This window comes from Vidua chalybeata, chromosome 20, assembly GCF_026979565.1.
Source record: "Vidua chalybeata isolate OUT-0048 chromosome 20, bVidCha1 merged haplotype, whole genome shotgun sequence".
Classification (NCBI taxonomy): Eukaryota; Metazoa; Chordata; class Aves; order Passeriformes; family Viduidae; genus Vidua; species Vidua chalybeata.
The window spans coordinates 10,795,018-11,043,296 of record NC_071549.1 but is presented as its reverse complement, the minus strand read 5'-3'; the positions used below and the strand labels follow the sequence as shown (position 1 = coordinate 11,043,296).

General features: G+C 48.2%; 11 protein-coding genes and 2 long non-coding RNA genes across 28 annotated transcripts; 7 read left to right on the top strand and 6 right to left on the bottom strand.

Moving 5' to 3' along the window:
* The first annotated feature begins 739 nt into the window (after positions 1–739).
* On the top strand, positions 740–33,735 carry CLUH (clustered mitochondria homolog). Of its 2 annotated transcripts, none has more exons than XM_053961168.1 (26): positions 740–854; positions 12,147–12,343; positions 13,877–14,048; positions 14,210–14,353; positions 14,565–14,692; positions 15,326–15,480; positions 16,287–16,412; positions 17,280–17,427; positions 18,169–18,261; positions 18,426–19,120; positions 19,661–19,878; positions 20,421–20,525; positions 21,303–21,403; positions 22,805–22,957; positions 23,563–23,625; positions 24,307–24,551; positions 25,333–25,417; positions 25,907–26,060; positions 26,342–26,481; positions 26,592–26,672; positions 27,259–27,384; positions 27,884–28,005; positions 29,250–29,343; positions 30,122–30,256; positions 31,246–31,319; positions 31,878–33,735. In XM_053961168.1, the coding sequence occupies exons 1-26, from the start codon at positions 740–742 to the stop codon at positions 32,044–32,046; spliced, it is 4,038 nt and encodes a 1,345-aa protein (XP_053817143.1). In that variant the 3' UTR covers positions 32,047–33,735. The 2 variants fall into 2 exon arrangements, with proteins under 2 accessions (XP_053817143.1, XP_053817144.1); XM_053961169.1 differs by lacking the exon at positions 740–854 and adding an exon at positions 6,552–7,460.
* Positions 33,736–35,369: 1,634 nt separating this feature from the next.
* On the bottom strand, positions 35,370–61,499 carry PAFAH1B1 (platelet activating factor acetylhydrolase 1b regulatory subunit 1). 2 transcript variants are annotated; one of them, XM_053961196.1, is made up of 11 exons: positions 61,349–61,499; positions 47,133–47,341; positions 46,625–46,709; positions 45,063–45,137; positions 43,996–44,202; positions 43,509–43,677; positions 42,505–42,607; positions 41,570–41,798; positions 40,205–40,306; positions 39,412–39,568; positions 35,370–38,873 (listed from the first exon to the last, which is right to left on the bottom strand). In XM_053961196.1, exons 2-11 carry the CDS (start codon positions 47,162–47,164, stop codon positions 38,800–38,802), a joined length of 1,233 nt encoding a protein of 410 aa, XP_053817171.1. In that variant the 5' UTR covers positions 47,165–47,341; positions 61,349–61,499; the 3' UTR covers positions 35,370–38,799. The 2 variants fall into 2 exon arrangements, with proteins under 2 accessions (XP_053817171.1, XP_053817172.1); XM_053961197.1 differs by lacking the exon at positions 61,349–61,499 and adding an exon at positions 61,281–61,299.
* A 215-nt stretch (positions 61,500–61,714) lies between these two features.
* On the top strand, positions 61,715–65,129 carry LOC128798308 (uncharacterized). The gene is made up of 3 exons (XM_053961653.1): positions 61,715–61,759; positions 62,318–63,338; positions 64,810–65,129. Exons 1-2 carry the CDS (start codon positions 61,715–61,717, stop codon positions 63,323–63,325), a joined length of 1,053 nt encoding a protein of 350 aa, XP_053817628.1. The 3' UTR covers positions 63,326–63,338; positions 64,810–65,129.
* Positions 65,130–75,024: 9,895 nt separating this feature from the next.
* On the top strand, positions 75,025–78,705 carry LOC128798155 (uncharacterized). The gene is made up of 3 exons (XR_008434338.1): positions 75,025–75,105; positions 75,226–75,395; positions 78,303–78,705. It is a non-coding gene; the product is annotated as an uncharacterized LOC128798155 (long non-coding RNA).
* A 10,807-nt stretch (positions 78,706–89,512) lies between these two features.
* LOC128798307 (MAP7 domain-containing protein 1-like) lies at positions 89,513–97,476 on the bottom strand. Its single transcript, XM_053961652.1, has 2 exons — positions 96,644–97,476; positions 89,513–91,886 (listed from the first exon to the last, which is right to left on the bottom strand). Exons 1-2 carry the CDS (start codon positions 97,474–97,476, stop codon positions 90,881–90,883), a joined length of 1,839 nt encoding a protein of 612 aa, XP_053817627.1. The 3' UTR covers positions 89,513–90,880.
* Positions 97,477–97,535: 59 nt separating this feature from the next.
* On the top strand, positions 97,536–131,904 carry MNT (MAX network transcriptional repressor). Its single transcript, XM_053960823.1, has 6 exons — positions 97,536–97,653; positions 106,687–107,248; positions 109,357–109,398; positions 110,060–110,171; positions 123,537–123,729; positions 125,236–131,904. The coding sequence occupies exons 1-6, from the start codon at positions 97,581–97,583 to the stop codon at positions 125,940–125,942; spliced, it is 1,689 nt and encodes a 562-aa protein (XP_053816798.1). The 5' UTR covers positions 97,536–97,580; the 3' UTR covers positions 125,943–131,904.
* Positions 131,905–133,434: 1,530 nt separating this feature from the next.
* SGSM2 (small G protein signaling modulator 2) lies at positions 133,435–168,519 on the bottom strand. Of its 7 annotated transcripts, XM_053960818.1 has the most exons (25): positions 168,427–168,494; positions 163,820–163,916; positions 161,956–162,031; positions 154,979–155,141; positions 153,040–153,201; positions 151,071–151,138; positions 150,425–150,570; positions 149,906–150,040; positions 149,365–149,489; positions 149,019–149,086; positions 148,504–148,667; positions 147,868–147,997; positions 146,379–146,513; positions 143,690–143,837; positions 143,071–143,135; positions 142,534–142,679; positions 141,999–142,127; positions 139,328–139,510; positions 138,602–138,976; positions 137,800–137,924; positions 137,277–137,359; positions 136,699–136,808; positions 136,154–136,250; positions 135,219–135,386; positions 133,435–134,946 (listed from the first exon to the last, which is right to left on the bottom strand). In XM_053960818.1, exons 3-25 carry the CDS (start codon positions 162,017–162,019, stop codon positions 134,858–134,860), a joined length of 3,078 nt encoding a protein of 1,025 aa, XP_053816793.1. In that variant the 5' UTR covers positions 162,020–162,031; positions 163,820–163,916; positions 168,427–168,494; the 3' UTR covers positions 133,435–134,857. The 7 variants fall into 7 exon arrangements, with proteins under 7 accessions (XP_053816793.1, XP_053816791.1, XP_053816794.1 ...); XM_053960816.1 differs by lacking the exon at positions 163,820–163,916 and having other exon boundaries at positions 168,427–168,519; XM_053960819.1 differs by lacking the exon at positions 163,820–163,916 and having other exon boundaries at positions 135,219–135,293; positions 168,427–168,519.
* A 943-nt stretch (positions 168,520–169,462) lies between these two features.
* On the bottom strand, positions 169,463–177,934 carry TNFAIP1 (TNF alpha induced protein 1). Its single transcript, XM_053961397.1, has 6 exons — positions 177,523–177,934; positions 175,900–176,069; positions 175,170–175,259; positions 175,031–175,083; positions 174,248–174,443; positions 169,463–173,903 (listed from the first exon to the last, which is right to left on the bottom strand). Exons 1-6 carry the CDS (start codon positions 177,737–177,739, stop codon positions 173,685–173,687), a joined length of 945 nt encoding a protein of 314 aa, XP_053817372.1. The 5' UTR covers positions 177,740–177,934; the 3' UTR covers positions 169,463–173,684.
* Positions 177,935–179,443: 1,509 nt separating this feature from the next.
* Positions 179,444–181,789, top strand: IFT20 (intraflagellar transport 20). Its single transcript, XM_053961451.1, has 4 exons — positions 179,444–179,945; positions 180,156–180,241; positions 180,830–180,933; positions 181,362–181,789. The coding sequence occupies exons 1-4, from the start codon at positions 179,819–179,821 to the stop codon at positions 181,441–181,443; spliced, it is 399 nt and encodes a 132-aa protein (XP_053817426.1). The 5' UTR covers positions 179,444–179,818; the 3' UTR covers positions 181,444–181,789.
* Positions 181,790–182,446: 657 nt separating this feature from the next.
* Positions 182,447–185,407, bottom strand: TMEM97 (transmembrane protein 97). The gene is made up of 3 exons (XM_053961450.1): positions 185,270–185,407; positions 183,931–184,075; positions 182,447–183,399 (listed from the first exon to the last, which is right to left on the bottom strand). Exons 1-3 carry the CDS (start codon positions 185,387–185,389, stop codon positions 183,149–183,151), a joined length of 516 nt encoding a protein of 171 aa, XP_053817425.1. The 5' UTR covers positions 185,390–185,407; the 3' UTR covers positions 182,447–183,148.
* Positions 185,408–186,312: 905 nt separating this feature from the next.
* NLK (nemo like kinase) lies at positions 186,313–224,165 on the bottom strand. Of its 4 annotated transcripts, none has more exons than XM_053961680.1 (12): positions 224,024–224,165; positions 222,251–223,278; positions 200,724–200,853; positions 199,611–199,666; positions 195,175–195,281; positions 194,418–194,503; positions 193,342–193,551; positions 192,898–192,999; positions 190,393–190,479; positions 189,151–189,349; positions 188,497–188,590; positions 186,313–188,026 (listed from the first exon to the last, which is right to left on the bottom strand). In XM_053961680.1, the coding sequence occupies exons 2-12, from the start codon at positions 222,706–222,708 to the stop codon at positions 187,972–187,974; spliced, it is 1,584 nt and encodes a 527-aa protein (XP_053817655.1). In that variant the 5' UTR covers positions 222,709–223,278; positions 224,024–224,165; the 3' UTR covers positions 186,313–187,971. The 4 variants fall into 4 exon arrangements, with proteins under 4 accessions (XP_053817655.1, XP_053817654.1, XP_053817656.1 ...); XM_053961679.1 differs by lacking the exon at positions 224,024–224,165 and adding an exon at positions 223,690–223,726; XM_053961681.1 differs by lacking the exon at positions 224,024–224,165 and having other exon boundaries at positions 222,251–222,686; positions 222,822–223,335.
* LOC128798328 (uncharacterized) lies at positions 205,615–209,866 on the top strand. 2 transcript variants are annotated; one of them, XR_008434383.1, is made up of 3 exons: positions 205,615–205,781; positions 209,465–209,565; positions 209,788–209,866. It is a non-coding gene; the product is annotated as an uncharacterized LOC128798328 (long non-coding RNA). The 2 variants fall into 2 exon arrangements; XR_008434384.1 differs by lacking the exon at positions 205,615–205,781 and adding an exon at positions 206,782–206,828.
* A 97-nt stretch (positions 224,166–224,262) lies between the features above and the next one.
* On the top strand, positions 224,263–247,184 carry LYRM9 (LYR motif containing 9). Of its 4 annotated transcripts, none has more exons than XM_053961683.1 (5): positions 224,263–224,427; positions 235,118–235,190; positions 245,774–245,918; positions 246,606–246,698; positions 246,946–247,184. In XM_053961683.1, exons 2-5 carry the CDS (start codon positions 235,186–235,188, stop codon positions 246,961–246,963), a joined length of 261 nt encoding a protein of 86 aa, XP_053817658.1. In that variant the 5' UTR covers positions 224,263–224,427; positions 235,118–235,185; the 3' UTR covers positions 246,964–247,184. The 4 variants fall into 4 exon arrangements, with proteins under 4 accessions (XP_053817658.1, XP_053817661.1, XP_053817657.1 ...); XM_053961685.1 differs by lacking the exon at positions 224,263–224,427 and adding an exon at positions 224,905–224,986; XM_053961686.1 differs by lacking the exon at positions 235,118–235,190.
* Positions 247,185–248,279: the final 1,095 nt, after the last annotated feature.

Genomic DNA, 248,279 nt, shown 5'->3' with positions numbered 1-248,279 from the left:
CGCGGGGAACGGGACACGGGGAACGGGACACGGGGACAGGAGCGCGGGGAACGGGACACGGGGAACGGGACACGGGAACCGGCACACACAGGGACCGGCACACGGGGACAGGAGCGCGGGGAACGGGACACGGGGAACGGGACACGGGAACAGGAGCGCGGGGAACGGGACACGGGGAACGGGACACGGGGAACGGGACACGGGAACCAGCACACGGGGACAGGAGCACGGGGAACGGGACACGGGGACAGGAACAGAGGGAACGGCACACGGGAACCGGCACACGGGGACAGGAACACGGGGACCGGCACACACAGGGACCGGCACACGGGGAACGGGACACGGGGAACCGGCACACACAGGGACCGGCACACGGGGACCGGCACACACAGGGACCGGCACACGGGGACCGGCACACGGGGACCGGCACACGCCGCTCCCCGGCCGCGGGGTCACCCCGGAGGCCCCCGGTGCCGCACGGTGACCTTGCGGCCTCCGGGAAGGACGCAGGCGGCCGGTGACGTTCCCCGGGGTTTGGGGGGGGGGGTCTCCCCGGCCGTACCCCGCGGGGCCGAGCGGGGCCGAGAGGGGCCGAACGGGCCGGGCCCGGCGCGGCGGCCGCGGGCGCGGCCCCTTTAAGGCGCTGCCGGCGCGCGGGGGTTGGGCCCTGGCGGGCGCCGTAGCGGCGGCGGGGCCGCACCACGTGGGCGGGCGGACGGCGCTGTCCTTCGGCGGGCCCATGGTCATCCGAGCGGGCGAGATGCCGCCGGCCGCCGTGCCGGCCGCGCAGGGCGCCGAGCAGCAGCACCCGGCACCCCGCGCCAGCCGGCCCGCCGACACGCAGCAGCGCCCCGGTAAGGAACCGGGCCGGGGCCAGCGGCGGGGGCGCGGGCCGGGCTGCGGCGCCGGGGATGCCCGTCCCGAGGATGCCCGAACGAGCGGTGCGAACGCACCGCTCCCTCTGCGCCGCCGGGGCTCTTGGAGCCCGCCGGAAAGGTCGCGGGAGGCTGCGGGAGCGGGGCCGGAGCCGCGCTGGGCACCCGGGCCGGTTCCGGCCGCTCGGGCGGCTCGTCCTACCGGGGACAGCCCGGCGGAGCGGCCCGGGCGCGGCCCGAGCGGGGCCGTGCTCCCGCGGCCCGGGGGAGCTCCGTTCCTGCGGCGGAGTCGTGCTGGGGCCCGGCGGCCCCGCCGCGCCCCGGGAAGGCTCCCCGCAGCCCCGAGGCTGCGCCGGCTGCCGGGGCCGGAGGCCGCAGCGGGGCCGGGCCGCGCGGGTCCGGGTGCCCTCCCGTGCCGCAGCGGGGCCGGGCCGGGGCCGGGGCCCGGGGGAGCCGCGGGGTCAGGCGGCGCCCCGGGGCCGGGCGGGCCCGTCCCGGCGGAGCGGGAGCCCCGGGCCCGGTGAAGGTCACCTTCACGGGGCCGCTCCACCGCGCGGCCGCGGGGGGGCCCGGGCCGGGAGCGCCCGTGCCCGGCCCGCGGGGAGCGGCCCCGGCCCTCCGCGGGCCCCGTGCGCCGCTCCCGGGAGCCCGTGGGCGGCGGCGGGCGCTCCCGGCCCGGGCTGCGGGAGCCGAGCTCGTTCCGGGCACCGCGTGGCGCTGCCCGCGGAAGGACGTGCGTGCCCCGGGGGCGGTGGGCAGCGAGGGCTGCGACCTCCTCGGAGTTCGGGCTGCGGACGCCACTGACATGTTAGAAAATACTCATGAGCAAGAGCTTTCCTGGCAAGGGCAGAGGCTTGTTCGACATCTCAGCTGGAAATTGCAGGCTTAACTAGTTATTTGCTGGCTGTTCTTGCTCTGTGTTGGAGCCCGAGTGGCTCAGGGACAGCGTGCAGCTCCATGTCCTCACTGTTCTCAGCGCCAGCTCCCGGGCTGGCAGCGACCCTGAGATGCCTCCAGCTTCCCTGGGTTTGCTCAGTTTAGTGTTTGTCTCTTCAAGAACTTGGGAGCCTGAGCACCTATCTCAGGCTCAGCTCTTTTCTCTGGTCTCTGAAGCAAAAGGCACAGAAGCAGCACGGCTTGTGGCTGGCCTTCGTCCTGAGGCACGTGAATCCCCTGAGTGACCCACACATTGCTTCCATCCCCCGCTGGTTTTATGGTATCGAGGTGGATTTTTGAAGTTTGTCACCTAAAGCAAAGTTCACTGGCATTTGGTAGTGGAGCAGGTTGGATGCAGTTCAGGAGTGGGAAGCTCAGTGCTGGTAGCCTCCCCCTCTCACCCCCGTGCTGGATTTTGCAGCAAGCATCATGCCTGTAGTGCCAGCAACCGGGTTAAAAAGTTATGCAGTGTAATCTCTGCCTCTCCAACCACACTGGATTGCTGAGGGAGGATGGAAGGTGGAAAAATCCTTTGTGTGTTTCAGCACTGCACGTGCACTCTGGGGAGGAGCAGAGGAAGGTCACGCCTGGGAGCAGGGTCAGCCTGGCCACCTTGGCATCAGCCTCACAAGCTCTGGTGTTCCCAGTGCTGTGTGTGCCCTGCAGAGCACCTGTGTAGGAAGGCACTGGCTGTGTCTGGGCAGCTCTCAGTGCCTGGAGCCGTGGGCAGGCTGCGAGTGGGCTCCTTGGTGCAGAACCCCCCGAGCCGTGCCAGGCACCCAGGCTCGGGTGCTGGGCTCTGTGCCAGGCGAGAGCGCTGATGGCTGCTGCTCTCTTCCCCCAGCCTAGAAACTGTTGAGACTGCTCTGACCTTCTGAGTGCAGAAACACAAAAGCATGGACAGCTGGGGTTCCTGTAATGATTTCTGATGGGCACAGTTTTGGGTTGTTACCTTTCCTATCAGCTGGTGTGAGATCAGCCAGCCATTGTGTGCAGAGTTTCTTGGATTATTTTTATTCCTACAGTCTTCTATCCATAGAACAAGTTTCTCACGTGCTTCTAGCAGTGCTTCTAGCTACTGTAAAATGCCTTTCAACCTTGTCTTACCCAAATTTGTTTTGTCCTAGCTCAGTCCCTCTGTCCCCGAGCTCCCAGACAGCCCTGCTTTCAGACACGTCTTCCGTTAGAGCAGCGGAGAATGCAGGTGTTAATGGAAAACTGCTGTGGAGGCAAGTGTAGCTGTGCATTGGCAACAAGGTCAGAAGGCTGATTCTTAATCTGGGGATCTGCTATCGCTGTCTGTTGCCCAACCTTGGAGGTTCACTGGTGTTTTGGAAAGGACTGAATTGCTGGCAGTCAGGGTTTTTAATACGCAGCTCTTACAGGCTTGGGGGGGACAGTCGGAGGAAAGTTGTGCAAGAGAAATCCGATCACTAGTACAAGGTTAAGAAGAGGAAAGGAGTGTGATAACACAGCATCTGTATGGAAGGATGAGGGATGGGAACCCGAGGGGATCGTGTTCAGGGCGGTTCTGTCAGTGAGATAAGAGCTGAGCTCCCCCTGGAAGCTCTCTGCTCTGCCTGAGCAGCCTTGCTCCTGGGTTTCCCAGCTGAAAAGTGGAAGTAAGTAGGTCAGGAACATGCACTGAGATAAATCCACCTGCAGACTCAGAGCTGCCTCGTGCACAGTAAAACCAGCACCGTGTTGCAGAGTCCTGTGTTTACCTTCATTGTCTGTACATGACTAAACTTGGCAGCACACCCTTTTTCTGGCACAGCTTCCCAGCACTTGCTTTACTTTCCTGCATTGTGCTCCATTGGTTGTGCTGGAAAGTTGTTATTTCTAGAAGTTTTACAGGTCTGAAGTTCATGCATTTTTTAATTTGCATTTGAGAAGCAATGCCAGTCCTTGGGGCAGTGCTTGGACAGTGTGTCAAAGATGAAAACCAGCACGTGGTTCCTCCTGTGGTGGCAGTGGCTGTCACTTTTGGCAGTAGGTCAGGTTTTTGCCATAGTAGCAAGGCTCTCTCAGGATTAGCTTTTGGTTGGCATGTTTTTCTAAAAAATCATTTCCTTAGTTTGTCTTTCACGTTAAAGAGAAAGTCTCTACCACAAGCTGTTGAAGAGGCTGCAGGCTCAGAGAAGTTGTACGTAGTTATGTCCAATGACATAAAACTGCGGGATCATGAATCTTGCCAGAGCTCCAGCGGGTCAGATTAGCATGAGAGTAGCCCTGCTTCCCAGGCTCCCCACTAGCCAGCCTCCTGCCCTTGGGGCTGGATGAGACTGGGAATGGTAATGTGGATCCTGGCTGTTATCAAGCTGTGCCGTGCCGAGTACCCTGTGTGCTCTGTGTCTTTGCTGTTGGTGTCCCTGGAGCCTGCAAGGTCTCCACAGCCCAGAGGCTCAGCTGCAGGCTGGGCAGTGGTGCCAGCTGGGCTCAGGGCACTGTGTGAGCTATGGTGGGTCACTCGGTGTGCCTGGCAGAGGGGTTCCTCTGGGGCAGGCACTTTCCCGGGCTGCTGCTTGCAGCACTCTTGCAGCGCTGCGGGCGCAGCCTCCCAGTCCCATCCCCTGAGCCGTGCGTGGCCCGGGCGGCTCGGGGCAGCCACGGCTGTGGGCAAATGGACACAGCTGTGCCACGGGGCAGCTGGAGCTGCTGGGGCCATCACAGCTATCAGACCTCCCCTGCAAAACCTGCCCAGAGAGCAACAGGTTGGTTCCCTGCTCTGCTGTCCCAGAAGCTTTCTGAAACTAAGGTATGCGCAAGAGTAAAGCACAGAGACTTGGAGGATTATGGGCTGGTTCTTGGTTTCTGTCTGAAATACAATTCCTTCCTTCGGCTCTCTTGAAATTTGAGAAACATGCTCTTCCTGACACAGTTAATGTTTTTGTTGGTGCTGGTCTTTGCACTTTGCATTAGTGCTACTCTTTGTGCCTGATTTCTGTGATGTTTGAATTGTGTGTTATGGTAGCAGGGTCACCCAGACAGCCAGTTTCAAGGCTAGGTTAATGAAAATTTCGGCCAGATGGAAAGTTTACCAATTAGTTTAAATGTAGTTCCCAGATGTGGAGAGTGCAGGGTGGGTAACTCAGGGTGCCAGATGCAAAGCACAAGGCATTTCAGCAGCTCTGAGTGCCTGAGCCAACAGCTGTGGGACCCTGTGGATGTCCTGGGGCTTGGCCCTGCCCAGAGCACTGCAGGCTGCAGCCTCACCATGCTCTGCTCTCTCTCTGGGCCAATCTCAGTGGTGTGGAGCTGCTGAGAAATAAATGCAGAGCTTGTACCTCTGCCCACAGATGTCTTAGAACCAATTTGAGTTTAATGATGGCAGTAGAGCAGCTCTAATGTTTCACTGTGGGCTCTTATTAAAAAAAGTCCTTGTTGAACCTAAAGTGGGAAGTTCCTGGGAAGCTGTGGTTTCCGCAGGGGAGGCAGAGGGAGGCATCTCCACGTCTCCCACCTTCCCTGACGGGATGTCCTGCAGAAATATTTTCATTGGGGCCATCTCTGGAGCTAATGCCTATTCATTTAGTCAATTTATTTCGATTCATTAAACTATTTAGTTTCATTTGTTATTCAGCTAAAATTTAATTTGCATTTGCTGTACATTGTGAGCTCACATACACGTGTGAGCTTGCTTTGGCTGTAGTTGAAGAAATGCAGCTCAGCTTCATGAGACCTGACCAGGTGCTTCTAGGAGATTCCTCCTCTTCCCAGAGGTCTGTTTGTAAGGAGGAAGAGTTGAAGCTATCAGTACATATGAAGTCCTTCACAAAGCACAAGAAAAACACAATGCCCATGTGATCTGAAAGTTGGTGCTGGCTCTTGGGACTGAGGGGTACCCAGTGGTGAGGCCTGTCCTGTGCCAAGGGAGTTGATACCTGGATGATGCCAGCGATGGAGGGTGAGGAGCCCGTGGCTGTGGCACGGCCTCGCTGGAGGCGAGCAGTGGCCTGCTTGGCCACAAGCTCACCAGGCCCACCCAGTGCTTGGAGAGCGCTCCAGCTCCACAGTCCCTGCTTCAGTTGCCATGGTTTTCTTTAAGTAGCATGGAGACAGGAGAGGTGTTAGGGGATTGTGTGTGGTTTTGTGGTTTGTTTGTGTTTTATATGGCAGAGCAGCGTGAGAGGAGAGAAAATTCGTCTGGAAACTACTTACTGGTTCACAGCCTGAATGCTTTGTGCTCGCCTGCTTAGTATGGATGGCTGTGCCGGGCCCGGGCGTGCCATAGTAACTGCCCTCGCCTTGTAATTCAATGCATCTCACTTGCTCAGGTTTGGCACAGCGCTCGTCCCAGGCTGCACTGGTGTGGCACTCGAGATCGGGCTATTTATAACGGGCGCGGCCCGGCCGGCATCCCCCGAGTGCCTGGGAAGCCGCGTGAGCCCGGCTGCGCTGCGGGGCAGGAGAGCAGAGCCGCAGCTGCGGGAGCTGCTCCGCGCCTGGCGAGGCAGCTGGGACAGGGCCGAAGGCTGCAGTGGATGAAGATCCCCAGGCAGCACCTTGGGGAAGCTGCTGCAAGCCCACCATCCACTTCTGGTGAGCACAGGGGACGTGGGATCCTGCGTGGAGTCAGCTGCTGGTGCCCCTGTGTCCTGCCACGCTGGGGCCGAGTGGGCATTCTCTTTGGAGAAAGCGCCTGACTGCGAGAAGGCAGCGGAGGGCACGGGCTGTGCGCGGGAGTGTGCCTTGTGGGGACCTCAGTGTATGTGTGAAACACAGCTGACTCTTCTGATCCGGTGCTGCGCCAGCCAGACATGGGAAACAGCCTTTTTGCAAACTGCTGCAGGCAAGTCACCGATCTCCTCTTCCAGCCACGCAGCTCTGGCTCACCTGATGAGAGGTCGCCCCTCTTGCCAAAGTCTCCCACAAGCTGCGCTGTCTTCCCAGAGATGCCAGAAGCTGCCCAATGTGCTGGGCTGTATCCAGACATCATCCCCAGTGAGGCGGTGACTGGAAGCCTGCAGAAGGGCACTGAATACATCCAAGACCTATCTGAGACCAAGGACAAAGAAGGAATGATGACAGTTTGTGATAAGAGCAGTTTGAGACCTGGCGTCAGCACGGTTGGCCTGCTCCAGCGGACAGAGGCATCCCGTGCAGTGGCTGTCCTTCCAGCCGACCTTGGGGACAGGCCGGCAGGGCTGGCTGATCATGCTCAGTCACTTGAGGCCTGCCAGAGCTGTGTGAAACTTGAGGACAGCGGCTTAGCCCACAGATCCTGCCGCCGGGAGGAGCACGTGGCAGCAGCTGACGGCAGAGCGGGCCCCGGAGCACATTCCGCTGGCCAGGGCCACGGCGAGGGGCGAGCGGCCGTGCACCTGCACACAGCCTCAGCGGCTCCAGACAGCGTGCTGAAGTGCAGAGGTCCTGCTCCCTCCCCAGGGAGCCCCGGGACAGCGTCCTCTGCTCTGCCATCAAGTGCAGGGAGAACCCTGCCAGGACAAAGTGCAGTTGTGCTGCCTGTTCCCCCTGGTGAGGTGTCACCCAAGGCTCAGAACACAAGTGCTGGTTTTGTGACAGAGCCTAATGCCTGCCCCAGCAGAAGGTCAAGCTGCGATGCTGATTCCCAGGCCCAGGTTCTGTCCTCAAAGCAGCAGCAGCAGCAGAAGAAGAAGAGGAAGAAAAAGAAGCTTCCTCTCCCAGGTGCTCTGTCCTGCTACATGGAGCCGCCACACCATATGCCCCTCACAGGGGTGGGTGGCTGTGTGTGGGATGGGGCAGCACAAAGGAGAGGGGAGGGGTGCAGAGGTGATGTTTTAACTTCACAGGTGAAGGAGGAAGGTGGCGAATTATCCCACCTGGGTGTGTACCACGGAGGGACCTGTCTGTGCCTTGTTCATGTCAGCAAAGCAAACTTAAGGGTGTTTTGCTTGTCTTTTTCTCAGTTCATAAGGTAAATCCCTCTTTTGTTTGTAACTGCAAACGTGGTCCTTGTAAAGGATGGGAGTGGATCTGCCCAGCCCAGCCTGCAGCAGGTTGTGTGGAAGTGTGCAGCTGTGAGGGACCATCACAGGGAGCCTTTGGCTTCCTTCAGCTGTGTGCAGGTTGAGGACAGGCCTGAGCTGCGGGGGTGCAGCAGCTCCATCAGCTGTGCTGAGGATGGGATGTTCCCTCCCTTCCTTCACCTGGTACATTATTGCAGCGCAGTGCGGACAGTGGGCCCCAGCCAGCTGGCCTCTCAAAATGGCACTGGAGCTGATAATAGGAAATGCATTCCAAAAGTTGGTGCTGGTAAAGGTAGGGGCTTTAATTTTTAGTTTTGTCCCTCTAACAATTTCTCCAGTTACTAAATGTAGGGAAGGAAACTCCCCACTGACAGAGCAGTCCCTGCAGACCAGGCTAACTCCCAGCAACATAGTGTCGCTGACTTCTGGATCCGATAATCTTTGAAAAGGATTTGTGTCTGACTTTGGTTTAGAAGATTTGTTTGAACATAAATCAGTTATTAACCAGCTCTTCCCAGGATCTGTGCTGTCTATCGCTGTGTGCAGCCAGCAGGTTTTGGGTTCAGGTGTGGCCCTCCCTCACGCCAGGATCTGCGCACAGGGGTTTGCCAGGTGCCACTGCCGCAGCCTGGCTGTAAATAGGAAGCGTGATTAAAGCAGGCCCTGTCGCCCTGGCGTGTGACCTCCTTGTCCAGGCGCAGAGATGAAACCTAATCCTCCGTCTGATCCTTTGTGCCAGGTGTGCCCGCAGACGGGCGGGTGCGGGTCGCTGCCCCGGAGCGGCGGTGCCCGGCCGCGCTCTGCTCCGGTGCCCGGCCGCGCTCTGCTCCGGTGCCCGGCCGTGCTCTGCTCCGCTCTGCTCCGGTGCCCGGCCGTGCTCCGCTCTGCTCCGGTGCCCGGCCGCGCTCCGCTCTGCTCCGCTCTGCTCCGGTGCCCGGCCGTGCTCCGCTCTGCTCCGGTGCCCGGCCGCGCTCCGCTCTGCTCCGCTCTGCTCCGGTGCCCGGCCGTGCTCCGCTCTGCTCCGGTGCCCGGCCGTGCTCCGCTCTGCTCCGGTGCCCGGCCGCGCTCCGCTCTGCTCCGCTCTGCTCCGGTGCCCGGCCGCGCTCCGCTCCGCTCCACGTGTGCGCAGGGATTGCTCGCTGTGCTCAGGGCAGCAGTGAGAACACCGCGTTACAGCACGGGCCGGAGCTCGGCAGCCTCCGCCACACCTCGGCTACAAGCTGCAGGTCGAGTGCAGGAGGAGGGTCCTTGCTGGGGCACAGGCACATCCCTTGGAATGACAGGGGAGACCAGCGGTCACAGCCTTTGGTTGAGACCACGAGCCTGCGTGTCGAGGCCGAGGTGACCCGGCAGGGATCTCCATCTGCAGCAGCGAGCAGGAGCAGGGTGGTAAGCCGGAGGAGCGGCCGGGTTTGCCCCCAGAGCGGGTGGAACCGCTTCCCTGTGACTCAGGCACCTCCCGTGAGCCATCTGGGCTGCAGCGCATGGCAGCGAGAGCCGGCAGCCAGACACGGCTGCCCGCCTGTTTGGGGCTTGAAGTGAGAGCAAGGAACAGGAGAGAGGTCTCTGCAGGTGTCTTTAAGGTGTTCCTATGCCTCCTCCTGCTGTGTCAAGTAGGCTGACATCCTGTGAAATCCACGATGCACCTCCCTGTGCGCTGGCACTGCTGAGGCCGCGGCACGGTCGGGCTGCAGCGGGTGGGAGGAACTGGTGACCCACTTTAAGGCAGGTGGGTGCAGCTCTGCTTCCCTCAGGGACCACATCAGCTAAGTCAGCACCCAGCAGGCAGCACGGCCTGCAGGCCAGCTCGCACTTCCTTGAAACATACCCATTCTGTACAGAGCCCCTCTGGAAAGCCTTGCCTGGCTCACTTCTGAGGGTTAACTGGCTGCGCAGCAGATCTTTCCCAGTCCAGACTTAACTTTCGTTTCTAAACTTAAGACTTTGCTGGCTGCAGCTAGATCCTCTAGCATAAGGAGTCATGAAGGTGTTGCCTCTACATGTCTCTTGTCACAAAGTGCAGAGCTGTGGTGGCCTGGCCTGCACTCAGGTAAGGAAAAGAGGGGTGGAAGGTGTGAACATGTTGTATTTATGCAGACTAGGAGGAGTATTCCTATTTCTGAAACACTAGGTAGTTTGAGGCTCTTACACCACTGAGCAGTGAAAAGCAGAAGTGTGGTCCTGGCTGGTAACTTTCCCTTGCTGTGTTCAGATTTTCCTGTCTCACTTGGCTTTGCTGCTGAAGGTGTTTGCTGTTCTCCAACTGACGTGTGCATGGGTTGCAGTGCCAGTCTTCCTTTCAGCCAAATTCTGTCTCCTTTCTGGCTACCACAGCAGGAACAGAAGTGATCCTGCCCTGCTTGGGTGGGCAGGGGCTGGGCCAAGCCTGGCTCGGGCACCTGGCAGGTCATCCTGTCTGCAGTGCTGGTAGCCCCAGGTGTAGCATTTCCCTGGTGGCTTGTCTGCACTCCCTCCAGATCCCCACGTGTTCAGGCAGCCCAGGAGTATGGCTGTGCTGGCTGTAGGGTGTGACGAGGGGCTCTCCCCAGCCCTTTGGGCATGGTGTGGTTTTTCTGAAACCACATCTCTTGAGGCACTCTTGCATGGAGCTTTTCTTCCTCCTTTCTAGCATGACAGCAGCTTGCTGAAGCCAGAGCCAGTCTCGTCTGACTTGCCCATGGCTTCATCTGTCAAAGAAATGAGCAGCAAGTGCTGGGGACATATGCACAGTGACAGGGAACATGAGCAGCAGCTGCTGAGCTGCTGAAGGCAGCCGAGGCTGCGTGAGGTAGCTCTGCTACCTGCTGCCTTTTGGAATGGCTGTGCTCTCATTGCGTTTTTGCCCTTTCACCATGTCCTCAGTCAGCCCTGACAGTCGTCTCTGAGGGTTTGCTGTTGGCAGTCATCATCTGGGGCAGGGACATGACCCTCCAGGGATGCTTTTGCAGGGCTTGTTGCTGCAGCCTCATGTTGTGCTCCAGAGGTGTGCAGGGGGATGTGGTGTTGCCATCCCTTCTCTGGGTTATTGTGAAGACTGGATGACTTGTCTGGGCTGCAGGAGCAGTTAGGGCTGATGGAGAAGAACTGGCTGTGACAGCTGTAGGTCCTCAAGCCACAGCACCAGTCTAGGAGGTGAGGGAGGCTGAGCTGCCATTTCCCCTGGAGTGGGGACTGGTGCCTTGCTGGGAGGTGAGGATGAGGAGAGACACCTGCCAGATGGAGCTGGCTGCAGGGCTGCAGCCTCGAGGCATTAGCCTGGCTTGCAGCTGTCCTGACCCTGTGCAGCCTTTCAGAAGGGCTGTTTCTGCTGCCTGGGAAAGCGCCCCACCTGCTCCATCTGTGCTGCCTGCAAGTGGGTGCCTGAGAGCACCGAGCTGGAACTGCTGCTGCGTGTGACCTTGGGGTGCAGCTGAGTGTGCTGGGCCAGCCCTGCTGGGAGCACAGGCTGAGGGACACGATGCCTGCTGTTCTCCAGCACCACTGCCCGGGCGTGCAGGGTGGGGTGGGGTGGTGCCCCTGGGGCACCGGCCTGGCATGCTGGGGGCAAGGGGTACTCTGCCATCTCCCAGAGTTGCTATCAGCAGCTCTTTCCACTCTTCCAACTTCTCCTGGCAGCCCCTTAGTCCTCTTTAGTGTGGTCCCCAGCCTGGTTCAGAGGATGTAGGCTCCTCTAGGAGACTGGCAGCTTGCTAGATCTTATCAGCTCTCTGACGCTATCCAGCTCATTGGAAAAGAAAACAAACCATTGCAGAGCTGTGAGGTGGGTGCAGAGAGCTCCCCAGCCCTGTGACACATCTGTCTAAAGGAGCACTTAAAATGTCGTCACCATTTTCTTGAATAAAAGTGCTTAGGCAAAGCCTCACCCTGGCACCATGGGATCTCTGCAAAGTATTTTGGAAATGCCGAGGGTGGCCAAATGTGGGCAGGGCCGTGGGAGCTGTGTGCCTGTGGAGTAACCGGGCTGCCACGTGAGCGCAGCGCTGCCCGCTGGCCTCCCTCTCCCTCTGCTCTGTAACGTGTTGGTGCAGAGGTTACAGCTGCCTCCAGGCCGCAAAGCACCACACACCCTTTTTTTTTTTTTAATTAAGAGGCTTCTTAAGACAGCTCAGTGTGATGTACACTGACCCATCCTTCCTGCTCTCCTTCCCTCCCCTCTCTGCACATGGTTTGTGGAAGATGCAAACACCGCTGGCAAGTGAGAGCACCTTAATTATGTTGTGAGGAAAGGGAGGGAAGGGCCTGGCACACCTCTGCCTAGTGAACAGCAAGTGCAGAATAAAACCCTGCCTTTTAGCCCCTGATTAGCTCAGGCTTTGCAGTGTCCGAGCCAGTCTCTGCAGCCCAGTGGAGAGGACCTTGTCTGAACCCCTCTCTTCTTGCCCAGAGCACCCGTCTGGCGTGGCACTGATGAATGGCAGCGGCCCGCATGACAGCCTCAAGGGCGAGAAGGATGCCAAGCAGAATGGCCATGAGGAGGCTGACCCGGGAGAAGACGGGAACGACCAGGAGGTCATCGTCATACAGGATACGGGATTTACTGTCAAGATCTGTGCACCAGGGATAGAGCCCTTTTCCCTGCAGGTACCTGCCCTCACCAGCTGGGGAAGGGAACAGAGGTGGTGGGGAGTATTTGAGCTGGACCCTTTCAGCCAGGCAGGCAGGGAAGGAGACGGTGCCTGGGAAAGGCCCCTGTTAACCCTCACAGTCTGGACAGGACCTTCAGGCTGCTCGCAGCTCCCTGACCTGTCTTGTCTTCTGACCAGGACTCAGTGGGGAAGGAGGCAGCAAAGGATGGAGGGTGCAGGAGACTGCCTGGCCAGTGCCTTGGGAGAAATGAAGGAAGAAGGGACGTGAGCAAGAGGCTGCCTAGCCCAGGCCTGCCTGGGCATTGCAAGGACAGGGAGAGTGTTTCGTTCTGGATCCCAGGTGTGGAGCAAGGGGAAGGAGAACTCACTGCGGTGTAGCTCTTTGTCCATCACAGAGGGGCTTGGCTATGGAGCTGAGCACAGGGAAAATGGCCTTCCCACTTCTGGGCTGTTTTAAAGAAGTGTTGTGAAAACGTGATTTCTGGGCCTGAATGAGGAAAGGAAAATCCCTTACTTGCTCAGCAGTTATGACATGATGCTGCTTCAGGCCAGCCTGGGTTTGGTACAGTGACAGGTGCTAACACAGCTCAGGGAGCTCAAGCACCGGCCTGAAGAGCAAGGGAACGATGCAGTCTCCACTTCCCTCTGCATGGAGAGCTCTGCCTCATGTCATGAGGACAGTGATGTACTGCCAGGTCAGGATGGGCTCTGATGGGCCTGGTTCATAGTCCCATTTAGCTTGATAAGTCACCAAAAACTATCTGAATGAAGTATCTCTTAGTATTGGGGAGAGGCATCTGGAATCTAAACCCAGTGGGAAGTTCTTATCTCCCCAAGACTGGCAGAGAGTGCGGCAAAATCCCATCCCCTGTGGAAATAGCTGCATCTCAGACTGGCTTTTTGTCTCCTTTAAATCCCCCTGGCTGTTAGTTTTAATAGGCTAATAATAGCAGGCCGTGTTGTTTACAGCAGCTTATGTAAACTACCTGAGTCCTCTGGGTTTTCCAGCAGTGTCAGTGGTGCTGGAGCAGAGCAGGGAGGTGGGGGAGCAGCCCCGGTGCTCAGGGCAGCTCTGGCCTCCCCTGAGCCGTGTGGAGGTGTGGCACTGGCACAGACACACCACGCATGGGGAGGAAGAACTGGGCTGTTTTCCATGTGCAGCATTCAAGGTCTCACCACTAGTGTGGTGTGAGTGGATAAGGGAAGAACCCCGCTTCCCTCCCACCTTCTGTTCCTTGCTGCCCTCTGTCACCTCTGTCCCACGCCAAGTGCTTGGTGCAGTGCCTGGCTGTTACATCTCTGGGTGCCAAGCCCGTGGGGTGGAACTGAGGTGGCTGACCCTGCCAGAGGTGACAGTGCCCTCCCAGCAGGAGCAGAAATGATCTTCCTGGGAAGGGAGGTACAGTCTACCTTTCCAAGCCTGGAGAGAGAGGTCGGAGAGGTTTTTGTTATTGCAGCTGAGGGGCAAAGTTTGGCAAGAGCATGTGGGAGGGTAAACAATAATTGTCTGGGTTCTTACCTTCTAAAGGTTTCTCCTCAAGAGATGGTGCAAGAAATCCATCAAGTTTTGATGGACCGGGAGGATACCTGCCATCGGACCTGCTTCTCCCTGCAGCTGGATGGCAACGTCCTGGATAACTTTGCTGAGCTGAAGACGATTGAAGGACTGCAGGAGGGCTCGCTGCTGAAAGTGGTGGAAGGCAAGTTCCTTCAGACTGGGGAGGGAATGAGTGAGGGTGTTCTTAGGGAGCGATTTTGGCCACCTGTCAGCTCTTTCCTGTGGTTCCATTTTGAGACCTGTGTGCCAAAGGAGTCAGCAACTGTCTAATTCCAGTTTCTTCCCTCACTTTTTGGTCGTCAGAGCCATACACAGTGCGAGAAGCCAGGATACACGTGCGCCACATCCGGGACCTTCTGAAGAGTCTTGACCCATCAGATGCTTTCAATGGTGTGGACTGTAACTCATTGTCCTTCCTGAGTGTCTTCACTGAAGGAGACCTGGGAGGTATGGGTCAAAAAGACTTCTCTGGTGTGATCAGTTGTTCCCTTCCCTGACTCCTTGCTTAGTTAAACACACAGTAACAATCAGCTGTCCTGTGTCAGAGTGCAGGAGTGCAGAGAATACTTGGAGTACTTCTGCATCCCTCTTTGAACGATGACTGGGGGAAGGAATGCTGCACTTCTCAGAACTGACTTTGTGTCTCTCTCCGTTCTAGACAGTGGAAAACGGAAGAAGAAAGGTACTGAAATGGAACAAATTGACTGCACCCCTCCTGAACATATCCTGCCAGGTAGCAAAGAGAGGCCCCTGTGTGCCCTTCAGCCCCAGAACAGAGACTGGAAGGTAGAGTTCTCCTGTGTCATTGAAACAGCTGCTGGCACATTCTTCACAGCAAACTGGTGGTCAGGGATTGAAAGCTGAGCTGAAGTGGACTTTGGGATTTGCTCTGCTTGGTGCTTAACAAGTGCTGGGATAGCACTGCTTAGCCAAAAGAATAAAGTCCAGGAGCTGGTGTGCAAAACACTGGACATGGAGTCTGGACATCTGCAGAGTGTGGAAGGGTCAGGCTTGCTGGGCTGGGTGGAAGAGAAGGGAAAGCAGCATTCCTCTGCAAAGTCCTGGAGACAGGATCTGCAGGTCACTACAGATTGCCCTTAGCTTTCCCATGCCCTCCCACTCAGATTCTGTTTAGAAGCTGCCATTTGAAAACAAGTACAGCAAGAAATCCATACCCTGTGCAGCCCAAAGGCCCAGGGTGTCTGTTTTCACCCATGTCTCACGGTGTGAAAGGCAAACTGGTGGACTGCAGAGGGCTCAGGAAGCTGTGCTCTGGAGACCAGGTGCGTTTGTAAGCTCTGTTTCTGGAACCGAGCAAGGGCAGCAGGTAAAAGGGATCTGGCATGTACATTGAGTGACTCTAACTCAAAGAAATTAGTTCCTGCTGACAGGAGTTGCTTCTGTTGTGCTCTCCTGTAGCCTTTGCAGTGCCTAAAGGTTTTGACGATGAGTGGCTGGAACCCTCCACCCGGTAACCGCAAGATGCACGGGGATCTCATGTATTTGTACGTCATCACGGTGGAGGATCGGCACGTCAGCATCACTGCCTCCACTCGGGGATTCTACTTGAATCAGTGAGTAACTGAGATTCTGCCTGTCCTGCCCTGCAGCAGCCAACTGGAAAACAACTCGAAAACAAACAGTTGCAGCTCTTTTTGTTTTTTCCTGTGGCAGAAACAGCCTATTTTAATTCGCCGCTCACATGGGTTTGTGGGAGTTGCTATACTGGATTGGGCTGTTCAGTTATGCCTGGTACCACTTCTCCACAGTGGCTAAATGCCTGGTGCTTTAGGGAAAGTTTAAACATCCCATAATGTCATCAGCTATTTAGAGCATTTTGAGTTGGGAGGAAATTCCTTCCTGACTATTGCAACTATCACATTTTGCCCTGAAGCAAAAGCACAGCCTGTCAGAACTGCCTGAGCTGGGTGCAGATTTGACTACAAATAATTTCTTTTTTTGCTTTTTTAATGGTAACTGTGAGAGGCTGTTGTGTCTATGCCTGTTGGAGCAGCTATGCTGAGGGGGTTCTCTGTTAAGCAAAGGCACCTTTGGTGTGTTTGGGAAGTTCTGTGAAATCAGTCATTCCCAGCTATAAAAATAGAAGGCTCTCTAGATCCTGGGGATGGCTGAAAAAGTTCTAAATTAAAAAGCCATCAGGGCCAGGTACAGGGTCACACTGGCTGTTTCATGCGGGGAGACTGGGTAAGGTCCTTGCTGCCCATCTGCCTCTTGGCCCCATGGTCTCTCTCCCACAGGCAAGGGCACATGTGTGCGTGTATGAAGAGCTCTCAGTCATGTTCCATGTTCCTGGGGTGTGGAAAGTCTCAGGTATGACAATGGCTTTTGACTGTTTCTTTTTTTTTTTTTTCTCTTGCAGGTCTACTGCATACAACTTCAATCCCAAACCTGCGAACCCCAGTTTTCTCAGTCATTCCTTGGTGGAACTACTCAACCAGATCAGCCCTACCTTCAAAAAAAACTTCTCTGCTCTGCAGAAGAAACGGTAGCAGTGCTTCTTCCTCTCTAGTTCCTTGGGCAGCCCAGTGTAAAGTTGGGGAGGCTGAGCTCATTCTGGGAGCTGGATGCCACTGGTGCAGCAGGGATTGCAATGTCTGCTTCTCTGAGCTCGTGTAGTGCTGGGTGGTTGGGACACGTGAGTGGAAGCTGCAAGGACCACAGAGCACCCGAGTGAACGACGGGGCAGCACCCTGAGGATCTCCCTGATCCACAAAAGAGACTGAAGCATAAATATCATTGAAAGTAACACAAGAGGGCTTTGTGTAGGCTTACAGTGGCAAGAGGTTGGTTATTTTAAACATGTCTGTGCATGTTAATATTCTGTAATTTCCTCTAGCTCCTATAATAATAACACAACAATGAGGCATTGTTTGATTCTCCCGTCCTTGCTGCAGGAACCATTTGTTCTGCTCCAGGACAGTGGATCCTGTGCAAAAGCCTGTCATTCTTCAGAGTCACTTAATGAACTGCCTCGGCTCAGCAGGGAGTGGACTGATAGGCACATTGTGTGGCTTTTGGGAGCTCTGCTCCTGCTTCATTAAGGAGATGAAAGTGACATTAGACGAGGGCTGAAATTAGCAGCAGCCTCCAGCCACCACTGTGACTATCTGGCCATTTAAAAATTGCTGTACTGTGTTGCTTCTTGGGCCAGAAGTAGCTACAGATGAGCCCCCAGCCCCTGCAGAGAGCAGACAGATTACACGAGAACCCTTCAGCAGTGCCTGGGTTTCCACTGTGCGCCGCTCTTACATCGTGACCTGTAGGGACCAGTGTGAAAGCACAGGGAAAATTCTCTTGGAATAGAAAGGATTCTTCCTTTATAAGTGTCTAATTGTTATTTCTCCCAAACTAGGGTTCAGAGACACCCCTTTGAGAGGATAGCCACTCCTTTCCAAGTGTACAGCTGGACGGCTCCGCAAGCAGAGCACGCCATGGACTGTGTCCGGGCAGAGGATGCCTACACCTCCAGACTGGGCTATGAGGAGCACATACCTGGACAGGTACTGGGCTTGCTCTGCCCGATGACACGGGCAAGAGTTTTGCTGCCGGCTGTGCCGAGAACAAGTTAACTTCCAAAAAGTAACCTCTGTTATTTGTGGGAGTGTTTTGGTCATCAAAGGAAAGCTTGCAGGAGTCCTTGTTCTTCACAGGGCTCTTGACTGCGGGGGCTGTGCTGCTCAGGCTGCAGCTCCATGAGCACAGAAGTGACTGAGAGGAGCAGCTTCTGTGTTTATAAATTCCATGTGTTTATAAATTCTGTGTTTATAAAATTCCATGTCCCTTCTCTGAAGGGTGCCACTGCACAGGAGGCAGAACACTCCCTCGTGCCAGTCAGGCCTGGAATGGCTCTTGTGTCTCTGAGCAGACTGCTCCAAATGCTTCAGCTGCAGCTTTCTAGCACAAAGTGGTGCAGGGCAGCAATGGCCAGCCGTGGGCAGCACATGCCTGCAGTGTGCCCACAGCACTGGCTAATGACACCTGCCCCGTGCTGCCCCTTTAGTGCCCCTGCACGGGCTGGGCTGATGCAAGATCTGTCCCAAACTGCTGTTGAATGAAGTCCACTCTTGAGGTGTGTTCATTCCTGCTGCTAAGTCACTTCCTCTGAGCTCTTCAGCAGTCTGAATTCTTGCCCCTTCCTCTCCCTTCTCTCCCAAAATGCCTTGTGAAGCAGGAATGCTGCCTTGCCAGCCCCTTCCCACACAATGCATTGCATCCCACAAGGGTTTCCCTCCCTCTTTCAGACCAGAGACTGGAATGAAGAGCTGCAGACCACACGGGAGCTGCCACGCAAGAACCTGCCTGAGAGGCTGCTGAGAGAACGAGCCATTTTCAAGGTAACTTTGGGATATGCAGGCAGCTCCGCTCACAGCAGTGCAAGCCAGCGACCTGCCTGCCTGCTGAAAGGCTATTGGGAGGAGGGGAGCAAAGGAGAAATTTGCAGGGAGCTTTGAGAGCGTGGGGGCCCGTCCTGACCCCGCTTTCTCTCATGTGCCTCCAGGTTCACAGTGACTTCACTGCAGCAGCAACACGAGGTGCTATGGCTGTCATTGATGGCAATGTCATGGCCATCAACCCCAGCGAGGAGACCAAGATGCAGATGTTCATCTGGAACAACATTTTCTTCAGCCTGGGCTTTGACGTCCGTGACCACTACAAGGACTTTGGTGGAGACGTTGCTGCTTATGTGGCTCCTACCAATGATCTCAATGGCGTGAGGACCTACAACGCTGTGGATGTGGAAGGGCTGTACACGCTGGGGACTGTCGTGGTGGATTACAGAGGTTACAGGGTGACAGCCCAGTCTATTATTCCTGGCATCTTGGAGCGGGAGCAGGAACAGAGTGTCATCTATGGGTCAATAGACTTTGGCAAGACAGTTGTGTCACACCCCAAGTACCTGGAGCTGCTGGAGAAGACCAGCAGGCCGCTGAAGATCCAGAAGCACAAAGTTCTCAACGACAAGAATGAGGAGGTGGAGCTGTGCTCCTCAGTAGAGTGCAAAGGCATTATTGGCAATGATGGGCGTCACTACATCCTGGACCTGCTACGCACTTTCCCTCCAGATCTAAACTTCCTGCCTGTTGAAGGGGAGGAGATGCCAGAGGAATGTAAGAAAATGGGGTTCCCCAAGCAGCACAGACACAAGCTTTGCTGTCTCCGTCAAGAGCTTGTTGATGCCTTTGTAGAACACAGGTGAGCAGCGCTCCCCTCTTCCTCCACCTGCAGCTGGTCAGGTCATGGTTCAAGTCAGGACCTTGCTGCACTGTCCTGGGAACATCCCAGCAGAGCTCCCAGGAGTGAGCAGCTAATTGCCCTATTGCTTGGCAGTGTAAATGCAGTTACAGGAACTTAATTAACAAGAGGGGAGAACAGTAGGGATTTGGACAGGGAGCCAGGGAAAGAGATGGTTTGTGTTTTAGTCTCCAGATCTACTGTTGTTGATTCCTGCCCAAACATTTAGAAGTTCTTCTTTCCCTGCAGGTGTCCTTTCCACTTGATGGCTAGGGAATGGGAAGGATTTATGCTTCTTTTTAAGGCTTTCCCAATGTCCTGAAACGTTTGTTTCTAGAGGCTGGAAAAAATCCTGTGGGCACTGCTGTAGGCGTGTTTGTGGTGGGATGTGTGGCTCACTTGGTGCTGGCGAGGTAGGGGAGCTCAGGGAGCGGGACAGGTTCCAGACGTGTGGTGCTCTGGGATTCTGCTGTGCTGAATTGCCCTTTCCCTTTGCTGCAGGTATCTCTTATTCATGAAGCTGGCTGCGCTGCAGCTGATGCAGCAGAAAGCCAACAAGCAGGAGAGCTCAGCTGCGCTGGAAAATGGTGCCTGTGCAGAGAATGGCGCTGCAGACAGCGAGAGGCCTGAGTCAGAGGATGGGAAAATAGACGACAGCGTGACTGGGCTTGATCAGGTGAAGGAGCTCGCTGAGACCATCGCGTCTGATGATGGAACAGGTATTTCATCCTCAGCACCAGCTCCCCGGTGGGCTGGCACTGGTGGGAGCTGTGCCAGGCTGGGGGTGGTTGGGCTGATTGATGGTGGTTAAACAGGACAAGCACTGGCTGCCTGTCAGTGTTGCCTGGCCTCTTTGTTAGAGCTGATGAACGTCTCGCCCCTGGGGGCAGGTGTCTGAACCCAGCAAGGCCACCAGCCCCTCAAGTCTTCCCTGGGAGCAAGAGCCCAGCCAGGCTGGCCTGGGGAGGGCTGGGGCCAGGCAGGAGGCCAGCAGTGCATGGGCACCTTTGGGAACCCCAGGCTTGGATTTCTGAGAGCACGTGCTTGGAAGTGGGGACATCCATGGGGTTTTTGGGTCATCTTACGTGCTCTTATTCAGACTTTGCAGCCATTCTCCTTTACAATTGACTGTTTTTATAATGGATTTCTTCAGAATGTGCCATCATTGCTCTTTTTAGTAACAAAACTTAATTTAATAGCTAGGTCTGTCATTTCCTGAACTCCACATTCATTTTTTATTCTGTTTTTCTTCCTGCTCCAGTGGATCCCAAAAGCAGAGAAGTGATTCGGAATGCTTGCAAGGCTGTAGGCTCCATTAGTGACACATCATTTGATATTCGGTTTAACCCAGATATTTTCTCACCAGGTATGTGTACCAGAGCTGGGACCAGCCCTTCAGAGGGTGGCTGTGTCCAGCCAGCTGCACACAAACACTGCTGTAGCCAAGACTGTTGCTGGCTTTTGTTTGGCTGGGCAGGGTGCAGGGCTCTGTGTGAAGCACGCAGATGCAGAGGAGGGGAAGCAGCAATGGATTGCAGTGCTGGAGCTGCCAAGTGCAGGCAGGGAGCATCTCCCACCCCTGGGGGAGGGCTGTGCTGCCAAGAATCCTCCTGTGATTCTCCAGCACCCCAGCCATGAGACCACGTGAAAAGAAGCAGAGGGAGGAAAAAAATCAAATTTGGTCCTCACGTAGTAGTTTACACAAAAAATAACACTTGTAGTTGAACAACTGATGTTGGGACCTCAGTGAGGGGCTGGGTTTGTTTTAGTAGCATTTCAGTGAGTAGTCACAGTGCCCTTTCACATGCACACATCGGGCACAGGCATCACACATGAATTTCCATTACTTGGAGCCATATTTTTTATTGGGAAATTGAGACGCTCCCAGAGTTTCTAGGGGTGAATACTGGGGCAGCGTGCAGGAGAATGGCCAAACCATTGAGTTTGAACAGCCCAGCCACTGCCTGAACACAGCAGCCAATGCTCTTCCCATCAAAACATTTATAGTTTGAGAAGTTTTGAAGCATCTTTAATTCCAGGGAGACAATTACTCTTCACTTTTTACCTGCTCTATGTACTTTGTGGGGAGGGCTTGTTGCTGTGAGTTGCTGTGGTTGATGTGTTTTCTCTTTTCCTCTCCCAGGTGTTCGCTTCCCGGAGTCCAGCAAAGAGGAGGTGCAGGACCAGAAGCAGCTGCTGAAGGATGCTGCTGCCTTCCTGCTGTCGTGCCAGATCCCAGGCTTGGTAAGGAGCCCAGAGCCAGCAGTGATGCTGCCCTCAGAGCTTGGCTGCTCTCAGCAAGCCGTGGCCCTGGTGACCTCTGGGACAGCAGCTTTGCCTGAGCAGCTGCAGGCTCTGGCACCGTGGGGGAGCACAGGGAACAGCATGAGCATTGCGTGCAAGGCACGAGGGGTTTTCCTTTTCCCATCTTACATCATGGCACAATTTTCTCACCTCAGTCCAACAAAAAATTTTTGGCACTGGTAATTAAAGCTATTGCTAAGAGTTTGGGACAATAGAGACCACATAAGCCATCCTCCCTAGCCCTGGGCATCCTTCACAGCTTATTGTTTTAGCTGACCCTGGCTGTGACTCAGTCGGTGACTAATAATTTGAAGTGAACTGGGAAATTGTTTTTACTAATAGCAGTCATTAAAAACTCCTTCAGTAAGTCTTAAGCATTTTGGATGTTACCCATGCACCTGGCCACATAAGAAATCCCAGTTTCTCCTTTCCTGGGATGCTTGCTGAGTTGATGGCTAATGCAGCTGTCAGAGCAGGCACTGGGACTGGCAGAGGAGAACTCATGAGCTCCACTCCAGGAGGTCCAGGAGTTTGTTGGTCTTGTGTGAGGAGAGGGTTTTCCTTGTTGGAAAGTTTCTTCTGAACTCTAAATCCACAAATTCTGTAGTCAGCACAGCCTTCAGAACCAGCTATTCAGTCTTTAAACAAAAAATGAGGTGAGTGAGCCAGAAAAGGGCTCGGTGATTGTTGATTACAAGGTAGTTGATACTCCAGTGTATAAACCCAAAACACTGCACAGGCCTGTGTGAGGGCAGGTTGCAGACCAGCTGCTGTAGCAGGTAGTCCTGTGCATATCAGAGAGGAGCTGGTGTTACTCCATGACACGAATTAAACAACTGTTTATCAGCACAGCTGCAGCAGAACTTAACATGCGAGTGCCATCTGTCCTTATCAGCTATGTGTGCACAGCTCCACGTACTCTTTTAATTGGAAATGGCAATTAGTTAGTGACTGTGAGGCCCTTAAAGAAGGTAGGCCCTTGCACAGGTAGGAGTTGTTTTGCCTCTGAGAGAGTTTAGTGCTGCTCTTTCCCTGCTGAGACACAGGAGTGAAACTGGCCCCAGTGGCAAGGACCTGGCCCAGACTGGGCTGGCTACTGCAGGTGTCCCCCCTGCCAGTGTTACCATGGTGGTCCCTGGTGTTACAGCAGGTGTTACCCACCAAAAGAGTCTTTTGTGGGGCCAGTGCCTGCTTTCAGGGCAACCCTCAGCCCAGGTAACAAAGTGTCTGCAGTGGCATTGGGGAACACCTGTCCTGCCTCCTGGTGTGGGAGTTTTTTAAAATGGAAGTTCTTTCCTTCATGGGTGTCCTCGGTGACCAAAGTCTGCACATACCCTGCAGGTCAAGGACTGCCTGGATCACACGGTGCTCCCGATGGATGGGGCGACCTTGGCTGAGGCCATGCACCAGAGGGGCATCAACATGCGTTACCTGGGCAAAGTGATCAACTTCATCACCAAGACCCCCGGCCATGCACAGCTGGATCACATCTTTGTAAGCATCAGGCTTAACATCAGACAGTTCAAACCACTCTGGCATCATTTGTCCCAAGGAGATTCCCACTTGGCCAGTTGTTCTCTCTGTGTAAAAATAAACAGCTTCAAAAACGGGAGGAGGGAGGAGGACCTGTAAGTGGTGGCTGGAGAGGTTTTTTTTCCAAATCCTTAATGGGTTTCATAATGTTAGGAACTGTATCTTTTGGGGTAGAGAATTGCTTCGGGGATTCCCAAATCTAATAGTGAGTAACACAGTTGGATTTTCAGCCATGCATTTTCTAAGCGTCTAAGACACATCTGGGCTTTGGATCAAACTCTGAAGTGTTGTGAGTGTGGCTGCCCAGGAGCAGGCAGGGGCTGGGCTGTGGCAGCCCCTGAAGCACTGCTGGAGCTGTGCTGAGCTGCACCCATGGCTTGTGGGCACAGAGGTGCCAGGGGCTCCTCACTGGCTCCTGGGGGGCTGTCAGATGCTCTTGCAGTTCTGTGCTGCAGGGAGAATAGTGTATCTTCTGCAGATCTTGCTAAAAGACCACTTCAAAAGCCCAGTGTATTTTTCCATATTCTTGCCAATGCACTCAGTCTGTTCTTTGTTCCTTTGGGTAGAAAATTGGAATCAGTGAATTGATCACTCGATCAGCCAAACACATCTTCAAGACGTACCTCCAGGTATGACCTGCAATCTGACCTCTTGCCTCGTATGTCCTCCCTAATGACTTTTTTCCACAAACAGAGCTGTTTGGGGTTCTCCTCTCATTAGGCAGTTCCTGGGGGTTGCATGGCAACGAGAAGTACAAGCTCATTAGCACTGAAATAGGTACAGGCCTGTATGTAAGGGAAAACAAGTTCCCACTTGAAGAAAGCTTTCTCAGAGAGCAATCATTCATGCTTTTCCTCCCCAGATCCTCACTCATTATGTTGGAGGCTTTTAAAAGTGAAATCACAGCTTATTTTCCTTGTAATACTTTTTCCTCTTAAACAGTGTTGCTTTTGCCCTTCTAAGAAGCCTTTTTAATTGGCTCAACACTACACATCCTTGTATGTGTTCACACACAGCCTTAGCAATACACTGGCTTGGTTCCAGTGCCAAAATCTTCTTTGCACTGTCTGCTTTCTCTGTCCCAGGTAGCAGCCCAAAATGTGTAGGCCTACATTACATTTCTGTGTGTAGGCATAGACTTAATCCTGCATCAACGTAACTGTGCTAGTGCCACTTGCACCCTGCCTTCCTGTCCCTCCCGTGGAAGATGCCCCTGTTTGTGTAGGCCTGGGTGTGTGTGAGGCTCGGGCTTGGAGCAGTGCTGTGGGATGGCAGGTGTCTCTCCTGACTGACTCTGTGTCTCACTGTAGGGTGTGGAGCTGTCAGGTTTATCCGCTGCCATCAGCCACTTCCTCAATTGTTTCCTGAGCTCCTTCCCAAATCCCATTGCCCATCTTCCAGCTGATGAGCTGGTCTCCAAGAAGAAGAATAAGAAAAGGAAAAACAGGAACCTTGGCAATGCTGATAACACTGCATGGGCAAGCATGACCCCTCAGGAGCTATGGAAGAATATTTGTTCAGAAGCAAAGAACTATTTTGATTTCAGTCTTGAATGGTAAGTGGAGCAGGTGACCCTTGCTTGTCCCTGGATTCACCAAACTTCTGTAGCTCTTGGTCATTAACAGGACCTCCCTTTCTTATTTGTTTTCTGTTTGAATAAAATTTGTACTGTTGAGGGACTTACACAGATCTTTAATGGAAAGAAATTGGGCAAAGAGTAGGAAGGGGGAAGTGAAATTTTGAATCAGATGAAACCTATGATGCAAAGGCAGCCATGAAAAGCAGAGGAGGAAGGGAAACCTTTCCTAAGGGAACAGAAGGGATCAGAAGGTGAGAAGCAGAAGTAGTATAGTCAGAAGATTGTTGTCTGTATCAACAGTGATTCAGGCTGAAGGGAGCTTCTGTTCCAGAAAAAGGACAACTGCTCCTGTACGTGAGCAGAGATGGGGAATAAGGAAAGAGCACATTGTGAATGCCAAACTGGAAGCACCAATGAAGTGGCCCAAGAGAAAAGCCATGGCTAGTTGGATAAACCAACTTTTGGCAGGTGGACAGTGATCATCCCCTCGTGTCAGGGACTGCTCGCTCCTCACCAGGAGCTGAAGGTACTCAGCCCAAACGCTGCAGTGGGCTTTGAGAACACACGTAGGATTTCTGCAAAAGCACTGCTGTGCTCTGTAGGCTTTCACAGACCATGGGCAAAGTCTGCAGTGTTAGTCCTTGGTTTGGGTTAGCACCTGGCTGTACAGGGACCCGTGCCTCAGGTACCCACAATAGAGCAATGGCCTTGAGCAGAAACTCCCCTGAGAGCTGAAGCTTCTGTGTACTTTCTGCAGTGAGAATGCTGACCAAGCAGCTGAAGTGTATAATCTACAGAAAATCACCCTGCTCCGTGAAATCTCCCTCAAAACTGGAGTCCAGGTAAGATCCACATCCTCCCTCCCTTGCCATCATGTTCTTACTGAGGAACATGAAGAGTAGGTGCAGTGTGTTTTGCAGGCACAGCACAAGCCCCGAAAGGTCTTTGTGGTGTTCATGTTGGAATACAGGTCCCAGCTCTGAGAAGGAGATTTCTAAGCCAGTTCTCACTTAGGGTAAACTTGCTGGCATGTCCCTTGGAAGAACAGCTAGCCTCAGTACAATTGCACTGCCTTCTTGCTCCTCTGTGGGCTGTAGGACAACAACTGGATGAGCTCTCCTGTCATGGGTTCAGTGTTGCCACCACGGTGCCATTTTGCCATGTACAGGTGGTGGTGCACACCTACATCTGACCACCTTGGAGAGTTCTGTCCTAGGTCGTGGTACAGGAGATGTTTTGACTGTGAATCCACATTCAGAATTTTGCCCCTTTTCTTGCCAAGTGCCTATGGAAATGGTAACTGTGCCCTCCACTCTCTTTGGTCCCTCCAGATCCTGCTGAAGGAGTACAACTTCGACAACAGGCACAAGCCCACTTTCACAGAAGAGGATATTCTTAACATCTTCCCTGTAGTGAAGCATGTAAACCCCAAAGCCTCCGATGCTTTCCACTTCTTCCAGAGCGGGCAAGCAAAAGTTCAGCAAGGTACAGACCCCACGTGCCTCTGCCTCTCAGAATGACCACTGATAATGGGAAGAGCAGGGTATGTGGGGCATGGCCACCAGGACACCCCTGCCAGCCGCGGTTTGGTGGAGAATCCTGGTGTCCAAGGCCATCTGGAACACTCCTGCTATAACCAGCAATGAGCAAGGATGGGTCAGGGCAGTGACCTGTGTCTGTGTATCCCACTGTTGGTCTCACTTCCTGTCTCCAGCAGTGTTAGAGGTTATTTTATATATATCTATATGGATATACCTTCTTTTCAGGTTTCTTGAAGGAGGGCTGTGAGCTCATCAATGAAGCCTTAAACCTGTTCAACAATGTGTATGGTGCTATGCATGTAGAAATCTGTGCCTGCCTGAGGCTGCTAGCTCGGCTCAACTATATCATGGGAGATTACTCAGAGGTAAGCAGGGGCTCTGAGGGGATCTCCTCAGTGCTCTCATTCCTTCCCCATGCTTGCTCAAGCTCCCAGCGTGGTGTGACTTGCCCTGGGTTCTGTTCTGTTCTGTTCAGGCCTTAAGCAATCAGCAGAAAGCGGTGCTAATGAGCGAGAGGGTCCTGGGCATCGAACACCCCAACACCATCCAAGAATATGTGAGTATGGGGAGCTGGGGGAGCAGCAGCACCTCAGGGGTCTGGCTGCAGCCTGAGAGCCTTAGTTCATGGCCGCAGCTGGAAAACAATTGCATTTTCCTCTCTTCTGCAGCTTTCTTTCCAGAATTCTCTACTTCATCATGTTTTAAGATGCTGTAAAGTGAAAAGCTGAGTGTGTCCTGCATGCTCACTATTTGTCCTGCTTAACCTAGGTTTCCAGTGTTTGTCTGCTGCATCTTTATTTAGATATATTCTCCCTGCTTTGGCCCTGGGCTTCTGTCAAAAACAAAAAGAGGAAAGAATCCCCCCCCAAACATAGACGAGATATGACATGCATATGCAAGTCAGGTTGGAAATATTCTGTGAGGCGTATTAAGAGAAACTGAAATGAAACAGCTTCCTCAGTGCTGTGTCCTCAGGGACACCTCAGTGGGACTGTGCATCACCCAGCAGACTGGACATTTCAAAGTGACTGAAGTCCTTCAACCAGTGAGGAAGACTTCTTATTCATGTGCAGCTAAGGAAAGGAGTGGAAAGGTGAGATTAGTTTCCTTACATTAATGCTGGGTCCCTTCTCTTGTCCTAGATGCACCTGGCTCTGTACTGCTTTGCAAACAGCCAACTCTCGACAGCACTGAACCTGCTGTACCGTGCACGCTACCTCATGCTGTTGGTATTTGGGGAGGATCACCCAGAAATGGCACTCTTAGATGTAAGTCATTTGTTTAAGAGTCTTCAAGTTCCTAATCTCTGAGAAACCTCTTGGCCTTTAAGATGCCCACATGTGGCTGTTAAAAACAAATGTTTAGGCAGTGCTTTTCCTCCCTGGGTTGTTACTGGTTGTTCCCATCAGACAAAGGGAAAAAGGAGTTTGTCCCTTTAGCTGGGAGGGTCAGCCTCTGTGCTGAGCTCTGCATTGGGATACTGTAGACGGTTTTGAGCACCTGTAATCCTTAGGAAAAATCCTTTGTTTATTATGTTCTTGTTGCACTGGCATAAACTGGAGAGTTTGTTGCCTCCCTTGTGCCTGGATTGTTTGGGCCAAGCTCCCATGGGGGACGATGGTCCCTGTCACGTGTTACTGCTGCAGGGACTGGCCAGGGGTTGCAGCCTTCCTGGCAGTGACCCACCTGTGGGGCCCTGCTGTTCACAGAGCAGGAGCTGTAGTGTCAATGTGTCCTTCCCAATGCCTGCTTGGCTTCTCTGTACAGAACAACATTGGCCTGGTGCTCCATGGGGTCATGGAGTATGACCTGTCCCTGCGGTTCCTGGAGAACGCCTTGGCCATCAGCTCCAAGTATCACGGCTCCAAGTCTTTGAAGGTTGCACTGAGGTGAGGCAGGGTGGGGTGCTGGGCTGGGTCACTGCTGTCAGAGCGAGCACAGTCACCGAGCACTCACATGGGAGGGTCTGGGCTTGAGAACTGATACTCAGTCTTGTCCCAGAGCCGAGGTCATGCTGCAGTATCCAAGTTCGTTATTTCAAAAGATAAGGATCCATTGTTCTTAAGGTTAATTGGGGGATCTGCTGTGATGCTGCTTGCTCAAAAAATCTGTCAAGATAAACCTGGTCCCTGTGGACTCTCAATAGAAAAATGTATGTGGGAAGTAAAGGTCGGAGAGCCTGTAAGGGAATTACACTGGGAGACAGGGACAGTATGTTGAATGCTCATGTTTAATTGTTCCAGCCCTCAGGGAGAGATCTTTGAGAATCATTTAATATGCTTTTGTCTTTTCCCATAAAGTTTTGTATTTGAATAAAAACCCTGAGTGGCTTCTGTGTTTTCCCAAGGGAGCTGGGACTGGTGACACCTGTAGGATCTGCTCCCAGTGCCCACTGCTGCAGTGCTGGGTGCCTTCTGTCCTTCAGTGCAGAACTGGTTCTGTCAGCCAGGCATGGCCCACTCCCAGTTCTTGCTGCCACACTGCAGCCATCTGTTCTCCATCAGGCTGCAAATCAACCTGATTAAACACCTGCAAGAGCCTCCCTTGTTTTCCAGTGGCTGACGAATGTGCAGGCTCCAGAGAGTCTTCAGCTGTCCCTCAGTGGCACTGGGATGCTTGGAGAGGCCCATCTCCTCCCACAGAGAAACACTGCCAAACCCAGCAATTTATTTTTCATTCCAGAAGCACCAAGGCCAACAGTCCAAGCCAAGTCAGCTCTCCCAGCTGGTGAGAGCCCAAGGGACTCAGGCCTGGCTCTGCCTGAGGGCTGAGGGCTGCAGCCTTCCTCTCCAGTTAATAAATCCAGCCCCAAGGCATTCCCATGGATGTGCCTCTCCCTTCGGTTCACTGTTGTGGCCTTCAGCTTTCCTGGATGCAGGACAAAAGATGCCCAGCTCAGTCTTTACCTCTGCAGGTCACTTCTCAGCATTCCAGCTAAAATCCAGCCTAATTAGTGTAGTATTTGAACCCTCAGCTGGGCCGAGGAGAAGGAACTCCCAGGGAGCTGCATTCAGTCTCCTTTGACACTCGTGTTAAGACTTTCAGCCCCGACACTGATGGCACAGTCACGCTCGCTGCAGCACAGAAATGTTTCTTCTTCAGAGAAGTGACGCAGCCCTTTTCCTTCCCTCAGCCACCACTTGGTTGCCCGAGTGTACGAGAGCAAAGCAGAGTTCCGGTCGGCTCTGCAGCATGAGAAGGAAGGCTACACCATCTACAAGAATCAGGTGATGAGTGGCCCCACTGTGCACTTGTGAGCCGTTACTGCAGGGCCAGAATTGAGCAGTTCCACTGCAAACCAGTGCCCAGCCTGGGCCCTGGGGAGGCCTTTCCTACAAACAGCTCTGAGCAGATGCCAGGGAGTCCTTGTAGGGCCAGGGCAAAACTGCTGCCCTGTGCAGTAACTGCCCATTGCTATGCCAGGAGTCTTTGCTCAGCTTCCTGCAAATGTGTCCATGGCTGGACAAGCACTTGTGTTGTGGCATAGCCCCACGTTCTGGTGGGGCTTGGAAAAAACTGGTCTCTTCTTCCCATGTTTTGTGTCACTAGTCTTTAAATACCAGCTCCAAACTGGTTTGGTAGTGAGCTCTCAGCCTGGCTGCTGCTCAGTGAAACTCCTGCCCAGCCCGGGGCTGTCTGAGCACGTCTGCGGCTGCACAGGGTGACTCAGCTGAGCTGGCTGAGGGCACAGCCCAGTGTGGGGAATGCTGGAATACTGGTCCAGGTGGGGGGAATGCTGGGATGCTGCTCCTGGAAGAAGAGCCCAGTGCAGGGAATGCTGCTCACCCAGCAAATATGCTCCCACTTGATGAAAATGTGAAATGTTGATAAGAAGGTTCCCAGAGGAACTGTTTTACTGGTTTTTGAATGCCAAGGCAGGTAGAATCCACTTTGCTGAGTTCCTGTAGGGATGCTGAGCTGGCAGCACCCAGGTGTGTTCCCCTGGGTTGGGTCCTGCTCTCACTTGTGATGCTGAACCTTTTCTTTTTTCCCGTTTCCCATCAGCTTGGTGAACACCATGAAAAGACCAAAGAGAGCTCCGAGTACTTGAAATACCTGACGCAGCAAGCGGTCGCTCTGCAGCGCACAATGAACGAGATCTACAAGAACGGCTCCAATGCCAACATCATGCCACTGAAGGTAACCCGGGGCACTGGGGAGCGTGCTGTGCCCAGCAGCAAGTTGTGTCCAGCTGCTCCTGAGGGACACGGACTGTCAGGAGCGGGTAGAGGTTGTCCCTTCCCAGGCCAAAGCCCTTGCTAGGGCAGTGGCTCAGACACAGAGTGCTGTCACCCGTGTGGATGGAGCCTGGGGAACCAGCGGGGTACAGAGACAGCTCCTGGGGTGAGAGCCTGGCACACCTGCACACAACCCTGCCCTGCTGCTGACTCACTGCCAGGCAGCAGGTTGCTCAACCCAGAAATACTTCAGTTTCCTCATCCTCAAAAATGCTGTCATCTCTTACCAGATGCTTTGTTCTCCTTCGAGGGATGTTGTGGTTGGGGAGGCTGGGCAGGGAGCGCAGAGGGGCTGTCTTACCTTACATGGAGCAGCAATGACTGGCCCTCCTGGGCCAAACCCAGCTGCTCCTGCCTGCCTCCACACCTGGCAGAGTACCCGGCCTGAGCCATGGGCACTCTCCCTGCCAGGCTGTACTCCAGCAGATTGGGAAAGAAGGTTCCAGCTGCAGGGAGGACAGAGTGGGACAGTGCTCTGTGTGTGGGTGTTCTTCTCCTGTGGAGAACTGGCAACAGAGGAGTTCATGGCAATGAAGGGAGAACAAGGACCTTGAATCAAATAAAAGTCCAGGGAAATGTGGCCAGTGAAGAGGCTCAAACCCATAAAAACAGCACTAAAGGGTTTACCCTTGTTAAAATACTTAAGGGAGGGTAGAAAACCCAACACATTTTGGAACTGGCACCGTGATGTATTTAACTGAAGTCCTGCAGGGTTCAGCAGGAGCTCCCTGCAGGAACTGGTGGGAAGCTCTAGATGGTGCTTTACAGCTTAGCATATACAGAGGTAGATAATGTAAATGATGCCATTTTCTCAACTGTTGGTAAAGGGACGTGCTTAGCACTTCAGAGTCCTCTCTAGGTTGCTAAAACTTCTTTTCCCTTGTGATGTAGTTCACAGCTCCCAGTATGGCCAGTGTCCTGGAGCAGCTGAACATTATCAATGGAATTCTCTTCATTCCACTAAGGTACAGTAATTCTTCTGGGTTATGCCTTTAGAAACCAAGTCTGTATTGTCTTAGTTCACAAGAGAGCAGAAACCAGCTCCCCAGGATTTGTTTGTTTTAGCCAAGATCCCAATTCAGGCCTTGATTAGCATCATCAAGACCTGCAAGCAGCAGGACTATTAGATTTATTTTTTTTTTTTAATTATTATGAACTGTCCTTTATACTTCTAGTTGAAAATATGATGGGGATGGTGGTGGAAATAGATGGCCTGAGCCAAGACTGTTGTTCTAAGGCTGCAAATAATCATTGGTGGTAAAAATGCAGCATCAGCAACTGGAGGCTGCCTGGCCATCAGAGAGATGAACCCCTTGCTCTGCCCCAGTCCCACTGAGGGAGCAGATCCTGGTGCCTCTTTGCTCAAACCCAGCCAGCTGGGTCCTGGCTGTGCTCAGGCATGGCTGAGCTGTGGGGGAGGGAGGTGCAAGCAGTGTTCCCCCATTGAACATGACCTTGTCCTGGTGCTTCACCATTCCCACAGCCAGTCTAATGTCTGCTCCCCTTCCTGCTTTCCCCTTCAGCCAAAAAGACTTGGAGAACCTTAAAGCTGAGGTGCAGCGACGCCAGCAGCTCCAGGAAAGCATGAAAAGTGGGGAACAGCTGGAAGCAGAGGACAAAGCTGTGGAGGAGAAAGAGGCTGAGCCGAGCATGCCTTCCGCTGCCATCCCCTTAACACAGAGCTCTGCTTAACGTGTACCTCGCTTTAAAAAAAAAAAAAAAAGTTTAAACCACCCTTTTCTGAATCTGGCCCAGGGCCTTAGCTGCCCTCGGAGCAGCTCCTCCTTTTTGACAATGTTATTGCACTGGTACAATTAATACACAATGCAAAGAACTAATCTGAGCAATGTAATCTGTCTGCCCAAGCTTGTGTCTGCCACGCGAGGGAAGTGGCCGGAGGCAGCACAGACCCGTCCTGGCCGTGTGTGTGTCCGTGTCGTGTGTGTGCGCAGCAGTTATTTCTACTTTGTACATATGAATTCCAAATGAACTGTCTGGAGGAATGTAACATTTCTCAGGTCATTTTTATGTTGACTAAGGACACTGCTTTGCTAAACCAGTAAAGAACCAGCCCCATCACTGCTCCACGTTCTTGTAAAATGTGGATTCCAAGCCAAAAGATTGATTTCCCCCCAGTCACTATTCAAGCTTGGGCTGAGAACAGCCATATTTGTCACTGAGATGACTGTGACATGTGGAAGTGGGGGATGTACAGCATTTTCTACATCAGGATATAGCCATGGGATCCCTTAAAACATTTTTTTTCTATGTTTGGTTGGCAGTTTGGCAATTCAGTGGGGTTTTGTAACATTCACATTCTAATTTTCAAGGTAAAGAGATAGATATATATATATATAGATATATATATATATAGATATATTATATTCACTGTTCCACCTCTGCCTCTGCTTGCAGTTGAGTAACTTGGGATACTGTATCCAAAGAGTGAGGGCTTGATCTTTAAAAAAGCGCACAAACTTCCATTGCAGTGGAAACCCCAGTGCCTCAGTAAGGTGGGAATGCAGCAAATGAGGGCTGAGCTAAGGGGAGTGAGGAGGGAATCACAGCCCTATTTAAGGGCAGGGGAGAGGGGAGGAAAACTCAGAAATAGAGGCCTGGTGTCATTTGCAACAGGAGCTGTTGACACAGAGCTGAGGGCCCTGAACCTGATGGAATCACAACCAGAAAGTACCAGGTTTTGGGGAAGGGGTTTAAATAAAAACTGAAGTTCCTCCAGTACTGAAACCTCTGGCAAATACCTTTGTCTCTGGCATTCTTGCACACTGGTTTTGGGACTGGAGCTGGGAGCTGCCATTGCTGGCAATGGACGGTACTGAATGGCGAGTGCCACTAAAGAAATCCTCCTGTCCCCTCCCCTCCCACACACAGCCCGGGGGGTTGTCACTGTCCTCCAGCAGGTAAGATGTGGCTGCTGCAGGCCCTGGGATGCCGACAGAGTTGAATGTCCTGTTTCCCAAGCAGATCAAGCTGTAGAAGGGTGGGCTGGCTGCAGCCCCGCGCTGCCGGCGCCCAGCCTCTCCCTCCCTCGCGTTGTCTGTCCTGGATCGTGCCCCGTGCTAATCCGCGCTGCTTCTTTTACTGACCCTTGGAGCCAAGTGCTGTCCCTGTTCTCTGTACCCTCGGTTTCCTGTCTGACCCTACAGGTATTTGTAACTCGGGGCTGGGCAGGGGGGAAGGAGGGAGCAGCCTCTGAGGTGTTGGAGGCAACAAAGCAGAGTCTTCACTGCAAATGAACTTGCTCCTATTAGAAAAATTCTGAATTTCCTGGAAAGCAATCAATAAATGACTACAGTGCATCTTTCCTACAAGATTTTTCTTTTACTAGTGTCTTACAGTCAATTAAAAGCTTTTTAAACTCTTGCAGGTATTTTTTTGGTTTCTTTACTGTTTGGTGCAAAGTGTTGGTACCAGCACTGGAGCCACCACTCCTGTTCCTTTGAGCAGGAGGAGAGAACAGGACCAGCTGACCCAGAGGCTTTAAAAGCTGTAAATCAGTACCAGAGTCACAAACCCAGCCCAGAGGGGAGAGGACCCACAACCTCTGCTGTCAGAATCCATTTGTGCTCAGGGAGAGGAGTCACTTTGCCTTCTCATCCCAGGGGAGATGTGGGAGCAGGGACACAGCTTTGGGGATGTTGTACCCATGTGAAGTGAAGCTGAAGGAGACAAGTCCTGGCTACTGAGGCTCCACAGCTAAGCAGCTCCAAAGGCAATGCAGGCTGGTAAATAACTGCATTTACCAACATCTGTCTGTACCTCACTACCTCTTTTGGATTCTCGGGGTTCTCATTACTCTGTTCACAAGTTCTTAAAACATGAGTGCAAAAACTAATTGAAATGGGCCCTGGGACCCAGCTGGGCTGCAGGCAGGCAGGTACTCAACCCATTCACTGAAAAATGTTGCAGTGACCACCTGTGCTGTAGTGGGACTGGAAACACCTACAGAGCTGCTGTCAGCGCAACACTTGCTGCACGAGCAACAACTCACCCAGCTAAGGGGGAAAATTAAATTTAACTGCCCATACTGTTCTTGGCAACTCACACCTGAACCTGCCTTGGGCTCCCCGTGAGAAACGCACTGCATGTGGACATACGAGGCTTTCCTGTCAACCCTCACTCCAAAAACCACTTCTGTGCCACCCTGTCACCCCATCTGGGATAGCCCATGCACGCATTGGCTCTGGCAGAGCCCAGGCTCAGATTTTTTCCCAAATGCAAGGGGGTCTCATCCAAATGTCCAGCCCGTGTCTGTTCCCACTGCAAAGTACCACCCTACCAGCTGCTTGCACAGACCTCAGCTGGTGGGAGTGCCCTTTCATTCTCTCCCCATATCAAGCTCATAAGCACATCCACACTCTTCCATTATGAAGATGTGCCCGTTGCAGTTCCAGCCACTGACCCATCTCTAAACAGTACTTGCAATTAGGGCCAAATCACAGGGAAAAATTAAACCACAGCACACACAGGCACACGAGCCTAACAGCAGAACAGATGTTGCCAGAAGCACCCAGTGCCTTCAGCTTTCCAGGCAGCTCCCCCGTGCTGCCCCAAAGCCGAGAGCGATCGCTCCGAGGGTCGGGGGCCACGCTCAGCCACCACCCTCAGCTCCAACACCGAGCGAGGAGCGGTGCAGCTCGGGTCTGCAGCACAGAGAGAGGGGCAAGATAAGGGCAAATCCCACCAAACCAAACCCATCCAGGGCTGGCCTGTGCCAGGCGCAGTGACAAGGCTCTCCTCCCCACCTGTGAGTCCAGCTTAGCCCTCCAGAACATTTCCTGCAGCACCCCATAGCATCAGATCAAACAACAAAACCTCTCACTACTCCAGCTGCCATGAACCAGCTCAAAACCACTTCCTGCAGCCTCAGGTGAGCACAAGTTAAATTAAAATCAGAGCAAGGGCAAAGCAGGTGGGAGCAAAATCTGAGGGTGAAACACCAATAGCTTTTTTCAAAATAGTTTTAATTCTTGCATCCAAGGAAACAAAACCACATCTAGTTTTATATGCATTTAATAGTTTACCAATTGGTACAATAAGATTTTTTTAATATGCAGAAAACATGAATAAATTTTGTTTTACACAGTCTGAGAGCAACAAATCTTACTGTAAAACACAGAGCAGTATTATATACATTCCTTTACCGATTTTGCTTTAATTGTGTCAATAGCTTCAGTTAACTCCTACAGCCTGGGAACTGTTCTCTCCAATTGCAACCTCTAACAGCGCTCAAACAAACATCTGACATTTGCCTTCACGTCGATGTCGGGATCGACTCTAAAGCGTGAGGATTTTGCTAACTTCTCTTCAGAATGAACTCGGGGAAGCCTGAGGGACAGGCAGGACAGGAAAGCAGCTACTTACATGACACAGTGGAAAGATAAAAAGGCCAGTTAACGCCAGTTGTGACTTGCAAATCCAACGCGACCCCCCCACTCCCCCCCGTCCATCCCACCCCTCTATGCACGTGCTCTTGCTACAGGACTCTCGGTATTGATTTAATACACGGACGTTATATACAGCTGGACACAACAGCTCACTCCAAGGGCGCTTTTCCTTCACTCAACTCAGCATTTGCAATATTCAAATCATTAAAGGATTACCAAGCCACCACTGTCTACAAAAACAAAGTATTTTTTCCTTTTAAACAGCTCTCAGGGGAGTCAGGAGCTGTCTAAGAGTGATTTCTCAGGCAGTTCACATGGACAGGAAGCGGCAGAGGAGAGGCAGGGACCCCATGCCCACAGTCCCCACTCACTACCAACCAGGGGTTGTTTTCCTTTCCTCAGTGTCCCGGACACACATTGGTCACACCACACACAAAAGCAGGATGGGTTTGTTTCACCTTCTAAAGTGCAAGATGGTATAAAACATCAACCTCCAGCTTCTATCTAAACCACAAAAAATGTTGCACTTTCTGGCCCGTGTGGCTAAGCCCAGGGATCCGCAGTGGCTCTGGTGGCAGGCCAGAGCTGGGCCTGGCACGTGCTGCCAGGTTTAGTCAGGAAGTGCCAAAGCACCAGTGAACCTCTGGCCCCCTCCAATGCATTTAGTTCATTAATGACCCAGTAACCTCACTGTTGCAGATCTGATCACAGCAAAGGCACAGCACAAGCTGACAGTAACAGTGGGGACGGTTCCACAGCATGTCCCAGAGTGTCCCCCTCACTCCCATGCCTGTGGTGTGGCTCCCTTCCAACCAGGGCTTCAGCTTTGGTCTGGTCGGGACCATCCCTGAGATCATTCCCTGCTGCCCCAGAAGGCTCGCTCTGCACAGGAGCAGTGCTGAGTCTCACCCAGCAGTGGCACACACTGGGGCCGGGAGTCCTGCTAAATGCTTCTTTGCTACAGGGAAAAAATGCAGTAGACAACTTCCACATCACAGGTACCTTTAATTTCTCATTCAGGTTTTGAGTTATGTACAGGAGGGTGGCTTACTTTAGACTTAAATAAAGTTTCTAGGTCCTACCAGGAATTAAACAGATGTTATTACTTTACAGTTGCAGATGCATGGAGGGATTTAAGATGCACTATTTGTGTATCTGGAATTCTCCAATAGGACAAAAAGCAGCAAATTTTTCCAGTCCAAGCAGCTAATGAACAAAACAGACTTTATTCGTGCATGCTTATGCAGCAACACACACTGAGAATGACAGAAACCACTGGATTTAAGAGATTAGCCTGGATCTTAAACTGGCTCTGGAAACCCCCACATCAGAACCCCGCTTTCTCCACCGCTTCCCAGAGGATCCTACACCCCAATCCAGCTCTTCCCACAGAACAAAGGGTCCTTCTGGGCTCACTGTGGAAGTTTCCCCCTCACCAGTGCAGTGTGCTCACCCTCCAGCCCACCCTATGCTGGTCAGGGACTCTCAGCTTTAAAAGGGACATTTTAAAAGCCATGGATTAAACCAAAGGAATAAAATAAAGCACAAATTGAAACATCAGCCTGGTACTTCATTGTATTGTCAATTTTAAAGTTGATTTTAAAAACACCTGGTTAGTTTGATAAGTATTGTAATTCTTGGTTATCTACAATGGAATCTGTCACAAAAATGCTGATTAAAATATTAATTTATAATATTTCCATTAATTTCAGGTCAAAATATGTAACTTTAGGGATATGCAAATTAAAAATTGTGTACACCAAACAACATAAATACTAATAACTGAGCTGGGCTGGTTTTGCTGATAGGATTTGGGTCTGGTTTTAATGTTTATCATCATTCCCACAGAAGGGTGTGGGCTTTGTTCATGGCATCTTTCTTTTAGAAGCCTGCATGGATGTGACCTGCCATTGTCAACTGATTCTCAAGATACTCAGTGCCTCCTTTAAAGCATTTCAATGCTGCAGCCCAAGGTTTTTCTCCACTTGCAAACCCCAGGATGTTTTTACTGGAGCCACATTGCCAAGGTGAGGATCACCTCATTGTCCAAGGAGGCACTAAGGAAACCAAAAAACTTTTGCATACCCCAATTTCCTGCCAGTGAATGAGGGAAGTGTCCTTTGATCCTGCTGTGTAAATAGGTATTTAGGAATTGCACATCTCTAACAAACATGGAAAGCAAACAGCAAGTTGGACCATGGCAGTCATTTGGGAGAGGAAGCTCTACTGGAAACTGGATCACTAAACTCTAGTGGGATGGACAACTCCTCCTGGAAGTTTGTCTAGCATTAAAAAAAAAACAAACAAAAAACCATTGAAACTTAGTTTAACAGCACAGCTTAACCATTGAATGACCAAATAAAAAATAAATACATTTATCACATCAGCTGCGACTAAGATTTGTTGTCTTATTTCAGGTTTACAGTCAGTTCTATAAATATACCAACCCTTGCGTGATAGGAGGCCAAAACAAATGTTTTCTGTTGATTTGGCAAATGTTTCATGACAAATATTCCAGAGTTTAATTAATTTCCATTAATTACATATAAGGTTCAGAAGATTCTGAATTGCAGCCTTATTATCTAGTATTCTTAGAGAAGATTTATTAAGCACACTTAAGTGATGTTACATAGATACACATTTCTGAAAGAGCCCTACAAAACTTTTCCCAAATGAGGTCACCAATTCAGGCACCAACAGACAGCAGAAAGAAAAACAGGTATAATTATCCGACATAACGACACTGTCAACTATTCAGTTAAGTGCCCTATTCCAATCATCCCACTTCTGCCTTCTCAGGTCTGATGTGACCAATGCCAGCCCATGTTCTTAAACCTATGGTACTTCTAGACAACGTATGTAAATTTACAGTATACAATTTGGATTCACCATGCATGAATACTTTGTGTGTAACATTTAATAAGCTCAATCTACATCCAGAATAATTTACATGAAAGGACAATATTTATTTAAACAGAGCTCAATGGGTAACCATGGTATCTGAGTGCATCCAGAGGAAAGGGGGTCACTGTGAACTCCATCAGCGGCACTCCCACACTTTTACTGTTTGATCTACACTCCCAGTCACCACGTACGGGGCTGTCTTGTGGAAATCTGCCAGGAGACAAAAGCTCACGTTACCAGTGAACCCAGAACTTCAGCATTTCCTACTCTCACTGAATGGCACTGCTTTTTCAAAAGAATTCTACCAGCTCAAAGGCTAAATTCCAAAGCTCTCAGCCGTACTTCTGTAGCCAAATTTTCTCATGCTGTTACCAAGACCTGGTAACACGAATCAGGAATGTCCAGGAATTCAAAGAACTCTTTTCTGACTGTTGTGAACACCCTTCTTTTCCTTTTGCTGGGCAAGCACTGACATTAGAGCCCTCCCCACATGCCTGCACGTGTTGGTGACAGGCTCCAGAACTCCCTGTCAGTTAACATTCTTATCCATGTGCAGCAGAAGTGGAAAAATCCAGTACACTCCAACTCTACAACTCACATGGGTGGGGGGTTTGACTAGAAACTGGAGTTAATTTCTAGTTCATTTCTTCTACACAGAGTGCCACTAGGGCCCAAAGGTGCATGCCAGCCTGGTGCCAGCTGCAGCCAGTGGGGAAGCAGCAGCTCTGGCACAGGGAGCAATACGTACCCAAAGAGGTAACAAAGTGTTCGTGCGCGTTGAGGGTTTTCATGCATCGCTTGTTCTTGAAGTCCCAGACACGGAGAGTCTTGTCATCAGCACAGCTCAAAATAAACTTTCCCCCAGAATGGAACAGGACGCCACGTACCCAGTTATCATGGCCCACCTTGTGCACAAGGAGAGATCAGTGAGCAGGCTGAGAGCTGAGCATCCCACACCTCGCACTACGGCACGCTGAGGGACCCCTGCCTGGCCCCGCAAGGACAGCGCTGAGCTCCTGAGACCTCTCAGAACTCACAGCTTATCTCCAGTTTCTATTATTACACCTCTATCAGTCCTCCCAACAATGCAAGTTCCTGTACTTGAAGGCAAACAAACAGCAGTCCTCATGTGATCTGCACAAGTTCTGCTCTCCACCCCCAGCACCACCACCCAGTCCAGCCAGAATCAGAGCTGGGAACAGCAGGCTATGGCCCGCGGGAAGTCCCGCACGTGGCAACAACATGATATTTCTCAGAAGACACAATTCAGATAATAACCAGCATTTCTGTAAACAAACCAAGCTACTCATCACAGAACCTACACCACAGTACTGCATTCACACAATGATTTTGGAGACTGTCAGTATTTCTTAGCAACAACAAGATCTGAACCATAGAAGCCATTAAAACTGTATTTCCAGCATCTGCATCATTATAACTATGGCTTCTCTTGAATACATGACATGCAGGATAATACATTTCATTAAAACTGGTTGTACATATACATCTACAACTGCCAGAAAAAACACCAATGGACTTACAAGTGTCATAAGGCACATGCCAGTGCTAATGTCCCACATCTTAATGGTCTTGTCTCTGGATCCAGACAGCAGAAAAGGCCCAGGCTTGCCACTCTTCTTAGTCTACAGAAAATTATGGTACACATAGGATGAAAGTGGCAAGAAGAGGAATGAAGCAGATCCCTTCCCAGTGATATTGTTTAGTACCAAGATCAGATCATACAACAGCTTACAGCAAGTAAACCCACACCGACAAAGCTGGGTCACAGGCACTGGTACTAATGCTAGGAGAATTACACAATCTGTTAAAAGAAATGGTTGTCTGTCCTGCTGATTCCAAGCCAAATAACACTTTGAATACACACTTGCCTACTGCAAGACAGCCTCTGTTAACAGCAGACACATCTCAAGTGCCACATCTCGGGATGAGGATGCAGCTCACACATACCTTTGTGTTCACATTCTTCATAAAATGCAGCGAAGCAGGGTTAGGAATTTCTGAAAACTTCCTACTGTGAAGTGATTTCTGTGTGTGTCCCTGCACGGTGACCACCGGCCGAGCTCTCACCTGCCCCAGGTGTGCAGGGAAGGCGTTCCCCTGCGGGCTGTGCCCGATCCCACCAGCAGGGGGCAGGGGAGGCACCACTGCAGAGCCCACGCGGCCACAGGAAGGACGCACGGACTTTGGTTTTAATTACTTATAATTAAAAGATTATAATGGCCTTTGGAGGCAGAGGGCAAAACAGCAATGCCGGGTGGGGGGGCTTGACTAGAAACTGGAGCTTAATTCTATTTCCTTTTCTCTACACTTTAACATCCTTAGAACGAAAATTTCTTCTGGCCTTTAGCCTTTCTTGAGGCTCACTAGAAGAGGTATGGGTGATCACACAAACTGAGATTCATTTTAGTTAAGGAATGCTTTCTCCATCAGTAGCTGTACAGTAAATCACAGCAATTGGTGCTTGACTCCAGCACAGTGCACACTGCACTCAAGGCAGCTTTATTCTGCATTCCTGACTGGCTCCTTCCCCCCTCTACCTTCCAATTGCTAAGCATCCTTATAATCTTCACATTCTGCCAGAGAAGCTGCTTTACACATTTCTTTGCTGCAATACAAGACAGTGGGCCCACTCTCACCCCTCCCTGAACAGATATCTCCCCAAAGTTCACTTTCACTAGTGCAAGGATAGGTCCTAAACACAAAAGCTGGATCCTGGGAAGCCGAGACGGGGCTTAGCTGCACACCCAGATACTCGGACAGAAGTACTCATACAGCTGCTGTACCTGCCAGGCCTTTGAGCCCAAAGCTCAGCGGCTGTCAGTGCTACACAGAGCAGGGACAGAGATCTCCCTGCGCGTGCTTGTGTAACAGCCCGGGAATGTTACCTCTGATCCCGTAGCTTCTGATATGGTGGAGTAGGAGCTCTCGGGAGCCCAGGAAATGCACTCTACCACATGCTCGTGCTCCCGGAGCTCAGCTTTGCATTCCTTTGTCGCTACCACCCACACGCGCACCGTCTGGTCGTTGGAGCAGCTGGCAATCAAGGTGCCGTCCTGGTTGGGCCGCACCATGCGCACCCATTCTCTGTGCCCCGTGAAAGTCTTCACGCAGTAACTGTGCAGAAAACACAGCGTCACTCAGCCCCCGGCGCAATAACCCCCTGTGCCTGCCTCGGAAATTCCAGGACACGTCACCTACTCAGTGGTTAAGATAAAATACTTTAGTGCACACATGTTCATCCCGGCAGGTGATGGAGCACGCCATGAAGAGTTTGTGGAAAGGACGTGGACAGGAGAAAGCAGTGGCAGCTAGGAGCTAGCAAAAACTTGTTAAGGCAAAAAGCAGGAAACTTGGGGGGAAATTAAGTTGACATGACTACTTGCATTAAACAGTTATTTTAAGAACAAGTAGAGATTTACAGGTCATTTCAGTTATTAGAGAGACAACTGATAAACGAAACAAGCAAGAAGACAAAAAAATCAGGAGACACCTTGATCTGTGTCAAAAAAGGTAACAGATACTCCCTTTAAACTCATGGTTAACCAGTGAATTTATTTTCCTAATTCTTCATGAGCTAGAGATGTACCCTCATAGCTTCCAAAAAGATAAAACCAGTTAGCTCTAATTAGTCAGTATTAAATCTAAACCCCTCTGCCTAATGACTGAGGCAGAATCTTTCAGTGAATTACTCAAAATGGCAGAACATCGTTTCTCAATTCAAAGAGTGCCTGCTGACATTCAGATTCCTGTGTCCCATTTCTACACACAGTGGTTTCTCCTCGCTTTTGTTCTGGTGCTGTTTGCTCACAAGTGCACTTACCCTGTCTGGACTTCCCACATTTTGATAGTTTTATCCCTTGAGGCAGAAACTATATGATCTCCGTTGGGCATGATGGCTACCGAAGAAACGTTATGATCATGACCTAAAAACAAAATAAAGCCTTTATTAAGTGGCACTGGCAGAATTTTCAGAGCACACAGGACTTGCCTTTTTTTTTTATCTTGGTCAAGTAGCTACAGTGGCAGAGCATGTTTTATTGAATCATCTTTACATGTAAACTTGAGGTTTTATGAAACAATCATCCATATTTTTAGAACCTACACAGTCCAGGCACTGAGCATCCTTAAAGGTGCTTTTTGTTTACTTGCATATACCTATGGGTGGGTGTTTATTTTTTTAAGTCTCAAACATTCTCTATTTCTACTCACCACTTCTAAAAGATGATCCTAAAAGCAAGAAAAAAGCTCTTACATAAGACTATAAAAAACATTTGCTGTCAATATTAGAATCTTATAGCTGTGGGTGTTGTACTTTCTCATTTTTCCTATGGCTTTCAAACCCAGTGCAAAGGGAACGTTCCCGTGTGATCAAACACACGCAGCCAAACCCTGCATGGAGCAGCTACAGCCACCCTGCACTGATTCCTCCCTTCCTGTAGCCCTGCATCAGGAACACAGAGGGCTGAAGGAAGGAATCTTTCACCCATTTGAAGGCACTTTTAGTGTCTAGCAAGCATTTAATATTTAAAGCTAAAATCCCTCTGTCATTTTATTTCAGTATCATTATGAGATGCTTCCTACACCATCATGCATAGTAGATTTAAGATGCTATTTCATTCCATAAACACTGCATGCATTCCCTATTTACAGGGCATTCAAATTATATCCCCCCTTTTTCTTTTGGAAAATACTCTGGTGTATAACCCCTTTCCACATCAGCAGTTTTCCTGGATAAAAAAAAAAAAAAAAAAAAAAAAAAAAAAAAAAAACCAAAAAAAAACTCTTCACTTTACAGACTGCTAAATCAATCCCTTTATACCTTACCATGCATAGTTCTGATGCACTCAAAGCCCTGGAAATCCCATAGCTTAATGGTCATATCAGCAGAACAAGAGGCCAAGAGTTTGCCAGTGTGGTCAAAGGAAATATCTTGCACAGAGTCTGTGTGCCCCTTCAGGGTTCTCTCAAAGTCTCCTGTCTCATAATCCCACACCTGACAAGGGAACAGACAACCTGTTAGCAGCAGCCCATTACTCTTTTTATTCTCCAGCCTCACATCTGCACTCTGCAGGCCAGTCTGGCACTGATTCAATAATTAATCAAGCAAGAGACAGACAGCCCTAAAAAGCTTAACAGTAGAGGAAAATAAATTTCTTTTTATGTGATTTTGTTACTTATAAATTAACTGAATTCATGCATTTTGAAAACTGCTTCTCAGCTAACGTTAAGCATGATAAGCCCAAGAGGAGAACAAGTTTCACTGTATTGATGTCACCTAGTCCACAGCCAGTTCTGTGGAGCACACACGTACCTTTATTGTGGCATCCTCTGAAGCAGAGACCATAACACTGAAAACTGGATGGAAAATGACTCGAGTGACAGGACTCCTGTGCCCACTCAACGCATACTTCTCTGGAGGACGAGGAATCCACTCTTTAGGGTCTCGTTTCTGACCAAGAGGTCCACCTGATGTAAATTCTTCCTTAGCTTCATTCAGCTTCGATTCTAATTCCATTACCTAAGTGTAAGAATTTTAAAGAGACCTTTCATTTCCAGTTTTATACAAGATCTAATTCACCTTCTTCACTAGTAATCCAAATAACAACTGACTCCAAAACTCACAGTAAAGCAAAGACTGCATGGATCAAAACTGATTATCAACATCCAGTAGCACTGGTTTTAAAAATCAAACCTAAATTAATAAGTTATAGCTTATTCTTTAATAATTTGTAGTTAATTCTTAATAATTTATTCATTAATAATTTATTCTTTTCAAATTCCCAAATATTTTCACAGGAAAAAATAAGTTCTACAAAATCCCCTCTACTCACACACTGTACAAATACATCTGAATTACTATTGTGCCAAACTACCAAAGAAGGTTGTGCTAACAAAAAGGAATGCTACTGCTGCAGGAATTCTGTGTCCTGTTGGAGCTAGCACACACATTAACCAACAACAGAAACACCGGAGGGCTAATAAACCCTCGCTGTATTAGCCTGCACATGGGATAGGACTTTATTGTTAACACACTGATTTTAGGGTTTTTTTTTTGTTTTTAATACACTCTTGAGCCACTGAAGCATGACTAAAAAGAGTTTTGTACTCTCCACTTGCAGCACAATCCCTCACTGGAATGCACTGGAGCTAATGGCCCCTTCCCTCTAGGGCCATGGCCACAGACAACAGGCAGCACAGATTTTTCCTCCCTCCTAGCCCAGCCTGACCCCCTGCACACAGCAATTCCATCTCCCTGCTCACCAACTGCCTCAAGGCACCTCTTGCCTCTCCAGCTTCAGGACTGCACATGCATGTTCAGTGCTGAATGCTTTCTGGGCCAGCTTGTTATATGTGTACATCCAGCAGATCTCTACTTACCTTCTTTTGTAATCTTATAACAGATGTCCATTTTTTTTCCAGAAGTCCAGCATATTTCTTATCTAACTCTTCATTCTGAGAAGAAGCATTTAAAGAAAGAGGAAGAAAAGCAACACAGAAAAACAAACATCAGAGATGCAGAAGTAACTAAGTGTTGCACTTGCTCTCCATTGCAAAATTACAGTCTCATGCTACAGTAAACCTAAATGAGATGAAGATAACAGACATAGAAAATAACCATGCCAAGGCTTACTCCACAGCAGATAAAAGCTCTGAGGACTCGCTACCTTGGTTAGGGACAGATGTTAATCTACTACTATAGGGGGGCACTTGTGAAAGCTGGAATTATTTGCATGAATAATCTATACGAAAATTAAATCTCTCTTTGTAGAGCTACACATCAATCATTCCAATTTACTCAAATAATTTCAGCCTTTACCTTTTCTTTCCACTTTAATATAGCCCACTCCAATTCAGATTTTCTTGCAAAAAAGTCGTGAAACTTTTAGCAACTGTGCTTTCTCTTTCCCTCAGGACCATCTAACCTATTTAGATTGCTTTCCTAAGCTTTGGGAAGAGGAGACTAAATTAGGTTGATAGATAAGGCAGATAGGGAAATGATATTAGGATTTTCAATTGTAAGTATGGTATTTCAATTTGTCACCTCTACTTATTTATTCAATACTAGGCAAATTGGAAAAATTAAGTCAAACTTCAAGCGTTTCGGAAAAAGAACAATGCAAGATATGTAATAAAGAAAAGGCAAGGATTTATCCAGCACACAGAAGTTTACTACTCAATCCAGCTGTAGCCATATAAAATGCACACCTCCTATGCTAATAGATGGCCAAGTTAAAAATTATACCAAATTATCTGTGACAAAAGCAAATCAACAGAATGAAGTTGCAAGAAATGACTGGTCTGAGTCACTGGCATCTGTATAGTCTAAGCAAACAGAGCTTACCAGAGCTGGGCACACAATCACAGACTGGTATGGGTTGGAAGGGACCTAGAATCTCATTTTGTTCCACCACCCCTGCTGCAGGGGAACACCTTCCACTAGCCCAGGCTGCTCCAAGCCCTGTCCAACCTGGCCTTACTGGATGATGAATCTCTATGAACTGTTTCAGCCTGCCCTCCTACTACATGGCTACCCAAGAGGTATGCAACAGACTCAGGCAATGACTTAACTCCTGACCTAACTTACACCTCAAAAGAATTTTCCAACATTGGCTCTGTATGACAAAGCAGAGGACAAAACTAATCCAGTTTTGTCTTCCTGTTTCTCAAAGATCCCCAGTGAAGTCTGTCTCCAAAGTTGCACAGTCTCAGACCATTTCAAATCTGGTTATAGAACCATTTGCTCAGAAATGGCCAACTCACCCAGTGATTATTTTTCCCTTTTCTGGTAAGGCAATAAGCTGTGTGAGCTCATCACCTCCTCTTCTGAAACTGTCTGAGTTAACAGGTAGGTAACAGACACACAGGTTCAGAACAGATGCAAATGCTGTAAAACTGACTTCTGAACTAAAATATAGGTGAAGAATCTAGTTTGAACTCACCACATCTAATTCAGCTTCCTTTTTAAAAACTGAATATGCCTCCTCGTAGCCATTGGAACGGAGGTAATCTGCTATCGCTCGATTTCTACAAAAGAACATTTTAAATACAGTTTAAGGACTCAGAGAAATATTGTCATTACAACATAGTACATTCTGATCAGATCCTTGTCTACGTTATGAAGTAAAACAGCAAAAAATTTCCAGAATTTACTCAAGATAAATGTAGAATTCACACATTGCAGCTTATATTGCAATGTGCTTACTGCAAATTGAAGAACCCTTTTTTTATGCCATCAGTAACTTTGAAATTATATTTTCATCATTTCCCAATTCTAGTTTCAAATACCAGCAGTTCTATCAAAAATAAAGAATAGAGGGATCCAAACCACAATACACAGTACTTAAAGGGCATGTGAACAGAGACACTCTAAAATCTATTTTGGAACAAATGCTAATAATTGAAGTTTAGTGAAAATGCAACACAAACTTAAAAAGAATGATCCCTTACAGTTCATCTCGTTGCCTTTGTGACAGCACCATCGTGGCTGAGATGTCAGGTTAACGTGATCGAGCAGTGGCTTCTCCTCAAGAGCTAAAGTCTTGGGAACCCAGGATCCACAATTCAGTCTGCCACAGTGGCTTAAATCACAAGTATTTCCCCAGACGTGAAATCAAATAGGAAATCCAGAGGCATTCAACACAGAAGATTCAATCCATCTACAAGGAGGAGAAAGAGACATTGTTTGTTTCTTTGAAACAAGCATTCCTCAGGCAGCTTTCTTATATTTACCCAAACAGCATCTTTAAAGGCTCTGGCTCTACCCCAGCATGGGGCCCTTGCAGCTACAGTGCTACACAACTGCAGCACACAAATGACTTTTCCCACTCCAGTACCACCACCTGAGGGGGTTTCGAAGAACCTTTGACTAAGAGACAATACTTGTTTTCTTTTCAATCATGTGTTAATGTAGTTTACTTAGAGTTAATACTTCATCTCACCCATGTTTAGGGCATGGCAAATTTTTAGACAGTCCTCCAATCTGATCAGAGTGGCACCATTACCATGGGAAGAGCTGCCACAGGCCCATGACTGCAGTTGGGCTCAGGCAGTGATCACAACACCTCTGGCAACGCCAGCCAATTCAGGATACAGCTGAAACCCGACACGCTCGAGGTAGTTCAAGTCAGTGGAGCTGTGCTTTTCCAAAACACAGGCTCATTAGTATGCTTTGATTCAGAAACACGAACTGCAGCATTCTCAGTGCACAATCTGCTTCAACTGGGCAGCTTCAACCTCTGCCACAGTGACATCACCAAACCCACACTGCCTTTGCTTTCTGCACTGCAGGGACCTTGCGAGCACCACGACCATGGGAAGTGCTGAAATGGCACTTCTTGCACACCTGGCAGGTTCTGTACGGAACTCATCATTCACTCAGGCTGCTCAGCAAGTCCGACTGACCAACCAGCCCTCAGCACCGAGATAAACCGAGGCAATGCACAGAGACAGCTCAGAGACAGCAGGTGGGTTTGTAAACTTTCTACCGACTGCTTGAGGACTGCACGCTCCCGCTGCCTCTCCTCTGCCCCTCCGAGGCACACACGTACACTGACTTCAGGATCACAGCTCAATAACAATTTCAGTAAGGAGCCTTCTTTAAACAATAGCCTGCTATGAAAAAAGTAAGGAAAATACTAAGCTTATATCATGAATGGCTACTTATTCATCACAGGGGATCAGAGGCTTCTTTCTAAACCTATCTAGGCCCTGCTGTCTGCTTCAAAATGAGCTTAAGCTGCAAGTTGCTTGTTTCGACCCTACTGGTGGACCTTCCACGTTAAATGCTGCACACCGTAATACTGCCTGCAAGCCAGTTACAATACGAACACTCTGAACAGGAAATGCCTCATTTAATTAGTCTAACCTCTTCCCCAATAGCTATTTCAGAAACAATTCAGCTGAAAACTAACAGCACAGGCTTCATCCTTTCAGAAAACAGAAGCAAACATTTCACCTCCTCTTGTCCCATAGCCTAATTCATATTTACCCATAACCAGGTAAAGAGGCAGCTGGGTTTCAAGAGATGTCCGGTGCTCAGTACAGAGTAGACTACCACATGCAAATTAACAGAAATTTGGTTAACATCCAAAATACGGTCCCGCAGTGCTGAGAGGCGCCCGCAGAGGGCGCGCCGCGGGACACGCGGTGCAGAACCGGGCTGGGCACGGCAGGAGCAGCGCAACGGGCCCGGGCACTGCCGAGCACACGGCAGCGCCGCCGGGAGCGCCCAGCAGCGCAACGCAAACACACAAACGTCCAAAATCTGCCTCTAGGCCCGCCACAGGAAAAACCTAAAGGTGGGATTTGTATTATGAACCGCCACTATGCAGTGAATGCCTAGCAAATCCATCTTTTACATGTCATCTATTTAGAAATGCATGTTCCCTGTCAAATGTAAAGTAACCTCAAACTTCTCCATATCCTATACCCACTTCCCAACACCTGGGCTGCTCCACAATCTAACTCTGAATTGTTAGTGAGAAACAGATCCTAGTACTGGAATGGCAAATAGACTCTTGCTATTAGCAAATTACAGTTGAGCCAAAGCCACCAACCAGCTGATCTACAGCATCTTGCTCCTCCACAAAGGGTCTGTTCCAAGCGCCCTGCACAGTATTCTGAACTTTTAACTACAAAGCCACCTGAATAGAAGGTAAAGTATTTTTAGGACTGCCTCCTTCATAGACAAAACCAGAAAAAACAAAACAAAACCAACCAAAGCCCACTGTAAACAAAGAAAAACCAAAACTAACAAAAAAAACCACAAAGAAAGAACCCACTCAAGCAGAAGTGTCCAAACCGAAAAAACCCAAAAGGACCACCATTAATTACACACCTGTGCCACTATGTGAACTACCTATTTTTTCAGCTGGAGCAGACTTTGTGACATACAGGCTTCAGCAAAGCAAGACTAACTAGTCCTCCTCCATCACCTATCAGCCATCACCTCCAACAGCTCAGCCATGAGAGGCAGCTGGAGCTCTGGGGGAACCTGGGGAACAAAAACAACCCACAAAGAACTGCCACCTGGTCATTACATCTTGCCTCAAACTGGTCACTTTGTATCAGCATATTAAGGCAGCATCAAGACAGAGTTAGATATTCTTCTGAAAGAGAAGGTGTCTTTGCATGAGAATTTTACTCTGTCCACTATTAAATACAAGAAAAAGCACACTGAACCTAGCCATGCATAGAGTAACAGCTACTAATTAAGTGTGAACCATGATGTGCCTGTTATTAATATCCACTTACACTCCTCCAAGTTGTAGTTTCTAACTTAAAACCTATCTGATTCCCTATCAATAGTCTGCATACACAAAAGCACCAAGTGACAAACCTCTGCATAAGGACAGTAAGAGAGGGCTACAGGTGTTCTCAGCAAGATCAGGTGGAGCTGGCAGAACACCTGTCGCTGGCACAGGTACGACACATGCAATGGGCACCTCTCACTCCTCCTGGCAGCACAGGACCCGCACGGTTTTCTAGAATAACACAACACAAACCATTCCTTACCTATACAAAACATACTCCTCAGCTCCACTAACAGCAGCAGATCCTCAGCAGGCAGCTGCACCTCATCCCAACTGCCCACCTTTCCACTCAGCTACAGATCAGCTTTTATACTCAGGACTGGCAGAAACATCAGAGCAGTAAGAATAGCAGACTTACTTCAATCCTTTGGTGCTGCAGGACTAGAGAGTGGCATACTAAAGCATAATCTTTAAAAATAAATTAATTTAAAAAGAGCTAAGAATCATCACAGACCAGAATTTTTCCCTGCACAAGTTTCTAAAGCACAGAGAATTATTGATGAAGAGCAACAAACTGAGCAGGAATACCTGAAAAGCAGAAGAATCCTCATCTGAAAAGGAAGGTAAAAACAGCACAGTGCAGGTTCTTCTGACTTCCTCATTTGAAAAAAAAAATAAAAATAGGTGGGACCCTCTGTCTCTTCATGTCTGACCATTGCCCCCCTTCTTCCTAAACTGGGGTTCAAAGATTCCTGAGCGTCACACTGAGGTCACGCTCACGGCCACCGCAGGGGCTCCGAGGCCCTGCTCTGCCCAGCCGGTGCCACCTGGGGAGCACAGGCCCCTTGGGCCAGCGGCTGCCAGCCGGGCACCCAGCCAGCCCCACGCCACGCTGGCAGTGGGCACCGAGCTGGCACGGACAGGAACGCCCTCTTCCCCAGGGCGACGAAGGATTCCACAGACCGCTGCCGCTTCCTGGCTTCAAACACTGGGCTCTTCCACTGATGGCTATCAGTGTGGCTCGAGTGCTTCCTAGATTACTGGAAAACTTCACAATAACTTAATGAGAGACCTGCAAATGATTCATAAATGCACCAACAGCAAAATGAAACAAGTTCAGCTCCATTCGTTAGCTGAGAGCTCTACAGGAGGTATCCAAGCACAATAGCTACGCGCTCAGTCACAGAAATGAGGTAGGGAAAAAATAATCACTTTCAGGCATGAGATTCCCTTCGGCTCATGGTATGTTATGCCAATAAATGATATGTCTTGGCTTGTAGGTATTTCTATGACTGTGTTCATACTTGCTTCAGGAGACACTTAAATATTTTCTACACGTATTCTCCAAATGAAACTGAGAAACAGATTATGAATCAAATTAATTCATCAGCATTTTAGTCTCAACTTGACAAAAATACTTGTTCATTTACCAGAACCAGCATCAAGCAAGAGCAAAATTACCAGAATTAAAATTCCTAAAAGTGCCCATTCCGTACACACAAAAAAGTAAATCAAATCTAGTCTGTAAATTTCTTCAGAGTTCATTATGATTTTGTTTAGCAGAGTATACTGGATGCTAAACAGTACTACAGTTTGGGTTATATACCGAAGCCCTTTCAAATCCCCATTTTCAGAAGTGTATCCTTAGGTACCAAATTCCACCATCACAACAAACCTCAGCATCTTCCACAGGATTTTGTCAGTAAGTTTGGTTCAAAGTTCTCCACTGCCTTTGTTTGCTCCTATCAAGTGTGTCAAAAACACTTTTAAGGACCAACACCATAAACACACCCCTAAAATGGCTCAACTGACTAACAGTGCCCATTTCTGCTGTTCAGAAAAAGTCACAGTAGAAGTCACCCCCAACTGAGCTGTGATCCATCTCACCCAGAGCGAGCCCCAGGACTGAGGTACAGCAAACCCAGCTGTGCCAGTGCCTTTGTCACTGGCAGTGCTCTGCTACCACAGTGAGGTGTAAGAAGACCAAAAATCAGCTTCAGCTTCATTCCTTGGTTCGTGACACGGGCAGCAGCAGTGAACTGTTCCATACACCAGCACCACCACCCCAGGTTCACTCTGCTGCTGCTGTCCAGCAACCTCATGGTAGTGCATATCCCAAATATATGTCCATGGCTCCTCCAGGAACTTAACAGTAAATTAATTCAATTTCTGCAGTTTTTATGACCGTTGCTTAGGCTCCATAAACAGTCTTCACCACAAAAAGACAAGCTATGTACACTAAACATGTAACTGTAGCTCATTATATTAAAAATTAGAAGAGATACATGGCATCAATTACAGAGCTAAAGCATCAGCAGATACAGAACAGACCAGCAGAGTATAGCTCTGAAAGCTCAACAAAGCTTTAGCGCAGCACTGCTGTGCTTTAGGAATTGTATTTTTGCAGAATTCTAACACTTTAGTTAACTCAGCTTCAAGACCATTTTTTCCGTATTATTATGACAACATTTTAAATTATATTCTCCAAGAACGTTTATTGAAGGAAACAAAACTGGGTATCACTTTTGCAGACTGCTAGCTCAGGCACACCTAATACAAAGCATTTGGTGTTAAAAAGGCACATTAGCCACCACCAGCATCAGGAACACAAAACTGGGTTCACACTATGAAATCAATTAAGAGTTTTTCATTACTCACATTTAGGTTCAAATTTAAATCTTATCATTTAAAATGTCAATAACACATATAAAACTTAAAACATTTTGGAGTGTCCAGCTACATGCTAGCAACTTTCAAGGGTTTCTCTAACACAGTCTATCATTCTTAAAAGGTTTTTTTTACCTCAAAGAAAACTCCTGGAGTTTACTTCTGAGTTGTTAGTATATGCAAAATCCTGCTTCAGTTAGCTCCCTCTCTTCAGCTAATTTTACAATCCCAGTGAAAGGCCAGTCACTTATGAAAACCAAAGGCCACCAAAAAGAGTAACTGAATTGATATAATCAGAATTAAATTCCACAATTCTTTAAAGCTGAAAGGATCCATTTGTGCATTACTAAAGAAGAAACTCTTGTTGCATTGTCTCTTGCTACATGGCTGGCACAGGAGGTCCTTGCAAGGTTCTTGGACAGTGTATCCTGTTTCATAACATTAAAATGAGAACTTAAAGGGGTTATTTGGGAGTAATTCCCAGGCAATTAGAGCTACAGTACTTATGGAAGAACTAAACCACATGAATTGTTCTCTTACACTTCTGGATTGTGTTGCTAAATTCTACCAAGTATATAAGAAAACTTCCTTTTAATTCAAACTAATTTTTAATGGGTCTGATTTTGTTTTAAAGCCCATAAGCAAAAAGCTGCTCTATCACACTCAAGCCACAGAATAGGACAACTCCTTCTACAAGTGTACTCAAAGCCAGATTCCATAGAAGTGAAGTAATATCCATGATTCCTAGGCATAACTATTAGGACCTGAAAAGGGTTCCTAGATATGTCTCTATCTGTTGATAGGAAAGAAAAACAGTAACAAGTAAAATAATCCAGTTCCTCTCCTGCTTCCATCTTGACCCTCATTACTGCAGGAAGCTCATCCACAGTAGAATCACCCAGGCACAGCCATGCAGCTGCTCTTAGTGCAGCAAACAGACCTTATCCTAGAAAATGTTGGAATCCATCACCTGCTAAGCCAGCAGGGATGAGTAGGAGAATATGAGAAAGCTACTCATTTATGAGCTGGGTTAATCTTTTTTCCACTTTTCAGCCTACATCAGTAAAGCTGGCTGAGGGATTACGACAAAGTGAGCTCCAACAGCTATTTGATTTGGGAAAAACAAAACAAGAAGCAAATCTGATCTGAATTACAACTCTGAGCCTTATTTTTAATTCATATGTTTAGTAAGCCTGTTATTCTGCAATTAAGGGGAAGTCTCAAAATGCCCGTAGGTCAACACTTTGCTTGATACATCAATGTAGTATCCACAGAATACAGCATTCTGTGCAGTGCTTATAATAATTCACAAAAAACATTTTCCGTTTCAGTTACAAGTTTATCAAAGGAAATATATTTTTAACATGAAAAAAGTGAAAAATTTTATGTCTGTTTTCTTCCTCGTTTCACCTACTTTTACAGCTTTTGCTAAGAACCTGATACAGTTGTTTAGTTCTGAAAATAATTCAGCACCAAATCCATGGGGAACCAGAAAGCAATCTGCAGCAGATCAGATATAGTGCCTATGTTCCAAAGACTTGGAATGCAGGTTGCAATTACATCTGAAAAATAAAGCTAAGGAATGTCATCAAGATGCTATAAACCAGGAGCAAGTTGGGTGCTCCACGCAGCATGCTGCCGAAAGAAACGCCTGTGCATTTTGAAATCGACTCCTATGCCCGTCTGCTTTCCCATATTATTTCAAGCTAAGTTTTTAACACATCACAGGCAGTCACTACCCACCTTTAGGACTGTAAAACAACAAAACACATTTCTGGCCTCGTTACCTTCCCAGGCACCAACACTAAATGACGTTGAGGAATCTGGGCCAAATTTGCTTGGAAAGTATTTTTTTTTTAAAGAAGACTTTAAATTAATTCAAGCTTGACATTTTTTCACCATGTATCACTTCAGTTTTGCAATTCTGATAGAAGCATGATACAATTAATTTTCAGGAGAAACATCTTGAGTGAGCACTGTCACACCATCTCGTTTTAGAGCCTTTGAACTTCCTCCAGGTCAGAGCTCCAGCCTGAGGTCTGTATGTAGGCTTTGGTGGAAAACAAGGGAAAACATCTTTCTTCTAACCTGCCTGTTCAATTCTGTGTGAAAATGCAGGTAAATTCAGCTACCAATAACAGGAAGAATGCAGGCTGCAGTAGGAAATAAAGGTCTAAGGTGTGAGAAGGTTCTGACAAGGCAGTCCCCACCCTGCTGCTCAGGGTGTTGTGACAGCGGCAGGACAGCAGGTAGGGGTAGTGTTACGGGCTCGATGTTACACGCTGCTACTCAACACTTGCTCAGAGCAAAGCACATCAGGGTCAGCTGGATGACTCCAGCAGGGTGTCATCCAGCACAACACATACACATTTTGGGATAGCAATTCTAGACCACCAGGAGAAGAGTGCTGCACTTAGATATGTCTATCAGCAGGCATGCACAGGGTTTGAACTTTGTTGTTCTCAGTTCTTCCTCACATTCTTCTCTGGCTTGAAAAATTAAGGAACAGATTTATAACTGTAAAAGAGGTCACAGGACTACATCCAAATTTAAATAATTCAATCATTAAACTGCCTGTTATACTGGAAATGTGGTATTAACAAAAACGACCACAAATTGATTAAATTTATAAAGAAAAATACCCAGAAGTAAACTTAAAGGAACACCTATGTTAATAATTTAGAAATGAGGGAAGGTATAAACCACAAAGAAATCCAAACAAGAACTCAGACAGAACTTCCACTCTTCAGTCATGAGAACACTGTTGGCCCTTTATCCATTTTCAAATTTTGTTGACCAAAAATTGTTTCACTCGCCCAGAGGGGGGGTAAAAAACCAGAACCAAAAAGCTCATTGTTAATTGCGATCTATAACATCTTATTCTATTACAGGGAACAGTGTTCAACCTTTCATGACACTAGTACCAAAAATAACAAAATCAGGGTCCTGGTAGAAGGTGTCTCATCCTTCTTATCACCCACCTTCACCTAGTCCTGCCTCTAAAAACCTTCACCTAGTCCTGCCTCTAAAACAGAGCTGAAGGTGAGAGAACCAGAAACTTCTACCATTAGTGATTTAACAGACACCATCTGTTTAAAATACATACAGACACTCATTAATGACATCATCCTCTTAATAGACTGCAAAGACATGAGCATTTAAACAAACCAAATTGTTTATCCAATCTCGTTCTTCACCCCAAAAAGCAGGTGAATCCAGCACAAGACAAGCTGTGAATGTTGTTTCGTTATGGAAGAAATAGTCATTTATCTGCAGCAAACAGCCTAGATGCTTCTAGCTGATTTTCCTCTAGTCTTAAAGAAGGATAAACGTAACACCTTTGCTTTAGCATTAAGCAGAAAAACAAGGCAGAGGCAATCTCGGGGGGGGGGTGAGGAGGGGAACACTTGTCTGTCTAATTAAACCAAAGGAACTTAAGGTTTGCAGAGCACAAGGGGAACAATTAACATGGATACAAGAGGCAAGGTATAAATAATCTCAGTCATGAATGGCCCTGCGCTATCCCAGATGCAAACCAGTACAGCACCACGCCGCAGAGCCTGTCACCTACCTCACAAGAGGTGTGACAGCTGAGTCACCAACCAGCCCCAGAACAAGAGGTGCCTGGAACAGCCTTCGACCAACTCCCTCAGCAGGGACCTACTTAACAACGGATCCAAGGCAATTACAGGACAGACACTGCTGCTGCACCACCTACAAACCTCAACCATGGATGGTCCCATCTCTGGAAACACCTTCTCAAGGCTGCAGGAAGAAGTTACTAGTAAAAAATACCAGGTAAGTGTTCCAGAATCAACAAAATCACAACCACAACGATGTATTTATTACATTCATTTAATCACAATCCTTATCCAAAGTCCACAAGCAGCCAAGCCAAACTGCAGAGCTCACTCAGAAGCAGTACCATTGAGAAGGAAATGGCAAAAATAATTCCAAATGTATTAACTAGCAAGTGCTTTGAATTAATAATGTTGATTTTTTTACATAGTTATACACGCATCAGTGCTCTCGGAATTGGTCACTGTGACAATGCTGTGCACAACATTAGTTTTGAAAGGACTGTATGTTTATAGTCCCAAGGAAATGGAGTTCAGCATATACTTACTTCGTACATAAGCTTTTTCTTTGAAATTTCCTGACAGTGGATGCTAGCAGGAAGTGAAATGATAGATGGCTTCCAAGACAGTGAACTAAAAGCAAAAGAGCCTAAGTCACACCTATCTAATCCCTTAAGGAGAGAGCAGGAGGTTAAAAAAAAGAAAACAGAATAAGCTTTTAAACATTATGAATGAGACAAACATTGCCTCATCCAAGTCCTGCCTCAACTGAAAGGAAAAGGCCCTTTTTAAAGCAACTGATATAAGATACAGGTTAGCAATACACATCTGTTGGGCTAACCCGCAGCAGCTGGCATCTCCAGGGTAAAACTGGAATTCTGTTCCTCATCAGACAAAATCATGGCTCTCGCCAAGGCTTTTAATACGTACTGCTCATCAGCTACTTAGAACATGGTAGGGATGAAGAAAAGTTCTGTTCTAAAATAACTGTAATACACGAAAACCAGACATTTAACTCAACCTAGGCTCAGGACCCCACCGTTAAGCTGATGTGACAGAGCTACAGCTCTCACCACACCTCTGCACCCCAGTGGTGGCACCATCCTGCCCACAGAGCACAGCCATTCACACTTCCCAGCATGGACAGCATTCAGAGCAAGAATTCTGAGGAAACAGCTTTATGTACTTGAAAACTGATTTTAAACAGGTCAGGATTGTATCTTAGTGTAAATGTCTACTTCTAAAATCTTAAAGTGTAGCCTACTCTGTCAGGCAGATCAAAAGATAAAGCAACATCACCCATGAATAAAACCCTCAAAAGCCACATTAGGAGCCCCATTCCTTTGTGCCATATAATAAAGTAGCCCCTGAGAAAGCCCCTGAACCCAGGCAAGGCTTCACCAGTGCAATACATTTTTAGTAGTCATGTTGTCCTGCCAATGATACATAAGCTCTTATAGAAGGGAGAAAGAAGAGCCAGCTGTAACGTCACTGACAGATCTGCAAGTACGGACAGTGCATAACTTAACGACTTCTCTGTAACAAACCTCACAGGAGAGTCCCAGCACCATTCTATCAACACACATGCCTCTGATCCTTGGGAAAGATCTTCAGTTGCCATCACAAATTACATGTTAGAGGCTGGAAACTCCCCCGCTCCCCATAGGAAATCTGAAATTATTATCTATTAATAATAATTACAGATTTCTATTGTCCTCTTGATTTCCTGAATTTAGGCCCACACAGTTCTTATTTTCAGCCTAACAAGTATTTCAGTGCCCATTTCATGGATGCTTCAGCTGCTCTCCCAGTCTTTGCCTTTAGTTTAGAAAACTGACCTGAAATTCACCAAAGCAGAAGAGACCTGCCCTAAACTGAACTATTCCAATGTCACTCTCCTTCCTACTAGGTAATTCCAACCCCTCTAGTTCAGGAATACAGCGCAGCTACAGAGGGTTGTAAAAAAGCTTACAAACACATGCAGTCTATACCTGAGCTACCCTGAGCCAGAGGGGTCCAGCTATTGTTTGCCCAGAATACTCCACAAGAAGTGTAAATACATTATAATTAATGATGCACATGGGCTATGGAGTTCTTCATGGAAGACAAGGTTGCAATGCTGTCAGCAGATGTTGATTCTGGAGCTGTCCCGTCCATAGCAAGTTGAGAGCAAAGACACAACCTGATCTCCCAGGCTGGGAGGAGCACAGGAGCCAGGACAGGCACAGGAGTCAGCAGGACGGGCAAGACAGAGCCTGTGTGCAGCCAGAAAGGAACCGTTGATGACTTTTGCTTCTGTAGAACCCAAATGAACAAGTTACTCCTGTAGAAAAAGTGACTGCCATCATTTCAAGGACAAAAATCAAGCAAAGCTGTTAGGATGGAAAGAGTTTTGCTAGGTTCTTCATTGGCCTTAGCCTGGATATGCATTAGACTCAGGTATTTGGTTCGTGCAGCCATTGAATCCTGGAACATCTACTCCAAGTGAATGAACTAGAAATAATGCAGAAACCACAGCCCCTTAATTTAATTTTGGGCATACTAAGAGAAGCACAGTCTCTTTCTTGTGTGCCCATCTCCTGTCACAAACTGCACTCCAGAACTGAGACCCCCATGAAAATGCAAAGCCTGCTTAAGAACCATCCATGTTCAACGCTGTACTTGCTCCAATCAGCACTAAAATCAGATGGGAATGCCATGAGGCACATGTGGAACACGGGAGCACTTCCATAGGCAGCCCTTCCTAGGTGCTTCCTCCAATCCCTATTGTATTCCCCAAATCCTTTGTTCAAATGCTTTTCCTACACAACTTTAAGCAGTAGTACCCAAGGGGGACAGCAATGCTTCTACAGTGCTCAAAAGGGCTTCCAAAATCCTGAGACGTTATTTTACAAGAACTTGGCACATGACGAAGGGCAGTGCAGTCCAGTCTTACACTGACAGCAGTCACTCCACTGTGGTCACCAGAGAAACCAGGGATTGTCTTTTTCTGTGTGCCCACCCATAATCCGCTCTAACCAAGAAGTTCCATGAACAAATAACAGCGTGAAGCCACAATACAGAGGCTTCTCTAGATTCCAGAAAATCTTGTGTGTAAAGCACTGGCACAAAAATCGCAATTCTTATCTAAAATGTAAATAAAATCAATTCAACAAGTGCATATCTAAGTGGATAAATCGAAGCGGTTATCAGACAAAAAAAATCCGGCTTTGCAACAGTGACTGGTCACTTCTCACTGCCAGACAAATCAAAATCCACCCTGCAGAAAAATCAGTCTCAGAACAGAATGTGAGATTTGTTTCATTTCCGAAGCTTCCTGCACCATTAGATTCTTCCCTAAAGAAGAGACTTCATTGTTACGGCAATTAGTATTCCTCCACCCCGGCAAAGGGAGGAAAAAAAAGCTCTGAAAGGGTAATCGAGCCATTTCGCAGCTTTGCCTCCTTACTCCACCCAGTCTCTTCCCAGCTCAATGGCTGCTCACAGCATCCACAAACACGGGAACAGCAACAGAAACACACAAAAACGAGATGCCGGAGAACAAGCCGGATATTTGCAATGCATCTTACAGTTTTAAAATATTTTCTTTGTTTAGTTCCCCAACGTAATTTTCCTATTTAACAAAATGACTCTAAGGGCAAATAACATTCTGACAGCAGACCCTCCCTCTCCCCAAAACCAGCAAATGCTGCACAATCATTTACAAAATGATCATCACTGAACGGAGGTTCTTTAACCACCAACTCCTAATGCCATGAACAATACTGTCACAGGAACATATACTTAGAACAATCACCACAAAAATACATAATTTAGCCAGGTCAATATGCCCAAACATTTAATTATATTAAAACGGTGTTTATTAAAATTTTTTTAATATAGCTTAGATTAACCTTCCCCCATCCCTAGTAGGCAATTCATTATGAAAGGACTTGACCTGCACCAACCAAGCCCACTGCTGCAGCACTATTGAAATGGTTCGAGTGATACCATGGCAAAGAAAGGGAAGGTGTCACATTATTATTGGTATTAAAGGTCAAGTTTAATTGCATCCACCTTAAACAAAAAAAAAAAAAAAAAAAAAACAAAAAAAAAATAAAAAATTTCACGCCCACAGAACTGAACAAACCCCAAACTTTTCAAGGGAGGCACCACTCCCACCCCCCAACTTCCATCAAAAGCCCTGCCTGCGTATAACCTCCTGCCGAAACAAAACCTCGCGAGCAGTAATTAATACAGGATTAAAGCAATATTATAAGGTTTTCACGGGAAGCCTATGCACCTGCAGCCATCCAGGCAGTGATATGACCCCCAGAAGGAGAGATTAGACCTCCCTCCCCCGTTTTGCTGCAGCTGGTTCTGAAGGTCTGAGCCACCTCCTATCGCTGCTGCCCTGCTGAGCACTGCAGGAAAACTGGGGATGCGAGACAAATTCTGAAACAACACCTACTCCTTTCCCTGGATTATTAATTCTCGTCTTGTTTTCGGTGCCTCGGCCGCGCTGGCGATTTGGGCCATCGCCCGACGGCCGGCCCTGCCCGGGGAGGGTGACAGGGGGGAACCCCCGGCAGGAACCGGGGAGGGATGCTCGGGGTCCCCTCCGCGCTCACACCAGGCCCATCGTCCCGGAAGACTATTTTATCGCTATTTACTCTCGCCCATCGCCTCCTCCCGGTATTTGCTAAGTCACGGACGGAGCGGCGCGGCCCGCGGGGGGGGGGGGGGACGACGACACGGGCCCGGCGGCGGCTCCGCACCCGCCCCGCCGCTCCCACCGGGCCCTGTTTTCCTGCAGAGTCACCGCGGGAGCGGGGCCGGGGTCCGCAGGGAGCGGGGGAGCCGCGCCCCGGCCCCCAGAGCCCCCCAACACCGACCCGGGGGGAGGACACCGGGCCGGCCCCCCCGCCGCCCCCCGCCCCGCCCGGTCCCTCCTCACCAACGGGCGCGGCCGCCATTTTGAGAGCGAGGAGAGGGGGGGGGGAGCGGGGCGAGGGCGGGGAGCGGGAGAGGAGGGGGAGAGCGGAGAGGAAAGCGGCGGCCGCTCGTGCCCCGGGCCGGGACAACCCGCGGGCCAGGGGGGCGGCGGGCCCCGGCCTTACCGAGCCCCGCCAGCGCCGCCGCCTCGCTGCGCTGCGCGGCTCCGGCGCCACCCGCCCGTCCCACTCACCGGCGCGGCGTCCCGGTGCGGGGTCAGGGTCCCGGTGCGCGGTCGCGGTGCCGGTGCGGGGGTTCCGGTGCGCGGTCCCGGCGCTCGGGGACGCTCCGCTCGCTCCGCGCTGTCAGAGGCGCCGCGGCCGCCGGGAGGGAGGGCGGGAGCGGCGCGGCCGCCGGGGCGCTGCGCATGCGCGGCCGGGGGCGGGGACGGCCGCCCGCCGCCATCTTGGGCGGCCGAGGCGCCGGGTGCGTGTCCCGGCGTGCCGCGCGCGCCCCTCCCGGCGTGCACTGCGGGACTGCCCGCCTGAGGGGGCGGCCCGGGCACACCGGGAGAACCGGGAATGGCGGGTGCTTTCCGGGCACACCGGGAGAACCGGGAATGGCGGGTGCTTTCCGGGCACACCGGGAGAACCGGGAATGGCGGGTGCTTTCCGGGCACACCGGGAGAACCGGGAATCGCGGGTGCTTTCCGGGCACACACCGGGAGAACCGGGAATCGCGGGTGCTTTCCGGGCACACCGGGAGAACCGGGCACGGGCCACTGGCCGCGAAGGGTCAGGCCCACCGGGAAAATACCGGGCACGCCAACACCGGGCGCGCCGGGTGTCACCGAGCACGGGGAAGACGAGGCACCGCGGGTACACCACATCGCCCCTGGCCTCCCACAGGCACCGGGCGCTGTAGTGCTTTCCGAGTGTCCCTTCCCAGGAATCCCTTCCCGGGACAGCGCTTAGTGACCTCGTCCCGCAGATCCGGAGAAGCGTTCGGATCTTTTGTGTCCACCAGCTCCGTGTGACGGGAGCTCTGGGGGCTCCCCTGTGCAGCTCACAGTGCCCCTTCGCAGGATCAGTATAGAAACACTCGCACTTTACACTGGGAGCTGAATGTTCCCATTATCTACAAACCCCATTTAGTTAAATCTCAAAATGTCCTTTGTTTAGTATCTCAAAATGGTAGTTCCTGGTGGTAAACTGAGGCACAGACCACTGCTGCTTTAAGCCGTACGCTCACAAGAGGTGTCACAGCAGGGTCTTGGCACTGCCTGTCCTGGCTCCTGTGTGGCCAGCTCAGCCAAGCAGCTGTGTCCAGCAGAGCTCTCCCCTCCGTGTGTAGTTCGAGTCCCCGTGCTCCGCAGCGCTCCGCTCTCAGGTGCTGTATTGCACGAAGCAGTTTGTTGGGCAGTTGTTCTGCAGAGTCCCCGTGCTCCGCTCTCAGGTGCTGTATTGCACTAAGCAGTTTGTTGGGCAGTTGTTCTGCAGCGCTCCGCTCTCAGGTGCTGTATTGCACGAAGCAGTTTGTTGGGCAGTTGTTCTGCAGAGTCCCCGTGCTCCGCTCTCAGGTGCTGTATTGCACTAAGCAGTTGGGCAGTTGTTCTGCAGCGCTCCGCTCTCAGGTGCTGTATTGCACGAAGCAGTTTGTTGGGCAGTTGCTCTGCAGAGTCCCCGTGCTCCGCTCTCAGGTGCTGTATTGCACGAAGCAGTTTGTTGGGCAGTTGTTCTGCAGCGCTCCGCTCTCAGGTGCTGTATTGCACGAAGCAGTTTGTTGGGTAGCTGTTCTGCAGAGTCCCCGTGCTCCGCTCTCAGGTGCTGTATTGCACGAAGCAGTTTGTTGGGTAGCTGTTCTGCAGAGTCCCCGTGCTCCGCTCTCAGGTGCTGTATTGCACGAAGCAGTTTGTTGGGTAGCTGTTCTGCAGAGTCCCCGTGCTCCACTCTCAGGTGCTGTATTGCACGAAGCAGTTTGTTGGGCAGTTGCTCTGCAGAGTCCCCGTGCTCCGCAGCGCTCCGCGGTCGGGGCAGCAGTGCTTGCCCAGGAGCTCTGCACAGCCCGGGCGCTGAGCCCTGCCGCTGGTGAGGCCCAGGCAGGGAACCTGCTGCTGGCCCGGAGTGCCAGAGCCCTGCAGGCCCAGGACGGCGACCACGGCCACCTCCAGCGCTGGCAGCACGGCAGCAATGCAGTGAGAGCCGGGCCACGCAGTTCTCTGAAATGCTGATCCGAGGGAAGAGGTAAATCCATGTGGAAAATTATCTAGATAGCAAAAACTGAAAGAAACCTCAAGGGACACTGAAAACTTTGTAATCAAAAGCTGTACAGTCCTATGTGTTACTCCTGTGAGTAGCAGTGGAGATTACTAATATAACAGTTCTGTGTTTGTACCCAGAGCACCTGAGGGTGCTGGTGTCAGCCTTGCCTGTGCTGGGCCTTGGCCCCTCGTTTGCTCTTGTTTATTTTATACAGCAGTAGACAAGACAGGGCTGTGCAAACCCCCTACACCACACAGGCACTCGTCAGGGTTATTTCATAGACAACATAAGAAACGGGACTGAAATTTAGGGGAAGGCTCTCAAATGGTTGCCCAAATTACCTTGGCTTTACTTCCATCTACTTGCAAAGCAGACAAAATTGTTTTGACAACCTCAAAATTCTAATATTTCAAGTATTTTGGGGTGCGTATTCAAGTGATAATTAGCATCTACCCAAAAAATTAAGTCTGGTTCGCAGGGATTAATGAATTTTCCAGAGATTGTTAGGACACTGGTATTTTATTCTCCTTTTGCAGCTGGCCTTCCTTGTAATATCATTGCTTGATACTAGAGTGTAAAAGAAGTCCCAGCTGCCAGCACAGCTGAACAGTGAGGAGTCTCAGAGACCATTTTTCTTGATCATTTCCTTGATTGCCACCATGTACCTTGATAATAGCAAACACGGACCCTGCGCCTCAGTGGGGACAGGCAGGTCCAAATTGCACAGCTCCTTCTGATCTCCACTTCAGTTTTTCCCTCAGAATACTCCTAAAGGTAGTGTTTGCAGCTTGCACAGCTCTGCTGCAGTGTGAGCCAGGCTTCTTCAGGGCAGTTTTTGCCATCTGGGGTGGCACACACAGCAATAGCTACTACAGCTGAGATTATGATTCCAAACGTTCCATCAGCCCTTGCCACACGCTTCCTGCTAAACACGGAAACTGGATTCATTGATAATTCATATGTTGCCTCTGAATGAAAGTTGTCATTAATATTCTACGCATGTATATATTTGTGTAGCAAAGCACCTGCAGTGACTGTACCACTGCAGCCAACTCATGTACACGTTTCACGTCCGTCGCGGTGCCTGACCTACAAAAGATGTGAGCTGTTACAGCCACAGAGCTCTGGAAGAGAAAGAGTTGCATGAAAATGCCTCCACAGATTTGAACTGAAAGATCAGTGCAGTTTTAGGTCGGGACTGAATTCCAGTGACACAAATACTGTCATTACAAGGTGCCTAAGCACATACCAAAGGAAATTGACATGTAGCTATGTCTTGCAATTCAATTTAATGAGTCAATGGGCATGTCTACCTGTGTCATTAACCCTGTCACTGGGATAAATCACAAGAAATGAGCATTTTTTTCTTCTTTTTGTTCACTAGTGAATAGTGACTTCCCTGTCACTAAACAAGACTCTAGAACTGCATTTTTCCACTTTATTGTTCTTTTAGATGCAAAAGTTTTTGAAATCCCACTCCCAGTACTCCTGTGGGTTTCCCTCTACATTATAAACATAAGCAAGAGAACAATCTGTAAGTATGTCCCGCTCTACGTGACATTCTCAACAGCATTAAAAAGAAGAAAAATCCTGCCTCTGAGGTTCCTGTGCGGGGAACTTTGGCCCTGTGCAAAGTCTTCCCTTGTTGCAGTAACATTTTTCACTGAAGTGAGCCCCTTTTCTAATTTAGTATGAAGGAAATGAAAATTAAATTTGGAGCAAGTGTTCCTGTTTTCCTGCTAAAAGTGGCCATGCCTGTTTTCATTCCATTTTGTGTCTCGCCTGGACTGCCGATCACATAGAGCTTATAAAGAGTTTATACTACTTTTGATGATTATGTGTTTCTGTCTCTCAATTCAATAGTCTTTGATAGTCCAATACTATTCTGATGATACTGCTGTCACATGGTTCCTTCTTTAAACTCACATATTAGTTCTTTTCCTAGAGCCAAAGGATGAAAGTCCGGGTACAAGCAGCATTTCAGCCACTTATCAGTTCTGTTTCCACTGGTGTCCCCTGCCAGGCCCTTATCCAAACCTGACTGCTCACCCTGGAGGTGCAGCCTTCCCCGGCAGCCGTGGGCCTGGCTCCCGTGCTAGGCCTGGCTCCCGTGCTAGGCCTGGCTTATCTGCTGGTTCCTCCGTGTTTTTGTGAGGTTGTACTTGGTGTCTGCTCGGCCTCACATTCACCTTCTCTGTCCCCATACAGTGAGTGGGATGTTAAAAATGCCCTTTTTCTGGGAGGCTGTGAAAGCAAGTGTTGCCTATAATAAACTTGTTAAAGTTTTTAACGTAGGAGTTTTAATTGCAGGTATTTATTGTCAAGCAATAAGATGTTTTCTGCTCCCAGAATTTTAAAATTTATGGGAATTATGTTATTCAAGGATAAATATGCTTACTTAAAAACTTTTATTCAATAGTTTTAGTGAATTATTTCTTTTATCTTCAACATGTTTTTCAGGGTTATAGTGAAGGCCAGTAACAAGCACATTCCATTTAAATGGATGGTAGAGTAGTTCAGAGATAAAAAAGCATCCACCTTTTAATCTAATTGGAACATGCACTTTTGCCTGCAAAAGTTGCACATAGTTCTCATACTAATGCTGCAGATCAGGTCATCATGAACATGCAGATCAGGTCATCATAGGCTCTTCTAGCTAACCAGGATAATTTATGCATTAGTACTTGATTTGTGTAGAAAATTGCTGCAAAGGTTCGTGCAGGTATTTAGGATTGGTTGCATTGCTCCAGATGTGCTGCACAGCTGCAGTTCAGCTGCAATTAGCAGTTTGATGGACTCTAGCACAAGCCTTGCTGTACCTCAGCATCCCTCGTCCACTCAAGCTTGCGGGGCGATGGCCTTTGCTGCTGAAGTTACGCAGGTGCTGCACCGGAGACTTGCAACTACAGGCTGAGGTATGCAGGGAGCCTGGTCAGTACCTACGGGGAAGATGACTTTTAATCTTCCATGTCTTCTAAACAACAATATAATCCTGAGCAGAAATACTTCCTTGTACAGCAAAATGAATGCTCTTTTCCTAATGCACAATCTGTTTAGCTGACAAGCCTGCACCAGCTTTAATAAACTGACAGTATATCCCCCCATTAAAAACAGCAACATTTTACAACACATAGAGCTATTCAGAAATGTAAATGCCATACCAGTGCTTTATTTTTTACATTTTAGAGTATTTGTTATTACCAGAAAATGAAAATTGACTATTAGATTACAAGCTCATGTTTCTCAGCAGCATCATGAATATTACTGCACTAACTAGAGGGCTGAGATGTTGAAACAGATGTGTGCTGAGAGCCCCATCAACTTCTAGAGAGCTAGTCCACATTTCTTTCCAACAGGACAGAATATTGCAGCTTCCCTACAAGGTGGAGGTAGGTGGCTCAAGTGCTGTGTGATTCACAGCCATAAGAATGCACCACCACCAACCCATGTGTGGATACTCACACACCCTGATCAAATTATATGTTTGACACATTCTTAAACTGAACCTTTCTGCAAGCAATTACACACGTTAGTGATGCTGTGATTCAGTGTGGTGCTGGCTGATGATGAAACGCTGCAGGGCTGCTCCTCATGGCACATGGCACCAGGAAACAGGAACCTTAGCTTGCCTTTTTACCACTGGCTTCCCTCTGGAGAACAGCTGTAATTAATATTATCTTAAATGGTTGTGAAAGGACAACTTAGAGACATCGCCTGTTGCTGTAGGTGTTTTCTAGTAAATGTACTGAAAATTGTAAGTGGATTTAAAACTTTTGTCAGACAGCAAAGACAAAGGCACAGTGTGGGACAGAGCTCGCTGTGGCTCTGGGGGGCTGCAGCCACTGCCCAGGGAAGTGCAGCTTTAGGAGCTCTAAAGGACAGAGGCAGTGAAAGGATTTGTTCAGTGGTACATGAACAGGAACACTGCTGCAGTCAATCCCTTCTGGGTGCAACTGTAAGTACCAAGAGGGAGGGGAAGGGAAGGAAGAAGGAATATCTGTCCATTTTTGGAAAAGTTACAAATTCTTAACACTGATACACTGTGATATCCTGTGCTTTGTCCTTTCAGGAACTCCTCTTCTTTGGGGCAAATAATTTCATGTCTCTTGAATACTCGTTAAAACATTTCCAATGCCAGCATCATTCATTCATGTTTATGAAGTCTGTTTATATTCGTGTTTCAGTAAATGTCACCATAAACGTAATATTATCAAGTATTGGAAAAAAATCTTTTCCCAAACCAGTGGTAAAGCTCTTGGTGACTGTGATGGAATTAATCATCCAACTGGTCTGCAATGTTTGTAGAGAGCAGTGGATATATCTCCACACTCTGCCGTCTGAAAAGCTCTCTCAGACATTTGGTGTACTTTTGTTATTTGTTCTAAGCATCATTTAGTGCCCTCTGTGACCTTATTATGTGTATATATATATATATATATATATATATATATATATATATATAATTAGAGAAAGATTCATTTTAGGATGTGGCATTTTTGGCCAGGTTAAAAAATGCACTTAATTAAAATTGCTTCAGAAAGGATCAATTGTCCCTGACTCTCCACTGGATTTTCTGTATTCATTCCAAATAGGAAATTCTAAACAAATTTCATTAAACTAATGTGTATTACCTAAAAAATTGGTAAAAGACTGAGTTCTGTGATTTTAAGAGCTCTCTATGAAAAAGGGAATAGAACTTTACCTCAAGGTAAAAAATCAGCATCCAACCGTGACATGAGTTTACAGGCAATACTTCCACTGGTGCCAGTTAGAACTGCACTGTAGGGAAATTATAGTTATGTAATAGAATGTTTTAGTGAATAGTTTCATAGTTCAATAAATTTTCTATGACTGGGAGAGACGTGGGGCAGAGTGGGCTCTGAACATGACAGGACATGATTTTCACAGTGTTTACCCTTTATTTTACATCAGTACTTCCTCTGACTTAGCCAGAAGTGATCCACAACTCTGACTAGGAACAAGATGTCAGACTTGCATTATAAAGATTACAGTTGTGAGGTTCAGTTTGTTCTCATTTTAATCCATGGTGATATCCTTGGTTAGAAATGGTATTAATAAATAATGACAATCTGTATTTGGAATTGAGAAGGATTTCTAATCAAGAATGATTTACTAATTCTTAAAAACATAGGAATGAACTCCTCTTTGCTTCATTTAGAGTCCCAGTAGATTTCCATTTGGCCTGGAGAGTTTTCTCTGTCCCCATTTTCAGGCTTCATTGCGTTATCTGTATTCACTGCTTTATCTTCTATGGCATCTTCTTCATTATTAAGCAGGGTCTGAGAAGGAGAGATTGGATTAGAGCAATTTTGTCATCTTATGGCACAAGACAATACAAAGTATCTCATAACATTTTTGACATACTGATAAAGCAGATTTTTTGATATGAACTCTATCTAACACATCTGATCTGTACAGTCTTCTGATACGTTGTATTTGCAGAGCTACTCTGTGATTTTTCAAAAACCTACCAACCAACCAATTTTCCTCTTTTAAGGACTTGTGGAGGGGGATGTAACGCAGCCAGGGATGCTGACCTGTCCATAAAAACTGAGAACTGCGTAAATAAGGAGCTTGAGTTTGCAAAGTTGTTTTTTCCCTTAGCAACATTTCCTAGGATGCTTTTTTCTCTTAATTCTTTTTTAGAATTAATTGGCCTGATGGCACATAACATAGCTGAAAGAAATACCCTTTGTTTTCTTTTAAGTTGCCAATGTAACCATAATTAAAAAAAAAACAAAACCACACAACAAAAACCAAACCAAACAGTGTTGGGGAGGGCAACTGATTGACAATGTGCCAGAATAATGGAGTTAGGTAAGGCTGTTAGAAAGCAATTGAATTATGGTGAGACAGTAATAACTACAATGCGAGTCTGGACTGTAAAATTTTCAGCTGTAATACCCCAACAGACAGTTCTGAAAAATTTGCCTTTGTGCCACCTGCACATCTGTAGGAACAGGCATGTCCACTGCTGGTGAATGCCAGGGTAGGAGCTTGGTTCTGGAGCACTTGTGTGTGCAGATCACAGAGCTTCTGTTACAGAAGCAGGACGAATTTAGGCTAAGAGTTACTGTAGTGAGTTGAAAAGAAAAAGTAAATTATGAGGAATAAAAATGGACTTGTTTGGGAAAAACTCCATCTCCTACCTTGTCTGTCTGCTCAGGAGACCTTCACCTTTTATTTTCAGGGGAGCAGAGCTGGGCTCTGTTTGTCAGCAGAGCTTTCAGAAGCATTCTTTGAATGCAGAGAGATACCTATAGGCAATTTCAGCCTGAGAGATCAGCCTTCAGAGTGTGTAACCTGCCAGGTTCTGGGTTCACCATTAGGTACTTTGTACAAACCACCTTTTTTAATTCAGGGTGGTTTTCCCACAAGGGAATCTTTCCATGCTCCGAGTTAATTATGTTTCTCTCCTCTTGAGTTTCTTTACTACCTAGAATTTTAAGCTAATATAGTCTATTTTAGGTTTTTAAAGTGCTCAATGCTATGATATCTATGTAGTCATCTAAAAAAAAAAAAACATTTCTTAAAATCTGAATGCAGGGAAGTAAAGGACAGCTAGGGATCATTCTCATTTTCACAGAACATAGTATCTTTGGGCTGGCTAGGATAGTTGTTCTCAAGTACTCCTGCTATGCAAAATGTGTACATTTCAATGAGGTGAGTTAGTGCCTATGTTCTAGGAACAGCCTTTGATAATATTATCTGTCATTGCTTACAAAACTGTATGAATTAGAGTGCACAGACCTATTCTGGGGCTGCCAGACCAGTTAAGGAAAAAGTGTTTTACAGGACACTGAAATTGAGTTGCTTACAAGCACTCAGCTCCAGCTGGGGTCAATATCAGCAGGGACTGCTGTACAGAGAGAGAGCACATACTCTTCTAAGATAATGCCAAATGCTGAGGTTTTGCAATAAATCCCTTGCCCCACAACTTCCACCTGCCGTGTTTCTAGCTGGAAGTCTTCGAAACCTGTTAGCAAACAGCAACAAGTGCTCTACTGACACCTAAGATGGGGAAAATAAAACACCAGCAGTGCTAAATGTCACACTTGGAAATGGCAATCGTACATGTTCAGCAGCCCATTACCCCCTGAATATTAAAAAATAATGTCGGCCCTTGCTGGGGCGATGCATCACCAGTCAGAAAATGGAAAGCACTGAGCTCAGAGAGAGCAGAGCCCACCAAACATGTGAGCAGGAGCCTGTGCCAGTGAGCTCTTACCTAATAACGTGGTAATTCAAGCTCAGATACAGAGTCAGGGAGCACGTGGTATGTTGGAAATGGAGAAGAAAATGTGAGGACTTGTAGTAAGTCCTTTAAGATCTTGTAGTAAAATTGATTTTCATGGAATTTGGGTTGTTTCACTGAGTGACACAAACAGCACTCTACATTTATACTGATTTATTTTTGTGCACTTTATTCTTAATTTTCAATTGTCTTGCTTCTTGTGAAGTAATTTACATATATGCAAAATGAATGTAAAAAAAATTAAATCAAAATTGTGTCCTTTCTCACTATGATTTTGCTAGTGCTAATAATAGAACAGGATGCAAGGCAAGTGGAGAATCTTGCCTTCAGGCATCAGTCTGATTTCACCGCATTTTTGTCCAGTTCATTGTTTTGATGTTATTCTTAATTTATCAGTATTTTTAATAATTAGAAAAATACTCAACAAACTGCATCGTTCAGAAAATTGTTGTGCAACTCAACAGCTAATACACATTTTAATCTGGAGTGTTGAGAATGATGGTGAGAAGCAAGACAGGGTGGAGTGGGGGTAGGGAACTTGAAATAATTCAAAGAAATTGGAGAGAAGGCAAGTAGTTAATTTTATTCCCATTTATCAATTAAGGCAGGATTCTGTGTTTATCCATCATGGCAGACAGAGGGAAGGAAAGAGAGGAGTGTCATGAGTTGGGTGTTTGGCTGTGAGCACACCAGTCGTGGTGGGAGGGGTGAACACAGCAAAAGAGAGACGTTGCTGTTGGTTTTCACAGTCAGAGAATGTCTGAGCAGGGCAGTGATCGGCTCGGCAGATAGTCTTTAGCCCCCATAGTAGCCAGGTGGCCAGTTCCCCACTCAGTCTGCCAAGTGAGTGGATCGTGAGCTCGGAGCCAGACAGGGTGCCAGGTGGCCAGATCCGTCAGTCAGCATCCAATTAACAATGACACTGCTTGGGAGCCAAGCGAGAAGGCAGCTCTGCAACGGGGACAGGGAGCATCACCACACCACCAGTCCGGCCCCTATGGCAGCTCCTGCTCCTTTCCATTCCTCTAGAAAGCTTGGGCTTCTCAAGACTTTGCTTTGAGTGGTTTTGGTTGGTTGGTTTTGGGGTGGCTTTTAAGCAGTAAAGCTGTCTAAATATTTTGGATGTCTTAGTGTTATTCTTTTCTAGCACTTTCTCCATGGCTCAGAGCAGAGCTGTGCCGTGCCGTCCACACAAGAGACGAGCTACCCAGGTCATTTGACTTCCAAACTGCATTGGAGTACTGCATTTAGGGAATGTTAGCCCGTGTCTGGTACTGGGATTGTGGCACAGGTGGAACACACCTGATTATACCTGAATTGCTTGGCAAGAAATAACGAATCCACTTAGTTCTCATCAAGAATTTTAGAAATAAAGACAGTTTTCAAATTCTGTTTTTCATACTGGTTCAACATTCAGTAAAGGCCATTGCCCTTTAAAGGTTTTTTTCACCTCAGTGGATTATGCAAGATGCTCTTCATTATTTACACATCATTTGATGAGTCTGCTTTTCCCACTCTTTAAATCTGTCACAGATTTTCCATAGCTTTAAATAGAAGTATAAAATTCAAAGTTTATTGTGATTATATGGGCATAATAATGGATTTTCTGAGAAAGCTTTGAAAGACAGTCAGGATTTGGGAGATGGAATGGCCCGGTGAGGTTGTTGTTCAAATTATGCTGTTTGTCCACACTGGTGGCTTTCTGGAGGCAGTGCATGTGGTCTCTTCTCAAGCCTTACTGGTCTGCCATAGGAGCAAAGCCAAAAATTTTTGAAGTCTTTTCCACTCCCTAGAAACCACGTTGAGACATGTAAGTAAAGACAATCTGTCAGTTTTAGTTGTATGTTGTGAATACATAGAGGTCTTCCATTTGAGCATCTTGCATAAGTACTAGGATATTAAAAAAATAAAGGTAAGGGGAGTATTTTAAAATTTATCTCTCCTTAGGCTTCTCATAGGCTGAAAATAGCATTCCACCTTTAGGTTGGCAGTTAGAGCAAGATAAACATTTCAGAATCAGGCAAATGGACTGGCTGAAAGTGAGATAATAGTTTATAGGAATGGAGCTATTTATAGGCTGCAGGATGCAGAGGTTCAGCGACAGCCCCGTGACTCACGGCCAGCACAGGGAAGGTGCTCTCAGGGGAGAGGCCTGGCCAACATCTCAGAGCTGTCGCTGCAGTTGCACACGTGACAAACTGACAGAACCATGGCGGGGGCTTGTGCTTCTACCTGGGCAGCTACAAATAGTGACATTTAAAACTCACTGGCCACGTGTCAGAGTGGGCACATCTCACTGATTTGCTACATATCACTACGAGGATATGCATATGGGGCAATCAGCTACATCAAGGAAAGTGTTTAAAAGAAAGGATGGAGTCTCCTTTGGCAGATGGAATACAAAATACCAGTGCTTGTTTCAAAATTTCTCAAATACTCTATTTTTTAAATCATGTAATACTTCTCTGTGTTAGACTTCTCAGTGATGAGACAGGAATAGCAGTTTTGATCCATAACTCCTTAAAGCCAATGAAATATCCCAGCATTTTTGGATGAAGGGGACAGTAACTGATGTACTGTGATCCTGAATTGACTCAGAGTGGCCCTGTGACCTTGCGTTAGCCCCTCTCACCAGTTTCCATGGCAAAAGGGAGCTAACAGTGCTCAATTATCCACTTTATCTACTAAACAGGGTTAAGGCTGGGGACGTTAGGACCATTTAATTACTCTTTGTAATGAGCTCTGAAGAGAAGTGACTAAGAGTCGGCGGTGGTGGGGTAAATCTCACAGCTGCTGGATAAACTGTGGGTAGGGTGGGAGGCCCGGGCAGCGGCAGATGCCGATGCTGCCGGTGCCCGCGGGCTCCGCGGTGCCAGCCCGCCCGGCGGGGCCCGCGGTGCCGGTCCCGGCGCAGCCGGCGGAGCGGGGCTGCCGGGCGGCTCCCGGCGCCGCCTCCCGCGCCGCGCCGCGCTCTGGCCGCCACCGGCGCGATGCCGAGCGCCTTGCATCATCCGCCGCCTCCCCCTTTCTCCGCCGCAGCTGCGATAGTCACAATTATGCTGGGAGGAGTGTGGCCGTGGCATTTCTGCCCGTTGGATCCCTCGCGGGCCGTCCCACGGAGGTGGGGTTTCTGCCGTGCTTACGTGTCTGTGTTTTAAATCAGGCTCTCCTTGTGTAGCTGCCCTGCAGCCAGCGTGCCCCTCCGTGCCCTGCCCGCACGGGGCTGCAGAGCGAGGCAATTTGCGGCTCCTGAGCCGTCCGACCCCAGAGCGCCCCTGCTCGCCCCCGGTGCTCGTCTGCCCCTCCTCGGCTACCGGCCCTTGGCGCGGGAGGGACGGAGAGGCTCTCAAGGGAACTTGAGAGAGAAGAGGAGCTTGGAGAGAGAAAAGGCTATACGAGACCAGGTTTTTGGTTGTCAGTGGCGGGACAGGTGCGCAGTAGCGGGCACGGTAATCCCCGAGTGACCTGCTCGCCGCCGTCCCCTGCGCACAGAGGAGCCCCACGGTGTGCAGCAGCTCCGCCTTTACCGGGGCTGCTCACACAGCTACACCAGCGACCCAAGCGTGTCTGTTATCTCTGGCCAGTACACAATGAGCTCGCCGAGCGATTTTAGTCCCTGAAAAATATTTATTTTGAAAAACAACTTAAAACAAGAAGCTTTTGATTGGTGGCTAGGTTCAGAAATGCTTTGTTGTCTTGTTTTGACTTTAAATGTTTGTGAAATGTAAGGAAATTATTACTCTGTGCCTCTGTTTTGTATTCTAACATGATTTCTTTTAGAATACCTCCATCATTTTGGACCAGCAGAAGGGTGTTTTCATGTCAATTTCTAAGGGCAGGAACTAATGTTGTCATATTGATGAAGGCGGTGCCCAGTCAGAGAGAAAAGACAGAAATTAATGGTCAGCTCCAAGTATTTCAAACTTGAAAGTTCTAGGTAGGGCCTTCCCCAGATAATGTTTCTGCATTTTAATTAATTCTTCAATCTCTATTGGCATTTTTTTACCAGCATCATCAGGTTTTACAGTATTTACATTTGGGGTTTTTTTTTGTTTTTTGTTTTTTTTTTTTCCCCAGAATGTTGAAGAACAGCATATGAAAGAATGAAACCCAAATTATATTCTCTTCAAAGATATTATCACTTTGTCATTAGTGTAATATGGGGCTTGTTTATCAATGACCTCACATTTTTAGATGCCAGTTGAGAACCTGCTGAAGGACCAGACAATTGGAATGACTGTCTATAATTGAGCTGTCATCAAGTCAGCTGCCATCCCAGGGATCATGGAATCCTGTTCCTAAATGTCTATGACACCACAGAGTTTTGTGGAGAGTTTTACCACAAGAGGATGAGTCTTCTCCAGGTGCAAATAACCTCTCTCTTCTGGCCCTCCCTTCTCCAGTGATCCCAAATTGTGCTGTGGGCAGGCCCTTGGATAGGCAATAGTGAGGATTTTGCAAGACATATGAAGGGTAAAACTCTGCTTTGATTGCAGGTGGCTTTCACTACAGCACTGCTAGATTCATGCTAATTTCAGTGTACACTAGATGTTAACCTCAGTGTATTTCTAATTTCAACTTTCCTTGCTCCAGTCCCTCTGTTGCCCCACTACCTGACATCCACGCCTGGCAGCGTGCTCAGAAAGAGCTGATGAAACACAGAGAGCCCCTGCCAGACACCATGAATAGTGTTGCCCCAAGGAAACAAAAATTGCCTGTCTATTTTACACCCATGTGCTGTGCAGATTAGGATATGGCTTCAGGTATTTGAGTGCTTTAAGCCTAACTGTAAGATTTTTTTTTACTCCCGTAATAATGAAGTGGAACTAAATGCTCTGTTTTCCAATATGCCACAAGGCTGATTAAATAGGAGGCTGGGAAAGGGGATGAAGAGTCAACATTTAGCTTTGGGTATTCTTTTGTTTGTTATTTTGGAACAGTAGGTTAGAGCAGATTACAAAGCTTGAAATGAATATAAATAGTTTCCTGATTTAAAAAAAGAAAGAGAAAAGCAGAAGAGTACTTAATTTAAACCTTGCCCTGAGGAGCTGGCAGCTCAAAGCCAACACGTTGACTTGTGTAGTGGCACTGTAAAGAGTAATTCCAAATCAAAAGGAAATTAAACTCGTCTAGTTGGGTTTGCTTCAGTGTTCCCCCAGCCCAGCTGTCTGTAGAGCTGTTACCAACATATTTGCACTGGGAATTAGGATGCTATTATTTGTAACAGCAGTTATTTGTAACAGCTCTCCTCCACTGCAGAATGCCTTCTTGGCACCAAATGATTTCTGCAGCAATCCTGGAATGGCAACAATCCTCATAATTTTAATAGTTCTTATCATCTGGGAAATACCAATCCATTTTTGGGGTCCTGGATTTACTTATAGCATTAAGATTAGTCAATAAATACAGTCACAGTGAAATCACTGTTACCTGTAAGACTTGCTTGGGCAGGAAGCTTCACTGACAGCTGGGTAGAACAAGGAAGGAAGGGCCAGGTAGGGCATTAGGGCAAGTGAGGAGTGGAACAGCAGCCTCCTCCTTCCCGGCTCCCACAGTGTGACCTCCAGACAAGCTCTTCCCATTCATCCTAGCACTTGGTTTTCCTGAAGAAATCTGGCAAAGGATCAGGCAATGCATAATGGAAAGGCTGCTGCATGCTGCAAGTGACAAACCCCACAGCGTTTGGCATTCATTTCTGTTGCATTTGCAGACGTGGACTGGGTAATCCAATATGTCTTTTGTGTCTTATCTGGTGTTGTTTGCAGCAGGCCTGTTTAGTGAGCGTGTCACCTTTAGGCATTAGTGATGAACAGCATCTGAAAATGGAGCCCTAACAGGCTGAGCACAGCCCTAACACAAGAGCACAGCTCGTGCTCCAGGCTCCCTGGCCAGCACTGCCCACCAAGCTGTGCTGACCCAGGGGCCGTCCACTAACTATCCTTAAGCCAAAAATATGAACTTATGGTAGCACACAATGAAGCAGTTTGGAAGTGTCAGTGGAAAATAACACACCTTTATTTGTCCCAATCTTCTCATTTACTTCTTATTTACAGGTCTGTGCAGGCATAAATAACATATCAATGCATTTGTTTACTTCATGTTGCACCTGCTAATTACTAGGTACAAAATATCACTGTCTTTGCCTAGTGCATTAGGAATTGTAGAGGGGTTTTGGACTCACTAATAAATACAGATTTTATTATCTATTGAGAACAGGGCTGAAAGAGAACTTAGCAAAAAAGGCCTTGTGGATGGTGTTTTTATTGCTGTCCTTTAGTGAATATCATCCAAAGGATTTCAGCATTATACTTTGCCATCTCTTCTGAGCAGAATACAAAATTATATATAAATATATATACACTTAAATGTACTTTTAAAGCACTTTGGGGAAGATGGGGCTAACTCTGACCCAATTTTTCACTGAAGTGATTAGTGGTTTGATGTGCCTCAAACTGAAATCCATTAAAAGGTGCTGCTGTGCTAAAGCTTCATCTCTGGTGATCAAGTTTCTTTGAGGAGTCTGCAGTTACCCACTCAAAAATAGACTCACTAACAGTCACTAAGTAATTTTTGAATATTTAGGTCACTTTTCATTTCTAGTTTTCAGCTTTGGAGGCAGAACCTGGTACAGGTAGTTATTGCTCTGAACTCTATGCTGTTCCCACTTAAGGGGGAATTTCACCATTAACTTCAGTAGCCAGGACTTCTAGATCTGTTCAGATTTAAATGTACAAAAATTTCAGCATTGCTGCCATCACAGTTCCATGTTTCAGGATGGTGTATCACTTGCTTCTGTTCCAATTCAATCCTTTTGGTTAGTTAGGGGTTCTTTTGGCTGAAAAGGTCATGCCAATGTAAGCCCAAAAAGGTTGAGGGGTTTAGTATACTTCTTTCCCTTCCTTCTATGTGATTTCAGCCATACCTGGATTTGGGGATTTGCTGAGCTTCAACAATCCCATTATAACCAGAGCAATGCAATTTGTCTGTAGACAAGCTCTTAATGTCATTTACAGTGATTATATCTGTGTTAAAATTACTGTATTGGTTCAGAGCAATGCCATTATTTTAAATAATTATTTAAAATAATTGTAAAACAAATCAGTCATCCTTTTTTGTAAAATTGCTTCAAATGACTTTTCTTCAAATGCTTCTCTTGGAAGGAGGCCTGTTCTTGTTCTCTGTCAGTGACTGTCAGGTGCAGCCAGCCGTGGCTCCTGCAGTGTCATGACAATACTGAGCACGTCGGGCTTAGCAGAGGTGGCATCGACTGCTCAGAGCTGCTGTGAGGGGATTCCTGGCTGTGAGCCTTTCCTGCAGCACAAGGAGCATTGAGCGTAGAGTTGGATTGTTTACTATCAGTATTGCTCTTATTACTATTATTTTCTGGATTTTCCATGTTCATTTTACACTCTTTGCCTTCTCCAGGGATGGATTCTCCATTACCTTGTAGTTGTTCCCTGATGTTATGCTCATTCTGGCAGGTTGTGCTCATACCCTACAGTCACTTGGCCAGAGCATCTTTTCTAACCCTTTGGAGAAATGGCTCTTCTGCTTAAACCCTACAAAGAAGAACATGAGATTATCTTAATTTGGTACTTCATTATTTGATACTTGAAGATTTTAGGAGAAAAATAATAAAAGTTTCCCTTTCTCCTCTCCTAACTCAACAGGGTATCATGACAGCTCCTGTGTTGAATGTTTTGTGTCACTGGGACTCTGGACATTTTAAACAGAGAGAACCAGACTTGGAAATGAAGCTCTCAAGGTGTCTGTGTGTGCTGGAGGCAGCTGACTCTGGAACGCTTTGCCGGGCTGTCCATGGGAGGGAGACCGGGAGCCGGGCCAGGGTGGGCTCTTCGTCCCGGGAAGCCGCGGCCAGGGCTGGCCCGGGAGCGCCAGGCAGGAGCCGGGCTCTGCGCGCCGCTTCTGCCTGGAGTCACCGAATGGCTCAGGACACGAGCGTACTGCCAGGAGACGAGTGGAACTGAGAACGCACATGCTGCTATCAGCTCCATAAATGAGTCACCAAAAGAGAGAAAAGAACCCTTATTAAATCAGGCACTTCTTACACTATCAACTTGTCACAAGTGTGAGACCTGAGCAAATGCTTTCAGCATCTACAGAGATGATCCCTTTGCAGTGCACTCGGTTTCACCCTGATGATATTTAAAGACATCGTTTCATGTCTCTAAACATTTTCTAATGCCAAACAAATGCCGTTTGCGTTTATGTGCTCAGACTAACAGTGACATCCAGTGGCTGAGCGACCCAACCACGGGAACAATCGCTGCGAATGGAGCGGCCGAAGGGGTCAGTCATGGTGACTTAGATCACACGGACTGCAGAGCGAATATGTAATATGCCATTCTCAAGACTTGTGTGACAGCCAAACCCATTCCACCTTCCCACTTGTTCTCTTGGGAAGAGCTGCAGTGTCTACAAGAGGGATTGTTGTGAGTTCTCCTGTGGTGGTGGTGGTTTTAGGCATAGATTGACTCCTCATTGAAAAACCTCCTTTTATCTCGAAACAATTCTCGCTGAGTCTGTAAGCACTTCGGGCATGAGCAAAGCTGATGGCTGTTCTGAGAGCTGCCGGGGCACTGGGGAACAAGCAGGGCTGCTGCAGCAGCAGCACTCATCTAAGATGTAGAATATTGTTTCATGTGTTCCTGAGTCCTCCAAAGCCTTTAGAAGGAAAAACAAAACAAAACAAAACAAAAACAAAAAGAAAAAACAAACAAAAAAAAAAAAACAAAACACCCCACCAACCAGAAAAGGTGACTAGAACTGGTAATGTGGTAATGCAGTGTCATAAACAGGGCTGGGGTTTCTCTGTGCCCCTAAAGCATCTGATCAGAGTATGTGAATGCAGATCAGAACGTTTGTTTGTTCCTGAGACATTAATGTTACTGGCCTTGGTCCCAAAGGCAGCTCCTGGAGCCACCACTGTGCAGTCAGACCCCGGGGCCGTGGGCATGCCCCAGGTGGAGAATCATCCCCTGCTCCTTGGGATGGCTGCTGCACCCCTCCCGATGGCAAGCTGCAGCCCTCTTCCTCTCTTACTGCTCAGCTTCCAGAGAGACATTTGTGTTTTGTTTGTGGTCTGACAGTTAACAGAGATCTCAATGACATACAATTCATAGAGCTTTAGGATGGTAATTACAACAGCAATGTCACATTCCAGGAACAAACTCGGGTATTTCAGAGAAAACTCATACAAAACCAGGAACAGCTCCCAGAAGTCTTCTGACATTAAGTGTACAAATAGCTTGATAGAATAAATGGTTGCTTCCAGCATGAACAGAACTAATTTTAGACAGGAATCCCTAATGTGCCTGTCGGTGCTTCCAAATGAATGATTAAAGATAAAAATAGATTTATCGTGGTTTTGCTTCCATAGGGCCTCAGATCTGTGAGCAATACGGAATCACCTGCTGCAAACACCCGTGTGAGCCTGCCCTAATGTACTGTGGAAATAATTCCACAGTGTCCATTGAGCACAGCTAATTTCATTGTCACAACTGGAGATGTCCAGGTTGCAGTAACAAGAAGTGCTTGGTAAATTTGTTTTGACTTTGCTGTTTCCCGATTAACGTAAAAGTGCCACTGCTATGAGGCCTGTTCTGCACTGTGCTTCATTTTCTTCTAAGAGCCTGCCAGTGAACTACACACACAATCAGAAATATGCTTCATAAGGCTGACCTGAATGTAGATGGTGTCTTTTTTGTTGGTTTCCCCTCAAAGTTTTGGTTTTATCTATTTGTTTCTCTTTACTGTATAATTGAATTTGCATAACAGACTCCATTTAGCAAACATTTTTCTTTTAAAATAATTCCACTTGCCTCTGTCTTGTGGCCGAATTTCTAACAAATATATCAGAAATATATATTAAAATATTCATAGTACCAGTAATACAGAAATATTGCCACAATGTCACTGGATGCCTTAAACACATGCACTTGAAAATACTGTGTGTCACAGGGGTGCAGTGTGGCTGTGGCAGCTCCTTCCCAAGCACCCACAAGCATTGACAAAGCATCCATTCCCAAAATATCTGATGAGAAGATGCCTTCATCACACCTGCTCAAAGGCCAAAGGATTTCACTCTTTTTGTAGGCACATAATTTATCAAAAGAATTAATAGATCTTGTATTTAAGTGCTTAATTCACAACTAAAGAGTAAAGCCAGAAAAAAATGAGTTCATTATTTGTCATGGATACAAAGTACATTTGCTTTTACTATGTAGAGTAATACATTTATAGTAAGTCTTTATTCTTCAAGGTTCACAGGTCAAGATTAATCAGTTGTGACCTTGGCACACAGCTTATCTCTTCATGAAGCAAAAGCTGAGCAAGGGAATCTGAAACAAGGATCCATACGTTTATATAGAGCTGAGTCTGACTGAATGGTTGAAATGTAATTGAACAGCAAAAATAACATTCCTTTGCAGAGGGAGAGTTAAAGACCTTTGGAAAAAGAGAAGTGAAATACTAGTCATTTTTCAGTGAAGTGACATTATGAATTAATCTCTAACATGGCTGAGGCTGATGGTTATAGTTCCTTCCCTAGTATAATCCTTTCTCCAGAGCAGTTCTCCATGCTTAAAATATTCAGAGAGAAAGATACAAACGTCAACATTTTAAATGCCAGGTGCTTTATTGACAGAGTGTTTGCTGTTTGCTGCCAAACAAAATTCATGTTTGTTTCTGCTTGGCATCTTTACTCACAGGAACTTTTAATTTTTTTATCTATTTCATCCATTCTGTAGTAGCAAACCAGATTATAACTGTGTAATAGGCTGCTGCAGTCACCCTGGCAGTTCCATCCACAAGCAATGCTGCCTACACAGCCAGGACCAGATTCCCTGTATCTGAACTCTGCTGGGACACTGGGAGAGCAAAGCTCCTACCTCAGCTGAGTTCACAGATCTCAGTGTGTGCATGACAAGGAACACCTTTGGTTTATATGCTGACAGAAACTTTTCAGTGATTTTTTTATCTAAATAAACTCTCCTTTTTCACGTTTTCTTTCTTTTTTATACCCGTCAGAGCATCCTAGACCTCTGCCCCACTTCACCCATATGGTTTCCCTTGATAAGGGGAATTCCTTACACGCTGTTTTTGGCTGGTTTAAGATAATTTGTGTTTCTTGTCAGGCTTAGCACATGAGACAGTCTTGACTTGTGTGTTTGTATGATTTTTATTTGTTCCTCTGAAAGCAAAAGGCTTTTGTATTTCCATGCATAATGCTGGCCTGAAAGCCCCTGTGCTGCTCAGGATCTGGCTGCACTGCTCTGTTCGCACTGTGGTACTCAGCTCTCTTCACAATCCTTTTCAAATTGTCCACTCTGCAGTTTAGCAGATCTTTACCTCTTTCCACAGGTGTAGAAGCAATTCCTAAAAGGAGTATTTTTGCTTAGTTATGTAGTTTTCTCTGGCCTGCTCTAGTGTACACATTATCCACTAAGTTTACACATGTTTACTTAGAAAATCCACAACTGCCACCATCAAGAGGAATTATTTTGAGCCACAACTTTCCTCCTATTTCCTTCTGGTTTTATGAGCTTCCCTGCCAAGACTAATCAATATGTAAATCTCTTCATGTTTGTAGCTGGTCTCATCTTTGTATATTAAAAGTTGTATTTCATAGCTTCCAGGTCTCACAATTTCATCACAGCTTCCATGATACTCACCTTTTAGTTCACTCCTGCAGGCATGAGTTTTGTTACTTTAAATATTCTATTCATTTTTGCAGTTGTTGACAGAAACTTGCAAATCTGACCCTGCAGGCTTGAAGATTATTAGGGACATTGCAAAGCACAGAAGCTTAAAATGAGGCACTACTTTAAAGCTTAGCTCAAGAGAGTCCTCATCCTGATTCATGGCTTTGGAATTGCAGAACTCTATCTAAGCTCCTGTTCATCCTCTCTAATATTTTGGATTGATGTTCCAGCCAGAGGAAGGACTTGGGAGCCAGCCTGTTGGTGTTGTGGCTCTGGGGCAGCCCAGGAGCAGCACCTGCACCCTGGCCACCAACCTGGGGCAGCTGTGGCATGGGACAGCACCAGCAGAGGAGTCAGAAACGTGGTCACACCTGCTTCAGCTGCCACTCCCTGTGCCCAGCACTGGGCTCCACAGCACGGGCTCTGTCCTTACACTGCTAAGTATGGTTTGAGCCTGACCTAGGACCTCTACTGCCTTTTCATAAATCCACTGAATCATTTATGTTTGTATTAATGTTTATAATCTTGTTTTTGAAAAAAGAGCACTGACCTTTGGCCGATGTCATTTGCCAGACTTCCTCCAAGCGATGCCATCAGGAATTACAGGGATAAGGAGGTGGAACAATTTATTAATCTGTCATCCCTGAGCAAATGGGCTACATTTGTTTTGGAGTCTTAATGTAGTGGTCATGGGTTTACCAGCTTGTAAAATACCTTAGGCATTTCTTTCCAGATCGGAATAAACTGGGATCCCATTGACTTACCATATAGCAGAGAAAATAATGGGTGAAATCTATAATTAGCATCAAAACTTCTTGGATTTTCACTGGGTTGGGAATTCACTGATGGCTTCACTGCTGCAATTCTTTGCACCCAGAGAGCTCTGGAGAGGCTTTAGCAGAACTCCCTCTAGCACCACAACCTGCAAGAGCTCAATTGACAGATTTGCTCACGGAAATCCTCAGTGGTTGATCTGCATTCTCTTCCCCGTGCGAGGGCAGAGCTGAGAGCCCTGCCTGGTCCCTGGCCTTTCCCAGGCTTCTCCCGAGAGCGGCTCCGGTGCCGGTGTGCGTTCGGCAGGACTGTTCTTCCCTGCTCTGCACCTGAGCAGGCGCCGGGGCAGCAGCTCCTCTGCCACGGCCCAGGCCCAGCCCATGGCACAGCCGGGGCTGTGTGATGTCATGTTGCTGGAGCCTGTGGGGTTTGGCCAGGTATAGCATAGGCTGTTCTCCAAGTTTTGGGAACAATGAAGCTGCAGTTCCGCAGTTAACCCCTTCCTAGACACCTGAGCACAGGTGGACTTCCATAGACATTGGTCAGTTTTATCATGGCTGGGGTAGGCAAAGGATTTTAGTCCGTAAAACAAATAATTGGATACTCAAGTTAAAATTTAATTCATCACATTGTTTTCCTCTCTTGTTCTAATTTGAATCATATCAAAAGTGACTGATGTAACGGACTTTCAGGTTCAGCCTTTAGGTAAAAAATGTCTGATTACATTGTTCAGGGCAAGCAGATTGATCAAATCCTGTAGGCAAGGGCTGGAATATGAGATTACAGAATCCTTGGATGCATTTAAACATCCAATTCAAATAAATGCAGCTTACAGGAACAGTTCTACCTATCATGTTTAGGGAAAAGAGAAGGTCTAAGTTGGGATACTGCTGACACCACTGCTGCACTACGATTAAAATATGGCTCTTGATTAGTAAACAGATGGATTTTGATCTGCATCATGAGCCTGAATGAATTTGTTGCCAGTTCTTGAAGCGATTTGTGTTCTTGGAATCAAAGTACCAAACAGTAACAGATGTGAGTACACTGAGCTGTCAAGAGCTTAATGAAGTAAAACTGAGATCACTACCCAGTTTCAGAGAAGGGTTAAGGGGATCCCTTTTTGAAAGCTAATTATTTAGGACAGCACACCTGTCATTAGGCAGCAGAAGATACCAAAAATTAACCATTATCTTGCATGAGTTCTCACTCTGCCACATGTGGTTGAAATGATAGACAGAGTTGTAGCTCAAAATTAATTGAGCTTTCAAATTGGGAGAAAGCGGGAGAAAAAAATTATCAAGGGTTATTAAAACCAGTTGAAATCACTAGCTCAGCACACTTTCCAGTAGTATAAACCATTTCCTTTCAATTCTTAATAGCATAAAGACAATTTGGTACACAGAACATGGACAGTTAAATCCAGCAGACGTGCAGCAGACAAGACATCTGCTTTCAGCATGGTGTGGGAAGGGGGAGCAGAGCCTGGCCGTGCAGGGGGGCGGTGTAGGAAGACCCAGGTTTGGGATGCTCTCCCTGACGTACAGGTGCACGTGCAGAGCCACAGTTAGAGCTGTGAAGATGCCATCTATCACTTTTTGTCCCAAGTGGAATGGGAAAAAGCTCACCCTTGGGGTCAGGCCTGCAGAATTGCCCCCTGAATCCCACAGCTCACCAGCTGGCAGCAGCCTCCCCTCCTCTCCCTCCATTCGATGTGGGAGCCCCAGCCAGCCTGGCGGGGGGAAATCACCTTCCAGCAAGGGACACTGCTATCTGCACTGCTTATCTGATCTTTCAAGTGTGAAGAATTTTGGTTAATCACCAGTCTTCATTAGTTTTGTTGCTGTTGTAAAAGTAACTGTGGTGAGTAATGCGCATCTGCAGCATTAAAATCACTGAGTATTTTCCAAGGAGCAGTGTCTCCATCCTTGTGGAGGCTGGTGACCAAGGCAGTATGTGTCTAGGGATGGGAGAGCTCTGATGGCAGTGGTGGTTCTTTGCAGGTTGCTATATGCAAATAGTTTCACTCATGCAACTCATGCTATTAAAATCACTCACCTGGTACTGGCGAGCAGAGGGGCTCAAAACCCCAGGCATGGAAAGGAGACATGATGGCTAGCATTGGAAGTGCAGAAAGGAGGGAGAAGTCTTTGTTACTCTCCATTTTTGTGGTACAGAGGATGTACAGTGCTGACCCTAGGGCTCTTCTGCAGAAAACCAAATTTATAATTCTTTATAAATTAGGAGATTGCTGCATTTTTACAGGAGATTTGGATGAATATATAACTGCCTCCATAGGAGTCTTTCATCATTTAGCATCCTACTGATGCCTGCTTTTCCTCTCCACAGGAATCCTGCCCTGGAATGATTGTAAATTACCAGGCAGAAATCTTTGATCACTCACCAATTAACTCCCTTCCTTTCAACTTGTAAAGCTCTGTACAAGGGAGCTCCGGTAACTTCAGTGTGGAGAGAACCATTTAAATTCAACCTACTGGGAAGTTGGTTACCTGCTACTTATTCCTGAACAGAAAATTTCTTCTGTGGTTCTTTAGACTGTTCCTTTCAAGTAGGCACAAATCCAGTGTGTGAATACTGACGCTTTCTACATCTTCTCTTACAGAAACTGAAATCCTCTAATCAAACATAAATCTTTGACCTTCATAGATTATTTCAGTGAGAAGTAATGCACTGTTGTAAGCAGAGAGATTGAGATGGAGAGAGGATGCTCACTTCTTACCTTAAATTCCTTTTTTCTTGGGCCATAGTGGGAAGAACTGAAATAATCAAGGTCTGCCTCAGCTTCGGGAGTGGGCACAGCCTTGGCTTTAGCACTGCCCCTGCACTCAAGGTCACAGTCCTGGCTCTGCTCAGCTGGAGCTGATGCTCTCAGGGATCACCTTCCGCCTGCATTTTAGACCTGCGAAGAGAAGGATTTGCTTTCCTTCTAAATGAAGGATTTTTCAGTTGTAATTCTGCATGATTTACATATTTGTAAAGATTTTTTGATACTTTCCAAAGGGCAAACTTCGTTTCTAAGGCTGAGTGTCAGCATGGCTTCAGCCAGCACACAAGGGACTGAAGGCAGTTGGGAGTTGCCGCTTGACGTGAGCGGCGGCAGCAGCTCGCCAAGTGATCCTGTTCACAGGGTCAGGTCTGGTGTTTGCCAGTTTTTGACCCTCTAGAAATTATTGTTGAGTTTTAGCACAGTCTCAAGTTCTCATTTTCTAGTAAGTTTGGGACTTTTATTTTTTTTAACTCTACACTATCGTACCCATTCCTTCCCAGCGGGAAGTGCCCCACATACTGAATCCAGCAGTGGCAGCCACAGAATTAGACTTTCACTTCCCCTGTGAAAACATCAGAAAGTTTCTCTTGACTTTTGTTCTACTTTCATTAAACTCATGAAGTGATTTTTAGCTGTAAAATAAGTTTTACTGACTCTTGCTCTCCCAAAGCAGGTATCTAAAATAAACCCAGTGATTATTAGCTAGCTATGTTACAGTAGCTATTAAAAAATAGGGAGGACATTAGTGTCACCACTGAAACAGGCAGATCTTGTCACAGAGAACAAGCTTTCAAGGTAGAAAAAAACAAACAGCCTCAAACAAGTGGTGTGAGGGTAAACAGAGAAGGGTGTGGCCTTGAGGGCACAGCAGATCCAGGAATAAAGCCGGGTGTCACTCTGGAAGCAGGTTCCTCATCCCTCTGGAGCTCTGCAGAAGCCCTGGCAGCACTGAGGGGCTGCCTAGGCATGACGGGCTGCTGGGCATGGGGGGCTGCTGGAGTCCAGCAGCTTGGGAGAAGTATGGCTGGACCACCCTCTTTAGCCATTTTTTAAAGAGTAAAAAACAGTTCCATTTGTCCTTCATTTTTCTTTCACTCAGTATTTTACAGTGAAAAGGAACCTTTTCCTGCTAAGATGTTTTAAAGTAAATGTATTGTAGGAATGTGGGTGTTATGGGTATATCTTCATTCGCAATCAGTAGATAATTGCATTAAAATCTCTTTACCTGGAGAGACCTGAAATTATATTAAACCCAACAGTCACATCACTGCCCAAACGACATAGATCACTTACAAACTGAGATGCTCCCTTCTGCCCTCAAACCAAAAGCCCTTTCAGAAGAGAGGTGTTACCACCCACCACCTGTCTCTCCAGCTGTCAAGATCCGGAGCCCGTTCATTAACCACGAGCAGTTCTTTAAATTATTAAATTATTAAATGTACCTGATTGTACATTTTCTTGAGCTGAACTGACAAATATCCTCTCCATGATGGTGTCTGGGTTATGGGCTCTATTTCTCCATCATTTTGGTCACATTCCTTTAACTTCCCCGATGGAACCAAGGCTTGGCACAGGGCATAGGGTTGGCATGGGCCCAGCTGTCTCTTGTCTCATGGCTGTGTTATCCTGGGCTCCAAGAACCTGGTGGAGAATTCTCTCCAGTGTGCAAAGCTGGCTACTGGGTTTACACCAGCCTGTGCCCAAACACAGTTTCAAAGGTCTATTGTGTTATGGGTTTTTTTTCCTTAGAAGTGAGTCACAAAAAATTACAGCAAAAATAGGGTGAAAGGTCTTTCTTCCTCTTGTTAGATTGGTTTTATTTATGGTCCAGTTACTGCATAACAGCCTGCTGAATATCCAGGAGGCCACTGGGCAATCTACAAAAAAATGTAATCCAAAAGCAAAGAAGCAAAGGAAGAAGGAAAGCAACTTGCCCTGTGGTACAATTAAAAGTGAAGCCCAAGAATAGCATGTGATCAGGGAACACAATAAAGCAAAGGCTGGTTCAGTAGAGATTGCAGATGTCACATAACCACTGCTCTTCGAGCATCCCAGAGGGCTCTGCACACATGGATGACCCGCATGCCTTTGCACCCCACTGAGGGCTCACCCTTTTACAGATGAGAAACAGGAGTTTACTTAAATCAAAGGTGGCTGGAATAATCCAGCACAAACATTCCATTTCAAAGCCACTCTTCCTCCAGCCCTCCCTGCCAGGCTCCCAGCAGAAGGCTGGGGAAGATGCTGCTTGGGGTAGGCCTGGGCTGTGGTGCCAGGGCTCTTCCCATCGCTGCTGTGGTCAGTGGCTCCTCATGTGGGGTCTGCCAGCCACAGCCTGGTGCTGGCTCAGTGGCTGTGGTGTCCCTGTCCCTGTGTGGGCCCACGTGGCCGTGTGTGCGTTCCCAAGGTGGGAAAAGGTCTGGTGCAGTTGGGGGCAAAATAACTGCAGGTTGCTGATGGAGCCCTGGGCCGCAGCGGGCAGGAGCAGCCAGAGCAGGAGCCAGCTAAGCAGAAATATTGGCCTACATTTGTTTCTCCGCCTGGTGGAAGGCATGCGAGTTTCTATGGCAACTTGTGTTTTCTGTTCGTCAGGCCTACTGACTCACTTCTGAGGGAGCCGTGAAGAAAAAAGATTGTTTTCTTTCTGTGCCAAGTCAAGTGGCTCCTTTCCTGCAGCCCAAAGCTCTTGTCTGAGGGCTGCTGGTCAGGGTTTGTGACTGGTGTGACTTCGCAGCATCAATTTAGGGCCACAAGAAAAGACAGTCGAATGTGACAACACCCTCATCCCCTCGAGAATACATTGGCAATGAGTTAAGTTTATCTTCATTACAAGAGGATGACAGCCCAGCTGGAAGCCTGGAACAGTCAGGCTGATGCTGGTGGCAGCACAGAGCCGTGCAGGAGGGCAGCACGGTGGCTCCCAGCACGTGTCTGTGCCATGGGGTAGCCCGGAGCACACACCCTCCGTGATCTTGTGAGTGCTGATGGGATAAAATTACCAGAGAGGCCCAAAAGAGATATTGCTGAAGTTAGCTCTTGCAGGGGGAATCAGAGCTGGCGAAAGCACAGCTCAGTGGGAGGAGTGGACGCGTGTGCAGAGCATGGAGCCAGGCAGAGCAGAACGTGTTGGTTCCTGAGCACCTTGTCACTTTAGCTTTTCTAATTGAGAAACTTTCCTGCATAACCAAGCTCCAGCAGAGCCCAAGGATGCTGAGTAACCATTTTTTCCTTGAAATGGAGGGGAGCTTTGCATCCACTTCTCTCAGGCTCCACTGAAATTCCTAGCTATTATACCCTAGAGAACACTGCGAACACTCGCACGACCAGCAATTCTTCTGATGCTGTTTCTTTTGCCAAATCACAAACATATGGTACACTTTAGGGGAGATTATCCTGACATTGTTAGCTTTAAAATGCAGTTTTCTTCCAGCTTTCCAAGGTCACAGCAGCTATCCAGTTAAAGGCTAGAGCAGAAATAAAACATTAACGCAGCATGACCTTGGTCAATCGGTTAATCTTTCTCTACCCTATTTATTCCAGCAAAATAAAAATCCATCCCCACACACTGCAGAGTGCTTTGAGATCCTGGGGTGAAAGGTACATCAGAAGCTAGAGTATTAATTATTGAAGGCCTGATAGGGTGTGTGGTGCTGGAGGGAATATAAATGAATTTACTGTTGCTGTCTGTTTGTTTGTGTTTGTACATCGGTTGTGGAGGAGCAGCCCCCGGGCCTCTGAACGACTGCGAGGTGTGTGAGGGCTCCAGCTGCAGCACTACTGCTACTCCAGGGAGTAAGAACAGTGTAAAAGACTTTGTCACCGTTTGACGTAGAGCTCTTTGTTCACCACCCTGCGAGGGGAGCTGAGGATGCAGGCAGCTCTCGGCTGTCAGCTGCAGAACGGCACGTGAGTACCTGTGCGTAACGTGCAGGGGCAGAGCCTCCCGCCTCTTGTTCCCTGTGCCTATTGCAACCTTGAGGTTTTGTGGGAAAACCTATTCTGAAAGTGCTCATAAATGGGTTTTCTGACTGTTACATTAAGCTGGATTACACAGCACAGAGCATTGATTTTTAGATTTGAGAGTGCTGAATAATTTACGTGCGCATTGCCTCCTAAACCAGACTGTGGCTGTGATGGCCCTGGCCCTTCCCAGAGCAGACACAGACAACTGTGGTAGGATACAGCCAAACAGTCAACTCTCTTACTTTCTAGTATCTGCTTTTAAAAAGGCAGCTCATTCCTAACATCATTTTGTTACTGAGGTTTTATTTTAAAGTGTCCAGAAGTGTTATCCTGTGCAAGCACAAAGCATGATTTTTAGAGCTAACTGTTTAGAGCTACTGTTCCTTAAAACGTGCTTTTGCTATCATTCAATTTTAACATGGCCATATTTTATGATATCCAATTGTTTGATACAAGCATGAGTACACAGAAACAGCAAAAGGAAAATTGTCTTTTTATGAACCGTGAAGCTGTTTATCATAAATCTAAATAAAACCCCTTTTCAGACCTTTTATCAAATTGAATTGGCTTGTGCCATTCAAGCACTTCTATTTTTCACATGTATATTGTAGAATACATTTAAAAATAAAGTGGATGTTGGCACAGAATTAAGCTGGTGTTTGCACTGTCCTTGTGCAGAAAATGTCTCTGAAGAGCTTAATACACTCCTGTGTGGGTTTAAGTCATGTTCAGATATTCATGATAGGTTTGTGATTTTTCTAATAACTTCATTTTATTTTGAATATTCTGCATCTCTACTGACTGTAGCAAACAGAGCGGAACATGTCCATTTTTCCCTTGCACTGGGTCAGCTTTGGTTAAGTCATCAAAGGCAAGAAACGTCTATTAAGTGTTCTTTTGCTGAGTCCTCAATTTAAATGAACTTGCAGGGAGCAGCAAATATTTTCCCCCCTATTTTCTGTAGCCCAGCTCCTGCGTCCCCCGGAGGTCACACTCGAGGTCACAGCCTCCAGGAGAGCAGCCCGGGGCTGGGGAGCGCTGCTCCGGACGGGCCGAGCGCCGCAGCAGCAGCGCTGCAATCGCCTGCCTTACGTACAGCAGCTCCCATGCAGCACATGGCTGACCCTCGGGATCTCTGCGGGATGGATCTCTGCGGGATCTTTGTGGGAGGGATCTCTGCGGGATCGCTGCAGGATCTCTGCAGGATCTCGGTGGGATCTCTGCGGGATCTCTCCTGGGATCTCTGCGGGATCTCTCCTGGGGTCTCTCCTGGGATCTCTCCTGGGATCTCTGCGGGATCTCTGCGGGATCTCTCCTGGGATCTCTGCGGGATCTCTGCAGGATCTCTCCTGGGGTCTCTCCTGGGATCTCTCCTGGGATCTCGGCGGGACCTCTGCGGGATCTCTGCGGGATCTCTGCGGGATCTCTCCTGGGATCTCTCCTGGGATCTCTCCTGGGATCTCTGCGGGATCTCTGCGGGATCTCTCCTGGGATCTCTCCTGGGATCGCTGCGGGATCTCTGCGGGATGGATCTCTCCTGGGATCTCTGCAGGATCTCTGCGGGATCTCTCCTGGGATCTCTGCGGGATCTCTCCTGGGATCTCTCCTGGGATCTCTCCTGGGATCTCTCCTGGGATCTCTCCTGGGATCTCTGCGGGATCTCTGCGGGATGGATCTCTCCTGGGATCTCTGCGGGATCTCTCCTGGGATCTCTCCTGGGATCTCTGCGGGATCTCTCCTGGGATCGCTGCCGGGACGCGGCTGCGCGGGCTCCCTCTGCCGGCGGCTGCCGGTAGTGCCAGGCGGCCCCGGGCTCGGTCCCGGAGCGGGAGAGCGGCAGCCCCGGGCCCGGCCCGGGAGCGGGGCCCAGCGCTGCCCCGGGGCTGTCAGCGCTGCCCCGGGGCTCTCGGCGCTGCCCCGGGGCTCTCGGCGCTGCCCTGGATTCTCCCAGCCCTGTCCCGAGCGCACCCAGCGCCGCCCCGGGGCTCTCAGCGCACCCAGCGCTGCTGCGCGTTCATTTACGCAGAGCACGGTCAGGTCAAAATCGCTCGGTAGCTGTCGTCTCCAGGGTGCATCACTTGGCAGGGCTTTTAATGCAGTCAAAAGTGACTCCAAGCCACGCAGAGCCCATTCCAGTTCTCAGGGGAGAAGAATTGTTTCTCTGTGTATCCTGTCGGTTAAATTCTATCATTTCAAGCAGGTATTTTAGTCACAGACCATATTTGCAGCAGACTGCGGTGATGTGTTCAGTGTTTGTGACTCCGTCAGCCATTGCCCCAGACCTGGGAGACCTCAGCATGCAGCCTCTGGACTTTGGATGGGCCTTTCCCTCCCCCTGTTCCTCAGCAGCTCAGCAGCAGGTTCTGCAGCTGAGTGCAGCCCATGCCTGCTGCAGTTTCCCTGCGCTGTTGCAAACCACACAAGGTCAGGCTCTTACCTGCTGAGACACCTGCACAGCTGGTACTGCCCCGCGTCTCCACACCGGCCCCATCTGGAGCTCAGACCTGGACCTGCTCAGACTGCACAAGTGAAGACCACGGGATGCAGCAGAACGCCAGGAAAAGCCACCCCAGGTGTGAGCCCCAGGAGCCCAACAAGGGTTTGGGTCTTCCCGAGCTCATCTGTAGCAGCATGTGCTGTTATAGTAGAAATATTATGAATTACATATTATTGGCATAATATAAACTGTCCTTGTGTCGTGCTGAAGTTCCTGGTCCAGTGCAGGAATCAGTGGGTAAAACCAGGAGGAACCTGGGGAGTGCCTGAGACCCCGTGAGTCCGGTGCCAGCGCTGCCCCAGGGTGGATGTCAGGTGCTGCTGTGGGAGGAATGGGCGAGTTTTCAGCCATATCAGCAGATCTGTGTGAGACCTGTTCATCACACACATCCTGCTTAACCACTCTCCATGATTAAATATTTACAATAAGAATTTATTCATCATTAAAACCCTAAATAAAAGGATTACAAAGAAAGTCAGAATGGTTCAGTAAGAAACAGCACTAATTATTTTCACCCTTGTGGGTTTTTCTGTGTTTGGTGCTTGAATTTCAAAATGAAAATATTGAGATAAACTCCAACTTTCATGTGAGCACAGTTGGGGGGATTTCTTATTTGGTGTGAAGCCTAAAAATGGAGAATTAACACTCATTTAATCATTTGTGTTCAGTCATAATTTAGGCCCTGAGCAACAAAGTATTTATGCAGGAGAGAAAACTTTAGGCAGTCACATATTCCAGTGACTCCAGAAAGATTATTCAGATGCCTGAACTGACAAGTTGCTTATTCAGAGTGAGGGAAGAGCAGAATTCCCATGTTCTGGAAGCTGAGTTGTGGAGCCCAGCTGCAGCAGATGGATGCTGAGAGTTTTCAACCCAGGGTGCAAACACAGAGCTCAGTCCCTGCACAGCCACCAGCACTGGGGGTGATGCCCTGGCTCCCAGGGGTTCTGTGACCTCAGAAAATTCAGGAAATTAATGAGAGTCATTTCTGAGCTGGGGGAAAAGTCACAGAGGTGAACACTGCCAGAAAGCTAAACTCACTGCTGGTCACGGGATGCAGAAATCCTGAGGATGGTTTGAGCACACAGAAGCTGTTTGCTGCACAGCCAGAAGGGAAACAAGCAGAAGAGCAGGAAGGACATTGTCAGATCTCCTGCACTACTGCAGTTATTCTTCCAGGGCTGCACAGCTGAAGCATTTTTTTTAACATCCATCACATCCCTAGTATAGGATATGACAGTAAGGTATTAGGTGAGCCTTGTGCCATTGTAAGACAGTGTCATCCTCAAATGGAAATTTTTCATCTCCTTTCAAACCTCATCTCTTTTGTTGGGGGGAGAAGGGTTAGGGTTAGGATATAAGGAAAGATGATGAGCCTCATAAACACTGTTGCTTTTTCCTGCACTGTCTATATATTAATATCATCATCATTTTATCTAAATAAATCTAAGCCCACTCAAAGTTTATATAATGCCCCAAATAACTCTCAAAACAAAGAAAGGCATTTACAACAGCCCAGCCTCATGATTAAGGTATTATCCAAAGTCACCACTCAGAATGTTTCAGAGTGATTTCCTTCAGGCTCAACTACAGCCACAACATAGTAGAGATCAATATCTGTGCCATCTGAGTATCATCCCATGCAATCTAAAGGACTGACTAAACAGGAAATAATACACAGATAAAAGATAAAATGCCCTGGGCATTCCCTCAAAACAGGTAAAAAGGCTCACCTTGGAAACTATATATGCTTATAAGGAGACCAAAGGTCTGAATTCTCGTAAGATACATCTAATATTTAGAGAAGATTAAAAAAACATCAGCCAAAGGATTCAACTGAAAGTTTTTAAACCACAGATGGAAACTGAAGAGATCCCTGTCCCCCTAGTGCAGGGCTGGATGTGGCAGCTCCAGCAGTGCCTCCTGCCCAGGAGCCTTCTCTTCCTGGGAAGAGATTCCTGCCCATGGGTCACTGTCGGGAGCAGCCCAGGTGAGGAGGACCAGCACAGCCCTGAGCAGAGTCCCTGAGGCCGGGCAGCCTGACGGGAAGGACAGCTCTGACCCCAGAGCAAGCCACTCTGCCCCTTGGTGCCCTGAGCCCCTGAGGTCTGTGTCTGGCAGGGTGGTGGAGGTAGCCCAGGGCCTGCTCTTCCCAAGTGTGGAGTATGGAGTAGAAATTGGACCTCTTGGTACTTCTAACACACATGCAAAGTTTTAAACACTGTCCCTAAAGTGTTCACAAAGTCAACCCAGGTAATGTAAGCGCTCTGGTTCATCCCTGTCCCCAGTAACAGTGTCAAATGATTCAGCGAAAACCCTTCCATAAAGCCTTCCAGGGGTAGATGAATATATACAGTTGATGGATTCTAGATGTGTACGCAAGCTGCTCCATCAGCCAGGTCCAAAAACTTGCAATAAGTAAATTTAATCAGGAAACATCACTCAGATATGAATGTTTAACGACGCTGATTTCTACTGTGAGCTGCCAAAGCTAGGAGCCAGCTTAGCAGTCAAGAGCCCACAGAGCTCAAGGTTTCAAAACAAACAACTCTCCTTGGAGATTAGTGTTGCAAGAGATGTGAGCAGGCAGAAGAAGGAATGTTTTGCCTCCTGCTAAAGCATTAACCCAGCACAGGACTGAACTATTGTATGGCACCTGAAAATGTTTCTTTCAAAACTGTGTTCAATCAAGCACCCTCAGTCAGTCAGAGCACTGCCTCTTGTATGCTCCATAACCTCCTCTAATGACTCGTTTTTGTTGTGTTGTTTGGGATTTTTTGTCTTGCCCACTAAACCCCAGAGTCTTTGGCCCTTGCAGGGTGCAGGGCCCGGGGTGGGAGGTGCACTTTGTACAGCAGGTTTGATGGCAGGATAGCAATTCCTTCTTCAAACCGAGTCCGTCTGGAAGAGCACTGTAATCCCAGACGGTTTGTGGGATTACAGAGAGAGCTGGTTGGAGACCTCTGCACGGGCATACACAGGCCTGGTCTGCAGCACTGCAGCCCACACCAGCAGCTCGGACTGCAAAGTGCTTCTCCCAGCTGTGTGCTCCCCTCCGACAGAAGTCCACGGCACCTTGCTGTCAGCATGTCCAGCTTTTTGAAGTGCCAGACGACCGGTCTAAGCTCTGCAGTGACAACCCTGCAGCATGCCCAGCACAGCCAGCCCAAGCTGTGGGCATCCCAGCTCTCTGCTGCTCTCCAGCTGTGCTTGCCAGGTGCCGGGCTGTCCTCGGCTCCTCCGCTGGGATCAGACAACCCGGTTATGGAACCTGACACGTACAGTCACACACAGCACATGCGAAATGCACCTGAATCCGCCCAGGCTACAAAGGGGAGGACTTGGGCGATGTCAGATTCAGGCAGCCCTGGAGCAGCTCTTGCTGAGCTCCCCAAGGCTCAGCGGGCACCGTGTCACTTCCAGGAGTGCTCCCGCTGCTGTCACAGGCTGAGCTCAGCACACGGCCCCGCGGCTGCTCGGGGGAGCTGGGCTGGCTGGTGGAAGGCATGCCTGGTGCAAAACTCCTCCATTCACTGCGGGAGCTGGGAGGAGCCGGTGAGGCAGTTTGCAAGATGATTGGAAAGCAGCTGACAAGTTCGATGAGAAATGAGCTCGTCCCTCCGTGAGCTACACCTGCCCAAAGGTACCCCAGGTGAGTTCTTTCGGCCAGGCTTCATCTACATCTGTATTTTATCTACCTCTTCTGCTCATGTGTGATGACGCTGCCCTCATTACTGTGGTGAGGAATTCTGATAACGCAGCGATGAGTTCATGGCAGAGCCCGGGAGGAAATGACTCCTTGCATCTGCAGAGGAGGATCAGATGCACGTCCAGGGCACGAGGCCACCAGTCACACGCTGAGCAAGGGTGAGGCATCGCCCCGACCGCCCAGCACGGGCGGTGGGAAACAGAAGCACCTTTAGAGTCAGCCCCAAGCTCCAGAGACCAGTAGAGCCCATCCCACACGGATCTGGGCTTGCCCCCTTCACTGGCCATTCCTCAGGGAAAACTACCCTGAGGTTTGTAAATTTCTTAATGTTTGTAGGTAGAATGAAAATTCTCATATGAAAATCTGTGGGTTTTTTTAAAAAACCCATTCATTCCGTGAGAAGCGCTGTTTTTTCTAACCAGTTTATTTTCCCTTTACTTCAGTATCTCTTCCCAGCCAAAAACCAGAAGTCAGTCAGAGGCAGATAGAATGGAAATTAGAATGGAAAATTTCCTTGTGGATAACTGAAGTTCAATTTAGTTTCACGAGCTACTGACAAAGGGGCCGCATACAGGACAACGTTGCTCAGGTTAACCGTGGGCAGGGCAGTGCGAGGTGTTTCCCGGGAAGCACTGGTGTGACCCTTTCCGCCGGGCTCCCTCTTTCCCCTTGCTTTTATCCATAAAAAGGGCTCGGCTTTCCCCCTCCGTGGAGGCACCCGCCGGCTGCGGGGCGAGGTCACGGCAGAGCGCTGAGCCACGCGTGCCCGCAGCCAGGAGGGCTCAGGGAGCTTCTGGAGGGATGGGACACGCCGCGGGGGCAGAGCGGGGCCGGGTGGGTGCCGCGGGCAGCCGGGGGCGCGGTGCCCGGGCTCGCCCCGCGGCCGCCGTTCCGGGCCGGGCGTTGGGCGCGGTGCCGGTGCGGGGGCGCGCGGGGCCCGCACGTGCGCGGGGCGCGGCGGGCGCGGCCCCTTTAAGGCGCGCGGCGGCGCGGGGCGCCCATGTGGAGGGCAGCACGCGTGTTGTGCTGCGCGCCCATTGGCCCGCGCGCGCTGACAGCGCGCCCCGGGCCGCCGGCGCACTGCGGGGGGAGCGCCGCCCGCAAAGCGCGGCGCCCGGATCGCGCCGCCGCCGGACCGGACCGGCCGCCGCCGCGTCTCCCGCCCCGCGCCCGCCCCGGGGCCCGCCCGGGTCGCGCCCGCCCCGCGCCACCGGCGGGGCTGCGGGGCCGCGTCCCCGCGTCCCCGGCCCGGGCCGGCCGCCGCGTCCCGGCGCGCCCCGTCCCGTCCGGGCGGCGCCCCGAGCTCCACTCCACGTCTTGGCGCCGCCCGCCGCGTAGTAGCGGGGCCGCGCCAGCGCCCGCCTGTTGTGTTTCTGTTGCCACCCGCCATCTTGTCGCCAGCGCTGCGGCCGGCGGGGCGAGCCCGGGGCGGCGCGGGCGGGGCGGGCCCGCGCTCCGGGCGGCGGCGGCGGCGGCGGCGGCCGGGCCCGCGCCATGAGCATCGAGACGCTGCTGGAGGCGGCGCGGTTCCTGGAGTGGCAGGCGCAGCAGCAGCAGACCGCACGTGGTGAGTGACCGTCCGCCCGCGCCTCGCGGGGCCGCGCCTGACAGCGCCGGCCGGCCGCGGCTACGCGGGCACCGGCACCGGGGGAGGGGTGGGGGGGGGGGGGGGGCGCACCGGCGCGGGCTTTGCGCTGCCGGGGCAATCCGACCCGGGGAAACACTCGGGGCGGGCGGGGCGGTGTCAGGGCACGGGGGCGATTCGGGGACAGCGCGGCGGGGGCTCCGTGCGGGCGGGGCTGCCCCGGGCCGGGCCCCGCTCCCGCCGGGGGCGCCGCCGCCCCCGCCCCGCGCGCTGCGTGTCCCCGGCCGGCGGGGGGGCGGGGCCTGGCGCGTCACTCGCTCGGCCCCGCCCGCCACCACGTGCGCGCGGCCCCGCCCCGCGCGGCCCCTCCGGGGGCTGCGGGGCCCGCCCGGGGCGCGGGGGAACCGGGGGGAACCGGGGGGGACCGGGGCAGCCCCGCGGCGCCGCCCCCGCCCGCTGCCCCCGCGCCCCGCGCCGCTCCGCCGCCGCGGCGGCCCCGGCCCTCCGGGAGCGGCCGTCTGCGCCCCGGGGCCGCGCAGCAGCGGCGGGCGCGGCGGGGCTGCAGGACAGCGGCCCCGCTCCCGCGGCGGCCCCGGCGCGGGGCCTCGGGCGGAGCCGCGGGAGCGGCGCTTTGCGCCGCCGCCCATTGTGTCGGTGATGAGTCACGCAGCAGACGGGGGATGCGGGGATGAGGGGCCGGCAGGATTCCCGAGCCCGGAGCACGCCCCAGGATTTGGAGATGGCAGGGGCTGCCCGGTCCGCGCTCCCCGCCGGGCGGGTGACAGCTCCGGTGCTGCTTCCCAGCCCTTGACGGTCTCCTTGCCACCGCCAGGCCTGTGGTGATAGCGGCTCCGGGCTTACAGGTGGCGGCTGTGCTGGGGTGCAGCAGTGAAACACCCGGCTCGACCTCTGCAGGCTGCTGGGTTCGCCTCCTGCTGCTGGGAGACAGCTTCCCTGCCATCCCGCTGCCCCGCGCTGCGTCTTGTGAGGGGCTCCGACCCGCTGTGCTTGGGTTACAGGGGAGCAGGAGGAACCTGCCTTCCTGTGCTGCACAACTTCTGGGGCAGGAATTGCTGCTGAGCAGGATGCATGGGCAGGGTAACGCAGCAAAGAAAAGACACCCTGCGGGTTTCTGGGCTCCAGGAGCAGCTCACAGGGATGTGTGGGGATGTGGTGTTGCACAAAGCCTGCTGCAGGCTGCAGCTGCAGCCACGAGCGTGCCCGGGCTCTGGGTGCTGCTGGGGGGCACAGCCGCCCTGTCTGCTGCACGGGCACGTAGGGGCTGGGCTGCTCGCAGGACCAGCAGCGTCAGTGCAAACGTGGCCACTTCAGGGAAGGCTGGGCACCAGGAAGACTGGCACGGGAGGGAGGAGCCCTGCAGTGACCTTTGGGTGGCAGGAAGATGTCAGGGGAGAGCACAAGCAGAGGAACAGCTCGGAAGTAATAAGTAAGAACAGTAAGACTGGGGTGGCTTCTTTGCCTTGTGTTCTTCCTCTCCCCTTGAAATCTTGTGTTCTGCAAAGTGTTACGGTCTGTGTTATACCCCCAGTTACACTGTGGAATTCCAGGGGTCCAGTATGGCCTGAAAATCAATCCATTTTGGGGACAGCATTAAAAAATATATACTGAACTCATCTAAGGGCTGCTGGGTCTGCAGCTGACAGCAGTGCCTGCTGCTGCTGTAACCCTCTTGCTGTAAGCGTGTGTCTCCCAGGCACGTAACACTCCTAGCACTCTTACATGGGCACAGACTCACAGCCTGGGGTCCTTTCTCTCTCTGTTGTGTGCAAGCTCTAGAGACATTTGGCTTGGATTAGAGGGTGCTGATTTCTTTGCATTTAGATTAATCCAGGAATGTTTCATGATCTAAGAAAAACAAATTTCTTTATAACTGCCAGTAACTGATACTTGTTTTCTTAGGGTTTTTCCCATAGATACTCACTCATCTGTGACTGTCCAGCTTGTGTTTGCTGCTCTCTCGATGCTGCGCAGTTCATTCACACCATTCCTTTCCTGAGTGGTCCCAGCACAGGCAGTGACCCTGCAACAAACACAGTTCTGGGCTTTTCCATCTCACCTCCCTGCCATTTGGACACACTTAATTGCCTGGGAGTGATAATGGTGTGTGGTGGCCAGAAAGGTTTCCTTTGGCTGTGGTGCCACCTTCCTTGTGCCAGTGGTGAGGAGGAGAACCTGCTCAGACCCAGCGTCCGTGGTTGGGCACAGCTCAGTGCTGTGCTCTGTGAGGTCTCTCAGTGTTGTCTTTCAACAGATCTCATCAGTGTAATGTTGGGATGCATCTCCAGAAACCTTGTGGGGCTTTTTGGCCACCCTGTTTCACCAGGGTGCTGTGTGGCCTCAGCCTTGGTCTCGCTGGCTGCCGCAGGCAGCACACCCACCTGGGTTCCTTTCAGGGGAGGTTAAAGCACCTCCCAACACACAGTGTGAGTTTATCTGTTTCCAGAGGCTTCCAGGAGAGCTGCACTGCAGTTCTGAGGACAACAGTGCCATAGTGACATGCTTATTCTGACAATTAGACTTTGACTTCAGGAAGAGCCTTGCTCTGTGACACAGCAATGTCTGAATTTTGGGGGTGGCAAAGGATAATTGTCGTGGGATTGCAGGGATAACTGCCTTGGTGCAGCTCATTCAGGTGATGGTGGTGACTCCCTGTTTTGATGGGCAGATACCCTTGATTCTTCTTTGTTTTTCAAGTATGGAGATAGGGTTCTAAAGGGTAATCTGCAGATTTCCATTCATTTCCTTGAGAAGAAAGCTGGCTAGAGTGAGCAGCCTGTGGAAGCAACCCCTGGTGCAGCCCTGGGATGAAGGTGCAGCAGTGAGCCCTTGTTCTCATCACAGGATCGAGGAATGTTACCTGGAGCAAACATGCTTACCTAACAGGCTGGCTGTTATCTGCCAGATCCAGTTCTGCCATGACTCACTGAACTCCTTTCACCTGTCTGTGCTCCCTTGCTGGCTGTGTAACACACGAGCAGCGTGTTTGCTGGCTGTGTAACACACACACTGTGCTGGCTGTGTAACACACGAGCAGCCTGTTTGCTGGCTGTGTAACATACGAGCAGCCTGTTTGCTGGCTGTGTAACACACGAGCAGCCTGTTTGCTGGCTGTGTAACACACGAGCAGCCTGTTTGCTGGCTGTGTAACACACACACTGTGCTGGCTGTGTAACACACGAGCAGCGTGTTTGCTGGCTGTGTAACACGCACACTGTGCTGGCTGTGTAACACACGAGCAGTGTGTTTGCTGGCTGTGTAACACGCACACTGTGCTGGCTGTGTAACACATGAGCGGTAGACTCGAGGCAGCCTGCAGAGCACTTGCCAGCAGTGGATGAAGTGGGGTCTTGGAGTTTCTTCTGAGGGCACATCTGTGGGCTTTTTGGTCTGTTTTAAGGATACACAGTCAGTTTATAATACTGTTTATTAAGTCAGTTGATGTTTACTGTTCTTTTCCAACCTGTACATTTAAGGCTTGTCACGGTTCACTGTTCCTGCAGTGTGTGCCTCTGTCCCTGGGCCAGAAGCAGGGACAGCGTGTGTGGGATCGGATGGGTTGGGTCCTGCCTGTCAGCAGCACCACTTTTTGCTCTGAACTGTGACACAGAAGCTGTTCAGCTGACAGAAATACATGCTTTTTATCGGAGTGCATTACTTTGTCTCCCTGTCTCTTAAAAACGCTGATGTCTGGTGGAAAAGCACAGGCCCATCTTGTGTAGGACAGCTCACCTGCTTGGTTGCCCAGGTGTGGCTCCTTGGATGGTGGAGCAGAGTCAACATGTGCTGTTGGTGCCCGCTTGGCCTGTCAGAGCCTGTGCTTTCCTGCACTTGATCCCAAACACCATGGAAAGGTACAGCAGGAGTTGTGCATCCCTCCAGCCCACCAAGGTGCGATGCTGCAGCTGTGACAGCGGCACGCTTGGCATCCTGGTGACATGGCAGTCCTGGGGTTTCTGTAGAGATGAGGCTCTCCATGATGATTTTGGTTTTTTAGCAGTCTTGATCTGCTTTCCTTTGTAGTGCTGCTAAATCCTCACTCTTTATTTCTTCTGTCCACAAAGAGTTAGTTGTAACTAAAATGCAGGTGAAATTACTCTGGAGCTGATTCAGGGTTTCATTTAAGCACTGGAATAGCTTATTAAAGCACAATGTAAATTATCTGTAGAGACTGGAGAAGCTGTTTTTAGAAATGTCTGCAGGTATTTATTTCATTATCATTGATTCTTCTTTGGGGCTTGGGAGATGAACTACTTCAAGATTTCTTGAGGGTCTTTCCCTGCTGTGTTCCAGAAGGTGTGATGGTTTTGTTGAAAGTAAATGCTTCCTTGTAAGGCATGTGTCTCCATGAAGTACTAATAAAGTGTGTGCTCCCTAGATTTTATCAGGCAAGATGATCACCTTGTCATTTCTCTTATTTGGTTTCAGGTTTGGATACCAAGGTCGCTGGTCTTACTAGTGGTCTGTACTGGTTGGTGCTAGGGAGGAACAGTTGACATGAAGGCTGATTTTCCTTTGCCTTTAGAGATACGACATAAAGGTGTCATCATCGTCTGGCTGAGAAAGTGGAGATCTGAGTATTGTAGTTGCTAGCAGTGAATGGTGACCCAGTCTGCAGATGAGGTGTGAGCATGTGACAGCAGTGGCAGAGCAGCAAGATCGCTCAGCAGGGAGAGTGTCAGGTAGGGGTAGGGGTCTCTGAACCCCTGACACTGACCCCAGGTAGGCTGGCCTAGCTCTTGCTTCTCTGTAGTGCATTGCGAACTTCTGAGTTCTAATCATGAAGCATTTCAGGTTCCTTTGTGAACAGTGTGCTCCTAAAATACAGTTTAGTTGGTCTGTGAGGTGCCAGTAAGGCCTGTGTGTGGGGAGGAGAGGACATGGGGCCGTTTGGTGTCAGGCTGCAGTCTGAGCACAGCACTGGGAGCCGCGGTGGCAAGTGGCCCTGTGGAAGTGTCCCCGGGTGCCTGGCAGCCAGCTCGGTACCGAGGGCATGCCCAGGAGGGCTTTGGGAAGCAGTGCCATGTCTTGGGTCTGCCGTGGTACTGGTGAAGAAACAACGGTGCCAAGGGCTGGGCACCAAACTGCAAAGTTTTAGCTAAGATGGGAGAGAAAAGTGGAGCTTGTGCTGTTGTCAACCACAATTCAGAAGGAGTCAGAAAAGTGTCCTGATTTTAAAGGGTTCTCAGTCCTGCAAGCTTGTTCCTGGGCCTGGAAGTGCCCGTGGCTGTGTGCTGCAGCCCCTGGTGTCAGCAGCATTTGCTGTGACTCAGAGCTTGCTTGGCTGATGCTGAGCTTTGCTGGGCTCCAGTTCTGCTGACTGTTCTTATCTCCCCCTTCCTGGTTCTCCCCTGCAGAGCAGGGGAACTGCAGAAACAGAAACCAACCTCCAGGCTCCAGCCTGCCCTTCCTCTTGGCATGACTTGTCCCCCCCCCAGGGCAGCCTTTGGAGTAGTAAATACCTGGAGACTCTTCTGTACCCAGCACTTTCCTGGTAGGAGCCTGCAGTGACTCCTGTGGGTGACAGCCAGAGTGAGTGACACCCAAGGCACTCCTCTCCAGGGCTGTAGCAGTTCAAGGTATGCAGGATAAGTTCCCAGAAGCGTTGAATGATTCAGGAAAACACTCCAGACCATTCAGAAAACAACACCACAGAACTGCCTCACTGTTCCCGGAGTGAGAGATGTTCTCCACTGAGCACACACAGAGGTGGGATGCTTGGCTATGCAAAGGCACACGCCCTTGATAAACTCTCTGTACTGATAGTGTCCTTAGTGAAAGGTAGGAGCATTCAAAGGGCACTGCCATCCCTTAGAGCCTGCTCCTCCCGCTGGTTCCGGGAGCCTCGGGCCATGCCCTGGCTGCTGCTGGCCCGAGGGCACGTGTGGCTCTGCCCTCTGCTCCCTGGCTGGCGCTGTGCAGTGCCTGTGACAGATGGGTGGCATTTCCAGGGCAGGCAAAAGGGACGAGATATATTTAAATGCAGCAGATTATTAGGTAACAAAGAGTGCCTGGTGCTGTGTACTCAGACCATCAAGGCCCTAAATAGAACCAGGCCACTGGTCAGGGGTGCTGACCCTGTTTCTGTGTCCTCCCAGGACAGGATTTGCTGTTCTGTCCCGTGGCTGCCGATGTTGCTGTCACTGCCTGGGTGGCGTGGCCAGGGAGCTGAGGTGCCTGCTCTCCCCATGTGAACCTGCTGGCAAGCAGAGTGGTGTGGGCAGGGTGGGATTCCAGGACCCCTCGTGCTTGGGCTGTGGTTCAGATCCCCTGGGGGTTCTCAGCACTGGTTACCTCCCATGGTTTGTTCTGTCCTCAGTCCCCTTGTTAAGAGTGCAAAGAACAAGTGGAAATAACACATAATTTTGAGGTGCACCTTTGGATTCAGCTATCCCCTTACCCAAGGGGATACCCTGAGCCTTGGCTGCTTTCTGTATGTGGGCTTGCAGGAGATCCTGTGCCGAGTGTGCCACAAGGGAGGGAATGAGCCTTGCATGTGTGAGAGCACACAGCACGGTGATCACCCCTCCTTGATCTGTATCTGTGCCCAAACGTGGGTGAGCTTCCTTCGTGTGAGAAGACGTAGAGCTTGGGGGGTTTTCTTCCAAGGATGTCTCTGGTTTGTGTGCAGGGCGTGAGTGCAAAGCAGGAGACAGACCTTCACCACCCAGTGGGAGGGTTTCTGTCCAAAGAGGTGGCTCAGGGCCCTCCAGTGCTTTTGCTGGGGTTGGGAGCATGGGTCCTTTTTGCCTGTGGGTAAGTCAGACCCAAGAGGACAGTGGCTCCTCAGTGTTAGATTTTGGCTAAAAAAATCCTTGAAATAAACTCTTTAGCTCAAGGGGGCAACGCCAAAGGCCTTGCTGGCAGGTTGTCAGCAGCCCAAGGGCTGCACCTGCTTCCAGAGACATTTACATAAATACTTGTGATCAGCAATGCCTGCTTTACCGTGCTTCCCTGTTCTCTCCCTGCCCCGGTGAGTGTCGCTGGCTGCAGGAGTTGCACGCCGGCTCCGCGCTGCCCTCGCTGCCGGTCTCGGTGTCCTGGCTGGATGCTCTGCTCCACTGTGGCCGTGTCACCTCCGGCCCGGGCAGGTCCTGCTGTCCTCGCCAGACCGCGGCACTGCCACGGCTTCCCGTTAACGACTCCTTTGGTGCCCCCTGCTCCCAGTCTCAGTGGGAGTCTGGGTGGAAGCTCTGCGGGCTTTGGGCTGCTGTGCCGGGAAGGCGGTGCAGGTCAGCCCCCGCCGCTTTCTCTGTCCCGGGCTGGATGTGCTCAGGGAGCGCCGTGAGTCAGCAGGTCCTCGGGGCTGGGTTTCCTCATGCGCCCCGTGCCAGGGCCGTTGCACGGGCTCTGGCTGCGAACCAGCAGCAAAGTGGAGCAAGAGATCTGCAGACAAAGGGCTTTTCTTTATTAGTTATTAATGTCGTCAAATTGAACCACTCCAAAATTGTTGGTAGCTAAGATTTGTGTTTGCATCAGGGAATTCCTGCTGGGGTTTTTGCCGCCCTGCGCTGCTTCACTTCTTCCTTTAAGGAACTGTTGAAAATACCCTGAAATATTTTGAGAAAATACAGAGAAATGCAGCTTTAAGGCTCAGCTGCTTATTAAGCAACCTCCCTCCTATTTTGGAGTCAGTCAGATCTTTTGCTCACTCACCCTACTTGTGCTGCAGAAGTTGAATGAAAACTTTGGAGTCTCAGGCAGCCCTGGGAAGAGTGCTGTATGGATGTGAAACCCTTCCTGATGACAGAATTTCACGTGGTGCTTTTGTGAGTGCTGCAGGGTCAGAGACTGAGGCTGCAGCCCCAGTGCTAGAGCTCGGTCCAGAGGGTGGTTTCTCCAGGTGTGGGTTCAGGACAGTGTTTGCCTTGGCAGCTGGCTGCTTGACCTGGCTCGTGCTCTCCTTAGGGAGGTTGGGCTGTGTTTGGGCTGCTGCTGCAGCTGAACTTCAGGAAATTGTGTCGCCTGGATCTGGGTCAGTGTTGCTGTGCGGTCACGAGTACCAAAGGGCATTCAGAATCAGGAGTTTTGTTGCCTTTGTTGCTCTCTGTAGTTTTTGCACTATACACCTCAAGATCAGAAGATGGGTTAGAAAGTAGCCCAGTAGTGGCAGGGCCGCTGAGGGTGGCAGGGGCTGGGCACTGTGGCTGGGCAGTGGCCTGGTGGGACCCTTTTCCCTTTGTTCCACTTGATCTGTTCAGTACAGATTGTCTTGAAGATCACTGGGGGATTGAACATAACCTGGTAATTCCAGATGGCAGCATACATGTCCTTCTCTCTAATTTCCTAAATACACATTCTGACTTCAGTGTTTAAGTCGAGCCAAAGCTTCTCCTGGGAGAGGCTCTGTTGGGATGTTTCTTAGAGCTTCCTTTAAATTACCTGATATTGGTGACTGTATAAGACAGATCACCCAGCTGTCCTCCTAGAGTCCATTCCCTAATCCCTCCCTTGATAAATTAAGGTTTTATTTTCCAAATATTTGTATATTACTATGAAGAGGTTGCTGCAGCACCTTTCGTTGCAGCTCCTCAGAGGTTGTCAGGAGCGGGATCTGCTGAGCCTCACGAACGGTGGGTTTGGAGATATTTGATTAAGGCTGCGCAATGTCTAGATGCCACGGCCACTGGCGCCACAGGACTTGTATAAATAAATTTTGTTTGTGCCGTGTTCACGCAATTAAAGCCAGAGCCCTGGATTGCGTTTGATGAGGTTTATTTTGCTAGTCGGGCCACACAGATTTCATTTACTTTGTCTGGTGTTCTGAAAACATATAGGAATATACACACATCAAAGCCAAGTTTAAGAGCTTGATTAAAATCCACAGCAGTAAAGAGGTGCCCCGATGTGTTTGTATCAGTGCAGCGTCCACTGAGCTGGGATTCACTCAGGATAGTATAAAACCCTGGGTGTTTTAACTTAGGGATCCTGCCCCGTGCTGGTTGTAGGCTGCTCTCAGGGAAGCGCCATTGCTCACTGCGTGTGTTTCTCTTTCAGAGGAGAATGAGAAGCATGAGAAGCTCTGCCTGGAGAGGGAGCAGGAGCAGAAGAAGGCGGGCAAGGCCAGCGTGCCACGGGCCAACAGCACCCTATCCCCAGAGGAGCCCCGGAGCGAACTGCTGGTGCCCATCTCCCCCCCGGGCCTGGTGCCCCTGCCGCCCCCGCCCCTGGCAGCTCCCATTTCAGTCATTCCCATCCCCGTTGTCACCGGTTCCCCCCAGCAGGCAGCCCAGGCCGCCCTGTCGCCGCCGCTCGTGCAGCGCCACCAGCCCCTCGTGAGCACTCCCAGCGTGCCCAAGGAAGCGCCGTCGGTGGCGCCGGTGATCCAGCGGCCGCCGGGCCCGCACCTGCCGGATGGGAAAGCCGGCACGCCGCCCTCGGGCAGCCCCAAGCAGCTCCCGCACTACGCGGCGCCGGTGCTGGCCATCTCCCAGCACCATGTGGTCCCGCAGCCCATCCAGCCCCTGCAGCACCCGGCCGCGCCCGCGCCGCTCGGCGCGCTGAAGCTGGCGCCGGCGGACGACATGAAGCCCATCGAGCTCAAGAAGAGAATTGGAGGGTGAGTGCGCTGCGTGTGGGTACGTGTCCAGGAGGGACGAGCAAAGCTGCATCTCTCTGGAGCGGCTCCTGCTTGTGCAAAGTGGTGTTGGTCAGAAATGCCAAGACCTGTGGATGTTTAATGTCTTTGATTTGCTGAGAGCAGGGTTTTTTAGCTTGACGAGTTTTTATTTTCCTCCCTCACTCCACACCGTAAGATTTTGTATAAGGATTTCTTTTTGCAGGCCAGAACTGTGTTAGGAAGCAAGTCCCAGCCCTTCATGTCTGATCTCAAGTGGTATCTCGTGTTATGTTTGGCAAAAGATCACTGCTTGTACTGGTCAGGGAAATCAAAGTGCACTGCTGCTTGTGGGAGCTTTCTTGAAAACCAGAATGGGACCTGGGAGATGTTATTCTGAGGACAGAGATCACCAGTTTCTCAGTGCTGTAAGTGCTAAGAGCCTCCTGCTTGCTCAGAATCTTGCAGCTGGAAGGGGCTGAAGGCTATGTAGTCTGCCCTCACCCTCTGAAAGGACTTGTGGCTCTGATGTTGCTCCAGGTTAGTGTTTTTCTGGCTTGTTCTTAAGGACTTTGGCTGGTGGAGACCCTGCCTTCTCTGTAGCTGGTTGTTTCCAGACCACAGTATCCCAGTAGGGAGTCTGGTATTACTGCTTGTGGACTGGGAGAACAAACCATTCCCTTCTTTGCAGCAGTTTTACCTGTTGCCTTTGGCCCCTCGGTTTTCCTGCAGCATAAGTGACCTGGATCTGTTTAGTCTTCCCTCCTGGCTGTGCTGTTCTCCTGGCTGCCTGCAGCAGGGGCATGTCTCTTGGCAGTGGTGTTGGAGATGGTGTGTGAATCCCGTGGGGACTGGTGGAGATGTATAGTGGACAGAAAAAAGGTTCATTGGGATGTACAGATCCCCAAACGCATAGAAACAGTGAAAGTAACGCAGATAGAGTTTGTGAAGATAAAGGCTTCAGTAAAATGCCAGTGTAATTCCTCTGAGAAGATTGAGATCTTCAGAGCCTGTCTGCTGCTGGAAGGGTCTGTGCACTAATGAAGAGCTGTCACTGACGTTGTGTGGGTTCAGGGGGCTGTGGAGGAGGTTTCTGCTGGCACGGGGGTACCAGGGCAGGCTGCACAAGTTTGGCTGCCTGGGCTGTGGGCAGTGGGGTGGCTGCAAGTGCACCCACACACTGCTGCTGTGCTGTCAGACTGAGCTTTGCCCTGGGAGGTGCGGGGGCTGTGGTGCCAGTGTAGAGCACAGCACCACCACTTCATCCCCCCAGAATTGCTCCATAATTGCTCCATAAGAAAAGATGTCTTTTTCAGCCTGTGAATGTTTCATGGGAAAATGCTGTCAAATATTTGTCACAATTTATTAAATATTATTACCTCAATGTCCTGTATTTTCAGTCAAAGGCAAATAATTACTTTGCACAGTGTATGAAAGATACTTGAAATCTCCACATCTGCTGATGTACCTTATCGCTGAAAAACTGAGATAACGTGTATTTGTCTGGCTTTTCCTAAAAATACTCCTCTGATTCAGAGAGTGGGCGGACTCAACCCCTAAAACCAGAAACTCACTCTGGTTTTTCCTTGAGCAGTGACTGGAGAATTCCTGTATTGCTTCATTCCATGTTTATCTTCAGCTGTGTTGTTTCATGCACAGTAAAAACCCAAAGCAGTTGGAAGTGTCTGCCCAATCCCATATGCTTGAATTTGAAACTGTACAAACCTTGTCCCCCTGCAGTGTAGGCATAGATCAGAACCAGGTCAGAATCTGGGCTCTCTGGGTCTGTGCAAATACTTAAAATTCATACTTTGTGTCTTTCCCCGTTGTTGGTGTAGCTGTTTCTGCATATATACACACACATCACACCTGTTTGTATCTTCTGTGCACTGTGTGTACAATGCTTAGTTCCTCTGATGCGCATGTAAAGTATGGAGTTTATCTTGAAACAGTATAGGCAGAAATATATATGTACTTAATGTTAAACCAGTGATACATGAACACTTCTGCTGCTTTTGCATCTTGACATACAGGCACTGCTGCAAGCACAGGTGCAAGGCAGGAGTTTTCAACCTGACACTGAGCTGATCTTTGTTCTTTTTGGGTTACAGGGTTGGGACCAGGGAAGTACATAATAAATTGGAGAAGAACAGGTGCGTAGAAAGCCAGGGGTTCGGGTTTTTTAATTATAATTCCCCTCCTTTTTTTTTGGCCTATCGTCTGTCAATATTTGTTTGGCTTTGGCAGGTTTTTGTTTGTTTGCTTGCTTGTTTTTTAAACAGATAACCTGAATAAAATTCCTAGTGACTTTTACTTAATCTTGCAGTATTGCTTGGCTTTCTTATAGCTCAATTCTGCATTTCTTGCTTACCAATATGTTCTGTTTAACTGCACCATTGCATCCCAACCACCCTGATCCTGCAAAGCAGTAACAGTGCATAACAGTGTGACTCTCTTTTGATTTAGAAGGAGTAAAATACCCCAAATGAGGGGTCAGTGTACAGTGTGAATACAGAATAAACATCCGTTTCTGACCCAAGCCTGACTAGCTAAATTGGAAGCATGGTGACAGTGAAAGCACCAGCACAGTGAGATGAGATATTTTATTTAAGGCTGCACGGTGTTCCTAACTAAGCTGGGATAGAACCCAGGCACAGTCCCCCTGGGCTGAGCTGCTCATGCTGTGCTGGGGCGCTGCTATGCACAGGTGTAGGTGCTTTGCTGGATTAGGGCCCCAATTAGGCTCTCCCCTCTGGTGGAATTGGTTCCTGGTGTGTCTCCTGGCAGCTGACGAGCCACCTGTGTTTTCTTTAGACGTGCACATTTGAAAGAGTGCTTTGAGACATTAAAGCGCAACATCCCCAACGTGGATGACAAGAAGACCTCAAACCTCAGCGTCCTCAGGAGTGCCTTGCGATACATCCAGGTACGTGAGCGCCCGCGGGGCTGGGGGAGCAGAGCCCAGGGCTGGCCTCGGGGTGCAGAGGAAAACGGGAGAGAAGCTCCCCTTCTGGAAGTTCCAAGCTAACCACAAATCATCCTCACCAGAAGTGGTGATGGCAGGGAGCAGATAATTCCGATGATCTTGGAGATCCAGGCTGAGTGAACTTCAGTTGTGTTTCCCTTTGGGCTCAGGTGAATTTTAGTATGTATCATTTGGGGAGGTTTTCTGCTTGCTTAACCAAAAGACAGAGTTCTGTAAAGATTTGGTATATCTCAAAATTTTGATGAGATGGACATGTGAGTACAAGTCATTTGCTTGGAGGCAAGGAAAGCCTAGAATCTGAGCATGAAGCTGCAGCATGAAGCTGTAGGTGGATGGGGCACCACCAGGAGTGAATCTGGGAGAAAGCACAGGTAAAAATCAGTTGTGTTTGTATCTGGAGGGAAATAAGTGTTGGTGTTTGCTTATTTAATGTTTGTGAAAGTGGTTAATGGTAGCATAGAAGAAATTGTTGTAGATGTCCCCTGTGAATGTGAAATCAGTAGCCTGTAATGCAATTAAAATTTGTCTGGAAACTGGTAGAGTTGCTGCATTTATAGTGCAAATAGAGAGCCAGTACACCTTGTACATTTTGACTGGAATAAAAGGTGCTGAGGATTGATCACAATGGTCTTTTCCACATTAAAATGTAATCTTTTCTCACTTTGTTTCCATTTTTCCTCAGACACTCTCATACGCCATTTCCCTCTGGTGTTCAGAATTGATTATTCACTTCAGCTTTGCTTTGGAGAGTCAGTAATGCCTCAGAATTAGATCGGTTCAGCTCTCCTCTTAGTTGTCACCAACTTCCCTTGGAGAGATGTGGCTGGGGCAAATTCTGGCTGTACCCAGCCACTCTCTGTGTTGCTCAAAAAAGTGGTTTTATTGAGGCCTAATGAGCTTTAGAGAAGATCTGAGCCTTTCTTTGGCTTTTGGCAGGCTGATACTGTAGTTTGCAGGAGGAGCCTGTCTGATGGCCAGTCTGGGGTGCGCAGTGCTGGGCTGGGACTGGCCGGCTGTCCGTCGGTCGGTGTGCAGTCTGTCCATCGGTCGGTGTGCAGTCTGTCCATCAATCAGTCCGTGTGCGGTCTGTCCGTCGGTCCGTGTGCGGTCTGTCCGTCGGTCCGTGTGCGGTCTGTCCGTCGGTCCGTGTGCGGTCTGTCCGTCGGTCAGTGTGCGGTCTGTCCATCGGTCAGTGTGCGGTCCTGGCCGACACCGGCTGTCCGTGGCTGTCCGTTGGTCAGTGTGCAGTCTGTCCGTTGGTCAGTGTGCAGTCTGTCTGTCGGTCAGTGTGCAGTCTGTCCATTGGTCCGTGTGCAGTCCTGGCCGACACCGGCTGTCTGTGGCTGTCCGTCGGTCAGTGTGCAGTCTGTCCGTCGGTCCGTGTGCAGTCCTGGCCGACACCGGCTGTCCGTGGCTGTCCGTCGGTCCGTGTGCGGTCTGTCCGTCGGTCAGTGTGCGGTCTGTCCGTCGGTCAGTGTGCGGTCTGTCCATCAGTCCGTGTGCAGTCCTGGCCGACACCGGCCAGCCGTGGCTGTCCGTCGGTCAGCCGGGTGCTGGCCTGGCGTGGCAGAGAAGGTCGCGGTGCCCTGGGGCCGTGCCAGCGTCCCCCCCGCACGTGTGTGGGGAGCACATGGCGGGCACAAGGCCCCGCGGGCGTGCGGGGCTGCCAGCGCTGGGCTGGCTCGCTGCCCCGCGGGCAGGGACACGGCACGGCCTGTGACGCTGTGGAGCCTCCTCACCGCACCGCCTTCCCTCCTCATCCTCTCTGGCAGCTGCTCGGGGAGCATCCCGAGCACGGTTTTCCTTGGCAGCACCAAAGCCAAAGCGGGTCTATGATTCAGTCACAGGATTCAGTTGTGCTAAAAATCCTAGATTACTAGAAATCTGATTTGAAATTTCAGCATTCAGAAACAAAAATCATATTTTTAATTTTTTTTTTACTGCAGTTTGAATTTAGGTTTGATCTGTTTCAACAAAAGTAACATCTATCAGTGTGGGGATGGCCACCAATCGTGTGCCAAGCTCTGTGTGTTTCACTCACAGGCTCAGTGTTTCCCTTGAAAAGAGAACAGGGCAATTGTACAAAAGAGATTTAAAAGTAAAAGCTCTTACTCTCAGGATAGCAAAGTAGTTTTTCACTGAAGGGGAAAAAAAAGCTCAAGAAACTCAAACCCAAATGAGCCTCGCAGGGGAGGAGCACAGCACCAGCCAAAGCTCTGCTCCTGCAGGCACTGTGACAGGACCCTGATTGTTGCAGCCTCTCTTCCTACAAAATCCTTCCTTCCCCCCTTCCCAGCTGGAACTTCTTAGAAACAGGCTGTTTGTTTCCTTGGCTGGATTTAAGTATTTGTATCTGCATCTAATCAGATAAGTTAGAAAGTTAAATTCTGAACTTCCCATAGAGCCATCATTTTAATTTATCCTTGGACCTGGGCTTGTGCTCTGCAACAGTAAATTAGAATTTGCAATTAAGCACACTGTTGCACAAAGGAAATGGGACCCAACACAGCTGGAAGTTAATAATCCCTTTAGCTGGTGATTCAGCCTGAGGCAGTGTGGGCTGTTGTGCTGGCTCTCGGCTGAGGAGGGGGTCCCGGTGGGTCCAGCAGCACAGTGGGCTCCAGACCCCGGCACACAGCTGCTGTTTGTGACATGGGCCACCTCGCCTCTTGTTCTTCACTTTGCTGCCTGCACAGCCTGAGTGAAAATGCCAGCGACCTCTGGGGAGTTTGTAAGATGTGTGGAGCGATGTGGAAAAAATCACATAAAGTGAAAATAAAATGCTGTTTGCTTAGAGAGAGCAGAGCCCTGTCCCCTGGCCTGCTCCTGAGCGGTGTCCCCAGCAGGGGACAGGCCTGGCCTCCCCAGAGCCCCTCTGGCTCTGCCCGGCCCAGCCTGGCACATGTCAGCCATGGCTCGCAGCCCGTGCAGCTGGGCTGCCTTTGGTTCTCTCAGAAGGATTCCTTCCCCCTGGGAAATGGAATCATCTTCTTTGGAAGCTAACTGAAGCCCTTAAGCAAGACTGCTACTCCGTGTTCTCAAACTGTGCCCGTCACTGGGGCACCTGAACACCCTCCAGTTTCGGGGGTTATTTTCTATTGTACATTCAGTGTCAGGTGACATCCAGGTGATTTGCTCACCAGGTGACACTGGGACAAGTGGCACACAGCCCAGCCCAACCCATCAGTCTTTGGTTGTGCTGCAGGTCCTGCTTGTTGGCCAGTTTCCCCAGTACAGTTGAAACGCTGACTAAATAACAACGTGCTTTCAAAATCTGAGGTGCAGCTGAGCTTCCCAGGGCATGCAAAGAGCAGAAGTCTTTGGAAGGTGTGGAAGCAAGGCACTGCTGTGATCCCAACCCCTGCACATGCTGCTCGGGTGTGGCAGAGGCACTGGGGGCTGCTGTGGTGACAGATAGGCCTGGTCCTACAGAGCAGTTTTGACTCTGTTTGTGAAATAGACTTTGCTTACTAATTCACAGAAGTCCTCTGGCAGCCTTGCTTGTAGTGTTAGAGACAAAACATAGCTATAGTGAACTAAGGATTTATAGTATGGCCAGTTTGTCGTTATTACCTTAGGAAAGGGCAAGAAGGGTGAAATTTCCTTATGACCTACCAGTGCTCACCAGTGCTGCCAATCATTTATGATGTTTACATTGTTTATCCTCACCTCATCTCCCTTGGCTTCTCAAACTGCCTGAAGTAACAGTTGTGCACCTAAGAATGATGCAGTTTGCTATTCATGCCAAGAGTAATCAAGAGTTTTGACTCCCTTAAGGGTAGAATGAATCCAAAGTACTATCCCAGGATGTTTAAGTAGTGCACATAAAAATCCTTTGTGAAGTCCTTTTTAAGCTGATCTTGTGCACATGTGAACAGACCAGATACTGGTTTTACATTGGTTAAATTTTCCTTTTAAGATTCACAGCATCTCTGTCTTCTAGTTTGTTGTATTTACTGGTCGCTTCACTGGTGTTTGAGCACAATCATTCATCCCTGTCTGTGTAGAGGACCAGAACAGGACCTGTGGATTTTTGGGTCCCATAGCAGTGCTTGATTTGGGTGTTGATGGGTGCAGAGGGCCCCGCAGCCATGCCAGGTCCTGGTGCAGGGAAGTGCTGGACTGCAGGCACAAACCACAGGTCTGACAATGGCTGTGGCTAAAGATCACAACTCATTTACATTCAGGCACTGTTGTGCCTGGATTATTGATTGAAATGCATAAACTGAACCTGCTGCTGAATGCTGTTAAGTTCCCCACCTTGACGAGGATGGCTGTAGCTGTTATTTTTTATTCTGTGCCAGCTATGAGGTGAATATACTCATCTTCTGTAAAACTTGTCTGGTAAGAGTGGGGTCCGTCAGTACCTGCCGTGCCTCCTTCACGTGAGCAGCGTGCAGATGCCAGGCTGTGCTGCTTCATGTTGTTTACCTGGCCTGATCCACTGATTCCATCTTGTCTAATTAGCCTGAATCTCAGTGTCAGTAATGAAGGCCTCCAGCATCCATAGACTATGGTCATGCAACGTGGTGTCATCTGTAGATTTCAGAAAGTGATGAGAAATAAGACCTTAAAAAAACCCAGTGTTTAATTCCCCACTGTTTCTCCAGCTGCAGCAGGACCTGCCTGCAGGGAGGCTCATCCAGGGAGCCATCAGGACATTTTTATTTGCAGGATTGGCCACAAAACATGTCCTGTAATAGTGATTAAAAATGGCCAGCATTTGGACCTTGTTGAGTAATTGGAGGCTGTTTCTTAACCATTGCCAAGAGGGATAGTGATTTTTTTTTAAAGTATCTCACTCATTACTTGTACATGAGAATTTGGAAAGGGTGAATGGAATTGTAAATCTGTCAGTGTGTTTGTAATTGTCAGAGAATCCACACCTGTTCCACTGCTGTCATTTAAGCAGTAGTTTGAAGAAGCACACAGGGTTGTAAAAACCAAACCAGCCTGTAAGTGGATTGCAGCACAGGGTTTGGGAATGCTGCTGTTTGGTAGCTGATGTGTTTGGGGTCTGTTGCTTGTTCTGGTTGCCACCTTCTGTGAGACTGGCATGGGAGGGGAGACAGCGCGTGGGCCCTAACGAGAGCAGTGATAATTACAGCTTGGTTGCACGGCTCTGTTTTGTGTGTGATGTTGCAGGAGTCGCCTGCCTTTGAAACGCAGCAGAAGCCCCAAACAAAGCAAAGGCAAGCCCCCGGGCTGGCAGAGGAGCTCCAGAGGAGCTCCAGCCCGGCGGGCAGCAGTGCGGGCAGCGGTGGCAGTGCGAGTGCCACGGCACAGAGGGCACCGTGCCTGCTGTGCCAGCAGCAGCACAGACTGAGGGTTGCACCCGGGCACGGCTCTGCCTCCTGGCCTCACACAGGTGCTGGAGCCAGTTTGCCTTTAACAGCTGGGGTTTGTGTCCTCCCACTGCCACCATGGCCCTGACAGCGAGGGAGACGGATGGAGAGAAATCCTCTGGTGACCCAGATCTGCTCTGTGGGCCGTGGGTGGAGCTGCTGGGGTGTGAGTAGCTGGCACTGCCCTCCTTAGAGGGATGGGGAAACAGGAAGGAGAGGTGGTGCGGGAGGATGGCACCATCTCTGAGTCACTGGGACCTCGTGCCTGCTGCCGTGCTGTGGGGAGTGCTTCTGTCAGAGCCCTTGGCTCCAGAGCTGTGCTCCAGGAGGTGTCCTCTCCCAGGAGGAGCCCTGCTTCCCTGCTCCCTGGACACCCTTCAGGTGTGCAGCTTACCTGTGCCACGTGCCTGTTGGCTGAGCAAAGGGAGGGCTGCACCCAGGACCCATCCAAAACTCTGCCTTGGCTCCTGCAGCAGCTGCTCACACCTGCCTGCAAGGAAAACACAGAAGCACTGCAGCAAGTGGATGTAGGGATAAAGTGTCTGCTCAGAAATCTCCTCCTCATCCCTGGCAGACAGCTCTGGCTGTGGCTCCAAGGTGTAAACCTGCCCGTTGCCCTCTGGAGCTGCTGTCCATGCGTCATCACAAAGGCTTGGGAAGAGCTTTGGGGTCCTGCATCCAGCAGTTGTCTTGTTAACAATAATCCCTTCTTGAGATGCAGCATGCTTCATTTCTGTTTGCAGAAAATGATGACACTTAATCACAAGAGCATATTTCCCACAATTTTTTTTTTATTTCAGTTTTTTTTTTAATTTAAGTGCTGCAGAATTAAATTTGAAATTAAAAATTATCAAGTTTTAATTTCCCAAGTTATTTTAATTTGTTTGGGATCATTTTCTAAGTAACAAACACACCATGGTATTTCAGGGTCTTTGGGGCATCTGGAATCCACTGGAATCATTAGAAATGTCTCATTTGCTTCCTGAACAACAGAGACTGGTTAAAAAATAAAAATAGGAAAAGCAAAAGACATGACCAAACTGAACACCAAGTGATTGCAAGTCATACTTCAGTTATTTTAAAATTGAATTTCTTGTGTTCTTGGGAGTCATAGCAAGGAATTAAGCCAGATCTGCTTTCTGGGTGACAGCCAGCAAGGGGCCAGTGACTGGCCTGGGGATGGCTCTGCTTTTCCCTGCTTTGTTGTACTGTGGGTTCCAGTTGGTTGCTGCCTTTTTGTTTGTTTGTTTGTTTTGTTTTGAGGGGTTTTTTGGTGGGGTTTTTTTGGTGGTTTGTTTGTTGTTTATTTTTTGTCTGAGTTTATTTTTTGTCTTCCTGATTTGGATCGTTCCTCCCCTCTGCCCCAGTGATTGTTTGTACTTTGACCAGAGTGTGGTGCTTCAGGAGGCTGATTCTGACAGGTCAGTGCAAACAGCCGCGTTCCAGCCCTAGTTTTGATCACAGATTAAGGCCTGATGTCTTTTTTTTATCAGGAGCTTGAAGTGCAGTTATCAATGTGAAATGATAGATATAAATACCAATGCACGTTCTCATTTTCCACGATAGCTCCAGGCATATTTCCTATTCTGGGAAGTATTTCTGTCTAGAAGTTGATCCCTACCCTTGCAGCCAGGTTGAGCAGTGGTGGGTGGTGCCCACCCCGCTGGGACCTGCTGGAAAGTGGGTGCAGCCTGTGCAGGGAGGACGTGCTCCTGGCCTCGAGTGCCTGTGTGAGGGTGAGGTCACCTCCAGGGCACAGCAGCGCTCCTTGGCTGCCGTCCTCGGCCAGGGCTGGGTCACGAGGCTGCTGCAGGCACCCACGGCCCGGCTCTTGGTGCCGGGGGTCACGCTCACGGGGAGCCAGGGACGGTCTCTGGTTCACCTTGCAGGCTTCACTTTGGTTTTGGTCCTGCTGTGGAGTTTGAGTTGGAGATCTTGGGAGGCTGAAGCTGGGGCACGAGCACTGGGAGCCTGAAGTCCTTGTCCTGTGGCTCCCCTATTTGCACACAGGCTGCCCCCTCTCCCAGTCCCCTGGGGAGCAGTCGTGGTGAGACCCTGGCCCCGCTCTCCCGGTGCTGAGCACGGTCTGTTACCATCTTATGGCTTTGGGTCAAGCCCGCTGTGATTTTAGCTTGTGTTTGGGGAAAGTGAGGCTGTGGTCTGTGCAGCAGGGGCTCGGTGGCACAGGCTGCAGGGAGGTGTCACTGTGGGTGGTGGCAGTGCCCGGGTGGCTGCCGTGGTCATGGCAGTGCCGTGGCCAGTGGCGGTGCCGTGGTCAGTGGCGGTGCCGTGGTCAGCGGCGGTGCCGTGGCCAGCGGCGGTGCCGTGGTCCCTGGCAGTGCCGTGGTCCCTGGCAGTGCCGTGGTCCCTGGCGGTGCCGTGATCGTGGCGGTGCCGTGGTCCCTGGCGGTGCCGTGGTCCCTGGCGGTGCCGTGGTCCCTGGCAGTGCCGTGGTCCCTGGCGGTGCCGTGGCCAGCGGCGGTGCCGTGGTCCCTGGCGGTGCCGTGGTCCCTGGCAGTGCCGTGGTGCCCCAGCTGTATTTTGCTGCGGTGGTACCAGGCCAGCACATCCGGCATCGCTGCGGGATCTCATCTCCGAGAGCCGGCGGAATGAAGCAGTTGCCATGGAAACCGTGGCTTTGGTTCCCGTGGCAACCAGCCGGGGTCCACACACGGCTGCTTCTTGCAGACAGAGGGGCCGGTGGCGTCGGCGGGGCAGGGACGGGTCTGGCAGGTGCTGTCGCCTTGCAGGGCGCAGGCAGGGGCTCCAGAGGCCGGGGACGCTGGCCTGCGGCTGGGAGAGCTGGCTCCTCGCCTTCCCACGCCCGCAGGCTCTGCTCCATGGCAGCAGGGCGGGTGGGCTCGGTGTCGGTGCTGCGCCGTGAGCACGCTGCTTGTGGCAGCTGAGGAACGTAGACAATTTAGCACCATTCGAAGTAGGAATGCCCAGAGTTGATAGGAGTGATGGAAAATCCTCAAATCCTACAGGTGAGTGCCTTGGCCAGTGGAGTTTTGGCAGCTGGGGCTGTTTGGGTTCCCTTTGGGACTCTGTGGGGACATCTTGTTCCCCAGCATCCCTCTGGTCCTGGTTGGAACATTTTTGGAGTCAGGCTGGTGGATTCTTGCTCCTGCTGTGAATCTCCTGCACTATGGCAGTCCCAGCAAGAATAAGACCCTTAGGATGTAGGGTTTTTTCCATTACATAGAGGAATCAAAACTCTGTGCAGCAGTGGAGAGCCTGACCAGCTGGTCTGGTCTGTGCTGGAGGTCCTGCAGGTCAGTGGCAGCTAAAGACCCCCGGCTCAGCATGTCCCAGTCTCTGGCACCAGCTGTGATCCCCAGAGCAAAGAGTTAAAGAATCTGGCTCAAAATTGCAAATCGCTCTCCTGATTGCTTATTGATGAGGTATTTTCAGTCAGCAAATGTAAGAGAAGAAAAGAGCTGAAATATGCTTTGGAAAACTCATAATTGAAAGTGTGTTTTTAAACTGCTAATAAAATGTTTATGAGGGGAGCTGTGTAATGAGGCCTTTTAAACCTCGCGAACGCCAGCCGCAGGGCCAGCAGCATTCCTGAGGCAGGGGCAGGGAAGGCATTGGGGGCATTATTTCCAGTCTTGACATGAGAGTGAGCAATTTAATTACAGACAGCTATAAAATGGAAAATTCTTTGCAGTGACAAATGACTGTTGCTATACAAGGAGAGCAGGAGTTGGTGTATGGTTTGTTTACCAAATGATGACAGGGAGATGCACACAAGGACCAAATAGTGGCTCCAAACCAGCCAGGACAGTGGGCACAAAGTGGGGAAGAGCTACCACTGGAATTGTGTCAGGCCTTTGCTGTCACTGCAGTTGTCTGGTCTCGCTTCAATAGTCCAGGTGGATAAAGGCTGCCAAGGAGCTGACAGGTACAGGAGGAGAATCAGATACTCTAGGGGAGTAGAAGCAAAGCCACAGGTGGGTTTTAATTTGGTTGCTGGTGTTTAAATAAAAGATGACGGGACTCACCACTGGCCTTGTGTCCCTGTCACTGCTTGCACCTGGCACGTGGAGCAGCCCCTGCTGTGCCCGTGCCTGCCAGGGCAGGGTCAGGCTCTGCTGCAGGGGGCTCACTCAGCTTCAGCTCAGCAGGGCTGAGAGCGTTCACACAGGAACATCGTCTGCTTTCACCACAGCCAGCAGTTCATTCCCAAAACTTCCCAAGCATCAAAAGCCATAGATGGATTCACAAGAGTATGAGGAAATCCATTATTTCTTCCTGGAGTAGCTCAGCTTCCCCCTTGGCATGGCCAGGGCCTACTCTTTTAAGTGATGGTCACGTGGATTTTTTTTTAAGTGTGAAAAATAAAAGGGTTCTAAAGTCATAGCTTCTGTAGGTTCCTCAGACTGCAGTGTAACAGTTGCCTGGGCAACCAGGGTTCCCAATTGCTTAACAGGAAAAAAAGAAATGCTACAATGATGGAGGCGCAGACGTAAGAAGGAGGGACTGTGCTGGAGCCTGGTGCTTGCAAAGAGCAGTCTGGGATGGGGTGGGCTCAGTGAGAGGCCACCCCCAGCTTTGGGCTGCCCTCTGCCAACAGAACAGAGCTGGAGGGTATGCCTGGCCTTCCTGGGGCCAGCCCAGCCTGGCCTCTCCCTGAGGATGTGGGAAAAGAGAAATGCAGGTAACTTCAGTGATCAGGATCAGAAACAGGATCGGTATTTCACGAGCCAGGTGAAGTGTGTGTCCTTCAGGATCTTGGCAAGCACCTTAACTGTCATCCCAGGTGCCAGCACCAGATGTGAGCCCTTGCCATGGTTCTTCCCAGTGGCTGTGGAGGTGGGTCAGGTGGCAGCTCCTGCCCTGCAGCTGGCCCAAGCCTCTGCCTTAATGAAATTTCAGATTTTGAAGGAAAGGTGGTTAGGCATTTGTATGAATTTCTTTTATCAAAATTTAATTATCAATTACTGTGTTGTTTTTAATTTTAGGGTCCCCTCTGCCCCTTTCAGTGCTACCATTACATGCCCATTCTGTTGGAAAATTGCAAAGGCTTGGGTTTGGGGAAAAGTGTCTGTGTGGTTATATGTTATTTTAAAGTGTCTGGTTTTGTATTGCATGGGATAGTGCTGACAGAAACTCCTGTTTTAGAAAAACATCCTGGGGATCAGTGGGTGCCTCTAAAGGTTTTGATGTGCCGGGGCAGGTCAGTGACCACAGTCCCAATGACTCAGGGTTGGCTGTCACTGTGGACTTTCTGTTGACTGACGGGAAATCCTGGCACCTGCTGTGGGCAGGATGATTTGCAGAAAATAATCTGCCAGGAGGTGGATGCCGGAGAGCTGCGTGTGCCCGGGGTGGCAGCGCCGGGGCCGAGGGAGACGCGGGGAGAGCCACACAGGGTCCTGCTCCTGTCCCTCCACGGGGGCTCGTGTCTGCAGTGGGGCCAGGGCTGTTGTGGCTCCCAGGCTCAGCTCCCGGTGCAGGGCACACTCCCAGTCCCTGCGGAGCCTGCGAGGGGACTGCACCCACGTGTACCTGCAGAGAATGGGGCAGTGCTGGGAGGGGAGCTCCGAGGAGAGGGAAGAGGGCTCCACTTAATCCCACCCAGTTCATTATTAGGCCAGAGCAGCTCAGCCTGGAGATCTGTCTTTACCAAGTGAGCTCCGGTGACTTGCATCCCAGAATAGGTTTTGAAACATTTACCGGTGCCTCCAGCCCATCTGCTGATCCAGCCTCCCCAGCAGCTCCCCTTGGAGAGCGCCCAGCCCTGCCAGAGCCCTGGGAGGAGATGCAGACCCAGCAAGGGGCTGCCGGGAGCTGGCACCCAGTCAAGAGCTGGGGCTGCTGGCTCTGAGGGAGGCAGAGCCCACAGGGCTGGGCTTGGAGCAGTGCCATGTCCCAAAGCCTGTGGAGTGCCTGCAGAGTGACATAGTGAATTCCCTGGCTCTCTTGGCTGGGAGACTCGTCCTGGTGCTTGCTAAGGGTTTGCCTGCCTTCCCAGTAATTAAAAGTTTGTAACTAATTACCAGCTGCCCCGCTCATACTTTATAGCAGTGCTTTCCCCCAGTGCTGGGAGTCTCCTCTCACAGCAGGGAGTGAAGCCAAATCTGCTTGAATATGCGTGTGCTGTGCCCGCTGCGGTGGAGGCTGCTGCTGCTGCGGGGATTTCGCGCCGGCTCCTCCTGGAGAGCTGCTCCTGTTCTGTCCTCTCGTGCCCTGCGTGGAGAGCAGCTTCAGGGAGATGCTGCAGAGAGGGACTGGGCTCACGTCTGCACAGCAGGTTTAGCCTCAGCCTTTCTTCTGCCTGCCTCTTTCCTGATGACATAGGGAAGACATTCAGACAAGTTCCATGCAAGTCTTCTTGCGTGTTTAAACCTGATCTGGGAGCGTGCACCTTCCTCGTCACCTTCCTCTCCATCCCTCCGTGCCTCACCCACACCCCTTTGCAAGGCAATCAGAGCACACACAGCACATGACTTTTCTGGGTCAGGCAAAATGCTTTGGCTGCACTTGATAGGAAACAGACTTTAAAACTAGCCCGTGGATTTGGGCCTCTGCCACGTGGGAATCTCTGGGCTACAGGTCAGGGCTGGTGCAGAGCCAGGATTCCAGGAGTCCTCATCCTTCCTTCCTGGCTGTCCCCATGGCTACCTCCCTGCAGTGGGCTGCTGGGCTTGCCCAGGACAGCTGTGGGATCATGGTGTTGGCCTGTCCGCTGCCTGGTTTGGCTTGAAAAGCAGCAGGAGAGAAAGAACAGCCTCCTTTGTCTGAAAACTCTGTTTTGAGGAGCTTCTAGCTGATCTGGAGGGAGAGGAGCTGTCTCCATTGACACACCTGCAGTGGTTGTGCCCTGCTAACACACATTGTTCAGCTCTTTTAAAAATACTTCCTTTATTGTTATTACCAGGACAAAGGTAGCGGCAGGAGCTGCCCTGATCTGTGTCGCCTTAGGCTGCATTAAAGGCTGGCTGAACAGGCTGTAAGGTCCTTCCCAGCAAACCTGTGAGCTACAACACCTGCAGAACTATTGAAAGGCATGAGGTCAGGCTCTGATTGTACTCATCCTGGAGAACCCGAGAGAGAAATAAAGAGATGTGTTAAGAAGACCATGAGCCTGGTCCTTTGCCAGGTGTGGGGTTTGCTTTTGAGCTCAGTGCTTGCCAGCAGTGAGGGAATAGGAGCATCTATGTGGGCTCTGCGTGGCTGGTATTTTCAGAAGTGTGTGTGGGATTTAAATTCCCAGTGGTGAAACTTAACTTCAGAAAATGGAGGGTCTGTATGTGGTTTTACAGATTTCACCTAATTTTGTCTCTTATGCATATAGTAGGTGTGGCCCTGGGCTGGGGGACCAGGACTCTGACTGTGCAGTGCTAGACTGCCTTAAAAACTCACAGAACAGGCCTTGGAATAGTTGATCCCCCTTGCGGGGTGTGGTTTGTATTTCCCAGCAGTAGTGCTGGGCAGTGTGGGACATTTCTCTGTATTGTGCTGACTGCTGCAGCAGCTCCCCTGACCTCACCATGGATGTGGTGATTCCCAGCACCAAGGGGGCATTAGCAGGAGCACACAACACACACCCTTCCTTCCTGTTTGACCTCAGGATTTCCCCGTGATGCAGGGGGTTGTTGGTTCTACCATCCACCATCTCCTCTAGGTCAGGAGTTCTTGGTGTGGTTTGTGTTGTTCAAAAGTTCATCAGTACTTAGGCTTTTTCTTTCCTTCTAAGCATTTCCATTTTGGGGGCTTGCCAGTTTTCCCTCAGAAAGTAGAAAGCCTTCAACTAGAGCAATACTTTATGTGCCAGCTCTTGTCCTCCTCTTTCTGCCTGAATTTGGCAGGTGTCAATATAGCTGAACACATTTTACACCAGCATAACTGGCAGTGTAAAATAATGAGCTGTGGACATGGGAGTGACCAGATTAGTGTAGGTTATTCTTGTCTTTGTTCTCATTATATTTATTTTTCTTTTCTCCGACTTCAGACTTTAAAGAGGAAGGAAAAAGAATACGAACACGAGATGGAGCGGCTGGCGAGGGAGAAGATCGCTACCCAGCAGCGGCTGGCAGAACTGAAGAACGAGTTGAGCCAGTGGATGGATGTTTTGGAGATTGACAGAATTATTCGACAGACAGTTCAGCCAGAGGATGACCAGGCATCTACCTCGACAGCATCAGGTACCCATAATTGTTCTCTTTTTTTCATAATCATCTTGGAAGATCATTGACACAGTTACATGGAGTAACTGTGGGGGATCTTAATTTAGCAGCATCAGGGTTTCTTTGCATCCAGAATAAAGTAAAAGGTTTTGGAGTTTTTTAATGATTGATGTTGTTAACAACACACTGCTGCTCATGTGAAGTAAACGGAAACTTGTGCATCCATGTCAGGTAGATACAAAATGCAGGTTTGCACATCCGACCTCATTGTGGAGATAAATCCCTGCTTTCCAAACTTAGCTACTTTCTTGCACAGCTCTGCAGCCCTGCTCATTAGAAGTGGGCATCCTGGTGCATTTGTGTGAATGTGGGAGGGTGTTCAGCACACAGAGAAGAAGGATTTGGTACAGGGCGGATCACCAGAGCATTGGACAACTTTCAGTGAGCCTTCACATTGTGTGGGGAGGATTCACAGTGAAGATGAAATGATGCTAATGGACATCTGACATGCAGTTCCAGTGAGAAGTTTCTGTGAGATAGGAGAATGCATGCTTCTCTGCACGCCAGGGATTTGCAGCAGGAAGAGCAGGCAGTCTGTGGATGCAGAGCTTTCCAGAGACACAGAGGCTGTAGCAGTGCAGAACCATTCACAGCAGTTCCTTCAAGTCAGCATTTGCTCTTGGCATGCCGGGCAGACGATATGGCAGGTTCTGGGAAGGGAAAACCTGAGTTTGTTCAGGCTCATCACCTCTGATGGTAGGAGCAGGCTCCAGGTGTAGTCTGATGGAAGTTGGGAGTAGCAGTGCTTTGTTGTTACAGGTGCCAGCTGTTCCCTCTGCAGTGGCCTCTGCCAAAAGCGACCGCATCAAGCTGCTGCTTGCCAGAGCTTGTGAAGGGGAAGTGTCTTCCTGGTGTTCCTGCTGCTTCTGTGTCTCCTGAGATTTTTATTCTTTGCTGCATGGCTGGCACTAGAACAGGCAGTGCAGGGTGCAGGCTTGTCCTCTGATCTCAGGGCTAGTATGTTCCTGTTTTGCTTCCTTAGTTCCTGGACTGGACAGGAGTCCATTTTCCAGAACCAGACAAGAGACTTGCTGCCATGTTTCTTCATGGCAATTTCCTTCCTGCTCTGGGAGCAGGAGTGGTGCTGATCAGTGGAACAACTGGCCAGGAAAAGAAACCCCATTCCTCTTCCCAGAAGGAGCCCACTTCAGCCCAGGCAGCTCAGCCAGGTGCTTTCTGTCAGCCTCTGCTCATGGTGCTCCCCTTGCTTGCCCGGTGAGACCTCTCAGCCTGTTGGGAGCACCCTGCTCTAGGTGGGTTTTTGGGCTGTCAGACTTGCCTGGCTCCGGGTCCTTGGCCCACAGGCAGTGAGGAGAGGGCTGTGCCATGAGAGGGCTGTGCCACCAGCCTGTAGCTCAGTGACGCCTCCTGCACGTCTCTTCTGCTGATGCTGCCTTGTAGGGAGGCTTCAGTTCATGCTCTGCTTGCGTTTTTATGGGAGTTTCTTCCTTTCGTGTTTTCCAGAGGGTGAAGACAACATGGATGAAGATATGGAAGATGACAGGCCAGTGAACTCATTACCAAAACTCACCCAGCGCCAGCACCCAGAGCTGCTGAAAGCCGTCCCCCCCAGTGCTGCTCCCCCGCTCCCCACGGTCCTGCCCCCACACGTGTCCATCCAGCAGAAGCCCCACGCCCAGCCCTCCCTCCAGACACAAGCACTGGTCCCGCCGCAGGCGATCGTCCCTGCACAGACTCACATCGTGGCGGCCTCGACCGTGCAATCGACTGTTATCGCCCACACCGCCACCACCCACGCCTCCGTCATCCAGACTGTCAACCACGTCATTCAGGGGCCACAGACCAAGCACATTGCTCACATTGCACCTTCCACATCCAGCCCCGTGCAACTCACCACTGCTGCTCAGCCCATCGGCCACATCACTGTGCACCCAGCCACCATCAACCACATGGCTCACCTGGGCCCACAGCTGCCCATCTACCCCCAGCCCGTGGCCGTCAGCCAGCCCGTCGTGAGCCACATCGCTCACACCATCTCGCACCAGCAAGTGAACGGCACCGCGAGCCTGGGCCAGCCGGCCGTGATGGCCAAGCCGGCCGTGGGCACCCAGGTCGTGCACCACCCGCAGCTGGTCGGGCAGACGGTCCTAAACCCCGTGACTATGGTGACCATGCCGTCGTTCCCGGTGAGCACGCTGAAGCTGGCCTAGAGGTCTTTGTTGGGAACCTTTCCTGAGGAAACTCCGTACATTCCAGCCACGGCGGGAGGAGGCGCGGAACGCCGCGGGTCCCGGTGCCCGGCCTGCCGCCGGGACGGGGCCGCTCCGCGCGCGGGGCCGCTCCGCTGAGGAACTTCAAAGACACTTGTTCATGGTGACTTTTTTTTTCCTTTTATGTGTAATGAGTGAACTATGGATATGATGTTCTTAAGACTTTAATTTTGCCCTCTTTACGTGTTGCTTCTTTGTAGAATAAAAATTGCTGATCTCTTTATTGAGACGTTGCGTAGAATGGGAAAAAAAAAATCATAGAAGTCTATATTTATATATATGTGTGTATGTGTGTGTATATATATATATGTATATACATATATATATAAATATAACATTTGAAGGCCTTTTGTAAGGTTGATTATTTTGCAGGATTATGAGACAAAATTCTTTTTTGGAGGAAGAAGCCAGAGTGTCCTCTCTAAACAAGAAACTATAAGATAGATGGTTTGGTGGACCAGAGTACAGTGACAAAAAACCCCCCAACAACAAACCACGAGTCAAACCGTGTTAAAGGTATTTCCCATCAATATATTACATTTCAAAAACCATCTAAAATCACTGTGACTTGTTATGGCATTTTAAGGAAATTCTCTGTCCTGTCTAATAAAAGGAAAAAGAATACACAACCAGACTTGATTTGTTGCCATTTTATAAATGACTTGATTTTATAGCTATGTCAAAAAAATACTGGTTTTTATTATTTTAATGATTGACAGTGCTTTGTTTGGATGTTTTTTGGGGGAGTTTGTATTTGGTCTGGCTTGGTTTGCTGATGCAATAATTGGTTTTGCAGATCTCTGTGCATGGCATGGCCCCGGTCAGGGTCCCTCCTGCCAGTCCAAGCTCCCCCCAGGTTTCTCGGGTTTGTTGTTTGGCAGAGGCACACACTTTGTGCTGGCAGCTTGCAGGGCGTTTCTGTGGCCTGGTGAGTGGAACCTGGGACAAGAAGACAGAGAAATGAGGTAGATTTGCTGCATGGGTTAATGTTTGTTAGTTTGTTCTGTCCTGACCACGCTTTGGTGTGGGAGCCGGTGGGTTTGGAAGGGGATAAAAGGGGATGTGGTTCCCTTCCAGAGCACAGGCAGTTCAAACAGCTTCGTTCCCCTTGACAGGGAAGCAATCTCTCCTTATGCAGGGTAAGGGTTTGCTGCAGGAGATCGCTGTGAGAGCTCGTGTCTGACAGTGAGACGTGCACCAAAGAACCCTCATCCCTCAGGACCCTCCCGTTCCCCCTTCCCGGTGGTTGGGGCAGACCTGTCTGAGGTCAGTGGCAAATCCCAGAGAGCCAGGAGGGGAGGAATGCTGCTTGGCTCTGCTGGTACCTGCCAGCCTGCCCGGGAGGCTGCTTAGGACGTGTTGCGCTGCTCGCTCAATGTTCTGGTCCTTGCACAGTGTGTAGCTACTGCTGTGAGTGATCTTCATTCTGTCTTCCTCTCTTTTTAAAGCAAGTATTCCACAGTCCCTGCTGCAGGCAAAATGCTGCTGTAGCCAGCAGCTGTTCTCCTAGGGCAGGATGGGAGGATGTCCCACATCTGCCCAGGAGCTTTGGGAGAGGAGGAGGGGGTGGCTGAGCACCTCACGGCGCTGTGTCCTGCAGGAAAACAGCATCCATCCTCTGCCCAAAAGACCTGTTGACTCTAGCAGGACTTCAGCCTATTGAGGACTGGCGTGAGCAGTGTCAGGGATGTAATTGAGAACATCTGCCTGTTCCATACTGTCCCCAGTTAAAACTGGTCTGGAGGCAGGAGAAGTGACTGCAGAGGTCAGGGGTGATTGTGCCTTCTGAGCAGGTGTCACTGGGAATTGTGTGAAGTCTGTTCATAAAGCCTCAATTGCCACTTGTTTTATTTTTCTTTCATGCATTCTTGAGTTCAGGAAGCTCTTGGCTGTGCTTGCCAGCACAGCTCCTGCAGAGTGGACAAACCTTGAAGGATTTCTTTTCATAGAACCCCATTTAAGTAGATCATTTGTTCTCATTCCAGTGCACCATTAACACTGGGGGATTCCCAGAATTGCCAGGTCTTTGTTGTCCTCTGTCCCTGCAGGTGCTTTCCCAAGGAGGCTGTTGTGTGCCAGTATTTGAGAGATAGGGTTGGGTATGCCTCAGTTTCTCCTCATCAGAAACTCCTCAATGCTGAGTAGGTGCAGCAGGGTCACCTCACTTCTCAGGAGGGAGTGTGGCTTTGCCTTCTGCAGCAGCGTCAGGAGGGGGAGGACGTGTGCTTCTGCCTTTTTTTACTGTTCCAACTCACAGAATAACAAATTCTCCTCAGTGAAGGAGAAGGAGCCAGGTTGAGAATGTGCTCGGTGCAGGAGCGTTGGCTGAGCCCCAGGGAGATGAGCTTTCTGCTGGGTTACTGAATGGCCTTGCTGTATGGACAGGGGTGCTGCTGACCTCACCTTCTACTCCCTTATGGTTTAGAGCAGAGTGGCCCTGCCTTGCCCAGTCCTGTATCTTGGTCAGTTTTTCTTTCCCCTTGGAATTGTGCCATGCAGTCTGTCTGATCCCCTTCATGGGTGTTGGCCTCCCCATTAGCTGCATCCCCCTTGGCCTGCCCAGGAGCTGCTCCAGATGTTGTGTGTACCCCTGTTCCCATCTGCCTTTTTCAGGGCTATCAGAAACATTCTTTGGGATTTTTCTTTTTCTTTTTTTTTTTTTTTTAAGTCAGCGAACTTCACTCTATTCTGTGGGAAGAAGAGTGGCCACAGCCCTTCCTTTTCTTGCTCAGAAACTTTGGATTTACACTGATGCTCTTAGAAATCCCGTTCAGTACTGTATGACAAGGGGCACTTTAGGAATGTTTCTCCTCCTCTGATATATGTTTTCCCTATGGAGAAAGCTATATATAAATATATATGTACACTTGGGGATTCATAAGATCTAATTTGTCCCCCCAAAAAAACAATAAATATGAAGTTTACAAGAAATCTCTTCTGTTGTTGAATAATATTAGTTATTGGTAACCATGCCACAGAAACAATAGAAAATGGGGTTTCTGCAAAGTAGTTTGAGAGGGTTTTCTGTCCTGTCACACCTGGCTCGGAGCCTGTTGGTCAGTGGAGATGGTTCTGCCGAGGGCAGGTGCCCTTGCAGCCCACACGCTCCACGTCCTGCTGCCAGCAGCCAAATCGTGCTCAGGAGCTGGACCTGAGCTCAGGCAGCACGGCCAGGGGTGTTTGCAGCTGGGCAGATGTGTGGGCACAGAGCCCCAGAATGGCCACGGGGACACCTCGTGCTGGGCTGCGCCTGCCAAAGCCACTGCCAGCTGGCCTGCCAGGGAGGTGCAGGCAGAGGGCAAAGAACCCAAACTGCTACTTTAAAATGATCCTGAAAAGAGCTCTTAACGCTGACACTTTAGATACAGGAATGTATTCCTGACCTCACCAGTAAAAATTTGCCAGATCTGTGTAGTTTATCCTAGGAAGGGAAGTGATCTGATTTCCCGTGTTCTCTGCAGTTGCTTGTGTGGGATCCGAGAGGCAGCGGGTCGTGTGTCCCTGGGGGCACGGTGGGGGCAGCTGCTGACCCACATTTCACATGGGGAAATAAGGGCTGGAGCCAAACTGCTGCCGTCGGGGTTTTTCTGCATGTGTGTGTGTGTATGTCCATCTGTCTGTCCGTGCCGGGGCTGAGTGTTGGGTGTCGGAGGCCAGAAGGGCTCCAGTGTCACCACTGGGCCCCTGGCCACGGGCACGGCTGGGTTTTGGTTTCTTGAGCAGAGCTGGACAGGGGATGGCCCTTTGCAGAGGCCTCTGCTCTCGAGGTGCCCACGGCATGTCCGGGGCCTTCATCATCCCACTGAGCCGGCTGCTGCCGCTGCTGTTGGGCTCCTTGTCTTTTTTTTTTCTTTGTTTTATTTCAAAGTGGCCTTCTGTAACAAAAGAAACAAAAAAAATGCCTTTGGGTGGTTTAGGTGGAGGTGAGGTGTCGCTGCTGTGTCGGTGTCGGTGTGGTTGTCCGTGCGCACGCCTGGTAGATTCCTGTAGACATGCAATGCAAGGCTTATTGTGTCTGGTTTTTGTATGTAGCCTGTGTCTCTTTGGACTGGTTTGCATCCTGAGGGTGTTTTTTGCATTTAAAGAAAAAAAAAGTGAGAACTGTTCCAGGTTGGGTGGGTACAAGGGGCTCTGGAGACCTCCCGTGTGCCAGGGGTCAGGAGGAAGGTGTCTTCTGCCCCATGTGATGGTGTGGTCAGTGCTTGTTTGGCCCCTTTGCTTTCTGTGATGGGTCTCCAGTGTCCCCACTGTGTCTGGAGTGAGCAGCCTTGGCCACATGAACCAGGTGACCTCTGCTTACCTGAGCAGGACTTTGGCTCAGCCTGTCTCGGTGTTCAGGCTCTTGCTTAATTAGCTCAGTCAGATACGTGGCTGCTGCAGAGGGCTCCTGGAGCTGGTGTGGAGGTGGGCAGCTCTGAGCACTCACAGGGGAGGCTCCTCTGAGACTTGGCATGTTTTTTTCTGAACAGTTGTTCATTCCAGTCTTATTTTGATTCTAAAAGCTATGGGGGTGAGGAGAGGAAAACCCTCATACTTATGGCCTATTTTCCATCCCTTGTTACCGTTTGCTTGTTATCATTTGGGACAGATTTAAATGGATTATAACACTGTCTTCAGGTTATTTCCTCCCTGAGTGAAACATCAGTTGTTAGAAGCGGATGTTTAGTGTTAAGGAAAATAGGCTGTGGGTAGAATCAGTCATGGCTTCTTTCTGTCCCTCTTGTACAGAACTTGATAATCCAAACTTGAACTATTAAAATACCAGCCCGAGCCCAGCACTGGATGGTGCAGTCTTGGCAGAGGTTGTGTTTGGCTGTTCCCAGGCTGACTCACTCCTTGCCTGAGGCTGCTGAACAGTGAAGGAAGGCCCCACTGGCCTCTGTCCCTGCTCCGTCAGGGCAGGGACAGGGCTGTTCTGTGCTGGGATTTGGTGGGAATGGGCCGTGGGATGTCAGGGTGCTCCTCATCAGGGCAGCATGGCTGGTTCTGCTCTAGCTCTGGATGAGCCCCACTGATTCGCCCCATTCCTTGTGCTGTGAATAGGAATTTGAGCGTGAGGGAGCGCTGGTGCAGAAGTCACCACCAGGGAAATGCCCCGAGCTCCCAGCCCGTCTCTGTTGGAGATTTTCCCTGGCAGGCAGGCAGGCAGGCAGGCACGTCCTCCCCGAGGCCGTGCTGCTGTGGTGGGCACAGGCCCGCGCTGGCCGCGGTGCTGCCCGTGCCGGCCGCGGGGAACGCTCCGGCAGAGCCCCGGTGCGAATGCCTTATGGATACGCCTTAACAACCTGAGCCAAAAGCGTGCTGGGGCTTGACAGAGCGAGAGGTCGGGGACAGACTGTGACCACCCGATGATTTATTGGCTTCTGGTCAGGCCCCAGCCTGGGCATCACTGGGTGAGGAGCCGTGGTGGGAGCGGGGACCCCCTGCTCTGTCACTGCATGTGACCGCCCCCCCTCCTGCCTAAAGCATTTATTTATTTATTTTATCTCGCTGTGCTCCCCGCGTTAGGAATGTGTCACTGGAGCTGCTGACTGTGAGCCCAGTCGCTGCCATCGCTGGCCTGGAGCCCCCGTCCCTCCCCTGCACCTCACAGGAGCCCCCGTGTCGCGCTCACCTGGGCAGGTGCAGTCTGTGTTTACAGTGAGGACGTGTCACTGTGTTACCAATTTACTGAAATACTGAATATTGACAAACTAGACTGTAAAGATTTTTATGTGTTTGGATACATCTGCTATGTGAAAAAGCAACTAATTTTGTACATATTGTATTTTTACTATTCAGCTGTACAATACTGGCTCTTCATGCTCCAGAATTTAGGTATCCAACATGAATGATATCCATGTAATAAGCACTTGCCTGAAATAAATATAAAACTGAAATAAACATGCACTGAAATCGGAAACAGGTTTCTGCATTTGCTTCCCTATGCTTTGCATGCAGATCCTTCACTTTGTTTGTGATTTCCCAGTTCCAAGAGCAATGCCTTCCCTCCCTCCGGAGCCACCGCGTCGCTCCAGGTGCGTGTCACGGATCGGCGGGGCTGGAGCTCGCCCAGACCAGGCACAGCTTCCCGAGGGCCGTGTGTGGGTCTGGATCCAGCAGTGCTCTGCAGGGGGAAAGCAAAGCCTTGGCAGCTTCAGCAATCTGTGAGAAACTCGGGAAACGGTGCCCTGTCCTGTGCCCTCGTCCTGCTGAGGAGCCCGTCCCAGCCCTGCTGCAGGCAGAGGGGTCCCGCCAGCCCCAGCAGAGCAGCGTCGTGCCCGGGACCCTCCTGCTGGGACTCCCCCAGGCAGCCCCCTCGGGGTGTCCTTCCTGTGCCACGGGCTGGGATGGGCTGAACAGCCCGGCCAGACCTGCCTCACATGGAACTCTCTCTCCTGCAGGTGCTGAAGTTGGAGTCCCAGGTTCTCCCGCGCCCTTGTCTCCAGCAGGATGTGGCAGACGTGGACGGTCACCCAGCACTGGGCAAGTCCAACCCAGGGTGGTGTTGGGGGCAGCAGGTCAGGGAGTGGGGCTCAGGCAGAGGGGCTGGGGGAAACACCACGGGTCTAAATAACTGCATTAAAAATTACTGAGACTGTGCAAAGGAAATGGTGGGGGACACGTGGGAAGGACAGAGGGACAAGAGCCAGCTGTAACCCCAGTTGTGGTGCTGAGGTGCCCTGCCCACCCCAGTCCCACCACGTAGACAGGTGAATGCAGAGGACACAAGGACACTGGAAGTTTATTAAGCCAACATGTTCCTTGGATGCGCTTCATAAAGGGCTGATCCTTGTTGATAGGGATAAATACCTGATTAGCAGCTGGAACGAGCAGTGCCTGAGGGATGGCTGCACCCACCCCAGCACACAGAGGCCTTTGTGGGGCCTTTTAATGGTGGAATGGGGAAATGTTCTGTAAGTCCCCAGGGACTCATCTCCAGGCAGACCTATTTAGCCTAAAAACCTGGAACACTGCTATAAAAACTGCCAGTAGCTGCCAGGTGAGACCAAGAAGGGACCATCCCTGCTGCAGAGGAGATGCAGCTGGAGGAGTTTAAGGGGTTTGAACAAGGACTGGGAGTGATGGAAGAGGAGCTCTCCTGGAAGTCCAGCAGCTCAGCTGGATTCAATGCAGCTGCAGCACAATCAGGCCTAAAATTTCAGGATGAAACTCTTACTACTTAACACTTGTCATAAGCCTATTTCTGTTCTGGGCTGGGCTGACTCAGGCTCAGCCTGTGGGTACATGAAAACTGCCCTTAAAGTAATTTAAGGGACCTCGGGAGTCTACTTAATGGTGACCTATTTATTGCCTCTAGCACTACAGCCCATGCAGCTCATCAGAGAAACATTAATTACATCTTGCCCTATCCTCCAGACAGCCTTATCCCTGTTCCATTGCTGGAATCACCTCAGGGGGAGAGAAATCGCTCCCAAAGAGCTCCATGGGATGCCTTGATGATAAGTATTTATTCATAAGTTACATTTAAACATAAATAATTGAGCAATAAAGAGAACAGTCTGCTCTCAACAAAAATAAATAATACACAACATTGAGAAAATCCAATCGGACAGAATGTTCTAACAAATACAGCAAAGTTCACAGATTGGGTTTGTGTGAAACAGCTGTACAGAACATTCCCAACATACCAAAGGAAAATAGTGCAGTATTATTATCTGTACATCCATCACTCCCTGGGCTCTGGCAGTTGGAGGTTTTTCTCACTCTTCTCATTCTTTTAAAAAATACTTTTCCAGTTTTCAAGTGAACAGACAGTCACACAGGGCCGGGCAGGGGGCCGGGGCACAGACTGTCCTGGGGCACAGGAGGGCTCCACACTGAGCAGGGGCTGCAGCAGCAACTCAGAGCCCCCCAGGAATTCCAGCTCCTTCACCTGGCAGGGGCTGGTCCTGCTCGCAGAGACCAGCACCTGGTTTGTGTCTGCAGGACCCCACGGAGCCTCCCCCTGCAAGCTCTGCAGGGCAGGGAGGAGGAGGAGTGTGCAGTGAGGGAGCTGGGGGAGCCTGGGCACTGCCATCTGCTCCCCATGGGATGAGAATCCATGGCCCTGCACAGCCCAGGGAGCAGGAGCTGCCAGCGTGAGCAGGGTCCTGCCTGTGGGCTGAACCTGCTCACCTGAGCAACACAGGGCAGGGCCTGGCAGCTGGGAGTGGTACAGGGTCAGTTTGCAAAGCAAAACAAAGGCAGGTCTGTGTGGGCCATGAAGACTGAGCAGTGAGAGCCAGTCAGCCAAGGCCAAACTGGTGTTTTAGCTCATGAGCTCATTGCTGCTCCCGTGAACTGTGGCATTTAGGTTAAGGCCATTCTCCCAGCCAGAAACCTTATCAGCTTTAATCACTGCTAAATACAAACCCAAACGTTTTAGCAACATGATCTCAGACACATTCTCTTCCATGTTCAAGGCAAAGACAGTGAGGCCAGGACCGTGCTCCTCCAAGGACCCCATCCAATGCTTGCAACAGTGGGCCCAGCCTTGCCTCCACAGCAGCTTCTGACAGAGCACACAAGGTGCATCCAGGCTTTACAGGTGCAGTAAGTCAAAATAGAAATGTTGCAGTTTGTCAAATCCCCCCCTTTCAACATCACAAAGATGTAGAGAGATGTCTTCTAGAGAGGGAAATAGAGAATGCAAAAAGATTTTGTCTAGAAATACAAAGTCAGTGTAACAAGGACTATCAAACACCAACCTCATCTGGTGAAGGGAAAGTTCAGGTTTTAAAAGTCTGTTACTATCTCCTCACTATTTATTACATTACATGGAAGATGCAATTAAAACACCATTTGGAATTACAGTGCAAGGAATGCTGCATCCAGTGGCTCGCAGCGAGGCCCCAGGGACAGCCTGGCCATGGTCACTTGTTCTCAATCAGTGTCTGCACTTTGTAGACAAGGTCTCTGGCTATCCTCAGGATCTCCGCAGCATCGTGGTGCTCAGCCATTTCTACGAGACACGGACAAACAAGTGTCAGCACCTGCCCAGCACTGATACTCATGTGGCATTAGCAATAATTAATTACTGTAACAAGCAGCAATCCCGGAACCAACAGGGGGTTGGTTTTGGAGAATTAAAGATAGAAGAAGTGGATGAATCCCTTGTGCTGCAGGACCTGGCATTGAGACTCAGAGCTTAAAATGATCACAACAAGAACTGCACCAGTCTCAGGAAGGGAGAAGGAGCAAAGTCTCATTACTTTTTATCAAAATGGCTCTTACCATTAAAAAACTTGATGATATCAGTGAAGTCCATGTTGTTATCACGGATAATCTCTCGATAAACTTCCACAAGTGCTAAGGCAATGAAAAGGACAAAATGTTCTGAAGAGATGTGCTTTGCTGCCCAAATAACTTCCCACACTGTAAATACATCCTCGTACAACAATTCTGAATGGGAATAAACATTACAAGAGCATCTGATTATTCAACTGACCATGTCCTTCCTCTCTCACCACTGTCTACAGGCCTTACTCCTGTACTCCTTACTCAGACTCCTCCTTTTCCTCTCCCCCTCTCCTTCAGCCAACTCCTGTCACTTGTGCACGTAAGGCACAGAACTGGCTTAAAGAACAATTGCCACAGCCTGCAGGTGGGGTGGTGCAGAGCCAAGCCCAGGAAGGTACCTGAACCACAGGGACCATGTGAGAGCAGCACAGGAGGCTGTTCTACAGGGCTGCAGGTCTGAACGTGTGCCCAGGTGTATCTCGGCTCTGCAGCGGGCCTGTCAGCACCAACACTCTGCTGGAGTGTGCTTGTGCAAGGATCCTGGCATCAGGGGCACTCCCACACCACACAAGGCAGCTCACTCCAAGTACAGCAGCTCCTGAGCTGTTGCTGAGCTGCTCCTTTTTATCACAAGGATGAGACAGGAGGTATCAAAGCTCACAGAGGAGTGGGATCACCTTCTTGAGCAAACAGGCATTTGCACTGGGCGGGAACTTGGCTTCGATCACATCATCAGGAATTTACAACTCCCCTTTCTAAGCCTGGACTCGTTCCAGTGCTGCTTCACCTCAGAGCTGCATTACCTTTCCTGGCTACAAACACTCCAGTGATCCCAGCTGCCACTCACCATCCTGACTGACACTCACACCAAAACACAGAGCTGTTACAGTTCTACACAACCCTAAACTACAGGCACAGAACATTATTACCTCTTTTAAAGTCAAGCAGGAACCAGCGATAGCAGAAGTAAAAATGAGTGTAATCTCCATTCTGGTGCATCAATTCAAAAAGTTCTGAGTCCAGAATCTAGAATGGAAAACATCAGCTGTCAGGATGTGGTCTGAAAGCAGCTGAGGTCAGAGGTGCTGGACTCCCACTCTGCTCCTCATCCCGTGGCCAGAGCAGCTGCTCAGCACAGAACAGCCCTCAGCTGTGTGTGCCAGTGCTGTGACCTGGGTGCCCTGACTCAGAGCTGAGCTGAGGAGTCACAGTTGATCTTCACCATGACTTTAAAGGGCCAAGGAACAAGGTGAAGATCCTACTGATTTTCAGCAAGTGGCTAATGTCCATCTCCACCTCCACCCCTGCTCTCAGGATGTAACTCTACAAATCCACTTCCAACTCCTCCTCCCCAGCTCTGAAGTCAGACCTGAGCCCCACTCCTTGGAGCTCTTACCCTTTGTGTGGCATCAGGTGAGTCCTGAGCCTCTGCCAGAGCCCTGTCTTCTGTCAGATACCCTGAAGCCAGACTCACCTGGATGAGGGACCGCATGTTGGCGAAGTGCGTGTCCATGGCACCTCCGTTGGGGAAGTTCTGGCTCATCCTCTTCATCAAGTGGCTGAAGCAGCTGTAGGCCAGCTGATCTGCAGGGACAAGGCAGACACTCAGTGCTGGCAATTGTGGGACTTCTTGAACCAAAATAACAGAACTGCAGGGCTTGGGAAAAACAGGGTCTTCCCCTTTGCTGTTCTCTGAATCCCAGGATTTAGATGAAAGAGAGGTTGGTTCCTGTCTCTGGACCATTTTTACTAGTTATGTTTCAAAGAATCCAGCCTGCAGTTGACTTTTCAGCATCAGTAACTACCAGAACACAGTAATTTTACTAACTTTGGTAAAATTTAATCTGGAAGTCAGTGAGTGCCAGGGCAGCCCCAAGACACTAATGTTAGCCATTTCAACAGCCACAGGTGGAGAAAACACAAATCAGGAGCTGCAGGTTTGATTTTGCTGGTGACCCAGCCCTGGTTAATGCAGACAACTCCTGAAACAGCATTTCTAAGGAAAGACCTCACTAAGGATACCAGCATGTCCCAAAGGAAAACCCTTCCTACCATTGTCAAGAATAACCATCAAAGGAGCCAGGAGGTCACACATGCCTTGGACATAACCAACTTCTAGGTGCTCCCAGACATAGCTGTGGAAAGAAGAAATCCTTGTATTGAAGGCTGATTCCACATGTGAGATCAAATCCTAAGCTGCTGAAGGTGTGAGTCTCAGAACCGTCTGACACTTCCCAGAGTATTTCACAGCCCTTTACTGTTTGCTGCCTGGATAAAGTGGCCCTCTGAGCATGGAGGTGTCATCCTGATCAGGAGAAACCCAAATTTCAGAGTACATTCAGAGAACAGTTCTGTAAAATAAGGTCTGTCACTTGAGAAATCTTCTCAAACCTGTATTCCAAACTTGGACCCATGCTCTAAGCTGCCATCCTGCCTGTTCCTCCTTCTGGCAAGTTGTTTTAAAGTCATTAGTGAGAATTCTTATTGACTGTTATTTGCATAGTATTATAGTTTATAGATTAGCTTATGGATTGTGACACAAATGTGAAAGTAGTTGGGTTTACAAGCTCATTACCTGCACATGACATTTCGGAGCTTCTCCAGGTTCTCATCAGTAAAATACCAGTAATTCCGGTCACATCTCTGGACATCTTTATCAATTCTGTGCAAATTTAAGGCAACAGTGTCCAATAACTCTATCTAGAACAGAGAAGTTTTAGTTAGATCTGCCAAGTTCACAGCATTCCCAGGACTCTGTGCAAATTTGCTCTGAGAATCACCAAATGAGAAACAGTACAATTATACTCTGAGCAGATGAGGGCATCGAAATACTCAATTACTGTCAAAAATACCAGGTAAAACACATTTGTTTTCACTGGGAAATGTGCCAAAACTATCTTATTTCCAAATGGCTATTTCCAGTTAAATAACTTCAGTAGAGAGAAACAAAAACTATGCTGCTCTGTGACAGCAAGAGTAACAGAGGTGGTGGCATCTTGAATCTAGATTTAGGTTGTGGTTCAGTTTGACTAGATGGAGGTTTTAGCTTGATTGAAATAACATTAGAATCTTACAAACAGGATATTGTCCACACCCCCAGCCACTGGAAAGTTCTAACTGCTAGAAATGTACCACACTGATTGTCTTGCCCTCCTACTTAAAAAAAAACCAGCCAAATTTTTTCTTGCAGCCTTATTTCCAATCTAGCTCAAAATCCAGATGAAAAGATTTGGATGGAAAAATCCTCAGTTATCATGCCACCAGCTGTAGTTCTAGTTTGGGACTCTCTCTCATTAAATCCTATCTGAAAAAGCACCAGGGCTTGCTAAAAAAGCAGTGCTGTGCAGAGAGATGATGGCACTTCAGTTGTGACCTACTGTGTAGGACGCAGCGCAGAGCGAGGCGACATCCACTAGATAATCCACCTGGGAACTCAGCTGCTCCTCTGAGACAGAGTCCTGGGACTGCAGCACCCCTGCCTTGGCTCTCTGCACGCGGGCTGTGCCCGCCTCAGTCCTTCCCAGCTCAGCACTGCCTTCCTCCTCGGCGCCATCCTCGAAGGAGCCGCTCTGCCCGTCGTCAATGCTGGACAGGATGCCCGAGGCCACCGAGTAGTTCCTGGAGGACGGCAGCCCCGAGTCGGGCGAGTCGAACTCCAGGGCCGCGGGCGCCGGCGCCGCCGTCAGCGTGGGGTCCTCCTGCCCCTTGGGGTCCTGCTCCACTGGGTCCGTTTCATCCACAGATATAAACACCTGCCACGTGCAAAACCAAACACACGCTTCAACAGCAGCCCTCATTTGCCCTGAGCTGGGTCTGAGTAAAGGACCTACAGGGAAGTGATCTGGAGAGCTGTTCCTCTGCTGAGGGGGGATCTGCCTTCCTAGGTGAACCTTAGAGCCCCTTAGGCATGTCCTGCTTAAGAACAGCTGTAGACTCTCCAAAATTCAGACCTGCTCTTCACTCTAACATGGAGACACCACAGCTCCAATCTCTGCCCAGGATTCAGGAGCTGTGCTAACCTCCCTCTCTGCCTCCTGGGGCTGCCCCTCCGCAAATGCTGAGCACTGCCCGCTCCAGATGGCGAGTGGGAAGGGGGTACCTACATCATTGCTGATGGTGGAGTCCCTGTGGATGAGCCGCTGGACGTGGCTGTCAATGCTGCTGCCCGACGAAAACTTGGCCAGCGTGGCTGAATGCGACTCCTTCTCTCGCTGCTTCACAATGACCTCGCAGGCCTTCCACTCAGCCATCACCTTCTGGTACCTCAGAGCAATGTCTGCGTCCACCTGCAGACAGAGACACGTCCTGAGACACTGCCCTCCTTGCCAGAAGGCACTGACACTGGGAGGAAGCAGGAGGGAGAGGTCTAAGGCAGGTGCAGGGTCTCAGACTGAAAGCCCAAAGGCTGCCGAGGCCCTCTTGCTGCGGCAGCACATCCCTGTGACTGGAGAGGAGTAGTCAGGTGTTGGGCATTAAACCAGAAAGGATCCATATTAGCAGGTGTATACACTATCAACAGCACTGTGCCACTGTGACAGTGACCCAGGACAGAACAAAAGATGTCATGTGAAACCTCACACAGAAGTCAGATGCAATCTACAGAGCAAGCGCTGCCTCTACCTGCATCATCCCTAATTCCATCACACCTCCTTCCAACTCCTCTGCTCCACCTCTAATGTAGCCCTTGTGAAGAATTCCAGGTCACAGGTTGTACAGAGTCAGATGCTGGGATAAACTCCGGAATCCCAGCTCCCACAGCCCGTCCTGTGGCTGCACAGTGCATGGCCAAGTCTATCCGCACTGGGCACCACAGGAATAAAACAGATCTTTGTCACTGGTGGCTTTCTCTTTTGAAAGACAGCCACAGAAACCCCCTTGAGCTCTTAAGGGACATGTAGCAATTTTACTAGTCTGTCACTTGTCAAGAGCTGAAGAGAAACCACAATTGTGAGCTGGCTCCAGGCTCTGCACTTGGCTGGCTGAGCCGATGATACCCGAACGTTCCTGCTAAGAGCTGCAGGCTGTTTGTCACTTGAGGTAGCTGTCAAGTCATAAATCATAAAATACAACAGTTAGTGGAGGGCTGGACTCCCAGCCACATCTGGGAGTGCAAAAATACCATCAGAAGACAAAGATGATAAATCACCTGCAATGACTTCAGTTGAGGACACAATGAGTTTCCTGTATGTGCAGTGTTATGACTGTTTCCATGTCTCTCATTTAACAGACTCCTACATTCAGTGTAAGCTTCAGTCTCCAACAACCTATTCTTTTGAGGAGCCAGCTATTACTCGAGTTTACTACTGGTGTTGGGTAGCTCATTACAATTCCAGGTAAGTTTGGAGTGGCCCTGGGTACAAACTCAGGGAGAAAAATCTTCTGTAGGAGCCTGTGTTCTGCAGATCAGATCTTTTCTATCTTGTAACATCTCTATATGAATTTACTGTAATTCCTATCATACAGACTCCAGTATTTATCTCTTCTTGCCAAATCTCTTATGTTCTAGCTGTACAAATGCACGTGCCCTTTGGAGATGAGGCTAGCATCCATGAGAGATGGCTTCACATCTGCCACTCAAAAAATGAAACATCTGGGTCCTTTTGTTCATTTCCAGACATACCTTTTATTTTTACACATGGATCATAAATCTGATAGTTCATATACTTGTGGAGACTAGAGACAGCAAAATGCAATCTATGCAAGAAACCTCCAATATCCTTGCCTTTCTTGAAAATCTGAGATTAAAAAAAGAATGGAGTAGTGCTCAGTAGAACATTCCTGATGTACACACTACAGCTAGAAAATCTATAATAAACATCTATTAAGATGACTGGATTCAGGGGGGACAATCTGCACTGTGACCCAGTTTGAACAGTGAAGGGCTGTGTTTCTCCATCTGTGTTCAGAACTGGCTTTTAAAGATTATTGTGAGGAAAACAACTCAAATTGCCACAGCAATGTTAGTTTAGTGCCCCATTTGCAAGACAGCCATTTGTCCATGGCAAGGCTTGAGGTCAGGCTGTCCTTCTGCTCTGCAGGTGCTCACAAGGATATAAATTACCCCTTGGCATGAAAAGTAATTGGGATTTAGCAAATGCCAAATGTTTTGATATATAAAGCACTCCTTATCAATTTAATCTAGAACAGAATCAGCTACTGCATGAGTGCTACCTCCCTGGTAATAACACTAACTGAAAAGCAGATTAATGTGTTAATTATATTCCAGGCCAAACCTCATTACTGTTCCATCCAGTTCAGCCAATCTTTGGGTGATGTCACAGAAAAGCAATGTTTTACCAGCACACAGTGACTCCAGAGGGTCCATTTGGGCTGTTCCCAGCTCCAGAAAAAGTCCATGCATGCAGATGCAGCACCATGGAGAAAAGGTAGTTATTTCAACTTCAGTCTGAAGTATAATTCAGCTAACACACCATGTAAAAGAGGGGCGAGTAAAATTTCCATCCAAATGTCAATGTCTCCCCATTGTGAAAATTACAAATTTGTGGACACAGGGTGTGCTCAGGGCACGTGCATGCCACAGAGAGAGCTGAATCCAGGTTCTCTGACTTCAAGAAAGAGAGAACTCTCATTTAGTGACATTCAGATATTACAACTTAGTATCAAAACCCCTCTGCTAGCATGTGTTACTAATTTTTTCACTAGTGTTTTTTTCCCTTGGGAATATCACACAGTAATAAAGACCAACAGCTGCTATTCAGAAAACAAAACCTACTCTGCAAATGTAACTCAAGATTCCACAGAAGCTATGCTTACCTGGTCCATCTCCTTCTTGGCCATGCCAAATTTGTAGTGACCTAACAAGAATGGCCACACTTCCTTCCGAATCTCATGCTGGACCCCACCATAGTAAACTCTTCTTAGTAATTCCAGTTCCTTATAGTTCTACAATGGCCAGGAGAAAGAGGTGTTGAAGGCAATACATTGGTATTTAACTCAGGTACACTCAGAGACACTTCACACTGAGTACAGAGACAGTGAAATGCATGCAGGACACTAAATAAATTCTGCAGTTTGATTCAAGCCTTCAGAACCTTAGCTGAAATCCACCCTAATGTAGGCTGTCATGCCTTCCATAAAAATAATCTAAATTTGAATAGATCAGTTGCTTTAATAATAATTTATATCTTTGCTTCAGAGAAGTAAAGGAGAGAAGAGGCTGTAAGAACTGACTCTCTCACGAGTTGAGAAGTGACCTTTAACATTTCTTGGGGCCCGCTGCAGGTGATTTCCTGTCAGCGCAGCAGCGTGTGGAGCCCATGCAGGGACACGAAGGGGACGTGTCACTGACCTTCTTGTCCTTCTGGTACTTGCTCCAGACCTCCTTGGTGAGGCCGGCGGCGGCGCTGGCGGGTCTGTCGGGGGGCACGATGCTGTGGTTGACCAGCGCCGAGAGGTGCGTGCGCACCGTGGACAGGTGCCGGCAGTGCGCCAGCCCTGCGGGGACAGCGAGGGGACAGCTCAGCCACAGGGGCCTGGGGGGCACCTGGGAACCCCCAAGGGACAGCCCTGCCTGGACTGAGCTCGCTCTGCACCGTGTGAGAATGAGCAGTTACAGCAGAGCCAAAGGTGGAACAGATCGGACACAGAGCAGCAACGTCCACGTCGTGTATTACACTGCCACGTAAAACCACATTCTGTCTTCACTGTGCATTGCTCCTCCCACTGCCAGCAGCAAAACTCACAAATACTGAAACACTGGCTCTGCAGTTACACCCACCCTACTGCCCTGAATTTAGGGACAGACTGCTTTCTAAGCCAAACATCCCATGTTGTTTAGATAAACATATGGATACCACATGGGCCAGCTATAAGAAGCTTCACTTACATCCATAAAAGGCTCTGGAAATGATCTGCCTCTTCATGCTTTCACACAACATCTTTAAGGGAGTTCTGTGGAGAGGCACCAACAGGGTAAGAGCAGGTGGTGAAGTCAGAGAGCATCAGGAATTTCATGCTGATCCCTGTATCCTACACACAGCAATTTTTTTCTCTGCACCAAGATTTATTTAGTTAAAGGACACAGTAATAACAAACTCCACTTATTAAAGCATTTCTCCCACCAACGTTTTGGCCCCAGACAGATTTCCCCCTGGCACACACAGCCACAACTGCTGCAGGTACACTGTAGAGATCTGTGTCAAATTGAACTGCTGTCCTTCATTCAGTTGTTAATGACTTGTTAAAGATAACGTTCCCAGAGCTGAAGTATTTTACACTAGACAAAAGAACTAGATGAAATTTTTCTATCAAAATGTGACTTGTACACAGTTTAATAGTTAGTTTTAATAAACTAAATTTCTTGCTGCCTAACTTCATCTTTTTATATTAGAAACTACTTGAAAATTGTTACTTTTTGTCTTGAGTGCTGCAACCACTCAAACCTTCCTGTTCTACCCGTGGCATGCACACAGTCCCCAGGTAAGCTCTCTGCACAGCTTGCTCACCGGTCGTGGATGCAGGTGCAGCAGCTGGGAATGTCGTAGGGAGAGCTGCCCATGGAACAGGAGATACAGGAGGAGCCCTGGCTGCAGTGCTCCAGCTGCCACGACAGGTTTGCCCCAAAGCCTTGCATCTCTATCATCTCACTGGTGTCTGTGGAAAAACCAAACAAGACAGAAGGACATCAGCCTCTTCCATTCTCTCCCCCTCCTCCCGTGCATCCTGATGGTTCATGCTTCACTTCTCAACAGGCTCTGAACCTCGGTTCCAGAAACAGGAGAGCAGCATCCTCAGAATCACTGCTCTGGACCTGCAGCATGCTGTGCAGGGTCCCTTCCCAGGAAGCCAAACCCCTTCACCATTTGCCCCTCTCTTGCCCACGCACATCCCAGTTCATGTTTCAAGAGAATAGAGAAAAGGGTGCTGCAGTAACAACTAAACTGGCTCTTGTGTAATATTATGGAAATGTCATTTATGGCCAGAAGAGATGGTCTAGCCCAACCTTCTATTTAATTCAGGCCTCAGAATTTCAGTTTGCAGTTCCTGGAATCAGCCATAGAACTGCTGGTCCAGCCAAAGTGAAAGCTGGAGCATGAAAGAAATTAAGGTAAACTGAGTCAGTTACTTTCAGAAGATGCTTCTTTTCCCCTCAGAACCAAATCCTAAAATACTTAGCACAGAAGGACAGTTCCAGTCCTGCCAATATCTGCTCTCTACAGGAGTATGTGATCCAACTCTACAATGCAGCTTCCTGAGTTATCCCTTCTCTACTAAATCTATTTCCCTTTTCAACCAGCTTCAGAAAGGCAACTCAAAAAATCAGCAGCTCCCTTCAGAAAGCTTGGCTTCAGCTCTTCAGTCTTCCCAGCTGGCATTTGAACTCGTGGGGTTTTTGGTTTATAATAAATAACTGGCCTTTCAGCTCACCCATGATTAAAATTAAGGCAAATACAATAATGTATGTCATAAAGTATGCCACTAAGTTAACATTTACAAGCAAAATCCAGTCTCCTGGGCCGTGCTTTTAAAACAGATATTTGTTGAGTGGTGGGGAGGGGCAATTCCAAACCATCTCATGCATTTTAAATCAAGGTAGCACAAAGCATTTTAGGAGTGCTTATTAGAAAGTGGGCAGAGGTGAGGGAGGAGTGGAGTAAACCCATTTGTTAACAGAAAAAGCACAGGCTCATGCGGAAGCAGTCACGTGTGTTTCATTTCACAAAACAAAGTGTGATGCAAAAATGCTCTTCACCTTAATTCTTCAGGAAGGAGCTGAACGACCCAGTCTTTATTGCAGCTTCTTATTGGGTTCAAATAAAAACCACTGGATAAACATTTTTAGATCATTAGTTTTTGCCTCCCCTCTGTAGACAGGAAAATTGGGTTTTTCATTTCTAATTTTTTATTGTTTTTTTAGAGAAACAAGGAAAGAACCCCACAGAACCTAAAGATTCAGATGAAAGGTACCTGAATTAGTGAAGAATTAGAGTGAACAGCATCTTTTATTTAATTGTAGTGGTGTTATCTGTAACTTCAGCTACATGCAAAAGTCGAGCATGTTGCAAAATGTCAAAGCAGATGGCTGGCAAACCTGCTACAACAGTGTTGTCATTATGGGCTGGGGCTGCTGGAGAGACAGCAGCCCAGACAGGCTATTCCCAGGCACATCCCTAACTCTACCATCCCCTTCAAGATGAAATAACCAAAAGCAGACACCTGACAGCCATTCTAGTGGGATAACTGACATGTTCTATCAAATGACTAAAGACTAAATTGTGTTCCTTATGATTAACTTGTATGTGGCAGTTAAAGGTCTTCCTTCCCATTTTTGCCCATAGCCAGGCACAATCAGTTAGGACACACTGAAACTTCCTAAAACAGTCTTTTTTCAAGGGCAACACTATTTTTGGAACTTCCTTCCATCCATGCCTTCTAAGAACTCTTTATTAACTTGGGCTGGGCTTTATCAATTTCCAGGGACTTCCCCTTGGGATAAGTGTGTGGGCAGCCTAGAAGAATTGAGGTTCTCCTTGGACACCTGTTCGTACCCTGTCTAACCCAGAACTTCGGCACTGTACAGAGATGCAGGGTAATTACTGCCTCTTGCAGTCAGTCCCACCAGTCCAGGCTATAAGAGAAAGCAAGGACTTCTTAGAATTCAGAGCTAAACTACTGGGTGTCAAATGCACACACATCTTGAGAATACCAACTTAGTATGAAGAAATAGATGACAGATTTGTGGAGGGGTGGTGGAGCTCACAGCTGATCCTCTGAAGCCCACCCAGCCTATGGATGCAAGTGGAATGAAAGCACTGAGCCCAGACAGGCACTGCATCTCCACACAGCCTTCTCTGCATACTCTGCTACCTCACCTGTGAGATCACAAGCTGTTACACTCCCTCCTCTCTCCTGAGAACCTGCTCTAGTATCCAGCCTTTATGAGGGTGGGGCAGGAAGCCCCATAGCAGAGGAGGCTTGCTGCTCAGCAGCACACACATCAAGGGACAGGGAAGATGCTGCTCCCACTCCCCACAGGCTGTGAGCCCAATCCCAGCCTCTCCACAGTCACCTCCATCTCCAGATCTCATGGTGCGAGTGAAATGTCTTTCCCTGTAATAATGCCAACACTGTTGTATGCATCAGTGGAAGGAGCTGCAAGAGAGCTCTGGGACACAGGGGGAGGAGGATAAAAACCTTTCATCCTATTAGGAGCTGTGAGGTTCCGAGAGCAGATCATTGATAGCATTGCGTGTAGCTTATCTTCCTCCTCCTCATCATCGTCAACAGAGGTAGAGCGGCTGGCAGCTAAGTGGTGGTAGTTAATAGTTACTGCTCAAAGAAAATAGTGAAAGAGGAGCATAAGAAGAAAGAACTCAGTGCTGTGGGAAAGCTCAAAAGGACATGGTCAGCAAAGACAACGGACCTGAATCCTGCCGTCTGCTCGAGGGCACAAGCTCTTGTAAATGGGTGTGAAAACTGAGTTTCTTACAGAAACAAAGCATGCTCCACCAAACTCAGGCCAGCCTTTGAGTGTGCACGGGCTGTGAGAGCACACGTGGCACACCACAGCCAGGGAGAAAGATCCCAGTTCCAGCCTGCAGCAGCTGAGTATGCTTTTGAGCAAGGCTCCATGGGAATTCTAGGCTCCAGCTAGCTTCTGTCCTTCACTGTGCCCTGGCAGTGCTGTGGCCCCTTCTCTGAAACCTGTGCCAGATGCATCTGGACAGCAAACGTCACTCCCAGCTGTGTGTGGAGTTCCTGCCTGGCACAGGACCTGCAGCTCCTGCCCCACGAGCCCCTGGGCTCTGCAGCCCTCCACCAGGCCAAGGCACAAGGTGCTTTGCTGGTGTGTGCACAGACTTACCTGTGCCAGCCCAGGAGCCCTGGCAAAGCCCAGCCAGCACTGTGGCCCGGGGTCAGGAGGCTGCAGAGGAGACTCCTGCTTTCTCAGCTGCAGTGAGTCCCAGTATGAGCAGTAACTCCAAATCCCCTGTAAACTTTAGGGTCTGATCTTCCCAGGAAGTTCTTGCTTCTTTGCCAAGGGGAATAAAACTGAACATGCTGTTTGAGAACTAGCTCAAATGCCTTCTTGCATGTAAGGAATTTGTATTCATTGATGACATGAGGTGGTTTGGTGCTTGGGAATTCATTTAGTTTCCTTGGAAGAGCCTTTATTTATCCATTGTTAAATTTGTGCTTCCAAGCCAGGAAAACTTAGCCCAGGGAGTTCTTGGGGTACTTTTAAGGGTTTATGGTTGAGATTTTTTCCTGATAACAACATTATGAGCAAGCATTGTGGCCAGTAAAAATATCCCACTTCAGGAGCAAAACTGCTCTTGGCTAGTCAAGCAATCTTTTTTGTTCCAGTCTCAGTTTGCAAGCCCAGGGGAGCATTTAGAAAACTTGCTCTGTAAAACACAGAGTAAATATAAGATTCCCCACCTCAACTCTATTTCCACTGGAGTGGAAAAGATAACAAGTCTCACTGCATTAAGGAAATCTAAGCTGTACCTGTTGATCACAATTATCTCTCAGTGGAATTTATTAGAGATTTGAGTTAACAAAACTGTGGCTTGTCACCTGCAGGTACTTCCCAGGATGTTACTTCAAGATTTTCTCAGATGCCTGATTTTTCATTTGTTTTTTTTTTTTTTTTCAAACAAAGCAGAACAGAGGCACTTACTGTTATCGTGCTTGTGTCCAGGATAAATAATTCTGAAGACATAGTCTGTGGATGTGTCCTCAGCTGGCATCTCCTCCAGGTCCACTGATTTGTTGCTGTTCCGTTTTCGAAGCTTTGGAAACACCTTGCCCTAGAGAAAGTAATAATTCCATACATTCAGCTAAGAGTGACTAACAGAGTACAACAAACTAAGTACTACAGACCATTGGCATCTTAAATCTCCAAAGTTTCAATGTTCAGAGGAGGTGAGGGAGAAAACAGTGGAGTCTTATATAGGTGGTAGTTTAGGGGTACTTAATACTACTTTTCTGTGTGCTGTAAACCAGCCTTTTCTCGTAATCTATGGGAGCTGGGCACCCCAAGCCTCTGGCAGCAGCTCTGTCCAGTCCATCTGAGTCTCACTTCTATTGCGTGGGTTTGTATCTTGATGCAACAGCAGATTCCAGCTCATTGTTCAATGGGGTAATGAAGGTATGAACAACTTTTAAAGACCACGTGTATAAGAAGCAGACTGGACTAAATGGAGCTATTTTGTGTACTACTTTACCATAAATCTGCTTGAAGTCAGCGCCAGACCCTGTGGAGCAGAGATATCAACTCTAGCCTCACCCAAGAGCTCACCAGAAAAAGCAGTACCTTGCCCTGCTGGGACCAGAGCGGGGGCTCCAGCTGGCCACGGGGCAGGAGCCCATTTTCCAGACAGGACAGGAAGGCGAGGAGGTGCCCTCCTTGGGGGAAGTGCAGCGGAGGCCTCTGGGTCCCATCCTGACTCACCAGCACTAATGTCCATCTGCTTTCTGCTGCAAGGAGGACAAGGGGAGTCCACACTGTTACATCAGAGCCTCAGTTTTCTGCTCTTACCTTCTAAGTGAATTTTATCTGGGATCATCTCTAAGTAGATAAATAAACCTCTGTGTGATCTAAGGAAGATATCAGCCCTTAGTCCTAAAGAAACTCAAGATACAAGCAAACTGTGAAAGCCTCATGCAGTTCTCATCCTCTATCAACTGGGACTGGAGACTTTAACACTCATTCCCACAGGGCCAGAACTAATCAGAGGCGTTCCCGACACTGAGAGAGGAAAAGCAATCATTCAAGTGGCTCTCCTGTTTATGTATTTTCAAGGAATGTATAATAAGGCTTATGCTTACGTTGCTGGTGGCAGTGGATGCAGACGATCTGGCTCAGTGGCACAATCAATGCGTAGTCCCAGTAAACACTAAAAAGGAAGGAAAATGCAAGAAACATTGTTTTTTCCATATTCAGGAATGCTTGCAGTTCCAAGCACCTGATACAAAGAACTCTGCTAAGTTAATAACTGCTTATTAAATTTGGTCAATGAAAGTATATTATTAGTCAAGTAAACAGCAAAGGAAAGCTAGTTTCTCCACACTGGACATTCTGGCACCAGTTTTGTAGAACCTCTGCTTCCCTCTTCACTGGTGCCCCCCTGCAGGTTACACAGTTCTTCCCATCTTTCCTGAATGCAATGAGTACCTTTTCTCCAGTTCTGAATCTCCAAGGGTTCCATTCATCAGCTGGTTTGGAGTCCATTTTAATGTCAAACTATCTGCTGATTGATGAAGGGAGAGATACCCAGGAATTGCCTCCAAATCATCTTTCTGTTCACAGAAGCAACAAACAGACAACCCAGGTGACTCAAGCGCACAAAATATCTGCATAAAATATATTCTCCAGTCTTTCTATGCCATGCAAGTTCCATAGCTGCAGTATCTGGGAAGTGTGGAGGGAAACCCTAACAGCAAAAGTACTGGTATACAATATTGCTACTAGCAACAGGGGAAAAACCACAACACAGTCAGCTGGTTTATGAAATACAGTCCAGTATGTTTGTTCCTGCCTACAGCCCGCTGCTCACTGACAGGGGTCAGGCAGTGAAAGCATTTGTCCCGTGTCAAATCTCCCCCAGCACAGGAGAGCCAAGCAGAAGGCAGCTCTGTGCTGAGAACAGAATGCAGCGAGCCCTTGCCAGGTGGGAGCTCTACCCCCAGCCCCACCCCAAACCGCCCGCACGCACCGGCTGCACCAGGACGTTGTTTTTGCCGTAGAGAAGGTGAGTCCTGGAATTCTGGTGCAGGGACTCCACGTACTCCCGTGCCGACGCAGCAAAGCGATCTTCCGACGCGCTGCCGCTGGAGTGGCGCTTCCGGACCTGCACACACAGCCAGGCCAGGTCAGCCAGGGCACAACACAGCATCTCGGCCTCTGCAGAGTGCAACTCTTGTGCAGCCAGGGGCGTTTGCAGAGCAATCACCTGGACTCTCAACTCAGCCCTGACCATGGCAGCTCAGAATTTCTTGTGAACTACCTGGTCAGATCACAACTGTCAAAAGCCACAGAACTAATGCTGGATCTCAAACTTTTCTATGCAGAGATAAAAGGACACTGTGGCCCAAACAGACTTCTAATCTGTGATAAAGCTCCGTTACAGAAGAAAGAAGAAAGGCTGTTCCAGATTCAGGTATCTCCCTCATGGGGCTGTTTCCATAATCAGCCTGTGCCCTAACTCAGAGGCAGGTACAGAATAAATACCTACTCCCAGGGCTGGGCGCTTGGACGGGGAGTCCTGGCGGCCGTGAGCGCCGTGGATCCGGTGCCGCTGCACCAGCTCGTCGGCCGAAGGGTCTGTCCAGTAGTGGTCAGCTGTCTTTAGCTTGGTGTACTCCAGAGCACACGGTCCAACTAGGAAAGGAGACCAAGGGAGGAACCTTCTGAGTCTGTTCAGAGACATACTCAGTGCTATCCTGCTGGCTGAGCACTGAAGGTGATTTCTTTCTCAAGCCAAGTGAATAATAATGGTCACCAATCCTACGGGATCAGCCCACAAAATAGACAACAATATAATAACGTATCACTCCTATTATCCAGGGCTGTGTAAGAGTATTCCTGTAGGACACAGTACCCTGCCACAGCAGCATTAGCAGTTACAAACTGCCAGCAAGCATTCAGTAAAAATCCATTCCCATTCTGCTTTCTAATCCAACCAATAATTACTATTAAAAGCAGATGATCAGTCTCTTCTGGTCTTGTAAGCAACAAAACATCTTCACTGTTGCTCTATTATAAATAGTTAACTACATACAAGATATAAAATTCACCTCTTGTAACACTGTCATAATGCAAAATGCGTTAAGAAACAATTTACTTTCTTCAGCATAAAAAGTAACTTTGCAAGAACTCACCTAGCAGAGAAGCCAGTATTGGGCCACAAACAGGATCTGCCAGTAAAGCTTCCTTTTCATAGTATTTACTACGAATAAAAGATCAGAGCTCAGTTAAAAACAGTAGTTGGTATGAACCATTTCAAAGCTTGGGTTTAGCTACAGGTCTAACACAATGGGCCTCTTGATATGCTCATTCTGTCTCATCTATTTTCCAGCTGAGTTCAGAGAGGCAGGAGCTTGCCTTGTGCTCAGCGTGTTTACCCAGTATATTTGATTTGGGACTTTGGGCAGAATTGCAATATGGGAACAAACAATAGTTCTCTGCAAGCAATTTTGTCCATTTTCCACAGAGACAAAACAATCCACACATTCTTAAACATGTCTTCCATCTGTGAGAAATCATCTTGAAATACTGTGAGGAACTATGAACTACTACCTTGCTCTTGCAGTGACCCTGAAGTCTTGCCATTGCAGCAGGCAAAGCTGCTTTACAAAACCACATAGGCAAAAAATCCAAACACCCACAGTTCTTGAATGCCACTGTCCTCTGTGGTCTGTTCACTAGATGGGGCTCAAACTCTAAAGCACCTGCTCCTCCTCCAGGATGGAACAGCTGAAGGATGTGAATATGGAGCATTTGAGCAGAAATAACACAAAAATGCATGGTAACAAGCCTTATGAAAAGGTTTGTTTTATTCACTGAGTCAGGTTCTCAAAATCACACACCTGCAATGAAGGACCTGATCCTAACTCATCTGAATGCTGGGTAAGGCAGTGAGGTGAACAACTGAGAGCAAACTCCCCTGATGTGCCTCCTGTGGATTATGTGGAGAAGAAATTAAAACCCCTTGTACCCATGTATCTGCAGACACTGAGGCAGTGGACTAAAATGCTTTCATTAACTGTCTCTGGGACATGGCCAACCCTCCCTCTGCCTCTTCTGCACACAGCTCATAAAATCCAAGCTGGCATTACATATCCCAGAGCAACAGTTTGCTTGAACAGCACAAAGACCTTTCTTCCATTCTCTTGCTTTTAGTGGCAAGACCCATAATGAAAACAAAGCTGATGACAAGGAAAACAGTAACACAAACTTGGAAAATACTGTGAAATTTGCTCTTGCTTTGCCCTTAGCTCTCATCCTTGTTCAGACCCATTGGCTTTGGATGAAGAAGAATGTGTTGCCAGTGCAGAACAACAAGAGCACCCCTGCCAGCAAACTTCCTTTCTGGGTCCACAGCAAGCTTTAAGGTCCCTTCCTTTCTCTTTTTATGGGAGACTGTCCTCAGTGTGCCCCGTTAAGTCTTCTGTATTCTGTATCATGGGTTACAGGAGGGCAGGAAGGACAGGAGTTGAGAGCCACTCCTTGGCAAACCACAGCTGATGCTGGGCAGCAGGAAGCAAGAACAGAACTGAGAGGATTCATCTTTGCCTCTTAAGGAGTCCATGGGGAATACATTCATAAAGCATTGATGCTCTTCTCTGGTTTTGCAAGGGAAGACTTTCACTTTACACAAAGCTTGATTTTTCTAAAAAGTAAACATGATTCAAAGAACCTGTTTTCACAACCCTAATGTTTTATGTCACTAACTCCTCCTGTTATAATTCTCCTTTCTTTCATCTACAAAAGGCATTTTCCTCCCTGACATCCTAAGTTCCAAAGGACTATTTTCAACTCATGTACTATTAGAAGATATTTCTATTCCACTAAGGTCTAGGTCCCAATGTGGGCACCTAATGCACGTGAAGTTAGGTTTGTAGCTGATTCTGGAAAGCTGAATGCCTGTTAATGTTTTTTTGTAAGCCTGAAACACTGCCAATGATGAAAAACTAAAGTACATTTTTTCTAAATGCCTATGTAACTGGTTTTCATCTTACCAGAAGCCTGCATCACAGGGGCTGTCAAAGACCTTTGATGAAATCCCTTGCTGCAGACACCTAAATGCATCAGTCCAACAAATCCCTGTGCTTCTGCTGCTTTCCTTACCTGCAGTTATCAACAATGTACTGCACAATCTTGTCCAGCACCTTCTCAATCAAGGCTGTCCGAACCCAGATGTGCTTGATGGCCTGAGGTGTCAGGACAGGTGTTTTGCTTGTGGTTGATCCCTGCCTTTTGAGGGGTTCCTGCCCATTTGGCTGATTTTTCCTGCAAAAGGTGATAAAATAAAAGTAGTCAGAATTTGCTCTTTTTGGTGACAGCTCCAGTGAAACCCATCCTCCTGCATCAGGTAACACAAGGCAGCTGCAGGAGAAAGGTGGCTACAAAGCACAGGGGCACATGCCTTGGCTCTCCACACGCTGTCCCGGGCTGAGGGGACAGAAACCCCCTCAATGCCTTTTCCAGAAAACTTCCCCCTTAAAATAGAAGAAGATTCCATTTTGCCTCAATGAGGAAAGAAACCCTGTCATCTTCAGGTTCTTTGCCAGCACTTGGGTTCCCTGTCAGGAAACTGTTCAGTTACACAGAGTTAATAATAATTTGTTTGGGGCAGTTTGTGTGAGATCTGTAATTTCCCCCCTGCACTGACAGGGTCCAAGTCCTACAGGAGGCCATGACAGCATCTCTACAGGCAAGGCAGACACGTGACACCACCAGGACAATTTGGTGTGTTTAGCTGCATCCTAAACAGGGGTTTTCTTAAGCTACAGCCTCAGGAACAGTTAGGCTGTTACAGCCCTTCTGTCTCATTTCATACACCCAGCAGAGTGAGTTCACCCCCTGCAGTACTTCCCAATAGTATCTTTTCTGTGTGTATTTTCTACAGCACTTAAATTTTGTGGCTATTAATAGCTGAAAAACACACAAAATTTGTCCAGGAGAAACCACAGAATTTAAGTTCATTTGCTCCTCTCTGTTAGAGGATACAGCCAAAGTTCTCTTGTGGTTAGAAGGGTGTTTGTGTGGGCTCTTAACCAGGAGAGAGGCTGGTGAGTTTTCAGTAGAAAGCATCCTTCTACCCAACATGTAAAAAACTAAACTTAATAAAATCCCTGTCTGTATCAGTAGGCCAAATCAAAAATATATCAAAAATAGGTACATACCTGTCAAAAACTACATAACAAAGTCTGATAATTATAAGTCTAATAAAGATAAATGTCAGAAAATTACACAGAAATATAAGTGCTAATTTAAATAATTGCCAGTAATTAAAGACAAGCTCTCTCAGCAAAGCCCTTCTTTACAGCAAATTGATCAGAGACTAAAAGTTCCTACGATGTGCAAAGAGCTCTCAGGGCTCAGCAGTGCCTACAAACAGAATTAAAAATGCTCTTGTCCTGAGCTTATAGGACAAGACACTCATGCAGTGTGATTCCATCTACAGAACCACATGGAAAAATGTAACTTTGCTACTCACCACCAGCAAGAAGTCTAAGACTTTCAGTAACTTCAAGTCCTTGACTCCAGGATTCTGTTGTGCTTAGTCCGGTATGTATTGAACAGCTTTCCTATCACATCCTGCTTCCCATCACTCTTTGTATCCATTAATTTAACTGTTTCTGCTATGATACCTAAAAATTTGTTCCTGGCTTGGCAGGAGCATACCAAAACAGCTTTTCCAGCATGTCTGTTCTTGAGTTCCTCCTTCCACCCCCTCCCTTCCCACCAACGGTCCAAGCTGGTCCACCATCCCCAGACTGTGAGCCCTCTCTGAAATCACCAGTAATTAGTCACTTCTGTTGCTGTGTGTGGGCCAAATGTGTTCCTCTGCTGTACTGAGAAGCAAAATGAAACACCAAAGCCTCAGTTCCCCATCTCTGTCCCTTTGCTCACTGCCAGCTTGATCAGACACAAACATCTACAGGCACTGACAAGACAAAGCTGCACCTGAGACAAGCCCATGTGCATTCAGGGGGCAGTCTGTGTCCCAGCATGCTGCACACACCCTGCATCCACTTGGCTGATAAACAGAGCTCAGCCTCACCTGCTCTCTACCTGCTGCTGCAGCTCCTGCACCTTCTTGCACACGTCTCCAGCTATGGCACAGGTCTTGCCCACCTTGGTGAAGAGCGCGGCCACCTTGTCGGTGCGCAGGAAGCCGGCAGCCCTGCGCTTCAGCATGTGCAGCAGACACGCCTCCACCACACCTGCAGGAAGGGGACAGAGCGTTATGGGTCCGGCTGCCTTCTGCCTCCTCCCCGGCCAGCACCACCTGCTCACTGCCACTGGGCAGCTGTGGGTCAAGAACAGAGCTGGGGGGACAGACAGACAGACAGGAACTCAGAATCAGGTGACGTCAGCATGTGTCTAATCTGCTACTACGAGCACCTTGTAAAGTAGACATAATGGCAGCATATAAATGAACTGGAATCTCTGAGTATTCTCACCCCACTTTACATGTGCCACACAGAACCACACTATCATTCCCTGATGGACACCAGTAAAATGCTGCACTGCACTATGCCAGCCTGCAGCAGAAATCTATCCAGCTCTCCTGTAAGCTGCTGCAAGGCAAGGAAATGAGAAATACAAATTAAAACAACCACAACAAATCTAAACAAAAAAATAAGCCTTCCTTGTCTATCAGCTTCTGAAGTGAGGCTGCAGATGACTCACAGAGCCAAACAAAGGGATGAAGAACAGACCAGGTGTGTGCCAGGTGTGTGCCCAGGGCAGGGCAGCCTTCACAGGGCTCTGAGTGCAGCACTGTGCAGGGCTCTCCTGTGCTGGGGGACAGCAGGCAGCCCACGGGGACACTGCAGCTCCCCACCTTAAATACTGGTTACAGCAACAAATGGCACTCCATCTGCTCTGACACTCAGCGGCTCTTTTTGAGAGAAGGCAGCATTTTCTTGCACTTTATGCCAAACACTGTCAGGAGCTGAGTGTTTCCTGAAGACTCCTCTCCTTATTGTACTTGAAGGCTCCAAATGCCATAACACCTGAAAGCCTGCATCTGAAAAAGACCTGTCCTCACTGTTTGGACCCTGAAAACTATCCCGAGTCCCAGGCTGGCCTGGGGTCACACAGAAACACCTCTGCTGGACCCTGGGGAGCCCCACCCCAGGGTACGGCACAATGGGGCAGTGGTCTGGGCTCAGCTCTGGCACACTCCTGTCTGCTCAGGACAGGAGCATCAGACACAGACACTGAGCAGCAGGTCTGATGCTGCTTCCCATGCTGGTGGCACTTCTGAGTGCCTCAGAAGCCATCCACGCCCTGAGGCACAGCAGCTGTGCAGGGCACTGGTCCCTGGGAGGAGGAGCAGGACGTGCAAGTGCATCCCTGAGTGATCCCTCTCAACCATCAGAAGCCTCCCCTGTGCTCGAGGCAGAGCCTGTGGTCTGGCAGGAGCAGGAGCCCAGCGCTGACGCCATCTCAAAGCCAGGCTGGTGGCAGTGCCAGGGGAAGGAGCATCCGTGCAGGGAACGCCGCAGAGAGCGGGCGGCACGGGGACAGGGAGCGATGACAGCACGGGCGAGCTCTGCACAGCACAGTCTAGCTCCTGTCTAGCAACCATCACAACAGCTCTTAACCCAGCAACTGTTTTGCTCTGTCTTTCAATTCGAAATAAAGAAAAAAGAAAAGCAGCTTTCCAGATGCCTGGAGCAATGCAGCAATTTGATTCCAAATCTTAGATGAAGCAACCTGCCTTTAAAAATAACTGCAAAGAAGTGCATTGCTGTTGCTTAGGAAACAGACTCTCTTCCCACCTTCACCGCTTTTTTTTTTATTTCTTTAAAACAATAAAATATTAATGAAACAAATTTATTGAAAAGCACAGCAGCTTTAATTATTAATAAATGCTGCAGCTGCCACTGAGGGCAATTTCCCCAGTGACTGTCCCTAGAGCCCCAATATTTAATTATTCCATTGTGACATTTCTCATCACAAGAACTTGGGTAAGATCAGTCATATATAAGATCAGACAATGCACACATAGGGGTCATCTGCAAGGGGCGAGACACTGGAATTTGCTGCTGGATTGCCTCAAAATGTATTTTCCACAGGACAAGAGATTAACACATGTCCAGTTCTATGTGTAAGGAACCCTTGGACTAGGGGGCAGGTTACAGCCCAGCCTGTGTGGTCCTCAGGTCACTTCATTCTCCTACCCTTCAACCCCACACCGAGACTAACAGCACTGGCTGCCAGCACTCTTCTCTCCAGGCTCCTTTCTACACGAATTATTCCAGAGCAGCTGGAATACATTCACATCTGACTTGATCTGAATGTGCTTGCAAATACACCGTGGCTTTTATCCAGTTAAACTACAAAACATGCAAGCAGGGCAGCACATCTTGTGACACAGATGCCATCCCATTCCAACCCAGGGGACCGTGTGGATGCCACCCTGGTGGCACAGGACAGCAGCAAGGCATCCCTCCCGCCCACGGTGTGAGAATGGCACAGCAGAGCAGGGAGGGAGCAGCTCCCTGGCAGAGCCCCCCAGGGCTTCCCTTTGGCTCTGTGTCCAAGGCAGGCACTGATCTCACTGCACCTTGCCAGCATCGCCCACAGCCAGGCTTAGTCAGAAAGGAAATGTAACACATCCTGAACAAAGTGGCAGAGGAGGCACCTCAAGCTGCAGAACCTTTTAAAAGGCATGAGAGGAACTTGGCCGTGGTGCTTCTTGATAAACCAAAACCAGGTGATCCCTGGGAGTTACAAACTGCACAGCTCAGACTGCTGCCTAAAGAGACAACACAAACTATTTCAGGGGTTATAGTACAAGAACCTTTGGGACAGGGAAAGGGGGTTATTTACCCATTTCTGGGAAAATGAACCATTTTTCCCCTTTTGGAATCTGACACTCTAAGAAGACCTAAAAACAATTCAGCTGTTTCTGGAGAAACTGCTAACATCAGAAAGGCATCACTGGGTGGTTTTGTGTACACACAGGTAGTTTGTACACATGCTTTTGGCTACAGGTATGTGTGCACACAGGTAAGTAACTACTGCACAGCCCAGCGTGATCCCGAGCCTGCCTACTGTCACTGTACCTACAGCAAACACACACAAAAACTGACCAGATAAAAAGGCAACAACTCATCACACACAGTGGAACAGCAGCTCTGCACTGGGAATAAATCAGCACAGCTCAGGTAATTCCCTTGTATGGTCCAGCTGACAGCAGCCATCTAAAAATTCATTAACTCCAGACAGTTTTGAGGAACATTCCCTGCAGTATTCACTGCTGAATTTAATTAAGTGCAGATATATTATTGATTTACAGTTCAAATAATCACGGTGCCCACCAAGCTTCAGAAAATGTCACTTTTTTATGACTTCACCACAGCTACTTCTTCCAGGGTCAGGTGAACAGGTTCAGTTTTGTCCTTTTTTGGCTCTATGAAAATTGTGACATGACTTAATAGACTGTGAAATGAAAGTTCTGGGGCTGGAAGAGTGGTGAGCAGAGAAAAGAAGGCCTGTGGAAGGATTATTTATGGGGTGTGCTTAGCAGATGAGATTTTCCTCAGACAGGAAGAAATACTGCAGCTAAATACCTTGTTTTCATGGAAACTGTGCACAGGGAATTGAATTCATGAGGCTGAAGAAATTAAAAATAAGTGAAAAGAGGAGGATGATAAAGAAGCCATCAGATGCTCATGATCTCCAGCTGCTGTTGCTTTATCCTAATCACAGACCTGCCCAGTTTGAGACCAGTTTTCTTGCCCAGCTCCAGCCTGCTGTGTCACTGGACACGCACCCCGAGCAGGGGGGAGGCTGGTACCCGAGTGCAAAGGGCTGCAGAGGACACATCCAAACCTGCTAATGGGAATTCATTATCTCCCAGGCTCCCCCGGGGCAGGCACCACATCCTTCTTTTGTTTGAAGGGCTGCACATATGACTAAACACAGCCACAGGCCCCATACAAACACCTTCAGTTAATATCCAGATCCAGTTCTGCAGTCAAGCCCTGTCACCTTTCCCAGTGCATGACTGGACAGATCGTGACATGGTTTTGTTCTTATTTTTTTAAGATCCGTGTTATTTAAACATGGCATTACCCAGGAAAAAACCCAGTCAATTTCATCAGTTAATAAGAGAAGAAAAGCAATATGCATAATGGGGATGGAAAAAGAAAAAGTTGAGGTTAATGCAGCTAAAACAACGGGACTGGCTCATCCCCTAGGGCTGAGCTTCCTCAGCTCCTCTAGGAGAGGCTCTCTGCTCCTCTTCTCTGCATCAGTTCCAGGCTCTGCAGCAAAGGTCCTCAACAAATCCATCAGGACAGAGCAGTAATGTAACACCCAGAAAGAGCAAATTTTCTCCTTGGGTTCAAAAGGGGAAAAGCATTTCTGGTCTGTAAGTCTGGTCTAGACACAGTTTTAGAACAGATTTGGAAGGCAAAGATTATTCAATGAGTCTAAAGGAAAGGAAAACCAAATACTTCCCATTGTCTTTGAAGTGAAGGACTGTAGCCAATGCTGGTGGTAAATTAAATATTAGTAACTGAAGATGGGAAGAAACAGCACATGTCAAGTATCCAAAGTATACCAAAAAAGTTACAAAGCATCACGAAAACAAAAAGAATTTTTTTGTTTTCTTTGCTAGAAGAGCCTCAATGTCTTACAGGATTTGAGTTCAGATTCAGGAACAGGAAAGGACCTGGTGATGCCCCTGCCATAAACCCACCCACAGCTGCACAGCTCTGGTGCATCCCCCAGGAACAGCAGTGGAATCCCCCAGCTCCCTCCCCTCCCAAGGGACACGTGCAATGCCATCCTCAAACAAGGTTTACAAGAAGCCCCAAGCACAACATTAAATACCATTCTGCAGCTCAAATCAGAACTGGCCTTTTCAGTTCAGCCACAAAGGGATTCTGCACATTTTAATTAATGGGTTTAATCACTGGTAGCAGGTTTATTATTCAGGCCAAAAAAAGCTTTATTTTGAACTGAAATCTCATTGAAAAGCCAAATTCTGCATGCTTAACAGTGCCCAGGTTACTATTTTTACTCATGTTTACTACTAACCTTTCCCTAAAACACACTAAGTATATTCCCTCTGCCAAGCTCGCATGCTGGATTTACATCTAAATAACATATATTTTGATTGTGACACACACCGACTCTCCATAACCCACCTGAATACTATGGTGATGAGTTTATAGCATGGGGAATTCAGGATTATTTAATTTAATATACTCAAAATATTATTCAAAGAGAACAAACTACTAATACTCATTTCAAAGTAGATATTGGAAATTTAGAGATCATCTGGATAACCATGTGTGAGGCATTCATGAGTAAACCCTGTTTGCAGTATGAAGCTGACTTAAACAAGTTTTTCAATCGCTTCAAGCGGCAGGTTCCTGTCAGACTAAAGGTGGGCAGCCACACAGAAAAGGCTCAGCAACCTGCAGGCAGATTTTGGACAAACACAGTAGGTGTAACGCCGGAAACCCTGTAAATACACCTGAGGTAAGTGCAGAAACAGGTGTGCTTGCTTTGCCTTCCCCGTTCCCTCGGAACTGCAGGAGGCAAGGGCCGTGCTCCCTGCCCGGGGAGCTCCGCCAGCCCCGTCGGTGCCGGCTGCCGTTCCCAAGGAAACCTTCGCTGAACCGCGGCTGCGAACGCCGCGCCAGCCTCCGGCAGAAGCGCCGCCACCAACGCTGCTCCAAGCACACTTGCAGCGCTGCACTGGCCCCTGAGTGGGCACGCAGCAGCAGCCCTGGCCCAAAGGAGCTGCTGTGGCTCTGAACCACAGAGCCGGATCTCCTAGAAATCACAGGGGATGACTGAGCCCCTGGGATGTCACTGAGGTTGGTTATACGCTGGGTTGGGAGCAAATACAGAATTTCCTGCACTCACTGCTTCTCCACAAGGATGAAAACATCGGCACCGCTCTCGTCTTCCAGAGCACCCAGGCAGAGACCACAGACTGGAGCAGAGTCCTCGTGGTTACAAATCCCTCCTGCTGGATGAGCACAGCTGACAGCACACAGGCACCATTCCTCCAGGCCAGCAAGGGCGGCACAGAGCTGGAGCATTTCCCAGGACAGGGGGCACATGACATTTAATTGGCACCTTCAGCCACCTAAGACCTAGGGCAGCTATGAACTGATGCAGAGAGACCCTGAAATCAGCCATCATGCATTTAAGAGGCTCTTGCTAAACTCAGCCTAGCAGGAGAGTAAAATGATTCACAAGAATTCTATATTTATAATGAAGATTCACCAAAAATGACTCATGTACTGAACCAATCTAATTTTAAATAGAAGGGAAAAACCTCTTGAAGAGTCACACGAAACTGGAGTGGGGGAGGGAAGAGAACTGTACACACAGGAGAGCACCAGCCAGGAGCTGTTAGCCAAATCTGCTGGAAGGGATTTCTCCATTCAATCAGCCAAAGTAAAAACAGAACATTCAGCTTCACCTTCTTCTGGTTTAGAGTTAATCAAGGCCTCTGTTCAAAGCAGCAGCAGGCTGGAGTCTTGCTTTAGGACAGGTAGGATTGCTGGGCAATAATGAGGCAGCTCAGTGCAGAGGTATTAGTTCTTCAGACCATGAAGAATTCAGAACACAAAACCAACAGGAATCACAGTAGGAGAATGAGAGACTTTAAAGTATTCCTAATTTTGGCCAAGCAGAGTCTAACAGAAAAAGCTGCCACCCCATCACCTGTTACACCAACAATGCAGCACAGCTGCAGGACAGGATTCCAGGACCAGAGAGCAGGCACACCACACTGGGAGCTCCCTGGAACACACAGCCGGCCTCCAGCAAGGCCACCTGTCATCTTGGCTGGGCACTTGGATAATGACATTTTAGTAAGAGTTACTTTACAATTTGTAATGTAAACACACATGTAGTAAATATAGTGGTGAAACGGACCTGAACACCACGACTTCTAGTATCTAAATCCCTGCATTTACCTCTGATAGCAGAGAAAATAAATGTCTAGAGGAAAAGTAAGGTTAGGTAGCAATAGCTCTTTGGCGTGACATTTACCACATAAGGCGATGATGTGACTGCTGTCTTCATGTACAAATTTCCGGGTGACAGCTTCTTCCATGATCTGCTTTACCTAAAATGAATAGAGAGAAACGATTGTATGAGCCCAACAAAATCAGCACAGCACTTGGGAGTTTCAGTTTCAACCACTGCTTGCCCCTTCCCCCTCACCAACAGACTCACATACCATTTTGCAGGGAAGAATGGATTTAAGGAGGGAAGGCACAAACAAACCTAAGGGGCTTATAATAGCATGAGGAAACCCTGGCAGAACAAGGACAGGTCTGTTTGCAGTGTGCCCCCATGAAAGGCAGATTTCAGTGTGCCCACAGTACCCTCCAGAGAACTTCTCCAGCATAAGTTTTGAAGAGCTGCGAAAGACTTTTTACATGATTCATGCTTGGCCTTCACACAGTCCCTTTTGCTTGTGAAACCAGACCGTGTTGCTACATCCCATTTCCACTTGTGCCATTCTGCTCTTTTTCAAGCACAAAGCACCCCTGAGCAACGCAGGCACACATTCCCAGAGAGGTTTAGGGCCACCTTCCCCCTACCTGGGAAACATGGAACATGCCACAGCAATTACAAATTATGTCTCCAAAGCTCTGTTGCACCAGACAGTATACAAAATTATTACAGTACCTTCAGAGAAGGCAGTGCCTTCAGTTTTCACTTCAAGACACGATTTAGCAATTGTAGCAAATAAAATAACACTTATCACACTTTTTAATGATTTAAAACAAAGTTCCTTTCCAGTTTCAGGGCTCAAGATGTGTCAAGCTCCAGAGGGAAATAATTGCAAATTACTGACTTTCAAAAATTAAAGAAGAAACAGACAATCCTTACAACGAGGCTCTTGGCAAGAGGCTGTAGTCACCCTCCGTTCATCTGCCAGTGATTTCTCCCCAGTGGATTCCTCAGCCTGACACCACATGAAACCTCATTGGTTTCCAACTCATCACCATTATCAGACACTCATTTCCTCCTGGCCATGGAGAGCTCACTCTCTTCCATATACAAATTAACCACAGTTTTTGACTTCTCTCATTTGTGAGCTACAATTACAGGGTTATGCACTCTGACTAAACTTATGCCAATTCGCTTTCTAGATATGAAAGTAAGTGCTACCATGGCAGAAGACTCAACCAGACACTCTGTTCTTCCAACATTTAGAGCTAATTGTGCCACTTCATGGCACTGACATGTCCCAAGGTTTTGAGCTTTTCCCCTCAGCACTGGACCAGGAGAAGCTGCAGGTGCAGTGCTCCATCGACAGCTGGGCTCTGCAGCTGCCTGTGGAGGTGCCTTCTCCAGTTTGAAGGGCTTCCTCCTCCAGCAAGACCATCTGTGAGACCAATTCTGGATGCTGTAATTAAACATCCCCTCCCCCAGAAATCATCTTGGGGCCTCTGTGCCCACTCCTACACCCCCAGCCCGGCTGGCAGCAGGCTGCAGCTCTGGCACTTGCTGCACGAGCCTTTCAACACATGGCATTTGCCTCGCTCCAAATTCTGGATCAAGTGGATCCTCCAGAATTTGTGCTCCTCATCAAACAGGAGCCCTCTGAGTTGCAAAGAAAACACTGGAGGGGAAAAAGGAAACATGTAAGAGGCTTTGAAAGTAGAATGTGTTTTATAGCTGAGGATTTCAAAACAAGTCCTTTGCACTTGTTAAAACCTGTCTCTCTGCTCACACCTGAGGCCTGACAATACAAACTTTGAGCCAGGCAATTTTGTTTCTTTCCTGTGGCTTTTCTGACATGGCTGTTAGGACCTCACAGTGAAGCAGCTGGAGGTGGAGGAGTAAGAGGGTATCAAGGAAGAAGCAGAGGCGTGAGGAGGTCTCATGATTGGGCACTCACATCTGGATTATCCTCAGCAATCCCTTTGGCACAGTTTCATTCACAGTTTCTGTCCTGGTGCAGCACAGTCACCACGCTGGCAGGGAGTCACACCAGCCTGTGCACATATAAGTCAAGACAGACATGACTTCAGGACTGCAGACCATGAAATCAGTCTCAGCATCCCAGAGAACATTAACTGGAATTCAAATACTAACAACAGGGAGGAAGAAGAGTAGTTCTGAGGAGCAAAAGCTCAAGTGCTCAGCAGCTAATTCATTGATACCACACATTTCCCAGGCACACCCCAATCAGCTCAGTACGTTATTTAGACCCCAGTTAACTAAAATTTTAAGTGTATAAAAACTGAGAAAGAAAAGGGTTTCAGATTCAGTAATCAACCCTACTCTTCTAGAGCAGCACCATCCAGTGTCTCTCAGGAGACTTTAAACCCCAGCCTCCAGAGCTAAGGACGCAGGGCAGGCTCTCTGTGTGTTCCCCACTGCCACCCGATGCCAAACAAGCTTTGTGCATTTTCTGGAGAGTGACTGAATGTTATTAGAAAACATTTTTAAGGCATAGACAGGATATGAGAAGATTCAAAAGCTGGAATGCAATGTTCTTCAATCCCACGTCATCCCTCACTGCCACGTAATTCATGGATGCTCCAGGCAAGGAGCTAAAGCAAGTGTTTCTGATCAAAAGGAACACATGCCTTTTTTTTTTTTTTTTTTGCTTGTTTCCTTAATTCCCTTGCAGTATTGCACAGCTCTTCATAGGGGATTCTGCTGTTTTGTCTCTGTTCTTGGGTGGCACTTGACAATGGAGTTTTTTGAGCACAAGCCTCCACACATACCCACCCGCAGCTACCAGCAGACATGACCAAACTGCAAATTAATCTCATTAACAGAAACATCAGCACCTGCCCCCACAGGGAAGGAATCTGCCGGCCTACACCTGTGTTTGTGCAAGGGCTGGAGGGCTGCAGCCTCCAGCTGGGCCAGGGCTGCTCCCAGAGCCTGGAGAGGAGCCTGTGCAGGTGGGAGGGGGAGCTGGGGCCAGCTGTGACACCGGCTCGGGTCTCGGCCTTGGAAACACCCTCCTGTTCTCTGTGCCTCCCCTGCAGAACAACACAGGAGCCACTCGTCCTAGCCAGGCTCTTGTCTGGACCTGCCTGGTGGCACGAGCACAGAGAGGCACGCGTGTCACTCGCTGTCACTGTCCCTGAACCAGCTGCCAGGAACTGCATCTGCCACAGCCCCGGGGACACCTGCTCGTCCTGGAAAAGCTGCCAACCCCTGAGAGCAGGGACAGGAAAGCTCTGCCTACCCAGGTAAAGATCCCAGCACTTGAGGGGTACAGAAGATCCTGGTGGCAGCATTATACAGATAAAGCACAGAAAACTCCCCAAAGAGAAGCTGCTCAGTACTTGCAGCATCTGCTGATGGACCACTGCTCTGACTTTCTCCCACATCCTACAAGGGCTAAAACTTTCAGAAGTCAAACACTGAACACACATCATAATACATTGATTATTTATTAAGTTTCACTCAAGAAATACACAAGAGAAATAAGTTTATGTTTAATTTTTAAAAATTTTATTATAAGGAAACTTTAAAATGGTAAAGAAGAATGCTCATAACATACCACAATAACCAGGTACACAGTTAAAGCCCGCAGCATTTATTCCTCAAAGGAGAAAACCTAATGTCTACCATCCACATCTTCTTCAGCTTGTGCAGCTACTGCTCACCTCCTTTATTGACAGCTCCTACTGCACTGACTCCTTACTCCTGGTAGTGTAATAAAAGCTGTTCAATAACTATTACGCTTCTGCTCAGAAGTCCTTACATTTCAGTTGCAAGTTGAGCAATTGAGTTTCTGAAGTGCTCTGAAATCGTTCAGGGTAGATCTGCTAAGGTTATTGTTATCCTGTTTGTTTCACAGCTAGAAAGTACTGTTTAAATCCAGAAATGGCAAAACCCTCCATTTCAGGAGGCAAAAGGAAATGGCCAGAGAAAAAAGCCTGGTTTATGAGTCTGCTTGGCACAACAGATTTTCCTGCAGAGAGAGATAAATGCTTGAAACGTGAACTTCCAAGCGGCCCCAGCATGAATCCCAGCAGTTACATTTTCGAAACACATTACATGTCTTCCTTTCTACGAGAGCCAACAAAATACATTCCCTACCAATGGGAACTGAAAGTCCATCTGAGGAAAAGCAAACAGCATTAAATTTCCCAAAGGAAAAATGCACAAGTTTTAGCTGAGAGACTGAGGCAAAATAAACTAAACACTTTGCACCAAGTGATTTTGGAGATAACTGTTCTATACTTTGCAAAGACAACTGAATTTTACCAGGCTTGGTGGAACAGCCCACAGAAAGAATCCACTGCCTGTGAACTCCTTTGAGGTTATGGGAAAACCATTCAACAGGAAATAAGAGTCTGGGTTTAAAGGACAACAGAAGGGGACCAGGGCTCTGAGAACAGACATGGACATGGAGTCAGGTTTTTCCCAGCAAGCAGGCAGAAGTGGCTGTATGAAGTCACACATGATTAAAAAATGAGGTTGAAGATTCTATTGGAAAAAGTTATATACAGTCACTAAGGGCAGCATCATCTGGTGGGCGGTTACTACTGGCTCGTGTTCAGTTTCTGCCTCTGTCAATTGATTATTGAACACAAATAAAATCTCCATCTCAGGGTCTCCAACTGCCACCTGAGCCATGTTCTTACTGTGAGCACAGACAGGGGCCCTTCCACAGGTCTGTGAAGGCACAGGTGAGGGGTGCTACCTCAACCTGCTTATAATCAACAGAGGCTCTCATGGCTATTTTAGACTGGAAAGCTCTGGCCAACCCTAAAAAGCCAAGCCACTATAAGTGCTCTAAAAGAGCATCCATGAGGACTTGGGAGAAGGAAAAAACAAATCAGAGACAAAACAAAAATGCAGATGACACAGAAGGTACAAATAACACTTTCAAGCATTATTCAAGTCACTTAAAAACCAGAGTCCAATTAAAAACATTTTAGAGACTTTAAAAACAAATTAGCCTAAGATTTTTTAATTACACACCACTACTTCTCCTCAGCTTGAGCTGGCTTGGATCATGAAAATCCATTTCACTTTCCATCTCATGCATTAGCACAAGATTGCAATGTTCACACTTGGAAAACATTTATCAGGTTTATTTATATATTTAAGCATTACTCAGGAGAGCAAGCGCACCCACTTCTAAATAAAACCTTACACTGCCTCAGCTCAAAGGTTCTAGTTCAAGCAGAAATTTCTAAGTGAAGTGGCATGTTCATGGCAGCATTCAGCAGGTACCACCTGCCCAGAGCCAGCTGCTGGCTGGGTCATCCCGGGACACAGTCCTGCTGCTCCACATAGAGCAAGACCATCCTTGACTGCCTGTCCCTGCTCTGCCCCTTCCACGCTCCCTGCAACACCTGATGTGTTCTGATTCCAGCATTAATGAGTACCAGCCACAGGACACGGGAGTGGGGCTCAGGAACCTCGGCCACAACAAGAACAACTTTACATCTGAACTTTGACGGCTCCTGCTGCTTCCCCAGCAGTGAACTGGGCAGGGGAAGGAGTGGGAGGGCAGGTATCTGTTTAAAATACTTGTTAGTGCTGCGATGGATAAGCATTACACCTTCACCGCTGTGTAACAACCGGCAGCTACACGCAGCTCACCACAGCCAGCGCCACAAAACCACGAAATGGGGAGAGGTGGCCGCAGGGAACGCGCTCCAGAGGTGCCCACGGCCCAGTGCTTGGACACCGGCGGCACCTCCTCGCAGCCCGGCGGGAGCCTCGCTCTGCGGCAGGGGCTGCCCCAGCGCCGTGCCAGCGCAGCGGACACTCCGTCCGTCCAGCCGAGCTGCGGGCAAGGAGCACCGCCCGCCAGGTACGGAGCGCCGGCCCAGCACCTCCCTGCAGCCAAGGAGCGCCTGCGAGGGCCGAGCGGCACCGGCCCGACCGCGAGCGTGGCCAACACCTCCGCTCAGGTGCGGGGGCTGCGCTCTCCGTGTGCACAGCGCGGACTGCCCCAGCCCTGTCACACAGGTGTGTGCGGGAACAACCACCCAAATTAACCCTTCCCAGGGCACAGGTGCCAGAGCTCTGGCACCTGGGAGTCAGCTCGGCTCATCCACGGACACCTTAGAAATACCCTTCTTATCTCCGATTTCCCCTCCCTTCTCCTCTAAAGCTCAGTTAAGGAAAAACTCGTAAAAAACGAGTACTGCGTGAAACACAAACGCCGGGAAAGGAAGCGGGAGCCGATGCCAGCCTCCTGCCGCAGCAGAAGTCCCACGAGCGGCATCCCCGCTCCAGGGGCGCCCGGAGAAAAAGAGCACCGAGATCACCGGAGCACCGGAGCAGCACCGCCCCGCCAGCCCCGCCGGGGCAGATCCGCGCCCTCGGCGCCAGCCCGGGCGGACGAGCCCGCTCCGCGCCGAGGCACAGGCACCGGGAGCGGCCCCGTCCGCCCGCCCGGGCCGCAGGGCGTTCCCCACACGGCGTCCGCCGCCACCCGCGGCCCCCCGGGGCCGGACCCCGGAGCGCGAGGCTCTGCCCGCCGCACAGCCCCGGGGCCTCGCCCGCCTCCGCCCTCACCTCCTTCTTCACGTTCCACAGCAGCCTGTCCTTCACGGCGTCCGCCGAGCAGCTCATGTTGGCGGGCCCGGGGCGCTCACAGCTCCCGACCCGGGCCCGCCGCCATCTTCACCGCGGCGTGACGTCAGCGGGCGGGGCGAGGGCGCCGCCCGGCCGCGGGGGGGCGCCGTGAGCGGGCAGAGCGCGCCCGGGGCGGGACACGGGGACAGAGGGACAGGGGACAGAGGGACAGGGGGACAGGACAGAGGGACACGGGGACTGGGGGGCAGGGGGACAGGACAGAGGGACACGGGGACCGGGGGACAGGGGACAGAGGGACACGGGGACAGGGGACAGGACAGAGGGACACGGGGACCGGGGGACAGGGGGACAGGACAGAGGAGAGAGGACAGGGGACAGGGGACAGAGGGACAGGACAGGGGAGAGAGGGACAGAGGGACAGAGGGACAGGACAGGGGGACAGGGGACAGAGGGGACAGGGGACAGAGGGACAGGGGGACAGGGGGACAGGACAGAGGGACAGGGGGACAGGGGACAGAGGGGACAGGGGACAGAGGGACAGGGGAGAGAGGGGACAGGGGATAGAGGGGACAGGGGGATAGAGGGGACAGGGGAGAGAGGGGGACAGAGGGGATAGGGGGGACATTGATAGAGGGGACAGAGGGACAGGGGAGAGAGGGACAGAGGGGGGACAGGGGAGAGAGGGGACAGGGGGATAGGGGGGACCGGGGAGAGAGGGGGGACAGGGACAGGGGGACAGGGATAGAGGGGGGACAGAGGGATGGGGGGGACAGGGGGACAGAGGGGACAAGAAACCAAAGAGACAGCGGGACACTGGGGACAAGGGACAGAGGGGACAAGAGGGAACAGCGGGGACAAGGGACAGCAATCCAGGGGGACAGCGGGACACGGATCCCCCGCTCTGCTGCCAGCCCCAGTCCGGGAGCTCCAGCCCCAAATCCTCAGTGGGATCACATCAGCAACCCAGAACAAAAGTTCCAGAGACCCACACTACCAATAAAATGTTGGAGAAAAATCACAGAAGACAAAATATAGCACTTTATTAAAAATTAGTGTTCTATTTCCTTTTAATGCACTTGCAAAACACTTTCATCAACTGATAAGAGAATTGATTAATTACTGCATTAACTAGGTACTTTGTCTGTAAAACCGACCCTTAAAGTTAGACATGAAAATAAAACAAAGACTGAATCTCTAAGAAAATAACTTGATCCCAGAATGTCAGTTTAAACAAGATCAGCAATCATATTTGTAATCCTCTGTATATAAAATATCATAGAAATCCAAAAGAATCCTTTACTCTTGTTAAACAAATTAAGTGTCAGCCACCCTGTGAGGTAGGGAAGGGTCTCACTACCGTTCCATTGGATGAGGAGAAGTCTCACACATGCAGAAAACAGAGCCTGCCGTCTGTCCCTGGGGGAGGACGGAGCTGGAACAGGACTCCAGGCACACCTGAGGAGCTGGAACAGGACTCCAGGCACACCTGAGCTGTCCCACAGCACGGGGGAAGGCTGGAGGCTGTGAGGACCGAATGGCACGGATTGTCACAGAACACAACCCCGCTGTGTAAGGCAGGGGCTGCTGGGCAGACCCACCCAGTTCAGGTGTATCTCCAGTACTGCCCGGAGAGAATTCTGTCTGAAAATGACAAACCTCGAGAAGAACAAAATGAAGCCAAGCCCACAGTAAGCAATGCCCATTCAAACGCAGCTCTCAGTGACAGCACGGCCCCTCCAGCACCCTCCCTGTCCATCACTTATTTTCTATTTTAACCAAGAGTGCACAAGATAAACGTCACCGGAGCGGAAGGTTGCAGCAGGACAAACGTCTCCCGTTCAAAAACCAGCATGGCAAGGTGAAGGTTAAGCAGGGACTGTGTCTCGGCGGCCGGGCCGAGCCCTGCAGAGCTCTCTCCTCCGACACTGCTGCCCCGCTGACGCCCAGCGGGAGCTCCTTCCCAGCAGCCACGCCGCACAGCGAGCCTCCCTCCCCGCAGAGGCTGCTTTGGGAAACACCCCGCGGCCCTCGGGCACGGGGCTGGGCACCGAAAGGCTCCCATGCACTCCCTCCGCCTGCCTGACTGCACAAGGGTTTGACCAAAATTAGGAGTGAAGGAGACAGCGAGTCCTGTAAGAATGACAGCTAATGTAGTTACAATTCACACCCCACAAGTGGGGCAAGAAGGCTCTTTCTTCTCCCAAAGGCTACTCCAAATTGCCAGGTACACCATTAATGCACCCACTGGTGATGGTCTGGCTGGAAGCCAGTACAAGTCTCAACTTGCAGACAAACATATATAATGAGAAACCTGTATTGTCTTAATCTGTGCTTAATTTGAGCTTAATCTGAGCAGAGATCCTTGGAGAGCTCACTGCAAACCCACCAATGCTGCCTTTAGACTGCATCATCCTGCTCACTGCTGCTTCTGCACTACACTGGCTGTAAACTCATGTTCTAGAATGTCTAGAACATTCCTGTCACAATAATTAACAGCCTCCAATGACGTAGACTGATTAAGGTGAGAATACAAAGCATGTGTTACATCTCAACTCCAGTACTAGAAATGATCAGAACCTGGTGGGACAGAGACTGCACCAGGGCATGATTTTGGGGCAAGGGAGATTCAGTGACACCCTGTGCTGGAGCAGCTCCAGACAAACAGGAGAAACTACAGGGAAATGAAAAGGATATCTGCACGTCTTTTAAACATGTGCATAACTGCTGACAGTTCTTACTGATACTCACATTCCACAAACACCAAGAAGATCCTTTGCACTTGGTAAAAGATTCTCACAACCCAGATGGTTCTCAAAACTGTTTGCTTCCCAGGTTAATTAAACTAAATTCAAATCAGAAATTAATACTACTTGTTGGCTGTGGGAAATAGGGAAATGAAAACTAATCCAAAACACAGGCTTTTCTTTGCTTCTTACAGTGTAACAATTCACAAGCTGGATCCATTTTGTTAATGAATCCTGCGAGTACAGAAAGCCTCTGGAGTAGCACACTGATCTGACATCTTTCACACACTCCTTCCCACACTGGTCCTCCCCAGAAAAAATAAAAGCAAATATGACATTTTTCTGCTTATAATTTCATTTAAACACAGCTTTGCAAGGCTATCAGCATCACTTACTTACTCTGTTAACATTCACTACGATAGTAACAAGAAAAAAAAATATAAATCATTTGCCAAGAAACAGAAGTGCCACATGTTTTTTAAATGGCATCAGCCTTTGTTACAAGACAGAAAAAGCACAAGATAATAACTTGAAGCTATTAAATGCAGCACAAAGACCCCATCACTGCAGCCTCTGCTTGTGCCTTCTAATTAAATAGCATCAGTGGAGGGAAAAAACTTTAAAAATCCACATCACACTCTAGCAGAATTAGAGAAATACCACAAAAATCTTTGTTGAAACTAAATATCAACAGCTGTATTTTCCTGGGCACAACAGAATAACCAGCTGGAAAACAAAAACTTACAGAAAGAAATAGAAAAGACGTTAGGATTATTAGAGATTTCAAGAGGCCTTTCACAAGGAGGCAGGTGCATCCCTGTGCAATGCTGCTTCCTGAATGTGAGGATAATGAAGTGAATCCCGCCACGTGTAGAGGCAAGAAAATCCTAAAAGTCTGTTAGTGTTTTCTTACTAACCCACAACATTTTAATTTTCAAAAACCTAAATGGGTGCAAATAATTTTTTTTCCCCCCGCTGTTTCTATTACTCCCAAACCATCGACATCTCAATTTTCCTTATGAACTCCCTGCATTAAGTTGGGATTATTTTCTTGTCAGGCTTCTGCAGTAATTTTCTTTAAATCTTACAGGTAGATTTGGCACTGGTCAAAGCAGTTCAGGACTAATCATTGTGGAATCTGGAACTTCATGACCAAGTATGATATGGGAACACAAAGGCAGCTGTGGAATATATCCAAAATATCCCTGGCTCCCAGCAGGAATAACCATGACAATGGCAAAACTGCTACTTAGAGCTAAAACATACAAGAAAATGTCAGCAATGGCTTTTCATACTAAACTTGAAACTGTTTCCAGAAAATTTCCAGAAATTTCTAAATTTTCAATTTTCCAATTTTACTCCCACCTCCTGAAGTGCCCTGTACAATCAGCACCCAGCCAAGCACTTGTAATAAAAGTGATTATTTCAGTTTAAAATCCACTATAAGCCACCTCTCTCCTGTGCCCAACGTCTCTCACAGTTCCATGCTAGAATATTTTCACAGCTGTTTTTCTTCTTCAACTTCTACACTCTAGAAGGGATTCAGGACACAGAACTGTTCTAGCCTTAGAAAACACTGCTTAGCCTGTACTTCTCCAGCCACTGCAATTATTCCCACGCTGCTTGAGAAATTTAACATTAAATAGTACTTTTAGGCCACAGGAGGAAAAGACTGTAAAACAAATTCCCCAGACTGCCCTTGTTTACATAAACAGGATTTCACAGTGACAAGCCTCAACCAGGGCAACAGTGCCACAATCTGCTCAAGTTTGCTTACTTCAGGTTTCTTCCCCCACCATTACCCACTTCCCCCTCTCCCAGGACAAGTCATTACCTACACATTTACATTTTCAGAGATTTTCATTTTTCACATGGAGAGGCTGATGACTTGATTCTTACCACTTTGGAAGGGCTTGCCTTGGAATCAATGAGTTTTAAAGACACTATCCTGGAACACAAACCTTTGCAGGTGTTCTGGGGACAGGGGTGGGAGAGCACAGGAGCAGCTGACTGGCCAGCCAAACGTTTCTCCTGGGGGTTATCCCGTGTAGGGTCTGCCAAGAGCAGATTCAAGTTCTCTCTTCAGTATCTTGATTTAATAACTGCAAGTTCCACTATACAAGGCCCTGAAAAGGGAGCCGTCTGGAAAGAGCTTTTCAAACCACCCCACCTCACTCAGGAAGAGCAGTGCTGCTCACGGCAAGGGCGAAACTGGCAAATCGTTAGAGAGGAAAGAGCAACCACAAACTGAGAACCAGCGTCCCACAGCCCCCTCCCCAGCAGGAAGAGGGGCCAGCCTGCAGGTAAAGCACAAGGTGCGCGACTCACACCTCAGTTCTCCAAGCCCTTGGCCTTTAGTGCTGCTTTGGGCACACAAATCCCCGTTTGCTTTTCCAGGGGGCCGAGGTGAAGCTCGATGTCCAGGGGATCCCTCCCTCCTGGCCAAGGACGAGGCCGTGAGCTGGAGCAGCCCTGCTGCAGGACACAGCACAGCTAGTGGCCGAGCTGGCGGTCGTCGTAGGTGCTGTACCTCTTGACGTGGATGCGGCGCACGCGGTCGCGCAGCTCGAAGCCCTCGTCGTCCTCGCTGTGCGAGGCCTGGCTCCGGCTGCGGCTCGTGGCCTCCAGCAGCGAGTTATCCGGGACTCGGGGCGTCTCGTACAGCAACACGTTTAGTGTTTCCTCATAAATTCGTGCCTCAGGGAACTCAACCTACAAAAGGCAGCACACGTCCTGTTCCTCATCCATCCAGGATAACAACTGGAACACACACCCACACGTGAAAAGGTACCGAGCCACAGACCCACACATTATAAAGAGTAAAAAATTTCTGGGGAAGGGTTACTCCCATCATCAGGTCATGTCCCTCACCTGACCTTTTAGATTGCTCTAGAAGGGAACACAGTATCTCTGATTCTTAGCACTGGACCCTGGTAACCTCAGCTGCACCACTGCAAATTCAAAGTTAACTCCTGAAGTTAGGGAAACTCTGCGGACTCCTGAAGCTAATCACGACCGTTTCTAACCCGTAGCACGGGCAGGTGAAGCTCCATTACCTTGGTTTGCTTCTTCTCCGTGGCGTAGACGATGGAGGTGCAGCAGACCTCGGCCAGCTTGCGGCCCTGCCCGTAGAAGGACCAGCAGCAGATCTCGTCCCCGATCACGTCCTTGATGAACAGCACTCGGCCGTTGAACCGCAGGGACAGCTTGTCAAACAGCTCGATGTTCTTCAGCAAGTTGTCATCAGAGTTACTGAAACACAGCAACAAAAGCAGGAACAGGGCTTTTCATGCAGCCATCTCTGCCTGTTCCGCCAGCTTTCAGCACTGATCCAACTGCAGAATACAAATAGGTAGTGACTCACTGCCGCATGCTGCCAAGAAAAGAGGGGTAATAGCCCATTTCAGATACAAATACACTGCTCTGACCCCATGAGCAAACACACCAGCCTTTAGAGGTCAACTCACACAATTGATAAGGACAGCACAATGTCCCAAACCATTACATCAACGATCCACGCTCGAGACGATCAAACCCCACTTCACTGAAGTTCTCTGGCTTGATGACAGCAGAAGTCTAGAGTTGGTGTGTGCTGGAAGGGCCATGTGCTCTGCATCCTGCACACCACAGACACACTGCCAGCATGAACACATTATTTTAAAAAATAATTTTTATTGACAGACATGCAATGTAGGACCCTAATTACTTTTCAAAGCAAGATACAGTTGTCAAAACCCAAAACAAACCAAAAGAAGTGAAGTTAGATCATCATCATCATCCACTCCCATAGTCAAAAAGCAACTTTCCCACTAAAGTGAGGGGGAAAAGAAGGGACATACCTGGTGTAGGAGTATTTATTGTTGCTTCTATTATACAGCAGTTTAACAACAGGCTGTTGGGAGTGAGAGAAAAGAAGAAAAGGTAAGTTCCATGTTTCAATACATTTAGCATAAATCCACAGTTGATAAGAGCAGTTACTTTCATTGATGACTCTATCAGTCTCTCCTCTTCTTTCGGAGATGTGATAATAGGGATGCTGCAGACAGGTTCATACAAGTCTTTCTTGTCCTGTTTTAATGAAAGAAGAAAGAGAGGAAATAAGAGGGGAATGCTAAAGCTGACATTGCTGCTGCTGCCTCCTTCAGCCCCTCCAGCCATGTTCCCAAACACTGTGATGCACAGGAAAAGAGCTGGGTTGCTACAGTAACCACACAGCTTACCTTGATCTGAACCCAGAATCACAGCAGAGATTTCTTATCCCCGGAAGGCAGCAGTAATTGAAATACTGAGATGCAAATGGATGTCCTCAGCTATAGTGAGGACAAGGTCTAGTCATACTTGGTTTAAGTGGGTTTAATATTCCATCCTTTCTTGAAGAAAAGGATAGAAGGAGTCTGCAGTAGTTTTAATCAACTCAAACCACTGCACAGAAGAGCATCAGCCACTGTGAACTGAACACTTGGCAAAACAGGATGTCACCAACATGAGCCAGCCCTCGGGGACACAGAGCAAAACCCAAGTGTGGCCAGGACAGGCCATGTCCCCAGATCCCTCACCACCTATTTACTAAATTGTATTTTAAAAATGCCTTGTACACCTCAGACTTGGTGCCATCTCTAAGGCCGTGAAATAAACTCTCAGGTTGTCTTAAGCAAATTTTATAAGCAAAACGCCCATGAAACACTTCAGAGGATACTTCTGTTCTTACCTGCAGGGCTGCTTGGCACATGTCCACTAAGCCCTGGATGAGATAGTATTTGGCTTCTGCCATCAACGCTTTGATCTCCTGCCTGTGTTTTGGAAGTGCAATCGTGTCATCTCTGAGATAATTTAAAATTGTTCCGAAGTGCTTCCCACAACGGTCTATAAGGATCCAGCCTGAAAAATGACCAACACCTTTCAGTCACCTCAACACTAGAGGCTAGAAAAAGCTCCCTGGAGAGGTTAAACAACACTGAGGTTTCCTGATACTGCTCAGGACACTTCTCCCATTTCACCCAGTGGAAGTCCCTAATGCCTCTGAGCAAACTGAAGTTGGTTCCAGAACAGAGCCTGACAGTGGAGCCCCTTCAGTATTGCCCAAATGTTCCCACTGCTTTCCAGCACCCCAAAAGCAAAGCTCCAAGCGAAAAACATTCAGCTTCCAGCACAATGCACTGAGATTGCTGCAGGAACCCAACTGCAGTGCTACACTGTGAGGCTGGGCAGTCAGAAACTTCTGAGCCAAGGAAGGACTAGAAGAGAGAATTCACCAATGATTGCAACAAGTAGATCTGGGTAAGTTCTGTGGCCTAACAAGGAGGATTTGGCAATTCTCCAAACTCAGCTGCTGCTGCTGTTTGGAGGTAAAAAGAGAGAAATGTTCTGAAGATGATAAAAGGCAGATCAGCCCAGAAAAACCACTGTGGGGGGGTAAAGTTGTTCTAGCCCCCCCACAGGAGCAAAGAACAGGACAGAGAGATCAGGAGGAAGCACACAGGGGATGAAGCAGAGGAAACAGTAGCAAATGGAGAAATTCTTGCAATTTTACAAAATCCCTGAAGTCACATTCCTTAAGGAAACAGGATGTCTGATTGCTGCCAAACAATAGCAGTGTAGGATGCAGGCACACACAAGGCTTAGTACAGTGCCAAACCCTTTCCCATAACGTGGAAGGCAGGAAAAAAGTGTTATTTTGGAATCTAGGTACAGAAAACAACCTAGGAAAGTAAGCTAAATCCCTGTTGGACTCTCCAGCTGGAGCTATCAGAACATGACTCTTGTTTTCCATCCAGGCTGAGGCTCTTACACAAAATGCCTGTTCTGCCCTTTATAATGTATCAGGGATTTAAAATATCCGGTGTCCAGCTGGAGGTGACACACTGCCTGACTGATCCCTAAACGCTGTCGTGGCACAATGAGCCACGACGGAAATACGCTGCTCCGGAAAAGGGGGAAAAAAGATTTTTTAACAAAGCAAGGCAGGCTATTCTGAGCCTCAAAGCTGAAAACTGCACGTCCTTCCTTACATGCGTGGTTTGAATAATGCCACTGCTCAATGTGACAGAAATGACAACCCACAGACTGTCTGTTCAGTCTTTACAACACCACCACCAACCTGCTCACCAGCTGTGAGGGCAAGAAAGAGGACCAGACCTTCCCCAGTTCATTTGAGTAACAAAACCAAGTATTTCTATAAAGCCAAAGGATTGCTAGCACCAACAGGAGGACTTGGCTTCCTCATGTTCCCAGTTATTTTTGGCATATATCATTCTCTACATCCTTAGAGTAAAACCACCGCCAAACCCCCGCTGTTTTACAAAATTGTCAGCAGAGAAAGCCATACCCTTACCTTCCTTGTCGGTGAGCACCTCCATCCTGCCGCTGAACATGGCCTTGAGCATGGTGTCGTGCCTGGTGAGCACCTGCACCGTGGTGTAGTACAGGGAGCCGCCGACGTTGAGCCGCACGTACTTGTTCCCCAGGCTGCCGCCCTTCAGCCCGCCGGCCTTGGGCTTGTGGCCCGCGGCCGGGCACAGGGCGCTGCCCAGGCACGTGTCCCCCGACATGTCCTTGTCCTTCTGGAGGTAGATGACCACCCTGCAGCGCGTGGGCCGGGCCGGCCCCGCCGTGGTGCCGCGGTCACGCCTCAGCGGGCCAGGACGGCGGGGCAGGGGCCGGCATCACCTCGGGGTCAGCACGGCGAGGGCTCAGCACGGTGAAGGGTCAGGGCTCAGGACAGCCAGTGGCCAGCACGGCGAGTGGCCAGCGCACAGTATAGTCAGCACAGCGAGGGCTCAGCACGGCGAGTGGCCAGCACGGTGAAGGGTCCGGGCTCAGCACGGCGAGGGCTCAGCACGGTGAAGGGTCCGGGCTCAGGACAGCGAGTGGCCAGCACGGCGAGTGGCCAGCGCACAGTGTAGTCAGCACGGCGAGGGCTCAGCACAGCGAGTGGCCAGCACGGCGAAGGGTCAGGGCTCAGCACGGCGAGGGCTCAGCACAGCAAGTGGCCAGCACGGCGAAGGGTCAGGGCTCAGCACGGCGAGTTGCCAGCGCACAGCGCGGCCAGCACGGCACCCCACAGCCACTCCACACACAGACAGGGATGTCGCTCTGCGGAAGAGACACTTCCTAAGGACACAACTACACGCATCCTGACAAAACTCGACTCAGCCGTTTTTCAGACAATTGATGAATCACACTTCTGAGGCACGTGAAACTCTCCCGATTTCCTGCTACTGTATCTCCAGCCAGCACTGCAAACACCACGCAGCACAGAGGGCCCGGCTCAAACGCTGCTGGAATTCAGCTCCCCCTCGGCTTCCCAAAAGAACCCAACTCTCTTTGAGCCCAGCTGAAATGCCCTGGAAGAGCTTCCTGCTGCTCCTTCAGCTGGGGTGCATGTGCATCCCCCTGAGTGGGGTTTGTTGACATTGGTTTGACTTTAAACTGGAGACACAAATGTCTCTTCAAATGCCTCAACACCAAAAAGATGAATCACAAGGTTCTATTTTCTGGTAACTCCTTTCATTCAAAACTCTCCTGCATCCATCCTGGAGCCCCAAACAGTGAACATAGTTCTAATTTGAAAAGAAAATAAACAAGACTCCCCATCACGTACACCACTGTTTGTCACTGATGTCCTGCCTTGCTTTAAACCCTCAAAACCCCCTTTTTAGAACAGTGGCATGTTTGCAACAGCAGCCAGACCGAGCCTTTGAGGAGACAGGAATTCAGTCTGTCCCACCAAGCTCCTCAGAAGAGTTCGCGGTCAGTTCCGTCCCTCCGGGCACTTTCTCACTGCTCTGACCGAAGAACGAAGCTAAAGACGAGCAAAGAAGCTAAACCCCCTGCCCAGCCAGCGCAGGCAGGAGCCAGCACAACTCCTGTAAGTGGTCACCGAGGAGCTGCGAGGCCTCTGCTGTAAACAGCCACGAGATCCTCAATTACCCCTTTTGACACGACCGAAAGCTGCCCACATCCCTCCCCGTGCCTTCCTGCCCCGCGTGGGAGGCAGGACGGGCTGGGGAACAATGGCCCCGCAACGGGACCCGCCCCGGCTGGGCAGCGCCGGGAAAAGCAGCGGCCCGAACGGCTCGGGGGGAGCCGGGGGAGGACGGGAACCCGAGGGTACCGGGGAAGGACGGGAACCCGAGCGTACCGGGGGAGGACGGGAACCCGCCCCGCCGCGCACCGCGGGCAGGGCCCGGCCCCGCGCGGGTCACAGCGAGCGGCCCGCGGGCCTTGCCCCGGCCCTGCCCCCGCTGCTCGGCGGGCACGGCCCGGGCCGCGGCCCCGCTCCACCCGAGCCCCCCGGGAACGGCGGCACGGCCCAGGACAGGCTCCGTCCGCCCCGGCCACCGGGGAAGCGAACAGAGGCGGCCCGGCCCGGCCCCGCACACCGCCCGGCCTCTCTCACTCACCCGCGGCCGCCCCTCAGCCCCGGCCCGGCCAGCGCCCGGCCCGCCCCGGGAACCGCCGGCCCGGAAGAGTTTCCCCGGCTCCCGGCGGGCGCAGCGCTGGCGGAGGCGGGGCCGGGCGGTGCCGGAGGAGCCCGAGCCCGGCAGTGCCGGCTGAAGCCCCGTTCGCCCGGCCCGGCCCAAGCCCCGTTCGCCCGGCCCGGCCCGGCCCGGCTCGCTGCCCCGGCGATGGCGCAGGCGGCGCTGGGCGCGGCGGGGCTGCACTTTGACGAGCTGAACAAGCTGCGGGTGCTGGAGCCCGAGGTGGCGGCGCAGACGGCGCAGCTCCGCGAGGAGTGCCGGGCCTTCGTGGACAGTGAGTGCCGCGGGCTCCGGGCGGCTCCCGGACACCTCCCGGACACCTCCGGCCTTCTCTCGGCCCTTCCTTCTCATTCCGCCCGAATCTTAAAACGTGCCTGTTTACTGTAAACTCTAAACCTACACCTAAAAACTATACGACAAAGCAGGAGCATTAGATCTATTTAGGGAAGTTCTGGGTATCACTTGACGGTATTTTTCTTTACAGAAACAGCAGAATTTCAGAAAATAGTGGGCAGCTTGGTTGAGCTCGTTGACCAACTGGCCAAAGCTGCAGAAAGTGAGAAGATGAAGGTACGGTGCAGTAAATTCCTCGCTTCTCGTGTGCGCTGTCCTGTGTGGGGCCTCTCTAATCCCTCCCTCCCTTTACAGCAGAAGCAACGATTCTCTGTCAGCATCCTGCTGGCATTCCCATGGGATTCACTGGGCCTTTTAAATGATATTAATGATAATATTAATCAATAATAATGAATTCATGACACTTATGACAGCATCACATTACTCACACATGTACCAGTCCTGCTCTCCCTGCTTGTCTGTATTTCTGCACAGAAACAGAACGTGTGCTTTTTAATCACTCCATCTTGGTAGAACTTGTCCTCCAGAGGCAGGAGAGGCCTCTGGTAGCCTGAGCCTGGCTGTAGGGCCCGTGCCCAGTGTGTGTGCCCAGAGGAGTCACTGACTTTGTTCCCGGAGTTTGGGGGAAGCCCCAGAGGCCTCACCCTGCCCAGCCCCAGCCCCAGCAACCCCTGAGGAGCACAGGGGTGCTCCCTCCCTTACTGCTGGCATGGCTGGAATGCCTCACAGTCAGCCTGCTGGGAGGGAAAGGGGCTAAAGGAGTTAACCAAAACCCCTCCACACATGCCTGCCCTGTCCTGCCAGGCCATCGGGGCACGGAACCTGCTGAAGTCGATCGCAAAGCAGAGGGAGGCTCAGGAGCAGCAGCTCCAGGCTTTGATAGCTGAGAAAAAGATGCAGCTGGAAAGGTGAGTTCTGTGTTCAGTGCTCTGGGGTGTTGTGCAGGCTGGGAAGGCTCAGGGTGGACACAGGGCTGACTGCTGCTGTGCTGTGGGACCCCTGGTTCAGACAGCCCCACCTGCATCAAAGGTGTGTCCTGGCCAGAGCACATGGAACACTGCCCCAGGCCTGGAGTTACCTTCTGGGGTTACCTTCCCTGAGGACTTCAGGGCTGAACAGAGGCAGCACGGGCAGTGCAGAACTCAGACCCCTGCAACAGCCTCGTGCCTGGCTGGCAGAGAGCTGCTCTGTGTGAGTCAGGCAGCTGCTGCTTACAGGGGACTCACACTGGTAGCCCAGCTCCTCACACTGGTAGCCCAGCTGCCCTCCCACCTCCCAGGGGCTGCCCTGACCCACCTCACCCAGGGGGGTCCTGAGCCTCTGTTCTGTCTCACAGGTACCGGGTCGAGTACGAGACTCTCTGCAAAATCGAAGCGGACCAGAATGAATTCATTGACCAGTTCATCTTCCAGAAATAGAGGATTTTAGGATAAAAACCAACCCACATGGAAACTTGACCAGAATCTCGAGAATTTCAGAAATATGCAATTTCCACTGAGCAGGAGTGCAGATGGTTTGTACAGTGGAGGGGCTGTACCTCGGTTTGAGTGTACCGTGGCAATAAGGAGGGCTGACAGCTCACACCTGCACAGACTGTTCTGGCCTTTGATTTTATACCAGTTTTGTATAGTCAGTAGTTCTAATTCAAATTACAGTTGAATTAATGCTACTGGTGCTTTGTTTTGTCGCTTTTTGAAGTCTACAGCTCTTTCATAGAAATCACAAAATAAATTATTCTTCTCAGGCTGTCTGGCTGTACCAGAATTAGTTGCTCCTCCTGTTATTTTTCAGTGTAAAGGTTTACATACAAGCAGCAGTACTGGATCTATATTCACTTCTGTTACTTTTTCTAGAGAACTATAAAAGAAAGACAGAAATGTATGATTTCCAGAATGGACCAATTACAGATACAAAAAAGCAGAAACTACACGAGAATTAAGAACTTTGAGCTGTTCCTGAGGAATGTCCATTCAGGACTGTCGTAATATGAGAGCTGAATCCTTTTATGGGCATTATTAGGATGGAACACCAGACTGATGAGGGAAACCACTCCAAGTGTCAGTGACACCAGGAGTGCACAAACTATATATAAACTACAAACACAAGTGTGAACTCGAGCCTCATGTTGGAAGTGCAAATAGATGCATTTTGTGTACGTCTGTAGCACTTCAGTATGGAAATGCTGCCCTTTCCAAAGCCTGGGGAAGGATTCAACTTTAGACAGTGAATAAGATGTGCCAGCAGTGCCTGAGCAGCTTCACGGGGCCCGTCACCTCACCAGGCTCCAGGTGAAAACCAACCCCAACCACAGAACTTCTATCTGTAGTTGTAACTTATGCATGGATTTACTCTCTGAACTCTCCACCATCTCGTGGTCACTGTAAGTTCCTTCAGCCATTCCCTGAAGAAGAATGAATGCAGTTTAATGCGTTTAGTTCTTTATTTCCATACCAGAAATGATTTTAGGGAAGAAAGAAATTTCCAACTCCTTGGTTACAATTCCCGAAGGACTTCAGAATCCTCTAGGCAGTACTCCTGGTTGTCAAGGGTAATTTTAAGCATTCATGAATCCAGATTTTGGCACATTTATCATTGATCAGACATTTATAATTAATCAAAATGAAGCAGAGCAAAGGCAGTGGAAATTTTAAAGGAAGGGGCGAGGAAGTTAAGAATCATGATATGATTTGAAATGCTTCAAAAGAACAGCTTTGCAAATCTGTGTAATGGGTTGGGGATTCTTCAGAATATGTGCTTGGAAGACAGATTTCCTACTTGAGTGGTTTCCAAACAGTCATCTTGGGAAAAGGGACCTTGGAAGAACAGTATCAGCTGCAGTGTGTGAGTGTGTGTGTCCCCTCACAGAGTTACACATCAAAGGGTTAAAAGACCATTTTCCTGGGAGAGAGGCCTTGCACAGACCCGACCCCAGGTCCCGGCCAGAGCTGTGTGTGGTCGAAGCAGGGCTCTGCACTCCAATTCCATTTTTCCTTGCAGCAGCCAGTGCTCTGGGAAGAGCCGCTGCAGCCAACACGAGGGAGACGTTTGTCCCAGAGGACGCCGCCAGCGTAGGGTCGGAACCAAATGCAGCACAGGCGTGGTGTGTTCGACTTCCAGAGCTGGCTACTTCCTTTTCCTCTTCTCCACGTGCTTGTAGTGGGGGTTGCAGAGCATGGTGAACAGGAGCAGCAGTGGGATCAGCAGGTACGGCAGGTAGATGGAGAGCAGCACGAGGCGCTCGCGCAGCGTCTGCGGGCCCGCGTGCTCCGACTTGGAGAAGTCGTGGAACAGGATGTGGGCCAGGATGGCAAACAGAGTGGTGGCCACGTGGGTGGAGTAGATAATGGCAGGAGTCCTGATCCATCTGCAGCCACCTGTAGAGAAGCAAAAAGGAAACAATATTTAAGTATTTTGAAACGACCAGAATTCCAAGGCTTGTGACAGAACACTGACTGCTGCCTCTCTGCCAGGGTAAGCCATCACTCAGATTGAATAGGGAGCAGAAAAAACCCTCAGTACTAGTAGGAACCAAGGAAATTTCTCTCCCCAATGGCAATTTAGAACAAAGGGGTGATCCTGAAAGTTCTAAAGTAACAAAATGAGTACACAGGCTTGACCCAGACCTTTAGCTGCCCTGGAAATTAGCCAGATGTCAAATGCTGATGGTGCTTACACAAATGGCTGCACCTGACAAGGGCCTGTAGTTATAAGGTTTTGTTTCTGACGAACTTTATTCCATGCTGCTTTCTCAGGCAGAACACCTGGGCCCCAGCAGCCCAGCCCTCCGCAGCACCTCCCTCAACCCCCCTAATCATGATACAGAAACGTTCTCTGCTGCACAGCAGCAGCTGTCCTGCAAAGATGCCCCCAGGACATGCCCTCAGTCACTGTGGCTTCCCCCCTACCTTTCAGGAAGGCGTAGGCAGCGATGGGGAAGAAGGGCAGCTGGAGAAAGGCTTCGCAGTAGATGAACGCCTTGAACCACTCGGGGGGCTGCAGCATCATGGGGTCCCTGAAGGCAGTTGCATACTGCTGCAACAGGTCTGTCAGCTGAAAAAACCCAAAACAACAGTCAGTCATTGAGCATCCACCACAGCAGGGCAAAGCTCGTGGTTCTCCATGGGACGAAGGCACCAGGGTGTGAGCCCCTGGTCCTGAGTGGGGCCGGGGGCTCCTTCCCGGGGCTGCTGCAGGGGAACAGCTCAGCACCAGGATTTGGGCTCAGCCAGTTGCAATTACTTTCCGACAGAAATGTAAACTCCAGCACGGCTTTACGTTGGACTTTGAACACAGAGATATGCATTGAGATCTGCTGGTTAACTATTAATTGGAAATGGTTCCTATACTGGAGTAATCCTACAGGCAGTCCCGATGGCAAAAACCAAATCACCAGCTGTAAAGCTCAAACAGGAGGTGACAGCCCACCCTGACGATGAGGGCTGAACTAATTACCTGCCATCCAAGTGTTATTTTAATTGATTTTATGATGTTTATTTTCTTCTATGATTTTGCTCAAAACCCAGCAAACCAGAGATTTTTACGAATAAATTCGGGCGCTGGCATGCCTGCTCCTGCAGCGGGAACCGCTCCCTGTTGCATTTTTGGCAGGAATTTGAGGAAAACTCGGTATCGGAGAATGCCCGGGGCCGCAGGAGCCACGTCCGGGGCACGTGGCGGCGGCTCCACGCTGCCGCAGCCGCAGGGCCGGTGCCGAGGGCGGCAGCGGGACAGCGAGGCCATTCCCTCGGAAAGGATGTCCTTGGGCACGCGTGAAACACCCACCGCCCGCTCTGGGCAGAGGAACATCCCCACCGCCCACTCCCGGGAGGAGCAGTTCCCGGGGCCCTCCGTGGGACGGGGACACGGAGCGGCCGCCACGTCCCCGTCACAGCCTCCGGCAGCAGCACCGGCCGCAGCGCCGGACGCGCGGGTGAAGCGTCCCTCTCCCGCTCCCGTTCCCTCTCCCGCTCCCGTTCCCTCTCCCGCTCCCGTTCCCTCTCCCGTTCCCGTTCCCGCTCCCGCTCCCTCTCCTCCCCAATGAATGACCCGGCTGTGACTCATCCCGTGGGCACCAGCACCGCTTCGCTCCCGGGCGCTCTTTCACACGCTCGCTGCAGTTTCTCTCCCCCCGCGACGTCTCCACACACGGGGCTCGGCGAAGGCCGCCCCCGGCCCCATCAGACCGGCGGATGCCCCGCACGCATTCGCGGAACGAGCCCCGGCCCGACCCCCGGCCCCACTCACGGCCCGCGGCGCGATCCCGGCGGGCAGCAGCGGCTGGAGGTCGATGAGCGCCGTGATCGGGATGTGCGAGAGGAAATAGAGGGCGAAGAGCCGCTCCCGCCAGCGCGGAGCCGCCGCCATCGCCGCGCCCGGCCCCGCCCCCCGCGCCGGCCCCGCCCCCGCCGCGCCCGGCGCCGGCCACGTCCCGCGGCGCCGGCCCCGCCCCCGGCCACACCCCGCCCTGGCCCCGCCCCCGGCCACACCCCGCCCTGGCCACACCCTGTCCTGGCCCCGCCCCGGCCCTTTCCCACTTTCCCCTTTCTTCCCCGTTCTCTCCTCCTTTCTCTGTTCTTTTCCCGTTCTCTTCCCCGTTCTTTCCCCGTTCTCTCCTCCTTTCCCCGTTCTTTTCCTGTTCTCTTCCCCTTTTCCTGTTCTTTTCCCCTTTCCCCGTTCTTCTCCCGTTCTCTCCCCCTTTCCCCGTTCTTTCCTCCTTTCCCCGTTCTTTCCCCGTTCTTTTCCCCTTTCCCCGTTCTTCTCCCGTTCTCTTCCCTGTTCTTTCCCCGTTCTCTTCCCCTTTCCCCGTTCTTTCCCCGTTCTTTCCTCCTTTCCCCGTTCTTTCCCCGTTCTTTTCCCCTTTCCCCGTTCTTCTCCCGTTCTCTCCTCCTTTCCCCGTTCTTTCCTCCTTTCCCCGTTCTTTCCTCCTTTCCCCGTTCTTTCCCCGTTCTCTTCCCCTTTCCCCGTTCTTCTCCCGTTCTCTCCCCGTTCTCTCCCCGGGGCGGTGCCGGCAGCCGCGCCCCCCCAGCCCGGCTCTTGTCCCCCGTGCTCCCGCACCTCGGCCCAGCCGTTTCTTCCCGCACGCGTCGCTGCCGAGCTCCGGCGCTGCCCGCTCCCGTTACAGCCCGGCCCGCGGGCAGGGCTCGGCTCTGCCGCTCCTCAGCAGGGGCCCAGAACCGCCCCCGGCCCCCGGCCCCAGCCGCGGCTGCGGGACCCGCACGAGAGGAGAAGGGGAAACGTCACCAAGAGCAGCCCGGGGGAAGCAGGCAGGAAAGAATGACGCCACCACGGCGTTTTCAAATGTCACATTTAATGTTTTCACCACTGTACTCCAAATCTACATTTTACAAAGTGACCAGCAAGTGTGCCACATTAACTGACCAACCTCTGAGATTTTACCTTTCATACCAGTGTCTTCTGGGGCTCGATAATTAAACACGTTTCTCATTCAAGTGAATTGAAATGCTTCAGTTGGTTTTATTCTCAGGAGCCTCATAAAAAACAAAGATATTGCACCATCTTTGTTCAGTTATTCAATGTTTGTCTCTTTCACAGCAAATAATTACTTCATTGAAGTTAAAACTTCCAAACATAACTTACTAATAGTCTCCAATTCCAGCTCAGATCACTCTTGTTGAAAATACTCTGCTAAATACAGATAACTTACAATAACTTTAACAGTTAATTGTCCATAACAAACACCATGGTTTCTCTCCAGACCAAGGCTCAAATTTTAAGACCACCTTTTAGTATTCCTTTGTACAGGTGAAAAACAGTCTTCAATTTTCTAGTCTTGTTTTAAATACAAAAGTTGGAAGGGACATTCAAGTTTCAAGTCTCCACACTAAACTTAAAAAAAAAAAAATCATGTGGAGGTAAACAAACCAAGTTGTATACTCCAGGAGGTAGAGGCCTTCAATTTGTGTTCATATATACATATGCACAGAATTCAGTGTTCCAACAGAAAAAGAATTAGCCAAAAAGTAATAAAAGTTATTTACTACTGTGACATTTCAAGACTTCCACAGCTCTGCCTAAAGACACAAACACAATTAACAGAATTCCCTATGTGCTTTTTTTTGTCCTTTTCTTTTTTTTTTTTCTCTCAACTGTCCAGTGCAGGAAAAAGTTCTCACAAAATTTCACAGACCTAAAATGTGCAAGCTAGTTTCTCTCTATACAGCAATGATGTCAGGGATCTCTGAAATTAGCCCATAAATGGAATTATTTACACACATAGAAGATGCATGCTGGGGGGTTTTATGTAAGAAAGAGCAGAAAAACTTCTAATAAAAATAGATTAAATATATATATATATTTATACTGCGTAAGGAAACAGAAGTTTAGTCTCTCCTAGTCACAAACTCATTCTCTCTACTCACAACATTTGATTTTAGAACAGCACACATCACCATCACAGCTCTAGTGAGAAGCTATTTATAGGGTTGGGCATCAGGGGACGTGGCCACTTCCCATGGCCACAGCCCCCAAAGGGACTTCATGATTGGTCGCAGTCAAGTTTTCTGTATTCCTTAGTTTTAGAAAACCCAAAATCTTCAGGAATGGCTCAATATCAAAATGTACGTCTATCTGTTTGTACAATCTCACTTCAATAAAAAAAAAAGGAAAAAAAAGGAAAAAGAAAAAGAAAAAACCTCCCCGAATTTGGTTCAATTCTGTTTGTTCTGAGCTGAGCCATCACAGCTGCACTAGAATTCATAAAACACGTGCAACTCTGGGTAAAATATTTTCTTCTAAAAGCACAACCACTTTACAAGATTAAAAGTCTAGTACATTTCTAAGTATTATTCATATTGTACAAGTAGTGGTTGTTAATTTAAAACTTCATTAGTAAAATTACAGTACAAGCATGATTAACCTCCAGAATTGCAAATCCCAGACTCCAGTGGAAAGCTACATTTCATCTTCAGTAGTACGGGGCGCTCCGGTCACTCCCACACCAGCGGCGACGGCGGCATCTCGGAGGGCTGGGCGACCGTGGAGCTGCACAGGGACAGACAGACAGACAGACAGACAGCTCACTGCAGGGCTCAGGGCCACAGCCTCACTGCTCAGGGGGACCAAACACCCCGGGACAGCGACACCCCCAAACCCAGCCCGAGCCCGGCAACAGCCACCAGCACCCGCAGCAAACATTCCTGAATCTGCACACGTTCACCCCTCTGCCCCTCCTTCCAACGCCTTCACCGTGCTGCTCCACAACCAAAACCCAGCTCGCCAACCTTCCCAGTTCCAGTTTCAGCCCGACTTCTGTTCTTTTGCACAAAAACATTACTTGAAACTTTTGCACATTTTACTTAAATTCAAGAAGAATTCATCAATACAGTTCACAAGGGTTTTATATATGGGCCCTTCCTACTCTCAGGAACTGAAAACCTAAAACATTCTGGATGTCTGAATTCTGTACTTCTAATAAATGGGAATTAATATCAGATGTGATTACATACAGTTACCTAATAAAGCTCTTAAAAGCAGCAGACTGAGGGTTGATGCAGAGAGGCACTCTGTTTCCTTTCTGCTGTTCCAAAATGAACTGATGAATTATTTCTGTACATAGGAGAAAAATACAAAACAACACAGCATTAACACTTCTGGCTTCAATAAAATGCAATGTCAACTGGAGGGAAACAGAACTTCCCTTAAGGAGAATACATTTTAGTGAGGATAAAAGAGCTCCAGCTTCCCTAAATCTGACTGCTCAGCTTCAGCTCCAGGCTGCAGGACAGCTGTGGAGGTCACACCTCACAGCCCCAAAGGCCACACATGACTTCCCCTTCCCCAGCGCCATCCTTCAGCAAAAGGATGAGGAACAGGGCACCAGGGATGGGCGCTGGTGAGGTTTGAAACCCACAGACTTCTGCAGGTCAGCTCATGCTTGCGCCACTGCCTTATCTCAGAACACTTAAATTCTGTTCTTTTGGTGAAAAGAAATTATTTCCAGTGTCTACTGTGTAAAATTAGGAAAATTACCTAAAAGAAACCAGCACCGGGGTCACTGTGTGGATCCAGAGCACAAATCCCAACTCCATCCCAACTCGGTCCCACGTTCCCCTGCTGCAGGGCGGAGCAGGGGGACAACTGCACATGCAAGGTTAACTCCTGCTCACCTTTAACCTGCCGGACAGAACTGAGGTTCTTCTCAAAAGTGTCATCGAATTTGGGATTAGTGATGGGTTCAAAATCACTGGTATAAACTCTGCCAGTCGAAGTGGAGAAACAACATTTGCACATACAGGTGTGGTACCGCAACCGGCCCTCGTCCAGGTAGGGGTGAGCTAAGGCATCCTTAGCAGATATCCTTTTGGACTGGGAACACACGGAAAGGGGAGAGAGCAGCAGTGAGGGTATGCTCAGAGCCACTGCAACTACTCATCCATTAACCCTCAGTGTTTAATAATCCCATGCTGGTGTGAAAGGAGCTGCCACTAGAGGGGAGCTGAGGCTCACAAACCAGCCTGGGTGGCACCGACCTCCCGCAGCCACCACTGATCACACAGCTCCTAGGAACATGCCTTTCAACGGCTTTTTTCTCCAGATAACCTTACAATTATGACTCCTGCAATAAATCAAAACAAGCTGGGAAAAACAGCATTCTAAGTGTTGAGGGAGTCAGAAAGGAATTTTTATTTTTAATGTGGAAGTTATGGTTTAACATTTCCATGGGTCTGTTCAGCAAAGCAATCTTAAGGTTTAAAAAAAATACACTCCAAAGGCAGTGCTTCTAAATGCTTCATCAACCCCCAGCCTCCTCCTTTGCACTGCAGTCACTCTGTTTTACATTTTAAATACTGTGTGGGGGGGGGGGGGGTCTGTGGGAATGAAATAATTAAATTTATCAATTCCAATATCATATTTTCTTGTGACAATTCTCTACAATGTCCCAAGAAACAAAATCCAAAATCCACAGCAGCACATTTTTATTAGGAAAAACAGATGCTCAGTGGAAAAATGATCCTGTTCTGTGATTGGGGATGCAGGAGGAATTTTTTGTGTGTTGCAAGACCAGGAACACCCCCGTGTCCCTAATTAGAACTGCATCAAAGTAGCTGATGTTCTGCTACCTACACCCAGCTCGGAAAAGAGCATGAGTCATGCACAGCCTCATCCTTCCCACTGCCAGAGCTTCCTTCCCAGGACCACTTGTTTGAAATGTGAAACCCCCATTCCAGGGGGAACTGATCGGCCAATTATACAATATTTTTACTTTTCTCATGGACCAAAAGTACTGCAGTGCCATGCAGAAGGAAACCAGCTAAAGCAGTCCTTTGGCTTAGAACACTCATTTGAGCACCAGACAACAGAAACTGTTCAAACCAGAAGCATTAGAGGTGATTTTCAGTCCTACTTACTGGATCAAAGACCAACATCCTGCAAAGGAGATGAACTGCTTCATGTGTAGCTTGACTGGAGAGTGTATATAGGACAGGAAGGGATGGCTGTAGGGGGAATGGGAGGAAGAGAAGCACAGAGTGTCCTGTCAGATCCATCAGCAGGAAAACCCTGCTCCCGCACGCGCTATTCCACAGTCAGCAAGGACAAACTCCTTGTTAAAGGGGACAAGTGGCACCTAACACTTTCCAGCATGACAATAATCACCATTACAAAACCCAGCAACTGTAATAAAGATCCAACTGATCACTGTTCTCCTTAGTTCAGATGTAATCCCTAGAAAAAACTGCTTTTCTTTATGTATTTTTCTCTACAGACACCACTCCCAGCAGTAGCTGCTCCAGGGTTTGATTAACTCCATCATTTCCAGTAGTTCATTTTTTAATCTCAATCCCTCCCAAATTATGGATTACTTTGCTTTTCCTAGCCCAGACAATCCACAGCTGACTGACAGTGACAGAAGGACTCTACTGGATGTCAGGGCTGCTGTAAAATTCCCAGTATAAATAAGAATTACACCTCCACAGTGACTTCAGTCAAAGTTAACCCTGAAGTGCCTCACAGAGCCCTGAGCACTTCCCAGCCTTGGTTTCTCAGGGCAGCCTATGGAATATAAAGCTGCAGTGTTTGGTACTGCTCTCCCACAGCAGAGGGATCCCAACAGGCAGGGGATGGACTCCACACGTTTTCCTCTGGGCAGGGGGTCAGCAGGGACAGGGACAGCTCGCTCACCCTGGGGCTGCCAGGGACACCATTCACTTGAACTTTTAAATACCAAACCGACAAAGTCTACAGAGGATGTAAATACCCATTTTGCCAGCACACAGTGGGGTAGAGGGGGTTTTAATCAGAAACTTCTCGCATTAATCTATTTTTACACAGAGCAGCAAAATGCCTCACCCCTCTCTCCCACTGCGCTCACCTACGGCGAGTAAAAATAGTTGGTGTGACAAAGCAATCGCCTGCTTCTAACTTGGGCTTCTCTCCCTATTAGTCTAATTAGGAAACCAGTAACATTTAACCATTTACAACCAGCAAAAGCTCCATTTCAGATTATGAAAAGCCAGGAATTTGCACTCAAACATGAAGTGTGCTTCAAGTTGAAAACAAAAATATCATTAATCACCTGGATGCTCTATATCCCCTGTCTCCAAGGTGCAATGAGCACACCAACTCCCATGGCACTCCAGGGAGAATGAACATTGTTTTCCCCAACACACACAGAGCTAACTCTCAGAGTGCATTTCTTACGACTTTGTGGCTACAGGACATTAAATCTGTAGTGGAAACTCTTTATACCATTTCACCTCACTTGCTTTTTAGGATTCCCACCATCCTGTGGGTCATAAGACACTGGGTTCAGGAGTCACAACTCTTCTAGCACATGATAGCAGAAAAATGTACTGGACTTAAAACCAGTAGAGAAAATCTGAAGGAAATCCTCCTGTTATTAATGTTCAAGTTAAAAAATCTTGTCATGAAATGGAACAGCGACAACTTTATGTAGTGGATCCAAAGTGCCAGGGAGGCAGAACTCCCACATGTCAATAATAAAGCAGAATATACATGCAATGCTCATTTCTATGGTAACTATTATTGTAGTGAGCAGACGTGAGAAATTACTTCAACATGCAGAAAATAATGATGCAAACTTAACTACTGGAGCAAGTACAGGCCAATAATTTTGTTCATTTTGTTAGCAATCATAAAAATTACCCTATTGGAGTGCCACAGAGCCTTATCCCTGCACTGGAGATGCCTGCACAAGCATTTCTTTGTATCTGTTAACACTACATTGCATTTGCCCTTTTTATTGCCCAGTCAGCACAATGACTCCATCCTGCATTTTTCCTTTGGTTTGGTGTCTTTTCCAAAGCTAACTTTTTACTCCAGTTGTGTTGAATGCTGTATCTCAGCTTTCAGCCTCTTGTTGGGCCTTCCTGAGCAGTTCAGGTCTGAGCTCTGGGCGTGAGGTGCTGGAGGTTCTGCCCTTGGCTCTGGGCAGTGGGTGAATTCCACCTCGAATACTCCTGACCCTGACAGTGCAGCAGCCCTCCAGGGCTTTCTGAATTATACTGTCAATTTTAATTTACGTCTCTTGCCAGTACTAACAGTTACATTTAACATCTTCATTCAAAGTAGGTATCAAAACACTGCTGCCTCAGAAAGGAAGACTGTCACCTGGGTCATCAAGTCCAACAGTCCCCCCAAGGCAGAAATGTCCCTGACTAGTGAAAAGCCCCCTTGTCTCCACAGCAGGTGGACTGAGCACACATCAACCCCCACCCCAAGCACCACAACCCCCTGTGCTCACCTCAGCCCCGTTCCCAGGCACACACAAACATCCAAGCCGGGCATTTTTAACCAAGAGCCCAGGGGAATTCAATGAGGATGTGAAAGCCTTGCCCTGCCCGGAGGGAGCCCTGCCTGGTGGGGCTGGGGGCTGCAGCCAGCCCTGGCAGTACCTGTTTATGAGGACCCCTGAGTATGTGTGCCTTGGCGCCTTCACAAGCCGTCCTCATCGCCTCCAGCGACGGCGTGCCCAGCAGGTCTGTGATCAGATCCAGCTGCACAGAGCACACAGGACACAGCTCAGACACGGGGATGCTCCCACTGGAGCAGCACATTCCCCAGCTACAGCAGTCAACCTCCTGTCCCTGCCCTCTGGCAGCAGAGCCCGACCCCCCGGCTGTCCCCTCCTGTCAGGAGCTGTGCAGAGCCACAAGGTCCCCCCTGAGGCTCCTCTTCTCCAGGCTGAGCCCTTTCCCAGCTCTCCCTCAGTTCTCCAGCCTCTTCCCAGCTCCGTTGCCTTCTCTGGACACGCTCCAGCCCCTGCCTGGCTCCCTGAGGTGCAGGAGTGCCTCCAGGAGCAGGGGCAGCAGAACGCTGGGAGAGGTGAGGGTGGATACCTGCTGGATGGGACTCTGTGCCTGGAACAATATCCTTCTCCCAAGCAACTCTGCAAAGATGCAGCCAACAGACCAGATGTCGATGGCATTGCTGTAGTGCCGGCTGCCCATCAGGATCTCCGGAGCGCGGTAATACTGAGTGACAACTTCCTGAGTCATGTGCCGGGATTCGTCTAACTCTTCCACCCTGGCCAATCCAAAATCACAAATCTAAATTGAGAAGGTAAATAAAAAAATTAAAATAACCAAAACACCTTCTGCATTTCAAATAGGCGACCTTCTGGGAAGGAGGCAGGGGATCCCCAACCAGCATTTAAATACATCAGATAATCTGCTGTAACTGCGGAAGCCAGGGAGAGGGGATAGGAGGAAATTATGTTGCTTTGTTCCACAGCCATTTAAACTTCCTACAATTTGATTTGAAATCACAGTACATTTTAAATTGGCATTGCAATATTTATAATCTGAAAGATTAAAATGCTTTGCACTACAAAAATCCCAACCTCTGGGTACAGAGTATTTCAACTCAAACAAACTTCACTTGCTCATGACATGTCTCAAAATGTTAAAGATTCAGCTTTACTCATTTGGGCTTGGAGAATTCTTAAAAATGTCTCGAGCCAGAAGGGTTAGGAAAAGAGACCAAACTTTGCCAATTAGAATTCTTAGCAAAACCATGTAAACAACACTGAATTTTTGTGTTTGGCACAGCTGTACAACACACCTCAGTCCTCCAAAATCCCATATGCCCAAGGTTAATGGAAGTGCCTTGGGCATTCGGTGTCATCTTCCCCTGAGGAGCACAGGGACACTGAGAACCCCCTGCCCCTCCCAGGCACAGGACATCCCACCCAAGTCACACTCAGGAATTGCCTCTCTCTTGCTTTCAGAGATGTGGGGAGAGCAGGGAGAAAAGGGGAAAGGCAGATGTTTGCTTCATTTCTACTTTTTAAAAAGTCCGTAGGATTTTTTTTCCATTTACATGGACTTTCAGGGAAGGTGTTCACACTGACTGTTTTTTGTTTAAAAATTAACAACATACACACACAAACATCTTCAATAAATGTAAGCAGCACCTTAAGGACACAGTTGCTGTTCACAAGTAGGTTCCCTGGTTTAATGTCTCGATGTAAAATGCCAGCAGAATGTAGATATTTCAGACCTGAAATATTAAAAAAAAATATTTTTTTTTTCCTTTTAAAAGAAGTTTAAGGCTGACAGCATTTTCCCAGAAGGTCTGGCAACTCTTGATCAGCAAAGGCTTTGCCTGTGCTTCAGTTTTTATATTAGTAACTCCCAGCCACTAGTGCACACTCAGTCACTTAATGACAGGGTAAAATTTTGGAGTATATAAAATACACAGAAAAAGGAATTCAGCAGTCTTTTTATAAAAATCCCCCTCCCCCCAAAAATCCAGCAAACAACAAATCAAAAGCAAAACATCATCTCTCTGATTATGGCATGGATACTCTGCTAATCCCCACACTGGAATTTTTAGATACTCTTACTGCTCTGTTTCTCAGTAACAGAGCCTTAAGGGGATACAATTACACATATTTACCCATCTGGTCCACTCTAGGTGTCCTTTTTGTTCCTTGATTCTAAAAGCATGACTTTTCTCTCCCTGACAATGCTTTAAGGCAGCAGGGGTGCCATGCTCTTGTAGCTACAATAATTCATGGTATTGGTATTGGTATTCATGGCTTGGTATTTATTCAAATACGAAATTAAAAGAAGTTTCTACAGGAAGCTTATTCAAGATGAGAATAAACATTAAGAAAAAAAATGTTTCCACTACATAATTTTCATTAAATTTAGAGGAAGAAAAATTACCTCTTAAAATCTGGTAAAGAAAAACTTTGACATGATCCGAGCTGAGTGGCTGAGGAGAGACGATAATCTTATGGAGGTCACTCTGCATCAACTCAGTGACAACATATCTGCAGTTCAGTGGTTAAGGAAAAGCAGAACAGGCACAGAATCTCTTGAAACATTCACTAGCTCCTACTTACTTGAGCTCTTACGGGTCAGAACTATTGACTTAAAGGGAAGAAAGCTGCTTCAGAGGTCAAATCCTTACAGGAATGAAAATAAAAAACGGCTTGTGAAAGAAAACAGGTTAGTCCATGAGAGTTTGCATTAAGGTAGCTGTACAAAGTTACTGAAAGGCAAATTACAAGTGAGGCTGAGGGGAGGTGGCTCCCAGAGGGGCCTGAGTGTGTTCAGGGGTTTTCAAAAGCAGTGAAATTGGGTGAAAGCTGCACACAGGATGGAGACAATCCTGACAATGTGCTGCCTGTGGGACAACAATAACACACAGAAAAACCATCGCAATAAATACTGGGGCACTACAGGCATTAATTAAAAACATTACTGCTTTAGTAACATTACTGCTGTAGTAGTTTAGCAGTCACACTTGAAACAGAAGTCTCTGCTATTATCACATTTGTGGCTGAAGGAGGTAAAACACATTTGCCCCATGCTAACTGATACAGCCAAGTATTGAATGCTCATTTTCTTTCATCTCTACCCAGTCAATGCTCTGCTTTCATCTGTTGCTCTACAAACCCTCTCCAGCCAAATCCCTGTTGGCCCAAAGGTTCATCTGCCAACAGAACACCACACAAAAACTCATTTTATAAATTAAATATCTCCAACTTTTTGAGGGGAAAAAAAATTAAAATTGCATTCATAAAGAATTCATAAAGAAAAAACCCAACTCTGCAACACCATAATTTGTAGTCCTCTAATTTTTCTTTTCCTTTAGCAAAGACCCTTTTAAATATTTATACCAGACTTTTAAAATTTGCAACAAATACCTGCAACAAATTTTAACAGTCAATTTAATGCAAAATATTTTTAAAAACCCAAAAGCATTACTCTGCACTTTATTATGATAAGATTTTTGTTTTGCTACGCCACAAATCCTCCTAAATCTCAATCCCGAGCATAATGTCTCCCAGATGTCTCAACTAGTTGCCATGCCAACTAAAGCAGCTTAAATTAAATGAGGGCCTGAAATGGCACCTGCACCACTGCAGGTCTGGGGCGCATTAAATCAAGCCCTTGACAGGGCTCAGAGGTGCCATTAACCCCGGCAGCAGCCATCTGATTATTGTCTCTGCATAATTGAGCCAGGGCTGACGAGCAGGGTCCGCTGCGACCCCTCCTGCTGGGACCCTGCCTGCAGCAGCCACTGCTGGGGACACTGAGCAAAACCAATGCCCCAGAGCCGGGGGATTTCAGTCCCTCCTCGCACAGGTACCTGCACTTTGGTTTTTTTCAGTGCCACCGCCGGGCCCTGGCCGTGGGGCGGCCGCCGGCGCTGAGCGCGCCGCTACCCAGCGCTGCTACCAGAGAGAAATTGCTCCTGACAGCAGTAATTAGTTAAGTAGCTGTATAAAATTAGATCTACAAATGTACCAATTTGCTTCAGAGTAATTATCAAAGCAAATGCGCGGCACAAAAGAACTTGACTTGCTCTGCTGGCTGGGACCTGCTGAGTTGGTAAATTTTAAAAAGCGACAGATAAACGTTAGAAAGGGATGAAGCGCCCTTGGGGATGTGGCACTCTCATCATGGCTTGGACTGTGCTTTACTTGGTCTCTGCATCCCTCAAACCCCAATTCTCTGGCCCAGGAGCAACCCTGGCAGCCCCTGCCCAGCTGGTCTGGGCGCTGGCCCAGGGGAGCTGGCCCCAGTGAAGGAAATGCCTGTCCCAGGGCGAGCCCGAGCTGCCGGTACAGCAGGGCTGGCACTGCCCCTCCCTGCCTGAGCAGCCCCTCTCACCTTGCTGCTCTCTGCCCTCCTCCACCCCACAGACACCAGGGATCTGCCCCAGCATCCCCCAGAGCACAGTGCTTTCACCTCTGCATTTACTGCACACCTTTGCTTTTACTGCTATTCAAGCCTTTTCCAGACCCCACCCTGAAAAGTGGTGACTTTTCAGCAGCTTCTGATATCCACTTTAATGGGCAAAGTTTCCAAAAAGTTACTACAGGAACTTTGGATGGTTCTTAAAGGAGAACATCCGTGGATCTGCAGTTGCTGAATTCAGTATTACAATCAACTGTGGAAGATTCTGTAACTGGAAAAAAGAGCTATCAATCATTCATTTTTGCACTAGGTGATATTGGCAAAAACATCAATACCTATAAGATTCAAAATGGCCACAAAGATTTTCAACTGAAAACCTCATTATTAATTCAAATTATACCTTAATCTGAGTGTTTGCCAGGAATTTTCATCCTAAAACAAAAATCCCACTAGATTAAAATTCCTTTATTCATCACCGGTTTCCTTAGAAATCTTTTAATTTATCACTAAAATGTTAAGGTGGTTTTATAATTAGTTCTCTTTAAAAAATACACTCTGCAATTCCTGCTGGTACCTATGAAACACTGAATAATTGAAATGAACTCTACCAGCTCATTTGCAAAACATCATTCATATAATTTTAGTCATGCTTTTATTACATTTCTTTCCCCAAAAAGGGCACTACAACTCTTTGGAAAGAACAAAGGAAATCACTCATTACCAACTCCAGCCCTTTACACTTTTATCACCGTTCAGTATGTCCTACTGTAAAATGGAACAACCCTGTGATATCTTTGGGAACTCTACTAGCGGACCAACAAAAGAAGTTTTGACATCTACACCCCCCAAATATGGAACATCTTTGCCTGATCTTCTTCAAACCAATCTCAAGTAAGTTCTCCTTACACTACAGTAAGTAGAAACATATGCAATTAAAAATGGCCATAAATCAAAACATTTACTAACTCATTCTTTTAAGGAATTTAAGGGTCCTAAGTGCACTTCTGTAATTATTTCAAAATAAAGGACAAAGAAGACTACACAGAGCAATAGTCTTTTGTTGCCAATATTACAGTCAAGAAATTAACAAAAATACAAAAAACAACAGACCTATAGAACACAATTCAGAATGACTTAGAGTCAGTTAGCCATGAAGGAAGCTAACATTTTGGTTTTATATTCAAAACTTGGCAGTAGCTAAGCTCATAAAAATAAGCTTATCCCATTTAAATATTCTTGATTGTACAATTACATGGAAGGAGTAATCCTTAACCTAGATCTGATTTATAACTCCTATGACTTGTTTTAAATGAGGGCATTGAACTAGTGCACATAACCAAAATCCAGTTTTTGAAGACTACTTATATGCTCTTCACGTGAAAGAAATACCAAAGCAGAATTTTAAAGCTTCACCTAAACTCACATGAAAAAGCCCCAGTACAGCACAGCAATATTTTCAACTAAATAATGTGTTTGTCCACCAGCAAGCTGTGCTGTACTTTGGTTAAAATCACCATGTTGATTACACCTCCTTTCTTCACCAATCAATCCAAGGTATTATATAAATAGATCAAACCATACTTCAAAAGTTCAGGTTACCTAAAAATAATGACAGTTTCCCACACGTTAATTGTAAAGTGGGTCATACAAAAAAGCAGCTTAGACCCACCAGCAACGAAACCCAACGTGGCCAAGTCTAACCACAGGAGTGGCAAAGAACCTCTCTTCCCACGAGAGTCAGAGCCCTCCCAGCTCAGGGATTCACTTTTCAGTATTTCAGAAAGCAGAAATTCCCTACTTCACAACTGGAAAACAGCCCGAGCCAAGTCAGAAAAGGAAAGAAACCAAACCAAAACACGACACTCCTGTGAAGTTTTTCCCTCAAACTCCCTGCTAGAATACAGCTCCCCAGAGGCAGCTGGTGCCTTGCTGCAGCAGTGACACAGAACATATGTGGGACACAGCTCTGGGCAATGTGCTCTGCACCAGGACAGAGCTGACCAAGGAAAGCCACAGCCCTGCCAGCCCACAGAAACCTCTCTGATAACTCAGAGTTTCAAAGCCTGTGAAGGCACAACTCTCTGAAACCACCACAAAGTCTTTTAAAGTACTAGTAACTGAGAGGAGATTAATTACTGGATATAGTTTTCAAAAAAATATTCTGGGGGAATCCCCGTGAGCAGCAGCAGGGCCTGCTGGTCAGTCCCACACTCCCTGCACACACTGGCCCACGTGGAATCAAAGGCTCAGCTCAGTCCTGCACCATCCCACCCCCAACACCCCCTCAGAGGCTGGGATGCTGCAGGTTCACTTCTGGAAATAGAACTGTCCACATGCAGGCTCGAGGCTTCTGTGGCTCCATTTCATAGATTACACCAAACGCTGGCAGCTTCTAAGCTAATGAAAAATCACACTACCTCAATTAAGATGTTCTATTTTTATATTTAGGATACATTTCTTCAAAATAGTCGATGTGTGGAGGCTGGAGGATGTCGAGGGCAGAGAGTACCTAGGAAACACCACACAAGGTCAAGGCCTATTCCAGAACAAATCCCTTTCAAAAAGACAGAGTGCACATTTCTCACATGGCTTCATTTTATTCTACCCCACAGACAGACCAATGTTCTGTCTCACCAGGTATGTAAATTTAATAACCCACCATGTCAGATATTCTGTACATTCAATGTCTCTCTCTTTTTTAGCTCAAGAATTTTTTTCCAGCTGTTTGAGTAGTAGTTTGAAAGCACAAATTTATCTATCCAATAAAAAGTGGTTTCTTTACAATATATACGAACATAAAATCTTTGAAAGAAGTAATTCCAACAAAGAAATGTAAAAGCAGAGGATACTACACTTTGTTCTGCCTTCAGTCTTTCAGAGTTTTGTGAGTCACTGCTTCCACATGGGAATTGCAAACCCCAAAGTTGTTCCCATTCTACATAAGAGGCTCAGTGGTAAAAAAAGCAAAAGGTAAAAAGGTAGAAAAAAGCAAGAATGTAGAAAAGCAGCAGCAGAGAATTCCCATCCTCTCACAGAAAAAGATACTCCTCAGTGTGGCCATTTGGACACTCCTAGAAAGGTTCATGACATTTGGGTGAAACACCCAAACTTCAGATGCACTTCAACTTCATGGGTCAAGCCAAACAGTGTTCACGTTTTACCTTAAGCTGACTGACTTTACCTAAAGCAGGTTTGGGAGAGGACCAACAAAGGGGACAGCACCAAGGAGTGCAGAACAGCTCAGGAGGAAGTGTCCAGCTGACACAGCCCTGTGCAGCCTGACATCTACCTAAAGCCTGAAACCAGGCTGGGCACAAGTGTACTGATTGTCAGTTTGCAAACACTTTGGAGGGGAAATTATGAGTATCCTTAGATTCTTGACAGTTTCATTTTTATAGTGTTTGTAACAGAAATATCTGAGTTTCCAGAAAATCTGATCACTGTAAAATCAGAGAGCTTTTAAAGCATTTTAGATATTCTGTAACAAAACACACTTCTGTTACAGAGACCTCCATTTTACATTTAGGTTTTCTCAAAGATTTCACGATTACTTTGAATTTACTTACATTGTCATGCTTAAAAAAACACAACATCTTCAACTCCCGGAAGACCCTTTTACAAGAGACCAAATTCTGGAAGACGTTGGGCATCTTTTTGAGTGCAACTCTCTTTCCATCTCGTGGATCTGTTACTGACCTACAGAATAAAAGATAAAGAACATCACATACTCCTGTTAGACAGCTTTTCTAAAGAAGAAAAGAATATTTTAAAGTTTCTTATAGTGCTCAGCTCAGTGAGTCAAAACAAAGTGAAGCCACTCCTAGGGAAGAAAGCATTAACGTGAGGGCACTGAGCAGTGTCCTGCAGAGCCTGTGCCACACAGAGGTGACCATTCTGTGGATGGAGCACACACCCAGCCCAGCAGTGCCACACACTGAGCTCATCGTGACATCAACACCTGCAGTGGATGTCAGGATAAACATCTCCTTCCCAAAAATAACTTCATTTGCTTCCCAAAAATACCTCATGAAAACGCTCTCTCAGTTGCCCAGATCAGATTTTATCAGCTCTGTTGCTCACTTCTTCCTCTCCAAAGAGGGTAAAAGATCTAATAATCCCATTCTGACAGAACACTGGCAAGTGTAAGACTATTTATTGGTCTATCACCAAATCACTTCACATCTGGAGAAGCACCAGCACGTGGCATCCAGGTTTCCACAAACGTAAAACAGGCGTGATACTGGTCTTTCTCCCACACAACTTATGGAATGCAAGCAGAGTAGCTCAGGAATTATAAGGTGCTTTGCACATGGCAAGTATTTTAATTTAAAATAATTGGATTCTGAAAATAGAATTTTATAATGAGAACCATAAAACTAGAGCAAGGAGATTATGGTGCCTCAATTCCCAATCCCAGTTTTTGAGGTGAGTTTCTCAAACGTCACTACAGAATGGAGTATATGCATATTTTTACTGGGATGACCAAAATAACTTCAATCTCAGTGCAGTGTTGAACCCACAGAAGAATCCACATCCAGCCATGCACCCTGATAACTACAGTTGTCCTTAAAAAATTGCTGGCTTTTCTCTCTCATGTGACTCAACAGCAGACACGCAAGGCAGCTTCTTATGCCTCAGGTCCATGTTTTAAATATCTAAATAAAAAATTAGACTGGAGCGTTCAGATATCTACCTCAGTCCCAAGTACCACATCTGATTTCAAACCCATTCAACCAGTCCAAAGTCAGTCCCAACACCTCGGGCAGACACCTGTTAACAGCCCTGCACGTTTGTGTTTTAAACAAGGGGCAAGGGGGACTTGGGAAAGGTGATATCACACTATTTCTGTGGTGAGAAACACAGCTAAAAGCAATCTGAAAATGTCTTTTAATCCATGACATATTTCCTATTTTCTCCAGGACTTTTGCCTCTTGCCTGAAGTGATGAGAAAGGGCAGGAGAACTGCAGAGCTCCAGCTCACACAGCTCCACACAGGGCACGGGGGACCTGGGGGCACCTGCAAAACAAGGTGTCCTTCATCACCACCAGGCACACTTGGGGCTCAGGATCCAGCAGAGGCAGAGGCTGAACGACACGGGCACGCAGCAGGGTGCCTGTACAGCTCTCTCATCTCCTGCTTGCAAATTCAGGCTGTATCCACAGCAATCAGCTTCCCAATTCTGCCACACCAGCAAGGCACCACTCTGGTTAGTCAGAGAACATCCCATCCTGTGCACAGTAACACGCAATTACTCAGCATATCAGAATCAGCTGTGGAATTTTAGGTGGTTTTGAGATATTACAATTTCATAAACTGCCCAGCACAGGCTCATCCATGCCCAGGAGCTGATGAAGCAGGGATAACAACTCCTCCAAAGCAGCTCCCACCACCCCCAGTGGGGATGTCCCTGCTCAGTGTCCAGCTCCACAACCAGCTCCTTGTCAAAGCAAACTCCACAGAAATTATTTAAATGTTCTGTACAGGGTGTTTTGAATGTGTGTTTTAAACAAACATCTGATTTTCACTGTAAAGCATCTACTTACATAGTTCCTATCTAAGAAAATTAAATTTAAAAACTGCTAACATTTCCATTTTATTAGTCTAAAAATCAAGCTAATAAAACTAAAACCTACCCTCATGTATAGTCCTCAGATAGCGTCATACTTCCACACAGAATTACCAGATGACCTCAAAAGGTGTCCTTGTAATTGAATTCTAGATTAAAATGGTCATTCCCAACTTCTAATAAAATATTAAACTAGAGTAAGAGAATTCAGTTTTAGAATAGTAATCCAAAACATTTCCAGGCAAAGTCTGAAACTTGATAAATTATTTTATGAGACCAGAAGTACTCTTCTCCCACTGCCCAAACTGAGGGAAATGTTAAAATATGGAACTAGAACATTTGAAGTGGAGGTCACTGCAAAAAGGTATCAAAATTGGATTTTTGATGACTTTGGATCCACTCGTTTTCTGGAGCTGCTCTTCTACAAAACAGTGGCTGCATAAGACACAGAAATCAAGTCAGCTTTCACCACTATCAGTTCAGATGGAAAATAATTTTGGGATGTTGAATAAGTCCATGCTGGCTCTGAGGAGAGCCATGAAGCAGTTTCCAGTTGCCTTAATTGAAGTTCTCATATCAATGTTAATTACACATGAACAGTAATACAATCTGCATAACTTTTTTCCTATTGATATTGAGCCTGAACTTTGTCTAACTCCCTTCCTAATTTATTTATTACAATTTTTAAAAGGAAAACATTTTAGAATAAACATTACCTTAGAGAGATTATATGTATAGGAAAACAGTTGCCGAGCACCTGAAAATCCTTCCAACCACTACCCCTAAAAATATGAACGGATGCCCATCTTTTTCTTGCTGACTGAAGGCAGAGTCAAATGTTTTGAGCCCAGATTCCCTGATTTCTGGGATTCTGCTGCTGCTGAGCCCCACTGGAGGAAGCTGTTGGCACTTTGTGCCTCCCGGTACCACCGGGGTCCTGTGAGCTCTCAGCCTCCTCCCACTGACTGCTGTTGTGCAGCCTCGCTGGGCAGAGGGAAGGGCTTGATAAAGAGGGTGTCTTTAATTAAAGAACAAAACTATGACTGATTTGATAGCTACCACAGATCTACTGATGCTGCTTTTTACTAGCTGTGGGGCCCCTTTTAAAAACCAAAAAGAGCTGAGCACATGCAGAACTGTTAAAGTTCACCTCTGCTGCGCCAGGCCTGGCGTGGCTGCTCTGCTCTTCCAAATTGTATGGAATTGTTATTCCATACAATAACAATTGCTTTGGGTGAACAGTCTTGTCCCAGTCTCTCACAGAGGAAGGAGTTCAGTGGGGATGCTGTGCCATTCACATTTAAGACCAGTTTTTCTTTTAAACAACCCACTTTTACAAACAAGTGATGATCCCCTGCAGTATCCATCTGGAAAGCAATTCCTCTCCTCTTTCCCCCACAGCAGCAGCAGTGCCAGCCTGCCCCTCACCTCCCTGCCATGGGCTGGGAGCTCTGTACTATTCACCAGCAATTTCACTTCAAGGGGCAGCACAAAACCAACAATCCAAGTTCTGAAGATCAGAACTGTCAGGCCTGCATTCCAAAGAACAGAAACAAGAAAGGAAGAAAGGAAACAGCCTGTCTGAAAACCTGGTATTTACAGCATCCAAAAAAAGATGCTGAAAATGTTGCTTTGTGTTTGTGTACAGTAGCTACTTTGATACTAGTAAAATAATTATTTATAGCAATATGCTATCAGGTCACATATCCCCAGGAGAAACTAGAAAAGCAGGAAAATCTCCTAGGAGCTAATTGAGAGAACAGCTAGAAAGGCAGCTTTCCTTACTGCTGCTCTCAGAAGAACACATTTGAATTCCCTGCCCTGCTTTGTGAGGACATTCCAGCACGGGTGAATCCCGCAGCAAAGGGCCCAGCAGGCAGGAGCCATCCATCACAAGGCACTACTGAAGCCTCAAAGGGTCCACTTACTAAGCACCAACTGCAGCTGGGGATAAAGAGATCACAGACCAAGATTCAAACCAAAAATAACTTAGCAAAAATTTATATATAGGTATGGGGCAAAAAATAAGTTATTAAATCTCGCGTCAAGGCAGATAGCTCAGCTCTAACCATGCCTTTAGGAGCAGCACTGGATCAGCGACCCTGAGCTGGGAGATCCAGCACTGAACACTGCAAGTGGAGTCATCCCAAGCCCCCATGCCTGCAGTGACAGAGTGGGAGCTGGGCCAGCACACAGCTGGGGCAAAGGGCAGGACGTTTTGGGGAGCAGATCACAACCGGAGCAGGTGAGGGACAGCAGGAGACCGGCCCTGGGGCCAGCACATGGGATGCATCCCCTGAACTGCAGTGGGTGCAGCAGGGCCACTCGCCTGCCATCAGAAACCCTTTTGTTCTGCTGATTATACAGAATGTATGTATGTCTTGCTATATTTAAGAACTACATAAAAAGCTTTTAAAATAGTCTGACATGAAACACATAAAGAGAAAAGATACTTTACAATACCTGCACCTTCTATTTACTTTGCAAGCTAATCACACGAGAAATAATACAATTTTTAAAAGTAATAGGACTACAGAAGAGATTAATGACACAATCCAGACCTCTAGTTAAAATGTTTTCAAAGACAATCCTTATCTCAAAGAATCCTTGCAGGCATTCAGCCGTTTCAATTACGCATTATAAGCCTTTAGCAACTCTCTGCCATGTTGATGGCAAATTTTCAAGGTGGAGTCTATGCCAACAGTGACTTTTTCTCTCCCTGAATCCAGGTCAAGGCATACACATTGTTCTGTAGTTTCAACTGGTAGAAGAACAAGTTTGTGACTGTTCCGTGCAATTATGACACAGGAGCAAGATAATGAAAGAATGCTCTTGGGGTGGTGTGGGAAACTGCTGGTGGAGTTTGTTCTATCACGGAAACAAACCTCCCTTCACATTTATAGAGAATATCTATAAATTTACATCAGGACTTACCAGAAGGGAGGGAATTTAATAGGATTACTCTGCAAGTTTTTTTTATTAGTCAGTGAACTTTTTTCCTCAGTTGCTTGACTCTTAATCACACAGGCTTTTCCAGCAAGCCTTACTCTGAGATATGTAAGTGACCTGGTCCCACAAGCATTTCAGCTGCTCACCCAGGCATGTTTGATGTACCACTTTAAAACAAACAGCACAGCTCATACTCAAGGGCATGTGATCCCAATTTGCCACTTTTTCAGCACATGGTACCGCAATCAAGCACATCTTGGCATATTTCAAAATATACTTGAGCATGGGATGATATTAAAAATCCCTTAGAAAAGCTCACAAACCCACAAGATTCCCAAGACTGAAGTGGAAGGGCAGGGAGAGGCTGTGCACTTATCAAATCTCTTATCTGGGAAATGCTTGATTGAGTACATAAAATTTGCACACAGGCACAGGCCATGAGACCAGGCCCCGTTCTCTGTAAAGTCACTGCCAGGCACTGAGCCCTACCAAAATGTGACAAAAACTGATCTACAACATTTAATGGACTGTCGGGTAGCAGAGGGGAGAGGTGAGGAAAATAAGGACGTAAGTGTGAAATCCTTAAGAAAACAAACCAATAGATACATGTGGATTTAGCAACAGATGTCTTACTGAAGGAAAAAAAGGAAATGCATCCACACAGGCTGAGTTTTTACGCAAGGCAGCTGCTTTAGCAATTTACCATGATAAAGATTCAAACACCAGGGAGACAGGACAAAGGTGACGTTCCAGGCTCTCCAGTGACCTTGCCTGCTGACAGCAGTGTTTTCTCCCATCACAGACTGCAGCCTGTCCCACACCGTTCGCCAACGCACACAAAACGCGTTTTACAGCTCTGTGACAGCTCCTAATGGAAGTTAAAATATTCAAATGCTGAATGGTTCTGTCTAACTTTAGTAGCCTGGAAGTCAGTTTTCCAGCCCAAAGGCGCGAGTGAGGCGTTCCTGGCCCGGGCAGGGGCTGCTGCAGCTCGGGCTGGCCCCAAACAGCTGTGCTGGCACGGTGACACAACAGCCCCGAGACAAAGGCAGGACAGACAGACGCTTGTTCAGGAACAATGGCAGCCTAGGCATGTGTCAGAGAGGATCTCAGTCAGTCACTCCGCCTCTGCCAAGTGAATAAGGAGAGGGAGAGGTGGGATTAATCTCTTTTTGAGGGCTCTTGGGTAACACATGAACTGTTTCTCTAGAGGTGCCTCACCCCAGCAGTGAATGCAGAGAACCAGCAGAGCCTCCTCGCAGATAACCGGACCCCTGGTCTGAGGACCCCAATTTTCTAATCTCACATGAGTCTTCTCTGCCGTGCTGTGTGTCACAGCCCACTGTGCACCCCGTCCTGCCAGCGCGGTGACCTGGGCTCCCCTCCAGCACTGGTGGGAGAAGGATCATCAGGAGCCAGGTTTTGTTTTGGTTGGATTTCTCACAACAAGAGAGTTGTAGCACACACACTCATGCAATAAGCGTGGCATTATAATGGGTTTTACCCTCTGGCTGTATGTACATTGTCTGAAAGATGCAAAAGCTGATACAATCTCGTTTAAAGGAGATATTCATAGTCATTTCAGCTATAATTTTTAAAGGAAAAGCCACCCACAGATTCGTTAGGAAAAGGAGGAGAATATTACAGCAGAGCAGTGCTCAGTCCTCTCCACTTTACTGCCATGACCAGAGCTCTCTGGAAGGCTGCTCTGAACTTACAGCACGAGGCCTGTCCCCACAAAGCAGCAATAAAACTGGCAATCAGGAGCCCTGACAGCCACAGCAGCAGGGAGGCTGAAGGAGGAGCACGAGTCAGGGAAGCACACGGGATCCCGGGGTGACTCCACGGAGCGAGGACCAGCACTGACCAGAGGAGGATCCTGCCCGCACCCACGGGCCAGAGACACAGCTCAGAGATAAATCACATCATTCCTTGTTAAATCACATGGCTCCCTGTTATCCCTCCCACCCGTGAGCTACCTTAAACACCTGCTCACCCCGAGGAACTCAGCAGGGCCCACGGACTCAAACACTGACACGCGTGGCCACCTATTCACAGCAGCAGTTTGGGGACTTAAAAAATATTCCAAAACTTGCAGTAAATCACTGCCTACAAAACGTCCCAGGAGCTGCACCACAGAAGAGTCTGAAACACCGAGGCAGAGTTGTTAGCGACGGAACAGGTTTTAGCACACAAGCATGGAAAAATAAGGTTTCATTGTTAAAAGACATTATCAAAAAGAACAGCTGTTATTTTTTGAGCTATTTAAGCACTGGATGTGCTGTTGATTTTCAGGTCACTATTGCTCTGTAGCAGCCTCCAGCTGGCAATACTTCAAAGATCCTAAAATGAAATATTTACAGTGGGGGAAAAAAAAAATCTTTTGAGAGATATGATATGAAAGCAAACTGCAAAAAGATAGCTAAGGAGATACTACTGAGCGAAACTTCGATTTCACTTGGATTTAACTCTGAGGCAGAGAAGCCAAGTCACACAGTTCCCTGTTTCACCCATCCTTGGGGATCAGCTGCAGGAGTCTGAGTGCTCACTGACACAGCTATCACCTGACAAGAAGCCATAGGCAGGCTGATATGGGTTGACAAAAGCTGGGTGAAGGTGTTCACAGACAAAAGTAAAAACTTCTGATACTTTTAGACATCTGGGACATAACAAATATACTCCACCTGCTAAATATTTTCTTTATATTTTGGCAAGTAAAGTAGGTTTTGCATGCAGGAATCTGCATGTGAACAATATGTGTTTGTTGGAAAGGCACTGAACAGAAAATAAGTTACTTAAGAAGATTACAAAAAAAGACAATTTAATTAACTGACTACCAATGTGCATTCTCAGCATTTCATTAAGTTTTCTCAACATTCTCCATGGAATACTGTAAAGTAATCAAAAAATACCCAAAGGCACTTCAAGAAAACCTGTAAGTTACTCCAAATAGCCAAGTCTTTCTAACACATATCCCCAGGAGCTGGTCTTTTTAGTGGTATGGGATCTGTTCAGGGAAAGAACTGACTGAATGCAAGCTAACAGATTTCATGTAGAACTTTCACATGAGCCTGAAGAAAACATCCACTTCCTTTCCAGTGACAGGTATTTTATGGGAAAGGGTTAAGTGACTTCAAAGGTGTGCTTCACTCCCTCCTGCTAAATGCAGACCTCTCCAGAGCTCCTTTTCCAACCACGATGTCCTAAAAAAGCCTTTTAACGTTGGTTCTAATCACACCCTCCAGCATGTGTGCCATTATCACTTATTCTTTACAAATCAGAGCTAAAAGCAAAACTGATTACTGCAAGAAATCTGTCTCCTCCAACAAAAAGTGATTCAGAGTATCTTACTTAAAAGAAAGGAGTGAAAATTAAAGGGATACTGTTATGGCTAATATCTTTAAAAATGTTTAATTTGTCTTCCTTCATGGAAGCTTAAAATTGAAACTGCTTTCCAAATCAAATTTATTTCCTCATTTACACAAAATTTTCTGACTATGCTTCAGACCTTTTTGTTCACTTCTCAACTGCCTATATGAACCACAGCTACAATAAATTACTATACTACACATGACATTTATTCGGATACATTTTAAATTTAATTTTTAATTCTTTTTCTCAGCCAATGGCGTAGCTCTGGATGTGATGTTCACAAATAAATAACATGCCCAATAAACACATAAAGCTCCGTGTATTTTTACAGTTCTTTTTTCTTTATTTTAAAAGCTTATACCACTATAACATGCACATTCCTGCCCCAATTCACTGACCTCTATTCCCATTCCCACCAGCCAACCAAGAAAAACCCAGATGAGAAGCGTTCCTCTCCACGTCCAACAAGCCTGCAGGCCTTGGCACAGTTCCTGGAGTATTTCTGCACCTCCAGAGCAAAGTAGGTTAATAAGGTCTCTGGTCATATCCCCGACTGATGCCTCACTTCCTGCAATAACCATGCCAGCACCTCTGCTTCACCAGCAGCCTTCCCCTGCACCTCCCATCCTCCCAGCACAGACAGAACAAGCCAGCAGGAAATGGTGACTGAAATCACACAGCAACCCCAGTGAAGCAGCTCGGCACCTCATCCCAATCAATACCTCAACGCTTCCTCTTACAGGGGAAATCTGTCCTATTTCAGCCGTTCCTTTTTTCACCACAATCATGTTTGGCTGTTTCCTGGCACAGGAGAAAATCAGAAGAGGATTCAAACCAAAGGGTATGACAAATATTTGAAACTCAGTACTTCCAAGTAATTACACTGCAGTGTTCCCTGCTTCCACCAGGGAGATATTTGTAACTGTTGGTTAAAGATTAAGCCTCGGGACTTTGAGGTATTCGTATATAAATACACAAATAAATAGGTATGTATGTATGAGGCTGAGGGTACCTTTTAATTTTATGAATTACTGCTATTTATATTCATCTCCCCAAATTCTGTAGTGATGATAAATACATGAACATTCATCAAGGTTTTTAGCTGTAAGAGCCAAACCTTATTTACTAACCTTTCAAGTTCAACTTACTCTGCCCGTTCCTTATTCAAAGGAATTCTGTATTCTACAATGATACAGAACATAGAATTGAAACCAGAATGCTTCGTAGCTGACACTTCCTCTTCCATTCTCTTTACCAAAAATTATTGTAGATAACAGTATTTTATTTGTCTTGCATAGGCATGGATATTAGAATCAGCAAACTTTAAAATATTAATTAGAACACACACAAAGCCCATAAGATGCTGTAATTCCCAAGCCCAGCACTTCACAACAGCCAAAGTAAACACTAAGCAGAGACGTCTCAATTGCTCTGCTGCTGAACAAACCAAAGCAAGAGCTGAGAGCCAAAGGAGCAGCACATCTGACACGAGCTGTGCAGCTTTTCCCAGAGTGGCAGCTCAGGATCATCCTTTGGGCTGTCTGACAATGGTGGTAAAGGCCCAGCCACATTAGCAGCTGTGTCCTTGTAGCTGCACACGAGGCATTTCACATCAGCTTTTCTAAGGCTTCCTCTGCACATTTTACTCATGTAAATCATTGCAAACTGCTGCAATTTTTTTTTGTGTAAAGATTTCTATGTGCTCAACCCTGCCCAGTCATTCCTTCTCTGAATTACTGCAGGAACAGAAGGGACATGTCGAAACACAAGTGTGAAATAAATAAATTCATAACCTCTACAGTCCAAAAGTCTAGAAGATGTCTCAGATGGGATATTTTTGGAACATGAAAGAAGTGCTTTATATTTTAGTACATGTTAATGAAGATTTAAGAAAGACCCACAGCCTTACAAAAAAGAACTAAAGAAAAAAGTAAAAATCAGTCTTCTATTTATTGCCAGGGCATTTAAAGACACATCAGTCTCCCATTACCATGGGCCAGTGAAGTGAATGATCCTCTGTCACATACCATCAAGTCTCACGGTGCTGTAAAAATTCCACCTATTTCCGTGACAGTCTCAATTACGCTGGAGCCATAACCACTCCTTTTCAATAGATTCAAAAGGCAATTTCAGAAACCTGGAGCCATTGGAGTGACACACTGAAGTGGAGAGGTGAACAGCACCTTTGAGTGAACAGCCTGCTGAGAGTGGGATGAGACTGCTCAAAATTCTTCCGTGTCTGCAACAGCAGAACACGTAACTGATGAATTTCTATGAGAGGTCGTTTGGTTACTATTCAAATGCCTGAAATACTGTAAAATTTGCAAAATCTAAATTTTCAGGTAAGCCAGCCAACCCTGTTCATGTGTTGGTGCCAGGGCCAGGTGACCTGTACCAGGTGCTGGAGGAAGCACAGCTCCAGTGATCCTCGGCCTTTTCCCCCTTCTAAAACTCACCCACAAAATGTCATCTCACAGAACTGTTTAAAATATTACAAGATCTTCAAAGGAAGTGTGTCTCTCCCTCTTCCCACCAGAAGAAAACCAGCCTGAAGTGTTATAAACCAAATTAACTGACATGCTACGATGCAGTTGGTTTGGTTTCACATCTCCATCCACAGAAACACCAAGGTCTGACCTGCAGGATTCCCTTTTGACCTCCTCGTTTCACAGCTGTACTTAGCTTCCAGTGATCTCCATGAACTGACAGGAAAATCCTAATATATGTTTCTCTATTCTGAGTCTGTCAAAAACCCTGTGATAACAGATGGAATCACTACCATGGGTGCAATTCCAGGGGAATGAAATTAATGACTCTAAAATACTTCACACCCAAAGTTTAAACAACAGTTCAGGATGAAATAAAATTATTACAGAAGAATTCCCTTTACTGGGTCATATGGTAAGTGACAAAATCTCCTTGGGAACAACTGTGGGAGTGATGATATATACATTTAATATTCAAATTACCAAACACCTGTCAGTTCTCAATGTTTTAGATTAGGTTTCACATGAGTAAACAGTAGCTTAAAAATGATAAGGTGACATGCCCAAGACAGAGATCAGAAAAAAAGCCACAAGTAGGTCAAAGCTGGTCCTGATTCTGTCAACATTCACCTACTTTTCCTCAACTGCTTCAGAAAACAATAAGCAATCCAAACCTAAAGAACATACATGCTTTGTTTCTTCCGCAGGGGCAGAAGGGAAGCTCAGCTCAGCTTACAGGCTTGCGTGAGGATGTGAATGCCCTGCCAGCAAAAGCACAGTGCAAGTCCTTGATCCTGACTTTTCAAGTGCAATCAATGAGCAAATATGCTCAGAAAAGCACTCTGATACCTTGAGGTATCTATAATAATTAAAAAAACAAATGAAATGTACTTTCCACTTCATAATTAAAATCTGCTTTTAGTTAAGCTCTTAGGTAGAACTCTTACTGTCTTCAATGAAATCAAGTGATCCATGATAAAATAGATTTTTTTAAATACATTTTTGCTCTCAGAGCAGCTGTAGGACATTCTCTTTTAGAACAGTGGTGCACAAAGACTGGCAGAATGCAGGATTTGGGCTGGTCTAGCTTTAGTCACTGACACAGAAGGATTCCCCAGCACATACAGACACTCCCCTCTCCACACACAGTCCGGATCTACAAGAGAAGATAAAATTCTTTCTCTGCCAAATCATAAATGGCAACTTTCAATGGCTTTTAGATTTAAACCTGAAGAGGATTCTAGCAGGTCTTAATTTCACATCCTTTTGTTCCAGCTCATCATGTGAATATTCACTGGTGAAGCAGCACTGGACAGAGCACTAACGATGGAGGCCACTGTCCCTTTAAATTAACAGCAATTATTATGTGGGAGCTTCTGCCCCCAACAATTTGAATTTAGACATAAGAATAAAATAGATGCTAATCATTACTCATTGCCATTTCACTTTAAAAGCTGGGTATTATTTTTATACTAGCCTTGGTTGGTTCTGTGTTTGGTAGGTTTTTTTTCTTTTTTTTTTTTTTTTTTTTTTTCATTTCCATATGCTGAACTACAGGAAAACAAAAAGCACTAAACCCTACTGGTCTTTACCTGTACATCATGTTAACAACAGCGACTCTGAGAACAATGACATAGAAGACACATGCCCTTGACAAAACTATTGGCAGATCTTCATTTTTGGGTCCATTCCTATCTGTGCTTGAGATTGAGATAGGAGCTGTGGCTTGAAAAATACAAATTGATCAGGAGACTCCCCACTTTTGTTCAAAAACAGGAATAGTATCTCAATTCCCACTGCGTTGTTTTGACTGTCTTTATTCTGTTTTTTTTAACGAGCCCAGAGCAGGTCTGAGCTGCCCCCCTGGTGCTGGGACGCCCCTGCACACAGCCCACGTGTGACCTTGGGCAGTGCTGCTCTGTGCACCCACGTGAGGAACACACGGCTCTGCCTGATGCACAGCCCTTCCTCCAGCCAGAGCAACAACAAAACAGAAATTCTGCTCCAGCATCATACCCACCAGCTACAAATCAACATCAAGGAGGGCTGGTCTCGACTTCAAACGCATCGGGCAGAACACAGGGAGCCAGAAAGCCCTGAGAGGCTCAGGAAATTCTTTTCTTCATTTTACCAAAAACGCTAGCCTAGGAATTGATAAAATTAAGAAAAATGGATGGCAAGCAGCCCGGAAATAATAATGCCTTCTCTTCCTTGTCCCGAAAAGAAATCTCCCTTCCAAAGACTGCTCTGAACAAGCCAAGCAGAATTTACAGAAACACCCAAAGAGAAGTTATACTGCAGGAGAAGAACAGCCTTTAAACAATGATTTTGTCCTCTCACTATGCAATCTCTGGGGGAAAAAGCTCTAATTGAGGGCTTTCAAATAGTTTCACATGGGCTGCCAAGGGCCTTTAAAAACGAAGGCATGAGGAAGCCAAGCAGGTCCCCAGTTAAAAGGCAGAGACACACTTGTGCCCAGAAGCCAGTGACCTGCAGCTCCACTCCAGACAGGAGTGCCCTACATCAATCAAGGGGCTCAAAATGGACTGGGAGAGAACTTTTTCTGTATTTCCTGTAGTATACCTTAACCCATTAGGAACCAAAACTGCTAAGGCTGAATAGAATGGTTTTCAGAGAAAGCCGGTCCCCTGGCCCAGAGCACGTGCCAGGCTCCCCTCCCTCACCCACACGAGTGCAGCACACACCTCAGCAGCTGTGCACAGGAGGAACACTGCTCCTTGCTGAAAGCTGCTGCTGCCTTTATGGAGTAAGTTTTGCTATTCACACACAAATACTCCTCAATAGTTACATGAATTTATATCAGATAAAACAATAAAGTGCATTATCTGCAATAGCCAACTCCACACACACTGCCAAAAGGCAGAAGGCAGAGTCAGTCTTCAGAAAAAGCATAATAAACTAGCTCAAACCCTGAATAAGTAGTTGGCCACCAGCTCAATACCATCCCCAATCCACTGGTCCCATTAAGCAAAGGCTCTACCCTGACACCACTTAGGGTGGAAAACTAAGCAAACCCTAAGAGCACCGCCTGGTGGTACCCGGATAATGGAGACAAACTGCTATGAACCAGGAGCAGACTGAGGATTAGCACCACTCCAAAACGACAAGGAAACTGAAACGCCAGTTTCTCTGGTGAGCAATTTTTAATTTTTTTTTTTTTTTGCAACTATTAAAATGTATTTTCATATAAAAGAGAATGGAGGAAAGAAAATCCTCCTCTAATTCCAAGGATTACTACAGTTCCCAGTACATTTCACTTTTCCACAGAATTTCCTGTAAGAATTTTTGAACAGAATGCTTTTCTTGTTTCGAATTACACGTAAGTACCATCATATCATGTTCTAAGAAAATTAAAGCAATAAGAGAATATGTATTTTACACAATGATTCTGCTATAACCATTCTGATGTTATATCCAACAGCATAAAGAGCATAAAAATTCCACTCGTACACAAATGCTTCCAAGCCTTTATAGAACAACACCACATCAGGAAATTAAAGAATGATACTACTACAGGACACACTGATTCTGCCACAGCCTTCAAGATTAAAGCTCAAATTCTTACTAAGCACTTTTAAAGACTGTACATGGCCATGTTCCAGAGCTGTAGCCATGGGAGTTGTTTCATATCAAGGCTGGTGTAAGTCTGCCTTCATTTATCCATCACAATTGCATAAGAAAAGATGATGCAGCTTTAAATACTGAAATGAAGTCCAAATTATTCTGGTAGGTTTGGTCTATTGTTCTGGTGCATTTTGGTAGCTGGCTGCCCTCCCCTGCAGCTTTCTGCCCTCCTTGTCCCCTCTCAGGGTTGTACCCACACCAGCCTGAACAGCACCACGTGCACTCACTTCACACACCTGAGTTCACCTGAACACGACTGGCATTTTTCCACAATTACTGAAACCCCCCCAGGCAATTTGTAGCAAAACTAGGGAACTGTGAACCTAGAAAACTGAGCTGACAATTTCATTGATCGAGGCTCTCAGCAGACTTACAATACAAAACTGAACCTTACAAGCATCAGCACCTCAGTGATTTTAAGGCATTTGTGACCATGGGCAAGTTGGGGATTTCCCCAGATGAGACAGTTCTGTGATCCACGTGCTGGAATCACAAGTGTTCACACAGTTTGCACCCACAGGCTGCAGCCCATCCACCCTGTGTGCCCGCAGGACACACACACTAAGGAAGGCCACGTGTTTCTATAGAGGAGATGACTTTGCTTTTTTCCAGGTTCCTCCTGCAACACACTATGGATGGAGCTCCAGTGATTTCCACAAAGAAACATTATTTTTACCCCTCGTCTCCAAACACTACTGTTTTCATTTAAATATGCTGTTGGTAAGCTGCACTCCATACCAAGTACCACAGACAATGGTCTGCACAGAAAATAAGAAAAATGAGCAGAAGTGATAAAAAGTCAGAAAAGACAGTGGGGGAAATAAAACTTAAATAAAATATATTACCTGTGTTATTAAAAAAAAATACTGCTACAACACATTAGCTTTTATAACCCCTCTTAGATAGGTAATGACTATGGTTTGTACCACCTGTAGCTACCACCCATTCAGTCCCCATCCCATCCACTTTTTCCCTGTTACTGCTGATTATGAACAAATATGATCATCAATAAACAAAGCATTGTTTCCAGAAGTCTCTATCCTTTTCATACATGTTTGTACTGCCTGCCATCTGCCACTTTGATTTAAGCATCTCCCACCTTACTCAGGGGTCTACTTTTACAAAGCAGGTGCAGTAGTTACTCTGACTACCAATAAACCAAAACGTACAGCATCTACTGTGAGATTTTCTGGCACTTAAAACTCTTTGTGGATTTAACATACCTTTTAAAAAACATCACCAATTATATTAATGAACACAAATTCCATTTAAGCAAACTCGACACACCTGTGAGCCAGCTTTTCTCACAAGAACAGCTGCACATTACCTACTCCAGACCAGGAGGCAGAACTTTCCAGAGGATTAAAGATACATGAGACCCAGATACAACCATTACAAGTAATCAAAAAACACTTCAAACATATCCCCAAGGCTTCCTCCACTTCACCTGCCCAAAGCTATTCTTTCTATCCCATTGTTCCCTGAGAAATGAAGCAGCCCAGGCACATCCAGCAGCCTCCCCCCAGACCCTTTCATGGCCTTTTATCTCCTGCTCTGGGGGATCCCACACTTTGGAATGCACCCTCACACCTTCACCCCCACAAAACACCAACAGCTCTGTTTTGGATTAGGGAATTCAACAACTTAAATATCCTCTTAAAAAGAGATGAAAGAGTCAGGAGGAAGAGAGAAAAGAACATCTGAAATATGTCTTCTGGAAAATCAATATTAGACTGCAGATCCAGTCACAAGCTGTAACATTCGCAGAATTCAGAGGAAAGAAGAAAAAACACTGAATGCTACCAGGATCTAACTGGATTATCAGCATCCAGTCCTGTGTGGATACAAACAACATCAAGGTCTGCAGGTGCTGCAAAGCAACTTGCATTTCATGTGACCTCTGAAACTCTGACCTTGGCAGAATTTACAGTGAACTAATTTATCCCAAATGGTCCTCGCCCAACTCTGAGAAAAAAAAAAATGTTATTCACATTCCTTCTTTCTTGCATCATGTTACAAGACAATAATGAACAATCTCGCATATTACTTGGATAGAATTTCACCTAATCCCAACGTCTAATTTGAATGCAAGGAGTTATTATATCCATTTCATTTAATTCACTCCATTTGGGAAACAGCCATTTAAATGTTAACAGAATTTTTCTTTTCAGGAAATTTGAAAAAAAGCCCCAACCACTCAAACACATAAAGCTTTGCAAAATTTCCCATATAGAAAAACCTGAATAAGGTCATTGTTCTACTACATTTCTTCACAAATAGGGTCAGAATCCAATTTAGATAAAGAAATCCTATGAAAAATACTGACACAGGGATCCAAGATCATCACCCGCAGCTCCTTCCATTGTGATGGTGAATGTGAAACCCCATCCCCACTCTACTCCGTGCCCATTGCCAGAGCTGCCTCCTTTGCCTTAGGCGTCCTCCTGGTTCCCTCCAATAACTGGATAAAAATGACTCTGCCTCCTTCTTATGAAATCATTGTCTATCTGCATCATCCAGACAACAGCAGAACTCACTGAAGTAGAACACAAAGAGTGGAAAACTCGTGGTCTAAGCCTGGCCCCACAGAGCTGGGGGAGGAGACAAACACCCCACTGCCAAGAGCCCTTCTTGCCCCCCTGCTCTGTGCCCTGGGCACGGTGCCACGGGGCTGGAACACCCCTGAGCCCCTGGTGTCCCCAGCCCTCTCCTGTGGGGTGGGTGAGGAGCAGAACAGCGCCAGCCCTGCTCAGCACTAACGGAAAAGTCACTTCACACTAACACAAAATGTCACATTGCACAGTTCAAAGCAAACCATTGTCCACCTGTTAATTAACAGAGAACATTTCCTGATGGTCAAATACTGTCTTCTGCTAGCAGGTGAGCTTTGAGGGACTGCAAAAAGATGATACAGACAGCTTTAACTTCAGAAAAAAACTCTCCCACCGAAAGTCCTAATGAATTTCATAAAACAAATGTCTATAGTTCAGCTTTTGCTAAACTTTTCTTGCTTACCAGCCTAGGCATCATTAATAGTATAGTAACTAAGCCAAACAGCATCGTGGTTTTCAGCAATATCAGATAGCAGAAGGGGAACTTCTCCTGCCACTTCTCAGACTTCTCTGAACCCATAACACCTTTTTTTCCTTAATATACATTCTGGCAATTTTGCCCCAAACACATTATCCCCACTGCATCCTTGTTCAGCAGGACACATTCCTTTAAAGGAAAGGGAGATTATCAGTTTATCCTGGAAACGTCTTTCCTGCTGCTGTGCTTAGTATCAGTGCTGGGATAAAACCCTCTTAAAATAGTTCCAGGGTCCAGGCAACAATCCATTGTATGCAATATTCTTTTGGGTTTTATGGAGCAACGACTTTGGCATTTTCAGGCCTTTGCAGGCCAGGAATGAACAGTAGATTAAGGCTAAATTATTTCTGCCCTTAAAGTTATGACAGCCTGAACATGATGTCCTGTCTCAACACCAACAGCCAAACTGTTTGGAACACCGTACTGTCATGTGACCTCCTGAATAAAAAGGATCACAAGCAAGTACGTTAACCCCCCCACACAATTTCAAATGGGGTAAATCAGGAATTTAAAAAATATTAATTCAAATACTTTCTTCTATTGTCACTTGTAACAGTTTTCCCACAGAGATGCATTTTAACATGGATTTGACATTATTAAGAGAGATTGCTTGGTTCCACAGCTTTTGATCAACGACAATAACTTTTCAAAGTTAAGAGACACAAGGAAGACAAGTAGAATTCCCCCACAACTTACATTCCTATCCCACTGGAGTAGATATATCCCAGCCAACAGGATATTTTCCACATTTCAGCAGCAGTGTTACCACCTTGAACCAGCTGCAAGAGTCATTATTCCCTCCTGCAGCTGCAGAGCCTCTTCACAGGTTCAGGAACCCTGCATGGAAACAGCACCAGCACCTCTTGCAGAGGGACTGAGGCCTCACCCCTCATTTCAAACCTACCAGCCTTGGCAGATTCAATCGATACATTTTTTTAATTATCTTTATTATTTTTTTTTTTTAGGAATCCCACCAGATGGCAGCAGCATGTCTCCCCAGCAAAACTGGGAGCACTTCTCCAAAGGACAGCTCCTTATTCTTGGAACAGACACAAGACTTCCAAAACTCAGCCCTACTCAGTCTGAACCACAGAACACAGACAGAGCTTGTAGCTGACATTAAAATCTGGATTTTTTCAGCACTTTAGGACCATGAGAGCAGGGAACGCTCCAAGAGCAAATCACTCTGGTTTTGGCAAATGAGGAACATGACTGGGTTTGCAGCAATTCACCAAACCAGAGCATAGGGAAACAAACCTGCAGGACCTGGGGAAAGTCCCTGCACACCTGCCCCTGCTTCAGCAACTCCCTGCCCAACCCAGGTCAGCAGGCAGAGCAGATGCTGTGCCAGGGACAGCTGATTTCCACAGAAGTGGTGCCCAGCTGAGCGAGGCCGTGGCCTGTGCGCACAGACACCAGCGGCAGCAGCACCCGCCCGCAGGGGTTAATAATCAAAGTGCTGAAGCACGAGAGTGAAAAACTCCAGCAGCACGTTAGCTACCCCGAAACATCATCGAGTACCAGACAAATGAACTAATGACAAATGCTAATTCAACTGCCAAGAGAAAATCTCCCTCGGTGAGGTAACAGGAAGTGCAACACCACACGCTGATCGCTCGTCTGATGCACTGAACTGAGCTGCAGGTCAGCTGTACCTCCCCAACAAAGCAGGGACACATCAGAGCAGAAGATGAAAGGCTTCTGCAAATACCCCAACTGTCTATGGAATAACATCCATTTCCCTCAGAAGCACTGATAAAAACTTTTCAGTTACCTATTAGCACACATAATGCTCAGGCAAGGTACTGAGAAACGAGGAATCCTCCTTCCAAAGTCACTCAGGCTTTGTGAATCCCGTGTCGTGCTTGAACCCCAGTGCACATTGCTCATGTCCAAGTCACCTCAAACTATAAATATTCAAGTCAATGTTTACTTTATCTCACATAGCTAAAGTTCAATTATATGGGCATTCTACCACATTTTGAATGAAACTAAAATTCTATTTAATTACTGCTTACAGGCTCCTAAATTGAGCCTGCACTCACCAGCAGAAGTTAACATGAAATGCCAAAAGCTGAGCAGTGACCACTGAATTCACACACACGTGAGCAAAGAGGAACTCACTCCCACCAATGACATCCTCAGCCAGTGCAGCCCCAGCTCTGCCGGAGGGATCCCAGCTCCCAGCTTCTGCTTTTAGCTAACACCCTCCCCCTTTGTTGTTTTCTCTTTCCCAAGCTGTTGTTACCTCAAAGCAAAGCTGTAGTTGCAGCTCTGCAGGCACAGTCCCCAGGGGCGGGTCCTGCCGGGCGGCCGCAGGTGCGCAGCCCAGGGCTCGGGATGGGCGGATGCTTTTGGCACTGTCTTTCCTACCTGATGTCAGTCAGACCCTTCCCTCTACACCTCCTTTCTCCCCTCAGCACTCTTAATGATATTATATTTAAATATGCAAGCGTGACCTTTCATTCGACTGAATACTGTGGAAGCAGATCTCTCTCTGCACCTTGTTTTTTGGTGAACAGAAGGGGGAAAATAAAGACCTGGGAAATGCACGGGCAAACAACAAAACACCGATAAAAAGGGCTGATCTTACATAACGACACAAATTTAAGCAAAGACCATAACAAATTAAGTTATAAAACTCCATACTTTAAAAAACATACAAACTGATGGAAATACCTTTAGCTAACTTTTTACAGCAGATTCCTTGTCAGTTTTCATTCTTTTACACACACTTTTTCATGCCGTACCACAGCCAGAGCACGGCAGTGCTGACTGCACAACAGCTCCCCTCCGACTGGGAGAACTCGGCGTTTAATTTAACTCCCCAGCTCTGAGGGAAGGCACACGAGAGCAACCACAACACTGACCTGCACCTCGCTCCTGCAGCTCCCTCGGCCTTCTCAGAAAGCACCATTGTGCTACCAGCACCGGGCTGGCGATGTGTGGCCAACTTGAAGGGCTGTGCTGCAGGCAGAAGGGGTTTTGCTCTCCTGAGGCCTGCCCTGCTGAGCCCTCTGTCTCCGTACCGGCGCACACCGTGACCCGGCCGCTCCTCTCACTGAAGCTGCAGCTGGGCCAGTGCCTAAAGCAAAACTCCTGGGGCACCCCAGAGGCTCGGCTGGGAACGCTGCAGAGGGCTGGGACACCACACACAGCTGCACGCTGCAAACTTTGCGTTCGTGCTGCAGGAAGTGCACTGCAACACGCCTGCTCCCCAGAACAACCCCCTGCCAGCCTCCATGCTTCCCAGGCACCGCTCAGAACAGGGCACGCTGACAAACATTTATATACAAATATATACACACTGCTGCCAGCTTTGTGTCAGTGCTCCTGAAGGGCACTAATTACATACATGGCTCTAAGGTAGTCATAAAATGCATTAGGAGAGATTCCACTCTGCTGACAGACTCCTCTGAAACGCGGCTGGGGGATAAAAGGGCCGGAGGCAGAGCTACAGCGAGGCAGGAAATCCCATTTCCATTTTTGAGAGGGGAGCAGAGTTCAGCTGCGCTGTTTTAGGCAGCACACAGCACTACCGCGGGTCAAACCGCCGTGAGACAAAGATCTTGACAGGTGACTGCACAAGGAAGACATTTTCATACACTTTTCATTTCTGACTCTTAAGCCGGGTCAAAATGAATATTCTAGTGCTCATTTGTTAACCTGAAATTTTAGGAAGCACGGCTCAGCTGCACGGATGCACACTCTAATTAAAGGTACAGAAAGGGCATAAACAAGCTGTATTGTCTCAGAAGAGAATGGCAGGGTGGGCTGTTAGTCAGAGGTGGCTCCTCACCACTGGGAACCTCGTTCTGCCAACACAAACGAGCGAAGCAACTTTCTAAGAACGGAGAGGAACCAGCGAAGAAACTCTTAGTAAGCAGCTCTCTTGTATTCTGATTCAAATGACAAAACCAAGGATGAGTTATGATCAGGTAAAGAATGACAAGGAGGTATCGGTTCACTTTTGTCTCTACTCACCAGACAACACCAAAGGCTCCGTATCCGATGGGTCTGTCCGGCTCAATGTCCAGTTGCTGCTGTGGATGTTGTGAGTGCTGATGATGGTGCGCTTTGACTGCAGCAGCTGCTGCAGCCTGTACCTGAGCTGGGGCTGCCGCAGCCGGTCCGGGGGCCTGGCCCGGGGCCGGGGATGGGAAGTACGGCTGCTGCTGCCCTGGGTTCAACATCGCGGCGGCGGCGGCCGCGGCTGCGGCGGCCGCGGCGGCCGAGGAGGCATGCTGCTGCACGGGGTGCACCGCGGCCGCCGAGCCGGCGTGCAGGTGGTGCTGAGCATGGTGGTGGTGATGGAGGTGAGGAGGAGGGAGGTGAGGAAGGTGGTGGTGATGGTGGTGGTGGTGACCTGCTGCTGCCGCAGACGTACCGCCATTGTAAGCCGCCATCATTTTTGCGTTGGCTGTTGTGCCACAAAGAGACATTCAAAAAAAAATGCCCTTTGATTGGATAACAACTGGGTCAAGCTGTCATTTGGCCATAAAAATTAAATCTGCTACACTTTAAAAGAAGTTGGGTTTCATCATACACGGCCCACCTTTAAAAACATGGAGCTCCACTGGCCTTATCTCCTCGCGAAGCCAAACAACTCGGGGAGTCTCTTCATGTGTGCGGGCGCCAACCCCTTCCCCAGCATCCAGCCGGGCTTGGCTACTCCAACTCCATCCTTGGGCAGCTGGGGTGGGGCCGGGGTGGGTTTTTTTTCCTTCACTTTTGGTTATTTTTGTTGTTTTTCTTGTTATAAAAATTAAACACCGTGATCAATCCCCCTTCCCTCCGGAGGGAGGGCTCGGAGCCTCTGCCCTGAACACCCCGCGAGGGCTGGCCGGCCTAGCCCTGCCATTCCCACACCCTCTCCATGTGTCCCCCGAACCTCCCTGAGCCCGGGCACCTCCTACATCGCTCCCTCCTTCCAGACACCTGCTCCCTCCTTCCAGGCACCTGCTCCCTCACAGCAGCAACAACTCGGGAGTTTGCAACTTTTCCTTGAAGGCCTGAAACACACACAAGGACCCGGAGAAAGTGAAGGGGTGGGGGTGGCGCAGGGCGAGGAGAGGGGGGCGAGGGGGGGGGGGGCTGAAAAAAAAGATAAAAACAGAAAGAGGAAGGGAAGGGCCGGGGCAGGACAGGGATCGCGGGGGGGGGGGGGGGGGGGGGGGTGAAGGAGGGGGGAAAGCGGCGAATGAATGACGAGGCGGAGCGGGGCCGGGGAGGGGGCGCAGGGCAGGACGCAGCGGCCCCTGACAGCGCGACCCGCGGCGGGGCGGGGCCGGCCGAGCCGGGGGGGGGGTCGGGCCGGGGGTTGGAGGGCAGGGGGCCCGCGGTGCGGGCGGCGGGAGGGTCTGGGGGCGGCCCCGGGTCCCCGCCCCGCCCGGCCCCGGCCCCGGCCCCGGCCCCGCTCTCACCTGGTCCCGCCGCCCCGCGCCGCGCCGCGGGCACGCGCTCCCCCCCCCCCCCGCGGGGCGCGCGCCCGACGCCGCCCGCAGCCAATCGCGGCCGGCCCGCTGGGCTGCGCGAGAGCCGCCCCCGGCCAATCGCCGCGCGGCGCCCGGCGCGCCCCGCCCACCGCGCGCGGCCGTGCGGAGCGCTCCCCCCCCCCCCCCCCCACCCGCGGCGCGGCCCCGCCCCCGTGACCCCGCCGGCCAATCACCGCGCGCCGCCGCGCCCGGAGCCGCCGAGACCCCGCGAGATTCCCTCACCTCACACAACCCTCACCCCGGGCGGCCCCGCCTCCCTCACCTTCCTGCCCCTCACGGCGGGCCGCCGGCCAATGGCCTCTGCTCCTGAGCCGAGTCCCGCCCCCGGGACCCGCTTTCCGCCCAATCGCAGCCGCCCATCCAATCCAATTAGCCAATGAAGAGAAGCGAAAGCCCGAAAAGAGGTCACTGGGCCAATGGCACGGGGAGGCGGGGCGGCGGCGTCACCGGCAGCGCTCCTCACCAGTGGTCGCAGGCGGTGGGCGGTGAGCGAGCCGCCGCGCCGCCAATCGCGGAGCGCGGCGCCGCCAATCGCGGAGCGCGGCGCCGCCTGACGGATGAGGAAGCGGCCGCCGCGCCCGCCCTCAGGCGGCAAGCGGCCAATGGGCGGAGGAGATGTGCTGACGGGCGGCGGACGCGGCCAACAGCGGCCCGGGGCGGGGTGAGGTGAGGACGCGGCGCGCGCGGGGTCGCTGTGGGCGCTGAGGGGGCGGCGGGGAGCGGAGCGCGGGCCGCGCTGAGGGCGGGCTGAGGGGCCGCGCCGGCTCCCGGTGTCCTCGCGCCCTCGCACTGCCCGGTTCCGGTGCCCGCCAGCGGCTCGCTCTGTGCCCGCTCTGCTCCCGCCCGGGTCACGGTGCCCTCGGGTCTCGCTGGCTGCAGGCCGACCCCGCTCCGTCCCGCCGCGGCCGGTCCCGCAGCACGGGGGGCCGACGGGGGCTGCCCGCGAAGGGCGTGGGGGGCTGTGGGGTTTTGGGGCCTGTTTTTCGAGTCTCTGAGGACCCGAGAGCGGCGACTGCGGGGCTGGCAGCGGGGCCCCTGGGCTGTGGCAGCAGGTGGTGGCACCATGTCACGCCGCGCCTGAGCTCCCCTTGGCAGGAAAGGGAAATAAACCGCTAATGAGAGGGTGTAGATGCTCCCAGCAGCACGGCCGTGGCCCGTTGCCCGAGGCAGTCTCTGCGAGGCTCCCTTCAGCGTGCTCAGAACACGCTCGGGGGCTCACTGCGAGGTACGTGTTAACCAGGACCGAAATATCCTTTGGTTGTTCTAGTTCCCTCACGCTATGCATCTGCATGCTTGGGGACTGCAGTGTCTTTGGGTAAGGCATCAGTGTTCCCTGAAACACAGAGGTGGATAAAAACTCGACAGTTTTAACACCTTCCGTTTTCTCATGTGAATATTAATCATATCTGATTAATAGTTTTACCTCAGAAAAACTCTCCCAGGTTACGTTTCCCATGATGGTAGAGTTAAATTACAGTGAGGGTGATAAAGAGGTTCTTTCAGGTGACTGAACTGAGCAGTTCAGAGGCAGTCCGTGACTGACAGGGGATCTGCTGTGCTGGGAGGGAGCTGACAGCCTCTCCTTCGCTGCCCCTGGCTCCTGTCTGGGCAGGAAAAGAGCCCAGCAGAGCTGTGACAGGACAGCTGCAGTGCTGAGGTGTTACCAGCAGATCCCTGTGGGTGCAGTCCTGTCATCTGTGCTCTCTGTCTCTGAAAACTGGACAGCATCGGGCTCCTCTGCAGGGAGAGGAAGAGAGTATAAATGTGACAGACAGCCTGTTGTGACTCCTGAAACCTCAGTACAAAATCTTTCCAAGTATGGTTTGATACTTTGGGGATACTTTATAACAATGGGGTTTGGGTAATTTTTGCCTGCTCTTTGAGAATGTAATCAAGAAAAGTCTTGCAGGACTGAAGATGGCTTCTTTTGTTAAAGCTATCCCTGTTGCTTTTGGAAATATGGTTACTAATAGTCCAGTCTGGAATTATATCACAGTTTTGCTGTCATGTCACCATCTTAAAAAGAGAGACTGCACTTAAGAAAAAAAAAAAACAAGCAAATTTTGGTTTACAGCCATTTTCTATTACCTATTGGAAGAAGAGACAGAATACTTATTTAGAACTCACATTTGTAGCTGTCTGAGGTTTCTGTGGAGCTGATAACAAGCTGGGTCTGAATATGGCACACCCCGAGGGTTCTCCTGGTTTCTGCTTCCCCTGGGGCTCTGGGGAGGTGTGGTGTGGGGGAGAAGGAAGGAAGCAGCTACAAAAGGGCATGGGGCTGTGTTGGCAGGATTGGAAGGCTTTTAAAACTCCCACACGTTTTTACTATGGACTTTTCTTTTTCTCTCTTCTGCAAAACCTTTTCAAGTAGTAAAAGGGAGCAGTGGCCTTATAATCCTTGTATGGGAAGCTGGGTTCTCAGTGTATTTGCAGGTCAGTGTCCCAGTGCCATTATTCAAGTCTAAGCACACAGTGTCACCTTAACTGTTTGTTCAGTTAGGTACTTTACTGGGTAAATAGGTGTCTTGCCTTAGAAGTACCCTGAAAGTGTTGTTAGATGCTGTCATGTTGGTGGATTCTCAGCAGCAGGAGAAGTGCAGGGTTTGCAGTCCTGGCACTGGCACGTGTTTCCTGACAGTCCTTGACCAGATCACTCCAAACCGTGCTCCCCAGCTTCCATCTGTAAAGTGTTGGTAAAATCTGGGACCCACTTTACTGATTTCAGATGCACTCAATGCTACAGCCACGTTGTTCTACTTGCCCTTGGAAGCTGCAGCAGCCCTGCTCAGTGAGGTGAAGCCTGGTGAGGGATGTGCTTATCTTGGTGCCCATATGGAGTTCTGTCAGGTGCCAGCGTTGGGTGGCCCACCCTAACCAGTGTATCTTCCTTGCACACTGGGTTCATAAACACTTTCAGCTGGTGTCCCTGGCCTCTGTCATACTGTGGAACTTAAGAGCTCCCAGTTCAACTGCTTTTTAGGCTGTTCATGCTGCGAAGGTTAAGGAGGACAAGATCGAGTTGATTCATGTGTAAGAAAAAAACAGAAGGGTAGTAAGGAAAACATGAAACTTGCAAAGTGCTCACCTAATAGACCCTTTGTTTCCTCAGCAGAGGTCTGTTACTGCATGTAGAAGTCAGTACTGTGCATCAGAAACACAGGGTTCACGCTTGTTCATTTCTGAAAAGCCACAGCTTCAAGTTTAGTCTTTTCTGACTCTTGAGAAATTTCTTTTCCTCTCAGATTTGACACTTGGTTTGCAGGGGTATAATCTCTTTGACAGTGCTCTGCATACAGGCAAGGGATGGTAGACACTTTGTAATCAGCTAGTCCTGTTTCTTTAATGCTCCTCAGCAGTGTTTTAACCTTAAAATTCTACACAAAAGATTGTATCATCTTGAACAGTATAAAATGTAATTGTCCAGTTCCAGACATTACTTGTCAGCATTTTTTTCTTGTCCCACATGAAGTAGCTGTGAAAACAGGACTTGAAATATTAGAATAAGTCTTTTGATCATGTGTTGTGTATGAATGTCCTTCAGCATTTGGGCATGTAGGGGTTGTGTGAACCTTTAATGCAGAAAAAAATAACATTAAGTGGAACAAAGCATAATAAAATGCACAGATTTGTCTCTGATCCAGAAAAGGGGTGCTCTGAGCTGCACTGTTGATAATTTATCATGTGGGTGTTTGACAAGCCCACACATACCCTGATATAACACTCTGCAGATACAGTCCTCAGTGTTCTGTAACACCCTGGAAATATTTAATTCATAAATCCTGATGCTGGAGCCCTTAAGGTGTCAGAATCATGGTGCTCACGCCTGTGAATCTGAGCAGGTTTGGTTAGTCAGATAAATACCACGCTCCAAATAAACTGTGATCCTAACGTGCAACAGAATAAGCATGTACACGAAATATCATGGGATTGAAATTGCTGTTCGAGTATGTTAGCCCTTTTCTTCGCAAGGAGTAATTTTCCAGAGTATTTGTCTTCAAAACCTTTTCTCCATGAAACTGGAAAAGAATAAATTCCTCCATTAATAAAATCCAGAGAGGAGCAGGGGAAGGAATATTTTGGTTTAGCTTTGGTTGTGTATAAAGGTTTCTGTCTTAACTTTTGAAAGGATGGCAGTGTTCCTTCATCTAGGAGGAGGGCAGGATCTGCCTGTCTTGTGGAATGAGGGACAAATCCCTGCCCTGCTCAGGGCAACGTTTTAATAAGATAGAGGGAAAAGAATAGAGCAATCCAGCCGAGCAGGTGAGCTATGGTGAGGCTGGCAGTCAGGGCAGCAGGCAGGGTGACTCTTTAGAGCAGCACTGTGGGAATGTGGCACTGCTTTGGACAGCAATTAAATGTTGGAATGGTGCTTCCTGCAGCAGGGCAGCATGATGTGCCTGGGATGGGGTAGGGGACAACTGGTGTGAGTGACAGATGGTGTCATCCAAGATTGTGCTTCTCCCTGATGGTGGATATCAGACTCTGCGGGTACCTGTGTTGCTTACCTGGCCCGTCAGCCACCTCTGGCTCTTGCTGAACAGTTTTTTGTGGTGGGATCACAGCCCTGCCCCAAGTCTGTCCAGTGTGCTCCATATACAGATATGATGGTCAGGATTAGCACTGCAGCTTGAAATCATCCCCAAAATGTCACCTCCTAAACACTGAACTTGTGCTCTGCAGAGCTTTCTAGCCAGAAGTGTTTTCTTTTGAGAGTTCTAAGGACTTACTGAGTTCTTTGCTGACTGCAGCATTTAAGCATGAACTTGGCTTTAAGTGGGAATGCTCGGGTGCTTACAGTTGGTTTGTAATAATTAGTCATTTACAAACTTAAGCCTGATTGTTTAGTCCCTCCCTAAACACCAGTTGCAGGGGGCAGAGGGGACATCTTTATCCCCTGCTGCTTTCTGGAGAAAGTGTCAGTTCTGCGGTTCTCTCTGTTCTATATTTCTTTGCACCAGAAATGACCCTGCTGCTCTTTGTCGACAGTGTTTCCTTTTATCCTTCTTCTGGCAGCTGCTCTTGCTCCATTCTGATGTTGGAACAGCAAATGAATTCCCTCTGAAGCAAATGTCAAGCCAGTAAAGACGTTGAAGCAGCAAGAAAATCCTCTCTGTCTCTGAAGATGGAATTGGAGACCTTTGTGAATGAGATGTTCTTAAAATAGCTCCACAGTGTGTTATCTTCCCTAGAAGGTGCAGAATTGAAAGCATCACCACAAGGCACTTGTCCTTGTGCGAGCAGCATCCCTAAATGATGGGTTTTGGAGAGGGGAGAGAAGCTACTTCCTTTTCCTCCTCTCCAGGCAAAAAGCAATGCATGATTTTAATCTCTGTGTGATGGTACATTTATGTTTTTTCCAAGAGTTGCATTGCTGTTTGCTGCTTGTTTAAATACATCACATGTTGATTGACCTTGTTCTCCATGATCCACTGTTTCCGGAGTAAACTGGTAGCTGAAATAATGCCGAGCCACAAGTTGAATAGAGGTGCTCTGAATTACCCTAAGGTTCAGGGTGGCTATGGCCCTTGTGGAGAGCAGGGATTCTCAGCTGGTGGGGTGTGCCACAGGCTGGATAGGCTGAACTCAGCACTGAGTCACATCATGCAGCTCAGTTCCTGTCTTGATTCAAACCTGTTGTCCAAGGAAGATAGCAGCTTTGGAAGTCTTCCCTTCCATGGAACTTCAGAGTCACTGGTTCAGGTGATGGAAGCTCCGGCTCTGTGGTCAGACTGACAACAGGCACTGGTTGTACATGGAGAATTTGGTTAGTTTGGGAGCTCTTGCTGAGATTTTTCCACCCTCAGCTAGTTTGGGGTGTTTGATTCCCTGAGAGCCTCAGGAGAGCGTTGTGCCCAGCAGCAGAACAGAGCAGCAGGGATGGCGTGAGCTGCTGGGCTGTGACATCCCATTGTCCCTGAGTACAGCGCAGGGCTCACGTCCTGAAGTCCCACAACTTGATGGGCCAATGCTCCATGGGTTGCAGGTGCCTTTTGAGAATTCATTGTTGTGTTGTTGCTTCATAATCCTATCCTTGAAATCAAATGTTTTTAAGAAAGCTTATCTTGCATATGTGCACTTCAGAGCAAAAGATGCAGGCTGCACGTGTGACATGCACATGAACTGTTGTTATTTTGTTTATCAAAAAAAATTATTGTAATGAATGGAATTGAGGGTTTGGGCAGTAAAATTAATCCAGAAAAGTCTGATACAACCTTTTGCCAGAATCATGAATAGAATCTTTTACATGTCTATGAATATCTGAATACTTGTATTTTTCTTCAATTTGGTGGAAGGGGAATTGATAAGTAAAAATACTAGATGCAAAAATTAAATCACTAATTGAAGAACAGGGATTTTTATAGCAGTTTCATAATTATATTCATAACATAAGTTTAACTAGGAGAAATGTTAAAATTTTTATATCTTCAGTTTTTCATCTTTTGTGTGAAGATGGGAATAATTAGCTAGACTGATATAAACACAGTTTTTAGACGTTTCTCAGTTGTCTTAAGACTATTAATGTTTTTCCTAGTCACATTTTTTTTTACTTGATAGTATCTCTTTAAGGGCTTTCTTTATCAGATCAATTCCTTTCCTACCAGGAGAACTAAAGCTTTTCAGCTGTCTGTCCAATTTATCCTTCTGGACTAAATTTCTCATCTTGAGATAACCAGCAGCAACTCTCCCCTCAGGAGATTTATATCAATTAGTTCTGCATCACTAATTCCTGTGGTACTGGGGGACCAGTGGGTTGTAAGAAAGCTGCTCTGTAAACAGTTATGGCTATTGGGGGTTTGTCTTTACTTTTTTTTGTTTAGAGGTCATGAGTGCCATCACTGGAGCTCTTGCTCGTGCTTGCCCTGTCCTTGCCTGCCAGGCCGGGCACTGCAGAGGGCAGGGCTGTTTTGGGCTGGGGCTGCCTGGTGGATTCAGGGGATGTGAGCTCTGTGTGCTCTCTGGCTGCAGCAGTGGCCCCGCAGCCACCCCTGGTGTCACCAGCTCCTCACATGGCTGGCCAGGTGGCAGGTGGGAAGTCACTGCCTCTGTTGATAACGGGAGTGGCAGATGCAGTCTGGCAGGAAAGCAGGTTAGTCTGCAGCTGGAATGCAGGCCAAGCTTCCCCTAATCCCTCCCTTAGCCACAGAAAGGTGGCTTTAATCTATTTGTTCTGCATTTGGTTGTTTTTTCAGCACTGATCTATCTGCAAATGCCATTGCACTGTTAGTCTGTTTCTATCCGTTTGCCATTAGCAGATGTGTCAGGACATGAGACTGTTTTCAGTCACTCAAGTCTAATCCCAGCAGTGCTGTAGGATCTTGGGAATTGCTCTGCATTTGTGCAGAAGTAAATGATGTATAACGTGTCATTTTTAAGAACCTGCTACCAGCAATTTTAGGATTTTGTTAGACAGCTGATTTTCTTTTTGCTGATGTTTTAGACAAAACTAATTCGATAGGATTATTAGAGGAGGAAAATTAAAAGGACAGAATCATCCAGGAAGCTCATTAAAATGGAAACCCTGAAAAAACTGGGTAATTGGGCATTGATTCTGTCCTCCTCCCCTCACTTTATGAGCTGTATTGTATTAAAAGTAACATGTCTGCAGGATGATGCTTCAACATCTGTTAGTGCTGAAACAAAATGATTTGCTTGTTTTTCCTCTCTACATTCTTCCAACATCTGTATGTGTAGATCTATCCTGTATATTTTTATCCCAGCTAACACAGCTCCTTTCCAGGGCAAAGGCATCAAAGGGAATGGGATCCTCCCTTTGGTTTGGAGGGGGATTCTGCATTGCCGCTCATTTGTATTAGCTCTTGGGTGACTGGCTGTGAAATAAATCATGTGAGTGAGGACTCAGGGCTGCTCAGGAAGCCCAGGCACAGGTTTGGTGCTCTGAGATGTGTTTATGTGGAACAAAGAAGTTCACAGGCTGTTGGCTGTCTGGCTCCTGAAATATCAGTGTCACATTGTGTGATTAAACCTATGCAAATAATTGTCCTTATTTTCTGTTCTCAGAATATTTGCAGGCAAATCACATTTTTAAAAAAGTATTTCACTCTGAAGATGCTTGATAATTGTGCTGGGATTTAGATTTTTTTTTTCTTTATAGGCTGATTCAATAAATTGATTCTAAATCTAGCTTGCTGAATGTTTGCTATTTTCAATCACTCTGGCTGTGATTATTGTGATAGTAAGCAATATACTTTCTCTGGTTTAAGTTTTGGATATTTGCTAAAATATACATAGTCGCATGTGCCAGTCTTAAAATTCAGTTTATTTACAAGCATGATGTTAAGCATGATGTTTTTCTTTCTCTTCAGTATATGTACTATAAGAATACAATTGCATAAAGGTTCATAGCAAGAAAATAGAAAAAGTGGGGCAATAGATTTTTTGAAATAATATTGGGAAATATTTTCTGATCTCTAATCATTAGGATGTTGTGTCTTCCAGACTTGAAAGTAAGCATGGGAAATTTAAGCCTGGTAAAGCACATGATTAAATCCATTCCTATCCAGCAAAATTCTTGAACTTGATTTGAAGCATGTGCGTTAGTTATACCAATAAGTCATAACTATTCCTTAAACCCAGCCAGTGTCAGAGTGATTAAATATTAAAATTGCGAGGCAAATACTGCAGTAAATAAGATAAATATGGATGCTGGCTTTGCCATGAACTTGTCAGTGGTTTTGACTTCTACAGTAATTTTTATGGCACTTGAAATTAAAAAAAAAAAGGAAATTTCAACTAATTTTTTAATATGCTGAAATGTATTAAGTTACACAAAAGAATCCATATTATAGTAATCCTGCATATATACAGGGAAAGAGTACCCAGCGTGCATGGCAGATGGTTTCAAAGGAAATCCTCGAGAGCTAGGATTAAAAAGCAATTTTCAGCAAGTTTAAAATGGGTCTCCATATTTGGGTCACAGATATTAACTCTTTCATTGCAAACAAACGAGGGACAAGTCTGGTCAGATTGTTATGGAAATGTTTCTCCCAGTAGAAGCTGACCAGTTCATGCTGGGGAAGAAAGGTGTGAGCAGAGCAGTTGATTCTGCTCCTGGTCCTGTTCTCACACCAGTGGGAAGCAGAGTTGTGGCATACAGAGACAGGGATGTAATGCAACAAATGGGATTCATCATTCCATCAACAAACACTGGCAGCCCTCGGAAAAATAATGTGTGTGTGGCTTTGATCTTTGCCCACTGAAACAAATTTCCATCAAGACAAACGGATAAATAAGTTTTAGCATGCTAGGAACAGCAGATTTATAGCTGTTTACCTTCAGTAAATTATTACCAATCACTTTATTAAAGTGTAAAGACTTTACAGATAGCATTTCTGTATTCCTTTTGGTATGGTGAGCATGTATGATACAGGATAAATAAGAAATTGAACAGCAATATTGTTGCTCCCTCATAGACAGGAATGAACATGGGCTCCCAGGTTTTGCTTGGAAGTATGTCTGTGCATGGAAAGTAAGCCTGTTTTTCTCAAAAATGTTTTAGGGGCACACTAGAATTTTATTATTTGTTTTTAAAGGTTATATAAAATCAACACAGCCATTGTTCCAGGCTGCAGCTGTTTGGAGGTGGCATATGAACATGCAGAAATCTTGTCACCAATCTGATGCACAGAAGGGATTGAGTGCAGGTCAGCTTTGCACTGGAGGATCACAAGGAGGCACTGGGCTTTTAGTAGATAAAAATAGGGCAGCAAGTTGGAGATTATTTGCTTTAACAACTTATACCAGTTAATCACTGTGTGTCAGGAGTGTAATTCACATTTACATCAGTGCTCTCTATACACTTTGGCAGCACAAAGGAGCCTCAAGTTTGACATGAACTTTTCTTTAAAAAACACTTCCAAAGTGGAAATTCAGGTTAGACCTTAAGCAGTGTTTATCACTGAACAGTGAAACAGAGCAACTGATACTGTTTTACTGTGTTCCCAAAGCTCAGCTGGGTGTATTTGGAGTAGGTTTGGAAAGCTTTCTGAGCCCAGGTGCTTGATGCTCTGCTAAGTGAATTATAGAAGTAACTGCTGGTTTGAATATCAGCCTAAGGAGAAGTTAATTGTGTTGCTCTCTGGGTATTACATTGGCTATGAGTTAACAGAGGACTGCAGTTCTGAAAGGGCGTGGTGAATGTCCTGGTGGGATAGCTAACTGCAGGTGTACCTTCTAACTGCTAATTAACAATGCTAATGAGAGGTGTTTTCTGCAGCACTCAGCCAAGATCTTTATCAGAGGTCCTCTGCTCTCAGAAAGGAAAATTTAGGTGATGGATGAAAATAGGCAGCTTTTCGTGTTTCATTCTTGTACGACAGCTAGAAAGAGTCAGTGGACTCAGGATGAGCTTTTAAAGTTGAATCTGTTCTTCTGGGTTCTTGTTTCACACTGTCTATTACAGTAAGTCTGCCTGTGAGCATCTTGATATGGCCTTCAGAGGGCAAATATAAGTGCTGACATTAGATACCAAAACTTGAAAATCAACATCCCAAGCTGTTGTCAATCATCATATGTCACCAAGTTATTCTACTGTTAAATACTTGGGGGAGAAAAAAATAATCTGCAACAGCTGTCTTTGATCCATGTGTTTGTAAATGTGCTTGAGAATTTTGCCTTAGATTTTTCAAAGATTCGTGTCTTTCAAAGGGAGGCAAAACAGATCAGTTCAGAGTCTCTGTTGTTATCTTCCAGGACACTTGTTTTAAGTAGTTTTTTAAAATCTCTGTGAAGGATCTGAGGTAAAACCTGATCCAAATGTCTTTGGATAGCCAGAGAAATCTATGAAGTTTGCTTGACTTCAACAAAGTTAGGAGAGGTTCTAAATAAACAAATTAGTGTTGGCTTTAGAGAATGAGTTGCTTTGCTTTACTCACTGTACAATCGTAAAAAGCAGTTTCTTGTGTGCAGTCTGTTGTTGCCTGGGTCCAAAGCAGTTTTTTGTATGCAGAATACTGTAAAGTAATTATCATGTCATTGTACAGCGTTCTGAGTGCAAGAAACTGTGGCTCTTTAAAGGAGGTAAATGCTTTCTTACCTCCAGCAACTCTTATCAGGAAATATTGAAGGGTCAGTTCTCCTCAGTCAGAATTTCTCTCTACTTAAATATTTTTGTAGGGTATATTTTTTTAAGCTTTTCAGAGTAGATGACTGAAAGCAATAGCCTGTCCATGTTAAGGCCATACATTCATGTCTGATGTTACTGGTCAGATGAAAGTGAAAGCTCCCATAGGAATAAACTGAGCTATGGATGGGTTTCTCAGCACTTCTTTATTAATGGCACTTCAAGTACCGAGCTGAGGAGAAACAGATAATGAAAATTGATTCTTCTCTGCAGGTCTCTTGCTTACTTTTGGACTTGGACAGGCATAATCTGTGAAGATAATTAAAGTTCCTCTACTCTAGATGCTGTAAGTGAATTTTTCGTTGTGTATATTGTATCTGGTTGAGAATATGCACCTGAAGTATCAGCATTGACCAAAATATCATGTAGAGAGGCTAGAGGGCTGAAAAAACTTGTGAATGAAGAATGTTCCCATTGGCAGTGACACAGGCTGGTGGACCTGGCTGTCAGCATGGCAGTTGAGTTCCAGGTGCCATGATAACATAGTGGGACATTTCCAATACCTCATACTATTCAATAGACTTCTCCCAGAAGAGGCCTGCCCGCTTTAAAACCTGTCTCCGTGGCAGCAGAGTCTTTGGAGCATCTGGGATAATGCCCTCCCTAGAGCAGGGAATGGGCTGTAGCTGGCACTGCAGGAAGGCAGAGGATGTGTAGGAGGCTGGGAACAGAAAGCCGTGGCTTTGACCTTGCTGCAGCATCCCTTCGGGATCCATAGGTCACGGCTCTCTGCTGCCTAATTGTCACAAGTGGGGGGAATGACACATTTCTTATTTCTAGGAGAGTGTCTTTAAAACATCTGATATTCTTCCAATGAAAGTGTGCAAAGAGCTCTTATCCCCATTTTCTCCCCAAAGCTGTGGGAACAATTTTCTGGCTTGTAGAACAAAGAAGTAGGAACAGATGATATAGCCAACATCTGCACCTGGCTCACGGAGGAAGCGAATATTTGGCATAGAAGCTGAGCTCCCTTCTGCCAAGAGAGCCATGCCGATGCAGTTGTTCAGGGATGAAGATGGCAAAATGTCTTTTCCTTATTGACTCACCAAAGCAATTTTATTGATCTGCTAGAGTAAAAAAAAATCTTGGGAAGGAAAATGTCTTCACTTTTAAATATCAGAGTTTAGTCAATGGTTAATCAAGCGCTGTCTAACCAACCCCGTTAAGATTTTGGTGGTGTATCACTTCAGTTCCGATGGCAGACACATCACATATGGGTTGCCATTTTGATGGCTTTGAATGGTAATCTGACCCATAAAAACTGAAGCATAATATGCAAACTGATTTTTTTCTGGCCTGCCCTGTTCTTGGTGCCATCTGTGTTAGGATGGAAACGAGCCTGCTCAAAACGTGGGCTGCCGATTTTGAGCTGATCACAGATGGGTTTGAAAGAATAGCCTTGTGTGCACAAGGAGAGGGAAGATGCTCCTGAGCAGGAAGTTTCACTTGAAACCATATTATGTCTGCTTAATCCTGTGGCCTGTGGAACAGCTACCAGACCTTTCCTTGGATTCTTCATATGGATTAAGTAAACTAAATTTACCTTCTAAATATCAAGAAAACCCCCACAACTTCTAAATATTGCTCTTCTTCCGCTACTGCGTTCTACTGCTGTCATCAATAATGGAACAGAGTACAGAAAGCTGACATTACCTGACCCTGTCAGGCATTTGCTGTGCATCTGTTCAACAAAACTGGGCACAGCAAATTATTTCATGAGTTTTGTAGATGAGTTTTAATCTGTAGTGTGAATCCTGTTGAACTTACAGGATTCAGGCTGCTGTTTCTGGATTTCTGTCTTTGACAATTAATAAAAGTCTGTGTTGTAGGTGAAGGTGAGTACCTGTCCTCTGCTGTTGCATCTCAGATCAAAAAATTCAGATACTTAAGTGCCTATTTCTCACTGTGGTCAATGAGATCTTGGTTTTCTCATGTTGAGAGAGCCTGTGCTCTAAAGTTAGAGATTGACTGGCCACATCTTACGTGGAACCACAAGTGTCCTGGTACTATTTATAATCCCAAGAAACACATTAAATAATTTTCGCTGGTTAGGAGAATGGTGTACAGAACTCTGATTTCTTTTTTTACTCTCTTTAAATCAATGACATTGTTTGAGTGACCGTTTCTTTGTCAGAAAGGAAGCCCGTAGAAGGCGGCACTCATTGATGAGTTTCATGGTCGTGACACACTTGAACATCCCTTTCAAGACATCTTGAAGCCTTTTATTTCCAGGCTAAATAAACACCAATTTCAGCAATGTCTCATCTACTCCCTTTAATTACTGCTGCTGAGAGAAAGTTTCTGCCAATGCAAATGTGCTATTTTGTCATGTCACATCAAATTGCATCAGCCTTATATTTAGGAACAAAAAGAGGGGGAGGCTGAGACAGGATGTGGCTGCAAATGGAACCAAAGGGTTTTCTTAAATACAGGCTGAAAATAGACAATTGAGGCAGTGATGCTTTTTCAAGCAAAAATCCATGAAAGGGAAAATGAAGGCTGTGACGGCAGAGCAGGGCTGGGGGTGGGCAGAGGGAGTTCTGGGGGAGGCGGGGTGCTGGCAGGGAGCGGCTGCTGAGCTCCTCACTCACACGGACACCCTGTGTGTCAGATGGGCATGAGGTGCATTTGGGCTAGGTAAGCCCACAGCTCGCTCCTGTGTGCTGGCTGAGGAGGGGGGAGCTGTGCTTCCCTCCAGCCTGTGCCTGCCCTTTCCCCGAGGATGTCTCCCCATGCAGCAGTAACTCAGCTCTCTGTACGAAAGAGACTGTAGGAAAGAGGCAGAGACAAAATTTGAGTGGCTGTCCAGATAAATGTTGGAGCCTTTGAAAAATCCCTCACACCACGTTAAAATGTAATATCTCTAGAGAAATAATATTTTTCAAAACTTGTTCTTTAGAAAACATTAGCATCTTCCCCATGGAAAATACTTTTTGCCCCCTCAGTACTGGGGACAAAAGGATCTGTTGAAATCAAATGCATAAATTATGGATGTAATGGGGCTTGCTTTGAACTGATGAGTCTGATCAGAGCCTGGTGGCAATTAAATCCAGTTCTGAAAAATCAGCTGTGTTTGAGAACCAGCAGAACTCAGGGAGGAAGTGATCTGGGGGCGTGTGAGCAGCACCTACTTAGCAAATTGGAAAAATATTATTCATTTCTTACATCTAAGCACTTGGAATCTCTCCTCAGAAGCAATTGGTGATGATAGAGGTAATATTTTTATTCTTGTCACCAAGGATAATGAAAATGCAGTAGAAGCTTGGAAACTTTTGTATTTACAGCATTATGACAGGGGTAAGTCAAGCAGCATTTCAGGCTGAAGCCAGAGAGCAAAGGTACCCAGGTCTCCATGGCTGGATGTCACTGGTCCTGCAGGACTGTAAAACGTTAAACAGAGTGATGGTGCCAGCTGTTAAATTCCTTACAATAGGCAAGTACTAACCGTAGTGCTAAATCCATGCACACAGTGCCCCTGGAGGGGAAGAAGGCAAGGAAAGCTTACCTGGGGCTGCGTGTGGGGGTCTGTGCCGGGCTGCACGGGGGCAGGGACGGCCTTGGGGCTGTGTCCTGCCTGGGTGCTCTGCCCTCGGTGGGCTCGGGGTGCTGAAGGCTCTGTCTGACCCTGAAACAGGCCAGGGGTGCTTCCTGCAGGGTGAGGCAGCAGGGCACAGTCCTGAGACATTCTGCTACTACTTCCAGCATTAATTTGCATAGAATTCCTTGGATTTCATTGTCATTTAACCACACTTCCCAAGACTTAACCACATCTGATTTTTGCTTCCACTGACATTTTCTTTCCTTTTAAACACATAAGCATTAAAAAACCGTCAGTAAAAATGTGTGTATTTTCGTAGCAAGGAAGGCATTTCTGTAATACTTTTTCAAAGCAAGTCACAGAAATATTAAATGGGGGAGGAAAAAGATGTTTGGTTTTTATAGTTCGGGTTTGTTTGGTTTGAACTGATTAAGTCTGAAAATACTAGATAAAAACTGCAGATCAAATGAAAAGACTTCATAAGCAGCATCCTCCAGATTGTTCTTAAAAAAAACCACCCAACTGCCAACAGTACAACAGAAAAGTGTTCTTAATTAACATCTGCAGTTAAAGGAGAAGCATTGTGGATCTCTTAAACGTATTATTAAATCTTCATTGTTTAGGTAATTGGATGGGGACAGACACTTGTGCTGAGTGCTATGTCAAATTCATCAGGGCCTGCTGTAATTCTAGTGCATTTGCTGGATTCCACTGCTTTTGTCTGGGTACAGGGGTAATTTGGAGGGTTGAGTGAAGCCAGATGACTGTAATGAACTCATTTTGTGTCTTCGACTCTGTTTGGGGGGAAAAAAAGATGCTATTTATAGGGTATTTTGTATTGTTAAGACTTCTGTTCTTCCTGTCTCTCAAAGTTTCTCTGGGTCGCTGTCTTTGCTTCATCACCAATAATTATATCAAGTTAATTCAGCATAACTGAGTTAATTATTAGCACTGGAGGTTACCACCAGGACTTCAATTGAACCAAAGCTTTTATCCCCCTTTTAAACCTGAGGTTTCACCAATTGTAAACAAACCAGAATCATGGGTGGAACCTAAGGCATCTCCATTTCCATCAAATGCTTTTGCCACTCAGAATTGTCCTGCCATACTCATTCACTGAGATGAGTATTGATAAATGCAAAGGGAAAAGAGTTTTCTTTCACCCTCCTTCATCTCTGCCAGAGCTCTAAGTTAGTTGAGTTACTCAGTAGAGTTGGTGTGTTGTGTGTAATCAGTTAAGAGCGAGCCCTGTACCACCGAGAGCAAATGGCCTGCGGGGTTCTGAGGGGTGTCTGTATTTGTGAGGGCTTCTCACTGCCCACACCTTCCTTTTCCTTAGATTGCCTTTGAGCTAGACTAGGTCTTGGAGAGTGACAATGAAGTTTTGGGGAAAACTTGAGCTATGGCTTTAAGAGCTCAGAAGTGTCCCCAAGACGTGGTGGGATCTGCCCCTGATTAGCTGTTGGTATGGAAACAATCCCGATTAGTGAGCTGGGCCAATCCCCCTAAGAGGCTAAAGGCTCCCAGACTTACATGTCCTGTAATACTGCTGCTTATAAACACTGCTCCCAGGAACGTGGATTTTGCTCAGGATGTGGGGGGTCAAATTCATCCGTGGTTTAATTCCACCACAGACAGGGTTTATGCCAGGAAAGGGGTTGGCTCAGATTATTACTGTGATTGAGAGTGAGGGATTGGCAGATGCTAAATTTCAGCAGGTGTGGATTTGGAATAATAGACATTGAGTTGTTCCGGACACTGCTGTGAAGGATAATGTGAGTTGGGAAGGACAAGTCACATTGGGAAGGATGAGGTGTAGATCCCAGGGCAGGGCACAAGCCCCATCGTCACCATCCAGGGATTATGTGCATAGCCAGGGCTGGAAGGGATGTGCTGGGGGGAGCAGGAAAAGGAGAGGTCACACTGCACAGGGTTTATTCCCTTGCAGACTAAGGGAAGGCTCAGAGGAGTATGTTAGGTATTTTTGGTTTAAAAAACCAAATATTTTTAAGTTAAACTTTAGTCAATAGTGTGGATCACAGTGACTTCTTTTGCTGTTTTAAATTCTGATTCTCCATCTTTACGAGTTTGTCAACTCTTGTACTTTCCTAAAAAAAGCTCTTTCTGTACTGACAGCTTCTTGTTTTACTGTCTTGACTTTTTCTTTAAAAAATTTTAAAGTTGAATTGTATGAGCAAAGTAAGCATGTGTTAAAGAATAATGGTAAAATAAACTTTAACCAATTTCAGTCCTTCCTGAACAGTGAGAAACCACTACAAAACCTTATGTAAGACTTACTATTCTTCCCATGCTTGTCTGAGCCATAGTCCATAGAGTTAATGTGGTCATTAATCAGACTGCATGGTTTTGCCTTTCAAAGGCACTTCCATGCCTTATGCTGCCAACTGGGTATCTGTCTGTCAAGAACAGTTGTGGCAGCTTATTTGGTGTTTCAGAAGGTGATACAACCTCAGCCAGAAAGTTGTTGCACTTACTGACATGAAGAAGTTGGGAGAATCACAATTGCTGAACTGGAACTAAGCACTGGATCATTTCAAAATACAATATTTACAAGAAAGGAATGAACAGGCAGTTTTGGTTTAAAGTTGATAACTCAATTTCTATTCAGGCATGATCCCAAAGGTAAATACGTACAGATTTGGCCACTGTGAACAAAATTAATTTTAACAGCAGTTGAACTGAGCAATTCAGAGCTGAGAAGAAAAAGTTCTTTTGAGACTGTGCCTTTCAGAATTTCCTTTAAGCCGGGAGAATAATTTTCAGGAGAAAAAAGTGGAGAAGTTTGAATTGCACCTAAACCAGGAAGGTTCCTGTCCTCACTAGTGAGTATGCACCAAAGAATGTTACTCCAATTAGTCTGATCATGCTTATTAATTATACAGAACAAGGTAATCCAGCCTCAGCATGGGCAGCATGTTTCCTCACTGGTGTAGGATTGCAAAAGCCTGAGTGTTTTATTTGCAGTATTGCATGTCTGTGCTGTGTGATACCAAACCAGGCTGTAAGGTAAGATATCTGCCCTGTGGCTTTGGTTAATTTATACAAGTAGTCATTATGCCCAGCTCTAGCACTCTTTGTCATTCTCAAGATTTATCAATTACAATTCTATATTTTGTGTTTATATTATATTTATAATTTATTATGTTTTATATTTCTAAACTGGTGACGTTGAGTAGCATTAGGCCTAATCCTGATGCCATAGAACTGCATGAAGGTTGTCTAATCAGTGGTGATTCCTTGTCAACAAAGAGATCTTCAGGATCTGTCATTTGCCAGTACTTAACCCTTCATGTGCTCTACAAATATTGTGTAAAGCACACTTTACACTGCAGGGCTGTCCCCCCCAAATTGTTCTGCAGAGTCACCTGACATTGCTTCTGGCTCATGCATCAATCAAAGCATAAAGGGGAGAGGAGCAGAAATAGGAGTGAACAGGCCTGGCTACCATCACTCATGCAAGGGGACTTTGCAGCTCGTGTTTAGAAAGGACAAAACCCCAACAATGCTCAGCCCCGGCTCGTCAGAAGCGATCACATCAAAGCCGCTGTCTCAATAAGAGCCAGCGAGATGTGGCTGCTGGAAGTGACTGCAGCATTGTCCGTGCTCACCCACACAGCAGGGCTGGGGCTGCAGGGCAGCGCTGCCGGGGCTGCCAAGCGTTCCGAGCCTCTCGTGCCTGTGAGCAGGCAGGGACGGATGGACAGACAGACGTTGGCTGGTTTGCCTGGGGCAGCAGAGCCCCTCACACTGCCCCGGAGGCGCCAGGCGCTCCCGTGACCCACTGGGGACTGAGGGGAGGTGTGACGGTGTCATCCCAGAGTGGGGAGTTCTGCCCCTGCTGCAGGCACTCGGGGCTGGACTCACAGGCCTGAATCTGGGAAACCTGGAAGGGAGGACAGATGTGACCAAAGAGGAAGAACCTTCTGGGTAGCAGCAGTTCCCTTGGGTGCCTTCCTGGGCTGATGTCACAACGTGAACTAAGATGTTTTGTGGTTAAAGAGGCTTCAAAAAAGCTTCAAATTTCTGTGTTATTTTGGCATTCTTATTTTTCCTGAGATCATGAGGTTTGACGAGGATGGAGAATCATAAACTCCTGAGTTAAGACTTCTGAGGGTGTAATACTTCAAAGTAGTAAAACACATCCCTAGCCTGTATACTGGGGAAAGAGAGGGCGGAGCAGGAAGGAGGAGCCAACCTGTAAACAAGACCAGCTCAGGTAACTCTTGCAGTCCTTTAATTAACAATTCTAGTCTCTGGAGCCCAGCTTTGGTGGCTGTTTAACTAGTTTGGAGGGATTGGAATCGTGACTGTTGAACTGTGGGGATTTCCTTGAAAAACACAGTAGCAGGAAAAAAAAAGTAAACTGAGGGCAGTGGCATAGTGTCAGGTTCGTCAGGGTTCTGCTGTGCACGGGGTCAATTGCCAAACCTGCTAATGCAGAATGAAGATTAATTGGCTTTGGTCAGCATTTGCTTCACTATCTGAATATCATTATCAGGAATGTAAATGATTATGCAATGCAGAGAAATGCCACAATAGTCTCAGTGTCTCCTTTTATACTTGTCTCTTTGTGAAAGGGGCTTTATCTAAATGCAAATGTGATTTCAGCCTTCTGATTAGGACATTATACAGTCATCCATTCCAGAAAAGCACAATTAGCGGATTATTTTATTTCTGACTCAACAGTTCTTGGTGTAGATCGTTTGTTTGTTGTGCTGTGCATGATATTTAAGTTATCAGAGGGAGATTTACATTATTAGTCAGGATTATAGCCAGATTTTGTGAGGTTGAGAGTTTTTGCGTGGCAAATAAAACTGGTAGCATTTGTGGGATTCGAGGGGAGATGTTTTCAGAACAAAAGGCAACAGTGCAGATTCTTACTGTGCTTCATTGTCCTTTTTGTGCCGAGGAAGGGGCAAATCACAGTAGAGGCTATGCAGATTCTCCAGTGCATCAGGGTGCACTAGAGCAGGGTGTAGCATTACCTGTTGTCAGGATCTCATCCCTGTTGAGGTGTGCTTGTACAGGGCACCAGTATCTTAGAACTTAACAATGGGCAGGTAATGAGATTATTTCTTATTAAACAGCCACTTTACCAAAATAACTATCAAGTTTTCCAGGTGCTGTGGTAGATTTCCAGTGAAGTTTTCACTAGATGAAGTTACATCCTAAGAAAAACATAGATCTTTGGTGATAAACTTCCATGTGAAGCTTGCCCATATCACAGCATTTGTAGCATTTTTGGAGCTGTGTATCTGTCTGAACTCAGGTGGTTTGGTTTTTTAATTTAAATATGAGAGCCTCATAGGAGTTTAGGTTTGATAATAGATGGGGTGAAAATTTCCATCTTCAAACCTTTTGGAAAGTCCAGTATTTATGAAAGGCAAAGGATATTTTTTCCCCCAAAAAAATCATCCATGCAAATGTATTTGTCACACAATTTGAATTCAACAGCTCATCATTTTCCCATGAAAAATTACTGCAGTGGAAAATTCCTAATTATCTGTAGTGAAACATTTTCAATTCCATTGATCAGCTTCATCTTTCCATATCCATATGTTTCCATGACTGGTTCCTTCCTCTCTCCCAGAGCTGCTTTTCTGTGTGCTGGAGCAAGCTGTCCTGGACAGTCCCAGCACATGAGGGATCTTTGCATTTGTGACAGGAAATCTATTACACCACTTAGGTTTAATTAGAGCACAATGACATGTGATGAGTTTACACATCAAAGCCTAGAAACAACTTCACAAATTGGCTCTGGTCCCAAATTGTATTTTGGGATCTGTATTGAATTTTGGGATGTTTTGCTGTATTAAATGGGAATATGTGAAATGCAGGGTTGGGTTCTTAGGGTCAGTGGAATTATACAAATTCTTACCAGCCAAGAATATAGCCCAAAAAAACTTGCGTGTGAAGTTAAATTTGGACTCAGATCAATTTGAATCCAACTACATATTCCAGTTTTCTGTATCGGATGATGAAAATTCTCTCTCTCATGGAGAGAGGGGCAGTGAATAATTCAGTCTATATGTTAGGAGTCATATTTTGGAGTTGCTTGTCTTTCTGCTGCTTGAAGGGGAATGCAGGGATCTCTCAGCTGACTGTTGGGTGTGTAATCACCTCCCATACTTGAATGCCAAAGTGAAATTAATCCAAACCAAAAATGCATGGAGTTGATGCCCAGCAGAGGTTTCGCTGCAAAGAGAAAAGGATATTTTACAGAAAAAAACATTGGAAGAAAACAAGAGATGAATGTGTTGAGGTTTGGCAGTATTTGGATCCCATAATGATGGGCATTTATAGGTGCATAGAGAGGAGATTTTCCCCACTGCAACAAGATTTAGTCTGTGCAAATATTACAACCCAGGCATGTAATAGCTGTCGTGGTGTACTCTGAAATACATTTGGCTAAAGGACTTAAATTACTTAAAAAAAAGGAAAAAAATATTTGAAATAATGAGTAGGTATCATAATGGGTGCTAAAACAATGGCATGCACCTACTTCATTATTCAGTTGCTTATTTATTATCTTTATTCTTAAGAGTAATGATGTAAAGAGTGCCTTTTTCCAAATGTTAATTTAGTTCTTTGCAGATGGCAACCATCTGTTAAATGACAAGGCATTTACAGTCTTTGATTAGCACTTTATAGGACTTGGATGGACTTACTGTTACGACTTGTAAATATAGTTATGGACGTGAAATTGAGTAGATTTGTTCTTTTCCTGTTGCTGTTACCAATCCATGTAAAATTTCAAACCTAACAATGTTTTTGTCTGTCTTCTATACTTACACGTGTTGTTTCCAGTGAAGCCTTGAAACTCTTGACAGGATGACAAAATAGGAGATACTGTTAAATTCCAGCACCATTTGTAGCCATTGTGAGCGTCCTCATTCTAAAAAGACACCATGTGGATGAACTCCTAGGGATGCTTCAGGAAAGCACTGGAAGTTTGAGGGACTTTAAGGATCCTGGTTTAGCAAGTAGGAACCTCGCAGTGGGCTGTGATACAGGTTTGGGTGCTCACGAAAAGTCCCACTGTCAGTCTGCCTGGCTATTCCCATCCCAGAGTGATCCTCTGGAGTGAGCTCTGCACTTTACTCCCTTGAGCAGTGACAGCCAACCCCCGTCTGTCCATAAACTCAGCAAGTTCTCATTCATTTCATGTTGGGGTTTATTCTGAAGTTTCTGCAGGCTCTGCTGCCGAGCCTCAGTCTGCCGGCCCTGTTCTCGTTGTGTACCATTACTTGGCGCTTTTATTTCCGTGCTGTCGGTAAAACTCACGGTTGTTGTGGTTTGCTGTGTTGCAGAGCCGCCGCGGGCCCGGCCATGTCCCCGCTGCCGGAGGCGGAGCTGGTGCGCAGCTCGGTGCAGCTGTACCGGTACCTGCTGCGCTGCTGCCGCCGCCTGCCCCCGGGCCCCATCCAGCAGCACTACAGACACGCCATCCGGCAGGTGCGCTGCTGCGCCCCGCGGCTCTGCGGGCTCTTCTGCCGCTCGGCCAACAAAAACTGCTCTCCTGCCGGCTTGAGACCTTCGTGCATTTGAAGGGTTATAGTGGGAGTGTGTGAAGGACCATTTATTTTTGTTTGCTTTGAATCTGAAACCTATTTTTCTTGGCTTTCATCTCTAATTCTTGTGTTAGTCAAGAGAGTGAACAGTCATTACTTCATAAACACATCTTTTATGGTGAAACCTACTGGTTCCATGTCAGTCATTCATATATCCCCCCATCAGGGTAAATCTCATCTGACTGTTCATATTCTATACTTTATATGGAAGTAATTTCATGCTTTTGATCATACCTGTTGTCCTGTTTCTAGTTTTAACATACCAGGCAATTTCAGTTGTTCTGAATTGAAGTTCTCTGGGGTTTTTGTTGTTGATGTATGAAAGGAGTAGAATACTTAACATGAAATTCCATATGACCAGACTTTTTATGGAAAGAGGATGGCCAGAGAGGATGGTGTCACAATGTGTAGTTTTGCTACACATTTCCCGAGTACTACATGTTTTTCCCGAGTAGTTTTACCTTTTTAGACCAACAGTTTATTTGCAACAAATATTTTTCTGAGATTTAAATGCTATCTTTATTTTGACAAGTGTTGTGTTGACAAGTCAGTGACACTTGGAATGTTGCAGAGTTTCAAAGTCCATGCTGATGAAGACGATCCTGAGCGAATCCAGCAGATCATTAAGAGAGCCATTGAAGATGCGGACTGGGTGATGAATAAAGTAAGTGCTTATTTGGATTGTCTGCATTTTGGTTTCAGTTCAGAACAAAGAAAACAATCTAGTCAATAACTGTGCCTGATTTACTGTTTTATACTGCAAAGGGAAAGCCTACCAAATTTCAATCTACCTTAAAGAAAGTGGACATAAATTTATGTGGATCATGAAGAAGAGTTATAAATCCTTGTTGGTATGAACTTCTACTTAGTTATGTGCTCTTTCCCACAAAAAATTTCTTTTTTTTTTTCAGTATAAAAACCAGAAGTAGAAGAGGAAGGATGAAACCAAGGAAGACATTGATAAACATCCTTAGAGGACTTGCAGTCAAGCCCAGTACTATATTAGAATTATTGCCTGAAGTTTTCTCTTGGATAATATAAATACAATAATTTATATTTCACTGGGATGTCATGAAGCTAAATTAATATTTCTGAAGAAATTTTATTTTGTAAATTGCTTTGTATATATATGGTAAAGCCCCAGCTTGCATTTGAGTAACTTATTCCGTTATACTGTTAGGCCTGGATCAACCCTAGCAGTGTGTGATAACACTTGTTCTGCAGGTTCTTTGGGGACAAGGTTCCCCTGCCTCCGTCACCGTGGATTTGGGGACTGAGCGTTTCATCCTCTGTGTGTGTGGTTATGGCTGGCACTCTGCTGGGTCACATCGGCCTCTGCTGGGTTGGTCCATGTTGTCAGAGTGCCTGCTGAGTGGGGTGTGTGCCCATCCAGCCGGGTGTGTGCCCGTCCATCCCAGTCTGTGCCCATCCAGCCGGGTGTGTGCCCGTCCATCCCGGTCTGTGCCCATCCAGCCGGGTGTGTGCCCGTCCATCCCGGTCTGTGCCCGTCCAGCCGGGTCTGTGCCCGTTCAGCCGGGTCCGTGCCCCAGAGGGCACAGTCGCTGCCTGTGCGATGCTCTGCAGCTCAGAGGTTTCACAAGGCCTTGCAGCAGATAATAAATGTCCTTTAAACAGGGGAGTCCGTGTCCTTGTGCAGCAGCCCGCCGTGCCAGTGCCGGGCTGCGTTTCCCGAGGGAGGGCTGCAGTTGCGGCGGGCCGCCTGCAGGTGGCGGTGCCGCCCGGCGCCGCTGCCCGCGGGCCGGGGCCGAGCAGAAATGAGCGCCGGGCTCGCCACGGGCCACGAGAGTTCGGCAGGGCCGCGACAGAAATGGGACTGCCACTGAGGTTCAGAAAGCACTGGATCAAAAAACTTCCTTTTCTCTGCTAACCCTCCTCTCCTAGAATTCCTGCTCTCTGTTACACTTCCCTCTGCCATCGCCACTACTGTTCCTCTCTCTACTCCCATGTCTTTCACATCACCCTTATGCACCCTTAACTTGTGCTGTCTTTGTTTTACCTGTTCCTTAATGCTGTTCTCATCTTGTCTCTCTGCCCCCCTTATTTCTCCCTCTCAAGTCCTTTTCTGCCCCAGATGATATTCAGTATTATGCTGGAGCCAGCCTTCTGCTTAACTTCAGGTAAAGCAGGAAGGTAATAGACTTTCTCAGGTGTTTCTCCATGTGAGGAAAGCCACTTGTCTTTCTACCTAGCTACATTTTTTTTTTTAATTGCAGCCATTCTGGTT

Coding starts and splice junctions, on each gene's coding strand:
- SGSM2 (XM_053960816.1), bottom strand. CDS start 168,483: ATGAGCTGCTCGGCGGACGCCGTGAAGGACAGGCTGCTGTGGAACGTG. Junction 149,490..149,905: donor ACAACGTCCTGGTGCAGCCG/GTGCGTGCGGGC, acceptor TTCTGTGAACAG/AAAGATGATTTGGAGGCAAT. Junction 147,998..148,503: donor TCTGGTCCCAGCAGGGCAAG/GTACTGCTTTTT, acceptor TACTTTCTCTAG/GGCAAGGTGTTTCCAAAGCT.
- MNT (XM_053960823.1), top strand. CDS start 97,581: ATGAGCATCGAGACGCTGCTGGAGGCGGCGCGGTTCCTGGAGTGGCAG. Junction 110,172..123,536: donor GTGCCTTGCGATACATCCAG/GTACGTGAGCGC, acceptor CTCCGACTTCAG/ACTTTAAAGAGGAAGGAAAA. Junction 123,730..125,235: donor ATCTACCTCGACAGCATCAG/GTACCCATAATT, acceptor CGTGTTTTCCAG/AGGGTGAAGACAACATGGAT.
- TNFAIP1 (XM_053961397.1), bottom strand. CDS start 177,739: ATGTCGGGGGACACGTGCCTGGGCAGCGCCCTGTGCCCGGCCGCGGGC. Junction 174,444..175,030: donor AATAAATACTCCTACACCAG/GTATGTCCCTTC, acceptor GCTGTGTTTCAG/TAACTCTGATGACAACTTGC. Junction 173,904..174,247: donor CGGAGAAGAAGCAAACCAAG/GTAATGGAGCTT, acceptor TGCCTTTTGTAG/GTTGAGTTCCCTGAGGCACG.
- LYRM9 (XM_053961682.1), top strand. CDS start 224,877: ATGAGAGGGTGTAGATGCTCCCAGCAGCACGGCCGTGGCCCGTTGCCC. Junction 224,987..245,773: donor GCTCGGGGGCTCACTGCGAG/GTACGTGTTAAC, acceptor GCTGTGTTGCAG/AGCCGCCGCGGGCCCGGCCA. Junction 245,919..246,605: donor ACAGACACGCCATCCGGCAG/GTGCGCTGCTGC, acceptor GGAATGTTGCAG/AGTTTCAAAGTCCATGCTGA.
- PAFAH1B1 (XM_053961196.1), bottom strand. CDS start 47,164: ATGGTGCTGTCACAAAGGCAACGAGATGAACT. Junction 41,799..42,504: donor ATGTGGGAAGTCCAGACAGG/GTAAGTGCACTT, acceptor TTTTCTGCACAG/TTACTGCGTGAAGACTTTCA. Junction 38,874..39,411: donor ACACTTTGTTACCTCTTTGG/GTACGTATTGCT, acceptor GTCTCCTGGCAG/ATTTCCACAAGACAGCCCCG.
- TMEM97 (XM_053961450.1), bottom strand. CDS start 185,389: ATGGCGGCGGCTCCGCGCTGGCGGGAGCGGCTCTTCGCCCTCTATTTC. Junction 184,076..185,269: donor CCGGGATCGCGCCGCGGGCC/GTGAGTGGGGCC, acceptor GGGTTTTTTCAG/CTGACAGACCTGTTGCAGCA. Junction 183,400..183,930: donor TGCCTACGCCTTCCTGAAAG/GTAGGGGGGAAG, acceptor GCTTCTCTACAG/GTGGCTGCAGATGGATCAGG.
- LOC128798308 (XM_053961653.1), top strand. CDS start 61,715: ATGGCGGGTGCTTTCCGGGCACACCGGGAGAACCGGGAATGGCGG. Junction 61,760..62,317: donor GGGAGAACCGGGAATGGCGG/GTGCTTTCCGGG, acceptor ACTGAGGCACAG/ACCACTGCTGCTTTAAGCCG.
- IFT20 (XM_053961451.1), top strand. CDS start 179,819: ATGGCGCAGGCGGCGCTGGGCGCGGCGGGGCTGCACTTTGACGAGCTG. Junction 179,946..180,155: donor GTGCCGGGCCTTCGTGGACA/GTGAGTGCCGCG, acceptor TTTTCTTTACAG/AAACAGCAGAATTTCAGAAA. Junction 180,242..180,829: donor CAGAAAGTGAGAAGATGAAG/GTACGGTGCAGT, acceptor CTGTCCTGCCAG/GCCATCGGGGCACGGAACCT.
- LOC128798307 (XM_053961652.1), bottom strand. CDS start 97,476: ATGGCGGGTGGCAACAGAAACACAACAGGCGGGCGCTGGCGCGGCCCC. Junction 91,887..96,643: donor GTCCTGTATGCGGCCCCTTT/GTCAGTAGCTCG, acceptor ATGAACGCGCAG/CAGCGCTGGGTGCGCTGAGA.
- NLK (XM_053961680.1), bottom strand. CDS start 222,708: ATGTCTCTTTGTGGCACAACAGCCAACGCAAAAATGATGGCGGCTTAC. Junction 195,282..199,610: donor ATCGACTATTTTGAAGAAAT/GTATCCTAAATA, acceptor ACTGAACTGCAG/ATATGTTGTCACTGAGTTGA. Junction 193,000..193,341: donor CACAGAGTCCCATCCAGCAG/GTATCCACCCTC, acceptor TGCTCTGTGCAG/CTGGATCTGATCACAGACCT.
- CLUH (XM_053961169.1), top strand. CDS start 6,572: ATGGGAAACAGCCTTTTTGCAAACTGCTGCAGGCAAGTCACCGATCTC. Junction 24,552..25,332: donor TTTGATTTCAGTCTTGAATG/GTAAGTGGAGCA, acceptor TACTTTCTGCAG/TGAGAATGCTGACCAAGCAG. Junction 26,673..27,258: donor CCAACACCATCCAAGAATAT/GTGAGTATGGGG, acceptor CTCTTGTCCTAG/ATGCACCTGGCTCTGTACTG.